Source organism: Vulpes vulpes, chromosome 1, assembly GCF_048418805.1.
Source record: "Vulpes vulpes isolate BD-2025 chromosome 1, VulVul3, whole genome shotgun sequence".
Lineage (NCBI taxonomy): Eukaryota > Metazoa > Chordata > Mammalia > Carnivora > Canidae > Vulpes > Vulpes vulpes.
This window is the reverse complement of record NC_132780.1, coordinates 144,358,900-144,647,257: the sequence shown is the minus strand read 5'-3', so window position 1 is coordinate 144,647,257 and position 288,358 is coordinate 144,358,900. Positions and strand designations below refer to the sequence as shown.

At 37.1% G+C, this 288,358-nt stretch overlaps 3 protein-coding genes across 6 annotated transcripts; all 3 read right to left on the bottom strand.

The window, feature by feature from the left end:
* Window positions 1–48,045: 48,045 nt before the first annotated feature.
* On the bottom strand, window positions 48,046–79,471 carry LOC112914220 (adhesion G protein-coupled receptor F4). 2 transcript variants are annotated; one of them, XM_072733650.1, is made up of 11 exons: window positions 79,231–79,465; window positions 78,304–78,343; window positions 71,497–71,605; window positions 63,285–63,339; window positions 60,725–60,876; window positions 59,720–59,971; window positions 57,308–58,687; window positions 54,428–54,469; window positions 53,494–53,553; window positions 52,379–52,435; window positions 48,046–48,793 (listed from the first exon to the last, which is right to left on the bottom strand). In XM_072733650.1, the coding sequence occupies exons 3-10, from the start codon at window positions 71,587–71,589 to the stop codon at window positions 52,388–52,390; spliced, it is 2,082 nt and encodes a 693-aa protein (XP_072589751.1). In that variant the 5' UTR covers window positions 71,590–71,605; window positions 78,304–78,343; window positions 79,231–79,465; the 3' UTR covers window positions 48,046–48,793; window positions 52,379–52,387. The 2 variants fall into 2 exon arrangements, with proteins under 2 accessions (XP_072589751.1, XP_025847000.2); XM_025991215.2 differs by lacking the exon at window positions 78,304–78,343 and having other exon boundaries at window positions 79,231–79,471.
* A 715-nt stretch (window positions 79,472–80,186) lies between these two features.
* Window positions 80,187–117,753, bottom strand: LOC112914056 (putative adhesion G protein-coupled receptor F2P). Of its 3 annotated transcripts, XM_025991037.2 has the most exons (10): window positions 117,504–117,753; window positions 102,808–102,908; window positions 98,513–98,555; window positions 97,436–97,587; window positions 95,128–95,361; window positions 92,849–94,210; window positions 89,537–89,578; window positions 86,140–86,199; window positions 84,679–84,755; window positions 80,187–82,828 (listed from the first exon to the last, which is right to left on the bottom strand). In XM_025991037.2, exons 2-9 carry the CDS (start codon window positions 102,877–102,879, stop codon window positions 84,708–84,710), a joined length of 2,013 nt encoding a protein of 670 aa, XP_025846822.2. In that variant the 5' UTR covers window positions 102,880–102,908; window positions 117,504–117,753; the 3' UTR covers window positions 80,187–82,828; window positions 84,679–84,707. The 3 variants fall into 3 exon arrangements, with proteins under 3 accessions (XP_025846822.2, XP_025846823.2, XP_025846825.2); XM_025991038.2 differs by lacking the exon at window positions 117,504–117,753 and having other exon boundaries at window positions 102,808–103,157; XM_025991040.2 differs by lacking the exon at window positions 80,187–82,828 and having other exon boundaries at window positions 84,638–84,755; window positions 117,504–117,632.
* Window positions 117,754–135,409: 17,656 nt separating this feature from the next.
* CD2AP (CD2 associated protein) lies at window positions 135,410–275,041 on the bottom strand. Its single transcript, XM_072733636.1, has 18 exons — window positions 274,870–275,041; window positions 242,519–242,679; window positions 220,354–220,507; window positions 211,631–211,731; window positions 208,488–208,608; window positions 187,234–187,421; window positions 184,613–184,691; window positions 184,128–184,222; window positions 182,758–182,862; window positions 176,714–176,750; window positions 175,294–175,356; window positions 158,582–158,747; window positions 158,026–158,168; window positions 148,640–148,752; window positions 147,827–147,928; window positions 146,382–146,563; window positions 142,635–142,698; window positions 135,410–138,338 (listed from the first exon to the last, which is right to left on the bottom strand). Exons 1-18 carry the CDS (start codon window positions 274,871–274,873, stop codon window positions 138,297–138,299), a joined length of 1,920 nt encoding a protein of 639 aa, XP_072589737.1. The 5' UTR covers window positions 274,874–275,041; the 3' UTR covers window positions 135,410–138,296.
* Between the last annotated feature and the right edge of the window lie 13,317 nt (window positions 275,042–288,358).

The window sequence follows — 288,358 nt, the reverse complement described above, 5'->3', positions numbered from 1 at the left end:
ATGCAGTACTCCATCCTGGGACTTCAGGACCATGCCCTGGGCTGAAAACAGATGCTCAACCACTGAGCCACCCAGATGTCCCACATTAGTTCAAATGTAGAATTTAGTGATTCATCACTTACATACAACACTGGGTGCTCATCACAAGTGCACTCCTTAATCCCCATTACCTATTTAACCCATCCCCTGCCCACCTCCCTTCCAGTAACTCTCAATTCTTTTCTCTATAATTAAGAGTCTGTTTTCTGGTTTACCCATTTGTTTTTTTTCCTCGTGTGCTTTTCTGTTCATCTGTTTTGTTTCTTAGATTCCACAAATGAGTGAAATCATATGGTATTTGTCTTTCTCTGACTGATTTATTTTGCTTAGCATGATACTGTAGCTACATCCATGCCATTGCAAATGGCAAGATTTTGCTCTTTTTGATGGCTGAGTAATATTGCATTATGTGTGTGTGTATATATATATGTATACATATATATGTATATATATGTATATATATATATATATATATCACATCTTTATTCATTCATCAGTTGATGGACATTTGGGCTCTTTCCATATTTTGGCTATTGTTGATAATGCCGCTATAAACATTGGGGTGTATGTATCCCTTTGAATTGGTATTTTTGTATTCTACAACACAAACGGTTTTCATTACAAGTATAATAAATACCTATCCAATAACCATTAAAAGGAATTTAAAATGTCTCCAAAACCTTGTGGCAGCAAATCTCTATTTTTAATAATAAAAAATAGGCCAAGAGAAGTGAGAGGAAATGCTTCTGGAGGATACTGAAATAGGTCAAATCATCAAACCCAGGACAAGGGTCCCTTTATCAGATCCAGCACCTAACCTCTGTTGGGACCCCTTGTATCCATCCAACGCAAGAAACTATGAAGTGCACATCTCACACACCTCAGAGTCTCAGCCAAAAGTATCTGAATGCCACCACCAGGACAAGAGTTTCCAGCATCTGGACCACTAAACTGTGATACCGTGTTATATATTCCCAAATAGTCTTGAACCTCTCCTTTGTAAAACTGGCAATTACCTTTTTAACTTGTGTCTTGTGCCTGACAGAAAAATTCATGAGAACAGAGACTATGTCTCCAGGTCATGGACAATGTTCTCAGGGCCAAGCACAAAACCAGAAACATACTTAGTAGGCACACAGTAAATATTTGCTGAATGAATCAATTGGTGGAAAGAAGGAAAGAGAAGAGTTTTGTGTTAGAAGTAGAACAAGGGGCAAAGAACCAGGATGATATTGCAGGGATTCTATACAGCAAGACTTGATAATGTTGATTTGTCCCCTCATGAAAAAAAAGAGAAAGAGTAGGAATCTGACTTTACTTGCATCTCTTCTCTCTTGCTCCTAAATTCTTTAAATGATTAGTCATTGAACTATTTTTCTGATCCTTCAATACGACTTTTTACTTATGAGCTCTTTATTAAGCTTCAGACTCCAGATTTTGATAAAGGAACATTTTCTTGTTTGTTCATTTTTCCTTAATCTTTTCCGTCATTTTGACTTACCACCAATAACACTCAAGCAGAGAGTTCCACGTTAATGCTGCATCCCTGAAATTTAACATATAAACTTGAGCATCAAGAAAGATGCAGAATTGTTCCCCCAGTCAGATAAGGAAAGCAATCATTGTACAAATCCATTTCAATGAATGTTCCTTCCATACAGAAAGTGAAGAAACAAAACAAAACTATGCATCAACTAAAGTGAAGTAATCCAACTTGTCACTTGAGCTACAACAAATAATTTATCCAGCAATATTTTATTTTCAGAATATTAGCCTATATTCAGTTGCTGGATCCATGGTTTTGAAAGATTGCTTTCATCTTAGCTGGGAACAGACTTGAATTTATCTAAATCATTTCACTGGATGCAATAATTATTTTAGATATCTATGCCCCAGAACAAATTACTGGATAAGTAAATTAGTGCAACATTTAAGTTTTAGGATAGCTAGCTATTTTTCAATTCTCCTTATTTCTTCCTCTGGGCCTTGGCCCTTTTTCTGGCTATAAGGTTCATACTGCAGACATCTTCAAAGATTTCTGTCTAACCTCCCATAAGACTATGAGACTCCAGTGTTTCACATACTTTACAACTCCACCCAATGACTTGTTTATGTTTGTCCTTCCCTGGCTCCACTTTCTGCCTTGAGAGAGTTTCCAAGTGTGACCCAGGGAGGAAGAATCCAGACTCCTCAAGTTGAAGAAATGGAGTTCAGAGGTAAAAAGACAGGAAAATGCCATCTCTAATGAGGAGATAAGTCAACCAATCAAAACTGACCCAGAACTGAGCCAGATGTTAGAATTTATCAGACTAGGACATTAAAACAGTTATTATGGCTGTATTCCATATATACATTTGAAAGTTAACTAGAGGTATAGAAAATATAAAATAGAAAAATGTCCCAAATCCAACTTCTAAAAATGAAAACTAAAATGTCCAAGATAAATATATATAATACAATATATATATAATACATATATATAATAAATTATATATATTCTAGATGGGAGTGACAGTAAGTACATTAAACAAACTAGATCAGAAAAAAATGGTGAATTTGATGTAGGACATCTTCAAATGGCCTAATATATGTGTAATTGGAGTCACTTTAGCAGAAAAATGTTCCAAGTTTTTTCCAAATTTGAGTAAAACTCTAAACCTACAGATCCAAGTTCAACAAACTCCAAGCATAAAACACATGTTAAAAGTAGTAAGGAGAAAGGGAGGAGGGGTGGAGATTTACCTAGAATTCTATAGCCAGACAAAATGTATTTCAAAAGCAAAGGCAAAGATATTTTGAAATATACAATAGCTGAAAGAATTTAGCAGCAGCAGACCCACACTACAAGAAATGTTCAAGGAAGTCTTAAAGGTGGAAGGACAATGATGCCAGATGAAAATGTGGATCTACAGAAAGGAATGAAGAAAACAGAAACACAATCATATGCTTAAAAATAATCATATGCATATACATTTTTCTTATTATTTAAATCTCTTTAAAATTTCATTGTTTAAGCAAAATAATAAAAATGTAGTATAGTATGTGTGCCATATGTAAAAGTGAAGTAAATCACATTACAAAGAACAGGAATGAAGATATAGAAGCATAATATTGTACGGTCCTTATGCTACATGTGAAATGCCTATCACTTGAAAGTAGACTATGATCAGTTAAAGATGTATATAATTCTTAAAGCAACCACCACAATAACAAAATAAAGAACTGTAGCTGATCAACCAACAAAGAAATAAGATGGTATTATAAAAGTAAAAGAGGAAAAAAGGTGAGATGGTTATTAGGGTTCTTCAGAGAAACAGAACCAACAGGATATGTGTGTGTGTGTGTGTGTGTGTGTGTGTGTGTGTGTGTGTGTTAGAGAGATTTATTATAAGAAATTGACTCACATGATTTTGGAGACTAAGAAGTCCCAAGATTTGCAGTAGGTAAGCAAAGGACCCAGAAGACTAAATAGTATAGTTCCAGTGAAAGCCTGAAGACCTAAGAACCAGGAGAGCTGAGGGTATGAGTTTTAGTTCAAGTCCAAAGGCAGAAGACTGAGGTCCCAGCTTGAGGACATGCAGTCTTCCTCTACTGCAGGAGGAACTTTGTGATCTATTCAGGTCTTCAATAAACTGGATAGAACTCATCTGCATTGGGGATTGCAATCTGCTTTACTCAGTGTAGATTCAAATGCTAATCTCATCCAGAAATATCCTTGCAGACACACACAGAGTAATGTTTAACCAAATATTCAGCACTCTGTGGCCTAGTCAAGTTGACACATAAAATTAAACATCCCACATGGGACAGGTAGAAAACAAAGATGTGGCTATTGATACTATTAAGATTATCCTAAATGGTCTAAACACCTCAATTAAAAGTCAGATATTACCTGATTGGGTTAGAAAGCAAGAGCTAACTACATTTTGCCTACATGAAATGCACTTTAAATATAAAGACACACATACATTAAAAAAATTAAAGATGAAAAAAAAATTAAAGATGAAAGAGATACCTCATGCTAATGATTAGGGAGCAGAAGGCAAGCTGAGAACAAAGCACAAACTGACACCCCACAACCCTACCCATTCTCCATCCCCCCACTCCCAGGTGGGATATGTGTGACATTCCTCAGGCCTTCCTGGCTCCCCTAAAGTTAAGGGAAGGAAAACCAAGTGGTTAAATTATAGAAATTACAGTCCAGCATGACTTGATTCTCCCTCAGTTTACACATGTCTCAGTGATTTACAAGGAAAAAGCATTCTTATCAATAACCTAACTTCCTCGAGAAAATGTAGATTAAATTAAACATCCTTATAACCTGCAGCCCATTGACAAATACTTGAGGCAGGCAAAGTATAACATTTCTCTATGAAGCTCCCAATTGTCTTAATGTTAATGTTTTGCTAGAGGGAAAAACAACCTTAAACTGACAATGGCAACGCATCTAGTATTTTGTAAATCCTCTTTAGCATATGAAAAGTCCTCTTAAAAATCTCTCTTTTTCCTTATCCCCAACTCCCAAGTATAAAATCAATGGGCCATCCCTCACAACTGGGATTCAGCAGTTCTTTCTACCCACAGGTCTTGCTTTAAATAAAACCACCATTTTGCCCCAAAGACATCTCAAGAATTATTTTCTTGGTCGTTGGCTCTGGACCTCACCTACATTCAAAAACTACATCACTAATACTGATCAAAAAAAATCTGTTGTGGTTATATTAATATCAGAAAAAGTAAATTGCAGAGCAAAGAAAATTACAAGGAATAAAGGTCCTTTCATAGTAATTAAAGGTTGAATTCATCAAAAGTATGTAAATACATAATTTATAATGAAGTTTCTCAAATCAAGGACTTAAGAGTCCATCTTCAGAAACTAAAATGAAAAATAGCAAATATAAACAGAAGAAAGGAAGTAACAAAGATAAAAAATGGGAATCGGTGAAATAGAAAACAAAAACAGTAAAGAAAAATCAATAAAACCAGCAGTGGCCATTAAAATGTTTCCTGAAAGAAAGAACAATCCATGAAACTGGGTATCCAATGGCATTTGTCTCAATGAATGATTAAACAGTGGGAGGATGAAAATTTATAATTATGTAGGTTTAGCTCAGGGATTTAAAACTTTAACTGAACCTTAGAATTCCTTAACAAGCTCATTTAAGTGCCTGGGCCTCACTGGGGATTCTAATTCAGGTTTGTTTTTTTTTTTTAATTTTTTTTAAATTTTTTTTTTTATTATTTATGATAGTCACAGAGAGAGAGAGAGAGGCAGAGACACAGGCAGAAGGAGAAGCAGGCTCCATGCACTGGGAGCCCGATGTGGGATTTGTTTTTTTGTTTTTTTTTTTTTAATTAGCTTTTTTTTTTTTAATTTTTTATTTATTTATGATAGTCACAGAGAGAGAGAGAGAGGCAGAGACACAGGCGGAGGGAGAATCAGGCTCCATGCACCGGGAGCCTGATGTGGGATTTGATCCCGGGTCTCCAGGATCGCGCCCCAGGCCAAAGGCAGGCACCAAACCGCTGCGCCACCCAGGGATCCCCTAATTCAGGTTTTTTTAATGTATTTTAAAAACCCTCCTGATGACTCTTATGAACACACATCTCATGAGGTATTGAGATGGAGTTCTCCTAAAAACAATTCCTCAGAAATGAATGTGTGTCAGCAGTAACATCAGGAGAGCAAGAAATGAGAAGAGTCTTTGACCCTTAGGGTAGAAAACAAACATCACAACATACCCCAAGTCATAATGTAAGATGCCATCCATGACACCCAACAGGAGAACCCAGTGTCCTCCATGTAATTGCCCAAAACATGATAGAAAATAAAACACAAATGAAAATGAAATCAGCTATCTACATTATGAAATACCAGTCGGGGTCCTTAGGCTCTAAAATAATGAGAACAGAACAAATTTCTCAAGAGAAACAAATATTTTTTTTAAAAAAGTGAGAGAAACAAAGATCAAACAGCACCTGATGGAGAAATTTATCCCAACCACCTAAAGAAAAATTTTCTTCACCTGATAACTAGGACTGACTAAGATGATAGTTAAAAAATAATGGTGATGACGGTAATAATAATAATTCCTCCTGACTTTTTGAAGATTTTATTTTTAAGTAATCTCTACACCCAACAAGGAGCTTGAATTTACAACTCCAAGATTAAGAGTCACATGATCTGCCAGTTGAACTAGCCAGGTGTCCCAATAACTCCTACTGTTTATTGAGTCACTAATATATGCTAAACCTATACTTGTGCCAAACCTATACATGTATGTAGGAGGCAGAGAGATTATATTTGCCTAATAAGTATGGGGAAGGAAATAGTCCCAAAGCTAAGTTCACAAGAAATGTTCATCCTAAATCAACAAGCCAATTATGCCCATCACAACCATATTTTAGGTTATTAAATGTTAGTATCCCTTGCTTGAACCACATAAACTTCCATGAACTATCCTGGCTTTCAGTTGAAGACCCAACAGCAGAGATAGGATGGGGCTGTCTACATGTTCCATCCAATAATCCTAAAGAGGAGCTTTTAAAAGCACTCAGAGAAGATAAGGTAAGATTCCTGGCACATCAGCCACTGATCTTGATTCTGCACAGCTTCCTGCCCAAATGAAGCAGCAAGGAAGATGGAGTCCAAGTCAGCTGAAGTATTACGGGGCACACTCATGAGTTCTAGCACAAGTCCCCAGAATGTGTGTCACTGCTGAATGTTGTGGTTAAATGAAACATGAAGCCTGTTGGATAAAAAAGAAAAAAACACAACCTTGATAAAGAGTTCTGTGGGTGTGTGTTTTGAAGGGAATTTATAGATGTTCTCATGGAATTGGCTCTCTAGAGATTTACAGGGAGCAGAGTGCAGAAATATTTCCTGTCACAGAGACTTTCAAGGAAGAAAAAAAGTGAGTGAAATGAAGTAAATGATATTTTAAGACATAGTTATTTTTGTATCAACTGAAATTTCCACTCAGACATAATTGGAGAATCCCTCAGGTGACACTTCCTGTCTATGAAAAAATGCTATAACATAATGACAGTATTTTAAATATCTATCAACCCTCAAAATTCATTTTAACAGCAAACAAAATTTTCCCAACTTTTCTCATGTCAATCAGGAGTATAAATATGACAGGTAGTCAGCTAATAACCGGGGTGATCATGGACCTCAACAAAATGATTTCTGAACAATAGATTTTATTTACAAATTTTATAGAAACTATTACTGCTATTCATAACCTCAATACAAAATGAAATATAAACATTTTTGCTTATTCCCATTATCTAGCTATATTCTTCATATTTACTATAATTAATAATGTATAAATACTGTGAATAATAAAATATAAAACAAGAATGATCATATCAATGTGGGTATGTGTATCACAGAACTTCTTTGATTAGATCTGTGTATCTTTTTACTGTTACTTTATATTTTCAAAGATTCTATTTATTTAATTGTTTATTTGAGAGACAGAGTAAGTGAGAGAGAGAACAAGTGGGGAAGTGGGGGAAAGGAGAGGGAGAAGCAGTGTCCCTCCTGAGTAGAGAGCCTGATGCAGGGCTCAGTTGCAGGACCCTGAGATCATGATCTGAGCCGAAGACAGACATTTAATGGACTGAGCCACCCAGGCATCCCTTACTGTTACTTTAGACACAATTCTAACAAGCTTAGTTATCTGGCTTCCCTGACTGCAGGATATTGGAAAGAGATTAAAAGTACAGAGGTAGCATAATGTCTTCAAAGTTCATCGATGTTGTAGCATAAGACAGATTTTCTTCTTTTTTTGAGGCTAATATCCCATTGTATGCATATGCCACATTCTCTTCACTCATCTGTTGATGGACAGTTAGTTTATTCCCAACTCTTGGCTGTTGTGAATAGTGCCGCAATAAACAATGGAGTGCAAATATCTTTTTGAGATCCCATTTTCAATTCTTCTGGATAATGCTCAGATGTGGGCTATCTGGATTGAATGGTAGTTAAGGATAAATATTGTCCCATCACTTATATGAGGATCTAACATAGTGAACTCATAAAATGGAAAGTACAATGGTGGTGGCCAGGGGCTGCTGGAAGGTGAAAATTAGTTGCTGTCCAATGGGTTTAGACGTTAGGTCATGCAAGATAAAAAAAAGTTCTATATATTTGCTGTACAATAATGTGCATATAGTAAATAATACTATTCTGCACACTTAAGAATTTAAGAAGGTAGGGGCACCTGGGTGGCACAGTTAGTTAAGCATCCAACTCCTGGTCTTGGCTCAGGTCATGATCTTAGGGTCATGAGATTGAGCCCTGTGTGGGGCTCCAGGCTCAGAGCAGAGTCTGCTTGAGATTCTCTCTCCCTCTCTCACTGCCCCTCCCACTTGTGCACTCTCTCTCTCTAAAATAAAGAAATGTGGGCAGCCCGGGTGACTCACCAGTTTAGGGCCACCTTCACTCCAGGGTGTAATCCTGGACACCTGGGATCAAGTCCTGAGTCCAGCTCCCTGCGTGGAGCCTGCTTCTCCCTCTGCCTGTATCTCTGCCTGTCTCTCTCCTTGTGTCACTCATGAATGAATAAATAAATAAATAAATCTTTTAAAAAATTAAGAGGGTAATCTCATGTTATGTGTTTTTACTAGAATAAAAAAAATATGTACAGAGGAAAACTAGAGATCTCAAACAGAATCGATTGCAACAGTCACTTTGGAAGACAAGTTGGTGATTTCTTACAAAACTGAATATACTCTTACTATATGATCCAGCAATCACATTCCTTGGTATTTACTCAAGTGAGTTAAAACTTATGCCCACATAAAAACCTGCACACGGATGTTTATAGCAGCTTTATTCATAATTGCCCAAACTTGGAAGCATGCAAAACATACCTCGCTAGGTAAATGGATTAAAAAAAAACTGGTACATCCAATGGACTATTTTACAGTGCTAACAGGAAATGGGCTATCAAGCTATGAAAAGACATGGAGGAAATTTAAGTGCATGTTACAAAGTGAAATAAGTCTATCTTAAAAAAAATGCAAGAGCAACTGGCTGGCTCAGTAGGTAGAGCATGCAACTCTTGATCATGAGTTCAAGCCCCTTGTCTGGCATGAAGCTTATATTAAAAAAAAAAAAACATAGCATGATTCTAGCTATATAGCATTCTGGAAAAGGCAGAACAATGGGTACAGTAAAAAGATCAATAGTTGTCAAGAGATAAAGGTGAGGAAGGGATGAATAGGCACAGCATGGCAGATTGATAGAGCAGTAAAACTATTCTGTAGAATAGTAAGGGATACTTGTCATTGTACATTTGTCAAAACTCATGGGATATATAATACCAAGAGTGAACCCTCATGTAAACTCTGGAGTTTAGATGATAATGAGTTGTTAATACAAGATCATCAAAAAATGTACCTCTCAGACTGGGAATGTTGATAGCATGGGAGGTTGTGCATGTGTGGAAGCAGGAGATATGTGAGTACTCTGTACTTCCTGCTCAATTTTGGTATGAACGTAAAACTGCTCTGAAAAAGAATTGAGCTTGTTCGTCAAAAGAAGACATGATCGCAGGCCACTAGCCAGCAAAGGAAAGGCAAATATATAAATATATATATATATATATATATATATATATATATATACACACACACACACAAAGTATGTGTGTGTGTGTGTGTGTGTGCGTAACAAAAATATACTCCAATAAATAGTGAATGTATTAGAGGATTAAAATGCAGAGAACTTAGGTTCGAGGTAAATAGCTCTGCATAGGATGATAGCACCTGGGATCATCAGTGCTTATAAAGCTTATAGCACAATGCAATAATGAAATATTAATATCCATAACTATGATGTTAGTAACTACAGATATATTTATTTATTTCCCAGGTGACAAATATCGAAGGGAAAGATGTGGCTTATGATGATGTCAGTCAGAGATGCTTACCTCCATGGGCTTTCAGTCTGGTAAGAGCAGAAAAATTAGGATGTGCAGTACAATATCTAACCACACAATGTAAGAAAGGTCTAGGGCCACAGTTCCAATGGTGTAAGTTAGATGCTTGGGAACTCAGCCTTACATAGTCTGAGACAGTGTAACAGGTAAGATGAGCTCAAGTGTGGGAATTTGAAGGGTAACTAAGATTAAAGAGGAATATATTGTAGTGGTTATGAGCATAGTGTCTGGAGTCCTAGTTCCTGGGTTCACACAGCAGCTGCACTACATCCTAGTTGTTTGCTCGTGGGCAAGTTACTTATGATTAAATGAGTTAATATAGGCAATGTTTAGAACAGTGCATAGGAAAGTTTGCTGTCAACATTTACATAGGAGAGGAATGAGGGTTAATGATTCCAAAGGATGTATACAAAGTGAACAATATCATCCAAGTGGTCAGACAATCATAAATAACTACTGTATATGTGCATCTGCCCACACAGATCTGTACACTGAAAAGAAATCTCACAGGATAGAGAAAAGCTTGCAATGGTCACAAAACAAACAGCAGTTGAGAAAATGTTCTTATGGACAAACGCATGGGTTCAAATACCCGGTCTGGCTGAGTGATCCTAAGAAGATACTGGAACTCTCTAGACTTCATTGCCCCAGAAGCAAGATGGAGAAAACAGTATCATGCCTACATTACAGAGTTGTGAGGAATAAATGATATTTGGCCTATAACACACACTGCTCAACAAAATTATGAATAAATTTCTGGCTAACTAAAGGAAGAAAACATCTTCAATTACAACCACTTTATTAAAAAGATCAGAAACCTCATAGCTTGTTGTCTAGCTAGAATGTGACTTTTGTCAGAGATGATCTCTCTCTGCCTTCTCATATGCTGTCACTATTTCCTGGAATACTCATCCTTTGTCCTCCACAACCAGCTCAATGTCACCTGTATGTATCATTCCATTCCTGTCATCGCACTCCAATAGAGTCACTAATTCCTCACTCATTTTGGTTCTCCTGGTTCCTGTATTAACTGCAATCATTGCATACATGCCATTGCATTTTAGTTAATCTCCTGTGCCCTTGCTGACCTCATTTTACTGTGTAATTCTTAAACAGAGTCTATGTTCTGCTCATCATCTTGTATGCTTCATACCTTCACTGTGCCACCTCGTTTCCATTCAACCCGATCTCTGAAACCTTCTCATTGACATCTACATAGTGTGTGTATATTATAAACTCATGGTCAAAATTTAAGGACCTGAGTGGTTAAGCTTTATTGAAATAATTTTACTCTAATTGCTTTTTGCTGATTCATCTAATGTGCAAAATGGAAATTAGCATTTGTTGTCCAACAACTTCCTTAATTTAAAACCCTAGACCGCAGAGAACTATTAGCATGATGTCATGGGGGAAGCATTCCTGGAAAATAATGTTACTCATTCTCATCTCCAATCTATATTTAAAAGTTGAAATCTCAAGCTTGTCCTTATATATATCCTTCTCAGGGAGATTGCCTTGGGAAGTATTGACTGCCTTATTCTCATTCATTCTCAAGTAATTTATTTTTCCTTAATAAATGTATCAAAGCTTAGAGGGACCTTTATTTACTTTTATTGTGGCACTATGTTTACATTAAAAACTTAAGATCAAGGGCACCTGAGTGGCTCAGTGGTTGAGCATCTACCTTTGGCTCAGGTCGTGATCCTAGGGTCCTGGGATTGAGTCCAACATCAGGCTCCCCATAGGGAGCCTGCTTCTCCCTCTGCCTCTGACTTTCTTTCTCTCATGAATAGATAAATAAAACCTTTCAAAAAAACCCAGAAAACAAAAACCTGAGATCACATTAGCTATTTAGTTTCTTTTGGTTCTGAGACAAATTCCAATGTGTGTGTAACAGGGGACATACCCCCATACCACCAAGCAATTCTCTAGACACCAGTAACAATTCAACTCAATTCTTCCACCATCTATCAAGAAACAGCATCGAAGTTTTCTGGCTAAATAAATAAATCAATAAAGTTTTCTGGCTAAGGGTAACTCCTACAAGCCTGCTCCTCCCCCCATCACTCCCCTCAACTTCAGATGCCAGTTGAAAACCAGGTTATCTGTGTGCCTGACCAACCCACTACAAACTAGAAGTTCTAACAAATGGTAGTCCCTCCTCAGGTTTGATTACTTTACTAGAGTGGCTCATAAAACCATGAGAAACATTTTACTTACTAGATCACCATTTTATTATAAAAGGCTGTAACAGCCAGATGGAAGAGATGCACCTGTACAGGTACAGGGAAAGGGTGCAGTGTTTCCATGCTCTCTCAGAGCTTGCTACTGTCCCCAAATCTATATGAGTTCATCAAGCTTCCTGGTTGGAGGGTTTTGTCTAGGCTTCGTGACACAGGCATGGTTGATGAAACATTAGTCATTCATGTGCCCCTTTCCTCTCCTGAGAGGTTGGCTGGGGAAGGCTGTGGGGCAAGACTGAAAGTTCAACCCGTTCATCAAAAGGTTAGCTCCACTGGCAACCAGCCCTGAACCATAAGTAAAGGTCCTAATGCAAATAAAAGACATTTTTACTTGCTCTCATCACTTCGGAAATTCCAAGGTTTTTAGGAACTCTGTGCCAGAAATGGGGATGAAAACCAGGTATATATTTCTTATTTTAAATCACAATCACAGGGACACCTGAGTGGCTCTGTGACGCTCACCTGAGTTGAGCGTCTGTCTTTGGCTCAAGGTGTGATCCTGGAGTCCCAGAATCGAGTCCCACACTGGGTTCCTAGCATGGAGCCTGCTTCTCCCTCTGCCTATGTCTTTGCCTCTCTCTCTCTCTGTGTCTCTCATGAATAAATAAATAAAATCTTAAAAATAAATAAATAAATCACAATCACAATCACAACTATCATTTCAATGAGAGTGCAATTAAATTAAGCTCCTGGGTCCTTTTCATGTCAGTTCATCTGGTATCTTACTGGTACTTGTTATTCTTTTGAAACTAAAATATAAATTAATCTATTAAAAGACCTATATATTCCTATCAAATTTTCTTTCTTTCTAGTTATTATTCTAAACTGTAAAGATCTTTTTTATCGCTGTTTTGAAAGCTCACTATCCTCTCCATAAAAGAGGTAACCCATAAATCTAGCAGGAGATAAATGATTAAATTATGGTATATCAACATCATGGAGTACTGGAAGCCATTAATTGATATCTATGAAAATAGGATAATAGAATGAAGAAATGTTTTGGATGTAATATTACACACATCAATTAAACTTTCAAAGCTTAAAAAATGCTCATATGTCACAAATATGTAAATGAAAATTTGTGGAAGAAAATGTAAAAGGTTGATTCTAGGTGGTAAAAATATGGGTGATTTTTTTTTCTGTTCTTGTTACATTTTCCCAAATGTTCTAAACTCCCCTATTGATTTTTAAATCAAAGAAAATATTTAAAGAAAAAAATGAGGATGGAGATTTTAGATTATTACTCTTAAAAAGCAGAAGAAAGTAATTTTTCCCAAAATGATTCCGCTAATTCCCCGGTTCCTGCTGCCATTGCCACCTTCTGCTGCATGGCCTCAAATGTGCTTTCCAGCTGATTCTCCCCTCCAATTGAAAACCTATGGGGTAGTCACCAGGTATGTCACTGCTTGCTAATTACTGACCTGCTTTTGTGCCTCTAAACTTTAGCACATGTACTTTGGTCTAGAACTCTTTCCACCATTTTTCTTATAATCCTACATGATGTTCAAGGTCCATTTCAAGAGCCACCTCCTTCATGATGGTCCCACTTTGTTGAGGATTAATGTGCTTATTCCAAGTGGAAGAAAATGAGTTGAAGTTACGTGGAACCAAATGAATAACAGCAAAAACTTATATGACTTTCTCAGGCTATGCTGTTCAAGGAGGGAAAATCCAGAGCCCAGACAATGAAACAAGAGGAAGCTGGCCTTAGCCACCCTTCTCACCCCACCTCCCTCAGATTCTCAGGCTTCAAATCATAAGCACATGTCGTCCTGACCTGCCACTGCTGCTTCCTCCAACCAGCGGTACTCTTTACCTCCAGTTCTCTGGTGACTCTTTCCAGTGTCTGTTCCATTGCTAATCTGCTCTATTGACCATTTCCAACTCCTCTACAACACTTTCAGTCTCCAGCACTGATGACTGAGCCCCTCATTTCTTAGCCCCTGACAACCTCAACACAGCAAAATTTTTCTCAGGTGATGCAGCTCTTTCAGCCAGTTTTAAATCATCAGGCTCTAAGTAGTTTGTGCCCTCAAAGGTAATCCTTTGCTTTGAACTTTATTTTTTTTAAAGATTTATTTTATTATTTATTCATTTATGATAGACACAGAGAGAAAGAGAGAGAGAGAGAGACAGAGAGAGACAGAGACAGAGACAGAGACACAGGAGGAGGAAGAAACAGGCTCCATGCCGGGAGCCCGACACGGGACTCCATCCTGGGAATCCAGGATCGCGCCCTGAGCCAAAGGCAGGTCCTAAACCGCTGAGCCACCCAGGGATCCTCTGCTTTGAACTTTAGACCTGTTCCTTGAAAAGCAGGTCTCATGTCCCATAGAATCTGAATCTGGAAAGTTTCAAAATGACATTTCCTAGCCGACTTCTTCTAAGAACCCTGGCCAATCTCCCAAAGAAAAAACATATCACTTCACTCACACAGGCATGAATCAGACCCAACAAGCACCCTTCTTAATTCTTGTAGTTTCAAGGGACGTGACCTTGAGCCCAAAGTCCCCTTTCTCAGTTCCTCTCTTTTTCTCCCAACCCTTCTGGGGTCCCCAAGGAAGAAATAAAATGCCCAAGGTCCTGCTGTGACTTTCCAGAGTTCTTGAAGTAGCAATGTAAATTTAGCCCCACAGATGGTCAAAGCAATCAGGACTATAAATACCAGTTGGACTTCTAGAAGTTTGAGGTTGCTGTACATTGACAATATAAGAAATTAAAAAGTCAAATATTTGGAGTTGGGAAAAACAAAATCCTAACACTTCCTTAAGTCCCTAACATATAGGAATCAATTGTTTATTCACTATTTAAATTGAGGACCAAATCATATTTTTAAGAGCTTGAGAAATATGACATTGGATTCCAGGTACTCAGAGGTTAATTATTCTATTGTCTCTACTTTTTTCTATCTTTAAAATTTTCTAGAATATGAAGTTTATATATATATGTGTGTGTGTATACACATACATATAAACACATAACTATTTACTTATTTAAATTAACTGCACATTGAAGAATCTGTCATGATGAAATAGGAGAAAGAAGGAAACTCTGTACGTGCATGTTCATCATAGCATTACTTTAAATAATAAAAAGTAAGAAAAAATCTAATTGGATTCTGTTATTAGTAAAATATGTAGTAGAATAATATTTAATGAAACAAAAATATTTAACACATTGCTAAATTTAAATGAATCAGATTATAAAAAGCATATATAGGATTCCATTTACTCAAAAACCAAGATATGTGTATGGTAGAGATATAGAACCAAGATATATATATATATTGTCAGCTCAGACTGCCATAACAAAATATTGTAGACTGGGTGGGTAGCTCAAACAACAGAAATTTATTTCCCACAGTTCTGTGAGTCTGGAAGTCTGAGATCAGGGTGTGCCAATATGGTCAGATTCTGGTGAGAATTCCCTTCCTGGCATATAGACAGCTGCCTTCTCACTGTGTCATCACATGACAGGGAAAGAGACAGAAAGGTCTCTGGTGTCTCCCTTTTAAGAGCACTAATCTCCCCTGACCTGGGCCCTGCCCTCACCATTTCATTACCTCCCAATGGCCTCTGTCCAAATATCATCACATTGAGGATTAAGGCATCAACATGTATATTTTGGATGGACACAAACTTTTAGTCCATAGAATATATGAATGTTAAAAAGTAATTATTTGGAAGATGAATGACTTATTTTAATATTTTCTGAGTCTTCTATAGTTGCTACAACAAATATGTATCCTTTATATAATCAAGAGGAAAAAATCTATAGATAGTGCTGGTTTTTATGGCTTAGAAAAGCTTTCGCTTCCAGCTCTAAAGGCTTAACCTGGAGAAAACCAATTCTCCCAACTGAGAATAACAACGGAAGTTTGTAAAATACTAAAAAGAAAAGATAAGAAATGCCACCCAGCAGCCAGGATTTTATAGGCAGAGATCAAAGAGATGAGTCTAACCTTCTTCAATGCTTTCCTCTTCAAGACATTTGCTGATTCAGAAGTGATACCAGCCAAGAGACAGATACTGAACAAAACTTGGATAATAGAAGAAAATTTGAGTAGAATTTCCAGTGACTGAAGAGACATATTTGTAGTTTGGGCTACCGATATAATCAGGAATTGAGCAACCAAAATCCTATAGAGAGAAGCTCAGAAAAGTGAATATGACACCTATGGTCCACAAAGAATGCTTGATAAGAGGCTGAAAATCTCAGCACAACTCTTGCCAATCTCAATCTGCTCGATGTGTGGAGCAGATAAAAACTGGAGTTTACACGTGTGCTTATATTGAGGGATAAACAATCTGAGGCTTTAGAAGGACTGAATCCTAGAAATTAAGGTTAGGTGGAAATTGATCAGGTCTTTTAAAAGATTGAAATAAAACTTAGAATCAATTTAAGTCCCAAGTGAAGATGGAAGAAAATAATCATCTAGAACCTCTGCAATATTTCATACACAATAAAAAATCACCAGGCACACAGCGCCAGAGGAAAAAAAAAGATATAGGACAGGTAATAAAAAATACTGGGCTACAGATATTGCAGTCAATGAACAGAATCACTTTTTTCCAAAAATCTGTGATTACATGTTCAAAATTTAATAACAAGAAAAAGAACCAGAAAACAAGAATTAACAAAAAGAGGTATAAAATAGAATTCTAGAATTGAAAAATATAACTGAATTTAGAAATACAATAGATAAATTAAAGAGCAAATTAGATTCTAACATAGCTTCAAATATATAAAGCTGATGGAATTAAAAGGAAAAATAACATTTCTCAATCAGTGAAATATCTGGTTTTTCAAAATATTTTATTTAAACTCAATTTGCCAACATATAGTATAATACCCAGTGCTCATTCCATCAAGTGTTCTCTTTAGTGCCCGTCACCCAGGAAAGATCTTAACATATTCTCTGTTTTTGATGGAACAAATGCAAAAATACATATAACAATTTAGAATTGTGCAGTCCAATTTACTAGCCATGAGCCACCTGTGACTACAACTGAAGAATTGAATTTTTTATTTTATATATTATTTTAAATTATTCAACTTTTATAACTGAAGGACTATAAAATAATTTTTGTTCAACATAATTGTGTTTTGGTAAGGCTGCATTTCATTTTCGACTGTTGCAAGCTGTTATTGCTGTATGTAGTACATGTGTCAGGTGCTGGCACCCATTCTAATATAATACAACAATCTAGGTGGCATCAACAGATTAAGTTGGAATGACTTTTTTCCTACATATCAATGTAATATTTTAATATGTTTATTTGAATATTTTGTGGAGACAGCAAGAATTAAAGACCATGTGATTAATTACAATGTAATTAAATTATTTCAATTTTTAAAATTAGTAAGAACAATTTTTTAATTTAAAATTAAGACAACTTACAAATACAGAAATGAGATTAAATGCAGAAACAAACAAAACAACAACAACAACAACAACAGCAAAAAAGATGCAGGAACCAGTGTTATAACTGATACAGTAACTTTTTTTTGATACAGTAACTCTTTAAAAACTGGGGAAACAGATGCTACAAATCTCATAATAAAAGGCAATTTTAACTTTTTATGACAGAATAAAGCAAAAAAGGTATTTGTTAAGTTAAAAAATGTTTAAAGATTAGTGAAAATATTGAGACATATTTAGCATTATATAAGAAGTTCGCTTTCAACAGTCAAAAAAGAATTGGCAAAACTAGCCACTTAGAATGAGAATTGAATGTCCAATAACAAGTGTTAAACAATTTTTAATAGGAGCTAGACCTGTAACTTTGCCCAGCTATAAAGCAGCTTGATTTTTGCACAAAATAGAAAATCATTTTTACATAGAGGTATGAGAACATTATAATCTTAAATATGGAAATTTAGCTAGAAAGTTATGGAAAAAAGCCCCAAAATAGATTTTTACACAAAGCAAAAGATCTTTGATTAAGCCGCCAAACTATTGCCCATAAAATATAAGACTTTAAAATGCAAATACTTTTCTTTAGCTTTAAATGAGTTATGTAATGTAACAGACTCTGCCTGGTTAATATTTGGGACATGTATTGTCTCAAGGGCTTCCCAACTTACAAAAAAGTTGGAAATTCACAGCCAAAACTTTTGTACTGATGGCATAGATATTCTTAAATCTTTTACATCTGTCAAAGAAAATTTTCAACTAAATATTTAAATTAGTTTCTGACACAACAGTGCTCCAGGAACTTTAGATCAAAAAATCCATATTTATTGGAATTTTAAACAAGAAATTCATACTTTCTTCATTAATTCATTTAAATATATGATACATATTGAAAATATTTGTGCTCACCTTTCTGAAATGGTCTCTATGACCATATATATCTATATATATGTGGTGGGATTCATCACCAATTTGTGGACCTACTGAGAGAAATAGAAGACAATGAAATTCATTATCTCATGTTCTTTGCCAAAGTTCAGTGTGGAATATTTAACAAATATTTATTGTATTGTTAACTCCAATTCAAGATTTCCTTGAAAGAAAAAGATGCCTTTCAAATATCTAATAGTCAAAGACAAAAATTTAGAAGTGTGATTTATGTTTCCTCACTGATATCACACTGCATATGAATGAGCTAAATTTTCAGATTTCAAGGAAAGAAACAATTTATTATAGTCTAGCTAAATAGGTATGACAATCTATGTTAACATCACAACTTTACATAATACAAGTCAGTAATACTTAGTATTACACATTTTTCTAACATGAATCAACATAGAAGTTTTAATTGTCTTCAACACTATTATATAAATTGGCAACAAACACTACAAGAAAATTTAAATGATGCTTTCTTGATGTTGATAATTTTAAAATTGTTTTTCAACTTAGCAATATGAATTTAAATTGTTATTATTGAATTGGCACAAAAATTAGTCAATTTATTAAACTTGAACAGATATAATTTTGAAAATTATATGCTTTTGCCTCAAAAGTTAAATCAAATATTCTAAAACAGATAAATAAGTTTTATTGGCATTAATGTAAATATTAAAGGAAAATTATTTTTGGCACTTAATTGAAGTATTGAAAACTTTTAAGTCTGGGTAGAACAAGCTGGATATGTAAGTCTGTATCCATTTTTTAAGGAGTAAATTTTGTGAAATCTAAATAAGGGTCAAAATTTAGCACTTCCATTGAAATGCACTGTAAATATCAAACATATATCCGACACTGAAGGATAAGTTAAAAGAATAAGATTTAAAAACTCATTAATTTTGGGATCCCTGGGTGGCGCAGCGGTTTGGTGTCTGCCTTTGGCCCAGGGCGCGATCCTGGAGACCCGGGATCGAATCCCACGTCGGGCTCCCGGTGCATGGAGCCTGCTTCTCCCTCTGCCTGTGTCTCTGCCTCTCTCTCTCTCTGTGTGTGACTATCATAAATAAATAAAAATTTAAAAAAATTATTAAAAACTCATTAATTTTATACTAATTACACATTGAGATGATGTTTGGGGCATATTGCATTAAGTAAAATATATAATTGAAATTAATTTCACCTGTTTTTTTACTTTGTAATGTGAATAGAAAATTTAAAATAAGAATTATATATAGAGACAGCATTTTATTTCTTAGACAGTGCTGACATAGAAGATTTGAAAAGCAAGAATGATCAACATCACCTAATTAACACATATAGAACACTGCATTCACCAGCAGAATATACAAATTTTCATGTGTATATGGAACATTTACTGAAATAGGTCATACACTGGGCCCTAAAGCTAGTCTCAATAATTTTCAAAGAATTTGAATTGCCAAAAGTATGTTCTAAAACTTATAATAATTTGCTGTACATTTATAATAGTGGAGAAAAAATAATGCCGAAAAGAAAGGAAAGAAAGAAAGAAAGAAAGAAAGAAAGAAAGAAAGAAAGAAAGAAAGAAAAAAAGAAAGAAAGAAAGAAAGAAAGAAAGAAAGAAGCAGGAAAGAAAGGAAGAAAAATACCCAATGGCAAAATAATACTCAAGGAAACAAAAATCTGGCTGGTGGACATCTATTATGTGATCATTAAAATGGAAAGTATGAAGAACATAATACAAAGTTACATGTGAGAAATAAATTTTGCATAATAGCAGAACTCAAAATAATATATATCTACACATATGTAAACAGTTTGTATTTTTTAATATTATACAAAAAGACTTTAGAGACTATTTCAAATATTTTTAGTGAAATTGTTAAAGACTATATTTTAAACATTTTTTAAAAACATGCTTCTTATTAGTTTGAAAAAATGAGATGTTACCTAATGGTAGTCCTAAATCATACAAAAGACACCATAGCATCATAAGCAACTATAATTTGAATGTTCCAATTAGGCATTTTTAAAATACAACTTAATTTCTAATTCACATGTATAGGACTTATTAAATGATCATTCAGTATTAAACTATGAAGAAACAGAACTTTGAAATATACTGAAATATAATAAAGGGATTTTCTCTGTAATAAATGCATTAACAAAGTCAACTATCATGATTCATAAATAGATAAAATATATTTTCTTTAATTTCCGGGCCAATTGGTGGAGAGTTGAAGGGATTTTCTTTTTTTTTTCTTTTTTATTTCTTTTTTAGAAAATAAAATAGAAGCTACATTTAGGTGGAAAAAATGAACCATTCAGGTTCATTTGGGTTCAATACATGCAGAAATAGGATAGGAAACAAGCCATTATAGAAACTGACACTTTCCTTTATATTTGCACGTTCAGTACTTGTTTTGCAAAGAACAAGAATGTGTGAATATTGTCCACCAGTTGGCTGATTTAGAAGAGCTGTGCTCTACAAAGTCACTAGTAGCCTAAACTTTTAATTGGACGCTAAAAAAACATCACTTGCAGTAATCAGAAAGTTCAATATTATAAGTAAAAAGGATAATAAGCGAGGAGCCATCAAAAAGCTATATTTATTTAAAGGAAAAAGATTAAATTGGCTTACTAGGGAGAGTAAAGTGAATTACAGTAAACTTCCCCAGAGACCAGGCTCCCATTAACGCATAGGAAGAGTCTTTGTAGCCAGAACCAAAGAATACTTTTCTTCTCTCCCTGTGATTTCAGGATGGCAAAGAACACAAATTGCTCTATTTTCTAAATTTTTCTCCATCTGTTCTTGCTATATTATCAATATTTTTCTAGGCATATTTTTTAATTTATATGTTTATTATCTTCTTTAGACTACCCCAAAAACTTTGTGGAATAGTATGGTCAGTTAGTGAAGAAAAAATTCACAATAAATTAGTTACATAAATATTACGTTTGCCTATTTTCTCTATTGTTAAGATCCTGTAACATAACCTCTTAGCTCTGCTTCTCAATAAAAGATTCTTCATTTTGTCTCTTCTTAACTTACAACTTGTAAGTTTATAAATATGATGATCTTCACCATAATGGCTGGTGTGTCCTCTTGGATTTATTCATTCAGTTTTTATTCACAAAGACAGGATGCTTAGTTGAAAGGTAGGATGCCATAGAGAATGCTATCCTGGCCACTGGTCTTCTCTACTGAGAGGGTGCCACTCTATGGTCTACTGGCTCTATGCATCCCTTACTCTTCACTCCTCTTGGGGTCTAATCATTAAGTAAAGAAGCAAGGGTTAGACTGGAGCTCATTGAATAGGCAGTCATCATAGGAAGTCTTACTGAATTGGAAGACTTATGTAGAAGAGTTGGCAAAGAATGGAATGAAGGTATGCTCCTAAGCACATCATAAGATAAACAGAACCAGATTTCCAGTGAAATAATGAAAAAAAAAAAAAAAAAAAACAGAGGCAAGGATCATAGCTGTTGACTTTGAATCAGAAGATAATTATTGGAGAGGTGCCTGGGTGGCTCAGTGGTTGAGCGTGTGCCTTTGGCTCAGGTCATGATCCCGGGGTCCTGGGATCAAGTTCCACATCAGGCTCCCCCTCCAGAGAGCCTGCTCCTCCCTCTGCCTATGTCTCTGCCTAAACAGAGGCATGTGTGTCTCTCATGAATAAATAAATGAAATCTTTTTTTTAAAAAAAAAGAAGATAATTACTGGAGATTGGTATTCCAGTAAAGAATGCAGGAATGTCACAGGAGCATCCTGAACACTTTTTGTATATTCCTAACATACAGGATACCATTAAGAATGTGATAAAAAATAATGTTTCTATTTCTTAAATGATCTTATCAGCGCTACCTGGTATGATAAAAAACTAAAGGGGCAACTCAGAATATCTCTCTGCTAGTAGTATGTACCCAGTTCTATATTACTCTCTGCTCCTCAACCAAGACCTTGTAGACTTCTCTTCTCAGTGATTCTAGGCAGAGTATAGCAGCAAGAATGTCTTTTTGCAGTGTATCATTCCTTTCTTTATGCCCTCAAAATTGACTAAATAAGCTGGCTTTGTGACTGCTCTTTCAACAGCACTTGTGAGTCTACAATTAGTACAGTAATCCTGCAGTCCTGAACCAGCAGATACCTGAGTTACTTTATCATAAGGTCAGTACTCTCATCCCTACCTTCTTGGATTTCCATAAAACATGCTATAAATATAAACGAGTCAACATGGACTATTATTCAGAGAAAGCCAAGCAGGTAAAAGTATTGATAACTGCATCAAGTGAGTTGACAAGATGCCCTAGGCTATGCTCATTCATTGAAAGACACAAACCTTTCTCTTAAATCTGATGATCATCTAGATAGTTAGTAACCTGGCTAAAAACTGTCCATTGGAAGGAGAGCAGAAGTTGCTTTTTAGTGCCTATTATATATATATATATATATATATATATATATATATATATATATATATATAAAATACTATATACTATATATTATATACTATAATACTAATACTATATATTATATATATAATACTAGCTAGATTTTTCCAAAGTGCAATATATATGCTCATATCATTTCTAATGACAAGATTAATATTAGCTAGAACAACTTCATGCAAAGAGACACAATTATATCAAATCACAGACCCATAGTCAGATATAAAACTTAATAACTTCATCTGATCCAAAATCTTAAAGATAATTTTTCATGTGTTTTCTCCATACTTACTAAAATCACAGCCAACTATTAATTTTTGTCTTCAATACTTTAAAATAATAGAAGTGGATCAATTGTCCTTATAAGACACCTATAGAGTTTTTTATTTTTTATTTTATTATTTATTTATTTATTTTAAAGATTTCATTTATTTATTCATGAGAGACACACACAGAGAGGCAGAGACACAGGCAGAGGGAGAAGCAGGCTCCATGCAGGGAGCCCGACATGGGACTTGATCCTGGATCTCCAGGATCATACCCTGGGCTGAAGGTGGCACCAAACTGCTGAGCCACTGGTGCTCCCCTATAAAGTTTTTTAAAATGATGTTTATAACTTACATACTTATATGGACTTAAACCTTTGCAGAAGTAGTTAATGGAATGAAAAGTATTTATAAAAAACACTCTTGTTCCTAACATATGAAGCCCACTAAAATCTGCTTCCCTGTAACTAACACATATTCTTATTAGAAGTTTAAATGGGATCTTGAAAGATATATGATTTCTAAAGATAAACAGACCAAAATATATATTGAGTCTGGCAGCCACCAATAGTATCACTGAACCACTTACAAAGAAGCACTGTGGCTGTACAATCTCTTGCGATTATTTCTTGGCTATGCCAATATTACTGACATGAAAACAAACTACTTTTATAGCAGTAATGATATTGTAGAATTAGCACTAACTTGACTTTTTGGCATTGATATCATTAGGGTCTCTTTGCCTTTATTGAGATATAATTGATATGTAACATTGTATAAGTTTAAGGTGTACAACATGATGACTTGATGTGCATATCATTAGTTTTTTTAATTGAAGATAATAAACTGAAAACAAATAAACAACCAAAAATGGTAATGAACTAAGAAGTCAGATCTTCTACCTTCCAACCATTTGATTTTCAAGATGTTTCATGACCTCACTAAATCTCAGTTTCCTTATTAGGAATTCAAAAAATACATTCTCTTCTGCTTAATTTCTTCAACCATGCAAAAATCCTGATTAAAACATTTCTGAACTAGGAGGACATGAAATCAGTACATTTGCTAGCACTTCTACAAATTCTGTGTTATAGAAAGTCAAATTATGTTTTATCTTTTGTAGTAGAATTATAGCTTCCCAAAGATGCCCATGTTCTAATCCCAAGAATATGTTACTTTACATGGCAAAAGAGACTTTGCAGATGTCATCACTAAGTTAAGGATCTCAATGTGGAAAAAGCATCCTGGATTATAAACACTGTATAAATAAATAAACATTCAAAAATGTTATGATAGAATAATTATGGAATAGTAAGAAAAATAATAACAATACACAATTTGTATAAAGAGTCATCCTCACAGCATCTTTAAGAAAATATCTGTATAAGAATAAAATGACAACCAATAGAAAATACAATAAAATGTAGAAAATGGTTACCCTCTGGGTGAGTAATTTTTATTTTTGAAACAAATATCTTTGTAGATTTTCCAAATTTTCAATAATAAGCATGTATTACCTTTACAATTAGTAAAAATAAATGTAACACTATGTTGTTAACCCATGCCACAATTCAAAATGGAAACAGATGAGATGACTAATGAGAAAGGGACTCCCTGACATATAACAAAAACAATAATCTGAAAGAAATCAAAAGGATTCATTCTAACGATAAAAACTGGTCACCAACATCTATCTAGAAGAAGGTCAGACACATGTCTGACACCCCAGCTTCAGCGGCTGGGGTCCAACTTCTGTTTAGCACACATTGAGGGGCTGGCTATGATCCTCTCCAGAGCCTGGAGGAGCCAATGGGCACTTCCACCACCTGCTCCCTCCTGCTCTCTCAAACAATAAAACCAAGTTGCCAGTATCTTCCTAGAAGGAGCTTGTTCAAATATCTAGCACCCCAACTTTTACAACTGCTGCCTGAAGTACAGACCCCCAAATTACATAGCTCTAATAGTTATTATGGCTTCTGCTTGAGTCCCAAAGGACTGTTGCAAACAAAGAAGCAGTTTTTAAATTGGAGAAGGAGCACCTGCTGTAGCTATACTCCTGGATCCAGCACAGAAAGAGCAGGCAAAACCATGCATATCCCAGTTCTTTCTTGAAGGAGTTTAACTAACTACATACTTTCCCAGCTGCTGCCTGAGGTTCTGGCATCTAATCAGCCTGCAGCTAGGTGCTGTTTGTGATTCTTCCCTTTGGGACATTGACAAGTCTTGACATACTCACAGATGTGGGGAGACTCTATGAACAAATGTGGCTGGGACAGTCACAAAAGTTTCAGAGATAACCAGGAGCTCAGTCAGAGCTGATTAACAAGGTTCATCTCCTACATGAGACCAGTCTGTCAAAATTGAGAGAGGTGATTGTTTTCTTCTAATGCACAGAAACCAACACAGAGAGTTAAGGAAAATAAAGAAACAAGAGACTATGTTCCAAACAAAAGATCTAGATAAATCTCCAGATACTAATCTCAGTGAAACGGAGATAAATGATTTACCCAATAGAGAATTCAAACTAATGGTCATAAAGATGCTCACAGAGGTCAGAAAAACAATGCACGAACAAAGTCATAATTGCAACAAAGAAAAAATATTAAAGTACCAAACAAATCATAGAGCTGAAGAATACAGTAACTGAACTGAGGAATCCAATAGAAAGTTTCGATAGCAGACTAGATGAAGTGGAAAAAAGGTCCAGTGAACTTGAAAACAGGGCAGTGGCACTCATCCAATCAAAGGAGAAGAAAAAGAGTGAAAAAGAATGAAGATAGCTTAAAGGACTTAGAGTATACCATCAAGACAACCAATATATGTGTATGTCACAGAAAGAGGAGAGAAAAGGGAGCAAAAAGCTGACTCAAACACATAAATCTGAAACTTCCTTCACTCAAGGAAAGAAATAGACATCCAGATCCATGAAGCACAAAGAGTTCCAAATAAGATCAATCTAAAGATACTCATAACAAGATACATTATAATTAAATTGTCAAAAGTTAAAGACAAAGCTTTAAAATGTTTTAAAAGCAGCAAGTGGAAAGCAATTTGTGATGTACTAGGGCACTCCATGAGACTATTAGCAGATTTTTCAGCAGAAATTTGCCAGGCCAGAAGAAAGTGACATGATATATTCAAAGTGCTAAAAGAAAAAAATCTACCAATCAAGAATCGTCTACCTGGCAAAGCTACCATTTGGAATTAAAGGAGAAATAGAGCATTTTCCAGAAAAATAAAAACTGAAGGAATTCATCACCACTAATACTAGCCTTCTAAGAAATATAAGGAAATTTCTTCAAGCTGAAACAAAAGGATGCTTATTAATAACATGAAAATATAAAACTTACTGGTAGGTGTAACTATATAATAAGAATACTCCAATATTGGTCACCTGTGTGACTCTGTCAGTTGGGCAACTGCCTTTGGCTCAGGTCATGATCCCAGTGTCCTGGGTTGGAGTCTCACATAGGGCTCTTGCTCAGTGGAGAGACTACTTTTCCCTCTGCTCCTGCTCCTGCTTATGCTCTCTCTCTCTCTCTCTCTCTCTCTCTCACTCTTTCTCAAAGGAATGAGTAAAATCTTCAAAAAGAAAAGAAAAGAAAAGAATACTCCAATGTTGTAAAGGTGGTAGGCTATACATCTAATTTTAGCCTAAAAGTTAAAAGTCAAAAAATATTAAAATTAGCAATTCGAATAACTTGTTAATGTCAACACTATATAAAAAGATATAGATTATAACATCAAGAATATAAAATGTGAGAGGTGGGATGCCTGGGTGGTACAGTTGGTTGAGTGTCCAACTCGATTTCAGCTTAAGTCTTGATTGCAGGGCCATGGGATCAAGCTCCACCTCAGGCTCTGTGCTCAGTGTGAAGTTGGCTTGTCCCTCTCAGTCTGCTCCTCCCTCCACTCATGTTCTCTCTCTAAAATAATAAATAAAATATTTTAAATAAATAAATAAAAATAAATAAAATAAAATGTGAGGGGAGCCTGGGTGACTCAGTCAGTTAAATGTCCAACTCTTGATTTTACCTCAGATCATGATTTCAGGATCTTGAGATTGAGGCCCATGTCTTAAGATTCTTTCTCTCCCTCTCCCTCTGTCCTTCCACCCACCCCCCAAATATATATATATTTAAATATATATATTTATATATATATTTTGATATGTATAGTTTTCCACATGTGGAAAACTATACATATAAAATATGGGAATGAGGAATATAAAAATGTTGAGCTTTTGTATGTGAAGTTAAGTTGTTACCAACTTAAAATAGACTATTATCACTATAAGGTGTTTTATGTAGTCTTCATGGTAAGTACAAAGCAAAAACCTATTATGAATACACAAAAGATAAAAAAATAAACAAATAAATAGATAAATTCTCAAAGAAGGAGGAATCTAAACATACAACTACAGAAGATCATCAAATAACAAAGGAAAATACCAAGAGAGAAACAAAGGAACTAGAAAACAACTAACAAAATAGCAGTTGTGAACTCCTACGCATTGATAATTACTTTAGATGTCAGCGGATTAAATTCTCCAATCAAAAGACTTACAGTGACTGAAACAATAAAACAAAAACAAAAACTGAGACCCAAGTACGTGCTATAAGAGATTCACTTCAGTTTTAAAGACACACAATAGCTCAAAGCAAAGGGAAAGGAAAAGGTGTCCTATGTAAATGGAAACCAAAATGAAGCAGAGCTTATAAATGCTTAAAGTCTCTTTAAGCCAAGAACTGCAACAGGAGACAAGGGAGGTCATTCTATAATGATAAGGGGCCAATTCCTCGAGAGGATATAACAATTATAAACATTTATGCACCCAACATTGGACACCTAAATATACAAAGCAAACATTAACAGATCTGACAGGAGGAATAGACAGCAATACAATAATCATAGGGGACTTTGATGCCTCCCTTTCAACAACGAATGGACGTCCAGGTAGAAAATCAGTAGGAAAACATTGGACTTAGCAGCGTGTTAGACCACACAATCCTAACAGAAATATACAAAACATTCTGTTCACCAGCAACAGGAACACACATTCTTCTCAACCGCATGTGGAACATTCTTCAGGACATACCATAGGTAAGGCCACAAAACAAGTCTTGAAGAATTTAAAAAGACTGAAATCATACAAAGCATCTTTTCCAACCACAAGATTATGAAATAAGAAATCAATTACAATAAGAAAACTAGGAAATTCACAAATAGGTGGGGCTTAAACAGCATTCTCCTGAACAACCACTTGGTCAAAGAAGAAATCGAAAGGGAAATCAAAAAATACCTTGAGACAAATGAAAATGGAAACGGAACATAACAAAACTTATGGGATGCAGCAAAAGCAGTTCAAAGAGGGATGTTTATAGTTATAAATGTTTACAGGAAGAAACAAGAAAAATCTCAAACAACATAACTTTACAAATAAAATAAAATGAAATAAAAGGAATTAAGAAACTATCTGCACATTAAGAATTACAAAAAGTTTTTTTTCCCCAAATTATGTCTAAAATAGAGTGACACCTAATTAGTCAGGGAAAATGATGTGCTTCACATAGTTAACTTCTCTGGATAATTGAAGCCATTTGATTTATATTCTTATTATTTCAGAGATCTTAATACTTTTATGGTGGAAATATTTGGATCGTGTATTATATATCTCTGCTCATCATTAGATTTTGAGTAAAATGTACATGATTTGTAGGATAATTTGATATCAGGCATATCATTTGAGCTTTCATATTTCTAATTCCGTACCTATAAACTGTAAATAAAAAATTCATAGCTACCATACAAGGTTTCTCTGAGGATCACATGAGATACGCATCTTCAAAACTGGGAAGTACTATACAGAAATAAAGAATGGTAGCTATTATATTCTAGATGATTTGTTGTAAATATAAATTTATTGTAAATATCAATATTTTGTGGATACTAGAATAAATGATACGTTATGAATCATCTAATCACTCAGCGCTACTTGTTCTTCACTTCATAGGCCAATATGCCATGGTTTTGTGAGTTCTGGAGTCTTTTTAGAACCTAGGCTGTGGCTATTAAATAAAAAAGGATCAAAATTAGTCTCAGCAAAGAACAGTAGGTCGGTTTTACTCATTTCATCAGGAATTACTGACAGCCTTTGAACAGTGGGGAATTGGTTAGGGCTCAGAGGATGGGAGATGGGCAGTGGATAGGAGTTGAACATAGAGAATTAAAGTTCATATGTTTATGTGCTTGTGTGTGTACGTGTGGGTACACACATACACTCTTCATTTTCATTTATTATCAATGTTCTATGTTTAAAAAAGGTAGCGATTCTCTCTCCTTTTAAAGAATAAATATTCTATTTTTTGTATAATTAAAACTTTGATCATAAATTTTTAAATAGCCTTCCTTGTATTCTGAATTCAGAGAAAAATGTAGGCTCTGATTTAGTGTCCTGTGAGACTGTTTTCTTCTCTTTTCCACCCAAATTCGATTCTCCAGTACTTGTATTTTTTTCTCTACAGATGGGCTCAGTTCTAAGAAGAGAAGCTATGAGAAAAATGAAACAATCACCAACTCCTTGGGAATATTTTATTTGCACTTTCTGAGTCATTTTGATTCACACAGCTAAGATTCAAGGTTTAAATTAGGCAATTTCTGGCTGGGCAAGTTATACTGTTCCTAAAATGGAACCTGGAGAACCGAGGTGTGACAATCGTGTAAAATGACTCATCATCAGCCACAATTAGACTTTCTCAATCGCCTGCCAAGTGCTTGACAGGCCTGGGCCTGGCACTGCAGAGCCCCTGTTAAAGGCTCCCCTGACTTCTGGTAATCTTCCTCAGTTACTGAAAACTATTGATCCTGTTTCCACAAATCTCAATGTTAATCGGCTTGTCCTCAAGCATCCCCATGGACACCACAGACCAACTCGACCTGTTAAATAAGCAGAGTTGATTCCTATTAATATTTTCTCTCTTCTAAGTTAAGGGGTTAGACACCACCAACTGAGGCAACTTTTAATTTGTTCTAAAATAGGACAAACATTTCCAGATGACCCATTCCTATGAGTCCCTATATTTGACAGTGATTCAGCAGTATAATTGGGATCAAAAGGGATGATGGGACAGAGCAAAACCTAGATGGAAAAAAAAAATCATAGAGACACAAAATAGGCCGTATGGATTTTAAAATCAATGAATTTAATCCCTGATCAATCACTTTTTAGCTTTTTGTGATTGTCTCTAAAAATGGAAATATAAAATAGAGATCTACAGTTCTCAATATATTCATCTTCAGAATGCGGGGGGAAATTCCTGTTATGGCACCTTGGCATTTCTGGCTGCAGCGTATGTAGGACTTGCATAATAACGATAAATTCAAAAATCAAACATGCCTGCAGGAAAACAGTACAAAGAAGCAGAAATCAATCTGTGTTTTAGTTTTGCTTTTGGCTTTTGATTTGCTGATACTTTATGAAAGTCAAACTCTAGGTAAATAATACAAGTTACATTTCAACAATATCCGTGGTAGCCTTTGGCCCCTGGGACGGCACTGACTGTATATCCAACATTTTCACTATTTTCTAACTGGGTCTGCCTCGAGGGCAGATGGTGTTACCCCTTTGTTGCAGGTCCTGCAGCCTGCTGAACAGTGCTGGGCATGTAGTGGACACTCCATATCAGTTAATGAGAAGAAACTCAGGGTTCTCAGCACCTCTGAATGCTTCCAATGACAGTAATGTAAACTTTGTTCCTTTTTTATTTTATTTTTTTTAATTTTTTTTAATTTTTTTATTTACGATAGTCACACAGAGAGAGAGAAAGAGAGAGAGAGGCAGAGACACAGGCAGAGGGTGAAGCAGGCTCCATGCATCAGGAGCCCGACGTGGGATTCGATCCCGGGTCTCCAGGATCACACCCTGGGCCAAAGGCAGGCGCCAAACCGCTGCGCCACCCAGGGATCCCCCTTTTTTAGATAACCATCTGTCAAGTTGGTCTTCCCTTTAAGGAAACTTTACTCTGGTTCCTGACCAGAATCCATACTTAATTTTGTGGAAACAAGATGATGCCTTCAACCCTTATTATGTGTAGAGAGAGGTGCCATTGATACTACACCTGCTTCTCCAGGAATCTTCCAGGATGTCAGTAAGGACAGAACAGACACCCTTGGGGTGAGGCCCAACACCCGATGTGGTAAGGGACAAGCCTCCCTTCAATCTACCTAGCCCCATCATCAGAAATAGAAAGGCAATCTGGAGACCTACCATCTCCAACTCTGTTTAGTCAAAGTCTCACCCCCAACCCCTCCCCTGGGTCCACACTAACCACTTTATCTCCGTTTATGGGAATTACCTCAAGAGCCCCAAAACCCAAGGTCACCTCTCACCTCCCACACTATAGTCCATATGGCTCTGAATATCCCTAGTTCTGTCCACCTCTTTTCCTTTTTCCCTGATCCCAAGACCTCTTCACTGCACTGCCTAGACTCATAAAGAACAAATCTCCTCTATTGTCATCCTCTTCTTCTAATGTTTCCTGACCTTTTTGTTCCAATAGAAACTTGGTCCTCAGGAAGACACCGTGCTTCCTGCAGAAAACTCTAGTATTGGCTGCTTCCCCCAGACCTGGAAGGGATTAAGTGTCCTCCTTGCTCACCCTCCAACCTCCATGGCTGCTTTCTGACCATTCTCTTCCCTTCCATTCTGAATCTCACTGTCACTCTCATCTACTGACCCCAAATCATCCCTCTTCATTTTCCAAGGGTTGTTTCATGTCACTCATTCTGATTAGGTCCTAATCCTTAATAATTTCAATACACCATGTAGCAGAGACTTCCTTTCCCTGGGCCACTCCCATGACAGAGCCAAAGACCTCAACATCACCATCATTTACAGAGCTGTCCACCCATGATAGCCTCAAGTGTGTACATCTCATTCTCTGTCCCCTCGTGCTTTGTGCCAACTATCCTTTCACACCACTGAGAACTATGATTCATTGATTCTTAAATCTCTTTACTGTTCCTCATCTCCTTGATGGTTTCACTTCCCTCCCCTCCAGGCTGCAATTTTAGAGTCAATCATTGGCTTAACACTCTGATCCCTTTTCCTTCTCTTATTTGCTCCTGCCTGCTTGGCAAGCCACAAATTTGATTAAAGCTAACTTGCTGCCTTCTTGGCCCTCAACCTCTTTAAAGGTATCACTATAAAAAGCAAATGCCTTTTTTATGTTGCCCAGCAGTTAAAAGATACCCCATTCTCCAAAACAACTATGCCACACATTCTCTTCTTCCAAACTTGCACACCATCCTCCCCATCCCTCTCACCCAATGACCTTTCTTCCTATTTTCCTGAAAAAATAGAAACAACCAGAAAAGAACTTCCATAGGATCCTACCATCACTGCTGCTCATCCATCAACATCTATAGTCAATGATTCTTTCTATTTGCTACCAGAACTGCTGTTATCTAAAGTCAGCCCCGATCCCTGGGTACTAGATCACACCCACAAGAAGTGTTATTTTTGCTACTCATATCAATATTTTTCCAAGTGCAAGAGAAGCTTCTAAAAGAACCTGAAGAGGACATTTTGTAACAATTTGGAAGTACAGGAGATTTGACTATTATTCTTCATACAGGCAACAGATCAAAGAGAAGAAACACTTGTATGAGCATTACAGCTGATCATAGGCAGCTGTTAAGTAATGGAAAGAACCTTCATTTGGGGCTTAAATACTAGAGCTGAATGACCTTGGGAAGTATTCCAGAGTCATAAAAACTTGAGCTTGAGTCATAATTCTGCCACCAACTTGTTTTATGATTTGGGAAAATTATTAAATAGCAAAGGTTTTCAGTCTCCTATACACAATTGCACTGCCTCATATATTTTATTGAAGGTTAGATGTGTTGAATCCCATAAAATGTAGCTGGTATATATGCCTTTCATGCTTGCTTTCTTTTTCCTATTTTGGCTCGTTAGTTTTTAATAAGTTAAACATATACATAGTTTAAAAGTTTAAAAAATTAGAATATCATTTCCATGCTGTGGGAGGCAAACAATGCTCACCTCCGTGCCCCTCACACACATGAAAAGATGTCCATGTCTCAATCCTTGGACTGTGAACACAGCACTTACATGGAAAAGGGGACTTTATAAACATGATTGAGGGTTTTGATATTGGGAGATTATCCTGTACTGTCTGGGTAGACTCAGTATTAAAACCAGGATTCTTAATGGTAAAAAATGGGAGTCAGAAGACTGAAGTCAGAAGAATGACCTCCTACAAGAGAAGAGGTCAAAGTGACTCAAGGGGACAAGGACTCAACCCATGCTTGCTGGCTCTGAAGATGAAAGGGTGTCTGCCCTATAGAGCCTCCAGAAAGGAACACAGCCCTGCTGACATCTTGATTTTGGCTCAGGGAAGCACATTTAAGAACTCTGACCTCCAGGGGGATCCCTGGGTGGCACAGCAGTTTGGCGCCTGCCTTTGGCCTAGGGCGCGATCCTGAAGACCCGGGATCAAGTCCCACGGCGGGCTCCCGGTGCCTGGAGCCTGCTTCTCCCTCTGCCTGTGTCTCTGCCCCCCTCTGTCTCTCTGTGTGACTATCATAAATAAATAATTAATTAATTAAAAAAAAGAACTCTGACCTCCAGATTTGTAATATAATAAGTATATGTTGTTTTAGGTGATTAAGTAAATGACAATTTGTTATAGCAGCTGTAGAAAACTAACACATGCCTATTAAGTCCTACCCATGCCTCACTCCCACCCTACTTATCAGTAACCATATTTCCTACTTTCATCTTTATCTTTCCTGTGGATATATTTTTTTAATAAACAAATATATATGTGTTTACCCTAAGTTTTCCTTCTTTCCTGTGCAAAAGACTCTCTACTATATACAGACTCTGTCCCTTGCTTCTTTAAATTTATATATATTCTTCTGGGTTTTTTTTTTTTTTTAACACCTGCACAGTACTGCATGGTGAGGATATGTCACAGTTCATTCAACCAGTTCTTTATTGATTAACATTTGGGTTGATTCCAATCTTTTTCTGATACAAATAGAGTTTTAATGAATAACTTTGTGGATACGTTGTCTACTATCTGAGGAGGTATCTCATCGCACTAGTTTCCTAGAAATGAAACTACAGGGAAAATAGTGAAGCCACATGTAGTGAATAGTGAAGCCTTTTGTTAAATATTGCTTAATCTCCATCCACCTCCTATTTTTTATGGCAACCAGCCATGTATGAGAGTGCCCATTACTTTACACCTCACCAGGAGCTTATGTTGTCAAACATTTGTATTTTTGCCAATCTGATCATTGGAAACTGGTATCTTGTGTAGTTTTCATTTTCATTTCCCTTATTATGAGTGAAGGTAAGCCCATTTTTCTCCTATTTAGGGGCCCCAAGGTTCGAGTCTTTATCTGTAAATTGTCCTTTTGATCTTCATCTCATACCTTTATTTTTTTCCTCCTCAATTAAAAAAATTGACATACAAGGGAAGGTAGCCTTGAACAGAGATATCTCCCATTGCTTCAATGAAGTGTAATTTCTTTAATAAATCATGCACTTTTTATCTACTTCTTCCAAATCTTTGATGCTCTAGTTTCGTTAGAGACTTTTGTTCAATAAATTCCTTTTTTTCCTTTACCTGTAGGCCCCAGAGAGACTCATCTCTCTGTTTCTGTCCCACCACCCCACTACCAAAGTCTTCCTGAGATTGCTACTCCCACTCACCTTCCAGACTCTTCTTTTTGACTGACTCTGCAGCATCCAGTTCTCTACTCACTAGGCTTCAGGCTAGGTCCCCCTCCTGTTGGCGTGGAATCCTAGTTGACATGATCTGTGATCTTCTGCCACCGAGACACACTGCCCTCTGGTCTCTTCTTTGCAAGTCCCTCTTAACCATCCCTTCTAATGCAGGCTCTGGAAGCAGCTTTGCTAGTCTTGAATGAAGGTGTGTGATCTGAAGGGTGTGTGAACTGAAGGTTTGTACTACCGTCTCTAATTACATTATAATAGTGGGGTTTGGTTGATTTCATTTGGCTTCCTTCTTGATCTGTATGATTTAGGGGAAGGGAACATGGAATGTGTGAAGATACTCATATTTAACCAGCACTAACAAGACCTTGGTATGTATCTATGTGTGTATGTATTAAGTTCTAGATAAGTGTTGGCAGTTATCATTAATTGTGTTAAAAAAAAAAGGGTATATGGAAATCTGAAGAATAAGTATTGGGAAAACTGGATTGCTATGGGTAAAAACAAACAAAACTGGATTCCCCTCTAACATCATATTGTTCAAGAATGGACTGTCCAGGGTGCCTGGGTGGCTCAGTTGGTTAAGTATCTGCCTTCAGCTCACATCATGGGGAACCTGCTTCTCCCTCTCCCTCTGCCCCTCCCTCCTGCTCGTTTTCTCTCTCTCTCAAATAAATAAATAAATAAAACCTTAAAAAAAGAAACAAAGGTGGCCAATAGATCAGAGTTTCTCAACCTTGACACTATTGACAGTTGGAACCAGATAATTCTGTTTTAGGGGCTATCCTGTGACTCTAGGTACCAGCAGCACCCCTAGTCACCCAAATCACTGCAATCAAAATGTCTCCAAGACATTAGTCAGGGAAGCCTCATTTGTCTCCCAAGAGGCAATATTACTCCCAGTTAAGAACCACTTCTGTAGATATAATAAATACCTGAATGAAAAAGAGCCTCTTTGTGACCTAGGGATACAAAAAAATTTCTTTAAACGAAACTTCAAAAACATAAACATAAAGCAAAACATTGATCAATTTCATAACTTCACTCAGGTTACTTTGCTGATAAGTAAGGAGTCAAGAACTGTTTCAAAAAACCCGTTTTAGGCAGCTCATTTTTTTAAAAAGATGTTATTTATTTATTCATGGGAGACACACAGAGAGAGAGAGAGAGAGAGGCAGAGGGAGAAGCAGGCTCCATGTAGGGAGCCTGATGTAGGACTCGATCCTGGGTCTCCAGGATCACACCCCGGGCTGAAGGCAGCACTAAGCCAGTAAACCACAGCAGGCAAATGGTGGAAAGAGGATCCAGTGGTGGAACTAGGTGTTGTCTTACTTCATGCATATGCTCTTTAACTCCACTTGCTACTGGATTTTGGGAAGTTAACCTAAGGACAGTTATAGGCTGATGAAAAGCCTAAGAGAATTAAGTCAGCTCAAATCCTGAAAAGTTTCCTTAAAATAGGTTATGTGATTAAGTTCAACTTCTAGACTCAGAGATATTATAAAAGTTATAAATAATTTGAAAAATTACAGTGGAAAGATCTGAGCATAATGTGACCATATATTTATACCAGCAGGAAATGACCCATGGCTGGTGGAAAAATTGGACTTTTTCAATGACTAGTACAAAATTGAGTTATAGGATAAGAAGGTTAAAGCTATGCTTTTGTAGTTAAGTCATATAAAAATGGCAAGAGGAAGGCAATTCTTGGGACCATGTGAATAGAGCCCACCCTCTGAGATATAGAGCCTGTTCTAATACCATGCTGCCAACATTCCTCTCCAGAATACTAAGACCTTCATGATTCCTCAGCCAAAGACCTAGATGACCTATGGGAGGGTGGATTTGCCACCTTCTGTCCTCTAGCCACTACTGTACATCCTCTACTACCTTGCACTTTTTTTATTGTAGTAAAAAACATACATCATAAAATTTGTCATCTTAACCATTTTTAAATGTACAGTTCAGTAGGGTGAAGCATATTTCCATTGTTGTGAAACAGATCCCCAGAATTTTTTCATCTTGCAAAACTGAAACTCTATGCTCATTAAATAATTTCCTTTTTCCTTTCCCTCTAGCCCCTGATAGGGGCTTTCAATTCTTTAGGATATACCCAGAAGTAGGATTGTTAGATCATGTGGTAGTTCTCTTTTAAATTTTTTGAGAAAATTCCACACTTTTTCACAGCAAATGCACCATTTTACAATCCTACCACCAGTCCACTAGGCTCTGACTTCTCCACATGGACCATAACACTAATTTTTCTGTTTTTGTTTTTGTTTAGAAGTAGCCATCCTAACAGGTACCAGGCACCTTGCACTTTTAACTAAGCCATGTATGCTAAAACAGGTCCAGATCTTCCCTATAGGAAAGGCTTAGGGGGTGCTTTCTGGTTGAAGCAATGCTGTATTTTCACTATATTCTATATGAGATTGAGAAAGTGTTAGTTGACCTTAAATAAGACCAGGAGAGTCAAGGTTTGATAGATTTCATGGAGTAAGGTTTGGGTGAGGGAAAATTCTCTGTCAGGTGCTTCCTGCTGGCACCATCATTGGCTAATGCTTCCTAGGCAGGTCTCACAGGCCCCCTATTTTCTGTCACATGTCCTTACAATAAAATGCTATATTTTTTAATGTTTACAAGTTGAGTTCCTTTTTTCACTGTATTATTTGGCAATTCAAATGAATCATTTAAATGATTCATTTTTTTAAATCATTTGACCACAAACCATAAGCCTAAGTGCCCTGCTTGAAGCACACAGTATTTCTACTCTTTAAAGGGAATAGCTGTAAACTGGTATCAAGTCATTCACTGCAAGATTTCAGCCACCAGGGGGCACCTAAGTGTTTCATTTATTAAAAATCAATTGCACTATTGGTTTGCCAAGTTTTAAATTCATTAAATTCATTTAAATTCATTAAATTCATATAGATTCAACAGAAAGTCATTGTTTATAATCATATAGTTACAGCTACTATATTAGTTTCCTATTATTGCTGTAACGAATTACTACAAATTTATTGGCTTAAAATTGATACAATGTATTATAGCTCCACAGGTGAGAAGTCAAAATTGGCTCTCAGTGCATTAAAATCAAGGCATCAGCAGAGCTACATTCCTTATGGAGACCCTAAGGGAGAAATAATTTCCTTACCTTCCTCAGCTTTTAGCGACTGCCTGAATTCTTTGGCTTACAGCCCCTTTCTCCACCTTCAAAGTCAGCAGTGGAGTATCTTCAAATTTCTGATTCTGACCTTTCCCTTCCATTTATAGGAACCTTTGTGATTCCATTGGCCCACTTAGAAAATCCAAGATTATCTTTTTTTTTTTTTTTAAGATTTTATTTATTGAGACACACACAGAGAGAGGCAGAGACACAGGCAGAGGGAGAAGCAGGCTCCGTGCAGGGAACCCGACGTGGGACTCGATTCCTGGTCTCCAGGATCATACCCCGGGCTGCAGGCGGCGCTAAACCGCTGCGCCCCCGGGGCCGCCCCAATCCAAGATTATCTTATCTCAGCTCACCTGATTGGCAAATTTAATACCATCTGCAACCTTAATTCCCCCTTGTCAGGTAATTTAACATAATCTCAGGTTTCAAGGAACAGAATACAGATACCTTTGGGGCCATTTTTCTGCCTACCACAGCTACTGTATGTTCTGGAATTTCTAATATGTCTTGATTTTTAATATTTTTGCCCTGTCATATTCAAGTCATACAGCATGCTCAACAAATTTTTCTGGGGTATTCAGAAAATTGATGGATAAATGGATAGATGGAAGGATTAACAGACAGGTGGACAAATGGATGGATGCTTGGGTGGATATTCAGACAAGCTTAAGACATGAATCAATGTTTTTTACATATGCAAACTCTTTTCATTTCATGACCTTTTCCCTCATCCCACTTGGTCTTATGGACATGAATCACTGCCATGGAAACAAACATCAAATTCTCAGCTTTCAGGGGCAACTGGGTGGCTCAGTGGTTGAGCGTCTGCCTTTGGCTCAGGTTGTGATCCCAGGGTCCTGGGATGGAGTCCCACATCTGGCTCCCAGCAGGGAGGCCTGCTTCTCCCTCTGCCTTTGTCTCTGCCTCTCTCTCTGTCTCTCATGAATAAATAAATAAAATCTTCAAAAAAAATTCTTAGCTTTCAGTTTTGAAAAAATTAGTCTGTGGATAAAACAGAAAGATTTAAAATAGTACCCGAAGAATTTTTTTTCCAGTTTCAAAATGAGTCTATTCTATCCACAGAATAAATTAGGATTCTTCTGGCTGTGAGAGAGAGAAGAGAAGGAGAAGCAGGAAGATCATCTGCTCTTGTAGGCTCTGAGGGTAAATACTAGACTGGCAGAGAATATAGAATAAATCAAATGATAAGTTTGGGGGGTCCAAGAGAAAAGATACTTTGTCCAGACTCCTACCTGAAATTTTGGAAGTCAAGGACTCACAAACATTGTCCCTGCTATACTGGCAGAGATTGTGGAGTGGACATGGCTATGAGGCTAACAGAAGGGAGGGATAAGGCAACCTGACAACCCAGAGAGTCATGGGATAATAACTAAATCCTCTACACACAACTGAGAAAAGGGCATGGAAGTTAGGAGAAAGAGAAAAGGAAAAGGAAAATGGGACAAGCCATATGGCCAACGACTAGATATATTCACAGAAGTCTCTGCAGATGCCAGCATGGACGATGACTTCTGCCCAAGGACCAGATGGTACCCAGTAGAAGCCAGTATATGATAGAGCATGCCCAAGGATTCAAGGTCTTTTTTTCATTGATGTATGAATCTAATGGAAGTTTCTAGAGCTAAAGTACAATTTCAAGAAGATAAGAGTAGGAAATGGATAAGGAGAAATATATCCTGAACTGACTGAAATTGACCTAGAGGGAATAATTTACCTTAAATGGATATATATGTAAAATTTATATGAAATATAATAGAAATATAAATTATGTATAATACACAACATATTTTTATTTAAGATGAGGCAAGTCTCAAAATGAAAACTAAATTGTGATTTAAAAAAAAATCTGGTACACTTGAGTTAAAACGATATATCTACTAGATGTAAATATATAATATATAAATAGAGCTATCAAGTCATATGTTTTGTTCAAGTCAATTTTTTGTTCAAAAATATGCAATCACATAGGCATGCTAGGTGAAAAATGATATACTAGAGAAAACGTTGTACTAGTTAGAAAACTTGAATTTTGATCCTTAGACAACTAACCCCAGTTTTTTTTCTATAGCCTTTGCCCTCTTCTCATGGAAAGAAATGCTGATGTTTAAGTGCACTTTTTCCATATTTATACTGGTCAATAAATATCTGCCATCATGTTAAGAAGTTACTTTAGACAGTACATGTCAAATACCCATAAACCTAAAAATTTGAAGTTTTCAACCTTTTTTTTTTTAGAGAGAGATGGGGTAAGAGTGTGGGAGCCAGAGATGGGGAGGGCAAGGGTGCTGGAGGGGAAGAAGAAGAAGAAGAAAGAAGAAGAAGAAAGAAGAAAGAAAGAAGAAGAAGAAGAAGAAGAAGAAGAAAGAAGAAGAAGAAGAAGAAGAAGAAAGAAGAAAGAAGAAAGAAAGAAGAAGGTAAGAGAATATTAAGCAGGCTCCATGCCCAGCACAAAGCCCAGCAAAGGACTTGATCTCACGACCCTGAGATCATGACCTGAGCCGAAATTAAAAGTTGTATGCTTAATGGACTGAGCCAATCAGATATCCCATATTCAGCTTTATATGAGTCTTAATCTTAAATATTTCTATAATTGCCCCACTAATACTTATCTGAGTAAAAGAAGAATAAAACTAAATGGTGAAATCAGGATTGTCACATGGAATCAGCATTGATCCCCAGTTAAAGACAATTTCAAAGAGAGTGTTTACTAAGATCAATGATAGCGTGGCTCTCTGAAATGGGAGCTGGGTGTCACTTTGTGAGATCTCAGTAATTCTGACCTCTGCAGCCTAGGAATAAAGTGAGCATTGGATTTACCCAGAGTTAACCATTACTTGATTCTCTAGCCCCTACGGGAACTATATAGGCCTTAGAGCAGTGTAGAGGGGACACTAAAGAGGTTCTCCGGGTATAACGGCAGTGTTGGCTGTGAAACAGAACAAGGCTTAGGAAAGTTTTTTAACAAATGCAGTCTGTCTGTCTCTCTGTCCATCCCTCCTTCTCTCCTTCCTTTCTTCCCTCTCATTCTTCTGAGGCGTTGTCTATGCATAAAGAAATAAAAAATAAACACAAAATGATGCTAACAAGTCTTCTGTGATCTATGCAGAATAGAATGAAACTCTCACTAATAAATGAGTCATACAGCTAACACAGACCCAACTCTTAGCAACAACAAGTGCCACCCACTCCTGACTCTGGCTGACATCAGGTATACTACACTCTGATATGGCTCATAGGGCCACTACTGAGTAAGACTCACTTTTAATATGGCAAAGACAACAGAAACTTATGAACTCAGCCAGAGAAAAGTGTATGCTATGACACCCTAATCATGCTTAATTTATTCAGATAATGAAATGATATAAAAACAGTGAGGCAAGAAAAAGAAATAAAAGACGCTGTTAGAAAAGAGGGGGCTGTCCTTATTTGCATATAATGAGATTGTATTCACAGAAAAAAATCTAAAGATAAGCTATTAGAATACATAAATAAATTCAACAAGGTTTCCAACTATAAAAACAATATACAAATATCAACTCATTTCTTTCTACATACAGCAATAAACAATTAGAAATTAATATATATTTTTAAAATACCAGGACTGGGTATTATATAAGACTGGTGAATCACTGAACTCTACCTCTGAGAGTTAATTAATTGAATTTAAATTTAAAAAAAGAATAAATAAATAAATAAAAATACCAAAAATAAGCAAAAAAACACCAAGTACCTAAAAATAAATCAAATAAAAAACAATGCAAGGTACCTACATAGAATACTCTAGAACATGTAGAGAATTTGAAGAAGACCCACGGACGAAAAAAAGACTAACGTGGAGGGATAAATTATGCTGATGAATGAGAAGATGCAATCTTGCAAAGCTACTAACTCTCTGCCAGGTCAATGTAATTCCAACCAAAGTCAGTAGGTTGTTTCCCTATCAGTTGACAAACTGTACTTAGACTTTTCATCACACAAGATGAGGATTATTAATTAATACAGCAAAGTTAGACTGACCTGGATTCTAAATCTAACTCTGCCCCTCTTGCCTGCATGATCCAGGCCAATCTACCTAAACTAGCTGAGCCTCATTCTCCACATCTATAAAATGAAGATAATATCCCCCTCATAGGATTCTGAGAATAAAATGGACTAATTTAGATAATATCTTTAACTAGCTATCTACCACTAATATTTCCTTTTTAATACACAGTAAGCTCCTGGGAGATGGGGACTGGGTTTTGTTCACAACTTTAAGTGCAGTGTGGATGCCCAATACAGGTTAAATTAATAAGTGTATCTGGAAATATTGAAATAGGAAATAGATGGTAGTTCGAGCAAATATTGGGCAAGAAGGCATTCCTGTGGAAAGTAAAAGGGGTTTCCAAGTCAGTGGGCAGACTGATAAAGAACATCTGGAAACAGACATTGGCTATGGTCAGGGAGGATCTAGAGGAAAATAGAAGATGTGGGACAAGGAGAAGATCCAGACTTCTGTGGACCTAGAATCAGAGAAGCCTATCAACACAAGGCACAGGTTTGTTATTAGGGCTGGTACACTATGGAAAGTGGTGCCCAGGAGACAGGTGGAAGTTTCCAGGTGCTACAACTGGTAAATAAATAAAAATAAAGTCATGTTTAATTATTATTGAATCAGCTAGTTCCTCCCAAACAAGGCTTCTTTCCTCTTGATTAAGGACAGAATCTGTCCTAAAGCCTTAGGCAAATCTGATCCTAAATGTTAAGATCAGGTGACCCCAGCTAGGAGAAAACATTGAAGTTCAGGTTCGTCGATCACATGAGACACCCTTGCTATACACACTGATTAAAACATAAAATAATAGGAGGGGTTTTTTTCTGTTTAAAAAATCCTATTGGGGAGAACTTACTATCGTTAAGAACTTTTCTACTGAGCTCCATTGAGGGGCATGGCTAGACAGCAACATCAGATTGTGAGGTGAGACAAATAGGGGATAGAAGAAAGAGACTCTTTCTTGAAGTATTCTGAGACCTCAGTAGAAAAAGCTAGTGGGGAAGGAGAGGAAGCAAACCTGGGCTGGATCCATAGGGAGTGAGCAGCCACCTGAGTCCCAGACAGAGTTCACAGGGTCTGGGTAACAGTGTTTGACCTGGGCCATGAGCAGGAGTCTGACCTGGGCCATGGGTCTAAGGAGTCTAGAATACCACAGGGTACAGCAGCCAAGCACACTTGACAATGACAGTGGATCCCAAGCAGCTGACCAATGGAGTAGGGCTCCAGCCAGGACATGGGACCGTCTCCAAGGATGAAACTGTCCAGAGGGGAACTCAGAGCTCTAGTCCTGAAGGTTGCCTACAGAATAAGGAACAGTCACAGCACAACAGATATTCAGTAAACCCTGCCAATAAAGGAGATAAAGGAAATAGAATGAGCCAAAGACACTCAGGACTCAGGACTAGTACACTTAATCCGGATTGCAGGCTGTAAATTGCATGTCTTAAGTTTCAGTGTCTATGATGCTCTGAGCATACTTTCCATAATGGCTGGACTTAGAAGTGGGTAGAGTTGAGCTGATAAGTAAAAGACTTCAGTATCACAGTGGCCGAGGCTGGGAGGCCAGGCTGAAGCACAGATGCTCTGCCCAGAGCTTGGGTCAGCGGTGGCCCCACTAACCCCAGTACTATGGTAAGTAGGAAAACTGGAGCCTGCAGCCTAGGCCACTGATCCAAGATTTAAAGACAAATATTTGCTTGTATTTCAAGCACTTGTCTTTGAGCTCACTTTAGACATTGAGAGTCTAGATAACAAACCAAGGACATGTGGCCTTGGACCAGAAAGACAAAAGGTGGCCTTGAGGCTCCCAGTGACATGGTCCAGCCCCATTCACCAATCCTGGCCTCCCTGTGAGAATATGACTCCACATAGAAGTGCTTATGAGAAACAAATAGCTGTAGCATTCCCCCTGGAGTTCTTTGGGAGCCTCTGAGGTCAGGGAATTGGAGATTCAGGATCACAGCCAACATTCTTTAGTCTTTATCCGCAGTGACAGATGAGGAAATGGGATGAATGGAAAGGTTGACTTTTCTTAGGTCCCATGCCTCGTAGCACACAGGTAATCTCAGAGTTCATAGCAGGTGCTAGGACCTGAGTTTTTCCCTGTTTGTCTTTACTATATAATCACCCTAAAAATCAAGAAAAGCACTAGACTGCTTTTGAAGTGGCCTCATTCCTCAGGTAAACAATCACATCTCAAAGTGTACTCATGCTGGGTGGCCACGTTCAAGATCAGGAGCTGTGCTTCCTCTTTACAGGATCTTATGTCAGCCTGCAAAGTCATTGATTGGTAGGTCTCTAATAGTAGCTGATGAACTTGAAATATTGAGTCCCGGATTGCTTTGCTACCACGTCGCTTATCTAAAACAAAAAGTGAGACCTACTTCCATAGGATGCAACATATCATTAAATGTTAAAAAATCTCCACCAACACTCCCTCAGTCTACCTTGCAGAACATTCAGACCGTGAATTGCTTCAACTCACTGCACAAAGAACAGCGTTAGTGCATCCATAACAGCAGTCTACCATTCATAGTGTCATTGGTCACATGCCCTGGAAAACAGACTCTGAGATGGAGGTTTGCTTGCATAAAGTTTTTTGGGAAGTACTCACGAGAACACCCATGAGGGACAGAAGGGAGCCTGAGAGGGCAGAGGGAGGATCAAACTGCGGTGTAGTGGCAACAGAAGTTTTAGCCAATCCCACAGGAAGTCTGAAGGTGGGTGGCCCTTCAGAAATGTGCCAAATTTAGGCCCAGATACTGGGCCTTTACATGCAGTATCATTCAGCTGGCAGCTGGAGGAGAGTCGCCGCAGTGCTTCGTGGCATTCATGGATGGTTTGTCTTCTTAACGGTAATAGGAGTGTCAAGCCATCTCTCCCCAAGGAACCCTCTGTAGACACATTAATTTTAGCACGTGGAGAGCCCTTACCACTAATCTTCCATGAAGCTTGCTTTGAATTATGGAATTAAGTGACTGAAGTTGTTCAAAAATGAAATTTATCTTCTCCATTACTCTGAAAATTATTGTTTTATCATATAGAGTCCTGCTGTCTCTTATGCTGGGCTCCAGATCCAGTTTTAATTTTCATTCCTGAGGCAGGTCACTGCTCTAAAACCCTCTCTCCATTCCTCTCCTGTGACCAGGCCAATCCACTAGAAGGACATTTGAAGCCCTCCTCCAGCTCTTGCCCTAGAGCTCAATGAAGGTGCTAGTATGGAAGTCCTTGATTCCACTTCTCCAGTCTACACCCCTGCTTTGCCTGCTACACAGAGCCAAAAGCACCTTCAGAGAAAAGGCAAGGTATTCACACTCTCATCCCCAGACAAATAAAGGGATAGAGAGGGGAACAAACTTTTCTCAAATGTCTCCCATCTACTAGACACTGAGAAATGTGCTTTTACAGACATCACCTTCTTCACTTTCCATAATAGCATAAGGTGTGGTTTAGATTGCCAGAATTTTATGGATGAGCATTTTATGGAAACTTCTAGGAGCTAAATAACTTGCCCAAATCACCCCAAAGAATGTAGAAAGGACAGAATTGAAACATACATCTGGCTGTCTTCAAAACCTGTCTTTTTCCCCGGCCCACCCTGCATATGCATGAAGAATATCATAGAGCCAAGTCCCAATCCATACTTACTCTATCCAAAAATCCCCAGGCCCAATGGCTGAGATGTTTACAGTCCTTATTCCCTGAACATCAGAGCCCATTCCTGTGTCTTAACAGAAGTTCTTTCCATTGTCTTAAAATGCCTTCTGTACCTTGATGGTTTCCTGCTTACCGAGTTTTAACATTCTTTACATGTTTTATCAGCTAAAATTTTTCCTCTGCTGGTTGTCAGGTCCTGCACTGAGGGGTCTTTAATCTCAATAGGAGTTCTCCAAGAGGAAGTTCAGGGAAAGACACAGGATATGAGTTCCATTCTCTGGTTGCCTCTTTTAGTGGTGCCACATCTTGCCTGTGTCCCAGAGATCCTGTATCTCTCTCAAACCACATCCCCAATCCCTGAGAAGATTTTACCTTTCAAAAAATTGGGATGGGAAACCAAACACCAGAAGCCATCCCTTCTGTTTGTCATGCAAACTTCCAGGCACCTCTACATGAATGAATGGGATATCGGAAGATGGGAAGAGACTATGGATGAAATATCATCTGGCCATGTAATGCAGTTGAAAAGTGGATTTCTTGGGGCACCTGGGTGGCTCAGTCAGTTAAGTGTCCGACTCTTGATTTTGACTCAGATTCTGATCTCAGAGTTGTGAGATGGAGCCCAACATTGGGCTCTGCTCTCCCTCTGCCTCTTCCCTCTCTCTCCTTCTCTAAAGCAAAAAAAGAAGAAGAAGAAGAAGAAGAAGAAGAAGAAGAAGAAGAAGAAGAAGAAGAAAAGAAGAAGAAGAAGAAGAAGAAGAAGAAGAAGAAGAAGAAGAAGAAGAAGAAGAAGAAGAAGAAGAAAAGAAGAAGAAGAAGAAGGAGGAGGAGGAGGAGGAGGAGGAGAAGAAGAAGAAGAAGGAGAAGAAGAAGAAGGAGAAGAAGGAGGAGGAGAAGAAGAAGAAGAAGAAGAAGAAGAAGAAGAAGAAGAAGAAGAAGAAGAAAAAGAAAGAAAGAAAGAAAGAAAGAAAGAAAGAAAGAAAGAAAGAAAGAAAGAAAGAAAGAAAAGAAGAATTGATTCCTCAATGAGAGTACAACCATTAAGTCACTGAGTTGTGTTCAGAGATGAAAATTACCAGAAGGGAAAAATTTCTAGGAGAAAATTTGTTTTTAAGCAGAATTGCTCAAGGCTAAGATATTTCTGCTTAAGATTCATGCCTTGATGCTGGCATATTACATCCCTAATGCATTTTTCCCATAAGTTCTGCAAGTTTTATTACCAGTTTGCATAGTGTGGTGTTTTTTAGAAATGCATGTGTTCTCTTACTGCAGAACTGACTACTCAGCGTGATAGTTCCCCTAATATGTGCTAAGAAGAGGGAGAGCTTGGAAAAATATGGGAAAAAAGAGACTAAATGCTATTATCATGAGGAAATTATTAATTTGACCTTGATATGACACCAAGTAAATCTACCAAACTAAAGGCAATTATTTGGTTTGGAATTACCTGATGCACTGAACTTTCTAAATCTCAGGGGGTTGAGAGAAGTAAAAATTGTTTTTATAATGGCTAGAGTCAGAAAAGAAAAGTGGGTCAATAAATGAATGTTCAGGAAATGTTCTAAATATAGAAGTTAGATTCATGTCCCTCGTTATGAATAATTTAATTCTATGAAAGGACTACAATTTCCAAATGACTAAAATTTTTTATCACTAAAATAATTAGTTTGATTTGAAACCAACCCTTGTCTTGTTTATAAACTACCAACACTAAAAGTCCTGAAAGCAGGGCTGCAAAAAGGTACTTGTGTGTGTGTTTTGTGAAAAAGGGGTGACTGGCCTTTACTACTTCTGCTTTCATCAAACTGCACCACACACACACACACACACACACACACACACACACACACGGTCCTCTTCAGCCCTACTGATAGGCCGTCTGTTTAAAACCAAACTGGCAATAGAAATTTTACTGAGCATGTCTGAAAGACTGCAGTGCTGTTTGCCAAATATTTCCAGGTCCTCACCTTATAAATACATGATAGGATTACTTTCCTGGGCTTCCTGAGTATCCGGTCAATGGGTTGAGGTAGACTGAAAAAGGGCTGTACCCAAGAATGTTGTGGTACCAATAGGGCCATCCACCTTGAATGAACTCACACATGAACAAGTTGTGAAAAGTAAATGTTTTTATTTTCATGTCTAAAATTTTTTTATGTATAGGGTTTAAACACACACACAAATAATAATATCTACAAGAATATGTTTAAGTTTCACAAATGAGGAAACTAAAGTCTTAGGAGCTAAATTATTTTATGCAAGGTCTAAAACAGACTAAAATAATAAACACATTTAAAAGTCCTCTTATTTTTCTTCTGTTCCTATTTTTAGGAAACCTACCATGACTTAACTGTCTCCAAAGTAGATTCGGTATTTCTGCTGCCACCCCACCTTCTACTCTCATGCCCACCCCTACCCTTGACACTGGATATAACTCCTGTCCCCCAAAGTATGCAGGATCCATACAGTTACAGTGGCTGGGCTTATGGAGGAGACACAGAACAGGCCTTGAGAGTGAAAGCAGACCCCCTTCAGTAGAGCCCCAATAGCTCCAGGCTCGTCCAGGAACTCAGAAAATGGCTTACTATCTTAATCTTGACAAGGTTGACCAAGAAGCCAGGCTCTTGCAAGTCATGGGTAGGTGGTCAAAAGGTCAGTGGTTCTACGTCCTTCAAACCCAGTCACCAAATGTCATTCTCACTTTTTCCTCAGCAAACATTTTGCCCTGACGGCTTAGGTGTCACACTTGGCAAGAAGAGAAAGTCTTCTGAGGAAGCTCGGTTGCCCCTACATTCCAGCTTCCCTCTCCTAGAGCTTCACTCTCAGTCCAGGACACGGAACATTTTCGAAAAATGGAGCAGCCTAAGCAAAATGGTTAAAACACATGTTAACAGGAAGTATAGCTGGCACTTACTGATAACTTAATTTGAACCAGGCATTATTCTCCAAGTTCTGAATATGTTAGCTCGTTGAATCCTGAAACCATCCTGGGAGGTACGTACTATCACTAGCCCCATTTTACAGATGAGGGAACAGAGGCCCAGAGGCCTTGAGCCATCTCCTCAAAGCCACACAGTAGGAAGGCTATTCTCCTGGGTTCCTTTTCCTGTGCCCTCTCCCTTCTGCAGGCTGCGCCCTCAGCCCTAAACTTGGTGCTCAACGCCCTCTCTACCTCTTGGGCTACCTAAGCTTGGTCTCTAGAATGACTGCTACTCTGAACTTACAACTTCACACAGAAAACCATGTCGTTTCTCTGGAGGCATTTGTTCAGTCAGTCTCATGTCTCACTGTGGAATGAAGAGTTCTGCATCCTTTGAGGTGAATTCAGGAATAAACACATATTTTCCAGGAACGAAGAGACTTCCCAGGAACACTGGGAATAACACTGGGTCAGAACAGCAGAGGGCGCTGTGCAGCTGTGTCCTCCCCCCCCACCCCCCCCTTCCCTCTCTCTCCTCTTCTCTGCCTCCAGAATGGGATTCACACACCTCTGCAGTCCTTCCCTGATCTCCAGACCTCCTAACAAACCTTTCCTGACCTGGTTTCTAAGAGCCATCAAACCTGAGGTCACTGGGATAGACCACTGGGATATAGACTGGGATAGGTCACTGGGATAACTTCCACCCACGCTCAAGGTCACAAGTTCTACGAGTCCAATTCGGAACTCCTGGCCCCTGTCTCACCAATGGAATTCTGAGTATTTCCTCAGACTCTGGCAGTCTTCAATTTTGTACCCTGATTTAAAGTTTGAAATACTGCCTTTTCCTTGTGGTTTAGCCCTGCCTTGGGCTGCAACCTGCCCTGCACTTACCAAACCTCCCCCAACCCCCATGTTGCTGAACATGTTAATTATGTTCCATAATTCTGACCTTAACCTATGGATGGAGCACCGCCCCCCCCCCCACCCCCATCCTGCTGAAACCCCTCTCGTGCTGCTAGGTCTCCATTCACTTATAGTGAATTTCCTATCCCTGATGTCTAACTCGTTGCACCCGTGCAACATGGTCTGCACCAGTGTCAGCTGCTGTTTCTAATCCTTCTGGTTGCATGTGTGTCCGCATGTAAAAAGCACAGCTCCAAGTACTGAGAGAATTCGATAGGCACTTGGCCACCTATGAAGGATACAATGAGAAAATGCAATCCTCAGTTCATTTCATCCCTTACCTCATGGGTTCAAAAACAAGAGTTGAGGATTATTTTTGGGGAGTTGTTAGTACATCTCCACCTCCTCCCTACACTTTCTCCCACCCTGTCGTGGAAGCTTTGTGTACCTCCCTAATTCCAGGTAGGAGCGCGGTCCAGATCCTGAGTTCTATTGGTTTTATCCAATTTTTACTACAGCCAACCTGGTCCACTCAGCTCGCTGGAGATTAAACTTCAACCAGCCTCTCTCCTTTGGAATGCATAGATTTAGTATCCCCAGGAGGCAGATCCTCCTCTACCTGAAACAGTCTAACAAACTTCCTAAAATAGGTCAAATCTGGAACTTAATGGAAAGGTCAACTGTGAAAGCTGACCTTTCACAGGTCATTTGAATTACCTCTTGAGTAGTGACTAATCAAGAAATGTTATAGTGATGTTCCACTGTGGAGGAGCTCTGTGGACTAGGAAATGAGGAGAGGTGGGAGAGTTCCCCTTTTTAAAAGACTATGATATCTCTCCTCCCTGCTTTTAAATTACTGACATAAAAACCCAAATGTGAAGATAATTAATTAAGGATAATATGCTGGTGTTTTCCCAACACCCCACACAATGCCTGTCAGCATATATGACAAACCCCTTTTTCTTTCCCTCTCTCTCCCGGGGACCATGAGCCAATGTCCCACAGCAGCACAACATGAGGTTTGTAGGATCTGTAATGTAGCAGGTCCCTTAAGAGGTCCACCAACTCAGAAATATCTGTGATTCCACTGTTTCAACTCTTGGCTTTGCTCAATACTGGGCCCTGACTCTGAAAGAGAATGAATTTAAAAGAGGATGTGCCTGCTTCCAGATGGTGTTTTAAAAAATCTGAGACTCATCTATATCCATGTACAAAAGCCATGAAACCTCTCTAAGACAAAACCATACCAAAATCGATCATCCCTGCTCATGTTCCCCTAGACCTCTCAGGCTCCTGGATGCCTCTTTGTTACGTATCTCCTCTTTATGGATGTCCAGTATTTGTTTTTCCTTAATTTCATCTGTGTAGAAATATGTCTCAAAGGTTGACTGTTGGGCAGCTAACTTGCTGCAATTCTACTCATACTCCCTTAGGGATGATTCTGGACTCCAACTTCATTAGGGAGAGATAGGCTTGTTGCTTTGTGATTTCAATCAATTAAGCCTTCATTCTCAACAATGAGACTATTATAAGTGTCACCACTTACTGACAAGATGGAATTAAGGTGTGTGAGTGCTATAGACAGCAAGGGTGTCCTATATCAGTGTAGATCTGATGACATCATCCTCTCATTGAGGAAAGAGAAGTATGCTTAAGATTTGGCCATATACTAACTCTAAAGGAATATATACACTAAAAATACTAACTCAAAGGAATATATGCACCCTGGTGTTTATAGTAGCATTATCTCATTCTATAATAGTCAAACTACAGAAACAGCTCAAGTGTCCATTGATTGATGAATGGATAAAAAAAGAAGTGAGATATATGTGTGTGTGTGTGTATATATATATGTATATATATGTATGTATATATGTATATGTATGTATATATGTATATGTGTATGTATATACATACATATATGTATGTGTATATATGTATATGTGTGTGTGTGTGTGTATATATATATATATATATATATATATATATATAATGGGATGTTACTCAGCCATAAAAAAGAATGAAACCTTGCCATTTGCAATGACATGCATGGAGCTAAAGAGTATCATGCTAAATCAGTAAGTCATTCAGAGAAAGAAAGATACCATATGACTTCATTCATATGTGGAATTTAAGAAACAAAACAAATAAGCAAAGGTGGGGGAAAGAGAGAGGGAGGCAAACCAAGAAACACACTCTTCACTGTAGAGAACAAACTAATGGTTACCAGAGGAGAGATGGGGGTGGTGATGGTTGAAATAGGTGATCGGGATGAAGGAGGACACTTGCTGTGATGAGCACTGGGTGTTCTATGGAAGTACTGAATGACTATATTGTATACCTGAAACTAATATTACACTGTATGTTACCAGGAATTTAAATTAATTAAAACTTTTTAAAAATGTGGACGTAGACACTGACATGACATAGGTTTTGAGGATGTGCATATTTTCATTTATGCACTGTGTAGTAAAGAAGTTTTTAATCTCTGAAAGATCTATCTACCTGTTCCCTCCCCACCTCACTCCTGCATCACACCATAGGCAATAGTGAACTCACAAGGGACATTCAGGAGTTTGTCACAACTTTAAAGTAAAGATTCTCCTTGAGTTTTTAATACTCACATCTCATCTTCAACGATTCATTAATTTAGATCCATTGGTTGGGCTTAATGATGCATTCTAAATGGAAAAAAAAAGTTAACAGCAATGTCACTAAGTAACGGCATTGACAAAAAAAAAAAATGTGTTTATATTTATATATATGTCTTCCTAGAGATAAACATGTAAAAATGGAAGCCTGAAAAATAGTACTCAAATTGACACAGCTACAGCTACACAGAATTAAATTATATTTCAGAACCTAACATTGTTAGCTATGTCATTATTATGTTCCCTTAAGAAAAAGAAAGAAAAAAAAACTTGCCAATTAACTCATGACATGCCCCTGATTGTAAGATACATTCCAATTTCAGAAATGTTTAAAGCTGAAAAAAATGCCTATCTTAGAATTGATGAACTAGGGATACCAAAAGTCACCCTCAATACTAGTTAACTGTAAGTGCTGACTCTCAATGTGTTCAGAAAATTTTTTGTTTATTTTTAAGAAAGTAGCTTTTATTGTAAAATTATTGGTTAAGAAAAATGACTTCTTTCTAATTAATTAATATAGCACTGATGGCAATTTTAGTTGGTACCTTAAAAGATGGATGGATAGCTTGGTCAAAGTCATCTTCAAGATCAATAAGTATACATATACTTCAATCTAAGAATATGGTTTACTGAAAAGAGTCCTGAGCAAAAAGAATGCTAATTCTCATGATTATCTGGGTGGCTTCAGGCAAATCTCGTAAGCACTCTGGACCTTGATTTCCTTACCTAGGAAACAACTAGCTTGAACTAGAACCTCATTTCTAACTCATCTCTCACTTCCCAGCTCTAGTGTTTTACGAGTCTTGATCCTGGTTTCATGTTGTCCCATCTCAACAGTCCAGATGTCAAGCTGAAATACATCCAAGGTGGAAAATTCTCTAGAGAGGTATATTTTACTGACCTTAAGCCTCAGTAGGATACTCCAAATTTGTCGAGTGAAGAAATGAATGAATGAATGAATGAATGAATTATGCCCTAATAATTCACTTTGCTAACAAATCCTAAATACCAAGCTATAATATTTGTCTCTACATGACTCTGCTGAGGACACCGACCCTTCAGTATTGAGCCTGAAAGGGAAGGCTTACCTCTGCGGCCCTTGATCTTCCCTTCAGTGAAGACATCCTCATCCTCAGAGCATCTCTTATCTGAAGAAGCAATGACAGACAAGAAATGACAACATCCCCAAAACCCAGACCCAGGTCCTGAAACTTCAAGACCAGTAACCCTGGAAGAAGCAGCATCAGATGGCTTAGTCTAGTGCTTAGCCAATAAGATTTGGATAAAAATTAAGGTGTCGTTATACTTAGATTTAGGATTAAAACTAAAATTCTGCGGGCACCTGGGTGGCTCTGAGGTTGAGCGTCTACATTTGGCTCAGGGCATGATTCCAGGGTCTCAGGATTGAGTCCTGCATCAGGCTCCTCACAGGGAGCCCGCTTCTCCCTCTGCCTATGTCTCTGCCTCTCGGTGTGTGTCTCTCATGAACAAATAATACATTTTTAAAAAATAAAATAAAATAAAATGGGGCAGCCTGGGTGGCTCAGCGGTTTAGCGGCGCCTTCAGCCCAGGGTGTGATCCTGGAGACCCAGGATCAGGTCCTGCATCGGGTTCTCTGCATGGAGCCTGCTTCTCCCTCTGCCTATGTCTCTGCCTCTCTCTCTCTCTCTCTCTCTGTCTCTGTCTCTGTCTCTCATGAATAAATAAATAAATAATCTTTAAAAAAATAAAATAATAAAAAATAAAACTAAAATGTTGGTTATTATAATTAGATTTAGGATTAAAATTAAAATTCTGGTTATGGTTTTTATTCTTTTAGCTACTCTCATATACAGCCTCCTGTTGACTTAAGTACAGGAAATGAGAATATACTTCTCTCCCTTCCTCCCCTCAGCTCATGCCTCAAGCACCTCCATAAATTCACCCCCATGGACCAGGCTTTTTGACCAAAGCTGTTTCACCCCCCTGCTACCCTGAGCCCTGTGAAAATTTTTACAATGAGTGAAACAAATTCATATTACCTTGCGGTCCATAATGGTTCCAAACAGCAGGATGAAGAACCCCTGAGGCAAAATTCAACAGAAGTATGAGGGATGATTTGGCAGACAATATCCCAACTGTTTTAATACCACTCTTATAGATATCTTCAATGACAGTTATTGGACATTAGAACCTTGCCCTTCTACTGATTCAGGAATAAAAGAAAAAAAAGAGAAAAATACATTGGCAAGTATTTTCTGTGATTGTACCTCAAAGAAAGAGGGTCACCTTCATGTCTGCACATGACAATTATTGATATTTATTGAACGGCTACAGATGTAGGATAATGTTTTCTACCTTATTATATCTGTTTACTTTCTTTCCAAATATTTAGCTGTTCTTACTCTTAGTAACATGACATAACATGACATGGAATCCTGTAGCTCAAAGTAACAATCAATCATGCAAGGTGTCTTGAGAAGTAAAACCTGTATTACAGTTTACTTTCAGTTGGAGTTAAAAGTCAAGAAATAGCAGGCTCTCTGAGCTGGTGGAATTAAGTTTATGCATAAAAGAGAAAAACTACAGAAATTTAAAAGCAAGTTTAAATTATTTGGTTACCTACAAAGTCACAGTAATCTACAGTCAATCTTTTTAAATGGTAGAAGTTGAAGTTTAAGAAAATTCTGTATCTCAGACCACTGGGTGGCTCAGCAGTTGAGTGTCTGTCTTCGGCTCAGGGCATGATCCCAGGGTATGGGGATGGAGTCCCACATCAGGATCCCTATGGGGAGCCTGCTTCTCCCTCTGCCTATGTCTCTGCCTTCTCTCTGTGTCTCTCATGAATAAATGGTTAAAATCTTTTTAAAAAGAAGAGAAAAGAAATAAAAGGAAAAGAAAAGAAAATTCTGGATCCTGCCATGAGAGTGGAAGGAAGGCTGGGTTTCTAAGGATAGTTTCATGGTGGAGAAATGCTGATCAGAAGATAAAGAATTTTAAACATGACTCACAGGGAAAGCTTGCTGAGAAAAGTTGGAGTGAATTTACCTAAAAGGGTTTCAGTATTTTTCTTTCTATCAAGAAAGGAGAAAAGAAGTGATTCAGAAAAGAAACAGAATAAAACATTATGGGGTTTGATTAGGTTGCAAAGTTAAAAAAAAAAAAAAAAGAATGAGATCATTAATCACCAAAGTAACTTCAAGAGTTGGGGAGATTTATGTCAGTCCAAGAGCTTTTGATTTAAAAAACAAAACAAAACAAAAAAACCGTAAGTCAAAAGTTTCTCTTTAAAGCCATGCAGGGGCAGCCCGGGTGGTGCAGTGGTGGTGCAGCGGTTTAGCGCCGCCTTCAGCCCAGCGTGTGAATCTGGAGACCCCGGATCAAGTCCCACATCGGGCTCCCTGCATGGAGCCTGCTTCTCCCTCTGCCTGTGTCTCTGCCTCTCTCTGTGTGTCTCTATGAATAAATAAATAAAATCTTAAAAAAAAAAAAAAGCCATGCAGGGCAAAGAATGAAATAAATGTTCACTATAGTTATTAAAGAAGTATGAGCAAGATTTATAATTGATCTGAGTGGGCATTTCTTAAAAGTCTGCTTTGTATTTCATACTACCTTTTTAAATAGAGTAATAGTGACATGTTAATAGGAATACATTGCTGCTTTACTAAGCAGTTATATTTATATATTTAAAGCAGTGGCTAGAAAATTTTTTTCTGTGAAGAATCAGATAAGAAATATTTTTAGCTTTGTGGGCTACACAGTTTCTGTTACAACTACTCAACTTTGCCATGGTAGCTCAAAAGCAGCCATAGGCAAAATGTAAATAAATGAGTATGGCTTTATTCCAGTAAGACTATTTACAAAAATAGGCAGCAGGCTGGAGTTTACCATCCCCTGATTCAAAGTATAATTAAAGATGTGAACTTGCCAAATTTGCTATTACTTATAGGTTTGAAAAGCAGTCTGGCTAGTGACAGCTTCCCAAAAGTACAAGCTCAGTCGCCAAAACAGAGCAAAGCAAATTTTAGAGGGATAATTTTGCCAAACCACGTATGGTGGAACAAGAAAAGACAATAGAGATGATTTTAGATTTGTTTTTTTTTTTTTTTTAAGATTTTATTTATTTTTTTAGAGACACACACACACAGAGAGAGGCAGAGACACAGGCAGAGGGAGAAGCAGGCTCCATGCAGGGAGCCCGACATGGGACTCAATCCCGGCTCTCCAGGATCACGCCCTGGGCTGAAGGGGGCGCTAAACCGCTAAGCCACCAGGGCTGCCCAATTTTAGATGTATATCTTTATCTTGCTAAGGAGAAGGTTGAAGCCCAGAGGAAAGTAACATTTTTAAGGTGGAGCAACATGCAGCAAGATCCATTTCAATGAAAAACGACCTAACATTTATTTCACAGGGAAGCAGCATGAGAACTCCTAACCTGTTAGCACTCAAAGAGAACGGCAAGCCCTGTCTCTTCATACTATGGAAAATGACTATTTCACTGAGTTCCCAAATTGCATGAGAAAGGATAAAAACTGTGCTTTGTTTTGAGGCATAGCATGTGAGTGTAGACTCACACATCTTTGATGAAAGACTAGTCCTCCATAAATAAAGGTCAACTTCTTCTGACACTAAAACTTTAGGAGGGATACAATGGATCAGTTGAGGACAGAAGAAAGGAGATTCCCACCCAATCAGCCTGATCAACTAAATCCAACTTGACAACCAATAGCATAAGAGATGCCACAGCTGAGTGTCTGTAAAACATGGAAAGAAATGAAACACTTTGTATTCTATATTTTTCAATCAAAGCCATTTTTTGTTGTATAGCCAGAATAGTGAATTATAAAATAAAAATAATCTTATAAATAAAACATTTATTAATAATATTAATTAATAAAAGAAGTCTACTTCTTGGAACTTACCTGAAAAGCATTGAGGAGGGCAAAGATTATATGGAATATCAAGGAAGTGTCTTCTATAAGTGTAGCTATTCCAAAACCCCAGGTCAGTCCCAACAACGGGGTGAGGATGGCAACATTTTTGCTGATCCTCATAATTATGGCCAGATCCTGAGACTTGGAACTTCCAATAGAGGGCCTCTGAGTGTTGACAGCAACAACCAAAACCACCACAAGATTCACAGCCACAATGACCAAGGCTGGGATGGCAAATGCTAAAAGGGCTTTGGTATTGTCCCAGTTAAGCCAACAAGCATCAGGTCTCATGTAGCCTTTCTCTGGCACTGTGACAGCAACTGTGGTGCCAGCAATGATCAAGGGGCACCCATAGCCAATGGCAAAGCCAATGGCCATCATGCGGGACTTCATCATCCTACGGAAAACAACCAATATCCCATAGATGATGAGCAGTGCTTTGAAGAACATCCAGAAAAACAGAGAGAGGTAGAAAAAGTGGCTGAAAAATGTCAGTGCAACACACCAGTTGGAGTCCTGGACCTTTTTGTGAAAGTTAGAGTTTATGATGAACCACACATTAGCAATCAGGAGTGACACAGCTATGTTCACGATGCACACATGACGCATGTATGATATCTCTGTCACAACCACCCGGGACCACACCATGGCTTCAATGATCAGGCAAAGAATCAGGCTAAAGATGGAGATGCTGAGACCAATGCAGGTGATGTAGTCCAGGACTTTGTTTTCTATAGATTTGGGGGACATTAGAATTGAAAAGGACATCACCATGTTGGTGTAGTTACACAAGCATTTCACTTTGTTCATGATCTCCAATGTGGTTTCACATGCATTCTCGTCCCACCTCCTTTTCCTGGAGTGCCAGCCAACACACTGGGCCCTGGCATTCCGGGACTTGTTGATCTTCTCAAAGGTGAATAAAACTTGCTTCAATTCTTCTGGTAAAATCACTGAAAGGACAAGACCATTTACAGGTCTAGGAAGACTCACATTTTGCAAGTGGACTTCCTTCAATATGGCCCCCAACGTGGGAAAAGCTATGCTGATGGCTTGGGATGCATTTGGTGGCAGCTTCCACAGCTCTTGTCTGGGAATTTCTATTACTCCTAAGATACCCTCTGTTGTATTGTTCATGCTCACAGAGAAATTGAACTTTTTCTCTGAGGTATTGTGGTTGATGAGAAGCCCTTTTGCCTGAATGAAGAGTTCATCCGCAATGTTCTCAGATTCATTGTGGATGTGGAGTTGCCTTGCAAACAGATTCACTGACTGCAACAAATCTGAGCTGGTATTTTTGTCTGGAATGAAAGCCCAATTTGAAATGGCTGCTGTGTCAAGGATGTGGTTGGCCACTTCACTATAACTCTGCAATGGAGAAAAAAATGGAAATTATGCTAAGGATTTACACATTATTGTAGAAAGCCAATTTCTAAAACCTGAAATTTCTAGTGATCAAATCTTATTTGACATATTTCTCTTCAAATTCACAGTTTATTAGAATCTCATGCTAAGAAGACTTCAGAGAGGGAAGTAAAGTAAAACAACGATTAAAATTTAAAAAAAATCACAGATAAAGTTTACCTGCTTTATTATGTGCCGGGGGCAGCCTTTCCAAACTGCATTCCATATAACCCAAAATTCTCATGAGATATTAATGATTGTTTAATGGAGGGATTTGGGGGTACATTCTATAAAAACCTAAATTTGAGAAATACTGCGTACCATATCCCTATCCCCTCTCTTATAAGGAGTTCCAAGTTTCATTAACACATGAAAAGCTCTAAAAAGTTCTTCCATAAGAAAACTTGTTTATTGGGAAGCATGGGTGGCTCAGTAGTGAGTGTCTGCCTTTGCCTCAGGGTGCGATTTTGGGGTCCTGGAATCCCAGCATCAAGCCCCCTGCAGTGAGCCTGCTTCTCCCTCTGCCTATGTATCTGCTCCTCTCTCTGTGTCTCTCATGAATAAATAAATACAAATCTTAAAAAAAAAAAAAAGAAAAGAAAGCCTGTTTATATTTAACTTGGAATTACTACATCTACTATGTACAGATTTCCCTTTTAGAAATGAAACCTCCCTTAACATTTCTCAGAACAATTATCTACAGAATGAAATGCGGGCAACATAGTTTTGCTCACAGCCATTTTTTTGGGACATTTTCTTGAAAATAGTGAGTCTATACAAAAACATGTATTAAAAATGTGCTAACTTCTTGAAAAGTTCCATAAACTAGAGTGAGTTGATAAGCAAAATTGAAATAAAATGCATATTGTTGTTGTTATGGTTGCTGTAGTTTTCATACCTTGTACCCTAAAAAGTACATTTGAAACTGTTCAAATGCAAGATTTGGTACAAAAAAAAAATACCATCAAGTTTTTTAATGAAATTATTAAAGAATACCTTCATTTTTTCTCGGGTAACATTATCAGACAAATCTGTAGAAATATTTCTTAATAACTCCACTATAAATGCAATGTTTCCAGATGTGGCTTCTGATGATTTCACAACATCGAGTATGCAGGCATAGTCAACTGGACAGTTCCTGCGGATTCCTTGGGCTACACTCTCCATGGGCTCTGGAGCTCGAAAATCAAGTACATGAACAGGTATGGATGATGCTGCTAGGGAAAGGCGTGATGCACTATTGAAGTCCTGTTTTTAAAAAGAAAAAGTCGTTTTCTTAAAAAATGATTAAGTACCTAACCCATGTCAGAGTAAAGAAGCTAAGGCACAAATACACCACCTGGGGAAAATAGGGAAGCAAGTGGTCCTAAAAAGGTGTTTAGATGCCAAAAAAGTGGTAGACAGTAAGATGGAGTCATGCACAGACAAGAAATTCCACCAAAATTCCCACTGAGATCAAGATACTGACCTATTGCTTTCAGGATTTCAGTTAATGGTTCTTAACTCAAATGTGATAAGATAGTTTCCTCTAGAGATGTGGAGAAATTCTAAAAACAAAATTTGTCCATTTTTTTTTTAATTTTTTGAAAGAGGAATCACATGGAATTTGTGGGAAAGGGTCGGAGAATGAATTTGGAATTTGGCCAGTCAAAGAATGCTAAACTGTAATTTCAAGAAGTTGCAAGTTCCCTAATAAGACGAAGTTACACACAAATCCATCTTTAGAGCTCAAACTTTAACCTCTAAGCATTGCCCATTGTGTGATTGAGTTTCTGATCTATTTTTGAGAAAAGATGCTGAGAGGGAGAAAGAGAGAGTGAGAATGGAGAGAGTATCTAAGAGTTTGGGTAAGGAAGGAAGAATAGACAAATTTCACTCACTTTGCTATTTTCCCAAATCTAGATCTGAGATTTATTGTCATGCCGAAGAGAACACATGAACATGCCAGTACCTTCTCCTGGGAAATTAGCCCCGGAAGCCAATAATCTGCAAATGCATTACCTTAAAGAGTGTTTCCACAGAAAGGCTTGTACATGTTTCAGTTGATTTTTGCCACTGGTTTTGATGACATGTAAATCCTATTTCTCCACGAAAGTGCTGAGCACAGGGCTGGCTGCAGTTGGAAGTAGTGATGCAAGGTCCACGGCATTTCTCTGAAAAGGAAAAGAGAGAGGAGGAGGCCTAATTAGCATTGCTACACTCTGAGGGAGGCAGCTAACTCATTCTAGGGATTTGGGGGTTGCTTCCCAGAGGAGGTGACATTTAACAGTGTCCTCAGCACCAGCTACAGCTTACCAGGCAAATTGCAAAGCTAATGTCTAGACAGAGTGAACAGCATATGGACAGAAGGGATCACAGGTCATACAGAAAGACTAGTTCAGAGCTTCCAAGGGGAAGGTGGCAAGAGATGAGGATGGGAGAAAAGCAGGAGTGAAGGAATGAAGGACTTTGAATTCTGTGCTAATACAAGGGTTACCAGAAAGTGTGATTGGATTTGCTTTTGAAAGATAATTAACAATAGCATAGAGCAGAATGCAGTAAAATTTTTATAAAGGAACAGATAGAGTTGCCAGATATCATACACAAAGCCTAGTAAAATATTAACTTTATTTTCAGACACAGTTGATTCTCATCATTTGCAGTAGTTATGTTCGTGAAGTTGCTTCCACAAACACTGAATGAGGGGAAATCAAGACAGGTTCTTACAAGCTTTTCCTCACAACATTTTTATCAACTGATTAATAAATGAGCTCGTTTTGTGTGTGTTTCTATTTAAAGACATATTTATTTATGTTGTTGACTCATAACATTGAACTCGTGGCCAATAGCACCATAACTCACAGTAGCACATGAACAAAGCTTATCTAAGATTTGTATTTTCTCCTTAAGGCACATCACAGCCTTTACAGGAACACTAGACAGCACTTCAGAACTATACTCAGGGCCATTTTAAACAGTGAAATCACTCAAAAAAAGTACAAAATGAAAAAAATATATGGCATTATATACACCACCAAAATAACACTTGTTTGTAGTAGGACAGCTAGAACAAGAGGACAAAAAGCCACCTTGTTTGGCTGGGAACTTGCACTTTAGCTACCTTGATTATTTTTTTCTGTGAATGATCCAGAAAGCACTGTGACTAGTGACTTGGGGGTTACAAATAAGTTTCAATGAACAGAAGAATTTGCAAATACAGATTCCATGAATAACAGGAATCACTTGAAAATATTCAGTTAAACAATGGATAAGTAGTGTTCATATGACCCATGCAATACCATTCATTGTTTATCTAACATTTAAGTTTAATGAGGCATTTCATATTTTTATTTGCTAAATATGATAACTCTAGCCAGAATGTAAATATTTTCAGCATTGTAGGCTATGTGGTCTTTGTCATAACTACTTAACTGTGCCTTTGTGGCATGAAAGCAATCAAAGACAATACGTAAATAAATGGGCATGGCTGTGTTCCAATAAAACTTTATTTTTAAAACCCAGTGGCAGGCCTGCTTTGGGCCATGAGTAGAGTGGGTTGACTTGAGTCAGGGAGCCCAAGAATAAAGCTATTGAAGTATTCCTAGGAAGAATTGCCTTAGGATAGTAGTAATGGAAGGAAAAGAAGTAAATCATAATGAGAGCTAGTAAGGTGTTGCAGTCAATACCAAGTGGTGACTAATTGCCCATGAGTCAAGGGATGCATTCATATTATTGGCTTGGACAGCTCTGTGGATGAGTCCATTCATGGGGAAAGGAAACAACGAAGTTAGCCTTTTTCTTTACCACCTACCCACCGTACCCGGTTTTGTAAATTATTTGAGCTCAGTGCTTCTCAATTTCTTCATTCATACAGTTTGGAGGTGATGCCCATAGTCTTGTTACAAACATTGAATGAGATAGCATCCTGTTCAGCACTTCAATCATTATTGCCATAAATGTTCAATGAAGGTTAGCCATCTCTCTCCCTCTTTTCTCAACTCCACATCTATGTAGAGATGTATTTGTTGCTAAAAATATACATGGACATGTCTGTGCAGAATCCAATTATCCCTAGTATGGGGGGTGGCTAACTGTGTGATTTCACTATCTTACTAGTAATGATTATCTCCATTGTTTATCTCTGACTTCTTGAAAGCAACCAGTCTCACCAACACAATACCTATCTTACCTCATTTCAATAGATTCCTCAGCGCCAGAGTATTACGTACATTTAAGCATTCTGAAAATATCTTCACATGAAGGAAGGAATGCTGCCCTGTTCCCTCTTCTGTTTCTTGTTAGCTCATTAATTCAAATATATTTCCCTTTGGAGTTTTAAAGGGAACACTTGTCTTCTATTCTAGAACGCATGTGAATATTTGCCAATGTGGGTCATTGACTATGCCATGGATAATGGTCTAATTGTAAAAAAGTCTATCAATGCTGGTTAACAATGAGCACTGGTTGAAGACTGTTATTCTATTTGAAACCTTGTGGCCTGGAGACTTGCTCGGCAGTATCTGGGTCCTTCTTTACTCTGTCCAGTCTCCATATGGAAGAAGACTGTTCTGTAGACACATACCTTGTATCCTTCCAGTCTTGAGTTTCCCTTCAGGATGTTGAGGTTTATCTCCATCCTGTAAAACATAAATTCCCAAAGGTCCTCTTTATCATGGGACTCTCCTCTCTTATCTCAATTTAGAGGCTCCATGTGGATATGAAGAGAAAATGTGTTCAGGAATCGGAAGAAAACTGCACCAGGTCCATGTGTGATACTGCAGGAACTTGCAGACAGAAGCATAGAGATGAACACATATGGAAGACAAACTACCCTCTTGCCAGTGGTCACTTGGGCCTTGAGGGTCAGGTTAGTGTAGTGGATTGGGTACATATTTTGGAAAGTTTAAGTACCCAGGGGCAGAGGAGATGTAACAATTATAATGCTAAGCGGGTCTCTATCTGTATTAATTTTAACTGTGAAATGGAGCTAATCTGATCCACCAAATACCACACTATCCCCAGAAAGGAGGAAATGAGCAGATGCTAGGAATAATCATTAGGTGACAATAACAGAATCACAAACTCATTTGTAGCTAAAAAGGGCTATAAAAATGATCTAAAAGGAAAAAACTAGGCAAGCAGGTGGAGGAGCAGGGGCCTCCCCTCACCCGGCCCCACCAACTCACTAGGTAACTTCCAAACCATCCTGAACACCTACGGTTCTACCTGAGATTTAAAGAAAGAAGCTGGAACGCTACAGAGACAAGGGTTTGCGCTTCTAACAAGGTGGGAAGGCGGAAAAATAAAATAAAAAAGAATCCAGTGGGGGAGGGCCCCGGGAGGAGCCGGGCTAAGGGGGGGGGGGGGGCCGGGACAGGAGAGCCCGCCCCGGGAAGCGGGAACTTTAACAATCTGCACCGGACTCTTCCCGGAGGGAAAGGTGCTCAGCGGAGAACCCAGGCAGGACCGCAGGAGGGCGGTGGGGCCCCCAGTCTCCCGGGGTCACTAACAGAGGAGGTGCACCGTGGGGAGCGCCCCATACCCCGCCACAGAGCGCGGTAAAGGGCTGGAGCGCGGTAAAGGGCTGGAGTGCCCGGCGGGGCCTCGGGGAGAAGCTGGGGGTCCGGGGTGCTCCGGGCGAAGGGGGCTGTGCCCTGCTGCCTTCGGGGTCCACTGCCCCAGGAGCGATGCCAGCAGCGCAGGCCCCAAGCCCAGGGCACCGGGGGACACAGCCCAGGATCCTGTGGTCCCCCCGGGACAGGCGAGGCGGGGAGGGCCCAGGATGGTGAGGACGCTCCTGCCACAGGTGCCCCGGAGCTGTGCAGGTGAGCACCCCCGCCCCGGAGCATCAAGGCCACTGTGGACGGGGAGCTGCGGTGGTTACTGCGGGAGCTAACTCCAGGGCTGGAGGGCTGGCCGCCACCAGTGGGGTTGTTCCTCCTGGTGTCACCCTGTGCCTGGGAGGGTCAGGGCTGACAGGGGACATGGGCCTCATGGGGTAAACAGCTCCCACTGAGCCCGGCACCCGGTGGGGGGGCGGGGTAGCTCCCCCAGGTGCACACACCTGAGAGTCAGCACAGCAGCCCCTCCCCCAGAAGACCAGCGGGAAGAGCAAGTTCTTGAACCAGCAGCACAGGACAGCTCCAGGGGAAGTCGAGGGATTTATAGTATATAGAACTAGAGGGTATGCCCCCCCTCTCCCTCTTTTTCCAGTACAACTCGGTTTTATATCAGACTAAAATTTTCCAATATTTTTTCTCTTCCCACCTTAACTACAATATTTTACCACCTCTTCAGTTTTAAGTTTCTTCCTTTTTGACTTTCATATTTCTACAATTACAGGTCCTAGATATATTTTCCATGTCTAGATTTCCTTGAACATACTCAATATAATTTTGGGAGATACATGAGATATGTTTTTTGTTTTGTGTTTATTTCTCTGCCTCATTTTGTTTTACAATGGTGGAAGTTAATATGTTCTAAAACATGACCAGCATGCACCCAGACCAAGTGGTATACAGTGCTGGTTCATTCTGTAAGATTATATTCTCTCTTCTTTCACATTCTGTCCCCCTCTTTTTTTTTTTAAGATTTTATTTATTTGAGACAGAGAGAGAGAGGCAGAGACACAGGTAGAAGGAGAAGCAGGCTCCATGCAAGGAGCCGGATATGGGAAGTGATCCTGGGTCTCCAGGATAATGCCCTGGGCTGAAGGCGGTGATAAACAGCTGAGCCACCCTGGCTGCCCCTGTCCCCCTCTTTTATCTCATTTAGGTTTTGGTGGTCAGTGTTGGGACTTTCTATAAGTATTTCTGGTTTATATAAATTTGGGACTGAGCATCTTCTAACATACAGAACTTAATACACTCAGAACCAAGAGGATCACCCTCTAGGACCCCTCAGGTAGACTACATTCTCCCTCCACTACAACTTCATCACCATCACTGTCTCCCAGTACTCCCTCCTTTTTTTCTTCTCTTTTTTTTCTTCTTTACTCTTGCTTTTTTTCTCTTTTTTCTTCTTCTTTGGGATTCTTGGCCTCTTATTTTTTACTACTTTGTTTTAAAATTTGTTTTTCACTTTAGTGGTTCTTTTGTTTTATTTTGTTCTGATCTTTGTTTTCATTTTCTGGTCTCTGACCTTGTCAGAATCATCTAGGGTGAAATTTACTTAGGTTGTGTTTGATATTCTTGACTCAGCCCACTCATACAACCACTCTGCACTGAGCAAAAGGACTAGAAGGAAGAACTTGCCACAAAAGAAAGAATCAAAAACAGCACTCTCTGCCACAGTTACAAAATATGGATTATAATTCAATGTCAGAAAGCCAATTCAGAAGCACAATTATAAAGCTACTGGTGGCTCTGGAAAAAAGCATAAAGGATTCAAGAGACTTCATGATGGCAGAATTTAGATCTAATCAGGCCAAAATTAAAAAACAATGAAATGAGATGCAATCCAAACTGAAGGTCTTAATGATGAGGGTTAATGAGGTGGAAGAAAGAGTGAGAAACATAGAAGACAAGTTGATGGCAAGGAAGGAAGCTGAGGAAAAAGGAGAAAAACAATGAAAAGACCATGAGGAAAGGTTAAGGGAAATAAATGATAGCCTCAGAAGGAAAAATCTACGTAAAATTGGGGTTCCAGAAAACGCTAAGAGGGACAGAGAGCCAGAAAGCATATTTGAACAAATCATAGCTGAGAACTTCCCTAATTTGGGGAGGGAAACAGGCATTCAGATCAAGGAGACAGAGAGGTCCCCCCTCTAAATCAATAAAAACCATTCAACACCTCAACATTTAATAGTGAGACTTGCAAATTCCAAAGATAAAGAGAAAACCCTTAAAGCAGTGAGAGACAAGAGATTCCTAACTTATATGGGGAGAAATATCAGATTAACAGCAAACCTCTCCACAGAGACCTGGCAGGCCAGAAAGGGTTGGCAAGATATATTCAGGGTCCTAAATGAGAAGAACATGCAGCCAAGAATACTCTATCCAACAAGGCTCTCATTCAGAATAGAAGGAGGGATAAAGAGCTTCCAGGATAGCCAGAAACTGAAAGAATATGTGACCACAAAACAAGCTCTGCAAAAAATATTAAGGGGGTTCCTGAAGAAGAAAGAGGAAGCCCAAAGAAACAATCCACAAAAACAGGGACCGAATAGGTATTATAATGACACTAAATTCATATCTTTCAGTAGTTACTCTGAATGTGAATGGGCTGAATGATCCCATCAAAAGATGCAGGATTTTGGACTGGATAAAAAAGCAAGACCCATCTATTTGCTGTCAACAAGAGACTCATTTTAGACCTAAGGACACCTCCAGCCTGAAAATGAAAGGTTGGAGAACTATTTACCATTCAAATGGTCCTCAAAAGAAAGCTGGGGTAGCAATCCTCATATTAGATAAATTAAAGTTTATCCCAAAGACTCTAGTAAGAGATGAAAAGGGACACCATATCATACTTAAAGAATCTACCCAACAAGAAAACCTAACAATCGTGAATATTTATGCCCCTAATGTGGGAGCTGCCAAGTATATCAATCAATTAATAATGAAAGTAAAGAGATACTTAGATAATAACACACTAATAGTAGGAGACTTCAACACGGCACTTTCTGCAAATGACAGATATTCTAAGCACAACATCACCAAAGAAACAAGGGCTTTAAATGATAGACTGGACCAGATGGATTTCACGATATATACAGAACCTTCCATCTGAATGCAACCAAATACACATTATTTTCAAGAACACATGGAACTTTCTCCAGAATGGACCACATACAGGGTCACAAATCAGGTCTCAACCATTACCAAAAGATTGGCATTGTCCCCTGCATATTTGCAGATCACAATGCTTTGAAACTAGAACTCAATCACAAGAAGAAATTTGGAAGAAACTCAAACACGTGGAGGTTAAAGAGCACTCTACTAAAAGATAAATAGTTCAACCAGGAAATTAGAGAAGAATTAAAAAGATTCATGGAAACTAATGAAAATGAAAATACAACCATTTAAAATCTTTGGGATACAGCCAAAGCAGTCCTAAGAGGGAAATAGATAGCAATACAAGCTTCCCTCAAAAAAAAAAAAAAAAAGGAAAAACTCAAATACACAAGCTAACCTCACACCTAAAGGAACTAGAGAAGGACAAGCAAATAAAAACTACACCAAGCAGAGGAGAGTTAATAAGATTAGAGCAGAACTCAATGAAATAGAGACCAGACTGTAGAACAGATCAACAAAACCAGGAGTTGGCTCTTTGAAAGAATTAATAAGATAGATAAACCATTAGCCAGCCTCATTAGAAAGAAAAAAGACTCAAATTAATAAAATCATGAATGTAAGAGGAGAGATCACAACCAATACCAAGGAAATACAAACGATTTTAAAAACATATTATGAGCAGCTATATGCCAGTAAATTAGGCAATCTAGAAGAAATGGACCCATTTCTAGAAAACCACAAATTACCAAAACTGGAACAGGAAGAAATAGAAAACATGAACAGGCCAATGACCAGGGAGGAAATTGAGGCAGTCGTCAAAAACCTCCCAAACACAAAAGTTCAGGGCCAGATGGCTTCCCAGGGGAATTCTATCAAACATTTAAAGAAGAAACAATACCTATTCTACTAAAGCTGTTCCAAAAGATAGAAAGGGATGGAATACTTCCATACTGGTTTTATGAGGCCAGCATCACCTTAATCCCAAAACCAAAGACCTCACCAAAAAGGAGAATTATAGACCAATATCCCTGATAAACACAGATGCAAAAATTCTCAACACAATACTAGCCAATAGGATCCAATAGTACATTAAGAAGATTATTCACCATGACCAAGTGGGATTTATCCCCAGGACACAAGGTTGGTTCGACACTCATAAAACAATCCTTGTGATAGATCATATCAACAAGAGAAAAAACAAGAACCATATGATCCTCTCAATAGATGCAGAGAAAGCATTGGACAAAATACAGCATCCATTCCTCTTTTTTAAAGATTTATTTATTTATTTATTCAGAGAGAGAGAGAGGGAGAAAGGCAGAAGGAGAAGCAGGCTCCACGCAGGAAGCCCCATGTGGGATTCGATCCCAGGTCTCCAGGATCACACCTGGGCTACGGGCAGTGCTAAATCGCTGCACCACCAGGGCCCTACGGCATCCATTCCTGATCAAAACTCTTCAGAGTGTAGGTATAGAGGGAACATTCCTCATATCTTAAAAGCCATCTATGAAAAGCCCACAGCAAATATCATTCTCAATGGGGAAAACCTGAGAGCCTTTCCCCTAAGATCAGGAACACGACAGGGATGTCCACTCTCACCACTACTATTCAACGTAGTACTAGAACTCCTACCCACAGCAGTCAGACAACAAAAAGAAATAAAAGGCATTCAAATTGGCAAAGAGGAAGTCAAACTCTCCCTCTTTGCAGATGACATGATACTGTACATAGAAAACCCAAAAGACTCCACCCCAAGATTGCTAGAACTCATACAGCAATTCAGCAATGTGGCAGGATACAAAATCAATGCCCAGAAATCAGTGGCATTTCTATACGCTAACAATGAGACTGAAGAAAGAGAAATTAAGAAGTCAGTCCCATTTACAATTGCACCCAAAAGCATAAGATACCTAGGAATAAACCTAACCAAAGAGATAATGGATCTATACCCTAAGAACTACACAACACTTTTTAAAGAAATTGAGGAAGATACAAAGAGATGGAAAAATATTCCATGCTCATGGATTGGAAGAATTCATATTATGAAAATGTCTATGCTACCCAGGACAATTCACATTCAGTGCAATCCCTATCAAAATACCATGGACTTTCTTCACAGAGTTGGAACAAATAATCTTAAGATTTGTGTGGAGTCAGAAAAGACCCCAAATAGCCAGAGGAATATTGAAAAAGAAAACCATAGCTGGGAGCATCACAATGCCAGATTTTGAGTTGTACTACAAAGCTGTGATCATCAAGACAGTGTGGTACTGGCACAAAAACAGACACATAGATCAATAGAACAGAGTAGAGAACCCAGAAGTGGACACTCAATTCTATGGTCAACTAATATTCAACAAAGCAGGAAAGAACATCCCCTGGAAAAAGGACAGTCTATTCAATAAATTGTGTTGGGGAAATTGGACAGCCACATGTAGAAGAATTAAACTAGGCCATTCTCTCACACCATACACAAAGATAAACTCAAAATGGTTGAAAAATCTAAATGTGAGACAAGAATCAATCAAAATCCTAGTGGAGAACACAGGCAACACCCTTTTTGAACTTGACCACAGCAACTTCTTCAAGATATATCTATGAAGGCAAGTGAAACAAAAGCAAAAATGAACTATTGGGACTTCATCAAGATAAAAAGCTTCTGCACACAAAAGAAACAATCAACAAAACTAAAAGACAACGTACAGGATGGGAGAAGATATTTGCAAATGACATATCAGATAAAGGGCTAGTATCCAAGATCTATAAAGAACTTACTAAACTCAACAGCAAAGAAACAAACAGTCCAATCATGAAATGGGCAAAAGACATAAACATAAATTTCACCAAAGAAGACCTACACGTGGCCAATAAGCTCATGAGAAAATGCTCCACATCACTGACCATCAGGGAAATACAAATCAAAACCATAATGAGATACCACCTCACACCTGTAAGAATAGTGAAAATTAACAAGACAGAAAACAACAAATGTTGGAGAGGATGTGGAGAAAGGGGAACCCTCTTGCACTGTTGGTGGGAATGTGAACTGGTGCAGCCACTCTGGAAAACTGTGTGGAGGTTCCTCAAAGAGTTAAAAATAGAACTGCACTGCGACCCAGCAATTGCACTGCTGGGGATTTACACCAGAGATACAGATGCAGTGAAATGCCAGGACACCTGCACCCCGATGTTTATAGCAGCAATGTCCACAATAGCCAAACTGTGGAAGGAGCCTCGGTGTCCATCGAAAGGTGAATGGATAAAGAAGATGTGGTCTATGTATACAATGGAATATTACTCAGCCATTAGAAATGACAAATACCCACCATTTGCTTCAACATGGATGGAACTAGAGGGTATTATGCTGAGTGAAATAAGTCAATTGGAGAAGGATGGTCACTCATATGGGGAATATAAAAAATAGTGAAAGGGATTATAGAGGAAAGGAGAGAAAATGAATGGGAAATATCAGAGAGGGAAAGAGAACATGAGAGACTCCTAACACTGAGAAATGAACAAAGGATGGTGGAAGGGGAGATGGAGTGACTGGTGACAGGCACTGAGGGGGCACTTGACAGGATGAGCACTGGGTGTTATGCTATATGTTGGCAAATGAACTCCAATAAAAAATATACAAAAATAAAATAAATAAAAATAAATGAACAAAACACCCTATGTTATAGATAAGGAAATTAAGATTCAAAGAAGCAAAACAACTTGTGCAACTAATGAGAAGCAAAGTTAAGGTCTGGGGTTGAATTGCTAGCTGCCAGGCTAGTACTTCCTCCTCCCAACAGCTGCCTATCTACATATTTTGTGGCTTGCAAAGTGATTTTTCAACTATATTATTACATTTGTTGCACCCTGCAAATGTACTGTTACAAGGCCCAGCCACCTCTCAATTTGTCTTTGTTCCCTTAAAAAAAAAAAACTATCAGCAGGAGTAAAATTGTAGTCATTTGAAAATTTATTTAAGATTATGTTATTTATAATAAATTTAGCCATCTAGGAGAACAGACAGATTTCTCATGGGACCACCTAAAAACGGATCAAACTTACCTTTATGTGCATCTTGGATCTATAGTGAGAACATTCTGTGGCCAGAAATAACATTAAACAGCAAATCATGGTTGCTTGGGACTTCATTTTCATACATTAGGATCTTCACCTGCAATACAGAATGAAACTAAATCCAGGTGGAGGTGATAAGGCCAAACAATACAAAACTTAGCCAACTCGGGACACCTGGGTGGTTCAGTGGTTGAGAGTCTGCCTTTGACTCAGGGCCTGATCCTGGGGCCTGGGATCAAGTACTGCATTGGGTTCCTGTGGAGAGCCTGCTTCTCCCTCTGCCTGTGTCTCTCTCTCTCTCTCTCTCTCTCTCTCTCTCTCTCTCTCTCATGAATAATAATTTTAAAAAAACCCTTAGCCAACTAACCAACCACTTGGTGACCCTACTGAGTACTCTGAGATATCCACACCAAAATATCCTGCTCCAAGAAAGGACACCAACATCTACTTTCAGGCCAGCTAACATGTAAAAAAGAAAAAAAGAAAGAAAGAAAAGCCTTTCTCTCAACTGTTAACTTGTCTGCAAAAAATAGACAGGAATGATGGAACCACCAAGAAAGATGTATGTTCACCAAAGCATCATTTCTGATTGTTTAATCCACAATTTTCTGTAATAATAACATTTATCAAGCACTTTTATTTGTCAATCACTGTTCTGAGCATTTTCTTTGCATTAACTCATTTAATCAGATGACATAAGACAGTATTACATCTTCATTTTATCAGTGGAGAAGCTAAGGTATGAAGTGTGGAGCAACTGTGAGCTAAGGTCACTCAAATAAAAAGTGGGGAGCCGGAAGTTCAACCCAGATGGTACAGCTGGAAAGCCAAGCTCTAGAGTGGGATTTCTCAGTAATGGTATTATTGGCATTTGGGGCTGGATTCTTTGTTGTTGGGTGTTGTCCTGTGAGTTGTAGGATGTATAGTAACAACTCTGGCCTCTATACATGAGGTGCCAGGAACAGCCTCCTCCCCAGTTGTGACAGCCAAAAATGTCTCCAGACATTGCCAAATGTGCCCTGGGAGATAAAATTGCCCCCAGTTGAGAACTCCTGTTCTACAGTATATGTCTTTCTAGGCATATGGAGTCAAGCAACTTGAATATACACTATTGTCTGTTACTGGAGCAAGCACTGAGACTCTCTCTTATGGATGGATCAACTATTATACAGAGAAATTAGAAGCCTGAGAAGATCACTTTCTATTCTTCGGCCATATCTCTGTTTCTTGCCTTTTTATTTTTTTAATATATAATTGACTTGTAACATTATATTAGTTGCAAGTGTACAACATAATGATTCAATATTTATGTTTTTGTGAAACTGTAAGTCTAGTTAACATCTGTCACAACACATAGTTACATTTTTTTTCTTTTGATAAAGCCTTTTTCTTGATAGTTCTACCTTTCAAAGACAAATCTCCAAGAAAGCATCTTTACAACAGTTGGAATTAATCAACATCATCATTCTCATCACCACCATTCTTTTCTTATAGGATAGTACAAACTAAGACCATTTATTGGAAACAAAGCTCCTTAGAATGATTTCCCTGGTAGTACAGATGCAGCAAAGTGAAAATGTCATGGATTTCAGAGGCAGCATAAGCTAAGTTATTAATCATATTTACACTATTGATGAACTGTTTAACCTTTGCTTAGCCTGTTTTCTTTCTCATCCATTTCAAAAAATGTGACATGATTACATTTGTACCAACCACCGTTGATTGGGTGCCTCCTATTTGCCAGGAACTGTGCCAGATGCTGGGGGTAGAGAAATAAAGGGTGCTGTCATTTCCAGTAGGGAATGCTGACAAATCAAACCAATAGTGAGAAGAGAGATCATCTATGTACTGTGTCTAGTCAACAAGGCCAAGCAGAAACTGAGCCTCAGCAAACGTAAATTCCTTGATGGAGGTGAACTGACTCTTATCCATCTAGGCTCACCAGGCAATCTGTGGCCAGGGAGCAAACAAAACTCACTGATCAGGGATCAAGCCCTTCCTGAGTGGACTCAAGACTAATATGGACTGTCACAACTCCAGTGAGCCTTCGCATAAGATGACGCGGCACATCACCTACAGGAAGGCTTCCAGATTGTCTTTGAGCTTAAAATTCTTCAAGTTCCTAACCAATGAACAGGGGAGGAAGTGTTTTTTACTTACACTATCATCTTGCAGAGCAAGTCTGAGCAAGGGAAAGGGAACATGGAAGAATGACGGGCAAAGTGTGGTAATGGATTTGCATAGTTGTTGGGATATGTATGTGGAATTTAAGATCTTACAAGAGTGGGTGGAAAGTAGGTCTCACATGTGTGGCAAATTGGTGGATGGGCACACTAAGCAAGTTGCAATATTAATATTATTTAAGATAGGGGTCCCTGGGTGGTGCAACGGTTTGGCGCCTGCCTTTAGCCCAGGGTGTGATCCTGGAGACCCAGGATCGAATCCCACATCGGGCTCCCGGTGCATGGAGCCTGCTTCTCCCTCTGCCTGTGTCTCTGCCCCTCTCTCTCTCTCTCTCTGTGACTATCATAAATAAATAAAAATTTAAAAAATATATTATTTAAGATAGATTTTTAACCATCATTGCAAAAGGAAAAACCAGAAAAACCAGTGTAAGTTGTCTTAGAAGTATCCATGTGTTTCACATATACTTTCAAAGTGACTTTCAAAGTGTTCTATCCTGACACAATAATAAAAAAGATCTTACATCATGACTCATTGTGTACAGACATATATATGTGTGTATATAGGAATCCATACATAAAATTGGAAAATTATGTAATTTTTATATTTCAAAAACCTTTATGTATTACTTATCCTTCTCATCTATAAGCAAGGCTGTCTGCTACATCCACGATTTTTATCTTGCATTCCACTCTATCTGACATCCTTTTAGCAATTGGTTGCCACCTACTAAATTGAATCTACAACCCTCTAATGGATTGTAACCTGCAATTTGAGAAATAGAAATACAGACTGGAAGATTCATTTTCATTATCAAGTCAAAAATCATTCACTTCTGCCACTGAAGTGGTCCCTTTGGTCCCTTCTCTTTACTATTTTTCACAATTCTATTGAAATCTTCTTCCCACGCTATATGCATCAGGGAAAAAAGATACCTGCATTCAGAGCCAAATAATAGGACTGATGCTGAGGGTAAATGCAATTCTCTTCCACTTAGAGAGCAATGGTTTGAAATGCACAGTGAAATGGGTGAAGATGAGCCAACAGGAAGCCACTTATAAGTAATAATGCCTGCTATCTAAGGCTTCAGAAGGAGATCTTTTACTGTCCACAGTCTTCAATATAAGAACTTTATTTAAAGCTAATCTTGTTGAACGAAAGTCAGGCATTTGGCACAGTGACATAATGTGTTGTGATGTGATGTGATGTGATGTGATGTGTTGTGATGATGTGATTTAGGAAGTCCAAGCCATTTTCCTGAGCAGTGCTAAGTCCTCTATAAGTCCACAGGTCCTGAAAGTGTTCAGGGAGTAAAGGTTTCAATAGTTATGGCATTTTCTGTAGATCATTATGCTCTTTGTGGAACATTATGAAATAATGACACATTATTTTTTTCTAAGAAAAAATTTACTAGCAGATAATTTATATGTAGTATGAAATCATAAGCAGGATCACAAGAAACATAGACTTTGAACTGAGCACAATTAGTTGTTTGGAAAGTTTGGGTTAATTAATTTGCTATTTCATCATTCATGTTCTTATAGTCTGGTGTATGTAACCCATCTACCATTTTCTATAATAATTATATGGTAAAGTTCCTTTAATTATTACAAGTGGGAAGGAGGTGATGTTTAATAATGTTACCCAAGAGGAGGCACAGCATTCTTATTTTTGCCTACTTTGATTGGCAGAGATGGGTCAGATTGAGAAATGTTTCAAGGTAGCCCAAATGGGTGTTTCTCTTCTCAGCAGAAAGAGTAGAACGGAATCTGTCCCATCATAATATAGATAGCTGAAGCCAAAATCCAGAGTGTTCTTCAGAGCACACAATAAGCCAGAGCTTAAGAGCTCTGAAATGGGGAATTAAAATATAAAAAGAAGTACATCCAGCATAATTCATGATCAGAGGCTGATATTTTACAGAACAGAATGAAAGAAACATACTTAGATTGACCATTGATAAAGATTTAATAATTAAAGTGAACTTTCAGCTTTGCATAATGCTGAACTGAAAATTTTCTGCAAATATAAAGTATGTTTGGATGCTTGGGTAGCTCAGTCAGTTAAGCGTCTGACTCTTGATTTCAGCTCAGGTCATGATCTCATGGGGTTATGAGATCGAGCCCCAAGTTGGGCTCTGCACTGGGCATGGAGACTGCTTAAGATTATCTCCCTTTCCCTTTGTTCCTCCCATCTCTCTCCTTCTCTAAATATATATATATATGTGTAAATATATATATATATATGTGTGTGTGTGTGTGTATATATATATATATATGTATGTATATATATTGCAGAAGAGTTGTATACCAGCACCACCGCCCCCAGCACCTCACATATATCTGTATGCATAGCAAGTTTCTGGGAATCCTTGTGGTAAAAACACTGTCTCACTCTGGTTATACAAAATTTACTTTATCATCCAAAGTGCTCTGGGGGGATTTAAGGCTACTGTTCAAGGACCATATGTCATCTTGGAACACATTAATTTATCAGACTCAGGTTCCACAAGCATTTGTTGGTCACCTACCACATGCTAGGCCCTATGCTAATACCTTCATAGGAGGTCACTCACTGTGACCCAAAGTATCGCATCAGAGAATAACAGAGCTGGCCTTAGTGTATCCTGAAAGGAGGCTATGGATAGGTCATCTTTAACAGTGAAAAGAGTCCGAATTATCCTGACACCTGATGCTCTGGGTGGAGAGGTGAGGAAAGGCAGGCATGTGTGGGATGACAATCAGATGTTCAGGATAATCACAGGAAAAGGAAGGCAGGCTCAGAAATGCAGAATTTAAAAGAGGAAGAGAAAACCACATGCAAAACTCAGTGCCTGAGGCTTCTGTGGTAATTAAGTAAATAGATATCTAACATTTACAAAGAAATAAGTCCTGTATCTTGTTCCCAAAGTGCCCAAAAGATGGCCTATTTCAGGGATAAAAACAACAAGCAACTGGAATTGGCAGCTTCTCAGGTACTAAAAAAGTAGCATCCCAAATCCCTCCTCCCTGCTTCCACAACCTTCTTTTCTCTCTCTGTGCCTCCTCATAAGTGTAAATTGCCCACTACCACCCACTTTTGTCTTTCACTTGATAATAAATAGCAATTTAGGCTACTGAATGGAAGCCAGACTCTCTACTCTAACAGAGTGATTACTTTAGAGAGAGAAAGAGAGAGAGAAAATCACCTTTGCTGGACCCCTGAGTGTGAGAGGACAATGTAGCTAGACTGAAGGGTCCCAGAGGTAATGTGGCTCAGGATGTCCCTCCCCGGGGAATTCTCAGCAATGGCTGCCTCCTGGACCACTGCCTGTGCTCTAAGCCCTGATGACAAGGGGTCAACAGAACACAAGACTTAGTGCTCCCAGGCCCAAGATTGAGAAAAATTAGCCCGCACCCAGCAGAACAGACCAAAACAAACAAACAAACAAACAAACAAAAAATCAGGTTGTTATTAGGAGGTGAACAAGAAGGGAAATTTCTCTGTCCCCAGTATCCAGCAGAGTGTAAGATGCATAGTAGCTACCCAGTCAGCGTGTGTTAGATAAATGAATGAATATGTGAATGGCTCCCACAGAGAATGAATAAATGAGTGGCCCCCACAGAGAAAATTTCTGAAGTTTTTAAAATCACAAGGCAACTTCTCTTAGAGGGGAAGGGGAGCATATGTACAGCTCTAGATCATTTTGGAACCTGGTGACTTAAGTAGACATGCCCCCAGCCTTCCTCTTTGTTATACTACCTGGATCCCATGTGCAAAAGGATTGTGAGGTCCCACTTAGGTGCAGCAAGACACAACGCCATGCCAGATTAATGATGTCTGCCCCAGGCATGGCAGTGCAAGTATCCTTTCTGCCCTGTCTCCATGGTCAGAACACACAAAACACTCTCTTGGACAGCCTTAGAAGACCCCACCTGTTCTCAAACACCATCTCCTATTTGTCCCACCCTCCTTGTACTAAGAGCTGAGTTTCTGAATGAATTGAAATTAAGAAGTACAATCAGTCTGCCTGTGTCCTAGAGCTTGTTTTTGATCTGCACTAGAATGGGGTTGTAGGATATGACTCATGGAACTGAGGCGCTCCCCACCTGCCTGGACATGCTGTGCGAGGGCTAGCATCAAGGACTCTCAAAGCAAACTTTAAAAAGGCACAGCCTGGGAACAGTGACCACTGTCAGTCAGGAAGTAATACATGGAAATCCATGATCTCTCAGACCCCTCCACACTGAACACCCCAAGGTAAGCTGGACGGGACGTTTGCAAACAAAGTGGACATTTCCCCAAAGTGTTCCCCTCCATGGACTTCACCACAACACAAGAAGAAGGGCCTACTCTATTTGTTGGGTAACCTTCTAGGCAGCAAGTCACCTCACACTTGTTGACCAATCCCTTTGATGGGAAGGACCAGTTCAGAGAGGTTAACTGAGGGTGAGTCTGCTGACCCACATGTTGGGGTGTGTGTCTGTTTTTTTCCCCTCATCTGAATTTCATAACCGTACACTCCATCTACTCTGCTGGTATAATTAGAGCACTGATTATAGAGTCAGATGGCTGAACACGTTGTTTGCGTGTTCTTGGCCTCAGTAACAGAATGGATTCAGTCACTCTTACCAGTTTTCCCTTGCCATGGAGGAGCTGTTTCATAAAGAGCCTTGGGGGAAAGAAAGATATAAAAGATCTATTAGAATCAGAAGCATCTTATCCTGGGCTATTTTAGATGGCTTCCAGCCAATCTCTTTGTAGCTCAGTATCATTTCTGAGAATTGCAGTGTGGTTCAAATACTGTTATGTTTGAAGAATCACATGATTTCAGAGCTGGAAGGTATCTAGCCTTCCTCTCACCAACTATCTTGAAACTTAGAGGATTTTAAAGTAATTGATAAACCAGGCAATTGCTTGGCTCCATGAAGAAAGCTCACTGGAGCCCTGACACAAATAAAAAATAGTACCTTATGACGCACATTTGAAAGGCTACAATTGTCCTCAGAGTACAAGGAATATAGGTCATTAAATGGTGTACAGTAGACCACTCAAAACAAGGGTAGATGCCTTTGCAAAAAGGTTTGGCAGTAACTGGAGGAAATGTTTCCTTTTAAGATGATATAAAGACATCTTTGCCAGCTCCACTATAAGAAGGAACTATTAAATAATACATTATAAAAATATGGATATATGACTTTGCATTCAGCCTAAAAGAAGGGAATTGAAAGCTGATTTGCTTATCCACTTTATCAATCAAAGGGACAATCAGAAAACAGAGTCTAATTGCCGGACAAGGTGCTTTGCATTTTCACTCCCAGGAATGAGCAATTAGATCCTGACAAATGATTTTTAAAGAAAAATAAATGTAAGAGAGATCTAGGAAATACTTTAACCTAGAGCCAGCCAATTTCAGAATAACATCAAGAAAGCTTCCAGCAGAATCAAGAATTTGAGAAAATACCACCATAAATTACACGTTTTTCCCATTCTGGAATACACACAAGACCAATCCGGTCTTCAGTAGGAGACAGGTTTTGTTGTTCCATAAGTACTCACCGCATTCAGGAAATCTGGCAGCCCAGCAGGAGAGTTGGCACCGAGCTTCCCGCCACTGCACCCCACCATCACGTGTGCCTGCCCTCACACTGCCCATGGTCCCCTTTCAGTGCCCGAGATCCCTCTACTCCCATTTTAGAAAGGGAAATCCAAGAGGCCCAGGTGCACACCAGCCACCTGTTGTGAGGAGCCTCTCTGAGAACTCTAAAACCGCCCGGGGTTTCAAGGCTTGTGTAAGTCCGTGATTCACTCCACGATGGGTCCATCAAGCACGCCTAAGAGAAATTACAGGTTTCTCCTGTCTGGAGTAAATCCATTAAAATGAGTCACTTGTTTGCATTTCAATTCCTCACCTTTATCTCAGACAATCACATGAGACCATGTTGCATCTACTGCAGTGTTGTGATTAGAACACTGGGAATATAATGCAAAGTGGTGCCATTGTGGATGATGGGTTTCAAGGGTTATCAGTTTTTGCCTGTGTCGACGTTGAGCTTGAGGCAAAGCTGGCTAGCAAGTGGTTCAGTAAATCATGATCTAATTCCTACCTTACACCAAAGACATTTTTGTTTTATTTTTTAAAAACTGGGCCAGGAGTTTTTATTGAGCCTTGGACACAGAAGGCACAGTCTCCACTTGCAGGAAACTTCAAGTGATCTGACTTCTGACAGGGTGGCCAGGGTGGGTTTCCTCTCTCACCAGCAAACCCCACACATCCCAATTCCAGTGTCTTCTATTTACGTACCCTCACAACCACAAAATAATGCAAATTGCTATTTAAATATTATCAGGGGAAATGTTGACAAGAAGGAGAAATAAGGGAAAGACATTTTTGTAACATCTTTTACAGTAAGGAAGATTAAGGAGGTCATGTTTGTGGAAACAGATCATTTCTACTGAGGTTACTAGTTAAGTACCAGGTTGTTTGGAAAGAGAAAAGCCAGTATCATCAAACCTTTGGTTGTGTAATCAAAAGCCTTTATTGGACATGTTCTATGTGCAAGATACCTTGCTCTGCACTCTGGGCATACAAAAGGAAGTAACATAGTGAGTAAATAAAGTGAGTTACCCTATCCCCAAAGGCTTACAGTCTTATCCAAGAAAGAAAATATATATATACCAAAAGACGAAAAGTAAACAAACAACAAAACACAATAAATACTAAATATAAAGTGAGTGGCACAGATTATAAATATTATAGGAATCAGGTGGGGATAGTCAGTACTTCCAGGATGGACTCATGGGGAAGACGTCACAGAGAAGGCAACAAGTGAAGCAGAGCTCAGAGTGTGTCCCGACTAGAACCCCATAGTCTCTCCTAGGCAGGGGACTCTATATCTCAGCCATGGTAACACTGAACGAAAGAATTGTTCCAATGGTAAAAATGCAGCTTATTACCCCTGATGTTGAACAGACTGAATCAAATGCTTAATTCTTTTCTTTAGAAGTCAATGAAATAACTTCCGTGAGAGTGTCAACCTCCAAACTTATGCAAAAGGCCATGGCTGTTTGTTCTCTTGTGTCTGTGTGCGTACGTGAATTGACAGGTACTTTGACAAAAATGGCTAACATTTTAATGGCCAAATATTATCCAAAGTATTTTACCTACACCACTACTCATTTAATCTTTACAATGACCCTATGAGATAGACTCTATTTTTCTAATTTATGGCTGAGGAAATCCAAATCTAAGGAATTTAAATAACTTTCCCAAGGATCATCATGCCTTAAGTGTCTAACCATGAATCTGGCCTTAGACACCGGTAGCACCAATTTCTCCTTGAGCCACCTGACCAAGTCATCTCCTTGGTGAGGTGTGAGTAGGACATTGAATAGGTCTCTACTCGGGGTCTTCCACAGTCAAGCTAACCATGCAGTTCACTGATATCTTTCAGGATGGGACAGTGTGGGTTGCGTGCTATAGGAAAGAAGGCACAGCTTCTTCAAGGGATTTCCAAAAACTTCTGGAGTTTCTCTATTAGCATCCATGAGCCCTTTCTTGGTTAATAATAATCCCAAGGCAGAACGTCTTTACTGCCATCCCATCCTAAGAAGTACTCTACATCTGAGTAGAGTGTGCTTTCATGCTACATTGGACTGTTTAATGTTTAGTGCACAATACAGATGAAAGCCCAGTCTCTCTCTTGTTGGTACCCAGAGTTCCCATCTATAAAATGAGGCCATTGGACCCAGTCTTTTCTACAGGTTTTCCTGATTTCTAATCCTGTAACTATTTAGCTTCATGAGATTCCATCCTCTTCAGTATATTGACTCTTGGTAAGTTGCGTTTCTTTGTACTGGGATCTCTACATTATGAAAACTGGGACTGTGCCTGCCCCACTCCCTTCCCTTGAAAAGACTACAGAAATAACTAGGGAAATGTCAAATTAAAATCCCTTTCTGACTTCATTTGAGAAAAATATGACTGTTGTCTCAAGATTAGCAATGTCACTTGAAAGGTGACTTACTCTGCAGGTTGGTGTATTTTTCTACCTTCTGATTGACTTTTTTATTATATTTTTTGCTTTTGCAAACTTCCTTACTTAGAGAAAGTTTTTTACAGTAAAAAAGAGAGAGACCCTACTCATTCACCAAGTGTGTCTCACTTTTCCATTTGTAATGCAACATCATTAATACTGGCTTCTTGGTAGGATAATTAGAGGGATTCACAGCCCCCTTTTCCTTTATCCACCCATTTGTTTCTGATGCATCAGGCTGGGTACTTGCTTTATAAAGGAGCTTTTTCCCTTCCAAAGGGGCTTCTACCTATTGTACTGCTATCAGGTGGCTCTTTATTTGAGCATCAAATTTGTTTACATACAAGGTTAAGAAAATGAGCAGCTCTGTACTTGAAATATGATAGTCTCCCTTCCTCATCACTGGTTTCAGAAAAAACATATTGTCAGTGAGGGTTAATCTTATATCATCGGAGTAGACAGAATGCCTCAGAGGTTCTGTGTCTTGAGGAGCAAGTCCAGAGCTGAAAGCCTGCAGACTTCGGTTTCTAGCTCTGGCTTAAGCCTTGCTTAGCTGTGGCCCATCACTCTAGGCTCCAGGCTCCTTAACCTACAGTGAGCATCTTTCTGGTTCAAAAGCTCTATGTTTTTGTCTTGGCTCACAGCCAAGTTACATCTAAGCCCCAGCCAGCTAACCATGTAATCCATTTAAATTTGTACAGGTGGACTATGCTGGCAGTTGGATTCCTTTTGTACAAGGAGCCAGCAATGACCTACTTAGAGTCAGTCCAACCGTTGGTGAGTATTCATGAGGGCCCCTCCCTTAGCAACCCACAAAATCCAGCCAGGTGACATCCCAGGCTACCTCTGCCAAGATGAACCATTCTCTCTTCCTGAGGATAAACATGACCCAACAGCATGGAACGGGAGGCTCCAACAAGACCAGGGTCCTGCTGCAGCCCATTTTGTCTTTCTGTTCCCTCAGTGGTGCCCAGCATGGCATATCTATCTATGTGTTGACAGTTCTTGGGGGACAATGTTTAGCAGCACAGAATAGCTTAGACAGACGGGCCTTCCATTCTTCCTGTACTTCATGTACTCCTCCATCAGTAGCACAGCATGGGAGGCTTCCTTCATACTCCCTGGGGGCAAGAAGACAGGAATAAACACATTTTTTCTGGGGCTCTGCTATTCCTCGAATGTATGACCTTGTCAAGAACAGAAAACCACAACTTTAAAGAACAAGCAGCAAGACCCAAAAGCTTCACAACAGCTGCATTATGGGCTCACTCTTTCTGGAACAATGAGCCCCTTTGGGTAGAGTCCCCTTGGCAAATGGAGAATCTTTTAAGTCACTCTGCAATCCAGGGAACAGGCTAGTTTTATTTTTTTTTTTAAGATTTTATTTATTTATTCATGAGAGACACAGAGAGAGAGAGGCAGAGGGAGAAGCAGGCTCCACACAAGGAGCCCGATGTGGGACTCGATCCCGGGACTCCAGGATCACACCTTGGGCTAAAGGCAGGCGCTAAACCGCTGGGCTACCCAGGGATCCCCTGGGCTGGTTTTCTATTGCCTACAAGTATCGAGTTACAAACCTTGTCTTTCTGTAGGTTGGACCGCTTCCTTTCCATTTGGAAAAGACCCCTTTTGTTGTACAAGGCCCTGGGCTGCCACAGAAGGTCTCAGCCACAGCGGCTTACCGGAGCCCAGATTGGGGTGGGGAAGGAAGCTCTGTCTACATATCTGAGTATCTCTCTCTGCTTCCCTCTCCACTCTATCTCTGTCACTCTCTATGTGTCTCTGAGTGAGCCTCAGTCTCTATATACATCTCTGTTTCTTTGTGTGTTTTCTGGATCTCTGTCTGTAACCCTTGGCCTGTCTCTGCATCTCTCCAACTCACTGTGAATGTGGGTATCCTGTTGTGAGTGTCTCCATCTCCCTGTCTGATTTTCTCTCTATAGCTCTATAGAGACATGGACACAAAGGATTGGAAGACTTTTCTGCACATGTCCACATATCTAGGTGGCTATCAATCCAGAGTCACCATGCCCCTCAGTGTCTCTGTACTTCTGTCTCCCCCTGTGGCCCCTTTCCCTCTGTTCCTATGTCTCTGCCTCTTAGACGTTACCTCAAAAGTGAACTAACTTCTTCATTATCCCTGAAGCCTCTCACAGATAGTGTTTATGATAATTCCTTGATCTTCTCACGCTAGGGAAAGAGAGGGGCCCGAGTGGGGATAGGTGGAGATATTGTTGGTATCAGGTCTTTGGAATGGGGAGGTTGAGAGGGAAAGGATGCACAGCCATCTAGAGCTGGCACCTCTGCTCACTCCCCTGTTAAATACACTCAGGCTAGGGGCACCTGGGTGGCTCAGTCGTTGAGCATCCACCTTTGGCTCAGGTCATGATCCCGGGGTCCTGGGATCAAGTTCCACATCAGGGTCCCCATGGGGAGCCTGCTTCTCCCTCTGCCTGTGTCTCTGCCTCTCTCTCTGTGTCTCTCATGAATGAATAAATAAAATCTTAAAAATAAATACATACATACATACATACACTCAGGCTAACTTTTATAATCCTTCTCAGATACACCTCATTGTTCTACAGCAACAACAAAAATTTCAGTTGTGCAACAATTAGAAGTGTGAACATCAACCATACCAAGAAGAGAATGGATCATATTAGAAGCCTTTCTATTAAGAAAGAAATCATTCCTTTTTTTTAAGATTTTATTTATTTATTCATGAGAGACACAGAGAGAGGCAGAGACACAGGCAGAGTGAGAAGCAGGCTCCCTATAGGAAGCCTGATGCAGGACTCAATCTCAGAACCCCAGGATCACTCCCTGAGCCAAAGGCAGACACTCAACCACTGAGCCACCTAGGCGTCCCGAAAGAAATCATTCTTAATTACCATGACTCACAATGTGATGTTTTAAAAAGAAGTATCATATATACAGCATGCATTTGAAAACCCCCTTCCTTCCCACTCACCTCCCAAGGTAGGGGTATAGCCAGGGTTGTTAGCTTGGCCCTTTAGTGGGCTGACAAGAGAAATCAGTAGAAAGGTTCTGTTGACAACAAAGACATAATTGCGCTTAATCATTATTGGTCCTTTTTCAATTATCACAATTATTCAAAGCATATAGAGAATGGTGACCTACAGCAATTTATTTTATCCTTTTATCCAACCCTTCCTTTATATTAGCACCACTGACAACAACCAGGAAGACTGGTTAGAGGCAAATATGCACGATGCTAGGTCCTTCAGGAAGGCGAGCAGGAGAGGGTCTCAGCATCAACCACATTAGAACCACCTGGGGAGCGTGTAAATTCCCAGACACACCTCAGGCAATCCAATTAGACTCTCCAGGGGTAGGACTCAGGCAAAAAATTTTTGAAGCTTCCTAATTAATTCCAATGTTTGGCTAAGGTGGAGACCCACTGCTTTAAATAATTACTGATGTTTATTCCCAATAAAACTTCGCTTTTGAAAATTCCAGCTGGAAAGGATATGGAGGGGTCCACCATCCCCCAGGTTTGAAGACCAAGGACCAAGTTAGGGTAGGAATGACACCAAAAGAGATAGAAAAGTTAAGAGAAGAGAAAGGAGGGAATATAAAAGGAGGGTTAAAGAAATCAAAAGGGAGAAATGAGAAAGGCAAGGGATATGGGGGGGGGGCAGAGCTGCTAATTGGGGCCATGGGGTGCCAGCACCACAGTGGGTATGGATCCCATCTAATGTCAACATGGGAAACTCTAGATTGCCTCTTTTCTTGTGATTGGGAATGTCCCCTGGGCCAGCCCTGACCACCACCACCACCACCACCACCCCCCCGCCGGGTTGCTGCCATTCAAACATTTTCCAGTGTTTCTCTCAGAACAGCTGAGGAGTCAACCTTGGCACAACAATACATGGTTTCTACACTGTGGAAGGGAAGGTCAAGGAAAGGGCGTGTGTGCCACTAGATCATTGAGTCTTTTCAGTCACACTGCTCAGCAGGTGCTGAGCTCTCCTTTGCATCTCCAGTAACCAAGGTGGCCAACCCATCTGGAAAACCAAGCTACCAGGAATTTCTCTGTGTAGCGTCTGAATTTTTTTCCCTGGATTTCTATACTTCAGACATGGTTTGGCCGACTGGAGTTGTAAAGAACCAGCAGGCTGTCACAGGAAGCTGGTTTTTTTCTCTTCTCTCATTTCTCATGCTTTCTTGCTATCTGGGTTGAGGTTTGCCCCTCCAGCAACTCCCAGCCAGGCTCCCACCGGGCCACTCCCTTTCACATGCATATAAATCTGCTTTCATCTCTTTAGATGTGGTCCCACTACTCCAGAAAGAATCTCAACAGTTCAGAGAGGGGCTAACTTGGCACTTCTGAACAGCCACGCCACTGAGTGTTTAGGTGATCATTTGGGCAACACACCACATCCCACAATAATGAATATGGAGGCTTTACCTCAGATATTCTGGAGATCCATTTTGCAGAAGTTACTCGACTCTTTAAAGCTTCTCTTATCTGGATAGAGAACAAAAGGAATAAGAATTAAAAGATGATGAGGAGTCAACGCAGGTGCTCAGGCCCAGTGAACACTGGTGAGGGAATATGTTACCAGCCTGGTTCTGGTGGTGGGATGTGACGGGATCAGTAACTTGGAGGAGGGCCTTGAGAAAAGGTGGGGAGAGGGGCAGACACAAGAAAAAGGAGGCTGCCACAGGAGACTCATTTTCCAAGGTCTTAAAGGTGACCCCCGTGGCTCACCTTTTGCCAAGTTTGCCACAAGTCTGAGGAATCTTTGATTTCACTTTGGGGGTAGGTTTCAGGAGCGCAATGAATAGTTGAACATTTCCCATAGCTTGTCTGTTATTTAAACCCCTCTTTCTAGAGGCATCTGGGTGGTTCAGTCCCTTAAGCATCAGCCTTGGGCTCAGGTCATGATTCTAGGATCCTCAGATCAAGCCCCATATTGGGCTCCCTGCTGAGTGGGGAGTCTGCTTCTCTTTCTCCCCCCACTGGTGCTCACTCTCTCACTCTGTCTCATAAATAAATAAAATCTTTAAAAAAAAAAAAAAGCCCTTTCTAAAAGCCAACCCATAGTTCAAAAATAAGAGAATTTTATGCAACATAGCAAAAGCCCATAGAATAAAGAAAATAAGAATAATAAGTATATTTTATTTTAAAATATATATTAAATAGGTATAATGTAAATATAAATATGAAATGTGAATATATTTAATACATATTAAATAATGTATCATATATTTGATTATATATTGTATATTAATAGTATAATGTAATATAATATAATATTAATGTATTATATAATAATATATAATGCAATATATAATAATGTAAATTCAAATAATACTAATATAGCTTGTTTGTGTATTAATAATGTTATTAATATATGATATATTGTATAATAATATAAATTAACATGATATAATGTTGATGTGGCATATTTATATATTAAGTAATTTATTTATCAAATACATTTTGTTTCTTAAATTATATTTTATGTTTACATTTTTTTACAAAACATGTTAAATCACTTTTCATGCCTATTATCTCATTTTATTCAAAAAAGAATCGTGTTGGGATGCCTGGGTGGCTCAGCAGTTGAGCGTCTGCCTTTGGCTCAGGGTGTGATCCTGGTCCCAGGATTGAGTCCCACATCATGCTCCCTGCATGGAGCCTGCTTCTCCCTCTGCCTGTGTCTCTGCCTCTCTCTCTGTGTCTCTCATGAATAAATAAATAAAATCTTTTTAAAAATTAAAAAAAAAGAATCCTGTAAAAGAGGTACTATTATTTCCATTTTACAACTGAGGACATTAAGATTAGGAGATGAAGTAACACCCAAAGTCAGCTGTCTACTGAGAAGAACCCAGACTTGAGTTCGTGTCCCCAGACTCCAGACCAACCTGTCATTTTCCCCTAAATCTCTCCTGCTGAATGCAGGCACTGTCTTCTTATTTCTATTCCTTCTTCCCTTTTACTTGATAAAATGTTATTCACCTTCCAAGGACTTGTAGTTTGTTCTTAACGGGTACCAAACTCCTCCAGCTCAGAGTGACTTCACCCTTCTCAGAAAATGCCATATTTTTTGTCACACAGGCTCCAGAGGGTAAGGAGCACTCCCTGGGGTTTGGGCACTTGCACTCAAGAATCCATGGGTTTATGAGAAGACAGCCTAGAGCTTCTATTTACATTTGTTTTTTTTTTTTTATCTCATCCTTCTTAAATTTTAAGTTTCACAACATGCAAAATACATACTTTGTAAATTTATAATAAACACATCTGGGGACATATGCTCACTGCTTTTTACTGACCCTAAAAATGTGAAGATTACTGGTATCTGCAACTTTATGTCAATGAATCATGTATGGTCCTGTGACATCTTTAAGTCTTGACCTTTTACATTATAATTTTAAATGTAAGAGGTCTTGATCTTGGTAGAAAGTTCTATGTCTTAGAGGTCTTTGCACATCTCATGACACCCAGTAAGTTAGTAAGCAATAGTGCTGATGATGATACTTTGACAATAAATACTAGCTGTGGTATTATGATTAATAAAAAAAATCATATGGTACACAATTGTGTACTACTTTAAGTGCTTTCTGTGTTTTTTCACTTGCAAAATCACATTTGTTCTTTACCATGCTCTAGTAGAAGAGGCAGGAAAGTCATCATTATCTCTGCATTCCATTTGGGGTGTCTGGGTCCCTGAGAGTTGAGACCCTCCCCATAATGCACAGGTAGTACATAGGACTGAAACACTAATACTCTGCCACCTGCAAATCATTTTTATTAGGTCAACATGGTATGCTCATAACAAAATGAAAGGACCAGAGTGAAATGCCTCTTTCACAAAACTCAGCTATTAATTAACTAATTAATTAATAATAGAATAGCATTGATAGTCAATTAGTTAATTAATTAGTCAATTAATTAATCAAAAATCAACCTTGCAGTGAAGGTGTTTGTGTCTACATTTGAGATAGTTGTTTGCTTTGCTCATTCTAGGAGGCAATGTCATACAAAGGAAAGAGGGTAATCTTGGAAGCCTGAGTAAACATTGGATATTTTATTCATTTGTTTAGTTTTTATCTGTTTTCACCACTTACCAGCTATACACACTCCTCTGTATTTGGAAAATTCACCCCCCCTGAGTCTACTGCTCTTTAGGGTAGAACTCACTGTCCCAATCTCTCTTGCAGCTAGCATGCAGCCATGTGACCTGGACTCAACCAATCAGACATGACAGTGCAAAGAAGCAAGAGCCAGCAGGCCCCAACAGGCAGGCCAGAGGTGACCTCCAAGACAACAGGAGCATCAGGTCTAGCTCAGCATCTGCTGCCTGACCTTGGCCTGGTGAGCTGTGCTATCTGTGCCCAGGAAAGTGGTGACAAGCACTGGTGTCTAGTTCTGTGCTATGGATTGGGAATTGTTCCTGGTATGTAGCCTCAAGCCTCCAAGCCAGAGAGACCTTCCCAAAGATGATATTGTAAGATTTAATAAATCCTCTTTCTGCTTCACCTTGTTCAAGTGGGTTTCTGTAGAGCTCATGGGCAAGTTTAATCACTCTGAGTCTCAGTTTCTGCATCCACAAAGCTGAAAATAAGAATACCCAAGATTGTCTTAAGGATTAAAGCTAATCTACATAAAATGCTTAGCTCCGTAGGAGTTTGCAAGATGGTAGATATTATTTGCATCCTAAAGAAGAGTGATGCCCTGTGCAAGTGTCTGCACAGACTGAGGTTGAAGATGCTCAATAAGTGGTCTTTACAAGTGAGGATTTCAGGGCTAAATACTGATAGTGGAAAAAAAAAAGAAAAAGAGGAAGAATTTACAATACCTTTGGATCCAGGATTGTTCCAAACACCAAGATGAAGAAGCCCTGAGAAAGAAGAGGGAAGAAGAGACATTTTAAATACCAGTACTCATTAGTTCCTATTCTGGTAAAAACAAAACAAAACCCTAAAATAAAAACAATTTATTAAATCTTTCATTCTCTTTTTTTAAAAAAGATTTTTATTTATTTATTCATGAGAACATAGAGAGATAGGCAGAGACTCAGGCAGAGGGAGAAGCAGGCTTCATGCAGGGAGCTGGACGTGGGACTCAATCCTGGGTCTCCAGGATCCCGGCCTGGGCCGAAGGCGGCGCTAAACCGCTGAGCCACCAGGGCTGCCCAATCTTTTACTCCCTTAAGGTCACAACTCCTGGATTCATCTATTCAATGAATATTCATTGAGCAGGTACATAGAATATTCATTGAGCATCTTCTATGTGCTCAGTAAATCAAACAGACCAAGGTTTATGATTCATACCAGAAAATTATGGGACTTTCTTTTTAAATTTGGCAAAATATGGGACACCTGGCTGGCTCAGTGGTTGAGCATCTGCCTTCAGCCCAGGGCGTGATCCTGGAGTTCCGGGATCAAGTCCCCCATCGGGCTCCCTGTATGGAGCCTGCTTCTCCCTCTGCCTATGTCTCTGCCTCTCTCTTTCTGTGTCTCTCATGAATAAATAAATAAAATCTTTAAAAATAAATAGATAGATAGATAGATAGATAAATTTGGCAAAATTAAAGTGTTTTGCATTTATCAGGAGCTCACCAGAATGTAAATCTCACCAGAATATAATAGTCTGAGCAAGAGTCAGAGGAGGTATTAGGACATGGACAGCAGCCTTGCAGTCCTTGGACAAGCTAAAATGAAAAAAACTTCCACAGGAAAAAAAAGCACAAGTGGCTATGTTCAGCTTCTATTAATATTTTCAACCTCCTTCCCCCATCCACAACCAAAGAATGTTACAAAACTTACAAAGAAAAATCGAGTACATGGGCCCTCAGAAGACTAAGACCCAAGATGGACTGAGCTTCTAAGCACATAACATGTGCTCAGAAACTGACGCTCCAAATATGATGACATGAAGGGAATTACTTAGCCCTCAGATCCCTTACCATCCATACAAAGATGAAAGATAGACCCCATTAAAGTCAGAAGGAAGCTGTTCCTCTATAGTATAGTCTGTTTGAGTTGTCACAAAACCACCCTGAAAGAAGGAAGGTAAAGGATTTGCCCCATCTTTCAGGCAAGGAAAAAGAAACTCAGAGATTCAACTTTCAGAATGTGACAGAGACATATATTCATTAGTCAGTTTCTCCTGTAGGCGGGGTTACTCAGGTCCTGGCTGAGCTGAGAAGAGAAATGAGATAATGACCTCTAATTAACAAGGCATCACTTTGTTAAGCTGCTTCGATTTCATAATCGAATGTGAACCCTTACCCAGGCAGAGACCTATTAAAACACATGGGTTTAACATAAATGATACCAGAAAGATGTTGCAACCAGGCGGTCCTCAGCAGGAGCAATTCCAAACCCACTGCTACTTCTATTTGTAAAAAAGCTTAGCTGAGTCGTGGAGGACTTCACAGGGACTGGTGCTGGCTATGAAGTTCATCCATTCCCCCAAACATACTAAATCTACCTATCCATTCAGCCAGTCCAGCAAGCCCTCCAAAGCTTGGAGAGCTTCAATCAGATTGCTCTTTTATTTGATCCTCTTGGCCTACAAGATAACTATTGAAATCTGCCACTATGTCTATGAAGAAAATGTCGTTGATGGCATGGTCCATTAGGTTACAAAGCATCATTTGGATAAAGATGCTTGGGACAAATACATCCAGGCCTGGTTTTGGTACTAGGAATACATTTTAAATCAGAAACTCCATGAATTTTACTGAGGAATTAAAATTTTAAAATATCTAGGAACCATAATTTGAGCCTGTCTCCTCCAAAAAACACATTCCTCTGGCTAAGGGATGAAGAGGAATTTCTCTCCTGATAAGGTTTTCAATTTCTGGAGGCTAAACTAAGTATATTCATATCTGCGACATTTAGCATAATGCTTGACACAAAATGCTCAGTAAATGTGGTGGGTCTGTATTTATTTGTGTGTGTACCTGTGCTATATATAGTGTGTGTTTAATGGCTTTATTATGCAACCTGCATTTGTATAGTCCTAAATATGTAACAGGGAAATATTCCACTAGGATCACCTTTCATTGATCCCACGTTGGGAAAAATTACACAAAATATCATTCAGAAAATTTGGATGACTTATTAGACAAGGATTTAGTATCTGATTAATAAAAATTCACTGGGAGCATTTCTTTCAGTAGATACAGTACAACTTGAGCAGATAAATCTCAAGGTGTTCTCCCCAATTCTAAAATATATGCTTTACTACCACGTTATTTTTTTTTTTATTATTATTTATTTATGATAGTCACAGAGAGAGAGAGAGAGAGGCAGAGACATAGGCAGAGGGAGAAGCAGGCTCCATGCACCGGGAGCCCGATGTGGGATTCGATCCCGGGTCTCCAGGATCGCGCCCTGGGCCAAAGGCAGGCACCGAACCGCTGCGCCACCCAGGGATCCCCACTACCACGTATTTTTAAGTGAAAAAGTAAGGTGCATAATAATGTATTTTTTAACCCCTATGTTCTATGAAAATATATTTGCAGTTGAGCATAAAAAATTTTTGCAAGGAAACATATGGAACTGTGAACATTGCTTAATTCATAGATGTGAGAGAAGGGAAACTATCTTCAATATCACTCTGTATGACCTGCCTCATTAAAATAAGACGGTTTCCAATGGGAACTAAAAATTCTAAATGGAAAGAAATACAATAAATGTGCACATTTTAAGACGTCCAGTTAGGTACCTAGTTTTGGGGGAAGTGGTGATATTTAATTTCTAAACTGTAGCAGCTCAGCATTACTGTTGTGCTATTTATGATCTTGAGGTCATTTTGGTACTTGGTGCTTTCCCATTCAGGGTTTTATTTCATTTTCCTAACACCCCTATAAGGTAGGCAGTATTATACCCATTTTATAAGTGAGATAAATGTGGCTCAGAAAAGTTAAGTCAATATCTCAAGAGAATATTACACATTAGTAAATGAGAGAGTCAAGATTTGAACCAGGCCTTTCTGGGGTGGGGGTGAGGACATGGGAGATAAAGCTTATTTCCTGACTCAATAGGCTCTTCCAAATCTATTGTTTTTTATGAAGAAATATGATTGCAGAAGCTCCTGATGACAAACCTTCTTCCTGAATTCTCTCCCTTAGGACTGGGTCAGTGGCATCTAGAGTTACCTGGAATGCATTGAGCACGGAGAAGATAATGTGGATGGCCAGGTTGCTGCCGTCAATGACTGTGGCTATCCCGAATGCCCAGGTCAGTCCCAGCATCGGTGTGAGGATGGCGATATTCTTACTGATTCTCACAATGGCTCTCACCTCCTGGAACATGGAGCTGCTGACGGTGGCTCGCTGGGTCTTGACGATCACCAGTGTGACCGTGATCAAGTTTACGACCACAATGGCCAGGGCTGGGATCACAAAGGCCAGAAGGGCCTTGGTCATGTCCCAGTTAAGCCAGCAGGCCTCAGGCCGTAGGTAGCCCTTTCTGGGCTCCGTGGCAGCAACCGTGACAACAGCAATGAGCAGAGGGGCCCCGTAGCCAACTGAAAAGAGAGCTGCCACCAGTACTGATTTGGGCACTGTATGGAAAACAATCAGGATCCCATAGAGGATAAGGAGTGCCTTGGCAAGCATCCAGAAAAACACAGAGAGGTAAAAAAAATGAACAAAGAATGTTGCTGCCACACATCCATCATGGTGTGTCACTGGACCGCTGAGAAAGGAAGCCACAATGAACCACACATCAGCCATCAGCAAGGTGGCCGCGATGTTGACGATGCACACGTGGCGTAAGTATGAGATCTCTGTCTTCGTTACTTGGCTCCAGACCAAGGCTTCAATGGACAAGCAAAGGATCAAGCTGCAGATGGAAATGCCTAGGCCTGTGTACGTTATATAAATCAGGATCGGGCTCTCCAAGATGTGGGGTGACATAAGAATGGAGAAGGAGGTAAACAACTTGCTTGGCCTACATTTGCAAACAGCTTGCTGGGAGTTTTCTTGAATTATTTGACAGGCCTGCTGGTCCCATCTGCTCTCCAGGGAGTGCCAGCCAACACACTGTGTCCTCCTCTCCTCCGACTTGCTGATCTTTTCAAAAATCAGTGAGATTCTTTTAAGTTCCTTGGGCAAAATGACAGACAAGACAAGCCCATTCACGGTGACATTTTCCAAAAGACTGGCTTCTAGGATGGCCCCGAGAGTTGGAAATGCAATGCTGATGGCCTGAGAAGGAGCAGGCACCTTGCGAAGTTCGTCTCTACTGATCAGCACCTGCCCAGTGATCGCATTGCTCGTGTCATTAATCCTCATTGCAAAAGAGAAATTCTTCCCAGTGTTGTCTCGGGATATGGTGGTGCCCAGAGTGTGAATGAAGACATCTGATATGTCAATGAGATATTTATTTATAAAGAGCTTTCTTGCAAAGGAATTGATGGAATGTAGCAGAACACAGCTGCTGTTTCTGTCAGGGATGAAGGTCCAGTTTGAGATGCTTTTGCTGTTAAGAATGTGGTTGGCCATGACACTGTAACTCTGCCAACAAAGAACCGGCGTTAGTACCGTGCCACTCTGCAAATCTGCCAGGATAGTCAAAGTTCACTTTTATAAAGTGGGGTCCTCCAGCCAACAGCATAGGCATCCCCTGGGAACTTGTGAGAAATATGGAATCTCAGGGCCCACCCCAGACCTAGTGAATCAGAATCAGCATCGTAATGAGATCCCCAGGGTACTGGCATGCCACCAAAGTTTGGGTGGGGGAATAGAGCAATGCGTCGTGTATGCAGTATCTCCCTATGAGGCAGGCAAGTGGGCAGCCTTCCCCATGCTCACTGACATCATGGGTTCCACTTCACACCTTGGGGAAGCCAGCAACCCACCAACCCTGCTAAGAGTACCCATCATGCAATTAACATCTATTAAATCCCAACCGTGTGCAGGACCCTGGTCAGGAACATAGCCAATCAAAAATTGACACCAGAGGCTGAACCTCCTTTTAATCCTCTGCCTCAAAGACCAAAAGAAAAAGAAGTGAATCCAGTTCCACTCCACACGTTTGCAGCAGACACGTATGGCTGTTTTCTTTGCATTCGATTATTTTCCATGTTATCAGCCTGTTCTGACTCGCAAGGAAAAGTAGGGAAAGTCTCTCTCTGCAGGAACCACAATGGTTCTTAGAGGTTTTCAGTAGCCAAAGTACACATTTGGAAAAGCTTACTCTGTTGTCAGACCCAGTACTCAATAAGCAGTGTCTCTACTGGTTGCACTCCCTTTTTCCATTCCTTTGTTTATTCTGTGGTGAGCGTCTATGGAGCATTTGCTATGCCAGGCATTACAGATACAGATGGGAAAGAGGTGGTCCTCAGACAGACCCCAAAGGGCCCACAGAAAACTCTAGCTAACCTGCATTCCTTTCCACCAAAATATCATTCTACCAAGTCGAGGCCACTCACCTGCATCTTCACCTCATCAACACCCGTCAGTAGCACCGTGGATATGTTGTGTAAGAGCTGCACGATGACAGCAATGTTTCCCGGGATCCGGGGAGACTGCTGAATGTTCCTGAGCACACAGGACAAATCCTTCGGACACTTTTGCATCAACATGTCTGTGATAGTCTCAGACATTCTGGCATACTCACTGATTTTTGTATTTCCTCCGAATGGTTGAGCTGAATATAAATTTGTCTAAGAAATGGCAAAAGGAAAGTTTTTATTATGTGACTTTTGTCCTGAAGATTAAAAAAAAACAACCTTTAATACAATTTAGGATAGTTTTATCACACGATTGTGCATTGCATAATGTTTTCCAATTTTACATTTTCATAGTCACATTTGCTATGGAATAACTTGCACAATACAGAGGTGTATGAACCGAATACCAAAGTTCCAACCTGCCAGCTCCCTGCTCCTAACTCCCTTCCTCCAGAGAGCTAACATTATCTTTAGCATAGCATTCAGACTCCTTCTGATTATACACACTGTATCTATGCCCTGTGCACACTGATAAATCTCTAATGTCATTTAAGCTTATTTTTACTAAGCATGCTTTAAAAATAGAACTTCTGAACTAGATTTGGATGAATCAACTGACACCAACACAAAAGAATATGTGAAAATAGTGATGAACAGTATCTCCCACAGATCCACCTTCTGGGTCCCACACTTCAGAGCAGGGGCAGCAAACATGGCCCCAACTGGCTGCCTTTTTTTTTTTTAAGATTTCCTTTATTCATGAGGGACACAGAGAAAGAGGCAGAGACATAGGTCAGAAGGAGAAGCAGGCTCCCTGCAAGCAGTCCGATGTGGGACTGGATCCCAGGAGGACCCTGGGACCACGACCTGAGCCAAAGGCAGACACTCAACTGCTGTGCCACCCAGGTGCCCCCTATTTTTTTAAATGTTTTATTGGGACCCAGTCTGCTCATTATTTAAGTATTGTCTTTGGCTGCTTTCATGCCACAATGGCAGAGTTGAATACTCCCAATAGAAACCCTATGACCCCTAGGGCCTAAAATACCAACCATCTGACCCTTCACAGAAAGAAAATTGCCAACCTTTACTTTAGAGGACCCCTCTCTGGCCTCCTCTAACCTGCCCCTTCACAAAAGAAAGAAACTGTGGGCCTAGGGAGTATGCGTACTCAGAGCTCATGCCCCTGCAGCTAGACACTTAAATTCCTGGCTTAGCAACCCCAAGCCCACTTCTGGGGCCTGCCTGGGCCTCTTCCCTAAGTCTGTGCTACCAAGGGTGGACCCTGCCACCAGTGTGCTCACCACTAGGCCTGAGAGGTGGCAAAGGGACACTGGTTTTCAGGATTATGAACATGTGACTTTGGCTTTCCACCACCCTTGAGGTACAGGACATAATCTGATGGGAGACCAGCAGAACACATTTTACTTAGCAGTCCATAAGCTTGATTTAAACCATTTAGATATTAAAACATAGGGTACGTGGGTCTCCTTGTGTATATGTGCCCAGATTCCTCAAAGTAGAGGTGGACCCAGTGACAGACACCCTGGAGTGGGCAGCCTTTTGAAGTCTGGTCAAGGACTTCAAGTATAGCATCCACTGGCACTCCCTCTGGCCACCCTCAAAACCACCAAATGAGGATGTTCCCTAGGACCAAAGAGATACTAAAGCATTGACTGCCCTGAAGTTCATCAGAGACTGAACTTCAGCAAGGTGAAGCTCCTACTAGAAGAGGAATAAAAGAAACAAAAGGAGAAGAAATAATATTTGACTTGATTTTATTTATCAAAATTTGATTTAAAAATGTGTAATGACTTAAGTATATATGGAAATACATTCATTTGTTTGATGATGAAGCCCTTCCCTTTAGGTCAGCTTGCTTCTCATGCTTTACTGAGCACAGAAATCACCTGGGGATCTTGATAACATGCAGCTTCAGATTCAACAGGTCTGAGGTAGAGTCTGAATTCTGCCCATCTAAATGTTTTTAGGGTTGTATTAAAGAGCTAAGATGGAGAAGTAAACCATGATCATTCTAGACAGCTCTTCTACCTCTGACCTGAGGATCACATTCTTTGGTGTCATGAAGCGTGTGGGAAAACAGGGCAACAAACTTTTAGATGCCCAAAGTTAGGACTTCCATTCTTGTACAGAGAGAGGAAATGAGTAGGTGTTTATGTATTCTCGTACAAATGCACTAACCTACCCCGTGCTCTCCCTCTCTCTTATTGACCATGCTATGTGCTGCTAATTTGGGACTCAGCTCTGGATGTCAGAGAAAGGATATTACCTCAAAGATGTTGAAGGCATTAAGAGTCCGGCAGGTTTCAGTGATCTTGTGCCATTTCTTTTGACTGCAAAAAAATCCCATATTTCCCTGAGTGTCTGGAGGGCAAGGTTGACTGCAGTGGGAATTGGCCACACAGGTACCATCACATACACCTGGAGAAATAAAAAGTATCAGTATCAGTGGCACCTGGGTGGCTCAGTCAGTTAAGCATCTGCCTTCAGCTTGGGTCGTGATCTCAGGGTCCTGGAACTGAGCCCCAAATCAGGCTCCCTGCTCAGCAGGGAGTGTACTTCTCCCTCTCCCTCTCCCCTGCTCATGCTCTTGCATACACTCTCTCACCCTCTCTCTCAAGTAAATAAATAAAATCTTTAAAAAATATATTTCCTAGTACAAAAACAACATAAATTAAAAAAAAAAAGTATTGACATCAAATGGAAAGGTCAGGACTCAGTGCTACATATGACATTAGCACAATGAGAGTACATAAACCCAGTGGACATCAAATGTATTTTCTTTGCAAAGTGGAGGAAGATTGAAATAGATCAGTGATCATCATATATTCCAGTGAAAAACACCTCTTGTTTCCAACAAAATCTTATCCAGAACTCAAACATATGAAACAGGTAAAGTGGAGCTTCCCCAGTTGAAGTAACACGGAAGGAAGCCCACATCTAGTCCATGCCCCACACCTCCCTTGAACTCCTCCAGCTCCCAGAACACAGTAGGGAAGCCACTACACCCGAGGTTCTCAGGAAGGTCCCAGCTCTGGAACTTCATGATGAGTCTGTCATCAATGAGTTCTCACAGACCTGCTCTAGCCCCTGCTCCAGCCTATGCTGGCTCAGTCAAAAAAGTTTATGGCAAAGAACTCTCAGGCTAGGATGGAGCAGAGGGTGCTGGGAGGAGAGGGGAGCAGGGGTCAAAGGTACAATTTAATATGAGAAAACAAAAGAGTCCAAATGTGAACCATCAAGGTGTCCCATCTGCCATGCCATAAACAGAGGGCTGAGCACGGCTCTATATTAAAATAAATAAACAAAAACTTCATTACTTCATTACTAACCACTGCCAACGTACCATGTGGCCTGGCAGGCATCTTCTCTTTGCTTTTGTTGGCAACCTAGAAAGGGAAAATCAAAATCAACCTGAAAATTAATTGTTGGTATGCCTGCCCCATGATCCACTTTAGTCACAGACTAATGGCTACGTCTGAATCAGCTCTGATGCCAGGACACCACCAAAAGCTGAGACTATGAAGTACGTACCCACGGCCCCATTTTGTCATCAGTCTGGATGGCTTTCTTTCCCACTGCGACTCAGCAGGAGCCCTCCTTCCTCTCCAGGAAGAAAGCCCAACATTCTGTCCAAGAGATACACCATGAGCAGAGGTGGACTTACGTGGAAGTTAATGAAGGTTAAGCTTTGGAATCCCTTGCATGTCTGGACCCCATTCAACACACTGAGAGATAGCAATGTGTTAACATGATCATATATTTTATTAAATTTTCAAAGGCAAAATAGTTTAACCACCTTCTGTTCATATCACTGTTATTTGCCACTCCACCTTTCCTTCCTTCACACTCTCCCTCATTTTGGATAGATAGCACTAGAGAGGCTGTAGCTATTTATGGAATCTGGACAAGTGTAAGTTGAGTTAGGGATACATCTAGTTTGAATTTAATAGGATATACTTATGTAATTTGCAGTCATTTCCACATTACAATGAGGACATCAACACATAAGCGGCATTCCTTTTAGAGTATTTACAATTTGAAAAAAATAGTATTTACAATTAGTCACAGAATGAGAAAATTCCAAGTGTTTTGGCTACCTTGCAGTTCATATATGAAAGAAACTTACTAGATGCCATCCCAAAGTTGACAATAGTCTTACATATTTACATTCTAAAAATGAAATGAGAAGCTGAAAGATACTTTTCTAATCTGGCAATAATAAAAGAACAAATTTGATCAGCAATGCTAGAGGAAAAACTGAATAATCTTTCTATTTTCTCTATAGAAAAAAATATTATAAATGCAAGTACACAGCTAAAAATGTAGAGAAAAGGATGTGGGTAGTTTATTAATAAAAACATTGTGATTTTACAGGATTTATTATTGAATAATGCTAAATACTTGCTGAATGTATTCAGCGTGTCTAAATTTGTTGTAAAATTTGAAATTTATTGTAATTACTTTCCTCAATGCAAGTAGACATTCACTTTTCCCTTAATTTTGGATTAGCAATTTTCTACTCCTTTTTTTTAAGGGAACTCCCTGCTTACCTGGCTTCCCCCTATCATGAACGCTTCCTACCTCTCCTGATTAAAATCCCTCTCCATCCCACCCACTCATATCAGACTGGACCCTTCACTGAGAGGCAGTTTCACATTGTGTCAAGGGGTGTACCTGGGAACAGACCACCTGGGTTCAAATCCCAGTACCACCACTTGAGAATCTGGAAAAGTTCATCTCTCCGGGCTTTAGTTTCCTCATCCATAAAGTAGGGCAAGAGTGATAGTATTATAATTGTGTGATATCTCAGAGCCCTTTAAAGAAAAATAAATGAGATGATCTTATGGAAAATGCTTAGATTGGGGCCTGCAGTATTGTAAATGGTATTTAAGATTTAGTTCCCATCATTTCTCTTTGAACATGTACTTAGTGAATATCTATTACATACAAAGCCCAAGTCTGCCCCTTCCAGGAAGTCTTTCCTGATCCAATTGTAAATGATGCATCCTTCTCTGTCTGGCTTCTATAGGATTTATTATTTATGTCACCATACCACTCCTTAATGCTTTGCAAATACTCACCTACCTGCTATTTCTATCTAACCATTTTTATATGTGCATATTATCGTCTCAGTTAAATTGTATGTTTTTTAAAATCATGGGTTGTGTATGCAACCTAAAAAGCTAGTTCTGTGTCTTATACATATGTGTGTATATGTACATATTAGCATATATGCATATAATACTGACATGTGCATGTATGTGTGTGTGTGTGTGTGTGTGTGTGTGTGTGGAGAGAGAATGAAAAAGAAAGGGATTGAAACTTTCTGTTTTTGTACCAAAAGTTCATACTCTGGTGGCTGGGAAGAGCCATGGTCCAATTCTCCAACTTGCATTCCAATATCTAAACCACTAGGAAGGAACTAGAAATTCAGAACATGGAATTCACGTCCCTTTCTCCTTCACGTTTCTTTCTGTGTTATCAAGAAACAAGCCCAAATCTTCCATTTTCTCTACCAATGAGAATTTATGGAGGATCTGAATTGAGCATTTAGGTTCTGTCCAAGAGGAAGTAGGTATCCCTGAGCCTTCATGAAATACAATGTCCTTCAAAGCAATGATGTAAGATGACTTCTTGTTTCACAGTCTAGAGATCCAAGCCTTATTACATACTTGGAAGACTTCAAGGCTTTTGACCCAACAAGAATAATAAAATGGCATTCTTTCGAATTTTGAAAGATCTTCTTATTTTACAAGTAAGGAAGGCAGGTCTTTGATAGACAAGGTGACTTATCTGAAGCTATGCAGGACTCCCTTCTTAGGTCCCTCTTCTTACAGCTGGGACTAGAACTCAGCTTTTCTTAATCCTTTGACATTGTCTTTTCCACTAAGCCAGCCCACGTGCAAGTGGAGAAGGCAGAGGAGTATGCAGGGTGTAGGGAAGTGATGCATTAAACTCATCTTAAGAGGGCCATGCTTTCCAATACAATTTCTAATAATAAAGCACTTCAAAGTGAACAACTCTGTGTTACCCTTGGCCCATTAAACAGAATCCCATGAAGTCACATTATATTAATCAGATATGTGGGCAGAAGACCATGGTGCACTTTTGCAAGGAATTCTGGAAACTGCCTTCTTAAGTAAAGGACAGGATTCATTTCTTCTCAGTTAATTTGCCAAAGCACATCTATATACAACTCCTCTTCATCATTTCAGTTATAGAGAGCCATCTGATATGGGCCACGTTAGCTTCAGATATCTATAATCCTCACCCAAATACTACGAAAAAGACACTTTGGAAACCTGTAGTCTGCTAAACCTGAAAAGCTGCCAGGGTGAGAAGGGAGGTCAGAAGAGGAGTAGCACCCAGGAGCTCAGCATCCAGCAACTCGTAAATTAAGAATAAAAGGGCGGAATATTCATAAGGCGGTCCCCAATAGCTAAGAAAACAAAACCAACCTCCCAGGCTCTATCTACTCTCCAAGTTCTGTCTTGTTGGAAAATATGAATGAGGAAATGAACAGGGGAAGGAGAATCAAGCTGTGGGGTAAGATGCCTCTGGAAGAAGTCTTTCTGAAGGAGTCTTTAGCCTATCCCAGAAGCTAGGCACCAACTCAGTGCTGAGGAGAAGGAGAGTCATGAAGAACATTCCCAGCCAGTGGCACACCACTTAAAAGGTAAAGTAAATATCATTTGGAAACTCCTACAAAGAATTTCCAAAGTCATCCTTCACTGAGGAGGCTTTTGCTAAGAACTTCCATAATACAATGGAAAGAACAAGAAACAGAATCTGAAGAAATGGGTCCTGCCTTGGTCCTGCAGCTGGATGGGTGTGTAACCTCAAGAAAACTACATTCCACAACATGAACCTCAGTTTTCCTATCTATAAAGTAAGAGATGGCTCTTCACCAATTGATCTCAAAGCTCTCTTCCAGATCTTGTAGTCCAATAATAATACACTATTCCCTGGAATACCGCACCTTAGTTAAGTAAGTAACTGTTAAGGACATTAAAATGACTCAGGGTGTGAGGGAAAGATTTCTAACTGGAGTCATAGGGCTCACTGCCCTACAAAACTTACAAATACTACATTGCTATAAACTTCATACCAGTTAAACCTTGATTAACCATTGACTATCTGAGGGGCATATTTCTCCTTCCAGACCATCCATTGTGTTCACTATCAGGATTCTCAAAGAGATGTCATTTTGGGTAGGACAATGCTTGATTGAGCCAGATCATTCCTAGGTCCTGCCCACTAAATGCCATTAAGTATCTCCCAGTCATTTTGACACCCCTCACCACTCCCACATTTTCAAGTGCCTAAATGGAAGTAGCACACGGCTGGTTGTGAGCAATGAAAATCTTCACCATTAAAGGATATAGGGAAAAAAATTATCAACCTTAAATCACTTGAGCCTCATTGCATCTCAGGAATTTATAGAAAAAGTCAAAAGGAAAGCAGTTTGAGGCTATTAGCTAAAATGGGTTTGGGATACCTGTAGTTGCAATTTCTTTTGGCTGGACCACTGTCTTCCCCCTACGCTTGAGCACAGATAGCTAAGAGCTGCCTAACAGATGGATTTTTATTTCCATTTGCTTTCCCATCATTTCGTCCTCCCACCTACCTTTTTCTTACCTGGCATAATGTCCTGCAGGACTCTGTGGGCAAAAGAAACACGAAGCAGTATAGCAAAAGCATATGAGTCATTGTCTTCCACACAGCTGCCTTTCTTGCTTCTATAAAAATAAATGAAAAAGCAAAGTGTCTCCCATATGAAGCTTTCGAAGTTTCTCAGCGCAGACCCAGTCAACCTGTAAGTCTGGGTTCTGTCCTTCATGCTGTCAACCCAGACTTCTCTGACCCAGACATGGCATCCCTGTGGCCTCCCATTGACTTCATGGGGAGGCTGCAGGTGTGAGCAACAGCTGGCACCAGGAAGCACAGGTAATGTGATACCTCCTGTGGGAATCCCTCCAAAGGAAGCTGCCTGCTGGGCTGTAATGAATAATAACCTATGTTCAGGCAACTAGAATGATGGTTCACTCCCTGGACTAGGCAGCTCTGAGAAATGTGTGGGTGGCTATGGAAGAAGGTGAGTTGGGTTTCCTATGGGCAAACTCAGCCCAGAAATATCTTTTGAAGGAGAGTAAGCTAGGCTTGGCGTATCATCCTCACTCTGACCTAACTCTGAAGTTGTATTTTCATAGGTAGGTAGCAAACTTCAAAACTGGTCTTAGACAAGCCCTGCTATTGTTATTTCTGCCAAAATTGATGTCAAAACTAAAATGATTCCTTGGTACCTAAAATAGTACTGGACACGTGGTGGGCCCATGATATACTCATTGAAATGGAAAAAAGGAGAGAAGGGGGGAGGTGGTCGGGAAGGGATGATGATTTGTATCAGACCCAGGCTCTGCAGACAACTAATGTAAGTTGAAATTTTTTAATGTTAAATTTTAATCATTTTAATACTTTTCATTTTGAGTCAAAACCTCTTTGAAAAATATTTGATGTTTCTTTGCTTTTAGGTGGAAGTGTTCAGAGGACTTAGTGTCATCAACAAAGGTTAAAAGTTTTTGCAATGGTCGATATTTGCTCTTTGACCGTTTTTAGCCAAAAAGGAATAGCTTTTCTCCCAATCATGCATTATTCTACAGCAAACAACCATTATTTTAAAGACTAAGCGAAATGTCTTTTTAAATGTCTTTTTAATGTCTTTTTAACTGTGTTTCCTGTGTTGAATTACTTACCTCACTAAATTCCACTGAAATCAATGATTTTATAAAGTATTTTACATTGTCTGTTTCAGTCTGCCGTTATAGGGTTTTCTGAAGGTCCGTAGTTCTTTAAACACAAGGATTATCTTGTTGCTCATCACTTTCCAATGTATTTGAACCCAGATGGACATATAATTTCAGTCATGTCGGCATACTTTTTTCCAACTTAAGTTCTTTCAAATGGATAAAAATGTAGTATGAAAATCATCAAAGTGACTTACCATAATCATCATCAATGCAGTTATTGTTTTGGGTAGAATCATCAAAATTAGAAAGAAATTAAAGCCACTGATGAATTTGTTGATATAATTTTCATAAAATCTGAGCATGAGTCCATGTTTTCCTGAATTACATTAATTTTACGTTAAATTCCTCATCATAGAGAATGTTTTCTCTTTAACTAAAACTACTTAAGGATTGATGGAATTATAGAAGACAACAAACTTTCAAACAGTTAGCACTGCTTTGCCCAGACACTCAAACAGATTTTTTAAGGGGGGCTGAGAACTTGAATGAGTAGACAGATCAGTATGAGATCTATTGTTTGCTTAAAATTTTTAAGATGTTGTTTTGAAAAATAGTCCTTATTTTATTCTCCTTTTGTTTTAATTTTTAAACATAGTTGTTATAATTTTATCAAAATGCATTTTGATTATTACTAAAATTGTTTTTATGCATGGCAAAATCAGCACAATGTGCTCATTTATGGGGTCATGACCTTCACAGACTTCATAGTACAGACTTTTTTGGGAGTTATGCTGCAATTAAAATTTTGGAGCCCAGAATTTTCTAGCAACTTCTTTGCCCTCCAGGATTAGCTTGTCATAGAAGAACTGGAGATCACAACTCTGGAATGCTATCTGTGCACAAGTTTCAACCACAGTGGAACTTGAGGTACATTTCACGCTTTCTCTTTATTCTTTTAACTAGAATAAACATTTCCTAAAGTTGGCTTTTTTGGTATTTTGCTCATAAAACTGTTTTTTCAGTGGACTTAAATAAAATCAATTTTCTTCCAGACTTGTTGACATTAAGCCATAGTCATTTGCTCTTTTTCCAGTCACATGAAAACAAAAGGTTTGGATGAAGCCAAAGTATATAGCGGCAAGACAGCAGCAAGGATCCAATCTTTTGACACCTATCCCACCTGCTCACACTTCCCACCTCTTTTCCATTTTCTTTTGAAAAGCCTCAGGTCTCTAATGGTTCACACCTCCTTCCCCAGGCTCAGCCCCTCACCTTTCTGAAACACAAGGGTAGTGGGAGTGTAACTCTTCTCTCTCAATCAAATGTTTGGAAATGTCAGTTTCGTGTAGTCCATGCCAAAAAATTCATTACTGACATTCACCAGAAAAGGCTTATCTCAGGGCATCTGGGTGGCTCAGTGGTTGAACATCTGCCTTTGGCTCCAGGCATGATCCCAGGGTCTTGGGATCAAGTCCCACATCGGGCTCCCTTCAGGGAGCCTGCTTCTCCCTCTGCTGTGTCTCAGCCTCTCTCTGTGTGTCTTTCATGAATAAATAAATAAAATCTTTAAAAAGAAAATAAAAGGCTTATCTCTCAAGAACATACAACCTGAAAAAACAGTCACTTCATGCGATTCATACCCCAGAAAACATGGAGCACTTACATCAGCGCTGACATTTCACAAAGTAAAATGTGCCAAATACAAAATATTACAGTTTTCTTCAGGGAAGAAACCATTTCCCTTCTCTTTTATAAAGAAGGAGGAGGAGGGAATAGTGTCCCTGTACTGTGGCTAGATCTACAGAGATAATGTTTCCAAACATCCAAACTAGAATGTTTTCCCATTCTCTGCTGTCTGCTTTCCAAATCTGAAAAAGGTACTTAAGATGTTAATGTACGTGTTTATGCAACAAATATAAAATGAGCTCCCCGATTCCAAGTGATGTCCCAACAGCTCGAAATTAAACAACCAGAAGGATAACTTCTTTCTCTGTGTGCTCACCACCTCAGGGAAGCTGCAGGCTAATGAGGCTTTTGAAGCCCCTCCAAGGGTTTGGGAACTTGGATGGGCTTTGCTCCCTAGAGATCTGCAGACTCCAGGAATCAAAGCTTACTCAAATAAGCAGGATGGCAAGGACTCCAAACTTTCAAATTTCACCCAACAATTCTCATCTTTGTCAATGATTTAATTTTGAAATATCTCTTCCTATCTCTATGTCAGATTCCTCCACCCCAAAACCATATGGTTGACTGGCAACAGGCACAGCTCAACTAATGAAAGACAAAGCAGGCAGAAAGCAAGCACAGGAGTTGCAGGCTGGGGCTTGTTCCATGGATGGCCCCATCAGAATCAAGCATTTGCTTAATTTAAACACACACTCACACATGTAAGGAAAGAGACCAGAGCCATTTTATAGGGTGATTTTGGAGAAAACCTCTACAACTTGGATTCTTAAATCCTGATTAGAAAATAAAACAAAACAAAACAAAACAACAACAACAACAACAACAAAAAACAAGAGTGTTGGAATACCATTCATGGCAATCACACACAAAAATAAAACTCCAGACAGAACTTTATCAGCCACTCAGGAGTATTTCAATCACCAGCTCTGTCAGCTGACAGTCTGCGGCTATTACTTGAATAATTAGGTTTTATAGCGAATTGCTGAGGCTTCCAGTGAGATCCACAAAATACCATCAAAGTTTCCAAACAGACTGTGAGAATACACTTCGGATGATCTCAGGGGTGCAGGTGTATCATTGTGTCTGTCATTTACCCAACCTGCTGCTTTACCTCTCTAGTCCATCACCAACCCTATCCGCCCAGCCTGAATGCAGACATCACGGAAGGGAAGATGTGAATAAAACAAATAGTTATTGTCTGTTTACTCTGTGTCTGGCATTACGTCTGCATTAACTATTTTGCTGCCATCAAGCAGTGCTGTGAGACTGAAGTGACTTCCACAATTTTCCAAAATTAAGGTGCTGAAAATTGACCCTGCCTAACCTCACAGGTATTCTTTGAGAACAGTTCTACGTATAACTTTCATCTTGACAATGTAAAATTTTATAAGCCAGATAGGCTCTTAACTACATCATTCTGTGCCCAATCCTCCTTGTCTTGAAGACGTAAAGAGGCTGATCACCATCTCTAGCAAAAAAAAAAAAAAAAAAAAGGTAAAAAAGAGATATAGATAGATAGACAGGGAGAGATAGGTAGATTGGAAAGATCTATGCTTAAATGACCTTGCAGAAATTTACAAATTAAGTAGAATTGCCTTCATAATTCCTTCTGTCCTTTTCCTGAGTCATGTCCAGTGTTATGCCCAGATGCTCAGGCTCTGACTTTTGGCTCCAGTCTATAACCTCCCTCCTTGGACAAAGTTCCTCACTCTGAAGCAACGTTTCCCACATCAAGAGTCTCCTTTCCTAGGTCTTGATCCTACAGAATTTGTTTGACTGACAAGAAGTTAACTAATAAGATAAGCTGACTGCCAGTGATGTGAAAATAAATACAAATGGTTTTGTGATTTAGTCATGCCAGCAAGTATATATTTTAACAGGGATTTTCTAAAGGCAACCTCTTCCACAGTTGGAAATAGAGGCATTAACCCAGGTCAATAGGCCAGGTTCTAGGGAGCAAGGATGGCTCTCCACGCCCCAAGCTACACCCACAGAGCTACCTACCTACAGGTGCAGATGAACCCTCAGTTTTCTCAAAAGCCTAGTTTTTTAAACTTTAAATCATTTCCATTGGTTTCCCTGAACCTTGGCCAGTTTCTCTAAACCTTTTTTGAATGGCCTAATGCATGGCAGTTTCTAGCAATGCTAAGAAATGGGTGATTACTCACCTGAAAGGTAAATAGTAAATAGGGATGAACATGTGCAATGGGCATGTGTGTTAGGCACTTGGTATAGGTGTGCCCCAAGAATCAGCTGCCTCATGAGTCACCACAAAACCAAGGAAAGAATTTATCTGACAGCCTGAAGCTGCCAGGATAAGTTAGAGAGATTATAAAAGTGTGTAAAATTTGGAAAGGAATGCTGAAAACCTGGTAAACCCAAATTATTGTAGCACTGCCACACTTCTGGGACTCTATCATAGAGAAATCACTTATACAGGAAAAAAAGCATGATTTGCAGATTTGCTGATGGCAAATTTGTACATATAGTAGCAGAAAAAGAATATGGAATCCTTATAAATATCAAACAATAATGGAGGGGTTAGGAAATTATGATAAATCTATGTAAAGGAATATTACACAAACATTTAAAAATTCATGAAGAGGTTTGATAATATATTAGTATGAGGTAGCAGTATTATATATTTATATATTTATTAATATATTAAACATTATAATTATACGTTATGTAATATTAATGGGAAAAATCAGTCAATAAGGTGCTCTCCTAATAATATGCACATCTATAGAAAAGCACTGGTGGGATTTCTCAGTTACAATGCTTTATTGAAAATGAATCACAGAAGTTTCCCCTAACATGAACAAAATATTGAAAGATAGCAAAAACTTCACTAATTGCAAAAAAAAATGAGAAAAGGGGCAGAACTTAAGGGAATAGCTTCAAAGACTCTTAAAGAAGTGGAAAATTTTGAAATGAAGTAGGATGTAGAACCAGAGCACAGCACTTAAGCTTTTATATTTCCTTTCTCTTTCCCTTTTAGCCAAACTACAGCAGAAAAAAATCTTCAGAAATCTCATTAGTGCCCAGAAATATAGTAAGAGACAAAATGTGAGAATCCTTTTATTTTTTCTATTTTAACAGGAGAAATTTTTGAGTTGGATGTTGGTGATAGACTGTATATGGAAAAGGGAAACTGACTTATTGATAGGATCTCTCTCTCTCTCTCTCTCTCTCTCTCTCTCTCACACACACACAAACACAAGCAATCAGTTGAAACTATGATTTTTTATTATACATCAGCTTGAAAAATTAATGATAAAATAACAGATTAAGATAAAAACCCCAAAATGAAAATATTTAGAAATTTATGGGAGTGGCTGGGTAGTTCAGCCGGTTGGGTGTCCAACTCTTGATTTCAGCTCAGATCATGATCTCAGGCCTGTAAGATGGAACCCTGTGTCATGCTAGGCATGGAGCCTGCTTGGGACTCTCTGACTCTTTCTCTGCCCTTCCCCCTGCCTCCCCTGCCTGCACATTCTCTGTCTCTCTCTCTGAAAGAAAGAAAGAAAGAAAGAAAGAAAGAAAGAAAGAAAGAAAGAAAGAAAAGAAAAAAGAAAAGAAAAAAAGAAAAGAAAAAAAAGAAAAGAAAAGAAAAAAGAAAAGAAAGAAAAGAAAAGAAAAGAAAAGAAAAGAAAAGAAAAGAAAAAAAGAAAAGAAAAGAAAAGAAAAGAAAAGAAAAAAAGAAAAGAAAAGAAAAGAAAAGTTGATGGAACTTCAACACAAAAGGAACAATAAAAAGTAAGTGTCATACTTGAGAAAATCAAGCAGAAATGCTGATGAGAAAGAAAAAGAGAACTGCAAACAGAAAGAAGGTACTAGACATGGAAGACAGACAAAGATCACCCACAGTAAAAATAAACCCAAACAAAGCTCTGAAAATGAACACACATAAAGGGTAACCAAAGATAAAAGGGAGTATTGAGATATAATACAAGAGCATTTCCTTGAAATTTAGAGGGGAGAAAAGATCAAAATAAAAGTATAATGTAGCTGTCAAAAATTAAGAGATGAAAGAAAACTAAAAGAAAATATAAGGGTGCTAAAACCTTATCCTTCTAGAAAGGAATAAATTCACAGTGCCTAAAATTAACAGGGATTTTTTTTTAATTGCTACCTCCAATCTTAATAAATTTCATAATCCTTCTTTTAAGCATTAGAGATATTTCTAGAAAATAATATCTCTGGATATTATTGTAAGGGGGGAAGTCTTAGAAGTTCAAAAATCCCTTAGGTTTCACATGTTTCTCTTTTTTGTATTTAATTTAAATGAAACTGAATTTAGTAACTTTCACTTAAAGATAACAAATATGGTATAATCACCTTTTTGTATTTGTATTGCTTTCTGCTTTTATTTATATCTATGCATCAATCTATCTGTCCTTATAAATCAGCATACATGCACAGAAAATATCTGGAATACTATTTTATAATTAACAATGGCTTTTTCTGGTATCAGAATTGGACATCGTTTTTTTGCATTATATCCTTTAAATTTTCTGCTCTCTTGGAATTGTTTTACCATAAGCATATATTATTTCTACCAAAATAAAAGAGTGTTTTTAAAAGGAGGGAGTGAGTAGACTGGAGCCAAATATAGCAACATATTAATAGCAGGTAATTCTGGAGGTGGGCATGTGGATGATTTATTACTTTAATTTTCACCAAGGTTTTACTCACTTCTAAATATTATTTTTTAGGGGCGCCTGGGTGGCTCAGCAGTTGGGCACCTGCCTTCAGCCCAGAGCCTGATCCTGGAGACCTGGGATCGAGTCCCACATTGGGCTCCCCACAGAAAGCCTGCTTCTACCTCTGCCTGTGTCTCTGCCTCTCTCTGTGTCTCTCATGAATAAATAATATCTTTAAAAAATAAATAAATAAATATTATTTTTTGAAGGAAACAAATAAAAACACTGGAAGGACACCAAAGTATTAGCAACTATGATAAAAGGATAGAATAACTTTCTACATACTCCATACTCCTCTCCATGTAGAGAGAGTATTTATATAGAGATATATAGAATATATTTTCTACAAATAATCAGAATTCTAATTGGAAAAAATAAACTTTTTAACATTGTGGCAGGAAAAGCATGAAATAAATTTAAAGCCAAAAGATCTATGTTCTTTCTCTAATTCTCATGATTCATTTTATGAAATTTGGCAAAATACTTAAATTCTCTGAGTCTCATTTCTTCATTCATTCATTCAGAAAACATTTATCGTGGGCCAGTTCCATGCAAGAACAACTTAGGCTCCAGAGACAGTTATGAAGACAAAGAAGACAAGGTCTTCAAGAATCTAAAGTGTAATTAAGGAAGACGGAAAATATAAATGGTATAAATTAACGTTGTAAGTATTCCCTTTGAGGTATACTAAATATACTTTATAACAAAAGTCATAAGCTATGACAAAAAGCCATAACCTCTCCCTATTGGGTATTTGAAGGACCATCACAAACAAGTGACTTTTGGGGTGGATCTTGTGGGAGGCAAGGAAAAACAGTATTCCAGAGAAACAGCAGGCTGGAAGCAGGAAGTATAAATCAGTGTTCAGGGATGATTGGGAAGGTCACAACGTCAGAACATCAGGTGTGTGATGGGAAAGAAATATATGTAGCTCATCAGCTAAAACTGCGTTGATGTCAAAGTGAGGTGGGTTACGTGCCACAGTCAAGCAATGGGATTCTTCCCTGGATGATTAGCCATCAAGTCCTTTAATGACAGGATCAGATTTCATTTAAGAAAATTATTCTGCCAACAGTGTAGAGGGTAGGAGAGAAGGCAGACATGCAGGTCAGCAAGCCAGTGGAGAGGCCATTCCTTAATCCAGGTGAACAATCATAAAGACCAGAACCATGGCAATGGCATTTGAATGGATTCAAAAGACCCCATAACCAAAAAAGAAAGAAGAAGGAGTGAAGAAGTGAATACTATTAAAAATTAGCTTTAGAAGTGTAAGCAAATTTTAGGAAAGGAAGTATATGTGAAAAATGTAGCCAAAAGAAACATGATGTTGATATTTCTAGACTAAGCATCTGGGTGAGTTTTGATGAGACTAATCAAGAGAGGAAGTACAGAAGGAGAAGTAAAGTAAGTGAGATAAATGGACTAATATTTAGATAGTACTTACAGGGAGAAATCTGTCTCAATGTGTATGTATTTCCATTAATGCAAATTTCCTCCCAAGCACTTCTATCATCTTTCAGCTTTCAATAGGCTTCAGCACTTTTTTCTATAAAAGCCCTGCTACTATCAGGGCTGTGCAATACATGGAGCTGTAATGCCCTATACTTCTGCAAAAGTCTCCCAGAGCTATATTATCCACCTGAATGAAGACTCAGAAGTGAACAAGTCCAGCATAAAAGTGTGTAATAGTTAATAGCTATAAAATAACCACTAGAAGATTAAAACGCATAAGGGTCTCATCACTTCAGAATGATTTCTGAAATACAGATATCTATAAAAATATTAAATTTGAATTTTATGTAGTATAAATCCTCATTACACTCATTGATGAGTAATAATTCTTTCTTCTCACAAAATGGGAATATCAAAGTGAGAAATTTTAAAGAGCACCCTTATTCTGATCAGCATGGCAGTGGAGGGATTAAAAATGTGGATTTCTTGACTCAGTGTCTAAAAAGTTACATTAAAATATGCATATTCATTCAAACAGAGATATTTTTAACTAGATCATCAGTTGGGAGTTTCAGATTACTATTTCAAATTGAAAGTAGTTATTTCAGATGAAAAAGGTCCAGGAATTGTTGGTGCTCCTCAAGTGTCTCACATTTGACACTTGGTACTCTCGCATTTATATTACGTATATTTGAAAGTAATTATTCATAACATATGTACGGAAGAGTAATGAATAATTATTTTCTAATATAAATAGAAAGAGAAAAATGTCCTTAAGTAGATCTTCAAAAATAAAAAAGCAGTATGAAAACAAAGAGACATTTAACTCCTAAACCTGACAGGATATTTCCATCTTTTTCAATCCTATGCTTAGAAAAAAAACGTCCTTCCTCTTTTGGTTCCTTACATATTTTCTTGTATTACATGACTTTTCTTTTCACTTTACTTCTTGCTGGAATGTATCTTTTTAAACTTCTAATGAAGATTTCTGTGTGGCAAACTCTCTTAATCTTTGAATGCCTAAAAAATGCTTATTTTATTCTCATTGGGGATGTTTGAATGAATGAAATAGTCAAGGCATTGGTGTTTCTATTCAAAGCGTGATTTTTTTGTAATTCAGTCCTTGGGCAGAAGAGACGTTAGCACCAAATAAGTTTTGAAATGGCTTTCACGGATGAGATCCCATAAGAAGGACAGCAGGCAAAGAGAACTGAGACACGCCAGGCTCAGGTGAGTGAGGCGGAGCGTCTCAGGCTCAGCCAGCATTTTGGAAGGAAGCAAGACCTTCTGGATAAATCCACTGAGGAAGAGTAGGTATTTAAAGTCTTTAGGACAAGTACACAAAAACCAAGATGATTATGTGTAGCAGTACATATTTAGCAGTCATGAAACTAGGTTGGCACAGATGTCACTGGGTTTTGCACTATAACTGAATTTAATTAGGCCTGGAGCCCTATTTGAACCAATGATGGAAAATTTGCCCATACAAGGCAAACTTAATTGATTTTCAGTTTAAACAGGTCTCTTTTGATCAATTCGATATTTGTTCCATCTTTTCCTCTTCTTTTCTCCCCAGGGATGCTATTCTTTAGCATCAGGAGAGAAGCATGCTGGGATAAGCCTCCAACCATGCTGGCTTCTGCTGAGCTGAACTATCACTGCTGGTCTTTGGGCCTCGATACTCCGCCTGCATTGCCCACACTGACACTTCTGTGCCCCACTCTATTCTCTAGCAGCCAGGTCCACTGAGATCACACTGATTATTTTCTCAGTGGTCAAAAAATATCTGGATCAAGCCCAGTCTCTGCAACTTCCCAAGGGCATGGAGAACTGCTCTTCTGTCTTCAGTTGTTCTTCCTCCTCTTGCTTCCTGCTCTGATTCCTTCAGAATCATAGAGTCTTTCTCTCTCCTGAAGTCCAGTTCTTGCTATAGGAAGCCCCGTCTTCTTTTTGGAGCCAGCTGGAAACATGGCATTAGCCACGTTCAGCCGTTTTGCATTAGCTTCACGCATCTCCTGCTTCTCTTCACCAGTTACTACCCCTCCACCATCCTCAGAGCACAGACTCCCTGGTCATCAGCAACCCCATGCCCCTGGAGATGACAGACACTTCCATGGGTAACTCAGGGGCACAGGGCACCAAAAATCAGAGATTCACAGCATTAGGGACCATCACAAAATGTCTACACCCCAAAGCTTGCACAGCAGTGATAGCACTACTCTCTTTCAGCTGTGAGACAATTTGAGACTGCGTCAGACTCTCAGAATTCTCACTAGACCCTTCAAGACATAGCCCCTTCAAAGATAAGACTGAGAATTTCCTGCAAGATCAGTGTGGCAGGAGATGTGACTCAAACTCATAACCAATTCAGAGAACTTCTTTATGGAAATGTGACATTTTAAACACCAGATGTGTTATGGCATAAAATGTATACTTGCTGCAAAGGAACATTATTTCTAGAAGGGACCTTCATTCATGGTATTTAACACATAACAATGTATAAGGCCTGCTTTGATATGGACAGAGTTTTTGTTTTGTTGTTAAATAGATTTAATTTGTATTTTGCTATACAAAACTTCCAAAAGAACAAAATCATTCTCCATCATACCATTCTTTCAAAACAAAAACATAATTTGAAAAATAGCTATAACTGGGGAGCATCTGGGTGGCTCAGTTAGTTAAGCTTCTGAGTCTTGGTTTCTGCTCAGGTTGTGCTCTCAGGGTTGTGAGATCAGACTCTGTATCAGGCTCCATGCTCAGCACAGAATCTGCTTAAGATTCTCTTTCTCCCTCTTCCTCTGCCCTTACTGCCAAATAAATAAATAAATATTTTTTAAAAATACAAATAACTATAATAGAAAATAAAGTATTTGGGGACACCTGAGTGGCTCAGGGGTTGAGCATCTACCTTCGGCCCAGGGCATGATCCTGGAGTCCCGTGATAGAGTCCCACATCGGGCTTCTTGCATGGAGCCTGCTTCTCCCTCTGCCTAAGTCTCTGCCTCTCTCTATGTCTCTCATGAATAAATAATGAAATCTTTAAAAAAAAAAAAAAGTATTTGACTTCTCAACAGCCAGATGTTCTCGAATTTAGCCATTCAGAACTCAATTTGCATTTCTTTTGGAAGAATATACTGGACACCTGTTATGATTATTGTAATTAATAATTTTACCTGGAAATTGCTTACATCTCTTATGTTTACTGTGAATGCAGCTGTTTTGAAGATGGACTTGGCCAGAGCTGACCCCAGCTAGGCTGACTAGTCCTCACCCCAGTGATTTTCAAACTTTGATAGAAGAAAAGAAATGGGACTCATTCTCTTTTAGAGAAGCTGAAGAAGATGCAGCCAATAGCAGTAATTTCTGACTTTGGTTGAATTCCAAAAGGAGCTTTGAAAAAAATTGCCAAGGTCTGGACCCCAGTCTAGACCATTGAAGCAGAATTTCTGGCAAGGTCCAAACACTAGTATTTCTCAAAAAACTTTTTAATTTTATTTTGAATAATTTCATGACTACTGTAAAGTTGAAAGAATTTTACAGTGAATACCTACACATCCCTTCACCTAGATCACATTAATTGTTAACATTTAGAGATGAATGGGTTTTTTAAAACTCTCCAGGTGATACTAATACACAGAATTGAGACCAGACTCTAGTGGCATGCAACTGAGAAGAACCCAATCACAAAAAGAAGAACAGTACAAAATGAAGCAAATACACCAAGAAGGAAAAAGAGTTTTTAAAAAGAGAGTCCTGGTGATGCTCAGAACCTTGTATTTCATGCCCTGGGTTCTATGAGAGATCCTAATATTTTTATATTAAAATCACCTTTGAGACTTAAAGTACTATGATTTAGGAGCTTGTTCAGTGCAATCAAATGATTCAAGAATAATATGCAAAGGCAGCATGATTCTACAGACTCAGCCCTAACTAAAAATAAAATCAGAGTCTATTGGCTTATGAGATCAAGAGTATGTTAACAGAAATACATTTTTAAAAAAACACACAGAAGGCTTGAGAGATCAAGATTATGTTAAGAGAAACACGTTTTTTAAAAAAATACACAGAAGCCACGAATTCCCAAGATAATGGGATTAAAGATAATTAGACCACAGGCTAAACTATGGTTTTGTGGAAATACCCACTGTGTTTTCAAGCAGACTGTTTTTCCACTGGTGAATTAAGTCCAATCTTGCATAATGCAGGCGCAGTACCAAGTTGGGAGGGACCGGTGGTAGTGGGAGTGCTCTGCCCCAGTGGTGAGAACTAAGTGTTTTATCAGTAAGGAGGTTTAGAATCACTGGAACATGCTGATAATAAAAGGGAGACTGAATTTCAGTCAGTTCTATTATTTTTTTGACATATTTAGTAATATTATTCTCCATGGACACTGCAACCCATTATCGCCTGGACCCAGGGCAAACCACTTCCACCCCAGAACCTGTGCCCCTGCTGCCAGGTCCAATTTTAGAAAGATCAAGCAGTCACCAGGCTTGGAGCTGTCTCCTGATCTCAATATCTTTGAATAAGAGTCTTAGTTTCTATTTACAAATTTTCATTCATTTTGCAAAGAGACAATGATTCTGTAACTCTGTATCATGCAAATACAGTTGGGACTGGATTTGGGCTAGTACCCTTTTAGGATACAAGCCCTACAGGCATAAAGTACAAGTTTTGCAGTCTTTTAAGGCTAATTATTTGCCCAGCAATGTGCTTGAATCATTTCTCTGAGCTACAAAGAAGTTGATGTTTCCAAACTAAATGAATAGAAATGAACTCTGAAAGAGGAAATTCAACACAGTAAACCAAAGATAATGTCAGATAAACTCAGGCCTCACTCTTTCACTTGTGAGTTTATTATAGAAGGGGAAAAACAGACTTTGTCAAAATTCAAAGGACTAAAGTTTTTTTTTTGTTTTTGTTTTGTTTTGGTTTTTTGTTTTGTTTTGTTTTGTTTTGTTTTTTTAAGGCTGAAGTTTTTAAGCAGAACTAAACTCTCAAAATTTACACTCAATAAATAGTGATAAAGAATTCTTTGGGGAAAAGGAAGGAAGAGTGAAGCATGAACCATAGCAGTATTTTAAGGAATGATGTGAAAGCCAATGCAAACAAGTGTTTGGAAGTCCCCACCCCATTGTCACCAAAGACTAACACAATGCAGATAAGTTTAGGAACAAAGAGAAATCTCCCCAAAGTTTACATTCCTCCTGAGGTCTGATCTGAGGAAATAAGGTTCAGAATCAAATTCTTAATGCCATAGATTTTTGTGTGTGTGTGAAGTTGGAAAAATATTCCTCTGTTTTTAGGGAGACTTTAAAGCTGGTGACAGCTAATAATAAGTCCGAATTATAGATAAAACATTACAAAGGTCGATGAGGGGAAATAATGATTAAAAAACAGTTAATTCACTTCTCTATTTGCACTTAATCATTTTTAGATAATCAGAAAAAAAAATCATTTCTTTAAAGAATTCAATTTCCTGGACTCTGATATTTGGATGGGAGCAGAGGAGCATAAAAACATCAGAGGGTAATAAAAACAAAATATTTTCATACCAGACTAGAGATCTTCTTGAATTACATAAAATGCCTCCAAATCACCAAATTCCTTTTTAATACCTATTTGCTGTGTGTGTTATTAATTAAGCCACAAATTACAAAGGCTCGCACCTGTGGAATCATAATGGGTTGCTCCTCTCCAGAGGAAGTGACTGGAGGGAGAACGAGGATGTGGGAGTACTCACTGTGGCTAGCTGACAGCAAAGTCACTGGCACATATGCCCCACTCCCTCGCAGCTAAAGACAAGGGTGTCAGTAGCTTTCCTTCATCGTATCTTGCAACAAAATCAGCAGGCTGGGCTCCTGTACCTCTGAGCAGTCAATACAGCCCCGAATGGTGGATTCTCAAGCTGAGGCATCCAGGCTGGGCCCTGCCCTGGTGCCAGCAGCCAGTCCCATACAGGGGCCCTGCAGCCCGACAGACAAGTCCTGCCTGGGAGTAGCTCCTGGAGTGGGAGGGACACGGTGCCAGAGAATGGATGAGTCACACACTAGGTGATACACACACAGACTCTCACAAAAAGCAAAGGTTTCCCTTTTTGGCAAGGGAGTGAGGACTACAGTGGCAGCACAGGATCTGTGGTACTTGGCCATACCCATTAGCATCCTTATTAATCTGCCTCAGTCTGAAAATGGGGTATGGAAAACACAAGTACCTATGCCTGGAGCTCTGACACTGGCTGGCTTTCGGGTCACTAGGGTTATGATAACATGGGTCTCTGATTGTTCCCGGTTGTCCCTAGATCCAGGCACAAGGTAGCATTGCAATTCCTAACCTCCCCATGGGTAGATGGGGTCATGCAAGTTGTTCTGCATGGTGACCAGCAATTCAAAATGGTAGCCTGGGTCGCTGGATGACTGTCAGAAGCAGAGGGCCTTGCTGACCTGTGATGGGCATGAGCAAAAGATTACTCCTTATTGTTCTTAGTCACTGAAATTTGTGAACTACTTGTTAACTTAGCAGAACCCAGCCTCTACTGACTGACATAAGGACTAAGGCTCTTGGAAGGCAACATGGGCAGTGACGTATTTTTCTAACTTTGAAATACTCAAAATTCCTTTCTAACTTTTTTTTTTTTCTGAGCATTCATGGACTTCCTAGCTCTCTCAAAAAGCCCATGTTTCAAACACTACACTTAAATTTATTTATAGAGTGGTATTTTTCAAAACCCTCACTAGGAAGTTCCTATAAACATTGTGAGAAGCAGCCCTTATTTTTAATCCCAGCATTCTCTCATCCTCTTTTGTTTCTTGGATAGTTCTTGATCTTCTAGGGAGTGTCAAGAGATTTGAGAATCCCCTTTGAGACTAAAATCCACTCAAGTCCATCCTTCAAATGGGAAAGTTCAATATTTTTGTTGTGTGTATACAATGTGCCCAATATGCCACATAGTGGTGGATACATTGTTACATGAAATGTGACCCTGACCTCACAGGGCTCACAGTCTGGTTGGGAAGGGAAGAAACATACATGTGAAAACAGATAAGGCCTTCTCTGTTAAGAGCTGAAGCAGGCAGTCCAATGCAGGGGAAAGTTGATGGAGGCTGGTGGGTCAGGGCCACTTCATGGAGCACTCAGAGCTGTGCCAGGGCACATCTGTTTATGTGGAGGAGCAAACTATGGGCAGCAGGAAAGAATGAGGCTTGTTCATAGTTCATTTGTTCAGTAAACTTCTATCAAGCATCTACTGGAGACCAGGAATGTAAAAGCTGATAGTGTTTTGGAGATCATGCAAGCCCAAACTCCCCTTGCACACTGAGAAAACCAACTCAGCTATTCTTACCTGGGACTCTCAACTTTTTAAAAGGCAAGGACTGGCCTAAACTAAATAAAGCAGAGCTCACAAGCATGCCTCCAGCCTCGTCACCTGTCACGCCCTGACTCACATGTTAAACAGTGGTAATGCCTTACTGAGTGTTTTCATCATGTTATTTCAAGTGTCCAAGCCTCCATGCAAGCTGTGCCCCATGCCGAGGAAAACCTTCCCACCTCTGGTTGCTTACTGGCTGACTCTTTGTCCTCAGTCAGGAGATTCAACCCCAATGTCTCTTTCTTGAGGGAGTCTCCTCTGAAGCCTGAGATGAAACTGAGTACCCCTCCTTTTGCACACATTTGCTTTATCGCTACCATTGCAATGTTGGAATCTGAATCTTCCCCTCTGAAATCATCTTCACTGGGGTTGCGACCTAGCCTGTCTTGTTCATCTTGCTCTAGCTTACAAATTAGTTCATATCCCTTTTCCATTCCATTGGCCTCTTCTGCCACCTGAAAAGCCTCCACCCATCCCCACCCATAGCTTCACCTGGCTGACTCATTCTGTTTCTTGGGTGTCTTGTCTACTGCTGGACCTTCCATGACCAACCACCCCTGCCCAGTTCCCTGCTTCGCACCGCCATATGGCCCACAGTACACAAGACTGGAGCCACCCCATCATGTACATTTCAGTTCACATGTCATCTCAGAGATGTGAGATTCCCTGACCTGGCAGTCATTATTTACCTGCCCAAGGTCATTCTGCTTCTTTCTTACCAAAAATCTACACTTGATGACTCATAATTACTTTGAACCAGTTGTGGCAATATAAGTCTTCATTTCTTGTCACTGAATTAAATGTGGGCAAGTGACTGTGTTCAGTGAATTTTAAGGGAAAGCTTGCTGAGAGAGTTCTAGGAAGAATTTTCTTCTGATACAATGAAGGAGGTACTGTGTGTGTGAGGGTAGTTATCTTCCCTCCTTTCTCTCACCTCTTTCTCCTTCTGGCTTTGGGAACCATAAGAAGATGTAATGTCTTCAGCATTGGCAGCCTTCTTGCAACCATGATGCTGAGGAACATTCCAACATGATAAGGAGGGGAAATTACAAGGATAAAAAAAACCTTTGGTCCTTCATGACACCACTAAATTAATGAAATCAATAACATCTGACTTTTTTAAATAATTAAAGCTCCTAGGACTTATGACACTGTTGGATTTTCTATTACTCATAGCCAAAGTAATTTGGTTGGTATTCCTACCCCCCTGTCTTAAGTAGCACCCCATTCTCTATTATATTCCATTTATTTTCCTCATATATATTATTAGTCAAAAACTATCATGCTTGTTGGAACATTATGGATTTACTGTCTTCCCCACTAGAAGCTAAGGACCATGGGGGAGGAACCTTGTCAGTTTTATCACCGCTATATTTCTAACACCTAGAATGGTGCCTGGCACTTGGTAGGAGCTCAAAGAATATGTGTTTCCCTAGTGATTGGATGAATGAATACCTCTAGTAACAACTCTTGCTTCTTCCCTCTCTTATAGCAGACTGGGAGCTCCCTGAGATCAGAAACCCAGATTGTATTTATTTGTATTTCCCCCAAAATAAACTGCTTGAGATATAGCAGATAGTTAATAAATATTTAATGAATAGGGACATAGGCCCTCTGGACCCAATCTTGCATAACCACCCTCCACTTAGCATACAATTCTGACACCCAATATTGGACACCGTGGTAAAGGAAGTCTGGACTATTGTTTCTGTGTGCATGTTTGTGTGTTTTTAAAGACTTTTTTTTTTTTCAATTTTAGAGAGAAAGCAGGGGGGAGGAGCAGAGGGAGAAGAAGGAAAGAAGCAGACTCCCCACTGAGCACAGAGCCTCATGGGGGGCTCTATCTCACAACACTGAGGTCCTGACCTGAGCCAAAGTCAAGAATTGGATGCTCAACCGACTGAGCCACCCAGGCATCTCTGAACTGTTGTTTTATGATAGCTAGGCTTGCAAGAGAATTTTATAATAAAGCTTTAACCTGGCCAAAGAACTTTGAGATTGGCTTTGTAGGCCAAACATCAGATGAAATACTTCCAATAATGAAGAATGGAGCCCCTCAGGAAGCTATGCTCATCATCCCACTACAATGACATTATTCCTTAAGTGGGCTCAAATGGGCTTCTTTGAGATTGACAGCTTTGGTCAAGCTGTTACCTATTCATCTTGTTTTTGAAACCCAACCCTGAAATAAGTGACTTCATGTCTACACACAAGCAGATCAACTTGGTAGGGATAAAACTGCCATATGTCACTGACTCTAAGATGCCATTGATTATAAGATTTCCTTTGTCTTATGGCCCACTAAGAAAAAACAAAGCTGATGATTAAACTCTAAACAATCATATAGGACTATGGGACTATCAGCTGAGAAAAGGAGGCAAAACTGACAAAGAACAAAAGTCTTTTTGGGGGGTCTCAGAATTTTGCTTGGGGGAGCACAGGTTCCATGGCAACCAGAAAAGTATCCCACACATGTAGGGGAACGCATGAGGTTTTTATGAAAAAAGAAGGATAAGGTAAATACATGAGTTAGATAAAGAAGAGAAGAAAAAAAATGTTGCTAATTTTGTGCCAACCAGTTGAGTCACTTTTGATGACTATTTTATTGATTAATGTATTGGTACTATTAAACAAAACTGTCCCTGATGTGAATTAATACATTACTGTCCTCATATGATCAGAATGCCAGTTGCTTTGTTGAAACGTTATGAGCAACTGCTTTTGAAATGATTGCTGCTTCTGGCCCAGCTCAAGAGTTTATTGGTGGGAAAGGAAACTGGAGTTTCAAAATGGAATCTCTCATGTCCCAAAACTCTATGATCCCACAGAAAAACCCGAGAATACATCTCAATTTCAGAGGTGCATCTTAGAATATAAAATATGGTAGTTTTACTTTCAAATAATGAATACAGAATTCCACATCCCCTCTCTGCAGTGGGTCAGTCCTGCTGTGATTCACAGGCAAGCTCCTTTTTTCCACAACCCTGGATGACTAATGACAGTACATTTCATCTCTTCAAAGCACTGATGTAACTCCCCTCTACCCCTTGTGTTATCAACCTTACTTCACATTTTACACAAAAAAAATAGAAGCCATTGGATGAGAACTCTACCCACTTCTCACTGCCAGCCCTACAAGCACCCCAATCTGCCACCCCTACATGCACTCCCACCTTCTCCTCCTCACCTCCTGTCATGTTAGAGGAAGCATCTATCTTCCCGTCAAAATGTGTTCCTTCCCAGGAGCACCACCCCTTCTCCTCAGGGCTTTCTGAAGAACAGCATTCTTTTAGATTTACCATTTCCTGCCTCATCAATCTCTCCTTTCACAATGGATCACCCCATTAATGCTCAAATGTGTGCAAGTATCTTCCTTCCTAAAACAAAGCAACAGCCTCCCTTTGTTCCTTGTGCTCTGACTGACTCTGCCCCAAGTCTTTCTTCTCAGTTAATCTTCTCTTGGAAACTGTCCACATGGCTATCTCCACTTCCTAATCTTTGGGTCTCAATCCATTTTCTCCTCAGCCACTGCAGTCAATGTAGAAAGATCACCAATGGTCTCCATCTTAATAAATCAACCTACCAACTCTGTTCTCAATACTGGCAATACTCAACTCAGTTGACTACTTCTCCCTTTTTTGAAACGCCTTAAAAAAATTCTTATTTTGGTGAAAAAAATAATAAAAACTTACCATCTTAACCATTTTTAACATTCCAATAGTATTCAGTATATTCACATTTTTGTGCAATTGATCTCTAGAACTTTTTCATCTTGCAAAGCTAAAACTCTACCCACTGAATGATAACACCTATTTCCTCCTCCCCCACAGCCCATGTAACCTCCATTCTACTCTCCAGGAATATGGCTTCTTTAGACACCTCACATATTGTAGAATCATACATTGTCTTTTTGTGACTGGCTTACTCCACTTAGCATAATGTCCTCATGATTTATCCATGTTGTAGCATCTGTCAGAATTTCATTCCTTTTTAGGGCAGAGTAATATTTCATTGCATGTACATACCACATGTTTATCTGTTGGTCTACCAATGGACGTTTGAATTGCTAGAACATCCTCCACCTAAATCCATGTGTTCCTTGCCTTCCTATTTCCTTTCTGGTGTCTTCTCTACTGACTTTTAAGGGTGGGGCTTCCCAAGTCCTTTCTCCTCCTCCCTTGACTCATTTCTTTGTCCCGCCACCCACCTCCATTCTTCCCCAGAGTAGCTCATCCACTTCCACAGACTCAATCTGCAGAACCACATTTCTCCTCAGTTCTGCAGTCACATGTAATCAAGTCCTATGATTCCTTTCTCAAAATACATCTCAAATCTGTCCATTTTTCTCTCTCTCTCTCCAGCTAGTCTAGGTCATCTTTGCCCCTCGCCTACACTAATACAAACCCTTTCACATTGTCTCCCTGATTTTACCCTTGCCCCCTTCAAATCTGTATTTCAAAAATCTCCTCAAGGGCAGCCTGGGTGGCTCAGCAGTTTAATGCCAACTTCAGCCCAGGGTGTGATCCTGGAGACCCGGGATCGAGTCCCACATCGGGATCCCTGCACGGAGCCTGTTTCTCCCTCTGCCTGTCTCTCTGTCTCTCTGTCTCTCTGTCTCTCTCTCTGTGTGTGTGTCTCTCATTAATAAATAAATAAAATCTTTAAAAAAATAAAAAAATAAAACTTCTGTTTTGTACACATGAGCAACACCTCACTTGTGACAGGTCAACTGCCCAAATGACTTCTAAAACAATTTATTGGTCAAACAAAGCTGAGTCTGTTAGACCTGTTGTATGTAATAAGAGAATGGCACCTTGGCTGACTTAGTTGGTTCCTGAAGAGGGAAGTCAGGGGAGGATATTTATAGAGTTTTCAGGCCTTGAGAACCAGGGAACTGGTTGGGATTGGCCAATCTAAAACATAAAATCTTGGCTGGATGGTCTCCAGCAAAGGTCTCCAGCACGTCTTGGTGAACAAGCTGCTGCAGTCGATAATAAGCTGTTCTACATGGTTCAGAGCTTATCTTCCAGGAGTAAATATTTCCTGAAGAGCAAGTACCTAAGCTATTTTTGCCTGTGTGTGTGTGTTAATTCACACTGGGACAGGAAAGAATGTTCAGTTCCAATATTGTTTAACACGGGAAAGTACATTGGTTTGAATTCTCAGCCATCAGGAAAGCTTATTTGTCAAGTTCTAAAAGTCATCCTCAATTTTAATTTGCATTCTCTCTTCTTTGCCCACCCCTCATCTTTCTTCAACTCCACTGTTTAAGTGGCTAATAACCTCGTTTCCCATTTTAATCACTAAAGAGGCTTTTGGGCTCAAATTTGATCTGCAGGAGACCCTATTATCTTTCTCTTTCAGTGTTGTCACCTACCACAAAATTGGCCATTGCTGGCTAACTTGAAGAGTCTGGTTGCTGGAGGGACTAGTGAATGAGTCTCAGGGGGACGTGTTTCCCTTTCACTGTATTCACTGTATTCACTGTATTTCACCTGAAGCCACCTCCTTGTTTTTCTTTTTAAAGGACTGGTCCTTCCAGCTGTTTTCCTGTGTTAATATTTACTGGAGGCTCCAGTTCTGGTTCACTTCCAGATGCACCTCCCAGTGCCTTCATTCAGTATGGAAGCTGCCATTCTTGCTTGGGATCCTGTGGGTTTGGGCCTCAGGGGAAGGCTTCCAGAAGCACCTGCTTCTCTGACTTTTCAGGGGTTGCTGGACTCGTGCGTAAACACTGCTGACTTGTTGATTATAGATGTCCTCCCTAAGATTAAACCAGAGTCACTCTGAAAAGGAGTTACAACCAACAGATCATACAGGTGGCATCAAGGTCCAGAAGGGGTAATGCTAAACATATTACATCTTAAATGTATATGATGTTAGAGTTTGAACAGCTTTTCAAATTCAAGTTTCTAATTTCTCATTTGAAAGAACAGATAGAAAGATGTGATAAAATCTACTCAAGTTCCCTGAGATAGGGAACACAAGGCCAGGTTAGAAGCCAGATCTTGACTCCTATCTCCTATTTCAAGAAGAAGAAGAAAAAAAGACAGTAGTGAATAAAAATACTGAAATGCAAACTAGAATGTATTTGTCCCTTGCATTGTCTGTAGATCCTAGCTTACAACACTTTTTATCAGAAAAATGTTTAGTTCTTAATTCAGTTTAGTGCCATAGAGGTGTCCAGGGCGTTCTAAAATAGTATCTATTAAAATATGCTGTAAAGGCACATTGAACCTTTAAAACTGTATGAAAATCATGTATGTGCGTGAGTGCATTCTTCTGAACCAAAAAGAACTGTTGAGGGATTCTCAAAATATATAGACCCACAACACCAAAGCTTGATTCTCTAAAAGGCACATTTATGCCTACTCCATCACCAACCAGTTATGTAAACTTGGCCAGTTATTTAACCCCTCATTTCATTTCCTCAGTTTGTTTATCTGAAATGGTCAGACTGTTCATTGTCCACTCAATATTTATACTCCATTTTGCTTATTAACAAGCTCTATCTGATTTTTTTCAGAGTTGCAATGTGTTCTATTAAAATGCACACATTCCAAGAGACCCTTGTGACTAGAGCTGAGGATGTGACCAAGTTCTGGCTGATGAGATGTTAGTTGAAGTCATTGGGTAAGGCTTTTGGAAAAGTTGCTATTCTTTTCCATTAAAAGAAAGGGAGGTGGGGGGAGCAGACTCAGCCGGCACATGAAAGAACACATTCCTTCTTTCTACCTGGGGTTCAGATGCTATACCTATTTTGTAAAAAATCAAGAATGAAAGCTACATGCTAAGGATTCCAGAACAGAAATAGGAGAGGCTGTGGTTCTTGACACTTTCCTTGAACAATTTACACAAGTTCTGGGATGACTGCCTCCTGATTTGTGACATTATGAGAAAAAATTACACTCTACTACAGTTTTTTTTTTTTTTTTACATGCCACCAAATATAGGATTTGGTAATATTAGCTTCCTCCAAGGATTGTCTGAGTTAATCTGTTTAAAATCACTTCCAAGAGTACCTAGACTCCCTAAGTCCTTATAAGTGTCAGCTATCTTTACTACCACTCTTACTACCATTACTACCACGACTTCTTCCAACACTGATACTGCTGTAGAGTAGCTCAGAGCATATGTGCCTTGTATGGGAGGAGTAAAACAGATGAAAAAAAACAGAAAAGTAAGTACAGATCACACTGGGATGTGTTTTAAATATCAGGCATTATAGTTCTATGTACCAGCTTATGAATCTGTCTTCACACAGATCTAGAAGAACAGAAAGGTAGGTTTGCTAGCAGACCATTAGCCTTAGGAACTCACTGCCTCAGGATAAAGAATTCATCTTGGGTTGCCTGGGTGGCTCAGTGGTTGAGCGTCTGCCTTCAACTAAGGGCATGATCCATGGGTCCTGGGATCGAGTCCTATATCGGGCTTCCTGCAGGGAGCCTGCTTTCCCTCTGCCTTTGTCTCTGCCCCTCTCTTTGTGTCTCTCATGAGTAAATATTAAAAAAAAAAAGAACTCATCCTAATAACAAAAAAGATGGAAAAGCCTCATCTGGGACAATGTACCGGGATCAGAAGGGTGTTTGGGTAGAGCAGGGCATTAGCTTATTACCTTCTATTCTCTCATTAGGTCTTTTTTTTTCTTTTTTTTTAAGATTTTATTTGAGAGAGCACAAGCAGAAGGAGGCGCAGAGGGAGGGGGAGACAGAAGGAGAAGCAGACTCCCTGCTGAGCAGGGAGCTGTTGGTGGGTCAGTGGGTGGCTCCAACCCAGACCCTGAGATCATGACCCAAGCCAAACTCAGCCACTTAACCAACTGAGTCAACCAGGCTCCCCTCTCATTAGATCTTCTCTAGTCTCATTTTCTTCTCCCCGCCTCACCATAGGCACGTATTAATGGATTTTTATTAATACCATCTATTGCCACAGCTACCATAGAGTTTATTACCCAAGGTAAGCCTGGGATGGAGGCTCAGCCTACCCAGAGGCCATGCCTGTGTAAGCCTTGTGAAAAGAGAAGTAGGCAGTATAAATTGGTACAACTTATTTAAAGGACTCTGGCTACATAAAGCATTAAGCATGTTCATACTACTAACTCAGCCGGTAATGCCACTTTTCGTTCTTTATCTCAAGAATATAAGATATATCCAAATATTCATGTAAAAGAAGGTTCATCACAGCCTATACTAGTAAAAAATGGAAATTCATGTACATGTTCAACAATCCAACAGTAATTAAACATCTTTCATAGTTTAACTGTATGATGGAATATTATGCATGTAAATTCATGTTTTGAGGACTATCCAATGATGTGAAAAAAAATATCAAGTAATAAAATATCCAAAATATATCCATGCCACATGGACAAATATTTTAAGAAATTAAAATAACTTTTAAAATTTTTGTTTCTTAAAATATTTGTAATTGTTCTCTTTTCTCGTTACTGGGCTTGTGGGAATTTTTTTAGACTCTAACATTTTCCAAGTTTTTACAATGCATATATTTTCTAAATAAAAATATTGCAAAACAAAAACCTTCATCAGTCAGGATTTAGTTCAGAAAACAGGAGCAACTCTTTGTATTCCAAGTACAGAGGGTTTTAATCTAGGAAATCAGAGGTTTACACATCTGGTAGAGGGACCAGGGGAACAACACTTGGAAGCTGTCGCCGAAAGTCTCAGCTCACACCTGCAAAGCAGGTGGTTGCCAAGGGCGCCCCAGAAATCACAGAGTCTACACAAGCCATCGACTCTCCCTGAGCTCTAGGAATGGAAGGGGCAGGAGAGAAAAGCTCCCAGAAAGATGCAGCTCCACGGAAGGAAACTCTGGACCACACTGCAGCACGTGACTCCCAGGCAGCCTGCCCCTGCCGCTCCTCTGCCTCTCCCTCCGCAGGCCACCCCCGACTTACCTGTAGCCCCAGCAGGGGTAAGGCCATATAGTAAAGTTGTTGTTTTTTTTAAGTGTAGAAAACAAAATGCAATAACAGCAAAAATAGTTTTAAAAGTGATAATATGGGACACCTGGGTGGCTCAGTGGTTGAGCATCTGCCTTTGGCTCAAGTCATGATCCCTCAGTCCCAGGACCGAGTCCTGCATCAGGCTCCCTGCTTCTTCCTCTGCCTATGTCTCTGGCCTCTCTCTGTGTGTCTCTCATGAATAAATAAATATAATCTTAAAATAAATAAAATAAAATAAAATAAAATAAAATAAAATAAAATAAAATAAAAGTGATAATACCGTGAAAATTTTCACTTACCTCCAACTTCCCGTTTAGGACACTAGAGTCCTTGGGAACTCCTGGGGGTCTTTAGAAACGTAGTGTTCAGCCGGTCCAGCCATCTATTATACATGAAACAATATGTAAAGTGTTCTTTGTTCTGTTCTCTTTTTTTTTTTTTTTTTACCTCAGGGGATTATGCAGATGACAAAGGATTTGTATAGCACCCCACAATCTCAACTCTGAAAGAACCCCATGAGTAAGTCACTGCTCTAACTGGGGGTGATTTTTTGAAATACACCCCCCAAAACATACTTTCTCTCACTTATGAATCCAATTTTCCCCCTAAGGCCTTTCCAACACTACTCCAAACAGAAGGGAAGGAAGTTGGGATATAGGAACATTTCAGTCTGACAAGCAGCAGAGAGCCTATATTAGGCAGAAAAATCACCACTCTTCCCCACACTGTAGCTGTCCACGTAGATGACCTAATTCCAGGAACCTGTGAATATATTCTCAGAGGCGGCAATCAGGATTTTGCAGACGTGATAAATTAGGACCTTAAGATGGGAAGGTTAGCCTGGTTTACTCAGGTGAGCCCACTGGAATCACAAGGGCTCTTCAAAGTGGAAGAAGGCAATGGAAGAGTGAGGGTCATAGAGAGATGTGACTACACACAAGGGCGGAGAGATGCAATGTGAGGACTCACCCCAGCATCGCTGGCTTTGAAGACAGAGAAAGGGAGTCCTGAGTCAAGAAGCATAGGCAGCCTGTATAAATTAGAAAAAGGCAAGGAAAGAAATTCTCTCGCAGAGCCTCCAGAAATGAACGTGGCCCCGCCAACACCTTGATTTAGCCCAGTGAGACTTCTGATCTCCAGTGTGTAAAATAATACTTTGTTGTTTATGCCACTAGTTTGTGGTGATCACAGAAGCAATGGGAAAGACAGATCCCTTCTGCTTCTGGGACAGGAGGTGCCTGGAAGAGAGGGCAAGAGCAGAGCAAGACTTGAGATGTTATCTTTTCAGGTCTACACCTGACTGGGAAGGAAAGGGCAGAGGGAAACAAGGGGCTCAGGAACACAGTTACACTTGAGGAGGCCCAAGAACGAGGGATGAAAGCCCCATTTCCCCTAACATGTCATGGAGAGCTTCAAACTAACCAGAGGGGTCTCATGAGGGGCCCAGCACATTGCTAAATGTTGAACCAAGACAACAGATAGTAAAAGTAAAGGCAAGAGTGTAATGAGATAACTGTTAGATAATCATCTCTCTTCCCCTGCCTGAGCATAACTTTACTCAGAAATCTGCAGCTGCGGATGCCTTAGTTGTGGGAAGCTTTGAGAATTGTTGGAAAAATAGGCAGGGGAGGAGGCAGTGGTACAGAGACTTGTTACTGGACATTTGGGCAGGAACCAAATGTGTGAAGCTGTGAGAAATTCGTCAGGACGAGCAGCTCCTCAGTGGACATGGGGTCAGTGAAGATACTGCCCTGAGAGACCAATGAAGCCTCAAAGGACAGCTCATAGACCCGAGGTCTCACCTCCCCCTATTGCCAAGAAGATATATCTAACTAATCCTGCCCATCTAATCCCGTGATGCACCCCCTCCCCTACCCCCACCCTCCCCTGCCGCCCCGGACATCACACTGACAAACATATATATATATATATATGTGTGTATATGTATGTATATATGTATATATATGTATATGTGTGTATAAATATATATATATACACACACAATAATGGAAGCCATAGAAGATTGTTGCCTTTGAATGACAAATTTCATCCTTGTTCCTGCCATTGGTGGGAACAAGGGCTTTAGATCAAGATGAAGTCAAATAAGCATATAGCATTTTTACATTATCCATACATTAACACACACAGTGGACCAAGGTGAGCATACATTATTTTCTTTCAGTCTTCATTTCCTTCGTTCTCGCCATGGGACAGGTAATATCATCTCCATGAGATTGAGGAAACGGTCCCTTCTACATCTGAATACTTTTGTGTGCCACATTGCTTTTGTCACAGTCCACAACCTTTATCACTATTAAGAATCACAGATAACTTCTAATTTTGTCACTTGCTCAAAATAACTGTATAAGCCTTGAGCATTTGAGCAGCTTTCTTCTCCCTGAAGGGCACTGGGGATGGCTGGCTGTTCTTCTACTGGCTATGGAAAGAGCTGTCTGATGTTATCTCACCGCATATCCCCTCCAAAGTCTTCTTGATGACCATTCTGCTGTACAGGATTTGGGCCAAAGAGGATCAGATAAACACTTCAGAGGAATCTGCATCTGACATCCCTCTCCCGGATACTACTGTTCTCTGCTTCTGTGGCCCTATAGTTCGGTCATCACTATGAGATGGACATTTTATTTTAATTCCTTTGTCTCTTTGGAGAGAAAAGTCATTTTAGGCTCATAGAATTTGAGCTGCAAACAGATTTGCTTTTTTCGGGCATAGTCATGGCACCACGGACCTGCTCTGGGCTGTCACGGCAGACTCCAATTCTGTGGCAATTATGCTAAACCCTTGGGGAGAAGATAGAAATGGCAAAATAAGAGATGTCTCAGCAGAAATCTCTTTAAGAAACCCATAGCACAAACCCACTTATCTTGTGAGATTGTTTCCTAAGTGACTGAGGAGGAGATTTGTTCTCTTTGGCCTGGTTGATGCAGGAACACATTGCAGGACGAAATGAAGAAACAGGAGCAGCTCCCAGAGAACCAAGGACAGAAGATGGTAGATCACATGTGTGGGAAGAGCTGAAGAACCATGACAGCCACCTGGGGTCAGAGGAGCCTGCATGGTGTCAACACCCAACAGGAACGACAAACAAGACAAAGATGGTTTTGTTGCTGCTGTTGTGATGGGATTGTCCTCTCTCAAGGGAAAAACAAATTCAAAGCACTGGGCCCCCTTTCTCTCTCTTCTCTATAAGAGGGAAAGGCTTCAAGTTATAGTAATTCTTTTTAAACTCCTAAGAGGTCAGGGAAGAGACCAGATTTGAGTGATTTGCCACATTCACACAGCCACTAATTTTTAGAGCCAATTTTCGAAGCCAGATCTCTCACATTCCAAGGCCTCAAGTCTTTTCACTCGATCAGGTGGACCTCAGCAGAAGTGACTGGGCTAGGTAAGTGTGGTACAGGTGTCCCACTTCTGTAGAAATTCAATGGGCCGGCCCAAAGATTGCATCTGCAGCTTCTACAAGTTTTTGTGGTTTACCCAAGACACACAGAAGCTGAGCTTTATTTGACTGCCACCTAGTGGTCACTTCTTTATGGGAGCCAAGTAATGGTTCTTTTCCCGTTTGTGGACTGAAAAGCCATGAAAATCACTTAAGTTTGCAAAGATGTACACTAAGAGAGAATGTTCCCTATAATCTTATGTGTGACCACATCACGCAAAGAAATCTAGAGGGATCCCCGGGTGGCTCAGCGGTTTAGCGCCTGCCTTTGGCCCAGGGCGTGATCCTGGATTCACGGTATTGAGTCCCATGTCAGGCTCCCTGCGTGGAGCCTCCTTCTCCCTCTGCCTGTGTCTCTGCCCCTCTACCATGAAGAAATAAATAAAATCTTAAAAAAAAAAAAAAAAGAAATCTAGAGACTGTGGGACCACTGAAAATGGACTTTGTAAAGTCACGTGGTGTAACTCCCTCACTGATGGAAAAATTTGATACTCAGGTAATATAAAGGATTGCAAAGGATGAAAGAACTACTAAAAGAATTTCCCAATTCAAACTCCTTTCCTATATGTTATCTACATAGGGCTCGTATCTCATCAAGAGCACAGGCTTTAAAACCTGTCTGGGTTTAGCTCCATCCCCATTAGCCCAACAGCCTCACCCAAGCTGCTTAGCCTCTCAAGCCTGTTTCCTCACCCGTCGGGTAACATTCGTGCCTATTACATAAAATTGGCTGAGACAGATTATCATTACCTGCAACAGCGCTTGGGACACAGTAAGCACAATACAAACATTAGCTATCAGTATTTGACATGATGCCTGTTTTTTTGTTGTTTTTTAAAAATATTTTATTTATTCATGAGAAACGCAGAGAGGCCGAGGCATAGGCAGCAGGAGAAGCAGGCTCCCTGCAGGAAGCCCGATGTGGAACTCAGTCCCAGGACCCTGGGATCACGACCATAGCCAAAGGTAGCTCAACCACCCAGGCATCCCATGATGCCTTTTTTTTTTTTTTTTTTTAAAGCTAAATTTACTGTTAAGCTTAGGGTAATTCAACTGAGCACTTAGGGGTGCCTGGGTGGCCTGGGATTTCCGTTTGCAGGATCAAGTCTTTGCTTTAGGGCATTTTACCCATCTGAAAACAGCACAAGCATCCAAAAAAGGTACTTGTGTGTAGGGTGCCTGATGACTCACCTTTGAAAGGTGTCAGTTACTTGCTGACAGCACAGGGAGTGGGAGGGGTCGGACTGGAGCTTTAATTTCCTGGGCTACGTCAACACCCTCTCCTCAGAGCTGTTTTCCTTCCTAAGAGCATGTCTCCTTCCTCTTGGTTTTTAGCCTTCAAATTAAGAGTTACAGTTACTGTGGCTTCTTTTTCAGGCCCATGCACCCTGCCATTCTGTTGTACAGGATTTGGCTGTAAGATGATCTGATAAACATTTCAGGACTCTGCATCTGACACCAGGTCTGGGGAGGCTTTTATGACCGTCCTCAGGCTGTCATTTTGTTCCAAATCTCAAAGCACTTGGGAGGTGTTGTTTTTTTTTTTTTTAATTATTATAAATTGTAGTTGTTTCCTTATTGGAGAGTGATGTTTTTACATCTTTTTTTTTAATCTATTAAGTCTGTTTTGCATACTATTTGTTTTTAGTCACTTTCAATGGAGGAGAGGAGTAAAAATGTCATTACTCTGTCAAATCAGATTGTAGGTGCATTCTGTTCAATTAATGTTTTAAGAAGTTATAAAAGTACACTATACTATGAAATGCTAAATGATTTTCTTTATTGAAGAATTAAGTTAGTACATTTTTAAAAAATAAGTTTTACTTTTAATAACCCTATTCACACAATTTTTTAGGAACTGAAATATAGCTAATAGAAAACACTTAAAACCTGATAGGAAAGAATACCACCCAATAGTTGCAAAATGAAAAACATAACACCTTCTTTGACAGAAAAGATTATTAGCTCTATACAAAAAATATTGACACCTATTTTTAAATTTATTTTCCTTATATACAAGCATATTCACAACACAGGTGTTAGTGGCAAAATAAAAGCAAGTGTTTAGGATTCAGAAACAAACTTTAACGCCAAGACCCAGTCTATTCTCTAAATCTTTTTTTTTTTTTTTTACTCTCTAAATCTAAATTGGCAGATAAGGCCAAATAGATTTCATTTGAGTTAAACTGCTTTTATTTCCTCGAATAAGACTAAATCTGCAAATTGTACTTCATATAAAAGTATGCACACCTGCACAGGGATTATAATGTCCAACGGTCCTTCAATGTCCCTTTAAATACTAAAAATCTCTAATCCAAAAAAACAATGATTTAGTTTTGGAATTTTGGTTGAGGTTCCAGTATTCCTGAGCCATCTTTGGTGCAAAATGAGGTTTTATTAAAGCACAGAGACAGGAGGAGTGGGGAGGAGCTGCTGCCCCAGGATTGTGAGGAGCAACTGATTATATACTTTGAGATTGGGGAAAATCAAGATTAGGGAAGTTTCAAAAGGATTTTCATATGCTAAAGAAGACTTACAGGATACCAGAGGCCTTGGAATTGTCAACCAAGGTTGTTTTTCCCTCTAGCAAGGCATGAAGACAGTTGGGAGCTTCCTGGAGGAACATTATACTCTGCCTGCCTCAGGTATTTGTCAATGAGCTGCAGGTTATAAGGACATTTAATTTTATCTCTACTTCTTTCTGCTTTCGTTTCCCACATCAATAATAGTAAGAAAATACAAGTTCTATAATCCAAAAAACTTCACTATCCTGTGCCTGTAAGGCTTAATTTATGCCTAGAGTTTATCAAGGCCAGTACCAAGCACGTAGACATTTTCAAACTAAATTTTTAAATGACTTGCCACATTTGTTTCCCTTTATTACACCATTCTGGTGTCTTATTCCTTTTCTACGATTCAGATCTTCTAGTGGATTTCTAAAAAGCCTAAAGTTGTGTATGTGGCATATTTTTAGCAAGAATACATGGGCCTTGATATCTTGTGGACTCTTGTTTTTTATTTACCAGGACTTCCAGGTGTGAAATCAGAAACCAAAAAAAATTTAAGTGTAAGTTTATGCCTAAGGAATCATGCAGTGGATAGATAGCTGGGATTTAGGGAATGACTGTAATCGGTTTTAAAATCCTTCTGGATTGTTTCCATCTCTTTATGCTCTATTAAGATCTGTTCTTCCAAATCAGCTTTTTCCAGATGATAGACTATAACAGAGAGTACTCCCTATGCTGAGACCAGTGCTTTTTGTATTGAGATGCTGTACTCAAAAACTCAAAAATTTGTTTAATCTTATCTACATCATATTTATCACTGAAAGAAGCTTTTGAGAAGAGTACAATAGAAGCTTCCACTTTAAAAAAAAATCCGCTCTAGGGATCCCTGGGTGGCGCAGCGGTTTGGCGCCTGCCTTTGGCCCAGAGCGCGATCCTGGAGACCCAGGATCGAATCCCACGTCGGGCTCCCGGTGCATGGAGCCTGCTTCTCCCTCTGCCTGTGTCTCTGCCTCTCTCTATCTCTCTGTGACTATCATAAATAAATAAAAATTAAAAAAAAAAATAAATAAATAAAAATAAAAATAAAAAAAAATCCGCTCTATAACATACTTTATATAAATCATTTCAAATTCCTCCATAAAATCAGTGACGTAGAAATTATCATCTTAGAGTTCCAGGGGAAAAACAGACTCACAAAGGTTCGGTAAAAGTCATATAGGTCTAGAACTTTTAATGCTTTCATTTTACTATTTACACTGAGTTTTCCAAATGAAACAAAGTAATAAAATTTCCATCTTACTCTGCAATAAACATATGATGTTAATGAAAAATAACCAATAAAGACCAACACAACTGGCAATACTATTCTTTATTTTTTTTTTTGAGGGAGAAGCATGCTTTTTTACAGCACCTGTAAACAAGTCAGTGAAGTATACTATTTTGAGTTTCCCCACATATATATTATTATTTTTTGGAATGTTAGAATACCACAACACCAACTGCATTACATAATAGTTACTGAAGGCAAGTCAGGCTAAAACAAGGGTAAAGTTTTATGGCTAAAAATATTCATAGCAGCAACTTTTAAAAGATGATTTTATTAAATCAAGTCATTGCACTTGGTCATTTTATTGCTACAGCAAAACAAGGCCATTACATTTTTAATGTTTTCATTTCTGATTTTAACTGATTGTCTTATTCTCTTCATACATTTCAAGTTTAAATGCAAGCATAAAATGTTTACCAACAAATCAAGAGAGCACTTGGGTCTGTTTTTTTCCTGTGATCACAGTAAGAAGCATAAAAAAGAGAACCCCCATTCTCTTCCTATCTTCAGGCTTAAATTTTGTAAAGAGGTAACAGCTTTATAGTAAGACCAAACCACTAAATCTCAGTGGTCACACACAAGCACACACACAAATACTCCCAATATTGAAATACAAGTAGGAAAATTAATAATATTATGTGTTTCAAAGAATAGCAAACCTGAAAAATACATTCACTAATAATTTGGCAATGACAGATTCCATGCTGTTCATTCTAGTCTGTCATTTATACTCACTTATAGAAAAAAAGAAAAAACAATGATTTATCTCCCAGTAAAGGCTATTATCATTATGTACCATTTTGTGATATGAACTTTATGAATAAAAACAAAATTTCCGTATCAAGAGCAAATACCAGTAAATTGCTAGATTGAAGTAATCATTTTTTTCCCTTTGAGTTTGGCTTTAAGAACTTTACTTTTTGGTCAAGGACAGAAAATAGAGCCACAAAACTTTAATTTTCCATTCTAACTGAGGAACATACAAAGCAGATACTTTAAATGTATGTCGGCATTCATGACCACCTTCATTTTATGCACTGGTGAGAAAAATGACCAAGAAAAACTTTAAGAACACTCTGAAATCTGCTGGAAACTTCCCTCACCGTGAGGTGTCACTCCAGCCAGAAAGCTAGAGAATGATTTCTAGGATACAATGTTTTTATTCCTAAGGACTTTCATTAAAAGAAAGTAAAACCTAACTTTTTTAGCAAGAAGGAAATCATTCAACAAGTCATTTAAAAATATTAAAACAGGAATTAACAATTTTGTTGAGTAGTGACCTCATCAGAAAAGCCCAGACTTTAAAGAGTTAAAATGTATACACTCAATGCACAATCAGGTTTCCCCAAAAGCACTAATAATGTAAGTTGTGATTTAACATTAAGTAATGACTGGAATTTCTATTATTTTCTACTTCAGTTCTCTTTTATATGAGACAACATGGTGAAATTTCATTAACACAGATTTCAGTATATAAGATTAAAACTTAAAGGAAAACATTGATTTGGTGATTTAAAATAACACAAAATGGAAGCATGACAGGTGGCGTCTGAAAGTCTTTGCTATAATAAAACTTAAAATCTAATTTTTTTGCAAATGAAAAGTCAATTTTTCTATTTTTAATATAAACCCATATATTTTAAGACATATTATCTATAGATAATAACTTTTAAAATGTTCACCCGTTCATAAGTGACTCTGAAGAAACTACTAATTCATCCATCTTATGAAAATGTATTTTGAATATGGTCAACTATATTTGGTTTTAAATAAGCTGCACTGTTATGTTTTATGATATACTAACACTCTGATACCTAAATGACAGCCTAAAATATCTCCACCAATTAGTTTGGTCTTTGAAGTAAATTACACATTGTAAAACCTGAGTATTTACATAATAATAATTTGTCAAAGTATGAAACCTCACACCCAAGTTCTGCATGTTCTGAATTTTGTTCTTCTCATATTACCATTATTAAAAATCAGAAAGAGAAACATGAGGAACTAACTCACAAGATCACAAAATGAGTAATATCTGAGCCTGTAAAACAAGCAGTAAAGTACAGCAATAAGGCTGGTGTTTGCATATTATATGTGCTGTAGTTTCTAGGCACAAGTTAAGGGTTAAATTGACATTTTTAGTTTCTCAGACCTAATGAATTTAAAATATAGCTCATATTTTCCCAAATATAGTTAACAATCCAATACATTTTAACTAAATTCCTTTTATGAATCCTATAGTGCAAGCAATATAAAATATTCTAAAAGTCAAAGAAATTGTTTTGATTGTTTCATTAGTTATTACTATATGCTTGGGTGAGTAATCTGGTTTATAGCTAGAGTAAACTCCTATTTCATCACCCAGAGTATAAACAGCACTGCAAACAAACAGGCACAACAGTGTAATCCTGGGTAAGAAGCTAAAAGTAAAAAATATATATATATACAAAGTTTATATCCCTTATGTATTATGGGAAAAGTAGTGGCTATAGTAACTATAAAGCTAATTTGTCCCTCTCAAATAGTATATGTTACAGATTATTTGTAAAGATATCACCATATTTATAGTATAGATCTCTTTAAAAATAATACTACAAGTTTCAATAAAAAAACTATTGTGAACTTTCCTTTTTATACAGATTCAGTAGTATTTTCAAGCAAACTAAAAAAAAAAAAAAAAGTTTGCAATTCCAGCACATAAGAAATAAGGCCTCTTTTTTTTTCATATTGGCAAAACAAAATATATATATAAAAAAAATCCACCCTCTCCCTACTTTTCTATAGATTATAGTTCAAATACTCATATTTCTTTATCAGGACATCAGCATTTGTTATTTTTAAGTAATAAGTCAGTTGAAGTTCATAGTGTTGCTTCTGAATCCCTGGAACCCTAAAAATACAGAGCCATGCCATTTCAAGACGACAGGACTGCTTTTTTCAGCTTCTCGATTTCCACCTATGATACAAAACATAAGTTGACAATAGATAAAATATCTTTAGTCAAGTTTATTTTATCCTGTCATTAAGATCCAATCATACGTTGAAGCCTCCAGATTGATTTCCATCCTAAAATCCAACTTCCAAGGGTGTGATCAATATAGGGAAAGTTTAACAGAAGAACACTTCATAATACAAGTTCCTAAATGGCAAGAAACAATGACAAAACAGCAACTACAATTGTTTCGGTCAGAACAATGTTAAGTAATGGGACTGAGAACATACTGTAAGAAAATCAGCCCTTCAAAGAACAAGAGAATCCTTAAAACCAAATTAAGAAATGTACAAGTACCTGTAATTAAACGGGGGGGGGGGGGGGGGGGGGCAGTACAGAACTGTAAAAATAATAATAATGAAGGACCAGTTTAGTTCTATGCTTTATTTACCACTTACGTGAAATTGGCAAATCCCTTAGCCTCACTTAGTCTCAATTTCCTCATCTATAAATAGTATGTTCTAGATTAAATTATATTTAAAACTCAGGAATATATCTAAGATCTACTCAATATGTTGGAAATACTTCCACCTTTAGGCAGAAGAATACTTCCACCTTCACTTAACAGAAATTCACAATTTAAGAAACTTAAGAGAACTAGGAAAATTCAATATATCACAATAATTATGGTCATTTAACTCTGACATATTACAAATCATGATGTTGAAGCACAAGATTAAATACCATGCCAAGTGTGCCACATTAGCAAGTGGTACACAACTTGCACTGATCAGGTCTAAAGCTCTGAAGCCCAGGTTTCTACTTTTTCCAATTATTTAAGGTTTTGATTACCTCTGACTTTTCACAAATATTTAGGCCTTACCTTCTCCTGACAGTATCATCCCTGTCCCCAACATTGCATATAAATAATACATGCTATGGCTAAACTTTGACAAATAATTCATTAGTAAATGATAAGCACTTTGCCACAGTCAAAATGTATAATTTCAGTATGTTCACAATCTCCTTAGGGATTCTAACTATTCAAGAATGGTTTGTTAATTCTAGGATCTTTCCTGATATTATTCTTCGGCTAATATGATGATTAGGTAAACATTTTAGTAGCACTGGTTTGAGACAAGTTTTGGTCTTCAGCCTGGATTGAGACAAAATACCTCTAATCTTCAGCATGATGTGCTATTATTATCTCTGTTCCAAAGACATAAACCAACTATACCAATTTCAATGAGCAAGGATACAAAGAAAATTTGTGTGTGAGGGGGTAGGAAACATTGGTGAAAGGAGGAGTAGGGGACACAAAGAATAACCCTGCACTCAATCAGTAATACTCCTTATAGACTGCTGTCACATAAATTTAGATATCAAGCAAATATTTTTATTGCTAGAATTTCTCATCTAGCATTTTTATGTTCATTGTTCATCTTAGTCCTTTTATCATTCCTCAGTATAATTTAATACTATATGTTAACTTCACAGTTCAAAGTACTACTTTCAATCTTTAATACAATTTCTTTAAATGTATGATCTTAAAACTCTAATGTCTTATTAAGTGTGCTTTTATAAATACAAGGGTCAAACTTTCCCCATTAGGCAAAAATTATAATACAAATTAGTGTGAGGCTAAATAACTGGATTTTGCTAAAAAACTGAATCAAATGAAATTCTTCAAAAAAGAAGTAATTCATTTGACTCTTCATCATATTTTTGTGACAAATTAAATCACATATAGAAATTTAACACTGTATTAGTTCCACTTGCTTATATTACCTTATAAATATGAATATGTACATGTAGGAAATACAAGGAATAAAAACCAAGAAACTTTGTTTTTAATTTCTGAATTTCTACTGTGTTACAATGCTGGGAGTTTAAGACATTTTTAACATGTATTCTCTGATTTAACAAAAATATATTAGCTATCTAATATGTATACAGCACCTTGCTTGCAGCTATGGACAAAGATAAAACAGAGCCATTCCCGAACAGTCTTAAAGTCTAGAAGACGGGCAAAAATAAGTATATAACGTCACAGTGGTAAGACAGAAAATTATTTTTCCTTTTCAAAACTAAAGGACATGAATTTGGAAGACAAAATTACTTTTAAATCAGAGGAAGAGGAGTACTAACTTACTGAAGGTGACTGTTGAAGGTAAGCTTTGAGAATCTATAGAACTTATGTATGAGATGAAAATAAAAGGAAAATTCCAGAAAATAAAGAGCAAAAATCCAGACAAATTAACTGAGAGGGACAACTGAGCATCAGCAAGCAAGAAATGAAAGATAAACTAGGACCAAGACATAAAAGACCTCACATGCTAAGTTGAGAAGTCTGAACTTTGTTCAGTAAGTAACAGAAAGCTCTTGAAAGTACTAAGGAAAGATTAATTTGAGCTAAGAATGAGAGAAACTTAAACAGTTAATTAGAAAATAAAGAGCATGGGAGAAGGACAGAAATACTAGGGAACAAAGAAATAAAGGTGAGGGAGTAAAGCTAACAGGCCTGAAAGTGAAGGGAATTAGACTGGAAGTACCATGTCTATAAGACTTGAAAGGTAATGAAGCAATCAGCAGAAACAGAAAAATCAGAAGAGCAGGAAAGGAAGTTGACAAATGTAAAAGACATGCTAGTTCTAAGTTGACAGTGGAACATCCAGGGAAGACTAGCAGCTGGAAACAGCAGAAACTGGGAAAAGAGGAATCAGATACAGATGGGAGAGGCACAGAGAGCTAATCAAGATATTTAAGGGCACAGGTAGGAAAAGAGTGAAGAGGTGCAGAGAGAAGGGCCATCGGCAGTTCTGAAGGAGCACTTCAGACAAAAGAATGCAGGATCACATAAACCAGGACAGAAAAAGTGGCAATGGATTTAAAAATGTGAAACACTACAGAAACTGCAGTCACTGGAGTTGCCTTCAGTAAATGTAACATGTAAGAAGTTAACGACTGAATTAAACATGAAGAATTAGAGACCACAAATGTATACTTTTTTGGAGTTGTTTTGCAATAAATGAGCCTCAAATGAAAAGTGAAAACTACAGTAGATCAAGAGGGCAGCTGGATCTGAAAGGGGCTTTGTTCTTTGAAAAAGGAGAAATATTGAATATTTTCATGGGAAAAGGGTAAGTGCCAATAAAGGGGATAGGATATGTCAGATGTTAAGAGTAAAAATGGTAGTTTGGATAATTTACCAAAGACCTTTACATATATTATCACAACTAACTACTAAAGCTAAAAGGCAGTTAAGTGACTCCCTCAAGTTCAAACAGTATAACAATCACTGAAAGCAGTTTCTGAAGTCTGGCTGTTTCTGTTAAAGGTCAGCTCCACTGGTGATTTAATCACTCTAAACCCTAGTTTCCTCATCCTTAAAATAGGAACAATAATCCTTACAAGTTGTTATGTGTGTCTACTGAGATAATGTACAGAAGGTGCCAAACCTAACTGACATATTGTTTAGAGCTGAAAGTCACAAGTATAAGTCAGAAGAGGGGCTCAAGGTGGGTTTTGTTGTTGTTGTTGTTGTTGTTGTTGTTGTTTTTAACCAAGTCTCACGTTCTTTCTGTTTCACAATGCTAACAAGAGAAATAGGGTAAGGAATAAAAGCAAGGTAAAAACAGGGAGGTGAATGAGATACTTAAATATAGAATGGGAAACAGACTCTGAAAAAAGGCAGGAAACACTTCCACTGAAATATGCAGAAAATAAGAATACAAATGAAGACCAACAGTCAGCGAGGATGGAAAAAAGTTAAGGAAGATAAAATAAGTGAAATTGCCAGTCATCAGCAGAGAATGAAGATGATGACATTGTAGTTATAAAGTAAATGTTCAGTAAATGTTCAGATAAAAGAAGTCAATAAATCTACACCCATCCCATTACCACCTCACCTCCACCACTTTTGCCTCCAGACAAAAAATTGTAAGAAATAAAAAATAATTAAAAAGAAAAAAGTTTAATTATGGAAAAAAGAAGTAGCTCAAGAAAGCAATGCTGAGTGCAAAAGATCTAGAACTACCACTCTTACAAGGCCAGGACCATGTTTGTTTTATTTATAAATGTATACCTTTGGCCTCTCACACATTGCCTAAGAGAGCTATGTGCAAAAAATGTTTGCTACATGAATGAATGGAATGTGACAGGGAGTCAACAAGAGATTAATTAAATGGCTACCATGCAGTAGGGAGTGTCCAACTTAAGTAGGAGAGCATAATTTTTAGTGAAGCCAATCACCTAGCTGGGATGGAAAAACACATTTAGTTTACGCTGGCTAAAATCTCAATGTTAGGAGAAATGAGTTACCTCTAGATTACTTCTCATTGCCTTCTCCTCTTCCAAATCCTTTCGTAGTTTTTCCAGTTCTTTCCTAAAAACAAAGTATTTATTACTGTTAAGTCTCATTTAAACAGTATTATTTGGCTGTTAACAGGATGTCTGTTACCTGACATACCAAAATATGGGGAAAATTTTTTAAAGGAAATAGCCATATTGTTTGAGGAAAATTTCAAATTCACTAGTTGGAAAGGTTCAATACAATGGTTAAAAAAACTCAGCAATACCATGACAATCCTATCTGTGATAAAGACATTTTTAAAAGTGAATAGAGAGAGCAGCTCATGATAAAATAAAGAAGTAATAACTGGCCTTTGAAGCAATTTTCCATATTCAATTATCATGCATTTCCCAGGGTAGACACTCTAAAGCCCTAACAATTCAGTAATGTCAAAACATGTCACAGTACAAAGCAAATTTTTGAATAGGATTACCTGGACTTTACATTTCTCTTTATTTTTTTTTAATTAAACATTCCATTAAAATTACCAAACCAACCAAAAAACTTTAGCCAACAATCCTTCCTCCTTAACTCCTGTTTTCATTTTTCTGTGTTCCAGGCTACCTTTTTATATAGTCCTTTTCCCTCCACAGCTGTAAGTATATATTCCATACTGTGTCTTTTCACAAAGTATTTTAAAATATTTTCACGCTGTTAAAATTATATTTCTGATAATTGTTGCTCAAATATCCAGGTTTTTAGTTTGCTTAGCTGCTTTTTGAGGGGAGATGGAAAGAATAGGCATTTTATTTAACATCATGAATATACCAGTATATCAAATTTCTAAATCAAAGAATAGGGACATTTTCAGCCTTTTGACATATGCTAGAAAAATACTCCTCAAGAGTATTATAGAAGTAATAGCTTGAAAAACACATGAAAATGCTCAGGAAGAAAAAATATATGAGAAAGAAAGGAACTTTGTGGTTTTACTGATTATAAAACTGTTTCTCTTTATATTGAGAATAGATTTTCTACTGTTTTCTACTGTTTCTACTGTTTCAACTGACTATAATTTAGATATTTTACTCGAATTTATCTAGTTTATTTTGGGATATGATAGAAAATCTGCTAGAATATTAGCTTTGTATTTCCAAAATGTTACCACTAAATAATGCTTCCTTTTTAAAATTATTCTACTATTCTGAATTTATTATACATAAATGAGGATCTATTCTTTTTATTTATTTATTCATGAGAGACACAGAGAGGCAGAGACACAGGCAGAGGGAGAAGCAGGTTCCTGTGGGGAGCCGATGCGGGACTTGATCCCAGGACCCCAGGATCACAACCCAAGCTGAAGGCAGATGCTCAACCACCCAGGCGTCCCCAATGAGGATCTATTCCTAAAATATTTGTCCTGCTGTTTGTCTGTACTCACATTTTTATTGTTTTAAAAACACACTTAATATAAAATTTTTATGAAACACGGTTTTCCTTTTACAGGAACAAATCAAACTATGTATCTTGTTCTACAGATTACTAATATATTTTCCTGTCAATCTTTCTGTGTCAGTATCCTTTATTTTTTTTAATGAATTGTTCCAAACATTTTAGATTTTAATACTGAATGCATAAAGACTATTTATGTATTTGTAAGCTATAAAGATATAATAATTAAAAAAAAAAAAAGCTAAGAACTCCAAGTCAGCTCAAGAAATATTACTAGTACCTCTGATAGCCAGTGACCCTCAATCCTATTTTCCTCCTCTCCTTCATAGGAAAAGTTTTATAGTCTATTTCATTTCCTTTCTTACCACATATACAAATATATCTTGAAACAACACATACTTTGATTTTATATGCTTTTCAAACTTCATGTAAATGAAATAATACTGAATGCATATCTGACTTGCTTTCTCCACCTTCAATGTTTTTCAGATGAATTCATGTTGAGACATGTAGCCACAAGCCATTTATTTTTTTTATTGTTGTTCACAGTATAGTATTTCATTGTATCAACATACCAATGTGTTTATCCATTCTCCTATGATATTTTTCAGATTAAAAAAACTGCCATCTGTTTCATTTTCCCAGAGGAAATAAGACTGAAAACACTCTTTGGAAAGACTTCTAAAATATCTGATATATGTTTTAAAATATAAATAAATCATAAATACTTTATTCATCCTATACCTAATTTAAGAACACCTACAGGTAATTTGTAAATGTAATTTATCAGTTTATTAAAAATAGCAGACTTGGTATCAAAAATATAAAACGTCAAAATCAATGAATTTGGAAAGTTCTCTAACTCATACATGGGTGGTGTTCAATAAATACTAGATGAATGAACTTCCAGTTTTTAATGTATATATTGTAGAATCTGTGGAAAAAAAACTCTGCAGGACTCATAAATTGAAGGAATCAAGACAAGACCCAAAATGTATCAAATTACAAACACACAATCTCTCTGTATATTTATTTTGTGTGTATATAAATATGTTTTAGGTAGTCACTGAAGATAAATTTTTTGGTTTTACCTAAGATAGATTTGTAGAAGTGCTCTTCAACTACAAGTATATATTTTTAATCTCAGTATCGATTTAAAAAAAAATGTACTTATTTATTTGAAGGAGTAAGAGAGTGAGCAGGTAGGGCAGAAGGAGAGAATTTCAAGCAGACTCCCCAAACAGAGCCCAGTGTGGGCTTGATTCCATTACCTGTGAGATCATGACCTGAGCCAAAACCTAGAGTCAGACATCTTACTGACTGAGCTATCCAGGTGCCCATCAATAGTATTTTTAATAAAGACCCTCCCCCCCCAAAAAAGAAAGAAATGGTAAATTCAACTCAGAGATATAATGGTTTCTGGCAATGATTTTTATACCAGATTCCATATACCATCAAATACTTTTAGAGGCTACAGGGGAAGCTGAGAAAAGGGAAGAACACCTGAACCCTCATCCTCAGTTACATCAGCTGATCTTTGACCTGTTTAACTTATGGGGGCTTTGCAGAATTATGTTTAAATGTTAACAAGTTCTATTATTACTTTATATTTTTAAAATGTTAACATGTTTTAAAATTAAAATAACAGTTCTAGAAAATATCTCCACCCCAACAGGAAATATGGATTTCAATTCTAGCCTCTGCCTTTTAAGAACTGTATGATCTTAGGTTTACCTCTCTAAACCTTTATTTACTTCTTCAGTTAAAAGAAGAGAGGGGCGGGCCCTATTGTAGGTCAGTGACCTTTTACATTTTATTTTGCTCTAAAAAGCCACTTTCACTTAGGATCTTACCAAAGACCATTACCGAAGTTTCAGAATTAAGAGAATGACTTTAAAAATCACCTATTCCTAACCCACTGGTTTAATTTATATATCAATCTCAACCCTAATAGACAGTGATCCATCCGGTTCCTCTGAAAAGTAAATACACATATAGATACACTCCAGATCCAAAATACAATAACTTTTCCTAATATTTTTGCCTAATTTACCCATTTGACCAGATTTCTATCCTTAAACTTTATATATATATATTTAATAAATTATATATTTATATAATTTCTATAATAAGCCTAGGAGAACAAGTTTTCTAATTCAAGTTTTCTGCAGAGAGAAGAGAAGCACTATTATTGAAAATTTCTTTGAAAGCATACTTCCTTATACCAGAAATTTGTCAGTTTACATCTCTACTTGATAGAATTTGAAAGAATTCTTTACATATGTGTTAAGTAGTTTTCAAAGAAGAAAACAAGGACTACTTACCCATGATCCTTTTTCAGTGCTTCTACAATGCACAGCAATTCAATAATCTGAGCTCTAAGTTCATCCAAGGGGTTTTTTTTCCCATCATCTGATTCTACTTTAGCTTTGATTTCTAATGGAGTTAAAAAAGCAGCTGTATTTGGTTTTGAAGCACTTGAAGGCGTTGAAAGGTACAGAGATGGCTAAAAATAAAATAGAAAATGTTCTTGTTTTATTTGTATTTATATTTATGTTTAGGTAAAAAAAATTATAGCAAGGAGGTAAGTAATACTTCAAGATAAATGGTAACTTTGAAAATGGAAAAAGCAGTTTGATATTCACAACTGGTGAAAACACCAAGGAACCAAAGAACAAACTTGAAATCACTAGGAGTTTATGTGAGAAACGTCAAAGGATTTATTAAAAAGTGGAAAAGAAAAGAAAAACCTATTAGATTTATCTTATGAATGGTTTGCCGAGCAGAGCACCTATAGGCAAGAATATATCAGCATTTTTTAAAAAAGATTTATTTATTCATGAGAGAGAGAGAAAGGCAGAGACATAGGCAGAGGGAGAAGCAGGCTTCATGCAGGGAGCCTGATGTGGGACTCGATCCCAGGACTCCAGGACTCCACGCACCACACCTCGGGCTGAAGGCAGGCACTAAACCACTGAGCCACCCAGGGATCCCCTATATCAGCATTTTTTAGGTGTTGCTTTGTTCCTACACATTAAATAGTCATAGAATATCCAAAGAGTTTCACATAAAAGTAATCATGAAGAATTTAGTAAGTCCATGGAAGAGGCAGTAAAAGAATCCATGGCCTGATGCCCTTTTTACTATTTCACTAAAATAACACGAAGTAAAATTTCAAATGACTGTTGACAAGTTGAGAAAATCAGATTAAATGCATCTGATAAACTGGAATAGTAACCAAATGCCCTTGGAATGAATTTGAGGAGGAAACATGAATTTCTTAAATATAAGGTACGTATAGGCTGCGATAATACCATCTTAAGTAAAAACAGCAAGAGTTTAGAAGTCTTAGCCCTATGCAACAAATGGAAGACTCCACGTATACCGCCATTCATTTCAGTATATATTCAGTGGTCACTGTGGTGCCTAACACCAAGCTAGGTTAGGAGTAAACAAATGATGGCTTCTGGCCTAGAGAGTGTATGTTTAATGGGAAAATGAACAAGATGAATAAATAGATCTATCCCTGCTTTAAAAAATATGAAACGTGTAACCCTTTTATTACTCATTTAAAGTAAACTCTTGTAAAAAATGACCTACAGAGGACAGTGTAACTTTAGTAACTCAAAAATTTAGTAACTGAAAAACTGCAGGAATTTTTTAATTTCTTAGAAGAAATAATTTTTAAAAGATGCTTTAAAAATTTCAGTTTCGGTGTTCACAAAGAATTCTACAAATTATACACATCTTAGGCCATAATATCCCTCACCTTTGGAGAGTAGCTTGAATCCTTTTTAAATTCAGACGGCTTTAAGTTGGCACTATCTTCTTCTTTTGGTAACTTCAAGGTTTTTTCTGGGCTTTGGGTTGGCTTAACGATTTTTTTAAAAACCAAGAAACAGAAAATACCAAAGAAGGAAAAGGCAATCAACATTTGGATAATAAACTGACTTTTATCACTGTTTTCAGTAGCTACTGTTCTAGATATTCCATTATTGTTAACAGGATATTACACAATTTCAAGCTAAATAACACACTTGCATATCTTGAAGGTAAAAATAGCCTGCCTCTCTTAGCAACAAAAATTTCTCTACTTCGGTAATTTAAAAGTACTGTAGCAGTTAAGAGCTAATATATTAATAATAAAGTACTACCAGCATTCCAGGCAAGGTATAGAAAGCACACAAAGAAGCTACACATTTAGATACACATTCCCCACGATTTCAGAGGAAAAGAATGTTCTTGCTCTTTCCTAAGGTGAATATGTACCACTCAATTCTAACTATTGTTCTTAGCTGGGTAGATTACAAGATACCCTGACCCCTTTTGACCCTGTGCTATGTGCTGATGGTCTCAGAACAGCTCTTTATTCTTGATTCCGTAACTTTCCATTGCAACCCTCTCTGAAATGAACTTGACCCCACAGTTCTCTAAATGTAACTATTTCCCACTTAAGTCTAATAGCTATCTTCCTGATTTTTAAACTTTGGTGGAGGCTATAAATTCTCCATCACACTCATCCTTAGAAGGATTCTGGATCTGCTAAATTCTCTGTGTTTTACAAACAGGAAGTTGTACTCACAGAATGTCCACCATTGAAGCGTCCAGGCAACCTTCTTCCAGGCATCTTCGGTCTGTTTGCAGTAAGATGTAGCAAGTTTTCTGAGGAAGCTATGTCATCAAAATTTACAATATCTGGAGAACAGAATTAAACATATCTCCTAAGCAATAACTGTATATTTTAAAAGATAAAAAAAAAAAAGTTTCTGGATGTCTAACAAATTACACATTGAAAAGAATACCACTTAGGACTCACAAGTTAACCTGTGCTTTTCATATGCATTTGGAAAACAACTCTCACCCTTAAAAACAAACATCCTCTTTACCTGATACATTTTATAGCATAAGACTTTACTAAACAATAGAAAGTTCATGTTTCCAATAGAGAAACCTCAACAAAAGTTCTCATTGAAAGCTACAAATCTGAGCCGGAAATTACAGTATCATAAAAAAGTTGTCATCTGAAGTTCTTGCTTGTAAAAAGAGATGACCTACTTCAACTCATAAGTAATGACAATATATCAGAAAATTAACACATAGAATATTTTAAATTTCAAGTAGTATCCTAATATTCAAATTTAAGGACTCAACTGTACCTGATACTTTCCAATGATAATTTAATGGATCTTTATATATTTATGTATGTATATACATAGTATTTTGTAGATGGGACTCAAATTGTTCATAGTTCACTGAACTTTTGCTTAGATATCAGCATGTATAGGAACTATGAGACAGTTCTAAATCGAAGGCAAATAGGATATCAAAGAAAAATGCTACAAAGATCATTTACTTGTTTTCCCACCATCAAAGGCTGGTTGACCTTCGATCCAGTAACTTGGCTTAAAGAAAAATCTATGTAATTCGTATCTCTGAAACAACGGCATATAATACCTTCCCTTTTTCTAGATGATCCAGAAAACCTTGTTGAAAGAGGCAATCCTTAATTTTGAAGCCTAGAAATATCTAAGTGATACAAGAATCCTAAGGATAACTCCAGACACTTCACTGTCAATACAATCTTCCTTTAGCCCAGAATCCAAACTACAGATATTAATCACAGCTGAGATGCTCTGTAAGGCAGCAGATATCTTTGGTTTAGTCTTTCAGGTACAGGATTAATTCTGTACAATCCCACTGCCTAGATGTTTATAAAGCTTTCTGTCAAATACTTAGATATACAAACTCAGTGATCTGTTATTTATTTAAAAACATCTAAAGATAATTATTATTATTACTGCTCTCAAAGCTTATTCATCAATTTTCACATTCAAAGTAATCAATTTAGAAAAAAATGTCAGGGGTAAAAGGACACAAAGGGAAGGCATATGGAAAAAGTATCAGTGTTTGGCTTTGTGTTTTATAACAAATTTAAGTATTTGTTGACCTCTGTTAATTCTTTTCCATCCTCCCATTCTGGAATTACTTTGTGTGATCTATCTTTATCTGTATCTACTCACCAGGTTAACACATCACAACAGGCAATCAATCGAATGTGCTCAGCCTAATTTTGGTTGAGTCTTTTGATAATTGTTTATAAATAATTATATAACAAATAATAGAGACACAGTGGTTTTAATGGAAAATGCATTATATAATGTGAAAGGTCTTGAGTTTAAATATATTTTAAATATTTCATTTTATTTGCAAATTTCATAAAGAAAATCAGTATTTCGAAAGATGTTAAAATATGCTGTAATTGGAAGGGTTGAAAATTGCTTTTAACATTGATAAATGTGTACTGACAACGTATAAAAAAAAAAAAAAAAACCTTGGAAAGTATAATCCAATAATTTTGGCCTGTGAAGATTATTTTCAAATGCATATTTAAGCAACGTGCAGAAAGAAAAAGAAACAAAAACATAGGAAGGGATGAAGATAAATGAAATTGAAAGGATAAATAAATGGTAGATTTATAAATTATAGATCATGCTCATGTAAAATGCCTTCCATATGTCCAGTTTTGGGCTACAACACCAAGACAAATAATTTTACTATTCTAAAACTCTCTCAGGTCCTCCATTTAAGGCATTAGGTTAGTAAAATAAAACAGTGCACATTTTGGACTCATGATATATTTGAACACATTTAAAATTTACCTAAGAGTGTTAACAGTGGATTTATACTGTACACATGGCATGAAAGGCAGGACAATCACTTAACTCTCACAATTACATTGCCACTCTGTCAACCATTTTGATTTCTACACATTACCTAAGAAGACATGGAATTTTAAAAAGTCCAAATGAAATCTCAAATTTTGGGAGAAAATAAACTGGCTTTTAGGGTTTTCAATTTAATTTTTTTTTATCAAAATATCTTAAACTAATCAGGAATTTTTTCTCAACATAAATTTCATTTTATTTTCAAATGGAAAACCAAAAGGGTTAGAATAGACAGACAAACATGTACACTTTTAGTACAATTACAAAGAAAAATCAATGTGCACCACCTATTTATATGGAATATATTGTTTTGATGTCTTTTATAAATTGTCATCTTACCAAAATGGTGAAAGGTAGGATAATTTCCTGACACGTAAGAAGGGAAACATGGCAAACAGGCTAGGAAACAAAATCTGGAAAGAAAAGTCAAGGATAGGAATGTCTAGAAAAAAGACTAAATCAAAAAAATTATTTTACAAAGCAGGAAAAAGGAACAGTTGTAGAATGAATAGAACCATTTCAATGTTTAGCATATACCTAGTGCAGTTTATCTAAACTTACATAGATGTGTATTAGTTTTAGATTTATGCTTTTGTCTTTAAAAAAAAACCAATTAGTATTAATTTCAATATACCATAAGTAGAAAAAAGCCTTTTTAAAATTACTAAACAGCAAGACAGCTTCAAAAGAATGTTTTAGTTAAAAAATTAGAGGTTACACTAATAAATATAACAACTCATTAATATAATTATAACTAAAACTACCTTTCATCAAGTTTTAGTCTTCAGCATATGAAACTAATTACAACAAAAGAGGTAATTTTAATTATATGATATAATAAAAGAAAAACATGGCATAATATTTTAACTCACTATAAAAATACAACTTATACAACATTTAAAATCACATAATCCATAAATGAACCTTCAATTATGCCTTATATGATGTTCTATAAATAATTTTAATCTCTGCCCTTACTCTCCAGGTAAATTTCTACATTTTGGGGTGTGTTTTGTTTTGTTTTTGTATCCTCGTTTAGATATAGACTCATTTTTTATAGTGTCTACCACTCAACAGGTAAGCATCTTATTGGAAAAACTCTACCTTACATTCTTTCTGGAAGAAATAAATGAATAAATATTGAGAAAATATTTCAAACAAAATAGATCAACTATCAAACAAAACAAGGAATGTTTCACTATTTAACAATGTTTTGGGATCAAATAATATATATCTCTAAAATTTCCTTTTAACCCCCAAAAAAATTAGCACAGAAAAACAAGCAAAAGGATAAAATACTACACTGTAAGAATATTTCATCAGCTGTGCTTTCTCAATGTAATAGGTATGTTACTACTAAATTTTCTATCTTTTAAGACTAATGTGTAAACCAATTTTATGTCCCAAAGAACTTACTATTTTAGAAATATTTTCACCATGTGAACTTTAACAGTTAACCAGTCATGGCAGTGAGATTATCCTAAACCAATTTTTGATGAAGTGTTTGAAAAAGAGGGGGAAAAAAATTAAAACATGATTCTAACAACTATGCAATTTATAATATTATCTTGTATTTAAGAATATATACTAATAGACATTTATTTTCAAAATAGCTTATTAATGGCTTTATATACAGGATAATCATATCTGAGAGTAGTTTCAGGAATTTATATTCTTTATGGGTAAGAACAGAAACAGAATGAGATGGGATTAACAACAGAGGAAAGGAAAAGAAGGGAAATAACACTTAATAACATCTTCCTATCAAGTATCCTAGTAGGTATTATAGACATATCAGATCATTCAATTGTTATTTAACTGAAAAAACAGATTAAGAAACAAGACAATGGTAAGTGAGCTATTAGCTCATTTATAATTATTACTTATAATAACTATCATTATTAAATTAATTTAAAACCCATGTTTTTAATAGTAAGTAGCAAAAGTCAGGGTGCTTACTACTATTCTCATCACCTGAAATTACTATTTTATGTAATGAGACTCTAAGAAGATTTTCATGTACATTTTAAACTTTCTGAACATGTTCAAGGGCTAGTTGCATACGCTATTTTAGAAATTGGAAACCTCAAACTGTGTCAAAAGTATAAATTAAAATATGCTTTAACCTAATGCCAAATTTGAGGCTGTTATCTGTTGCAGAACAGTGTTGTTTTTAAGGTATCAATATCTTAAAAAAAAAAAAAGAGTTTAAACATTTTTATATTACAAATCCTAAAAACATTTCAATAAAAACTTGAAATGAGGAATAGCCTGAGTTGAGGATCAGAATAGGAGCTAAATGCTATCAGTAGTCAGGCCTTTTGTCTTAGCATACCACTTGTGCTTAAAATAGTAATGGGATTTAACACTTGCTCAGCAAATGTTTCTAATAGAAACACAATTTCCAAAACTTACAAACATATTTTATTGCACTTTGCAGATAACTATTTTTTACAAACTGAAGGTGGATGGCAACCCTGCGCTGATCAAGTCTAACAATGCCATTTTTCCAATAGCATTATGTACCTCTGAGTCACATTTTCGTAATTCTTGCAGTATTTCAAACTTTTTCATTACTATTATAAATGTTAGGGTGATCAGTGACCCTTGTGTTACTATGGTAACTGGAACGAACTGTGCCCATGCAGAATGTTGAACTTAATCTTTTTTGTTGTTGTTGAACTTAATTTTAAGAGTTGTATATATTTCTTCTTTTTCTTTTAAGATTTATTTATTCATAAGACAGAGAGAGAGAGAGAGAGAGAGAGAGGCAGAGACACAGGCAGAGGGAGAAACAAGCTCCCTGCAGGGAGCCCGACTGGGGACTCGATCCCGGATCCTGGGATCATGCCAAGCCGCAACACTGAGCCACACAGGCATCCCAAGAGTTGTGTATATTCTGACTGTTCCATGAAGAAGCTGTTTCCTATCTCTCTCCCTCTCTCTGAGCCTTCCTATTCTCTCAGGCACAATAACATCGAAATTGGGGTAATTCATAAGCCTACAATGGCTTTTAAATGTTGAAGTAAAATGAAGAGTCACACATGATCTCACTTTCAATCAAAAGCTCTGAAATGATTAACCTTAGGAAAGCATACAGAAAACTGAGGCAGGCCCAAAGCTATGCCTCTTGCAGCAGTTAGCCAAATTGTGGACACAAAGGAAAAGTTGGTGAAGAAAATTAAAAGTGTTACTCCAATGAACACACAGATGATAGAAAGCAAACAGACTTATTGTTGATAGGGAGAAAGTTTCAGTAGTCTGCATAAAAGATCAAACCAGGCACAACGTTTATTTCCTTAGGCCAAAGCTTAATCCAGAGCAAGGCCCTAACTCTTTCTGTGAAGGCTGAGAGGAATACTGCAAAAAAAAGGTCTGAAGCTAGAAGCTGGTTCATGAAATTTAAAAGCCATCTCCACGATATAAAAGTGCAAAGGGAAGTAGCAAGTGCTGATGTAGATGCTACAGCAAGCTATCCAGAAGCTAATTAATGAAGGTTGCTTCACTAAACAATAGATTTTCATTGTAGATGAAACAGCCTTATAGTGGAAGAAGTCCCATCTGGGACTTTCATAGCCAGAGAGGAGAAATCAATTCCTGACTTCAAAGCTTTAAAGGACAGGCTTTCTTGTTAGGGACTAATGCAGCTGGTGACTTTAAGCTAAAGTCAACACTCATTTACCATTCTGAAATTCCTAGGGCCCTTAAGAATTATGCTAAATCTGTGCTCTATAAATGGAACAAAAAAAAAGGGGACAGCAGCCCATCTGTTTACAACATGCTTTACTGAGTATTTTAATCCCACTTTTGAGACCTAGAGTGCTCAGAAGATTCTTTCTAAAGAATTACTGCTCCCTGACAATGCATCATTACCCAAGAGCTCTGATGGAGATGTACAAAATCAATGTTTTTATGCCTGCATAATATAATACATAATATCCATTCTGTAGTCCAAGGATTAAAGAGTAATTATGACTTTCTTCTGACTTTCAGGTCTTATTATTTAAGAAATACATTTCATAAGACTATAGCCACCATGGATAATGATTCCTCTGATGGCTTTTGACAAAGTAATTAAAAACCTTCTGGAAAGCATTCACAATTCTAGATGCTATTAAGAACATTGGGGATTTATCGTAGAGGTCAAACAGGAGTTTGGAAAAAGTTGATTCCAGCCTTCATTGATTACTTTGAGGGGTTCAAGACTTCAGAGGAGGAAGTAAGTGCAGATGTGGTAGAAACAGCAAGAGAACTAGAATTGGAATTGGAGACTGAAGATGTGACTGCATTTCTGTAATCTCATGATAAAACGTTCACAGATGAGCAGAGAAAGTTGTTTTTTCAGATGGAAACTACTCCCAGTGAAGATGTTATGAAAACTGTTGAAATGACAATAAAACATAGAGAAGAAGGGGATCCCTGGGTGGCTCAGCGGTTTAGTGCCTGCCTTTGGCCCAGGGTGCGATCCTGGAGTCCCGGGATCAAGTCCCGCACTGGGATCCCGGCATGGAGCCTGCTTCTCCCTCCTCCTGTCTCTGCCTCTCTCTATGTCTATCATGAATGAATGAATAAATGAATGAATAAATAAATAAATAAATAAACCTTTAAAAAAAACAGAGAAGAGTATATAAACTTAACTGATAAGCAGAGGCAGGGTTTGAGAGGACTGACTGCAATTCAGAAAAAAGTGCTACTGTAGGTAAAACATTATTAAACAGCATCACATGCTACAAAGAAACTGTTCATGAAAGGAGGAGTCAATTGATGAGGCAAACTTCATTGCTATCTTATTTTAGAAACTGCCACAGCACCTCAACCTTCATCAGCCACCACCCTAATTAGCAGCCATGGACATTAAGGCAAGACCCTCTAGCAGCGAAGATTATGACTTGCCAAAAGCTCAGATGATGGTTACCATTTTTTAGCAATAAGGTTATTTTTTAGTTAAAGTATGTACATCTTTTTAGTCATAAAGATTATTTATTTATTTATTCGTTGAGTGAGAGAGAGAGAGAGAGAGAGAGAGGCACAGAGACACAGGCAGAGGGAGAAGCAGGCTCCATGCTGGGAGCCTGATGTGGGACTTGATCCCAGGACGCCAGGGTCACGCTCTGGGCCAAAGGCAGGCACTAAACCGCTGAGCCACCCAGGGATCCCCACCTCTTTGTTTTTTAATGAAGAGCAAATAATGGCTACAGATAAAAGTTAAAAAAAAAAAAAAAATATATATATATATATATATAAATATATATATATATATAAATCCAAAGTTACAAACCAACAATAGTTTGATATTATTACCTGTGTTATTTCTACTAGAAATTTAAGAAAGGAAGCAAAGCTTGCTGGTTACTATATATAGAAGAGCTTTTTAAAAAGAAAATTTATCTTAATTAACTTAATTTTTTAATAATTTCCACAACCTAGACACAACCAAATAAAGCAAATGGTCAAAATTGATACAAAGCAACAGAAAAATACAGAAAATATATAGGCTCTCACTAAATATTACTCCTTCAGTTTCCCAAAGAGACTCATCAAAATCTAAGGTTTCTGTGATGATGACTGCAGAACTATAGAAATTCAGAAGATAATATAAATGGATTTCTTGCTTCCAAATTTAAAAGTGTGTAATCTTTTTGCCTTGATTATTAACTTTTGAGTAATACAATTACTATTTCTAACCATATTTTAAATCAAAGAGATAATAATAAGAACTGACAGAGCTATAATTTTTACCACTTACGTTAATAAAACATAAAGGATATTTTTAAAATACCTTTTATAAAGAACTTTTTTTGTTGTTTTTATTTCACTAACAGTAAGTAACAATTTTCACCAGGTAAAACACACTAAATTAATTTGCATGAATGTCTCTAAAATAAAATCAACATCTCACTTTCCAGAAATTATAAATGAATATGATTTCAACCAGAGCAAGCAGGATCCAAATATATAATGAAGAATCTATAAAACATTCAAATTAAAAAACTGAAGGAGACCATGCATAGGTCGGGGTTTTTGTATTGGAAAAAAACAATTCAGAAAAATAATAAAATCACCTGGCAATTTTCAAAAGGTAGTAAGTAAGTAGCATGTCTTACAATAAAGTAACAAAAAAAGCTAAGTGTAATAATTGGTCTTTAAGTGAGAATGTAAATATGAAATGTTAACAGAAAGGCTAAAAATATTAAGACATTAAAAGTTTTAAGAGCGTCATGAGCACTTTATATAAGGAGTTCTTCTGCCTTATGTGATCGTGGATACTTGATGTGTCTATAGCTTAATTTCTTTAGAAACAAAATAGCACCGGCCTTTTAGAATTAACCATAAAAATAAAATAAGAATATATATGAGAAAGTGCTTTGAAAATGTAAAAGAACTAAAACCAAATGCAAACTACTATACAATAGCCATTACCACAAAGTAATGATTGTGCTATACTTTTAATATTGAGATTTTTTAAGATTTTATTTATTTATAAGAGAGAGAGAGAGAGAGGCAGAGACACATGCAGTGGGAAAAGCAGGCTCCATGCAGGGAGCCCGACATGGGACTTGATCCCGGGTCTCCAGGATCAGGCCCCAGGCAGAAGGCAGCAGCGGTAAACCACTGAGCCACCCCCGGGGCCGCCCCTAATATTGCGATCTTTATCAAAACTTCTATTTCAGGTTTTCCATTTTACAACTAAGAGGTATAAAAAAGACCAAGAGACAAAGATGACTGATGGGTTCAAAAATCAGTCCTAAAACTAAGGAACTAAAAAAATAAAGCTTGCTGATATACATACAGAGAGAGAGAGAGAGAGAGGCATAAAAGGCATATTTTCCTGAATCAGAAACAAAAGTATCTGGAAATAGAGAAGTAAAAATAATCTTCGATATAATTAGTCCTGGCACTGATAATCTATGTTATCTCTTTATCCTTCAACTTTTAAAACTAAAATGTACTCGTATCTACCTGAATTAGGTAGTATGGACACTGCATTATAAAGGGACAGAATATATGACAAATGGATGATCTTTTCATCCGTTTCTCAGTCCTTATGTGAATCAGGTATTTTGTTCATTTATCTTCTTTTAGTTTTATTTTTCTATTTTGGCTTCACAGATTTTAAACAAATTTCAATTAATTTCCACTGTACCTATCCACACATAAAATGCATACAAATTTCTTAAATAGTTTCTGAAAACTATATTGGCAAGTTTTTAAAAATGTACCAGTTTTCTACATGTTAACTTACCTGTTTCTTTAGAGCTCCTAACTGTAAATGAATCTAGGTCTACTGATTTTGGTCTAAGTGGTAATTGTTCAGAATCTAGCTTTGGTTTTGATAATGGCTCAGTTTCAAATTTTGATGAAATGGTAGATACTTCCCCATTAATCCTGAAATGAGAAAATCAAACATATGTAGAAATCACTTGTATGTGAATAACCATTTTTTAACATTGTGAATTAAAATAACACTAAAGATATTATAGCACAGTAGTTTTTCCTTCTGTTCCACAAAATTATTCCCATAAACATAAACTTCCACAATAAAACTAATCAAAATAAAATCAGAAATGTAAAAAACAGCCTAATAAATGTGTATTCACCTAGTATGAATATGAAGTTAACATTTAACAGAGAATCATTAGAATCTATAGAAAAAAATCTGAAAAACAAATACTTCAAAAATTATTTTAACACTTAGAAAAGCAGTACAGCCATTTATGTCAAAGGAAGGTAATCAATAAACTAAATTAGGCAAGTTACCTAAGTTAAAATTACCTAAATTAAAACTAGGTAAAACTTACTTGGCTATAGGAGGTGGTGGAGGAACTGGTTTTTCAGGTCGCTTTGGGTATATTGTCCCAGGAGATCTCAATAAATTATTGGCTTTGGTGGGTGGAGTAGGCTTCTTAGGTGGGACTTGTGGAGCTGCTGGTTTAGAAGGTTTCTGTTCCAGTACTGATTTTTCATCTGATTATTTAAAAATTTAATAAATTATTAATCAAAATTATTTAGGTATTTCTATTTCTTACAGCTAACATCAGGCTGGAAACGTGAAATAGAGACATTATTTGTGGATATGTACACGATTTTTAAGTTATAATTTAATAAGCTCAAATATCTAAAAACGCTTTGATGGGAAGGAGGACCACTAACAACATTCTGAGCAACAAATAATGCCCAGTTCTTATGTCTTCCCAGTATCCTTTGCTTTAAGGGGTGGTATACTACTCAAATATAAATCACATATGATTTTACTCTATGCAGAGGTCAATATCATCTACACTTAAACCCAGACTACTTTCAGAGACTAAATTATAATAAACTAGTGACATTTAATATACTTATTTAAATAATCATGATGACAAAGGAAATATCAAATGTTAAGAAAAAACAGGCTAGCGTAACTAATCACAGATGAGAAAATTACAGGCTTCTAATCCTCACAATTGTACTAGGAATGTATTAACACAATTTCATTTTTTCCAGTTTATTAACACTATGAATAATTCTGTGAATTAGATAAGAAAATATGCTGGAAATAAACACTGGGAACGATTTTAAGCCATGTTAACAAAAACAATTTTGTCACCCAAAAGGCATGGCACTATACATAATGACATACTTAGTCCCTGGATCTTTCCAGTACTAAGAACAAGTATTAAAATTGACACATATGTGTGACTCTTAAATACAGAGAACAAACTTGGTGGTTGCTGGAGGAGAAGTGGGTGGGGGTAATGGGTGAAATATACACTTTTTAATTGACATAGATGCACACATACTAGATATTCATGGTACAACAGTTAGCAAAAATGTGTCTAACACATATAAATAAAAATAAGAAACTCTTAAGTGCAATACTGAATAACTTTCAAAATTTACTTGGTCTTTGTAAAGAATGTCTATCACAGGACCACAAATAATTTCATGAGATTTCATATCAATCAGAAACTGATTAGGAATCTTGAACAAAAATTCCAAGCCATGGGTAAACCCCTCATTCAAAATTGTTAGATTTAATCTAACAATAATGAAAATACAAATTACCATTATTTTAGTTTTATCATTTATGTATAGCTTCCTTGGATCACTTGAAAATATAGCTTAGTCTATTAAAACCATGGTCATCATTTGGTACAAAAATCCACTTTCATATGGCCTTAAAGGAAACAATGCAGCATATAATTACATGATAATTATACCATCCAATTCTAACTATAAACCAACAGAGCCATCTGTATCAAGGATAACACTCAATCAAACGTAAAAGTCTAGAAAATGTTAAGAAAGATGTTTTTAGGGGATCCCTGGGTGGCTCAGCGGTTTAGCACCTGCCTTCGGCCCATGGCATAATCCTAAAGACCTGGAATTGAGTCCCACATCAGGCTCCCTGCATGGAGCCTGCTTCTCCCTCTGCCTGTGTCTCTGCCTTTTTCTCTCTGTGTCTCTCATGAATAAATAAATTAATCAAAAAATTTTTAAAAAAAGAAAGATGTTTTTATATAAAATACCAGGAAAAATAGTGAAGGTTAAATAGAAGTTCACTGATTAATTGAACATATTTAACAGATATGTAACAGCTTGAAACCAATTCAATTCTAGTTTATTCTAAAATAAAATAACATATTTAAATATTCATGGAAATCAAGGGTGACAAATCTAAGATTCATCATTCCTGGTACAACCATGACTAAATCAACAATAATATGTTGATTATATAATATATGATGGCAATGTATTTGGATACTAGGTTTTATTTACCTTTATTGAGATAAAATTTACCTAACATTTTAAAGTGAAAAATTCAGAGCCATTTAGTACATTCACAATACCCTGCAACCACTACTCTACCAAGTTCCAAAACTCTTTTATCACCCCAAAAGTCTGGTTCCCATTGTTCAGTTACTCCTCATTTCTGTGGTATATCTTTTTACTTTCTTTGTAATGTCTACCTTTGGTGTACACAAGTTTTAAATTTTAAAGAATTACAATTTAATAATTTTTTTTATTTTGTTGTCTGAGCTTTTGGTGTCAAATCTAAGAATTCACTGCCAAACCCAAGGCCATGAAGATTTAGCCCTATGTTTTCTTCTAATAGTTTTAGTTTTATACCTCTTAAATTTAGGTGAATGATCTATTTTCAGTAAAATTTTGTACATGGTATGAGGTTAGGGTTCAACTTCATTATTTTTAATGCGGATATCCAATTGCACATAGGAGAATTTTAGGTTAGCTAGAAATTCATCAAAACCAAGAGGAAACTTAGATTAAAGAAAAAAAAAGTATTTTAGTTTTCCAAATGCCCAAAGGAGGAAATATGTCAGATACAGATGTTATGATAGTTTTAGAGAAAATAATTAACACGTGTATGGAAAAACTTTTTTTACTGAAAGCAGCTAAAATATACGGCAGCTAACAAAATATAGCAAAATAACTGAAATATGCCCCATCTTATTTATTACAGAATATAAAAATACATTACTAATGCTGTATGTACTAAGTTCATCCATTTGTTAATGCAGATGAGGATTAGTTCCCCACTTCATGAATAAGAACAGGAAAACAATTCTCAAAAAATTAAAAATGGAAAAGACCAAATGATCTAATAATTCCACTACTAGGTATTTATCCAAAGAAAACAAAAACATTAATTAATGTTTAACAATAATTAGTTCTAAAAGATATATGCAGGGAATCCCTGGATGGCTCAGCGGTTTAGTACCTGCCTTTGGCCCAGGGTGTGGTCCTGAAGTCCCAGGATCAAGTCCCACATCGGGCTCCTGCATGGAGCCTGCTTCTCTCTCTGCCTGTGTCTCTGCCTCTCTCTCTCTGTGTCTCTCATGAATAAATAAATAAAATCTTAAAAAAAAAAAAAAGATATATGCACACCTATGTCTATTACAGTATTATTTACAATAGCCAAAATATGGAACCAACAATCTCAGTGTCTATCAATAGACAAATGGATATGGAAGATTGAGGGGTGTATATACACACACACAGACACACACACACACAGGAATATCATACAACTACAAAAATGGATACGATCGTGCCATTTGCGATAACATGCATGGACCAAGAGAGTATTATGCTAACTGAAATAAGTCAGACTGAGAAGCCAAATACCATCCAATTTCACTCGTAAGTGGAATTTAAAACAATAATAAATGAATAAATAAAAAGGAGAATCAAACCTATAAATACAGAGAACTGATGGTTGCAAAGAGGGGAGGGATGTAGGGCGTTGAGCAAAACAAAAGAAGGTGATAGGGAGATACAAGGCTTCCAGTTATAGAATGGGTAGAGTAAGTCACAGAAATAAACACAGCATTAGGAAGACAGTCAATGATATGGTAATCGTGAAGTATGGAAACAGATGGTAGCTATGTATGTGGTGATCACAGCATAATGTATGAACTTGTTAAATCACTACACTGTACACTCGAAACTGATAGAACACTGTCAACTAAAATTATTTTTTAAAAAATAGAAAAACAAGATAATCATACTGGTCCCAAGGCATGAGTGGATTACAAGTGCCTAAGTTCAGACTGAAAAATCAAATCCATTCTTTATCAATGGTTACTCAGAGATGTGTTAAGAGAAAAACACAGTACTATCCAAAAAATAACAAATGACTTTTTTTTTTTTTTTTGAGAGTGACCACTTCTGCATGTGCAGTGTAAGGAATGGACACAAAGGAAGAGAGAGAACTTAAGCAGGCTCCACATCCAGCACGAGGCCCAACACAGGGCCCAACCTCATGACTCTAGGATCATGTTCTGAGCAAAAATCAAGAGTCGGATGCTTAACCAACTCAGCCCGCAAATGTATTCTTAACTGAGTCTACTTTAACATTTTTAGAAAATGTAAGGACAAAAAAAATTCTACCCATAATTATCTTGCTGAAGCAACTTAAATTGAGTATAACATACTTTCAGAACTCTAAGTACAAAGCTCAAGAAATTATCATCACACAAACACACATGAATAACTACCATTCAGGCCAAGTACTGAACATTAGCTACTTTAAGTTCCCATCATGTCTCTTCCCAATTACTACACAACTGCTCCTACTCAAAAGTATCTTTTTTTTTTTTTATAAGATTTTATTTATTCATAGACACAGAGAGAGAGGCAGAGACACAGGCAGAGGGAGAAGCAGGCTCCATGCAGGGAGCCCGACGTGGGACTCGATCCCGGGTCTCCAGGATCACACCCCAGGCTGCAGGCGGCCCCAAACCGCTGTGCCACCGGGGCTGCCCCAAAAGTATCTTCTAGCACTCAAGATCACTTACGCAGATTTAAAGTTTACATCAGTAAAATCGCAAAATTCATGTTGCTATATAGTATCTTGGTATGTGAATATACCTAAATTTATTTACTCATTGAACTGTGAATGGACATTTGTGTTGTTTCCAAATAAGAGCCAATATAAATCATGCTATGATAAACTTTTCCCATTTGAATCTTTGGTGCACACACACAGCACATTTCTGCTGGATATATGGTGAGAAGTGCCAAGGCTGGGTAACAGAGTATGAATATATTCACCTTAAATTCTTCAGATTAGATACAACAATTTGCATTCTCACCAACAGTATGGGAGTTCTGTTCATCTGAATTTTCACAAACATTTGGTATTGTTAATTTTCTTTTCAAAATTTCACCCATTTTGGTGAGAATCTTACCTTTGCTTTTACTTGTATTTCCTTGCTGAGTAATGAAATTGGGTAACTTCATACTCTGATGAGGTTTCTATTCAAGATGCTTAACTGCATTTTATCAAGCTGTCTTTTTCTTACTAATCTGCAGAAATTCATTATATGTTTTAAATATAAGTACTTTGTCATTTATCCATGTTGTAAAAAATCATTTCTTACTGTGTGGCAGAACTTTTCATCTTCCACATGGTGTCTTTGTAAAAGACGTTGGGAATTTTAACATAGTCCAAAAAAATCAATCTTTTGTCTTACAGTTAATATCTTATATATCCTGTTAAACAGTTTCCTACTCCGAAGACATGGAGATATTGGCTTATGGTATCTTGCAGAAAACCTGTGGCCAGCATCTACATGGAACTTTTTTTGCATACTGTAAGATAGGTACAAGTTATAAGGTAGGCATAAGGTATTATAAGTCAGTGTAAGGTGTATGTTTTTTGTATTGAAGAATGTCCTTTAACACTTCTCTACAGTGCATCTTTGGTTATAAGGTAGGTACCTATCAAACTATTTCTGGATTCTAATTTATGTACATGTGAGGTAGAGATTAAGATTTAGTTCTTAGATGAGTATCAAAGCATTTACTTCATCTTTACTGCAAAGGCAACTTTGTTTTATAAATCACATGGCCTTAATTAAATGTCCCTCTTACTGCTTCTTGCTATTCTGTCTACTTTGTCAGCTATCAATAGTTTAGGCTAGTTTTATTTTGATTGCCATTTGCCTGGCATATATTTATCCACCCTTTTAATTGAATCCTTCCTGAATTCTTATCAAGGTATGTCTCTTGTTAGCAGACAACGGTTGGATTTTTTTTTTTTAAGTCTAACAATTTTTCTTTTAAATGGAATGTGTAGTCTATTTATATTTTCTGTAATTACTGAGTATTTGTTACTTTTTTCTTGCTCTGTTCATTTCATCTTTCTTTCTCGTCTTTTCATATTTTTGTTACCCCATATTCTCCTTACTATTACCTTATACATTATTCTATACATTTTTTTTGTAATTGCCTAGATTACAGCACATATCCTTTAAGTCACATAAATTTCTCTACTGCTCTAAAGCTTTTACTACCTTTACACCTTGCTGTCTTGTATTTTTATTTCTATAAACCCAGAAGATATTTTTAATGTTTCATACAGTCAATATTTAGATTTACCTATCTATCTAAGCTCTTCTGTTGCTCTTGCTTTCTGTATCTCCAAGTTGACATTTGGGATCATTTCCATTCTGCCTGAATAACACTCTTTAAAACTGCCTAGAGTCCTAACATACAAGTGATAAATTCTCTCAGATTTGACTGGCCTAACATTGTCTTTATTTCATCTTTTTTTTTCCTGAAGATATTTTCACTGGCATTATATTTCTAGGTCAGCAGTTATTTCCTTCAACACTTTGGTAACATCATTCCATTGTCTTCTGGCTTCAATTTTTTTTTCCACTGAGAAGCAACTGTTAATGTGTCTTATTCTCTGGCTGCTTTCAGTATTATCTTATTTTTCATTTATAGTAGCATGACTATAATGAGTGTATGGAGTAGTTTTCTTTGCATATATCCAAGCTGGGCTCCATATTATTTCTTGATTCTATGGCTTTTTGCTTTCCATCAGTTTTGGAAGACTAGAAACCATTTTTTCTTCAATTAAGGTTTCTAGTCCCTATTCTGGTCCTCCCAATCTGGATCTTTAATTACATGTACATTAAACCTTTCCACTGTATCCAATGTCTCTTAAGATCTTTTTTTTTTTTTCAATTTTAAGATTTAGAAATTTTCTTTTGAAAATACACATATATTAACATATACCTACACATATAGATCATATATGTTGACCTTGAACAACATGTTTGAACTGTGCAGGCCTATCTATAAGCAGATCTTTTAAATACAGTACTGTAAATTAAATGTATTATTTCCTCTTCCTTAACATTCTCATTTTCTTAATATTTTTTCTCTAGCTTACTTTAAGAATACAGTATATAATACATATAACATGCAAAATATGTGTTAGTCAACTATTTATGTTATCAGTAAGACTTCTGGTGAACAGCAGGCTATTAGTTAAGTTTTTGGTGAGTCGAAAGTTATGTCGGAGGGGCGCCTGGATGGCTCAGTAGTTAAGCATCAGACTCTTGATTTCAGCTCAGACCATGAGGTCTGAGGTTTGAGGGATCAAGTCCCAGGGCTCCACGCTCAACAGAGTCAAGCCTGTCCCTCTCTCTGTTCCTCTCTTGACTCGCATGCATTCTCTCAAATAAATTAAAAATATTTTTAAAAAATCTATATGGGAATATCTGACTATGAGATGGTTCAGCATCCCAATCTCTGCATTGTTCAAGGTCAACTGTATATTTTATACTTGTACAAATTCGTTTACACTTATATTCACATTATATTTACATTTATATGGTTTCTAGTTATAACAATTATCAATTAAATCTTTTATTATTTTGAATGTATATTAAGCATATAGATACTTTATAGCTTGTGTCTGGTATTTCCCGCATCTGGTATTTCCCGCATCTAAAACATCTGTGGACCAGGTTCTATTTTCTGTTATTGGTTTCTAGTCATGCATCATATCTCCAAATACATCTGGTCATTTCTCTATGAGTACAAGACATCAGACATTTATGTGAAAACATACAAAGATAATGATGTCCTCTTCTCCAGGCAATAAAGGTTTACTTTGCTTCAAGTAGCCAAGCTAAAGTGCAGTAAAATCCTAGATCATCTTCTTCCAATCAGATTGAGGTAATTAGCAATTGGGCTTTAGTGCTTCTGAGAACTAGTCCTTCTTCCACTTGTATACTTCCTATTAAAGGAAGTCTTTTTTGGAACCCAACTCAAAGACCAGGAGTTCACTAAGGTATCTCCTTTTTTCTGAGCCCTGAACTCTAATTTTTGTCTCCTTGAAACCCAAAATATTTTGAAGGTTCTTTTCATAGTCTCAGCTACCAATTTCAGAATTGGCAAATGCCTTAAAAGGAAACACAGGCCTAAATGCCAGACTTATTTTACTGGGCTCCCCTCCCGTTCTAGATCATGACTCTGTAATTTCTCATACTCTTCACAGCTCTCCTATATCTAGTAATATATGTATATATTTCGCACTACCCTTCCAGATGTTCTCACTCAGATAATTCTCTGCCTGCCTGCATGGTCACTCGTCAACCTTCTTCAAGAGTTTCAGTTCTAATGACTTCATAAATGTATATATTCTATGATTCCATGCTAAACTCTCTCCCTATTCTCATTTAAGCAACTTTCTGGAACAATCTTACCATATCCATATATTTAACAGCTAAGTTCCAAGATAGCACAACTCATAAATAAATGCTTAATACAAACTCTCAACAAAGATTCACATCTCGTATTTCCTATTTTCATATCAAATTCTATGTCAAAAGATGAACTTATATGTATTTTCCATCAGAAACTGTATTTTATAATTCATACCTCATTTCCCCATCCTCACAATCGTTGGGATTTAATTAGTTAACAAGATATACTAATATAAAACCTAAACCACCTTCCTTATGGTAGAGGCTCAATATATGTCAACATCTTTAGCAGATAACGTAGTTGACTCACTCAAACCTAACCCACCTTCACATCACTACAGCAAGGTATTAAGTGCACAATATTCTTTTTATAAGACTTATTGGTCTGGAATTGAACATGTACCCACAATTGGTCCAAGACACTGAAAAGGACTTACAATTCCATGGTTATGGAAAGGTTTTCCTCTCTTTCCTATCAAACGGACAAGATAAAGATAGCAAGTTGCCTTAACTGTCAAGGTCAGCATTCTTGTGACCTCAAGGGAAACCAATCTGAAGACAAAGTAGACACTAAGGATGGCAAATAGAGATATAATCCAGGTCCATAATGAAATTATTCAATGGGGGCGGTCATATGACTCCTATCTCTAGATTTCCAATTATATGAGACTGTTTTCCTACTGTTTCAGTTTGAATCAGGATTTTCCATTCTTTACTCTTTAAACATTCCAATTTCCTTTTTATTCATACCACCACCAAATCTATTCAAATAGCAATAAAATAGTTTCAGAAAAACATACCTGAATATGTCACACCAGTTTTTAAAAGTCTTCCAATTACACAGTAATTATTGTATTGCATATCCCTTATGCATTATATACTTACTTTGCAAGAAACTAGAGAATCAAAGTCAAATAAAATTCACACACATACACACAACACAGACCCTATACCTTTGACCCTATCGGGTTTAGTCAAATGTGGGAAAAAGAAAATATACACAAAATATCTAAATTAATATGTGACAACATTGAGAAATATCTACTTTTAGAGTAATACAGAAAAGACTAATATCAGGGAGGTGAAATCAAGCTGGACATTTTAAGCTAGAATCTGAAAAATGAGAAGGAATCATATGTAAAAAGATTCTGAGGGGAGAGCAAGACAAAGATAGGATTCCAAGAAAAGGGTACTATACCATGTAACTGGGAGTAAAAAAAAAAAAAACCCTCATATTCTATGGACATTATACACCGGGGGGTCCAACTACATGCAGTCAACTTAAGTAAAAACAAGTACGGAATATATTAGAAAAACTCAACAGGGGGCCAAGATCCCTCAAAACCTGATAGGCTAAGCTAAGGAAATGTGGTCAGGAAACTCTTCTTTTAAGACTATACTAAATAAGCTAGAATTTTTTCCCAAATGCAACAAGAAGTATTCAAACATAGTAATAAGTTCATATCCCATGCATCATATATTACTGAACATTTGTATGAAACACATACATACATGCTTTATTTCCACAATATAAATTCTAAACCCTTATCATCACTACTTTCTTTTTGGAGCAGAGTAAGATATAAACAAATTGTTAAATATAACTCCTTGCAATAGCATTGAAAGGTATTTTATGAATCACACAAGTGATTCTTAATTTTGTCTTCAAATTAGAATCCCATGGAGAGCTTTTAAAAAACTACTACCTAAGTTCTACCCTATAACACTTCTCGAAGAGGATCTTTGTCACAGCATATTTTTAAAAAAGACCCAGGTAATTCTAACATACCACCAAGACCGAAAACAACTATACCAAGCTACCCTTCTAGCTTGGTTTTTCACAATTCCTGGTTACCTATAGCCATTTCCTGAATATGAAATGCTTTCTCTCATTCTTTTCATATTCAATTTCTGTGGCCTGGAATCACCTTCTTTTTTCCAGTCAACTCATTATGCTCATTTTTAAGTCTCTGAATAGTTACAATCTCATTAGCTACTACTCAATTTTAACTACTCAACTAGCAATTATCAGAGTATCACTTGAAACAGAAAAAAAATTAATCTCCTAGTGATTGGCAGAAGCCAGCTACCTCACATATACATACTCTTTTTATATGTTTAACAGTTGATTAAAAATCAGTTTCATGTGTGGGTTAAGTATAACAAGTAAAGAATACTTGCTACTTGACCTCTTAAGAGAGGTCAAGATTATTTTTAGGTTCAAACTGGAATGATTCTTTGTAGAGCATTAGAGATAAATACTGTTTTCTTTTTGGTAAGCATACTAAATATATAATACAATAGAGTCCTGCCACAGGTATCAACTCAAGAGTCTATGTACTACAGATGGTATTACAGATAAAAAGGCATTTGAGTTCAGTACCTCCAGTAATAACTGCTGTTAAATGAGTCTTAAACACACAGATCTTGATTTTAACTTCATACTCAACTGTACTATACCAAAATTCTAGAGCACGTAATAATTTAAAAGTGTATTTTGAATACTGATTCCCAAATCACTCTATAATATGAAAAATACAGAACATCCATAACTAGCATATCAGTTGGAAAATCTATACCTTTTGATTACATTTCAATTGCATTGTATTTTTACTCTGCATTCCTTTTACTGGCTCATAGGAAGAAGAGAACCCTCCTGAGCAAAGATGTAAAGACACCTCAAAACTTCCATTTCAGGTAATATGTTGAATTATGTACTAAAACCTACTTTACCAGCTTAGACTTCAATGTAAGGCAAAAATCTCTCTCAAAAATGTGGAAAAAAAAAAAACAGTAATTGAGCAAATGAATTAATGATGCTATTGGACCTCTGTGTGGGAACCAGCAGCAATCGTACAACCTTCTGCAAGAGACAAAATCTTACAGTCAGTAAAGTATGACTTTATGAAGAAGACTGGGTAAGATTCACAATTCAATTTACTGGGGTTGAAAGTCCCAAAAATCAACCAACTAGATCCTCAAAATCTGTAATCCCATGTATTAGCGCTGAATTCCTAGCATGTAACTATGTTTTCCTAGCAACAATAACTTGTCCCCTTTAATGCCAAATACAGAGACAAGAAAACCTCAAAAGGAACAACTAACAGCACAACTCTCCCTTCCCATTCTGTTAATTAGGAAACAATTACCATTATTAATATATTGGCTTTTAGTTCCTGCCTGGAAGTGTGTAACATCTGGTATGTTCTGCTTATGAATCAACTGAAAAATAAGATAAATTCTGTCTTTTACACCTGCAGATATAGGAACTTTGGAAAAAAACAATGTTCCCCAAGCAAGTGAATACAGATCCACTGCCTCTACCAGTAAAAGTGTTAAGCCAGGTTGGGCTTTAGCAGCTCATTACACCCTTCCTACGGATATGATTGGGACCATGAGAGAGAACATCTACATAAAGGTACCCACTTAAATGATTTATAAGCCTAATAGAACTTTCATTACATTCTCTCCTACACATTCATATGCTTTTCTATATGGCATTCCAAAACATCAGTTGCTCCCTTCCTTTCGTACATATTTCATACCAAGAAAACAAATCACTGAGAAAGAAGTGGGTTACTGAAAAGTATGTCCAAGACTTTTTCCAAAAAGCAGGTGAAAAGCTTGTGCTCCCAAGTGTTGATATTATTCTTCTAATGAAGTACAAAACGGCCAGCATTCAGGTACCTCTGAGAAAATAGGGGGCAGGAAATTGCTAAGCAGGTTTGAGAAAATCTACATGATGGCCTGAGGCAGGGAGTAAACAGTCAAGATTTAAACTCCATTCTTAAGATTTGAAACGTATCCCATGAGACAAGGGGGAGTCACTTAAAAGTCAAAGATAGTTGGGTAATCAGGTTCAAGTTTTCTAGTAGCTCCTCTTTTCCCACCTCCCTAACACAGCAGAGCTTTTCAAAGTATATCTTCTGTAGAATTAAGATTTTAACAGAGATAAAAGTCATGAATATGCATACTGGTGGAATATACTGTATTTCCTCTCAGAAGGCTTAAGGCTCCTAAAATTGGCCCTTGCCATAATTTGAACAAGTTCCCTCTGTTAATGGTAGAACAAGGGTAGAACTTTATGTTTAATTTTATTTAAAAAGAAAGACTTTATACCAATATTTAACACTCAGATTGCTACTAGTTCTCTCTCCCAATGCACATGTCCAAAGCTTACTTAAGCAAAGCACTAATGTTGCTTCTATTCTTTGAACCAGATTTAGGCATGCCAGATTAATGAGAACATTTTAAAAATATTAAGAATTGTTTCCCTCATTTTATATTTATCCTATATCACTGATTAAAAAATTCTTATATCTGCACACATTGAAACCAACACTTATTATAAAAGCTTTAAATCTTTCCAATGAAGAGTTTTGATGTTATTGACAAGATTTAAAATTTCTTTTAAAAAAAAGTCTTTTGTATTTGCTTATACATTTACCATTTCTGGTATTCTTTAATACTTTCTATTTATCTAAATGCCCATATAACATTATTTTCCCTTCTGCCCAAAAGTACTTCTAACATTTTCTGTATAGTATATACAGATCTGCTGGCAATGAGTATTTTGCCTGCATTTCCTGAACGGTATTTTTGCTAGGTAGAGAATTATTTTCTTTTAGACTTGATGCTTTTCTTTTTATCATAGCTTTTCATTGAACTCATTTTGATGTTCCATTAGATGGAAACATCTTTTGTTTCTTCTGCTTTGAGTTCAATGAGCTTCTTGGATTTGTGGGCTTACAGTTTCCAACAAGTCTGAAGATTTTTCAACTATTATTTCCTCAAATATTTTTTTCTGCCTCATTCTCTCTCCATTGATTCAGGGACTCCAATTACACATATATAAAACTACTCAACAAGGCATGTAGGTGGCTCAATTGATTAAGTGCCTGACTCTTGACCTACCTCAGTTCAGGTCTTGATCTCAGGGTCATGAGGTCAAGCCCTGAGGCTCCATGCTGAGTGTGGAGCCTACTTAGAAAAGAAAAAAAAAAATGACTTGATAGTCACAAGTTACTAAGTTCTATTTATTTTTTCTTCCTAGTATTTTTTAAAGTAGATTCCACACCCATCACACGGCTTGAACTCACAACTCTGAGATCAAGAGTTGCATGTTCCACTGACTAAACCAGCCAGTTGCCCCTCTAGTATGTTTCAGATAGTTTCTATTGCTGTGTCTTCCAGTTCACTAATGTTTCATTCTACAGTCTCCAATAAGCTGGTAATTCCACGTAATATTTTTCATTTCCAATACTGTATTAACTCATCTGCATAAGTTCTATTTGGGTCTTTTTATATTTTCCATTTCTCTCACCATCATGCTTGTGTTTTCTTCTACTGTCTTCAACACATCAGATATAATTATAATAGCTGTTTTAATGTCTTTACTGCTATTTCCATCATCTCTTGTCATTTCTGGGTCTGTTTAAATTGACTAATTCTTCTTCTAGTTACAGGCTGCTATTATCCTGGCTTTTCTCCATGTCTGATAATTTTTTTAACCAGATAATGAACTGTGTATTTTACACACTTGGCTGCTAGATTTTGTCATACTCTTTCAAACTGTAATGAGTTCTGTTCTGGGATTAGTTCAATCTGCTTCCAAAGTACCTGCAAAGAAGCCTTTAGCCTAAGGTAATATAATATTTTATAGGTTCTACCTATGCCTTATGAAGTCTTTCCACTGTGGCTTGTGGGAACATGAACTATTCTTGAGTTCCAGAAATTGCTTCACCAAATGCTTTCCAGCAGTTATTTCTCTAGCTATGGAAGTTTCCTTTCTTACATGTGTAACTGACAGCACTCAGCCAAAGCCTCATGGTAAACCCTACAGACCTCAGAGTGCTCTCTGCACAATTCCCTCCATTCTGGCACAGCCACCTTGGACTCCCCAAACTCCTATCTCCTGTTTCCTCAATTCTGCATGAAAACTGGGCTCTATTGGACTTCCTCTTTTCTGCTGATAGTAAACTGCTTCTAGACAATAAGCTAGGGTAATTTTAGGGCTTGCCTTACTGGTTCAGTGAGAAGCTCCTTCAATGAGAACAGTCCTATGCTGTTATCCAATATCTGAAACCACTATTTCATGTATTTTGTTCAGTTTTCTAGTTGTATTAACTCAGGAAGGCAAATTCAGTCCTTATTACCTAGGCCAGAATTTTGAGCAGATAAATGAAATAAAAATGCATCATCACCCTTTATCTTGTTTATAAGATCACCTGACTGATTTCAGGGAATATGGGAAGTTACTACTAAATTTTCACAAAACTCCTACCTTCTTGATGGAAGAGACTATAAAGGAGTATCATAATGTATGTATTAAAGCCACTGTAAGAGTTCCTACATTTGGTTCCACATATCTTTATAGAATGTCTTTCAAGTACAAAAGATACAAATAAACTGATCCAACATTCTGACCTAACAATAACCATATTACATCTGAGGTTAAGAAATATTTTGAAGCACAAATGGTTTTTGTAAAACAAAAAGTTCTCAAATGTACAGAAAAAAGAATATAACCTATGCTGGGCACAGATATTGAGAGAGAGATAAAGTTATGAACATACATGACATAGGGAAAAGAGTATGATTACTCTATTTCGTAAATGGAAGAAAAAAAAGATGATACAAAGTTGTAATTTGGGGTTCAGTTCACAACAACACCAAAAGCTGGTCAGGATAAGGAACACAGGAGTTCTCATTCACTGTTGATGAGAATGCAAAATGGCACAGTGTGGAATACAATTTGAAAGTTTCTTATACAATATCCTCTTAATCCCAGCAATCAGACTCCTTGGTTAATTATCCAGGTGAACTAAATATATATGTACACCAAAATACCTGGGCAAGGATGTTTATTTCTAGTAAGTAGCTTTATTCATGCCTAACAAAGTTTGGAAACAACCAGGATGTCCTTCAAAAGGTGAATCTGGATAAACTGCACTATAGTCAATGGACTATTACTCAGCACTAAAGAGAAATCAGCTATTAAGTCATGAAAACATGGAGCAAGTTTAAATACATACTACAAAGTGCATAAGCTATATACTGTATGATTCCAACCATACGACATTCTGAGAAAGGCAACACTAGGGAGATAATAAAAGATCAATGGTTGCCAGGGGCTGAGGGAAGGGAAGAATGAAATGACAGTGCAAAGAAAATTCTTAACAGCAGTAAGACATATTTTGTAAGATATTACATTACACATTGGTCAAATTATTCATTGGTCCAAACTCATAAAATGTACAATACCAGAAATGAACCCTAATATAAACTATGGACTCTGGGTGATGATATGTCAGTGAAGGTCCGTTCTGGTTCAGGATATTGATAGTGGGGGACACAGTACATGTGTGGGGCAAGTAATATACAACAACTGTCTATACTTTCTGCTTGATTTTGTTGTCAATCTAAAACTGTTCTAAAAAAATAGTTTATTAAAAAAATGAACCTGGCAACAATATGAAATATAAGGCAGACAAGGGACTAAAGTGAGAGAAATCAGTTAAGAGAATAAGGGAACACTGTAGACCACACGCAAGGATAGACAGAAACAATACTGGCAGTAGAAACAGAAGCACTCTAGGACCATGTTCAAATTATTGTTTGTACAGCTGACCCTTGAAAAACACAGGGAGTTAGGGGCACCAATCTCCCACACAGTTGAAAATTTGAATATAACTTCTGACTCCCCAAAAACTTAACTGAAAGCCTACTGTTGGCTAGAAGGCCTTACCAATAACATAGTGAATTAACACATGTATTGTATATTATGTGTATTACATCCTCTAGTACAGTAAGCTAAAGAAAAGGTTATTTTTTTAAATAAAAGGTCATTAATAAAATCATAAGAAAAATACATTTACAGTGCTGTATCATACTTAGGGGGAAAAATTCATGTACAAGTGGACCTCTGCAGTTCAAATCCATGCTGCTCAAGGATCAACTCTATATATAACCTAATATACTAGATAGAACTCACTTCAGGTCCTTCTGCATGAAGAGAAGTACTTATTTTCTCCAAGTTAATAACAAAACAAAATGATGTTTTTAACAAAATACATGTGTACCTTGGAATAACTTTCCAAGTTTATATGACAAATACAGGCAGTGAAAATTAGATAACACCTAACAAATCATGTCCATGTTTTTGAGGTTAGAACTCACCCCCCCAAAAAATTTTAATTTCATTGGGACTCCAAAAAAATTAAGTATTTAATACTTAGTTTTCTTCTACATTATTTGAAACAGCTATAATGAAACACTACATTCCTGCTGAAGTAATGACAGAACTTTTTAATGAATGTAAATCAATAACAGTTTGAGAAAAATCTCAATTTCCTATCAATCTTGACAAACTAATTCCTCCCAGAAAACTCCAAATGTTGCTTAATACGAAATGGCTGTTAAAAATCATTCAGTGTGGAGAAAGTTCATTGTTTACAATGACAACAAAAGAATTATTTTTCTGAAAGTGGAAGAATTAGTCTCACCTTTTTCTTCTGGCTTTATAGGAAAATACTTCTTCTCTGTAGCTATTAGCTCAGGTTTTGGAGCTAGGGGAAAAAACAAAGTTAGTATTTAAAAATAATAGTTTCAAAGCACAAAGATAATTCTATTAAAACAGTAAAGGTTAGTTTATTTATTTATTTTTTTAAAGATTTTATTTATTTATTCACGAGAGACAGAGAGAGAGGCAGAGACACAGGCAAGAGAGGGAGAAGCAGGCTCCATGCAGGGAGCCCAATGTGGGACTCGATCCCAGGTCTCCAGATCACACCATGGACCAAAGGCAAGCGCTAAACTCTAAGCCACCCGGGCTGCCCCCAGTAAAGGTTAGTTTAAAGATAACATCAGAGTGGGCAGCCCAGGTGGCTCAGCAGTTTAGCGCCACCTTCAGTCCAGGGCCTAATCCTGGAGACCTGGGATAGAGTTCCACATGAGGCTCCCTGCATGGAGCCTGCTTCTCCCTCTGCCTGTGTCTCTGCCTCTCTCTCTCTCTCTGTGACTATCATAAATAAATAAAAATTAAAAAAAAAAAAGAATACCATAAAAAATAATAATAATACAATAATATTTGCAACTGCTTAAAAAAAATAAAAACTCTTCTTGTTTGCTTATAACTCTTAGCACACTCTCTGAAAAATACAAATTAGTATTTAAATGAGACATTAATATATGGATTTCTTTACATATATATATATTTTTAGATTTTATTTATTTACTCATGAGAGACACACACAGAAAGAGAGGCAGAGACATAAGCAGAGAGAGAAGCAGGCTCCAAGCAGGGAGTCCGATGTGGGACTCTATCCCAGGACTCCAGGATCATGCCCTTGATCAGAAGGGAGGTGCTCACCACTGAGCCACCCAGGCATCCCTAATATATGGATTTAATGTAAAAAGGCAGAATAATTAATTGGCTAGGTGAGTATATTAAGTATTCTATCTAAATACATTTAAACTTTGTCGATTTTCTTAATTAGAAATGACAAGTTTTAACTAAAGCATCCAAATTATTTTTAAGATCCTTTTATAGTTTATACTTTAAAAATACTAACATTAATACATATGAACACATCATTTTCATTTATTTCTGAAATTTTTTTTTAAACATTTTATTTATTTAATCATGAGAGACACAGCAAGAGAGACAGAGGGAGAAGCAGGCTCCCTGCAGGGAGCCCGACGTGGGACTCAAGCCTGGGTCTCCAGGATCACAACCTGGGCCCAAGGTGACGCTTAAACCACTGAGCCACCCAGGCTGCCCCATTTATTTCTGAAATTGATATATATTAACCATATATGATTTTTGCTAATATTAATGAGTAGTTTATACTTAAAACCAATTTCACCATTTTATAACTTAAAAATATGAAAAACAGCAAACTGAATAATGTGTTTCTTACATACCTGGACCTTTAGCAGGAGGTGGTGGTTTCTTTGGTTTCTATTAAAATAACAATGGTGAAGATACATTGAACACTTACATGTTACATATTTATACTTAACATAAATTCTGATCATTAACAATCTAAATTGTAGGAATAGTTGTCCTCATCTCATCCCTACCAAAAATTATAAAACAGTGAAGTTTTAACAACCAAAAGGCACTGACAAAAAAATATTCTATTAGAACAAATGCCTTCTTGATCAAAATTCAAATATGTCAAAGCTCATTTGAGTGAGTTTGATAAACCCCAAAATATCTTAATGCTGATCAAAAATATTCACTACTGCCTTACTTTAAGATTCCTAGGCACAATTTTACCTCTCTTTAACAACTGAGTACTGGAGGCAAGGAGAGGTGGCAGGGAAAGGAAGAGAGCAAGACTGAATTAAAGAAAAAAAGAGTACCTAATAAACATATCCAGCTTATAAACTCGATTCTTTGGAACTCTCAAAGAGAAGATTTAAAGAAAAGGTCTGCGGTACATGTGCATCAGGATATCAGGGTCGTGAAACTAAGCCCCACCTAGGGCTCCATACTCAGGGTGGAGTCTGCTTATCCCTCTCCCTCCCCCATTTGCATGGGCACACAAATAAATAAAACCTTTAAAAAAATGAAAAGGTCTGTTTTTCCTCAACTCATTCAAATTTCTTGGGTTTTAAGCATTTTTTTTATTTTTATTTTTTTTAAGAAAGAGTAGGGTTGAAGTAGGGTAGAGGGAGAGAGAGAATCTTAGACTCCACAGCCAACATGGAGCCCCACACAGGGCTGGATCTTACAATCCTGAGATCATCACCTGAGCTGAAACCAAAAGTCGGACACTTAACTGACTAAACCACTCAGGCATCCCTGCATTCACTCATTTTTAAAACTTAATTTAATGACTTAAAAAACTTGAGACATTTCTAAGCATGTGAATGTACAAATTAAAAATAACTGATAGTCAATGCTTTATAAACACTGAATAAAATCCCTCAAAATAATTTGTTCATTGTGTACAAAAATAAAGCACTCTGAAGGCTGAATAAATACTAAATGAAATCTAGCTAAAGAAAGGCCTCAGACAGCATTAACCCATAGAGTAACCTCTAATAATTTACTTACGCAAAGGTTAGAAATTTCTACATTGGCTTAAACAAAATATGGTGGACTGTCTTGCTCTGGGTGTCTGCTCTCTGATTCAATTACAAAAGTAGCAAAGAGGATGCAGTCCAAGATGAAGGCATAGGAAGACTGAACTGAACTTCTCCCATGGACACAATAAATCTACACCTACATATAGAGCCTTTCCTCATGAAAAAGTGAGGGTGGACTGAATAGCTTCTGGACAACAAACAACAGAGGGACCACACAGAGAACAGTAGCAGACAAGGTAACAACACAAACCACGTCCCAAATGCAAGAATCTGCAGTAGGGAGGGATATCACTGAGGGTCTGAAGCAGACTCACCTGCCCTGGGGCACAGAAACAAAACAGTAATTTAAACGGCTACTAAGCTATAAGTGGAGAAAATCCATTTACTAACTCTAGAGAGTCTGCCAAATGAAGGAACTGTTCAAACTCTTACCAAGGTCAAAGATGCCTGCAAGTTCCCCATACCCACACTTGACAGTACTGATGAGAAGAATCTAGGCACCCTTAGCTGGCTTGCTAAGACTGCCCAGCAAGTCTGGGGCCCTAAGCCCCAAACAATTTCAGATGCCCACCAAGGCGGTCCCCAGCTCTAGCCATCACGGTAAGATAGCCTTGGAAGCTCTAGCTCAGGCCTGCAGAGAGCAGTTCAAGCTCTCCCACCAGCATTGCCCTGGCACAGAGTATACTGGAATCCCTCTAATGCCTACAGCTGCTCAAGTCATCCACCAAGGAGCCCAGGCTAACTCTAGCCCCAGCCATCCTGCCAAAGTGCCCTGGTATAGCAAGCCCCAAAGCACCCCCAGCCCATGTTTACTCCAGATCGAGCTGCCCAGCCAAATCCTCCTGATACACACAGTCAACAAAGGGGACATTCCTACATAAGGCCATTCTTTCAAGACCAAGAGGTAGCTATTCCACCAAATATATAAATACAAACACAAAGACAAACAATATAAGGAGACAGATGTTCAAAACAAGAGAACAAGATAAAACCTCAGAAAAAAAAACCTAAGACAGATAAGTAGTTTACTTGATAAACAGTTCAAAGTAATGGTCATGAAGATGCTCACCAGACTAGGGAGAATGAAGGAATACAGAAAACAAAACAAAACAAAAACAAAAAAACAAACTTAAACAGGTAGGACATATAAGAAAGTATCAAAAAGGGGTGCCTGAATGACTCAGTCAGTTAAGCATACAAGTTTTGAGCGAAGCTCAGGGCACGATCTCAGGGTCATGAGATCAAGCCTTCTTTCAGGCTCTGCATTGGACAGTAAGCCTGCTTTAGATTCTTTCCCTCTGTCCCTCCTACACCCCTGCTCCATGTGAAGGAAGGAAGGTCGGTCACAGAGCTGAAAATTTCAATAACTGGTATCAGAGGGCATCAACAAGAGATTAGAGGATAAAGAAGAATGGATCACTCCAATGCAGAAAGAATACTGAAAATCACCCAATCAGAATAGTGAAAGAATAAAGAATTTTTTAAAATGACTTAGGTTATTAAGAGACCTCAGAAATAACATTAAGTGTACTAACATTCAAATTATAGGGATTTCATATGGAGAAAACAAAATCTATATGAAGAAATAATGGCTACAAATGTTCTTAATCTAGTAAATGAAAGACATCCATGTCCAGAAGAAAAGAGAATTCCAAACAAGATGAAACCAAAGAGAGTCACACAAATATATATCATAATTAAAATGGTAAAACTTAAAGATAAAATCTTAAAGGTAGCAAAAGAGAAACAGTCACATGTAAGTGAAACTCCGTAAGATATCAGCTAATTTTCAGCAGAAACTTCTGTTTCAAGAAGAGAGTGACAGGATATATGTAAAGACCTGAAAGACAAAGCCCACAATCAAGAATACTTTACAAGGCAAAATTATTCACAACTGAAGAAAAGATAGAGTTTCCCAGGCAAGCAAAAACTAAAGATGTTCATCACTACTAAAAATCTTACAAGAAATCTTAAAGAGTCTTCCTTAAGCAGAAAAAAAAAGACCATAACTACAAATAAAACAAATATTTGAAAGAAAAAATCTCACTGATGAAAGTAAATATATAGTAAAGGCAGTAAACCAGTCACTTAAGCAGTATAAAAATTAAAAAACAAAACAGTAAAATTAACTATAACTATAGTAAGTACTTAAGGGACACACAAAATAAAAAGATGTAAAGTGAAACATCAAAGCGTTAAAACATGGATCAGGTGGAGGGTGGTAAAAGGTTATTTCTATAAATACATTTAACCTAAAGCAAATATTGGCTTAAAATAGACTGATATATAATATATATATATGTCAATACACAGGAACCTCAAAATAACCACAAACTAAAAGCCTAGAGAAGAAACACAAAAAATAAAGAGAAAGAAGTCCAAATATAACATATAAGGAAACTATCAAACCACAAACGAAGGGAAGAAAAGAAATGAACAGAGAAAAACTACAAAAACAAACAGAAAACAATTAAAATGGCAAGAAGTACATACCTATAAACAATTACTTTAAATGTAAATTAAATGTTCCAATAAAAGACACTGGATGAATGGATAAAAAGAAAACCAAGACCCATCTATACGCTGCCTACAAAGACTGACTTCAGATCTAAAGACACACAGACTGAAGGTAAAGGAATGGAAAAGATATTTCATGCAAATGGAAACAAAAAAAAAAAGCTTATGCAGCAATACTCATCAGACTAAATAGGTTGTAACACTCATAAACTATAGAGAACAGTTTCTTTTCAAGTGCACATGAACAGTCTCCAGATGTTAGGCCACAATGAAATAAATCTCAAAATATTCCAGAATATTGAAATCATTACAGGTATCTTTTCCAGCCCCAACAGTATAAAATTAGAAATTAATTGCAAGAAAACTGGAAAAAAAAACACAAACACGGGAAACTAAACAATGCTACTAAACAATCAATGTGTCAACAAAGAAATCAAAGAGAAAACAAAACAAAAAAAAAAATGCTGAGATAAATGAAAATTGAAACATAACTTTCCAAATCTAGGAACACAGAAAAAGCAATTCTAACAAGCAAGTTCGTAGCAATACAGAGCCCACCTCAAGAAATAAGAAAATTCCCAAAAAAACAACCTAAATTTACACCTAAAGGAACTAGAAAAAAAAAAAAAAACACCATGCAAAGTTAGTAGAAAAACAACAACAGAACAGATATAAACAAAATAGATAAAAAAGAAACAACAGACCAGATCAATGAAACTAAAACTGATTACGGAAAGACTAGTAAGCAAAGTCAATAAATCTAGTTAAAAATCATCAATAAAAGAGGACCCAAATAAATACACAAGGAATGAAATAGGAAAAGTTACAAATGACATCACAGATATATAAAGGAGTATTAAAAAAACAATTCTTACAGGAACAGTGGAATATCAACAGATTTAAAAACAAAATCAGGGATCCCTGGGTGGCGCAGCGGTTTGGCGCCTGCCTTTGGCCCAGGGCGCGATCCTGGAGACCCGGGATCGAATCCCACATCAGGCTCCCGGCGCATGGAGCCTGCTTCTCCCTCTGCCTGTGTCTCTGCCTCTCTCTTTCTCTCTGTATGACTATCATAAATAAATAAAATTAAAAAAAAAAACAAAAAAACAAAAAAAACAAAATCAGCACTTGGGGCACCTGGGTGGCTCAGCCAGTTAAGCATCCAATTCTTAATATTCTCTCTCCCGGAGGAACCTGTGTGGTTCAGTCAGTTAAGTGTCAGACTCTTGGTTTCAACTCAGGTCCTGATCTCATGGTACTGGGATCTAGCTACGAGTGGGGCTCTGTATTCAGAGGGAAGTCTGCTTCAGATTCTTTCTCCCTCTCCCACCCCTCTGCCCCCTCTACTCTAACTCTGAAATAAACAAACAAACCTTAAAAAAAGATTATCTCTCTCTCCCTCCCCTCCCTCTTAAAAAAAAAAAAAAACACAAAATCCGTATTCTTCTAGAAAAAGACTATATTTAAAAAACATGAAATCACTAAGATGTTTCCAAACTAGCCACACACATCAGATCATCATCTTATTCCCCATATTGCCATTTTTCTTTATTTTTATTTTGTTTAATATTTTATTTATTTATTCATGAGAGAGAGAGAGAGAGAGAGAGAGGCAGAGGGAGAAGCAGGCTCCATGCAGGGAGCCCGACATGGGACTCGATCCCGGGTCTCCAGGATCAGGCCCTGGGCTGAAGGTAGCGCTAAACCGCTGAGCCACCCGGGCTGCCCATCATTTGTAATGTATAAAAATACCTAATCACTATGATCTATAGCACCTAAAACCAATAGGATACTGTATGTCAATTATACTTCAATCATTCAATCAATCCTCAATGAGGTCCATCCTTCTATGGGGTAAAAAGGGATCAAGTTGCGAAAAGCAAAGAGTCACTGATGAATGATTCAGCATCACTTTATTCACTGTCAGAAGTGAGATATAGGACTTAAATCCTGTAAGAAAGCAGATTGCTTCTTACCCTCCCAAAAATTCATGACAGAGAAATATTGTAAAATCAACAGTAGCTTAAAGTAAGATTTTGAAAGTATAATTTCTTCTAGGCACATGTTAATTTGTCTAACTAGTATGGAAGACTTTTTCTTTTAATTATAATAAAATAATTAAGTCTAAGGTTACTTTTCAAAATCGTCAGTGGGGAAAGAAAACCAGAAATAAAGTACAGAACTGAAATATTTTGTTTTACTACAGTTCAAATCAATCTTACCTCAATAAAAAAAAGTGGAAACCCCCTCATAAAGTTATTCAATAACAATGCAAAAAAAAAAAAACTGTTTTTAAGGAAATATTAGCAAAAGGTTCATTAAACTATTACCATTTTTGAAAAATAAAAGCTTACTGGAAAGTCTTTATCCAGTTCATGTATCTGAATAGCAAAATTATCTGGAAATACTCCTTCTTTACCATTAAGTTCACCCTTCCACCAGCCAGCTTCTCCAGTCTCCTATAGTGCAAAATGAAGAATGATTAAAATAATAGGGGTTATCTTTAAATAAGAAAAAAGTTTACAATAGGAAAATATTGAATTCCATTGGTTTTACAAGGGGAAAAAAAAAAAAGGCTAAACAGATTATAAAGTCCTCCTTAAAGCAAACATTACTCACATATTACTTCCAGCAGTACTTTTAAAATTGGTTTCGTTTTTAAAATAAGTCAAGTGAATTTTAAAATTCAGTTTACAAGAAGAAGAGAATGGAAAAAGCAAAGTAGGAGAGGAGGATGAAGAGAGAACATGACTTTCTAAACTGTATCTTACTGGACATTCTTAACACTTTATATACCAAAAAATAATCACATTATTCTTTTGCTTTAAAATTTAACAAGATATTCTACAATTCTTTCCAGATATCCCCCCTTCCATGAGAAATTGGATATTATCAGTCCAAAACTGTATGGATATTAAAAATTACATACACTAAACCACTTATAACAAAGTCAATTTAAAACAAGGGGAAAATTTTCAGAAATTATTCTATATGGGTTATAACAAAACCAAAATATTTATAGTTTTCTCCTATTACAAATAGTTACAGGATTCTGCCCAGACCCAAATACTCCTGGTTTTTTTCTTTTGCCATAATCCATTCCAAGTTATAAAACTACTTCATTCTTTGAAATAGCTGTATCACTTTCCACAGTATGGTTTTATAAACATTTACATATGATGGAATTTAAATTGTTTCATTATTTTTCTTCTAAATATCTTTTTTTTTTTTAAGATTTTATTTATTCATGAGAGACAGAGAGAGAGGCAGGCAGAGACATAGGCAGAGAGAGAAGCAGGCTCCATACAGGGAGCCTGATATGGGACTTGATCCCAGGAGCACGGGATCACACCCTGAGCCAAACACAGACACTCAACCGCTAAGCCACCCAGGCATCCCTGTTTTTCTTTTTATATTATAAACAACAAACATTAGATGGGGGAAAAAATTTAATGAGGTGAACCAGGAAGTGAGAATAGAAACCTGGAGGAGTTAGAGAAAAAACACATATTATGATAAAAATAATCCCCTATATATCAATTATTTATAGACAGACAATAAAAATTTGCTCAAAAAAGCCTTTCTGAGCACTTACAATGTGCTAGGCTCTCAGGACACAGAAACAAGACAAAGTTCCAGCTCCTCTATAGCTTACACATTGTAGGAAGAGTATTAAGAATGAATAAAATAAATCAATGCACTGAAAAACTGAGAAATATCTTACCTTACTTATTAAGTGAATTATCTCTCCCTCTTTAAAAGAAAGCTCGTCTTCATTAGTACCTTCATAGGCAAATAATGTTCTACAATATTCCTTTGCTAAAATAAAGAATGTAAATAACTTAGTTTAAATAAATTGATTCTTTAAACAGTACTTATTCAGCATCCACTTTGTGTAAAAAAATATACAGAAGTATTAAAGATGAATTAATAATTTTGGTCAACACTATAAACTTTGAATTAAGTAACAATTTCATTAATCTGTGCACTCAAATAGTTACCAGGTGTCTACTATGTTCTAGGCACAGTTCTAACTGCAGAGGGATACATAGGTGAACAAAGCACTCTACAGTCTTTGACCCTGTAGTGCTTACATATCCTAGGATCTAATACTCTGATCAAATAGTAGTTTTAACAAACATCTTCAAAAAATCTAACATATTTGAGCATGTTTCATTCCCAGTATGAAAATTTTATCCAAAAACCTACCTTTACTTTTATTTTCCGTGTCTGTTTTTGTTGCATCCAGACTCTGTGTTTTGGATCCTACTGACTGTATAATTAAGGGCTGGAATAGAAAAGGAAGGTATCAAATATTTTAGGTGAGAATTAAGATAATATTGTTAAATAAAATTTCCATTTGCAGTTAGGCAGCTTTCTCTAATGACCTGTAGCCAGGTTAGTAATGTAACTGAAAACTCTGTAATAAAAAAGATAAAGATAACAAAAGCTACTTAAATGATAGCTCAGAACTTCACATTTTAAAAACTCCCTATCTTAAGGATAATATACATTCTTTGCTACCCATAATAATGTGATTTAATTTTAAACCTCTAAAATAAATAAAAATAATAGCATCTGAAAATGTACTGAATACCAATCTCTGAGCTAAACATTTACATACATTATAACCTAATCCTCAAAGCAATCTGAATAAAGTAAGCTTTATTACTCGCTTCTTTCATAGATGAATAAGCAGTTAACTTGCCCACAGTAACAATAATTTAGTAGTGGAGCCCAGATTGGAACCTTTCAGAAAGTGGCTCTTAAACAACAGTACTAATAAACTTCCTTAGGATGACCTAGGGAAGGAAAAGAAAATCTTTATTATTTCTTCATTGTTGCTATCTGAATGAAAAGCCTAGGTAATGTTACAACCCCTATAACTATAGTAGAAAATTTTACATTGTAATTGACTAAGTCCTTCATACTAGTGTTTTCCTGGACTTCTCTTCCCAGAAATAACATTACATTTGACCTTAGCTGTCATTATTTAAAAATCTAAATGTACCAATTACCTATCACTCTGTGTTCTGCTTACCTTTTAAGATACTCCCTTTAATTTCTCCCCCAATTCTAACCATCATTTCTTCCAACCTAATGTTACCTACAAATATAGCAAATGTGCTCTCTACTTTGTCCATTCCCAGATCAATGATCAAAGCAAGGCTCACCAGGCCATCATATAAGGGTGACCCTGAGACCACCTCTAATAACTCTTGAGTAGTGAACATTTTAAGTGACATCTGAAAGAATACTAGTGTAATCATTAATGAAATAAAGTTATTATATAAACCATAAGCTTCAGAGTTTGAAAAGAGCCCCAGATTATCTAGTGTCTATCATAATGCAAACACTGGTTCTCCAACATTCCTGGCTGTTATATTGCTATACAGCACCATTTCAAAAACCACAAGAATTCCAATCTTTACCTTTAAAACCAAGAATCAATTAAGCCCCATAATCTAATTGTCAGTCGCAGATCTAGGAAAGGGTAGGGTACAAAGTACAAATTCTCTTTCCTGAATCCAAATCATTATTACATGAAAAACTATGCAACAAGCTGGGAAAGAAAAAAATATGTTGAAACTAACCACCTTAGAAGAAAAATTAAGAATGTATTTCACTAACCAAAACAATCTTATAAATGAAATACAGCTGAATTAGGCAAGCAAATACCCAAATACTTTAAACTCTTTTAAGAGTTAAATAGAGACATACAACTGAGAACTAAAATGAAACAATACCCAAAAAGTCAATAGTAGAAAAAACTACTAACTCTTTTAAGAGTTAAATATAGACATACAACTGAGAACTAAAATGAAACAATACCTAAAAAGTCAATAGTAGAAAAAACTAACTGAAGTAGGTACTTGTCTGTATCTCTAAGGTGTGAACTTCAGAAACAATAGCTTTGCAATTAATGTTCTAGAAACTGCAGCTATTTTCTCCCAAAACAAAGACTTAATGCATTTATTTTAAAATCTGTTATTAATTTGGAAGGAAAAAATAAATAAATAAGGATCTCACCAAGTGGTAAAAAATAAAATAAATCTGTTATTACATGTCTTAATTTATGGTACATTCATTTTATTTCACAATGCCAGTGAAATGCTCATGAAAAATAAACTTTTCCATACATTTTGAGAGGGAGATTAGCAGATTTCAGCATTGCTGACAATCAGAGGAAAGTTAAGTAGAGTGGAATTAATTTAGTATTTCATTGTGAATCCATTTTATTTATTTATTTATTTATTTATTTATTTATTTATTTATTTAGTGAATCCATTTTAAAATGACCCATTAGACCTACTTCAAATTAAAAAAAAAAAAAGTAATTTTAGCTTTTAAAAGGCAAAACAAAAATATTGCCTTGTCTACTTTCACCTATGATAACCAAAAACTCTAAAGTTTCCATTACGAGAGCTCACGTTAAATTTACCAGGAAATGTTCTCATTTTGTAAAACATTAAAGTAATCTCTATATAGTTGCAAACAGTTTCTAAGTCTTCTCATTCATAACCAATTATTAGCAATCTCAAAAAAGGAAATAAAACAGAGTTGTAAACTGACTTTTACATGTTAAAAAAATCCTTAATGAGGGTAGCCTGGGTGGCTCAGCGGTTTAGCGCCACCTTCAGCCCAAGGTGTGATCCTGAGACCCGGGATCGAGTCCCACGTCAGGCTCCCTGCATGGGGCCTGCTTCTCCCTCTGCCTGCGTCTCTGCTTCTCTTCTCTGTGTGTGTCTCTCATGCATAAATAAATAAAATCTTTAAAAAAAAAATCCTTAATGAGTGCAGTTAATCTAAGTAAAGTTCATTATTACTACCTTTTCCGTTTTCTTCTCTTCTATTTCACTACCAGATGTTCTTGTTCTAAGTTTCACAGAGCCTTCTTTAAAAATATCTCCAAATCCAATTCCTCGAATTTTCTTTGGCTGTGTAACTGATCCAGGTGCAGTTTCATTCCCATTCCCCGGAGACGGTAAAGGTGAGGTAGGCCCAGTAAAAACCGTTTCTGAAAGAATAATTTGTTTTTGAAGAATGCAGAATCACAAAGATCTTGATATTCCCTTCCAGAGTATTTATGTATACCTCCTAATTAAAAATGGTAAAATAAAAAGAAAAAATTAAATGATGGGAGCACTAAAATATCCAAAAAAGTAAAATTCATTTAAACTGATTTTTTTGGATATTGTTTAGAATGGTAACAATTTTAGATATATTTAATTATTAAGATGCTAATTAAGAAATCCAGGAAGTCATATTATATAGTCATATTATACATACATATTATACACACATATTATGCATTTGATAAAAGCATGTCAAAATTCACAGCTCTTGGACAAACATGACACAATGTAAGATCAAAACATTAGAGAGAAAATTAACCATTTCTAAAAGTTATAGGATTCAGTCTAATTGTGCTCACTTTGGCAGCACATATACTAAAAATAGGATTCAATCTGATCAAAGTAGGGGAGTTTCCCAATATAACAACTAGTAATATCAGCAAATGTTTTCTTTAAAGTCTATTTTATTTCTAAAAGTTTAAGATCATTTTAACTCATACATGAAATAACATGTCTAAATTTGAAGCAATAAAAATTTAAATCATAAACTTTTAAAAGAAATTTAATATTATATGAATAAGAAAGCTGTTTCTACAATCTTGCTTATTAGTAGCAATGGATCTTATTTCTAGGCTTTAACGAGTTTATGAACAAACCATAGAAAACTGTATGGGTATTTTTTTCACTTTATTTTTCTGGGTAAAAGCAGCATTAGCTCTTATCAGATTCTCAAAGGGCCTTAAATCTAAGAAAAAAAGTTCCAAAGTATATCACCCAAGAAAATTCCAGAAACATTTCAGAATGAGGTTGACGGGTAGGGAAAAACACATGATATGAGTTCACTGAACTAACAAAATCTGTTGAAGTTTAACAGTAAAAATAACGAGGCAATTAATAAAAATGGTAGCTACATTTATTCAGGGTTTAATCGATACCAGGCATTTGCTAAGCACTGTACATGAATTATATTTAACTTACATAACCACTCATAGGCTTAACATTAAGAACTACCATCCCTCATTGTGAAAATAATTGCGCAAAGAAATGTTAAGAAGTTTTCCAAAGCCATAGAGATACTAAGCAACAAAGCCAACATTTGAACTGAATTCTAGATGGTCTCAGAACCAAATATTTTAAATTATTAATTAGATTATTAATGAATTATTAAATTACTATTTTATAAACTATAATTGTGGTTTAAATATTATTGTTAATAAATTATTGAATCAAAAGCCTCCAATCACACATCTGAAACATTTGAGAATTAAAAGGAACTTTTATTAAATGTAATGCTAACAAATAATCTAACTAACCACTTTCAATATTAGCTTAAGCCACATTTTTTGTAATATATTTTTAGTCTATTAGAATGTTTACGTACAATAAAATAAACCACTTTTACATGGATATTTCAGTAATTTTTGAGAAATGTATGCATTATGGAACCACAACAATCAAGATGCAGAATACTTCTGTCAACCCAAATGGACACTCATACACACCTTGACTTTCATTGTCACAAGTATCTTTCAGAGTTTCAAATAAACTTAATCACACACGTAAGTCTCCTGTCTGCTTCTTTTGCTAAGCAGAATGTGTAAAATATACTCATGCTGTTCCATGTATTCATACTCCACTTCTTTTTATTGCTGATTGGTATTCCATTTACAGACCTATCACTATTTCTCTAGCATTAAGAATGTTAGCTGCCAGTTTTCACAGATGAGCTTTGTCTAATTTAGAAAGTTCCCTTCTGTTGCTCTTACGGAGCTTTTTTAGTGAAATTAAGTGTTGAATACACAAAGTTCTCTGGGATGCCTGGGTGGCTCAATTCTTAAGTGTATGCCTTTGGCTAGGGCGTGATCCCGGAATTGGAGGACCGAGTCCCACATTGGGCTTTCTGCATGGAGCCTGCTTCTCCCTTTGCCTGTGTCTCTGCCTCTATGTCTCTCATGAATAAATTTAAAAAAAAAAAAAAAAAGAATACACAAAATTCTCTTTCTGTACCTACTGAGATGACTATTATTTAAACTGTTAACTTTTGAATCCATGGGATAAACCTCATTAACTATAATGTATAACCTTTACATATTTTGCTTTTGAACCAAAGGGATAAATCCCAATAATCATAATGTATAACCTTAACATATTTTTGCTAGACTTGATGTGCTAGTTTTGTTTTGATTTCTGTTTATGCTCATGAGATAATGATTTGTAGTTCATTTTTTCATGACTTCATCAGATTTTTATATCAAAGTCATACAAACCTAAGAAATCTGAAAAACTTTGTGTAAGATTAAATCCTTAATAGAATTCAACAGTATTTTGTGTGAAGACTTTTGATAATGAATTCAAATTTTTTCATGTGCTATTCAGACTATTACTTCCATTTCTATTTTGGTAGGTGTACTGTTCAAGGAATATATACATCTAAATCATCAAATTTATGAGTATATTTTTTCATTATCCCTCTGAGGTCTGATCTGTAGTGATTATTCATATCTGGTTGTTACTCAGACACTTCATGTCTGATTATCGGTAATATTTTTTTTCCTTTTTTCTTGAGCAACATTAGAGCTTTATCAATTTTATACCTTTTCAAAAAACTCAACTATTGAACTTGATTTTCTTTAAAGCTGTTTTTTATTTCATAGTTTTTTGCTCTCATTTCCTGCCTTCTAATTATTTTAGGTCTACTCTGCTCTTCTTTTACTGATTTCAAATATAAAAACTTAAGATTACTGACTGCTACTCTAGTATTAGCACTGAAAGTACAGGTGCTGTTTTACCTGCATTTCACAAATTTTTATTGTTATTTCCATTTTTTTTCTTTGAAAAACCAGTTTAATTTCCCCCCTAATTTCTTCTTTGATCCACTGATTATTTATAAGTATTGCTTAATTTCCAAGTAACTGAGAATTTCCCAAGTATCTATTACTAAAATATTTCCCCTGGAGTCAAAAAACCTCCTGTATAGGACTGTAAACCTTTTAAATTTCTGAGACTTGTTTGATGCCCAAAGATTAAGAGTCTACCTGGTAAATATTCTATGTACTCTTCAAAAGAATGTGTATTCTACTGTTGGTGGGTTAACAATTTCATAAATATAAATTAGATCCACTTATATGATTACTTGAGTCTTCTACATCCTTGCTAATTTTTTTGTCCACTAATTCTATCAATAAATGAGGGAAGGATGTTCAAATCTATGTGTGAGGGATCCCTGGGTGGCGCAGCGGTTTGGCGCTTGTCTTTGGCCCAGGGCGCGATCCTGGAGACCCGGGATCGAATCCCACGTCAGGCTCCCGGTGCATGGAGCCTGCTTCTCCCTCTGCCTATGTCTCTGCCTCTCTCTCTCTCTCTCTGTGACTATCATAAATAAATAAAAATTTAAAAAAATTAAAAAAAAAATCTATGTGTGAATTTGCTTGTTTCTTTCAATTCTGGCGGTTTCTGTCTCATGAACTTCAAAGTTATACCATGAAAAGGAATAAAATTAGGTTATACATATTTAGAACTATTATATAATTTTTATGAATTGATTCCATCATTATGAAATGTTCCTTTTATTCCTGGAATTTTTTCCTTAAGTACACTGATATTAATGTAACCATTCTAAATTGCTTATGCTTTGCACAGAACACCCTTTTCCTTTCATTTAACCTGTATCTTAATATTTGAAGCAAGTTTCTAGTAGGCTACACATTATCCAGTCAATTGGCCTTTCAATTAAGAGTTTTCAGATCATTTAATTTTTTTTAAGCGGGCTCCACATCCAGTGTAGGGCTTAATATGAATGCTTCAACTCACAATCCTAGATCAAGACCTGAGCTGAAATCAGGAGTCAGACACAATTAATGAGACACCCAGGCACCCCCAGACCATTTAGATTTAATGTAATCACTGATGTGGTTTAAATCCATGATCTTGCTATTTGTTTCTATTTACAGAGACGATCTTTGTTCCTTTTTCTTTTTTATCTTTTGGCTTTAACAACAGACATTATTTTTTCAGAAGCTCAAGATCAGAGTGGCATGTTGGGTTGTGGTGAAATCTCTCTTTGTGGCTTACAGATGGCTGCCTCTCACTATACCCTCACATGGCCGTTCCTCATGTGTGCACATAAAGACAGTGGCCTCTGCTATATCCCCCCCCCCTTTTTTTTAATTGACATAGTATACTAGTTTTGGGTATACAAATAAACGATTACTTATGTGTATATATACTATGAAATGATTACCACAGTCTAATTAGTTAACAACCATCACCATACAGTTACAAAATATTTTTCTTATGAGAACTTTTAAGATCTATTTTTCTATGACTTTTCAAATATACAATACAGTTTTATTAACTATAGTCACTATGCTGTACATTACATCCCCAGAAGTTATTTATAACCTGAAAGTTTGTGCCTTTTGACCACCTTTATTCATTCTACCCATCCCATACATTTGCTTCTGGCAACCATCACTGTATCCCTAAGTTCAGCTGTTTTTAAATTCCACATCTAAATGAGATCATACAGTATTTGTCTTTCTCTGACTTATTTCACTTATAATGTCCTCACGGTCCTTCCATGTTGAGGCAAATGGCAAGGATTTCCTTCTATTCTATGGCTGAATAATATCCCATTGTGCATATTTTTAAAACTTTTTTCTATCCATTGTATAAACAATGCTGCCATGAACACAAGGGTGTAGATTTCTTTTCAAATCAGTGTATTCCTTTTCTTTAGGTAAATGACCAGACAATGGAATTGCTGGATCACCTGGTAGTTCTAATTTTCTGAGGAACCTCCATACTATCTTCATTAGTGGCTGCACCAAATTACATTCCTACCAACAGTACAGGAGGGTTTCCTATTCTCCATATCCTCAAGCACTTCTTGTTTTCTTGATAACAGCTATTCCTACAGGTGTGAGGTGTTATCTCATTATGGTTTTGGTTTGCATTTCTCTGAATATTAGCGACGTTGAGCACCTTTTCATGTATTTTTTGGCCATCTGCATATCATTCTTTGAAAAAAATACCTATTCAGATCCTCTGTTCATTTATTAATCATGTTTTTGAGTTGGGTAAGTTCTTTATATATTATGGATATTAACCCCTTATAAGATATATGGGACAAAGGAACAAATATAAGATATATGATTTGCACATATTTTCTCCTATTCCATACTCTGCCTTTTCATTGTTGATGGGTTTTCTTTCTGTGGAGAAGCTTTTAAGTTTGACGTAGTCCTATTTGTTTATTTTTGCTCTTGCTGCATTTGCTTCTGGAGTCAGTTCCAAAAAATCATCTCCAAAACTGATGTCAAGGAGCTTACCTATGTTTGCTTCTAGGAGTTTTATGCTTTTAGGCAATTGTTCAAGACTTTAATCCATCTTGAGTTGAGTTTTGTATTTGATGTCTCTAAGTATTTTTTTTAGCATTTTTTTATTATTAACTTATTAACTATTATTGTTTTATTTTAAGAGTTGCTCTAGCCTTAAAATATGCATCATTAACTCACCAAAATCTACATTCAAATAAGATTATACCACTTCACATGTAATAGCCTTACAATGGATGCATTTCCATTTCATCTCTTCTGTGTTTACAGCTACTGTTACCATACATTTTACTTCTACATAAGCTATATTTCCCATAATACATTTTAATACATTATCATTTAAAAATTTTAAAAATGGAAAACAGTGTTTTATACTTACCCACATATTTACCTATATTTCTATCACTCTTCATTCCACTTAAAAAATACAAGTTTCTACCTCGTATCATTTTGCTTTCTTCCTGTAGAACTTTAATTCTTTAGAGTGCTGCAGGTTTGCTAGCAATGAATTTTCTATTATTGCTTGTCTGAAAACTTTTTTCTCACCTTTATTCTGAAGAATATTTTCACAAAACCAGAATTCTGAGTTGACCGCTTTTCTTCTTTTAGCATTTCAAAGATTCCACTGTCTTCTGCCATACTTAGTTTCTGATGATTGTATGTGGTTTTTATCTCAATTTTTCTCTACTTGAAGTGTCCTTTTTCCACTAACTCCTGAGACTTTTCACTTTACTGTTTATTGTCAGCACTTAACTATGGTATACCATTGCAAGTCCTGTGTGTGTGTGTGTGTCTTTATCTTATTTGAATTTGTGGATTTATAGTTTACATCAAATCTGGACATATTTCAACACTCTTTAAAAAAAAAAGATTTTATTTATTCATTCATGAGAGACACACTGAGAGAGGGGCACAGACACAGGGCAGAGGGAGAAGCAGGCTCCATGCAGGGAGCCCGACTTGGGACTCAATCCTGGGTCTCCAGGATCACACCCTGGCCTGAAGGCGGCGCTAAACCACTGAGCCACCCAGGCTGCCATGCCCTACTTTAACATTTTTTCTTCAACTATTTTTCCTGACCACCTTTTCTCTACTCTTTTTCTGTAACTCTAGCTACATGTTAGACTATTTAAAATTATCCCAAATTTTCTGCAGTCTTTTTCCTCTTAGTGCTTCATTTTTGGAGTCTATTGCTACGTGTTCAAGTTCAATTATTTTGTCTTCATTCTCTAGATTACTGTTAAAATTCCACGAGAAGGAATTCTTTTCAGATACTGTGTTTTTCATTTCTTGTAATTAGTTTCATTTGATTCTTTTTTTTATATCTTCTGTTTATTTCATTCTTCATATTTTTTCCCTTACATCCTTGGGCATACTGAACAGTTTTATTAAGTTATTTTAATATCTTTGTTGCCAATTCCATCATTTCTGGTCCACTTTCTATCAACTAATTTTTCTTCCAAATTGTGGGTCACATTTTGCTACTTCTTGATATACAGATAGTAATTCATTTTATTTAATGTTGTTGAGTGTTAAATCTTGTAATCCTTTAAAAAACAGTGGCTCAGTTGGTTAAGCATCCAACTCGGTCATGATCTCAGAGCTGTGGGATTGACCTCTGCTCTGGACATGGAGCCTACTTAAAAGTCTCTCTCTCACTCTCCCTCTGCCACCTACTCCCCACAAGAAAATTTTAAAATTTTAAACATAAAAATTTTAAAAACAGTGATTCTCAACCTGGTGTACTTTTATCCCCTAAGGGATATGTAGAACGTCTGGAGACAATTTTAGTGATTATAACTGAAGGGTGCAACTGATATCTAATGGATTTAGATCAGAGATGTTTATTAACAGTCTATATGCACTGGACAGACCCCAAAGCAAGACAAGTATAGGAATTCATTGCCATAAAAATTAGAGTATTACAGATAATGTCAAGCTCACATTGACCGCAGTGTTGCCATTCTGATCTCATTTATTCTCACTAGAGGCAAACATTATTATGAGCTTTGTGTATGTATTTTTCTGGTTTTTGCATATATAGGCATTTATCAAAAAATATATATTATTTTGATTCTTAAAAATTTGCCTAAATGGTATCATACTGTGCACAGGGCTCTACAACTTATCTTTTTAATTCAATGTGTTTTCCAGCTCACCAATATTGATACATATAGGTCTAGTACTTAGCAACTCTAAGTACAAATAAATGAATATAATAGGAATAAATGGAGATTTGGTAGCTTGAGGGAAATGCTGTACTATTCTATAAAACTCATTAAGAATTTTAAGAAATTAGGAGTTTTTATTCTGATAATAAGCCATTCCCATAGTCCAGATGCCAGCCTCATTGGGTGGCCATTTCCCTATTGGGTATTGCCTTCTCTGTACTTAGAGACAGCGAAACGAGAAAAAGTGAAAGCACAAGAATATGACCATACCAGACAAGGAAAAATAATGCCCCAAACACTGAGAGAGATAGATATTAACTTCCTAAATTGAGCAAAGAAAGTGGAGATTTGGTAATCATTTGTTTAGACTAACCTCTGCGTAGCATGTATTTTCCATGGTTACCATTTGGAAAAGCTTGTTCCCCACCCACCCCCTTACCTCTTCCTAACACCAAAGGCATTGTGTGGTGGCAGAGACCGTATAGTTGTAATAAGGTTTGTTTTTCTTTTTTTTTTTCCTCAATTGCTTTACTTCACATTTAAAATTTTGCATATAAATTGGCAATCTCAACTACAGAATAATTAAATGCTATCAATATGAAATTTGAAAATATACTTAAGAAGACCCCGAAGCAAGGAGTTATCCTGCCCAAATATGACTAGTGACAAGGCTGAGAAACCCTGAATTCAAGAGTGCTGATTTTTTTCTAGCAAACAGGTTAAGTACCTGCATATTAGTGTGAAGCTTTCTCAGGGTAAAACTAGAATAGCTTCCACTTGAATGCCAATCTACCCTCACTTCACCCTTCCACTGAATTGTCCAATGTATTTAATGAAGTCTCTCAAAGCCAGAGTTCAAACAATTCTTGACCCTGCGTAAGCACCAAGAACTATTCATTTTAATCCCAGTGATTTATTTTTCTTCATGAACTGTTCATGTCTAAGCTCATCGGTTTCACTCCATGCATTCGCAGATATTCAGCCAAACACTCAAGGCAATCCCCTAATCACGTTGCTGAAAGAGAATCACGGTTCTCTTTCTCTCTCTTTCTCTCTCTCTCTCTCTCTCTCTCTCTCTCTCGGTGAGCAGCTCCACAATTCTGACTACTTTGGCTTCTTTGAACTCAACTCTAAATCCTCAACAAAACTGACAATCTTCTGCTGACATTTACCCTTCCTGCACTGCAGTCTAAAAATTTCCTCCTGGTAGAAATCCAGGAAAAGATTTTCCTTGTTTCACCTTTTCTCAAGTAACTCATTCCTGTGCTGCCTATTGTCTGAAAACATTTGTTTTCTATAATTTATTCAATTTCCCAGTTTGTATGGTGGGCAGGTAATTCTACATTGTCTTACTTCCTCACTGCTGAACTGCGGCCTAAATATTGTAATATACATCTTCAACAACCAGCTTGTCAGATAAACGTAGAAGAGTGTATGAGGTACCTAAACTGAGAAGCTTTTTTTTTTTTAAGATTTTATTTATTTATTCAGAGACAGAGACAGAGACAGAGAGAGAGAAAGTCAGAGACACAGGCAGAGGGAGAAGCAGGCTCCACACAGGAAGCCCGACACGGGACTCGATTCTGGATCCCCAGGATCATGCCCCGGGCGGAAGGTGGCACGAAATCGCTGAGCCACCCGGACTGCCCACAGAGCAGCCTTTTAAAGTGAAACAATATATATTAATAAGTCACGCAAAAATAAAGGCAACTTCATCAAATTATTTTAAGGTATGATTCCATAAAACGAAAATTTTCAAAAAAAAAAAAAAAGAAAATTTTCTTTTAGATTTAGTGACTATAAACTTTACTGGAGTCATTAAAACATACCATTAAAATAAATGGCTAGATATTAAAAATATCTAAATACTAATAGATAGGTTACTTACAGCTCATTGAAAATTGTCAAAACTACTATAATGACTATTAAATCAATGGTTGGAAGGCAGTATAGTGTAGTAATAAAGCACATGAACTCTAAAGTCAAACCTTCTTGATTCATATCACCTCTTTCACTGTATGTGCCCAATTTCCTTACCTATAAAACAGGATTCTTCATAGGATTGCTGTGAGGACTAAACTGACTCCTGTAAGTACTTAACAGTGTCTGGTTGAGTATCTACTATTTTTAAGGAGTTTAAAGATGTATTGCTGAGCACCATCCAAGTAAGAGAGAGCATGATCACATAGAAGAAATATAAAAAGGAAAATGTCTTAACCACTACAAGGAAGAATGGGCGGAGAAGTGGGAGGAGAAAAAGGAAGAGCAGTATATGGGGAAGCGGCCAAGAATGAGGTTTTGTAATCAGACAAAACAGAAATCTTACCTGTATGGTATTCCTAACATTTTTATGCCTATATACTTTAATGTATCTGTCAGACTGTCCTTGAATTTTTAAGCTTGTAGGAAAATTCTATCTACATGTTTTACATGCCACTGTCGGTCAAGTAACATAAAAAGCAAGTCTTCCTATTAGGCCTAAAATTCTTTCTTCCTTTTTCATTAAATCTCTTTAACAAAAGCCAGTTGATGGCTTGTACCTCTATATAAAATCACTTAAAACCAAAAGTCCCAAAATAAAATTGTTGAGGGAAAAAAACAAACCAAGAATCTTTATGTGAGCTATACTGGGTGCTAAAGAAAAGTAATACAACATAGAAACTTTTATTTTTTTTTAAAGAATTTACTTATTTATTCATCAAAGACACAGAGAGAGAGGCAAAGACACAGGCAGAGGGAGAAGAGGCTCCTTGCGGGGAGCCCGATGCGGAACTCAATCCCAGGACCCCGGGATCACGACCTGAGCCAAAGGAAGATGCTCAACCACTGAGCCACCCAAGCACCCACAAAGTAGAAATTTGATGAAAATACAAAGCACTTAATGAAAGTAATCCAAGGTCACTATTAAACTAAATGGAGAACATGGAATATCATTAAAGCAAAACATGTAAACCAAGTGGAAGTACTTAGAATCTATAAAGTTGCTGGCACAAATTCCCCTTTTTTACTCCAAAGAATATCTTTTACCATCATCCAAAGATTTTAAAAACAATCCTACGTTTCCTAAGAAAATGTTGTGTGTTTTTTAAGTAGTTAAAAATCTGTATTCCTTAGCTCCTAAACAGAATCTTTAGAAACTATTCTGGTTATAACCTAATTTATAAAGACTCATAATACATTGCCAGTAAAAGCATCAAAGCCCCTTAACAATTTTCCTTACAAAGCTGTTTATTTCAAGTCATTCAAGGTGAATGCTAATGCGGGATTATAGACACCAAAGTAAGGGTGCACCACCTTAAATCCTTCAGACCAAGCTGGAGACCACTAAATATCAGTTCATCACCTTTGGCACAACCAGTGTATACCACCATTCCACAAGGATCGGGTGCCCCACTAGCAATAAGCACTATCTTCTTTTTCAGAGTTTGAATAATCCAATTAAAACACTGCTGACTCCTCCTAAGAGAACGAATATTTCTACCCTTAAGAAATCAGAACTTCTGAAGAACAATCCATCAAGGTTTCTTAAACATTTTATGCCAGGCATCCCTCTATTAGCCCAGTAAAGCCCAGAAGGATGCATGGCTCCAAACATTTAACTATTGTGACCCTTTTAATCTCCTCAAAATTCTGACCTGTCATTCTTAGTATCTCTCCTCTTTTACAGGAAAAAAAAATCACAAGTCAGACATCTCTCCCTCAGCTTCCTGGCACTGACTAGTCTCCAATCAATTGAGACTAATCATGATACCTACAATGTAAATTTCATTCCCTCTACCTTCTGGGTTAATCCTATTGAGATAAATTCCATTCTTCCGAATCTGCATCTTTAATTTCTCCCTATTTGTTCTCTTCCATTAACATTTAAAAATGATCCAGACTTTTCCTCTTAAGAACAAAAACATTCTTGAATATATGTTGTTCTCAACTGCTGCACTGCCTTATACTTCCTTCTTCCACTCTCCACCTCCACAGTCAACTTGGCTTCTCTCCCAATCACCTTTCTTTACTGCCCTTATCCAGGTCATTAATGATCTCTCCATCCCTAAATCCAGGATTCCATATACTCTTATCTTACCTATCTTAACCTCACAAAGAATATCAGACATTACTGCCTACGTCCTCCCTGAAAAACTCTCTTCCCTTAACTACCACATACTCACAGGTTTCTCTCTACATTCTTGGTCTTTTTAATAATTCTATTAAGCCCATACTGTAACTGTTGCTATATATATAACTGGGTCCAAAGCTCTTTTCTTTTTCTTCCCTCTAGACAGTCTCCTAGGGTGATCTCATTTAAGTTCTAAGTCTCTGCAAAGGCGGTGAGACAGAAATATTCTTGACATTCTTAAAAAACTATAAGGAGACCAACATGAATAAACGGGAGAGTTAAGTAGGAGACAAAGTCAGAGAGGTGAAGGGAGGCATCGGGGGTGCCAGGTCAGAGGGCTTTGTAGCCAATTTAAAAAGACTTTGACTTTTACTCTAAGTAAAATATGTACCTACTAGAGTATAAGCACATTAACATTTAGGAGGCAGGTAATGGCAAATTAACAGCCTACTGTAACTGTACAGCAAGAGATAACTTATACAGGGAAAGAGAAGTGGTAAAAGAAAATAGTTCTGTACATTTATTTAGTAGGTGACAAAATCCGTTAATGAATCAAGTGTAGAATGTGAGATTAAAAAGAAGAGTTAAAGATGAATCCAATTCTTTGGTTTAAATAATGAAGCTGCCATTAACTCAGATGAGGAAGACTGTATAGAGCAAATCTAGGTGCAGAGAGGAGGACAGATCAGTTTTGACCAGCTTAAATTTGAGATGCCTATTAGACATCTAAATGGAGATTTTTTTTATAGACTTAAGGCAGGGAGAAGACTTATACAAGGGAGGAAAATAAAAGAAGCTATAGTCACTGGCTTTATAGAACATGGAAAATTGAAAGCAAGTCTTACTTAAGCAAATAAGTGGAATGTAGAAGATGATGAAGGACGCTCTAAACAAAGAAGGTTACATATATTTGACACGATGAAAAAGGAGTCATTTCATTATAAAAATAGAAATGTAACACTTCCTTACAGAAGTAAAGCTTTTCCTGAAATTGAGTATTAGAAGATATTTATCTAAAAAAGTAAAACAGACTAAAAAGACTGTAAAAATACCAAATACAAGGTATGTTACACTTCATTAGGAGATAAGAATAGTAGACATCAATTCTGTAAAATCATAATGCATAAGATGGAACTCTTAAAACTTAAAGATCTATATTCTTTTATCACAAGAGTTCTAAAGTTTTTATAAAGCCACTCACTTCCTGGTATTCAAATGAATATGCAAAAACTTCCTGCCTAAAAATTAGAGTTTTTTTATAAAAGGGAATTATAGTGTACTTCAACCACTGACTTCCCACCCCATAATCACAAAGCTCCACATTTAGAATGCAATGTTATTTTAAAGGGGTTAAGCAAGCAAGGAAGTACATTTTTAACAGACATAATTCTGCAAAGTTACTAAAATTCAAATAAGGTTGAATAGTGCAAGAAAGTACCCAAAGTATTTAACAATTACACAGATTTAAGTTTATAAAACATTGTAAATATAATATAAAATTTAAATTTTATTTCTTTTGCTAATGATCCCATATAGCCTTAAAATTTTGTACAAATTTTATTTTTTTAAAGATTTTATTTATTCATTCATGAGAGAGAGAGAGAGAGAGAGAGAGAGAGACGCAGAGGGAGAAGCTGATTCCATGCAGGGAGACCGACGTGGGACTCAATCCCAGGTCTCCAGGATCAGGCCCTGGGCTGAAGGCAGCGCCAAACTGCTGAGCCACCCGGGCTGCCCCTGTACAAATTTTAACAGCTGAGTTTACACGGCATTATAAGCATCATTTTACCATAAAATAATTCGTAACAATTTTTGAGGGGGGCTGAGGCAAAGGGAAGAGGGAGAGGGAATCTTAAGCAGGCTCCAATAGTACATGATTTTATGACTTATATATCTTCCTATCTCAATGATTTTCTGTGTTTCAATGTAATCAGCATCTGTGCTGAAAGAATGATTTCAACATCCCAAACTGACCCGACTGTAACTCCCAGTGAAAAAATTGCTCTGCTTAATACTTTATCACATCACTATTCAGAATGGTTAATTTCACATTTGCTTTACACTGGAAAATTAAAGGAAAAAAATGGGGTAAAGAAGTAAAAATAAAAGTGTGGTAAGAAAGAACTAATATCAACTATGCTTCAAAACTTTCCAGGTACTAAGCCAGTTTCTCTTTATACATAATCTGAAAAATGAAGGCATGCTTTATAAGGTACTGATTAAAACAAAGACACTAGACAGAAGCTGACCAAAGAGAAGATAAGCTGTTAAAGAATTAAGTTGTTGCTTTAATTCACACAGTTTAAGGTAAAACCTTAGAGAAATTTAGAACCTTAAAAAGTTCACTGCAAAGGTAAGAAAATATACAGCAGAAGAACACTCAGAAATGGGAGGCGACTTAAAAATGGAAATTTGCACCTTCCAGAAGGCTACTTACTGGCCAACACCACTCACACCAAATACCCATGAAGTTAGTGTTCATTAGTTTTTAGCACACGTACAGAGCTAAGAATACACGTGAGCTCCCTTGAAAGGCCAATGAGAATAAGGGATTCTTAAGAGGATCCATGGTAGGATATGCAGTGGATTGCATTATTATTCACATTAAGTGCCCCACCTTCTAGGAAAATTACATATACCTACTCTGTTTCACTCAGGCATAGCCATGACAGTCCAATATAGTATTAGTGGAAGTAATATATGAAAATTTGGAGTAAAAACTTTGAAAGCTATGTTCCTTTCCCCTGCCTCTGTGCCTAAGCCATGTGTCAAAAAGGAGACCCTATTAAAGTCCCTAAATGACTATGTCTTTGTTTTAAGCCACCATGATTTTCAGGTTGTTTTCACTGCAGCATATTCTGAACAACACACTATGTTACATTTTGTTCAAGGAAGAAGGAATTATTCAAATATATGTTTTTGTGGATACCTGCATAAACACATACTGGGAAGATAATAGCAAGAAAGTACAAATGCTTTCTGATATAGAGCAAAAGAGACAACTAAGTGGACAGAAACAAGTATTACAATGTATATCTTTTTATATACTGGTTTTTGAACCAAAAGAATATATGATCTAGTCATATATATGTATAGGTGTATATATGTGTATATATGAACTATTTAACACTTGAGCTAATATATGAAATTTTATTCATGATTTATGCATATTTTTCAGAGTATAAGTTTTCACCTGCTTCTTAAAGGTGTATGAACCAAGAACATGAAGAAAGAAATATTCTTTACGTCTATATATAATCAAGATGGCATGTCAGATGAAGAATACAAAAGTTACCCACAAATGCTGAATGATCAAGCCCCTAATTTTAACAGCAGACTGCTCCATGCAAGTAGGCTAACCCACCATAGCAGAGACTCATCTACTCTCCCTAAAAATAACCAATACCATTCCCTTGTGCTCCAGGAAAAAGATGACATAATCAACTGGTATGAGGGCTACCTGTTTCATTATAAATTATGAAGTTTTGTTTATATTTCCCTCCCCAAAGTGTTGGCACTATAAAAAGGCATGGAAGGGACATGAGAAAAAATATAATACTCTGGAATAAAAAGTAACCAGATCATAAGCTATTCATTTTTTGAACCCCTATAGTAAGCAATAAGCAAACAAAGAAAAAGAACAGTCTCTGCCTATAAAAGGCTGACAGTCTACTGAAGAGGAAAAACATAAACATGTCCAATAGTCATAGGTAACATGATAAAACATCTACACAGACTGGTCAAATGAACTTGAATAAGGGTTTGGCCACTTATTTTTTTTTTAATTTTATTTATTTATTCATGAGAAACAGAGAGAGAGAGAGAGAGAGAGAGAGAGAGAGGCAGAGACACAGGCAGAGGGAGAGGCAGGCTCCTTGCAGGGAGCTTGATGTGGGACTTGATCCCAGGACTCCAGGATCATGCCCTAAGCCAAAGGCAGACAATTAACCACTGAGCCACCCAGGTACCCCAGGGTTGGCCACTAAATGGCGAAAGGCCTACCTCTTTGTAACAGCATATCCATGGGTCTTAAGGGTAATTATTAACCTTGCTTTAAGTTATGTACACCTTGCTTGCTGACCTAAATCCCTAGATCTGCAGCAGAACTAACTTACTTTCCTTGAGATTTGCAGACCACTGACCTTGAGGACTGGAGGACCAGACTTTCCCAGAAGATAAGGCCTGACTACATTCAAAAACAGCTGCTGCTCATGCCAGCAAGTCCATTCAGGGTCATTTCAACAATACAGCTATACCACCTGGGTTCCTGCTTCTCTTGCCCCTCTCCTGTTTTCCATACTTTACCCCTTTAAAATTTCCAGCTTTGCCTGGACAGTGAAGATGGTCTTTGATACATTAATTAGTCCACCATCTTCCCACCTTGCCAGCTTCCTGAATAATGCAACCTTTCCTTTTCCACCATCACCTGTCCTTTGAGTATTGATTTTCTAGCACCGAGCAACCAAACCTGAGTTTGGAAACCAGTTCTCTGTCTGGTAACATCATTAACAAATGCTGCTACGAAAACTGGATATCCACATGCAAAACAATGAAGTTGAACCCTTGTCTTAAATCATACACAAAACTTTACTCCAAATGAATTAATGACCTAAACATAAAACCGAAAACTATAAACAGTGAGAGAGTTTCACAGCACTGGATTCGGCAACGATTTCTTAAATATGATACTAAAAGCACAAGCAACAGAAGAAAAAATAGAAAAATGAGACTATTGTTATGAAAAACCAGGGCAGCCCGGGTAGCTCAGCAGTTCAGCACCTGCCTTCAGCCCAGGGCAAGATCCTGGAGTCCCAGGATCGAATCCCACGTCAGGCTCCCTGCATAGAGCCTGCTTCTCCCTCTGCCTGTGCCTCTGCCTCTCTCTCTCTCTCTCTCTCTCTCTCTCTCTCTGTCTTTCATGAATAAATAAAATTAAAAAAAAAAAAACAACTTTCCCTCATCAAAGAAAACAATTAATGGAATGGGAGAAAAATATTTGCATATCATATATCTGATAAGGGACTAATATCCATAATATATAAAGAATTACTAAAACTCAACTACAAAAAGAAAAAAGAACCCACAAATAACCTGATTAAAAAACAAAGGACTTGAACAGATACACAAATGGTCAATAAACATATGAAAAGATGTTCAAGATCACCAATCCTTAGAGAAATACAAATCAAAATCACAATAAGATATCATCTCAAACCCATTAGGATAGCTAATGTCAAAAAAAAAAAAAAGTGTGTTTGCTGAGGATGTGGAAAAATTAGAACCCTTATACAACTGTTGGTGGAAGTGTAAAATGGTACAAACACCATGGAAAATATATAGCATTTCCCCCCAAGAAATTAAAAAGAGAACTAGGATATAATCCAGCAATCCCATTTCTGGGTGACTATCTAAATTGAAAACAAGGTCTCAAATATTTGTATGCCCATGTATTGGCAGCATTACTCACAACTGCCAAGAGGTAAAAACAACTCAAACATCCAAGGATGGATAAATGGCTACACAAAATGCAGTACATTTATATAACAGATTATTCAATCTGAACGAGGGAATTCTATCACATGCTATATGCTATAACATGAACAAATTTTGAAAATATTATGCTTTGTCAAATAAGCTAATCTCTAAAAAACAAATACTGTATGAGTTCATTTATATAAAGTAGTCAAGTTCATAGAACAAGGAATGAGGAGTTACTTAATGGGTATGGGGTTTTGATTTTGTGAAATGAAAAAGTTCTGTAGATCTACTGCATGACAATGTCAATATACATAATACTTCTGAATTGATGCTAAGAAAATGGTCAAGATAATAAATTCTATATGTTTTTTATAACAATTAACAATTTTTTTTAAAAGCCTGTATAGAGGAAAACAAGCGGAAGAATAATTAGAAGCAAAGAACAGGAGTTTAGAAAATAACATCTTTAAGATAGTTGTAATCAGGGGTGCCTGGGTGGTTCAGTCCGTTAAGCATCTGCCTTCCGTTTAGGTCATGATCCCAACCAGACTCCTGGAATTGACCTGCATCGGGCTCCCTGCTCCTAGGGGATCCTGCTTCTCCCTCTCCTTCTGCCTGATGCTCTGGGTATTTGTGATCGCTCCGTCAAATAAATAGATAAAATCTTTTTAAAAAGGAAAAAAAGATAGTTGCAGAGTTGCAGATTATATTTCTAAAGTTTCCTAGAGTATTTCGGAAAAGATGAAAATGTGCCAAGTTTTTTTTTTTTTTTTTTAAGTAACAAGCAATATATTTTGTTTAGATCTATCTTCTACCAGCACCTCTGATATTCAGATCATTTTACTCCAGGCTGATAGGTACTAGTTTGAGTTAACTGTCTTATCTTCCAGAGGCTAGGACCTTAAGCTTCTGGACTGCAGAGGGTGATTCTGTGCCCTCACAAAACCAACCTAGCACTGAGCACATAAAGGCTTAAAAAACATTCACTGATTAAACTGGCCTCGACTGCTTCCTAAGGTCATTTACTTTATTCTAAAAATAAGATTAGAGTTCAAACTACTCACCAGACTGATTTATACCTTCACTCTGTTACCTATTAATTATTACTAAAATTGATTCCTAAAACCCTTTCCGGAAAATGTGGTATTATTAATCGTTAACTGGCAATTTTTCCTTAATATGTGATTCATCATTACTAGATCTGTTTTATATGGTTTAGTTTCCAGAACAATTAGCAGTATTTTATGATTATGTAAAGTAACACATTTTCTCCTGACACTTTATAAAATCCAAGGTCTCCAGTATATCACTTCAGAAACTGTTTTCATGTTGTTTTTCCATACTCATCCCAACAATCTACTGATAACATCAAAGATCCGAATGCTGCTTTTTAAGCATTAGTTCTCTCATGATTAAATATAAAAGCAAACTCAATTATTTATTTCATTCGCTCTATGGCTGATGGGCCAAAAGATGAAATCATTGTAGACTAGAATGTACCTTGTGGTATTAAACTAGAATTAGAGGTACCAGTAGAAATAGGTAGGCATGTAGGTAGAGAGATAAAAGAAATGCATGTGTGTACATGTGTAATCATTCTCCAGTTTTATCTACTAAAAGTGCCCAGAAGCAATATCACTCCAAGTTCAATGAGCACACTTGTGCTCAGATCTCAGTGTTTAACTACTATACCTCTCTAAAAGAAACCAAGAGTGCCTGGATAAGTAGCTGATTTCAGGATGAAGTAGGGAAAGTTCAACATGAGCCTGGAATATTTTGTATTAAAAAGTAACAAAGTGCTCAAACAATGATGAAGACCTGTTCAGAGGACAGGGCAATGCAAACTCATCCATAATGAGAAAAAAGCAGACCTATGGTCACCTGAGACCAGAGGCAGTAAAAGAGATGGACTGTATCAGGGAATGAGGAATATTTGGGGGTGATGCAAATGTTTTGTACATTTACTGTGGCAGTGGTTTTCATGGATGTAGACATTTGTCAAACTCATCATACCGTATATTTTAGATAGGCACTTTATTGTATGTATATTTCCAATAAAGTTGATTTAAAAAAAAAAATCACACAAACTAATTTGAAGGAGCTTTCACAGGCCAAAATAAGTAACAGTAACTGATTAATACCTAGTGAGTAAACAGAACTCACCAGTGAGTCCACACGAATAAACAAAAACCGAGCAGCAAGAAAAGCTCTTCAGAGAGGAATGTCAATAAACAAAGATGGGATGGAGTCAGAAAATCATCATTTTGCAAATACCATTACAGTATCTGATTCAGGCAAATTTATCAATGGATGCTTAAACTGTTGGGTGAAGTTTGATGAGGAAACAGATATTTACAGTCTCAAATTTTATCCCCACAAGATGCTTATCAGTTATACAGAAAAACAAAAGTACACTTACAGTGGTATCACAGCTTCAACAAAGTAATCAAATTTAATATCACCAAAAATAAAGCACACATTCTGTGCCTCCTGATACAATGCAATGAGATATCATAATTTTGTAATCCTGTTAATAAAATACAACCTGAAACTAATCATGAAAAATCAGAAAGAAAGTCCAAACTGGGATCCATTATATAAAATATCAGCTTAAACTCTTCAAAACTGTCAATAAAAACAAAGAAAGACTGGGAAACTATTCCAGAGAAACTTGAGAAATAAATTTCCTGCAAGGTCTTGTCTGGAATTGGGAGAAAAAAAAAAATAGCTATATAAAGCATTTACTAGAACAATTAAATCTGTATGTGAACTACAGATTAAAAAGTATTATCAAAAAATAAAAATAAAAAAAAGTATTATCAATATTAAATACTGCCAATATTTAATGTCTTGATTTTCATAAATATACTGAACCTCACTACACATATTTTTCCATACAGAAAAAGACCTACTTATCCCTACACTATCACTTATGAATTTAATCTCTCTTAAAAAAAACAAAACAAAACAAGGGCACCTGGATGGCTCATTCAATTAAGTGTCAGACTCTTGGTTTCAGCTCAGGTCATGATCTCAGGGTTGTGAGATCAAGTCCCACATCATGCTCCATGCTCAGTGCAGTCTACTTGAAATTCTCCCTCCTTCTCCACTTCCCTCTGATCATGTACACACATTCTGTCTCTAAAATATAAATAGACCTTGAAAAAAAAAAACAACCAAATTCCACAGCAATTCTCAAAAATTCTTAAATTTAGCTTTGGGATAAAATGTTCTCATACTTTTATTTTTTTTTTAATATTTTATTTATTTATTCATGAGAGACAGAGAGAGAGACAGAGACATAGGCAGAGGGAGAAGCAGGCTTCATGCAGGAAGCCTGATGTGGGACTCGACCCACATCATGGGATTATGCCATGAGCCAAAGGCAGATGCTCAACCACTGAACCACCCAAGCGTCCCTGTTCTCACACTTTTAATTTAAGATGAATTTGTGGGTGAGCCTATAAATGAGGGCAATCACAAAATAATTAAATGACATTCTGGCTACACAAAAAAAATGTAACTTATTATCAGAATATGAACAAAAACAAAAGCAAGATATATTTTTTTTTAATTTCTAAAATCGCTGAAGTAGTTAGGCCATTTGCAAACTCAAATTAAAACATTATATTAGTACATCTTAAGTGGGAAGAAATCAGATTAACCTAAGTAGTATCAATTCATAATCAGGGTACTAAACATTTAGTTTGGGTTGAAGCCGACTTCAAAGAAGGAAAAGATATTAAATTATTTGCCTGGATATTTAGTTCTTTTAAGTCCCTGTCAGAAGCTGCTTTTTAAAAATAGAAAAAAATTAGCTCATAGTTCAACAAGAACAGTTTCCAAAAAACACCAAACACTAGATCATATATAGTTTTATTTAAAACTATTCAAATTTTTAAAATAATCTACCTGAATCCTCTTGGGCTTCATGAGTTTCACCATCATCTGTTACCTCTAATTCTTTCACAAAATTTGAGGGAAACAGTCCCAACTTGTTGTTCAGGGTTCCACTCCACCAGCCTTCTTCTACCTGAAAGAGTTCACAACTCAAAAATAATAAAAATTTCTCTAAAGTTGAAAATCTTCCTGCTATGGAAAAATTAAGCTACATAACTGAATGAGCACAAAGTTAGTTTTGCAAAATAATCCCCTTAGATCTGTAAGAAAACAAGAAAACAACAATGGTGAAAAACATTTTGTAAGTAGATTAAATCTAAATTGATTAGACTGATCAATTAGTCATTATCAGTAGCACTTTACAACATTTACAACGAGAATTTGTAATCAATTGCAATCCATGATGTAAATAATTTTTATAAGAATATCAGATAACCCAGAATAAGGTATTAATAGCAGGAAGTACATAGCTCTCTTCTAGAACATCACTCTTTTAACACTACTGAGCCTCCCTTTGTAATTATTTCAATACTTGTAATATATTTCATATATTATTTAAGTAGATAAAAATTCTGATTTGGAAAAAGGTTGATGAATACAAGAATATAACTTCCCAAATGGAACATAAAATTACTAAACCTTTAACTTAAACAGTGAATCTTAATCCAAGTAAGAAAAAAAATCATTCATTTTTAAAATCCAAATGCTAGGCTCCCCTAAACACTTCTCCCTACCTCAACCAGAAATATCCTCAGAAACCAAACTCTTAAGAAAAATATATACATTCACTAATATCAAAGTTACTAATTTTCATGGTTAATACTATTTAATAACTTTTAAAATATATAATTTCTGCTACGGATGCTAAAAGATATTAATAGGTAAAAAAAATTTAAGTAAACTATACACTGTTAAAATTCACATCACAGTAGTATATGAAATAACACTACTAGAAAAGGCTCTTTATTCTGTTTAAAATCTGTTTTAATTCAGAATTACAAAGCAAACTTTAGTAAATTATTCATCCAACAGGCACTCACACTATGTGTAAGCCAAGATGTTAACTGCTTGTAAAAGACTGAGATTTGCATATGAGAAATCTCTGCCCTGGAGTGAAACAATCTAAAGAAGAAAACAAACACTAAGCAGATAGTTACAATATAATGTAAGAGGTGCTACAACAAAAGTTATGAACAAAATGCTATAAGAGCACGAGAGGACTTAAAAGATTCAAAAAAGGTTCCCCTAAAAGGAAATGACAAAAGAGCTGGATATTAAAGGCTGAATAAGACTTTTCTAGTTACAAAGCAAGTGATAAATATGGTGACATAAAAATAAAAGAATTATTCCTGGAATATATACAGCTGAAATACAAGATGGCTAGAATAGAAGGGGTTTGAGAGAGAAATGGAAGGCAGTAAGAGTGAGGAGTTCAGAATTTTTTTTAGCAGACTTAAGGAGACACCACAGGATTGAGAGTTCTTCAAACCATGATGATAGATAGATATGGTGACCAAAAAGCAACAGATAAAATTGAGAAAAACATCAGGAAACCCAATTATCTACACTGCAATCCCAAACTGGCACCACCTGAGTAGTTAAGGTAAATAACCTTATAATTCCTATGAACTAAGGAATTCTTAAGAGGCAGGATAGTATAGCAGTAAAGAATAATGACTCAAACTATGTGGATTTGTATTCTGACTCTTCTGCATCCCATATGTATGGACTTGGGCAAAAATGGCTGAAACAAGTTCTCCTATCCCACATGATCATCTACAAGGTAATCCTAACACTCCATGAAGAAGTGGTGGTCCTTGTCCCCACCACCTTCAACCTTGCTGGCTTTTGACATGCTTGTACCCAAGAATGTGGTGAAAGTGACACTATCACTTCCAAGGTCAGATTATAAAAGGCTATCACCATACTCACTGAAATGTTTATTAGTCACTAAGAGCCTTGAAATGCCATGCAGTAAGTCCAACCGTCCTGAGGCCCCATATGGTGAGAAAGCGAACTCAAAGGGAGAAGCTACCTAATAGTCTCCAGAAACGGTCTTCAAGCCTTCTAGGTACCAATTCCACCAGCACCCAAACTTTGAGTCTTTCCAGACGAGGCCCCAGGCATTACGGAACAGAGGCATAGCCATGCCAACTGTGCTCTACCTGAATTCTTGACTCACACAACACATGAACCTAATAAAACAGCTGTTCTTGGCTACAAAGTTTGGGCCAGCATGTTATGCAGCAACAGTAACCAGTACAGCCAATCACTTATCTTCCATGACTCCATCTCTTCATATATAAAATGAATATAAAAATTCCTGTCTCCTTAGGTTGTTCAGAAACTTAAAATAATAAATGTGAAACACTTAGCATAATGCTTCAGACATAGAGTCTCAATAAACATTATTATTATTGCCACCTGATGGAAACAAAACAGAACTGTCTTATATAAATACATTGGAATTTAATATAAACATTAAGTGATAAATTACATTACATGGATGTTATGATATCAATCTCTATGACTATATATATGATATCAAAACATATACTTTGAAAATGAGATCTTCACTGCCAAATAATTTTTAATATTCTTTTAATGATAAAAGCAGAGATATGAAAAAAGTTATGTCTACCATATTTTAAAATCTCATTCTAAGATATTAAAATGTGAGAAAAGTGGTTTTGATTCACATTTGAATGTCATAATTCAAACAAGGCAAAGCTTTTATAATATTCTGTTTTTGTATCCCTCTGCTATGCAAAAGACAAAATTCCTTCTATTTTACTGCTTTGGGCCTAAAGTGAATTCAGAATGAAAGAAAATGTTTATTTTTATTCTTAGCTACTTAGATTACATTAATCTTTAGCTTAAAAAAATTTTTATTCCTAAAGTCAACACACACAAAAACAGTACACAAATATCAGGTATAGTAAGAATGAATAAGAATTTATTCCAACAGATAAAACAACCTTACATTAAGCCATTAAAGATCCATTTTTAAACCTGTATCTTAAGATTTTTATAAAATACAACAAAAATGGCAAAAAAAATTCTAAAGAAAAATTAATATTCTTATAAAGCAGTTTTCTAATACCCAGAGCATCAATTCCAATTGCTGCTTTATCTCTAGCACATGTTTTCCTTACCTCTTCATTAATATCAATAATATCTCCCACTTTCAGCTCCAATTCATCCTCATTTTGTGGAAGGTACTCAAAGAGAACTTTACACTGACGCTTCTTGGTCTCTAAAAGAAGTGAAATAGCAAAAGACTAGGTTAAGAAAGATCATTAAAACAAACAGCATCATCTTTATTTCTATACCACACTGACTGTCAGAGAATTCTTATGCATGTAAGCATTCTAAGCAGCTAACCACAGTAGCTCTGGTTGGCTTTTCACCTTGCTCTCACATTACAATCTACACATGCCAAAATAAATTTAAACCAACTACAAATAAGGTACAGGCTCCTGGCTATGAAATCTATTTATACAACTGATCCCACCAATTAGACCAAAGTAAAATATCCAATGCCAATTTTGAGACTAAAAATATAAACAATAAAGACACAGTTCACACAACAAATTTTTTCACAGACAAGCTGTCTTCCAAGCCAGTAATTTTTAGACCACTTCCTGATCAAAGGCTGAAAATACCCAAAATGCACTAAAATTTAAGAATGTCTGTTGTTAAAAAGACCCAAAATGAACAAATCCAAAATGTATCTTATCTTCAAGAGCTCTATTTTCTGACAGATAAAAATCAAACTCACATAGGTAAAGATAATAATTTTAACTTTTTAAACAAGCTTCATTTATTCACATAAGTAATGATCATTTACAACCATCCAGTCTTGTGTATCTCAACTCCTTTCAAACTCTTAAGAGTTGAGAACCCAGACTCACTCCCATCTTTAAAACTGAATCACTGGGGAACCCGGCTTGCTCATTTGGTTAAGCACTTGTCTCTGGCTCAGGTTATGATCCCAATATGCAGGACTGAGCCCAGTGTTGGGCTCCCTGCTCAGTGGGGAGTCTGCTTGTCCCTCTCCCTCTGCCTCTCCTCCCATTTGTGCTCACTCTCTCTCTTAAATAAATAAAATCTTTTCTAAAAAAAAAAAAATATATTTTTTTTTAAAACTTTAAATTTTAAATAAATATAAAAAAACTGAATCATTAAAGCACCTATGGGTAGACAATCAGGTATAACTGATTAAAGGATGACTTATTGCTACTCAAAGTGTGTTCCTCAGATCAGCAGCAACAGTATCACTTCAAAGTTTCTTAGAAATGAAGTATCTAAAAAAAAAAAAAAAGGAATGAAGTATCTCAGGCTCCACCTTCAGACCTACCTGTTATGGACTGTATTGTGTCCTTGACAATATTGGGAGGTAGGGCCTTTGGGGAGGTAATTACAGTTAAATAAAGTCACAAAAGTGGAGCCCTAATACCCCAACACACTTAATTGTGTACATGTGCATGTGAGCACACACACATAGAAGGCCATGTGAAGATACAGAGGGAAAGACAGCTAGCTACCTGGAAGTCTGGAAAAGAGGCCTCATCAAGATCCAACTCTGATAGAACCTTGATTTTAGATTTCTAGCCTCCAGAGCTATAAGAAATAAGCTTCTGTTGTTTAAGCCACGTAGTCTGGGGTATTTTGTTATGGTAGCCCTAGCAGGCTGAATCAGAATCTGCAGCTTCAGATCCCCTAGGTGATTTTCAATCTTGCACTTACTGATCAAATTATACTGATTTCTAATTGCTTGAAAATGACAAGCTCTGTTCCTTCTAAGATTTAAACATACTGTTTCTTTTGCCAATGACCCTTTACTTTCCATCCACAAAGTCCACCTTTCTCTGTCTTCAACTCAACTTCAGATCTCAACTAAGAAGAAACTTCTTCCCAAATGGCTTCCTGGATTACATTTTCTTCTTTTGTGCTTCTGTAGCACCCCATACTTAAACTATTTACTTCTGTAACCTACCTGTTATTAACAACTTACTTTTTCCTTTTTATTCTATCATAATGTTTTATTTTCTTGCGTACTCCCCATACTCTGTAGGCTGAAGATAAATGGGCAAGTTTAACTGCTCTCGGCTCTCTCCCTAGTACCTAGCATAGGCATTAAATATTTTTGAATGAATAAACAATTATCTAGGCCTAATCATATGGCATCAATGCCAAGAAATTATCATGTCAAGAGTATCTACATTCCATCAACCCTTTACCACTAACAATCCTAAGATTTTTCTTAACTTAAATGTATGCTTAAGGAACTAAAAGAACTTAGGAAACAGTAACAATTAGTAATAAAATAAAAATAACATAATGAGATAGTAAATATTTAGAGCAAACTACAAATATTCCAAAAAATTAATAGAAAAGACAGGTTTGAACTGATGCAGATGTAGAAGAATTCAAAGAAATGGTAAAAGAGTTACACAATTAAAGATGAACACAATACAAGAAGGTAGAAAAGATGTGACAGATATTCTAGATAAAAAAGTTTTCCCAAGGAAACAGGAGTTGCTATACAAGGGTTCTAAAGAGGTTGTTGTTGCTGACAACATAAGGGAATGCTGAGAAGCAGTCTAGATAGATACTTCACTACATCACATCATATGTCATAACATCTCCAAATAAACTTTTGTATGTAGTTAAAAAGGGGGGGGAGGGGGTCCCTGGGTGGCTCAACGGTTTGGCGCCTGCCTTGGGCCCAGTATGCAATCCTGGAGTCCCGGGATCGAGTTCCGCGTCGGGCTCCCGGCATGGAGCCTGCTTCTCCCTCTGCCTGTGTCTCTGCCTCTCTCTCTCTCTCTCTGTCTATCATGAATAAATAAATAAATAAATAAATAAATCTTAAAAGGGGGGGTGGGGTGGGGGGAGATGCCATGCTATAAAAGAAATAACACTACCTTTAAAGTCCAAAGACTTACGTTCTAGTACAACTGTTACTTCCTTGTTACTTGACCTAAGTTCTCTGGGAATCAATGTCCTGAATGACAAAATTGAAGAGCTGGACTAGACAACCATGACGGTAACTTCAGCTATGACATTCTATGGATCTAATGAAGTTGTTTATCAAAACAAAAAACAAATCCAACTGAACCTCCAAAACAATAAAAGAAGCATATTACACACAATCAATACCATTAAAGAGGTGCAAAACAGATATGACAATCACAAAGGAGAATCTAGAGTCTCCAAATAAACACTTACACCTCAGTAATTGTTTTCCCTATTTCATAATGGAATAATTACATCTAATTTTTTAAATGTTTTACAACAGAAGAAACCAAAGAAAGTAAATACTGATCATACTTTTGTAACTAACCTACAGAGTTAAAAGTAAACAGAGTTTACAGTAAAAGGTTTTTCAAATGTCACCTTTCATCACAGTTGAGTAAATGTTTAATAATTTAATATTGTCTTTTAGGCATACTGCAAGAAAACTTCTCATCTCTTACACTACAGATAAATATAGTCCCTAAATAATTTGGGAAGTTGAAGTGAGCTTGAGAGAATGTGTCCAAAAACATGGTCTTTGTAGTTAGCATTTCACAAATGAAAGAGAAACAATCTACATTCCTGAAAAGAAATTCTATTCTCCTCAGGGTGCACTTCAAAGGAAATCCTATCATTTGATCATCTTAGGTTCTAAAAAAAAAAAATGTAGCTTGCTTCTTTTTAATGAATACCAGTATCTTAAATGATGTAAAAGTAGATAAAGAATATTAATTAGCTCCCCGGTACCCAAGGATATCAATTAACTTTGAGAAGCCTATTATATCTTAACCAGAATTTGTAGTTTTTTCCCCTGTTCACACTAAGTATAATTCACCAGTGTTTTCCAAAGTAGTTTGTAAATTATCTGGAACTAATTTTCCCCCAAAGGAAAGAGTCACATTAGATAAAAATATCTGAACAGCCCCTATTATTACTACAAAATATGAGCCATTTATATAAAAAAAGAAAAAATTTTCATGATTCCATATTTAAATATGGTTTACCCTTAAGGTGAAATGACTGCCTATATTGAATTCATCTATTAGTTGCCAGCACAATTAAAGCAACTTTGAGATTTTTTACATTCCAAATGGCAATATATAGTATCTGCTTATACATATTTGTCAATAAGTATTTACTCAATTTCTACAATGTATCAGAACCTCTGCTAAGCACAAAAGAAAACAGTATGTACAAGACTACCCAATAAAGGGATGTCTGAATATAAGTCAATTTTTAAAATAACTATAACCAGTATTTTGTCATAAGCAACCTCTATATAGCTTTTCAGATCTACAAAGAACTAAAACTTGTCAATCGGTGTTTCATAAGTAAAGCTATTAAGAAGGAAGAATATAAAGGAGGTAAAGCAAAAGCAGGGATAGACTTCCATGCCTTTTATGTACCAGTACTATTCTAAATCCTTTGCAAATACCTCCCCAGCAATAAACAATAAAGCTTGTTATCATCATCATTTCCCAATGAGAAAATAGGAATCTGTCCAAGACTACAGAGCTAAAAAGAGGCAAAACTAGAATTATACCCACATATGACACTTAACATCTTTTATCTTTCCATTTTACCAATGCTGCCTCTTAACAGATTACAAAGTGCTTTCACATAGCTCTTAAAATCTAGTCCTGCCAGATCCTTACTACTTGTAAATACGATGTATTTCCTTATCTTGCACTAGGGTCCTCTTCAAAGGCAGCAATTCTACCTGTAATGTCACAATCTCCTATCTGGTGAATGACCTGTCTTACCTAAAAGACTTAAATATACCTTGCTTGACAACCAAGTACAGAACTGCCCCCTTTATTTTAATCATAGCTGCAATACTTTATACATCTCTAACATGGTTCTTAATAGTATAAACACTATAATAATAATAATAACAAACATTTACTGAGCACTTCTTTTAATATTTACTTGATGTGTTGATACCTCTAAAACCTATGAGGTAATTATCACTATCACCTCGGTTTTATAGTAATTTGATGTTTTCCCGTTAGACTGCAAGTCTTTGATCATTAACCATTCCCAGGTTTTATTTGGTAGATTTGATTGCCCACATAACACTGTTCTCATGGTCTTCAAATTCAGATATTAAAGCATTCAGCACATCAATGTTAAAAAAAAAACTTTTCAAAAAAACTTAAAAAAAAATACTTTGTATTTTTTTGGGGAAAAACCCAAATTCTATAAAATTTTACACTCAATAAAGTTACTTCCTATTTTTCCTACTAAAATAGAAAATCCTAAGTTTTCAAATGTAGGCCCATCAAGAATGGCAAATATTTTCATGGTTCTGAAAAAACAGACCCAAATATTCAAATCAAACAGAGCTATTACAGAACCATTTCTCATTTAAGTTCATGATTTTCAATCTCCCCATCAAATACTAAAATGGAAAACATACCACTGTCAGAAGCTGGGAGGCTGAATGCTAAAATTTCACTGACAGCAGCAGAACGATTCCTGATCCACTTTTGGTTCCATTTGGTTCTGGAAATTACATCTTCATGTTTTACTGCAGTGTTTAAATTTTTCTAATGTGAGAATTTTTTTGTCCATTTCTTTCTCCAGTAAGCAAATAATCAAATGCTAAAAACAGAGCCATTGCTATATGGCTGAATCTTATTTAAATTTTTTTTCTTATCCTCAGTAATAAAAAATCTCATACTTCTTGGACTATTAATTGAAAGATTTAAGCTGTTCGAAGATTTTAGCTATCCTGCTGATACACTGCTTAATTAAAAAAATCAAAATCTTAGAAGATACTGTTATCATCATCATAAGAAACTCATGTGACCAGGGACAAGGTACCATGTCTATACTATGGTTTCAACTGATTCAGTTAAAAAATGTATTTTATTATATACACAGACATAAAGACCATGTGTAAAATATTAACAGTAAACAAACTTAAGTGTATAAAATATCCATTGCACAATTATTCTTTCAACTTTTCTATAAGATTTCAAAAGAAAATAGAACACCCTAACTCATTCATTTGAGAAGATGTAGCTGGAGGAGTCAATTCAGAATCTTTATCCCCTTTTGAGTCAAAATATTTTAATATCAAAGAACAGAGCCTAAGCTAATATTAACATGCCCCTGTTTTTCTAAAATGTATGCTGTAAAAATGTATAGCCAGTAACCATATTTTAAGGTATTCAGAACTTTCATTATTTTCTTTAGCACTGACTCAAAATCAGGAGGCATACTATTTGCTACCAACTGTTTTCTAGAAATGAAACATTTAAGATTGGCATTCTGGTCAACTAATTTTTCATACAGCAACATCATTTCTGTAGCAACTGCTAGTGATCTATCAGTATCAATCTCAATATATCTTTTAATTCAAAATAATAACTAGATAAAAACCACCTTATGAGCTTCCACTCATAAGAAAACAAAGTCAGAAGCACTGATGTCTTCCCTCACTTACAGTAAGAGGAGATTCATGTCTGCCATCAATTTTTTCCAAATGCAAAATGAAATATCTACTAATATTCCACACTGAACGAATACACAGCTGTGATGCAGAAAGATGTCCATTATTTAATTCTCTAAGTAATTTTACTCCACAACATTATTTCTCATGCCTGATTTTAAAATTCTGCAGCAATATAACTTGTACTGGTTTTTGCTAAGAGATGTATAAATCTTTCTCTTCTATAATTTTACCAACTTAAGTATTGTCCTGGAAAACATTATTCTGTGCTCACCTTAAAAAAATACCTGTTTGTTTTACCATAGTAATTACGGTTAACTTTTCAATGGCTCTGTGACTAGACTTCACCAAAAAAGTCAACACTTTTGGCTTGAGAGACTAGAGAAAAATAGCTAACAAGCCCAATTTCCAGACACTTAACACCACAGTATGTAGAGCTTTTAGTTGCTTAAGTAAAATTCAATACACATGCATATTCACTTGTGCTGGCATACAGAGATTAAAATTGAACATTCACACTGCAGTGATTATTATTATCAACCTTAACAATTTTTTAAATTTACTAGTAATATTGGACAGCAGTATCCACGACAATAAACCACCTTTTGAATAACTGGTCTATCTTGTGAATTAAGGATATGATACAAACAATAAAAAAAAAAATCAGATTAAGAAAAAAACATTAGCTTGCTTTTCCTGGAAATCAATCTGAAAGCAAAAACAACCTGCATCCTGTTTTACATGTTAGCTAGCACCAAATGACCAATTTAGTCCTTGTAGCACATGCACTTAAAAACACGCTGTAGAGGATCCTTAGGAAAATGTCTAAGCCTCCTGGCACCAACTACATAATGGTTTTTCCTTTTACTAGAAAAAGGATTATGACCAGAGTTCCTGAGGAAGGTAAAATTTAGTGTTTCCTTTCCTATTAGAAGACAAAATGAATAAAATAATCATAACCTTGAAGTCCTCTGACTAGCCTCTACTTTAGAAAACTGTCCCTTGATAGCTTAGTAAAGCTAAAGAAAGTAGTAAATAGATATTATAAAAGACAGAGGTCATAAATAACTCTCCCAAGGGCCTAAAAATTCTCCTGTGCACAAAAATTCTATAGGAGGATATGAAATACTCTCTGAAATCTATTTCGCAGTCTCTAAACAAATAGAGTCTAAGCATCCAGGACAATTAAAACTACTGAAAAGAAAACTGTCTACCTTCAGGCAGTAATGGGAAAGCAGTATAGGTAATATCTAACTACATATTCTTTGTATACTGCATTTACTGGGAAACAACACAGAATCCTTTAATTGGTCTTACTGTCATGAAATCTTTTTCATTTTTATGAAAATCTGTTTTCATTTTATGAAAATAATCAAAGGATGATAGAACCCAGAAAGTAAAGGTTTCTCCCAAACTTCACAGACATTAGCACAGAAAGTAACAAGATAAAAGGAGACTATAATCATAATGGCCTTGTATTTGTAAAATGTATTTAAACAAATTTTTTTTTTACTGTAGACTACTTGGTAGCACACAGGATTTATGACCACAATATCAAAGATACTGACTTAAGATAAATGTGGTTAAAATACTCATTTACTACTTATTGACTCAAGTTAATCATAGTAATTAGTATTGTATTCAGTCTATCAGGTGGCTTCAGGTCTTACTATGTTAAAATACTATCTGCTCCCCTAAAAGTTGTACTTTGTATGTGTTTAATGTTTAATATTTTTTTAATAACAGTCCTTCTCAATGCTCTAAGTTTTTTGAAAAAAAAGCAGTATTACCTGTTTTTTTTTTCCCATTTTCTCACCAGCAACAAAAAAAACTCGTTAGATTATAAATGATCTAGGATCATAAGATGGACTCAAATTCATGTCTGATTTCAAATGCGGTGTTCTCTCTCTATGTTAAAATGTTCTAACATATTTATAGAGTATTAAGTACTTAAAAGGACTCTTTGGAGCCAATCACATTGGGAAACTGAATGTGTTATGTTTGGCTGTCTAACCAATGAAGAAAATGTACTCTCGAAATGCTTGTATCTATACTGCTTAACGATGAGCAGACATCTTAGCATACGTGGCGTAAAAGATATAAATGGTATCAAAATAAATTTAAGGCAAAACATCAACTATTCAAAAGAATCCATAAGGCTAACAAAACAAAGCCTCATATTCAAATTTATGATTCCTACAAATAGCTGTCAGTAGCTCATGCTCAATTATCGTATGAAGAACGACTACAAAGGCCAGTAACTTGTAACACGTGAATATGCAGAAAGTTTCTACAGTCCGCTGCAAAAGGTGAAGCCTAATTTTTCTTAACATAACTTATGAACAGTCACAGTAAAACATCCTTCATTTTGATTTATTCACATAGAAATCAATCACATACTCTTCTTAATGTTTTTGGTTTGTGGATGTGGTTGAATTCCTCCAGCTGGAAGTCCATAGGTGCTTATTCGTTGTACAAGGCTTGCTACATTCCCATGTCTTTCCCGTTTAATGGGCAAATTATCATCCTTGGGTTCTGTGTCTCTCTTAATTTCCTATAAAAGAGGAAATCAGTAAATAGGCAAATTAGGTTGTATTTTATTAGATCCTAAAATGCAAAATACCCCCCCCCAAAAAAAAGGTACAGTGATTATTACATGAAACGTGACATCAACAGCCTTCAGCATTTTGTCTGTCCACACGTATCTAAAGGATGTAACATGCTTTGGGAACAGTGACTCATTAGGAGTTTAAGTCTCCTCACAACTGGAGACAGAGGTAAAGAAAAGCAGCCTGAAACATCACTTCCACCCCAAGGTACAAAGAAACTCTGAGATATATAATGAAACAGACAAACTTCTATCTGGGGTGGACAAACTTTTTCTATAAAGAGACAGATAATATATTGTAGAATTTATGGGCCATATAATCTCTACTGGAAAAATGAATGCTGCCATTTTTAGTGCAAAAGCAGTTATATACTTAAATGAATAAATATAGCTATGCTCCAACAAAATCTTATTTATGAACACTAAAATTTCAATTTCATGTAATTCTACAAGACATTAAAAACTGTTCTTCTGATTTCTTCCAACTATTTATAAAATTCGCAAATAGCATTCTCACTCAGCTCCTGAGTGTTATAAAAACAAGTAGTGTTCAGATTTGCCCTTTGAGCTGTGGTTTGATGAACCCTGTTCTAAGTCCTAGGTCTAACAGAAGATGTGCAAACCATTATGAAAAGAATGGGTGCCTGGGTGGCTCTGGATTGAGAGTCTGACTCTTGATTTCGGGCTCCCTGATGGGCAGGTAATTTGCCTGAGATTCTCTCTCCCGCTCCTTCTGCCCCTCCCCCTGCTTGCTGGCATTTGCACAGGTGCATGCTCTCATTCTCTCTCTTCTAAAATAAATAAGCCTAAAAAAAAAATAAAATAAAATAAATAAACCTTTAAAAAAAACTTCATGAAAAGAAGTATGAAATTAAAAGAAGGGGATCCCTGGGTGGCACAGCGGTTTAGCGCCTGCCTTTGGCCCAGGGCGCGATCCTGGAGACCCGGGATCGAATCCCATATCAGGCTCCTGGTGCATGGAGCCTGCTTTTCCCTCTGCCTGTCTCTGCCTCTCTCTCTCTCTCTCTGTGTGACTATCATAAATAAATAAAAAATTTTTAAAAAATACTTAAAAAAAAGAAATTAAAAGAAGACATACAAACGGGAAGTCATACCATGTTCATTATAAGGATATCGATTCTCCCTAAAATTGGCACAATGATTCAATGCAATCTAAGTAACTATACCATAGATTTGGGAGATCAATAAACTGGTTTTAAGTTTGTATAGAACAAAAGGCCAAGAACAGCAAGAATACTTTAGGGAAAACAAAGTAAGGGTTTGTTTTGTTTTTAATAAGATATAAGAAAAACTGTATGATACTATAAATTAGTGTGAGATTGGCATAAAAGTGACATACTGATAAATGAAGCTAAATAGTCCACAAGCAGACAAGCTTGACCTATAACAGAAAAAAGTAAAGAAAACACATGATGTTCATAAAACTAATGTTCCTTATTTAGGGGGTTGGGAAGAAACTGGACTCCTATTTTATGCATTTGATAATAAAATTAACGATTTCTGTTCATTAAAAGTAACCATTTTAAAAAAAAGCAAATCACTAACCGGATGATAATTTTCACATGCAAGGTTAACAAAGAATTTGTATTTCTAGCTGTTTACATCTACCACAACGTTTACCAGTTGTTACTCTCTAGCTCATAGGATTTCAGACAATTTTCCCTTCTTTATACTGTTAAGTGTTAAATGTTTGCTGTGCTTTGTTTTTAACAACGCATACCATCTTACAATGAGAAAAAAAGGTTTTCATTTTTCCATTTCATAAACCATGGAAGATGATTATGAAAATAGACTGCTTCATTTTTATTCGTAATGCACTTAAGGAAAAACACTCCATTTGCTATTAATACACAGGAGGTCAACATCTGAAAACCTCATAGTTTTCAAACTACTATTTTTCAAACCAATAAAAGTATAAAATCTTTGTCAAGAATGGTACTTAGAACTGCAACATGCTAAAAACTATTCATTTTCAATTCTCCTATCTCATGAGCTACCCACATTTTAAAAACCTCAAAGTCATATATCAGAGAGCTATTGTTTTCTAATACAAGAGATCAAGAACTTGGCTTGACATCCAAATTTTGTTCTTTGAGGAAAGTAACTCCAATTTGATCATATTGTGATTAAGAGTACAAGTTCAGGAGACAAATGATCTGGGTATAAATCTTAATTCTATCCTGTTCACTGATTATATAACTTTGGATATTTGTGTCATCTTTTAATAAAAATCTACCCTCTGAATAAGTATGATATATTGAGATAATGCTTGTTTCTTAAAAAAAACTTACAACATATTGCTCAAGACCTAGAAATATTTTAAGAACCTTCACTATTCTAAGAGACATAATAAGCACATCCAAGAATATTAGATATAATAAATCTTCTGAGGGCACAAAACATAAAAGGAAAGGGGGAATATAAATTAGAAATACACAGTCTACACTGAATAGAGAAGTCTTTTAGGTTCCCAAATACATAGTGCCAAGTAAGATGTTTATCACAAGTACCAAATGATCTCAAGGCTCTAAGTAAAACTACAAATAAAAGTTTGCTTTGAGGGACACCACTAAGGTTGAGCGTGTCTGCCTTTGGCTCAGGGCGTGATCTCGGAATTCTGGGATAGAGTCCCACATCAGGCTTCCTGCATGGAGCCTGCTTCTCCCTCTGCCTATGTGTCTGCCTCTCTCTCTCTCTCTCTCTCTCTCTCTCTCTGTCTCTCATGAATAAATAAATAAAATCTTAAAAAAAAAAAAAAAAGTTTGCTTTGAGCTCCATCTCCTCTTCCTCTGGCACCTCTTCCTGTTATAATCTACCACCACCAGATATACACACTCACTCACTCACTCACCATCCTAATTTTTCCCTAATCCCGGATACAGTGCCTCCCAATTACTCTTTGGCTATCCTCTTCAACAGCAAATCTGATTGACTCCTTTGAAGTGTAAGGTTTGCAGTGTTTCTTCCTTCTTCTGTCCTTTACTTCCTTTTACCTAATCACAGCCAGTAAATAAACTACTAACATAGTAGCATCTATTTTCTATGAACTTTACTTCCTTTCCTAACTTTGAAAATGGCTCCAGGAAATCCAGGAAAAAAAGAGTCCCCAAGGGAAGCCTGGGTGGCTCAGTGGTTGAGCCTCTGCCTTTAGCTCAGGACGTGATGCCAGGTTCCTGGGATCGAGTCCCAAATCAAGCTCCCTGCGGAATGCCTGCTTCTCCCTCTGCCTCTGCCTCTCTGTGGCTCTCATGAATAAATAAATAAAATCTTTAAAAAAAAAGAAAAAAAAAGCATCCTCACTTAGAGAGTATAGTGTACTGACAAACTCAGGAAAACGCTGAATTTCATTCTACAAATGAAAATACACAATAGCTAATATCAATGCAAAACTGGCCAAGAAAAAGACAATGTGGATAACAAGAATCCAATTACAGTGATTTGTTTCATAGATAATGAATAAAAAGAGGCAATTTAGAGGGAGGTAAGAAGTGTAAGCAAATAAGAGGGAGCTAAAAGGGTTGGAAAGAATGTAGTTATTCTTCATCTATTGAGATAATCAAAAATACGTCACTCTGATTGCATTAACCAAAAACAACTTTTTAAAAAGATAATAAAATTCACAAACCACTTCTTCAGGTTATAATATATCTTTATAATAATCTGGTTATCTAATCATGGCCAGTACATGATCATAATCTGAAAAAAGAAAGCAGTTAATTTCTGTATCATAGAATAAAAGATCACAAAGAATAATGAAAACCAGATTAAAAGGGCAAAGGCATCATTTTCTTTCTCAAATGAGTGAGGTCATGCTAAGTAGAATCACAGTTCTTATGCAAATTAAAATTTAAGGAATACACTTAATATTTTTACTATAACATTAAAGATTTCCAAAAGTGTTATTAGAACTAGTACCTTTCACTATACAGAAACATAAATCAGAAGATACAGAAAAAAAATCTGTATTATTAAAAATTTACAAAAACAGGCAGAATTAAATGTTTATTTAATATATGTCCACTGTTTTAGCATTGGCTGCATCATTAGACCAGCATTTGGAAATGAGATTTTCAACCTAAAAAAAAAAATCGTTTACCCTATTCCTAAAGGTTTTGTTTTTTAGAATGTAATAGTATATAAGGAATAATCTACCTCAAGCCATTAGATTTTCATTTTTCTTATGACTAAATTAAATTGGATTGTAGCAAAAAAAAACTTTGGTTGGTCCAAAGTGAAAGTACCAACAGGAGAAAATCTCCTTAATATGAAATCAGTATGTACCTTCTGAGTGCCAACATATCAAAATCATGAAGGAAAATAATAGGACTATTTTGAAAGTTTCTAAGGGAGCCTGGATGGCTCAGCGGTTGGGCACCTGCCTTAGGCCCAGGATGTGATCCTAGAGTCCCGAGATCGAGTCCTACATCGGGCTCCCTGCATGGAGCCTGCCTCTCTCTCTCTCTCTGTCTCTCATGAATAAAGAAATGAAATCTTAGAAAGAAAGAAAGAAAGAAAGAAAGAAAGAAAGAAAGAAAGAAAGAAAGATTGATTTCTAAATTAATTCTCTTCCCAAAGAAAGAAAAAAGAAAGAAAGAAAAATTTCTAAATTAATTCTCTTCCCCAAATATGCTATTCTCCACATATTTGCTCTCTCCCCAACTTGGACAAAAGGCCTTCCTATTGCAACTGCCCCTCCCCCACTAGAAAACGCAAAAGTAGGAAAAGAGAGAAAAAGTTACATACATTCATTGTCAATAGAATAGTATTCCCTTCTCTTTTTTCCAACACAAGAATGTTAATGACAGCCAAGTGAAGTATAATGGGAAAAACACTAAATAAAGAATTCAGACATACCACACCTACTGAAAATACCCCAGTAATTTATAATGGTCACATTTTTCATGCTAGTTATATGAATTTAAAAATGTTATTTGTGCTTTCAGTTCTAGGATGAAGGGATTTTAGAATAAGAACCACAAGTCATGAGGGCTAGTATTATCTATGACTCAAAGGGTATCAGGCCTACATGCAGATCCTTCTCCCAAAGCTGCTAGACTCCATGAGGCTACACACCTGTGGCTGCATTATTAAGCAGACAATGAGTGCTGATCCAAAAGGCAAGATCAGGAGATAGAAGCCCAGGTTCTGACACTAAAACTTTTTAGGCTTCAATTATTTCTACAACTTGAACTATCTTAGCAGAAACAAAATGTTTTAACTCCTTAAGGGGGAAAACTAGAATTTAATGTCCTAGGTTATCATTAGCATGATTTATATAATACTGTCTTGAATTTAAAATTTATGGTGTAAAATATAGAATATAAAAGAGGGAAGGGGATACAAATAATTCAGTTAAAAAGATTTTCTATAGATAACAGTCTATAAAGTATCTACCAAATTCCTGAAAGTGGAAGGAGATTAGAGGAGGGTTAAGGAAAAATGTACTCTTCACAATAGCTACTTCTATATTCCTTGGATTTTGTTTCAACATGTATCATTTCAGTGATTCTTTTTTTTTTTTTTTTTCACACAAAGAATTGTGTGTTCACAAACAGTGCTACAAGTCAAACTGGTACAGGGTATTTAGAGAAAGATCTTAGTTGTATGAGCACACATTACTACACCTAAATCCTTACATCTTTTCTAGCATTACCTGTACTGAAATATTTACTCTATGAATACAGCCTACATAGGATTCAGATTATCAAAAATATCCCAAATCACAGAACAAATTGCTCTTAATCATTGTGTATACTTCATGTTTTACAGTTTGTAACAAAATATTATAATACATACAACTTTGACATTTTATCTATTGTTTTTAATTTTAATTACCAATAAGGAAATAAAGTTATCTTCCATTTAGTATTCTGACATCTACAGGGTTGTTTTCTTTTCTAATGTGTTTCAAATAATGAGGGTAAATCATACACAAATTTTTCTTCTGAGATAAACTCAGCCAGATTCCAGAACTATTCTTTTAAAATCACCAACACAGGCAGCGGTTTAGCGCCGCCTGCAGCCTAGGGCGTGATCCTGGAAACCCGGGATCGAGTCCCACGTCAGGTTCTCTGCATGGTGCCTGCTTCTCCCTCTGACTGTGTCTCTGCCTCTCTCTCTCTCTCTCTGTCTCTCTGTCTCTATGAATAAATAAATAAATAATCTTTTAAAATAAATAAAATCACCAACACATCTCCTAAAACTTGAAAACATCACTGATTTTATCTAAAATAAGTTTCCATAAAATGAGGGATTCCGAAAAATAAAGATCACATAAAGTCATATTGCCATTTCTTTAATTAAAAAAACAATTCTTATGGGAACAGTGGAATATCAACAGATTAAAAACAAAATCAGCACTTGGGGCACCTGGGTGGCTCAGCCAGTTAAGCATCCAATTCTTAGTATCCTCTCTCCCAGAGGAACCTGTGTGGTTCAGTCAGTTAAGTGTTAGACTCTTGGTTTCAACTCAGGTCCTGATCTCACAGAACTGGGATCTAGCTACGAGTGGGGCTCTGTATTCAGAGGGAAGTCTGCTTCAGATTCTTTCTCCCTCTCCCACTCCTCTGCCCCCTCTACTCTAACTCTGAAATAAATAAATAAATAAACAAACCTTAAAAAAAAAGATTATCTCTCTCTCCCACCCCTCCCTCTTAAAAAAAAAAAAAAAAAACACAAAACCTGTATTCTTCTAGAAAAAAGACTATATTTAAGAAACATGAAATCACTAAGATGTTTCCAAACTAGCCACATACATCAGATCATCATCTTATTCCCCATATTGCCATTTTTCTTTATTTTTATTTTGTTTAATATTTTATTTATTTATTCATGAGAGAGAGAGAGAGAGAGGCAGGCAGAGGGAGAAGCAGGCTTCATGCAGGGAGCCCGACGTGGGACTCGATCCTGGGTCTCCAGGATCAGGCCCTGGGCTGAAGGCAGTGCTAAACCGCTGAGCCACCCGGGCTGCCCGCCATTTTTCTTTAAAAGTAACTTTTTAAAAAGACTTTAAACACACTTAAAGACTTCGTGTCTGCTTAATCATTTAACTCATGGAATACAAAGAATGACAAACGTTTTTAAATGCAAGTTGTCACACTGCTCAGTTTAAATATATATATATATAATGATTTAAATATTTTTCTAAATGAGAAAAACTGCTAGAAGTTTAAGACAAAATAAAGAAAAATATACAAATGATTTCTGCTCACCTGCCAACTTCCTGAAAATATTTAAAGGTTAATAACTTGTTTCCTTGTTCCTTATTATATTAAAAAGTCTGAAACATTTTATCAAACTTTGAGAAGTCTTCAAAAGGGATCAAATTTTAATTTCAATTTAAAAGGATGAAGAACCGCAATTCATTTACCAGCATCTAAGATATCTTCTATGAATATATCCACTTATTTTTTAAGTAAAAAAATCATAATAACATTATGTAATAACTTGTAATATCACTGGTATAAAGCTCCCAAGAAAGTTCTATCAAAGCTCACAAATTAACATCCCTTAAACACAAACTGTCCTAATACTCTTTAAGTACAAAGAATAAAAATATTTAACTTCTTTTAATCTTATTTCACTGATTATTTCTCTGCTTTTCTTAAGAAAAACTACCTATTACTACATCATTTCTAAAAGAAGTTCTACTAGTGAACCATTAAGGATACACATTTCAATCTCTATTAAAATGCATAACCATCAGAGGGAGGGGAGGGGAGTTGGGGATATGGGTGAAAAGGAGATAGAGATAGATGAAGAAGTACACTTGTCCAGGGATAAGCACCAGGTGATGTATGAAACTGTTATCTTAGTATATTTTACATCTGAAACTAATAATAATGCTGTATGTTAACTGGAATTAAAATAAAAACTTTTAAAAAAAATGCATCATCAGAAGTCGAGTCTAAGATGGTGGAAGAGTAGGAGACCTTAGTTTCCTCTGGTTCCAGGAATTCAGCTAGAAAGCTATTAAATCATTCTGAACACCTGCAACTTAACCAGAGAGCTAAGAAAATTATAGCTGCAACTCTACAAATAGAAGAGCTACCACTTTCTGCAAAGTAGAAGGCAAGAGGAAGTGAATCTGAGGCGATATACAGCAGAGATGGGGAGCCTCTGGCAGCTAGCTACCAAAAACTGATATAGCAAGGGAGTGCAAAATCAGAACTTTTAGAAGTCTACTCCAGTGAGGGACATCCCTGCTTGAAAGTACTTAGGTTACAAAATGGGGGCAGAACCCTAGGTAAAACAGTACAGTGTGGTCTCAGGAAGACAGAGTGGGGGCAGGAGTGAATGTGACAGAGTTCCCAGGCATCTGAATGGGGAAGCCAGGGGCAATCAGCCAGCCCAGGAGTGGGCCCTCAGCTCGGGGTGGCCAGCATGACCACTCTCTAAGCAGAGGCCCAGCAAGTGATGAACCAGAGAGACCCCTCCCATCCTCTCTCCCTTCCTGCAGTAGTTCCCACAAGCAAGCCCCAAGAGTCTGCAGGGTTTAGGGACCCAAAAGAGGATCACATGCCTGAAACAGAAAGGCTCAGTCACAGCCAAGTGAGCAACCAATGCACACAGGGACCAGGAATACAGGACTGACTGACTGCTTTTCCCTGACATTGCATTAAGGAGTGAGGTCCCACACTTTTGGCTCTGGGGCTGGAGATTGATAGGCCATCATTTTCACTCTCATCCTCTAAAGCAGAACAGAGTCTTCAGGGAACAAAAGCCCACTAGAGCAATCCTGAGCAGATTAGTTAGCCTGGCCCCTGGCAAGGGCAGTGCAATTCCACCTGAGCAAAGACACTTGAGAATTAAGACAACAGTCCACTCCTCCAGAAGATCAGACAGGAAATCCAGTCAAAATCAAGTCTACCCAACAACGGAAACTCAAAACTCCAGCACTAGGGGATATAGAATTCATGGGGTTCTCCCCCGACGATTCTTTAGACCTTCAATTTTAATTTTTTTCTCTTTCCTTTTTCAATTTATCAACTCCCTTTTTTTATCTTAATTTTTATTTTTACAGTTATATTCTACATATTCATTATATTTGATTTTATCTTGTATATCTATATATATCAGTTTTTCTTTTTTTAACAATTTTGAGATGCACTTTCTTCTAACAGATCAAAATACACCCAGAATCCAGTATATGGCTCTATTTTCTTCACCTTCTGGCCATATTCACTTTCTTTGTTTTGTTTCATTTTGTTTTTTCTTTTTTTGCTGCTTCTGTTTTGTTAAGGTCTTTTTTCATTTTCATCTTTACAGTTAGTCTCTCCTTTCAATGTTTTTAATTTTATGTTTGTATACACATTTTTATTTCCTTACAATTTTGAGATGTAGTTTCTTCTAACTAACAAATCAAAATACATTCAGTACAGTGTACTGCTCTCTTCTGTTCACCTATTTGTTTATATACCTTCTTTTTCTTTTTGTCTTTTAATTTTCATTTTTACAAAAATATTCTATCCTTGTATTTATTTTTTTGTACATAAAAGTTTTTCATTACAATTTTGGGATCTAGTTTTCTAACAAACAGACCAAAATACAAACAGGATCCAGTGTATTGTTCCATCCTGTTCACCTGTTTGATTATACTCTACCCCCTACCCAGTTATGGGTCTCTTCTTATTTGTTTAGTCTGCATTTCTCTGGTGTCATTGTTGCCATTTCAGTATTTTGTTCCCTTGTCCGTCTATTCTTCTCTGGGTAGAATGACATGACAGAAAAACTCACCTCAAAAAAAGAGAAAAAGAGAAAAAGAGGCAGTACTAATTGCCGGGGACTTAATCAGAATGGAAATTAAGTAAGAAGTCAGAACTAGAGTTCAGAATGATGAAAAGAACTAAGATCTAATCAAGTCAAAATCAAAAAGGCTATTAATAAGATGCAATCAAAAGTGGAGCTCTAAAATAAAAAGATAAAAAAATGGAGGCTGTAACTGATAGTATAAGTGAAGCAGAAGAGAAAATTAGTGACCTAGAACACAAAATGATGGAGAATAATGAAGCTGAGAAAAAAAGAAAAACACTGGATCACGAAGGGAGAATTTGAGATAAAGTGATACCATAAAGCCAAACAATATTAGGATAATTGAGATCCCAAGAAGACGAAAGAGAGAGGGGCCAGAAACAAATTTTAGCAGAGAACTACCCTAATCTGGATAAGAAAACAGGCATTCAAGTCCAGGAGGCAGAGAAAACCCCTCCTCAAAATCAACAAAAATAGGTCAACACCTTGACATATAATACTGAAATGTGCGAATCTCAGAAACAAAAAGAAAATCCTGAAAGCAGCATGAGACAAGAGGTCTGCACCTAGAAGCATAAAACATTAGACTGGAGGCAGACCGATCCACAGATACCTGGCAGGTCAGAGGACTGGCATGATATACTCAGGGTGCTAAATGAGGAAAATACGCAGCCAAGAATATTTTATCCAGCTAGGATCTTGCTGAAAATAGGAGAGATAAAAATTTTCCAGTACAAATAGAAACTAAAAGAATTTGTGATCATCGAACCAGCCCTAAAGAAATATGAAAAGAGATTCTTTAAATGAAGAGAGAGCACAAAAGTAACAGATACCAGAAAGGAAAAGAGACAATATACAGAAACAGTGACCTGACAGGTAATACAACGGCACTATATTCATACATTTCAGTAACTGTTCTGAATATAAATGGGCTAAATGCCCCAATAAAAAGACACAGGGTATCATATTGGATAAAAAAAGCAAGACCCATCAAAATGCTATTTGCAAGAGACTTATTTTAGACCCAAAGACACCTCCAGATTTAAACTGAGGATGTGGAAAGCCATTTATCATGCTAATGGATTTCAAAAGAATGATGGGGTGGCAATCCTTATTCTCAGTGAAATTAGATTTTAAACAAAAGACTATAATAACAGATGAGGGAGGACATTCTATAGTATTTAAAGGGTCTAGCCAATAAGAAGATTAATGATTATAAATATTTATGCCCCTGACATGGGAGCAGCCAAGTATATAAGCCAATTAATAACAAAATCTTAAAAAACACACACCAAAAATAATACAATAATAGTAGGGTACTTTAACACCTCACTCACTGCAATGGACAGATTATCTAAGCAGAAGATCAACAAGGAAACAAGGGCTTTGAATGACACACTGGACCAGATGGACTTCACACATCTATTCAAAGCATCCCATCCTAAAGCAACAGAATACACATTCTTCTCAAGTGTACATGGAACATTCTCCAGAATAGATCACATACTAGGTCACAAATCAGGTCTCAACCAGCAACAAAAGACTAGGATCACTACTTGCATATCTTCAGACCACAATGCTTTGAAACAGGAACTCAATCACGGGAGGAAATTTGGAAGAAAACTCAAACACATGGAGGCTAAAGAGCAACTTCCAAAAAAAAAATGAATGGGTCAACGTGGAAATTAAGGAAGAATTTTAAAACTTCATGGAAACAAGTGAAAATGAAAGCACAACTGTCCAAAACCTTTGGGATGCAGCAAAGGCAGTCCAAAGAGGGAAATACACAGCAATACATGCATTTTTCAAGAAACAAGAAAGGTCTCAAATACACAACCTAACCTTATACCTAAAAGAGCTGGAGAAAAAAACAGCAAATAAAGCCTAAGTTCAGCTGGAGAAGAGATTTAATAAAGATTACAGCAGAAATCAATAAAATAGAAACCAAAAGAACAGATCAACAAAACTTGGAGCTGCTTCTTAGAAAGAATTAATAAGATTGATAAACCCCTGGCCAGACTTCTCAAAAAGGTGAGAGAAAGGACCCAAATAAAATCATCAATCAAAGAGGAAAGACCACAACCAACAGCAAAGAAATACAAACAATTATAAGAACATACTATGAGCAACTACATGCCAACAAATTAGGCAATCTGGAAGAAATGGATGCATTCCTAGAGATGTATAAACAACCAAAACTGAAACAGGAAGAAACAGAAAATCTGAACAGACCCATAAATAGCAAGGAAATTGAAGCAGTCATCAAAAATCTCCCAACAAACAAGAGTCCAGGGCTGGATGGTTTCCCAGGGGATTGTACCAAACATTTAAAGAAGAATACCTATTCCTCTGAAGCAGTTTCGAAAAACAGAAATGGGAAACAAAATTTCCAAACTTTTCCTATGAGGCCAGCGTTACCTTGATCCCAAAACTAGACAAAGACCCCACCAAAAAGAAGAATTACAGACCAATATCCCTGATGAACATGGATGCCAAAATTCTCACCAAGATACTAGCCAATAGGATCCAACAGTGCATTCAAAGAATTATTCACCACAACCAAGTGGGATTTATTCTTGGGCTCAAGGGTGGTTCAAAATCTGCCAATCAATGTGATACTCCACATTAGTAAAAGAAAGGACAAGAACCATATGATCCTCTCCTAGACACAGAAAAAGCATTCCACAAAGTACAGCATCCTTTCTTGATTAAAACTCTTCGCAGTGTAGGGATGGAGGGAACATACCTCAATATCATAAGAGCCATAATCTAAAAGCAAATTATCGTTCCTAATGGGGAAAAACTCAGAGCTTTTCCCCTAAGGTCAGGAACATGGCACGGATGTCCATTATCACCACTGTTGCTCAACATACTACTAGAAGTTCTAGCCTCAGCAATCAGACAACAAAAAGAAATAAAAGGCATTTGAATTGGTAAAGAGGCTGTCAAACTCTTTCTCTTTGCAGATGACATGATACTCCATGTGGAAAACCCAAAGACTCCACTACCCCAAAATTGCTAGAACTCATACAGGAAGTCAACAAAGTGACAGGATATAAAATCGATGCACAGCGATGAGTTGCATTTCTATACACTAACAATGAGATAGAAGAAAGAGATTAAGGAGTTGGTCCCATTTACAATTACATCAAAAACCATAAGATACCCAGCAATAAACCTAACCAAAGAGGCAAAGCATCGGTACTCAGAAAGCTGTATGACACGCATGAACGAAACCATGGAAGACACAAAGAAATGGAAAAACACTATCCATGCTCATGGATTCGAAGAACAAAATGTTGTTAAAATGTCTATGCTACCTAGAGCAATCTATACATTCAATGCAATCCCTAGCAAAATACCATCAACTTTTTTCACAGAGTTAGAACAAAGAAGCCTAAGATTTGTATGGAACCAGAACCCCCCCCCCAAATAGCCAAAGCAGTGCTGAAAACGAAAATCAAAGCTAGTGGCATCACAATTCCAGACTTCAAGCTCTATTACAAAACTATAATCATCAAGACAGTATGGTACTGAACAAAAATGGGGCACAGAGATCATCGAACAGAATAAAGAACCCATAATGGACCCTCAACTCCATGGTCGATTCATCTTTGACAAAGCAGGAAAGAATATCCAATGGAATAACAACCGTCTCTTCAACAAATGGCGTTGGGAAAATTGCACAGCCACGTGCAGAAGAACAAAACTGGACCATTTCCTTACACCGTACACAAAAATAGACTCACAATGGATCAAAGACCTAAATGGAAGACAGGAATCCACCAAAATCCTAGAGGAGAACACAGGCAGCAACCTCTTCAACCTCGGCTGCAGCAACTTCTTGCTAGACACCTCTCCAAAGGCAAGGGAAACAAAGGCAAAATGAACTGTTGGGACCTCATCAAGATAAAAAGCTTTTGCAGAGCAAAGGAAATAGTAGACAAAACCAAAAAGCAACCAGCAGGATGGGAGAAGATATTTGCAAACGACATTTCAGATAAAAGGCTCATATCCAAAAATCTAGAAAGAACTTGTCAAACTCAACACCCAAAGAACAAATAATCCAATCAAGAAATGGGCAGAACATAAACAGACATTTCTCCAAGTAAGACATACAAAGGGCCAACGGAGACATGAGAAAAATGCTCCATATCACCCGACATCAGAAAAATACAAATCAAAACCACAATGAGATACCACTTCACACCAGTCAGAATGGCTAAAATTAACAAGTCAGGAAATGACAAATGTTGGTGAGATTGCAGAGAAAGGCAACCCTCTTACACTGCTGGTGGGAATGCAAGCTGGTGCACCCACTCTGGAAAACAGTATGTGGGATCATCAAAAAAGTTGAAAAGTTGAAGATGACCCAGCAATTGCACTACTGGATATTTACCCCAAGGATACAAATGTAGTGATCCAAGGGGGCACCTGCACCCCAATGTTTATACCAGCAATGTCCACAACAGCCAAACTATGGAAAGATCCAGATGTCCACTGACGAATGGATAAAGAGAATGTGGGTTTTTAAATATATATATTATGTGTGTGTTTATATATATACACACACACATACACAATCGACTACTACTCAGCCATCAAAATAATGAAATCTTGCCATTTGCAACAACATGGATAGAACTAGAGGGTATTATACTAAGCAAACTAAGTCAATCAAAGAAAGACAATTATCGTATGATCTCACTCATGTGTAATGTAAGAAACAAAACAAAGGATAGGGGAAGAGAGGAAAAAACAGAACAAGACAAAATCAGAGAAGGATATAAATCATAACAGATTCTTAATCATAGGAACAAACTGAGGGCTGCTGGAGGGGAGGGAGGCAGGAGGATGGGGTAACTGGGTGGTCAACATTAAAGAGGGCACATGATGTAATGAGCACTGGGTATGTATTATATAAGACTGATGAATCACTGACCTCTACCACTGAAATCAATAATAAATTATATGTTAATTGAATTTAAATAAAATTCTTTTAAAAATTTAAAAATGTATCACCATCTAGATTTTTCTCATAGAAAGACAGAATAAATATTTGACTTATTCCTCCCGCTAAGTACAGTTTAAAACTCTAGATATTACTTACATATTAAAAATAAACATAAAAATATTCTGAAAAGCCAAGAAAAGAAGATAAACCAGCCAAGAGAGTCCAGGTTCCTCAGAACCTGGTTAGTGAGTTCACCAGGTTTTCTTTTTGCCTCATATATTCTAGACTGAGTACTGAAGAAACCAGCTATTGTTATTGCCCACTAGAGGAGAGTAAAAAAGCTCCAAGAAAAGCCTGCTTTCTCTAGAAAGACCAAATAAAGGGTAACCTAGCAAGACAGAAAACTCTTAGCTGATAACCACTCTGCCGTAGTCAAATAACACAGAAAGAAAACAAAACAAAAAAACTGTAGACCCCTCCCCATCCTTGTCAGCCAAAGCCAAGTAGAGAGTGCCTAGACTTCCACCCTCAGAAGGCTGTTATCAAACCCCCAGCTCACCACCACTACCCCATTTTTCCAGCCATGGTGGTGTCAGAGAAGGTTAAGTGGAAACCAAGACTGTCCTCCCTACCGGGCGGGAACGAAGCCACTTCTGTCAGTGGAGGACACCAGGCAGTACTATTGAGGCACACCTGTCCTTCCATCAAGAGGGATTCAATGGAGGCTTAGTCAGAGTCAACTCCTATCCTACTCAGCAATAACAAGTGTCAACAGAGACAGAGTGGGGAACTGGACTTAGAGGTAACTCATTTTTCTTTTTTCAGCACAGGTTCTCGCTTTAGTAAAATAAAGTTTAAACGTTAAATGTGTATCAAAGGTCCTCAACCAATATTATATTTTTACTGCTGATACGTCCACCAAGACACAAACACAAATCCTCAGCTTTTAATAACAAGTCCTGAAAAATGTCTACTTTCTCTTTCTCAGTAACTAAAACAACTTTCTAAAGGCATTTTAGTTGAACCCCCTTATCTTCTTAGAACTACCTTTTCCAGGGACACCTGGGTGGCTCAATGGTTGAGCATCTTCCTTTGGCTCAGGGTATGATCCCGGGTCCCGAGATCCAGTCCCGTATCAGGCTTGGAGCCTGCTTCTCTCTCTGCCTATGTCTCTGCCTCTCTAACTCTGTGTCTCTCATGAATAAATAAAATCTTAAAAAAAAAAAAAAGATTTACATAAAGAAAAAGACCTACCAAAATTAGTTTAACTCTAAAGAGCTAGATCTTACACAAATGCTAACACATTAAAAGCTTTTTTATTGTCTAGCCTCTTACACACAGTTGGCCCACTTTTAAACAGACTTGATTTGTTCTACCACAACCACCAAGAAAACTACAGATTTGGTTTAGAGTAACTGGCTAATCAAGCTAACTGCCTGTCCCATATTTTTCTCATTTTAGTTACTTTCCTCTTTATTTTTGTCCTTCCTTAAAAACCACTAGTTTTTTTTTTACAGAGAAATTTAGAAAGTTCTAACTTATTTACCTATTATTAATATTTGATTTAATAATACCTAGGGGAAAAAATAAACATATTTGTTGACTAACAATTCAGGTGATTTTCTTCTCTGACTTCCCCTTTATGAAATGGGCAGTTCCTGAGCAAAAAACAAAAGCCCAAACAGGACAAAATAATAAATCCCTATGTATCTATATGCAAAGTATAGACACACTCAAAATCTAATTCCTACCAAAAACCTAAACAGGTGGAATTCCTCACATTTACACAGGAAGAAATGCATGTTCCAGAGTAAAACATCTTTAAGGAAGAACACACAGTAAGCATGTGTGTGGATATGGGGGATGAGAGGGTAAGAAGTCAAAGAGAGGTCTATACATCCTGACTCCAAAGGCCATGTTCCTTTCCTAATGCCATGCTATCTTCTTGACATAGCTCCAGTAGAGTAGTTGGCAACCACAACTATCACATTACGCCTACTTTCCCCCCATTTCAAGATTCTTCTCAAAAGCAATGCATTCCTTATCTCTTCTGCACCCTTGTGGGTTTTTCCAGCCAAACAACCTCTGAGATACTAATGTAGAACACTCAAATTAAAGTACCAAAAGCCATTTTCCTCCTTCTACTACTCACTTTTTTTCTTTCAAAGCACTCCTAACAAAATTATCATCTTCATTCATTCATTTGTTCACGTTTGTCTGTTTTCCCCGTTTTATTTGAAAATAAACTCATAAAGAAAAGGGACCTTCCTATCTTATCCACCATTGTGTCCGTAGCATATATAAAAAATCCTACACAAAGAAAGAACCTCAGTAAATATTTGAACAAATAAATGGCAAACAAAAGAATAAAACAATGGGGAGGCAGGGTATGGGAGGATATGCCATAGTATTGCCACTGATCTTACTAAAACATAACTCAATAGAGTGCCTTGGAAATCTTTTTTTTTTTAAGATTTATTTACTAATTTATTTCAGAGAGACAGACAGAAGAGAGTACACACAAACACACACATTTGGGGTTGGGGGGGGGAGCAGATAGAAAGGGAAAGAATCTCAAGCAGACTATTCAATGAACAGGGAGCCCAAAGTGGGGCTATATCTCACAACCCTGAAATTGTGACTTAAGCTGAAACCAAGAGTCAGCTGATTAACCAACGGAACCAGCCAGACACCCTAGAAATCTAATTTATCAGGGATACTGAAGAGTCCCATTATCTAAAAAGAACTGAAATCCCTGCTGTAACTGCTGCAGGAAGAAACATGTGGTTGATGAAAACTACAGGCTTCAAAAACAGCTTACTGAGAAGTTTCCCTTACTTGGTGCTAATGTTGCTGTTAATCTTACTTGCCAGAAAGTAAGTTCTTATTTTACTTATATATTTTTTTAAGATTTTATTTATTTATTCATTAGAGAGACAGAGAGCAAGGCCGAGACACAGGCAGAGGGAGAAACAGGCTCCATGCAAGGAGCCCAATGTGGGACTTGGATCACGCCCCGAGCCAAAGGCATACGCCCAACCGCTGAGCCAGGTGTCCCCTTATTTTATTTTACTTATATTTAACATAACTCACTAGCTGGACTACAAAAAATTCTATATAAAAGCATGTATTCCTTGTATTATGCCATCCCTGGGATTTTAATGCTGTTACTACAATGTAAGCTATTCTATTCTCACAGATACATAGTTAAACCCTGTTTTTCAGTACCATTTCCAGGGATGGAGGCAGAAGAACATGAATGAAACTGATTCCATTCTATATGTTACCTACAGATAATTTTGAATGAGCACTGCAAGTTCTGCTTCTTTTCCAAATATCTTATTTGTATTTTCCTTAAGATTTTATTTATTCATGAGAGACAGAAACAGAGACATAGGCAGAGGGAGAAACAGGCTCCCTGAGGGGAGCATGATGTGGAACTCAATCCCAGAACCCTGGGACCATGAAGGGAGTCAAAGGCAGACACTCAACCACTGAGCCATCCAGGCACCCCTGTATTTGTATGTTTTCTGCATGTCTCCATTCCATCTTTAGTCTTTGAAATGTCCTCACGTCAAATCTTAAGTTTAGTTTTGGAAAAAAGCTTGTTTCCATAAAATTGCATCTTGAGGAAGCAGTCTGAATTTTCTTCTTCAAGGGTTAATTCTAAAAGGTTATCAAAAGAATTTAATTTTGGAATTCTAACATCTTTCAACTATGATGATGCTACTGGAGAATTTCAATGGCTAAGATTCCTATCATTTTGTCTCTAGATTCTTAAAAGCAGAGAATGTTACAAAATGATCACATTTCTCTAATAACCAGCACATACTATATAAAATATATTCCTCACCTAAAAATTGGCTGACATTTGCCTATCACAGAGCTAGCTATCAACTACCAAGTCTGTGGTCTACCAACTATTACCAGAATGACTTTGGGCATAACATATCCCGTCTAACTTTCAAAAATGTCAGAATAAAGTGAGACAATATATGGGAATTAGCAAAGTTTTAACAAATAAAAGGTATTATGTCTATTAACTATTCCTAAAAAGAATAATAAATAAATAAATAATAACTATCCCTTTACTTCCACCATTATCTCATACTTTATAGCCTCAACTGTCTCCTCTTTAATAAAACCTTTCCTTCTCGCTAAGATTAATCCATTAAAGCATTCTATCTTCCCTCTGTCTCTAAAAGCCCTGCTACTTGCCTAATATCTTTTAAATAGTCTTAATACCTTTAAATGATACTCAAAATGCTTAGTCCACTGGCTTTAATCTATACTTTCGTCCTTAAGCCCCATTATACATACCATCATAGAAAAACTTCTGTTCAATCAAAGCAGTCCATTATTTTTACCACAAAACATTTTGTACCTTTGCCAGACATACGGTATACCAATTATTCATCTAACTTCGTATCTTTAAAGACAAACTAAAAAAAAAGAAAAAAAAACTAACTCAACTGTTACTTTCAACATCTTTTCTCTGAAAAATTATTTTTTCCAAGACCCTTCAGCACCCATCGTCTTTACCACACATTTGACATTCAGCCAATAAAGCACTGCAAGTTATCCTTCTGTTTTCATGCTGCTATCTCCCCGAAAAATAAGCTGTGGGAAACTCTCTCACCACACCCCAAAACAGTTCATAGTCAATTATTAAGCAACTGTTTAATAAAGGAACGTTTGTTTCATCTCAATTACAAAGACCCCAAAAAGTACCATGTATCAAGTCACAACACTGATGCTGAATCTCAAAGTTTACTATAACAAATAAATCAGACACTTGATTCTCTCTACTGTAGTCCAAATCATTGAAGTTGAGAATGTGGAAAGATCTGATAAACTAGCAAGTTTCTTCCCAACTTTGGCTCAATTCTTAAACATTACAGACCCATGAGGAAAGAGTAGACTATTCAATATTTTTTTACATGGAAAAAAATGTAATTACTGCCTAAATATAACTGTACAAAAAATAAAGGATGGAAGACTTACGCTGAAAACTCAAAACTTTAAAATGAATAAAAACACAGAAGAGTATCTTTAAGTCCTCCCTGCTCTGAAGTTATACTTAGACAAGCCAGAAAAAGCACTGAAGGACAAGAAAAGACACATAAGCAGAAGACAAAGGAATATAAAGTTCACAATATTCACAATAAGAAGTACTACAATGAGAGTGAGCAAGAACTCAATGGAAAAGTGGAGAGAAAGATCTGAACAAGCTAGACACAGGAAAAGAAATTTAAATGGCCAATAAATGTGAAAAGATGCCTAACTTCCCTATATCACAAAAACGAAACACTGAAATGTGTATCTCTCTCTGTGTGTGTGTCTATGAATAAATAAAATCTTTAAGAAAGAAAGAAAGAAAGAAAGAAAGAAAGAAAGAAAGAAAGAAAGAAAGAAAGAAAGAAAGAAAGAAAACAAACCATAAAATGGAGTCCTATGACAGGTCATCTCACTACTGGGACAATACATCAGAACACAATTAAGAGAACTATATAAATACTTAGATTTCAACTTATTTTTTTAAAGATTTTATTTATTTATTCATGAGAATACACACAGACGAGAGAGAGAGAAAGAGAGAGAGAGAGGCAGAGACATAGACAGAGGGAGAAGCAGGCTCCATGCAGGGAGCCCGAGGTGGAACTCGATCCCGGGTCTCCAGGATCACGCCCTGGGCTGAAGGCAGCGCTAAACTGCTGAGCCACCCCACCCAGGCTGCCCTCAACTTATTTTTCTATTACTTCAATATATTATCTTGAAAACCCATTTTCCTTTAAAAAAAGAGAGAGAGAGAGAGAGAGAGATAAATAAGAGGTCAATGCCACGGCTTACTATATACTGACTACTAATATATCATTTTAAGGATAAGAACAAAGAAATTATGTGGTTTGGCCTATATGATAACACCAAGAAAAGGACAAAGCTGGAACTTGTCTGTATTTTAATCCATATATTCTATTCCAATTTCCAACACTACATTTTAGGTTATAAAAAATAAATTTATAAAACAAAAATTAAAAAAGTGATCTTCTAAAAGTTCAAGTCCCTATTACAGCTTTTCTCAGTTGTTTCAAGAGATAAAATAGCTAACGTGTAGTTAGTTTACTTTATCTGAAAACAATTAACAATACAGCATGAGTTCATAGAGGTAATACCACAATTAAAAACAATCAAATTTATTCAGGGAACAAATATTTACCAAATATCCATATTGTGCAAGTGGGTATTACCTATGTAAAATGAACAAACAAATGAGACACATTCTAGTCTTCACAGAACTTATTATCATAATCTAATGAGACTACTGATACAGCTAGGTATAACAAAACTAATATAGAAAACAAGACAATTTTAAATGAGGTATAAAGATACTCTTACTTTTTTTTTCCTTTTCTAAACTACTGAATTCTGTTTGCAAATGATTTAAGAATCTTGATTGTTTTCTGGCAGCGATGACTATAATATTTACTAAAGAAGAAATGTTTGGTGGTTAAAGAGTAGACTGTTACTTTGATAAATGCCTGCTGAAATGCTGAAACTTAATAGGATTCTAAGATATTTGCAGAAGGGCTGCAAAAGTAACAGTATACAATTAGACTTGAGTCAACTCTCCTAGATCTCAGTTCAGATTCTAATCTTCTTAGCTAGCCAACACTGGGTAAACCACGTAAACTCTCATCCGTATGTCCCCATATTTAAAATGGAATTATCATCCGCACTACTTACAAGACCTATAGGCTCAAATGAGGATGTACACAGCAAAACTACTTTGTAAATTAAAGAGTACTACCCAAATGCAAAGTATTATTTATTTTTTTAAAAAGATAGGTAGATACATATGTACACATATAAACACATGTGTACACAGGTATACACCATGCTATTATCCATCAGGACACCAAGCAAACGTAGAATAAAAAATTTAACTTCAACATTTTAGTTTTTAAAATACAAGTATTTCTGGGATGCCTGGGTGGCTTAGCGGTTGAGCGTCTGCCTTCAGCTCAGGGTGTGATCCCAGTCCTGAGGTCGAGTCCCACATCAGGCTCCCTTCATGGAGCCTGCTTCTCCCTCTGCCTGTGTGTCTCTGCCTGTCTCTGTGTATCTCTCATGAATAAAATAATAAAATAAAATCTTTAAAAAAAGAATACAAGTATTTCTTAAAGATCAAATCCTATGAAGCAACAGAAATTTAAGTGAAGGAGAGTACTTACCTTAACAAAATTATCAGGAAACATTCCTCTTCTCCCATTTAGCTCCCCTTCTAGCCATCCTTCCTCCTGTAGTTTTTTCACATTCCTGATTATTTCACCAACCCGAATAGTTAATTCATCATCATGTACAGCATCGTAGTCATACTCCACAATATAGTCAACTAAAAAAAAGAAAAAAAATGTCTAAAACTTAATTCACAAAATACAATAACCATATTAATAAGCTTAAAACTAAGGAACCTATTTAACAATAATAATATTACAAAGACATTATCAAGGCTTCGATGATTTTAAATATTTGGCTACATCTGCAAACCTCTTGATTGCCTTAGTACAAAGCACAGTATAAATTTTAAGCAGAAGCCTCAATCCACTATATAATTCATGTCATAAGTTGTTCCTATGGCCAGATGTATATATTGTTTATGATAGACAATCTCTATAGTGGTCCCTATGATCTCCATCTCTTGAGATTCATGACCTTGTGCAATAACCTCTCCTTGACAGCAGACATGACTTCCAACCAACAGAATATGACAAAGATGATAGACTGTATATGATTACACAAGATTATAATGTCCATCTTGCTGGGAAACTCTCATACTTGCTAGCTTTGAAGATGCATGCTGCTTCGCTATGAGCTGGCCTATCAAGAAACTGATGAAGGTCTCTGGCTGACAGCCAGCAAAAACCTGAGGGCATCAATCCAACAGCCCACAGAGAACTAAATGATGCCAACAACCATGTAAGCTTGGAAGCAGATCCTGCCCCGGTTAAGAACCTTGACTGCAGGCTTGCAGAGTACCCAGCTAGTCACACACAGACTTAATGAATCACAAAACCTATGAGATAATAAAATGTGTGTTGTTTTAAGCTGCTAAGTTTATGGCAATATTGTTACTACACAACAGAAAATGAATACACTCTGAAGTAAACATTTTAATAAGGATCCATTTTACTGCCTTTAATTACAGAATTTTAGATTATAGGACATCATATCTGCATACTATTAATACTTTATAGGGCTCAGTACAAAAGCAATAACAGATTTCCTACTCAAGACAGCAGACTAGCCATACCTCCATTCATCTTTTCTTCCTCCTCTAAGACTGATTTTTTAAAAAGCACACACACACACACACATACACACACACACACACACACACAGAGCTACGAGAAAAGAGAAAAAAGAAAAGGGAAAAGGATCATAGGCAGACATTGTTGGTTGCCAAACCAACAGCCATTCCTACACTGACTCCCACCCTCCTTCCTTTCTTATTGAACCTTGATTTTGTTTTTGTTTTTTTGAGTCTTTGTACTTTTACAAATGAGGCTTCCCCCGGTCCCAGAGGGTTAAATCCTTACTAGTCCAGGCCAGGATTTTGTAAATACTAATGTACAATCAAGTCATCTTGTTGCATCTTGCTTAAATGTGGACTCTGAAAAAGCCCTGGATATCTAATGCTGCTGGTCAAAGAGGCAAATGTCTAAAGAGACTTTATTTACTAAAGAGACTTTATTTACTAAAGATAATTTATTTATAATAATTTCATATACATAAACACATGTGCATGCACACATACATGCAAAGACTGGTTTTCAAATACACATGTGATAGATGGATTCTAACCAATAAGATATGAGCAGGGGTTTGGGGACAGTTTTACCCAACCTTAAAAACAATACACAAGGAAAAAATGTCCTCCTGCAGACTTTGGATGTTCCTCAGTGAGAATGTAATGCCCAAAGCTGCTATAACTACTTAAGACAAAAAAAAGAGAGAGAGAGAGAGAGAGAGAGAGAGAGAGAGAGAGAGAAATTGATTGTCTCAATCCCTTAAGACAAGAAAAAGATTAGGATGAAAAAGAAGATGAAAATGACCTAGATGTTCGCTAGATTCATCAAACTGATCAAATTAACTAACCCTGAGCTACATTACCTTTAGTTTTCTTGTTACAAAAGTAGTTTTCTCTCAACTTTTAGATTTATGTATTTATTTTAGAGAGAGAGTCTAGAAAAAGCGAGGGTCAGAGGGAGAGGGAGAGAGAATGTGAAGCTGACTCCACGCTGAGCACAGAGCCCAACTCAGGGCTTGTGAGATCACAACATGAGCTAAAACCAACAGTCAGACACTTAACCAACTGTGCCAGCCAGGGGCCCCAGTTTTTCCTTAACTTTTAAGTAAATTTTAGATAGGATGTCTATTTGTAGCTGAAAACATCCCAATTGGAGAAGAAAACCAAAGAAATTTTTCAAGTTCATGAAAATGAATCTATAATTAATAAAGCCAGGAATAGAAAGCCCAGAGAATTTCAAGAAACTGCAACTGAGATACCAAATTACTCTGCAGAATCCTATAAAAGCTAGAAATTCAGAAAAGAGGCCTTTTGAGAAATGCAAAACTTAAAATAGGGGAATTATCTCTACTTGGAAGAGCTAACACTATCAAGCACAATAGCTCTAAGACAATAGGTTAAGCAGGCAGGCATTTTTCTCTGAAAGCCAAAAACTAAAAAGTTAATCCTCACCCTCCACGCCCCCATCCCCACCACAGAGTTTGAGGAAACTAGTATAGCTCCTACGGATGAGTGATGGTTTCTTAGAGAAATGACTACTGATTTCCGGAACTTAGAGGTCCCCACAGCAATGAGCAGCTCCCCTTCTGATAACTGTAAAATAAAATGCTAACTCCTACCTACCTAGTATCCCCAGCTTATTATTTTTATTTATTCATAAATATGAACAAACTATAGTTAATCATGAAAAACCATAATAAAATAAAAAATTACTCCTGGATGAAACATACACCCACTTCCCCCCTTCAACCCTTCACAACAATTTAGTCCTAAAGCCATTAGGTGTAGAAGAGCACAGTGGGGAAAATGGGGGGAAGGAAGGGGAGGGGGAGTGGGAAGAGTCTGCTGTGAGAAGTCAGAGAGCAAGAAGAGTAAAACAGGTATCCAAAACTGGGGTGGGGGTAGAGGGAGAAGAAGTCAAGCTATTAGAGCCACAGTACAATAAGGAGAGCATTCACAAATGGAGGTTTCCCTGGTACAGCATATCACCACTCTAAGGCAAGGTGATGAGGGCATCTATGTAGAGGGAACCTGACACGGTGTATTAGAACCCAAGCACAGTGGAGAGGGCACCCAAGCTGAGGGGTAGCTTGTAAGGGATATCAAAAGCCAAATGGTGTTGGAAGTAGGTGGCAGATTTCCACTCAGAGATTCAATACTGTGATACTTAATGAGAAGTACCACCAGGAACTTACGGGTTTGAATACATATGTACACACATAAAACACAAATACACACCCCAGCTTTGTCCACTGAAAGGGCCTGAAAACAGCCAACAGTCCAATGGCAATGAGCAAATCTAATGCTGAGATCTTAAAAACATCACTTTCTACTAAAAAGAACTAGGAATCCTTGGAAAGACAGGCAATTCCACCATTAAGGCAGGAAAAAGTACAAGATAAGCTTGGGATGCAGCACTGTGCCACAAAGCAAAGAAGTTAAAAAAAAGATAAGGCTAATGCCAAAGGACAGAAAGAAGTGGTATCAAAAGGGCTCCTACTACTGGCCAAATCAGGGCAATTTGAGCATCAAAATAAACAATGATGGTAACAATATATCTCATTGAATAAAGTAAGAAACCATGAGCCCATGCATTTATAAACAAATGTTAATTTTTTAATTCTATGGTTGGATTGTGATTAAGTATAAAATCATGGTTTGTAGAAAATACACACTAAAATATTCAGGAACAAGGCATCAGTTAGGAAAAATGTCTTTGTACTATACTTATTTCTACAACTTGCCATTTCAAAACAAAAATTTTAAACATGTAAAAATTTGTATCCTCAAGAGATACAACCAAGTTCATAAAATCAGAATGCTATTTTAAAAAATCAGAAAATTAAAAAAAAATTAGAAATTTGTATCTTTCAGGCGTACCCGAGTGGCTCAGTCAGCTGATCTGCCTTCAGTTCAGGTTGTGATCCTAGAGCAGGGAGCCTGCCTCTCCCTCTGCTTCCCTCTCTGTCTTTCATGAATAAATAAATAAAATATTTAAAAAAAGAAAAAGAAATCTGTGTCTTCCAACATGTCTCATTAACTTTTTTTCTTATGGAGACGTGGAGACAAATCCAAGAAAGTTTTCCAGAAAAGATAAAGCAAAAAAAATATAAAAGACAGATAATCAATCCAGACAATTCAACATCCAATTAACAGTTCTAGGAAAAAAAGAAAATAAAGAATTGACAATGAAATAATACACGAAAATACTCCAAAGCTAAAAGAAACAAACCTTCAAAGAGATCTGCGAATTTCCAGTACAATAACAAAAAAGTACTCACATCTAGATGAAATTTCATAACAAAAATAAATATATCCTAGATAACTCTCTGAAAAGAAAGACACTTCAACTACAAAAGAATGAGAGTCATCATCAGAAGACTTCTCATGCAGGATACCATATTCTACGGGAAAAATAAAAAGACAAGGCCACTTAAGTATTAAAGGAAAATGAATTCCACACTCAGCCAAATCAGCAGGCAAGTATAGGGTGTAACATTTTTATACTGGCAAGGAAAAGGAAATTAACTCCTACATATGACCTTACATGTTATCCAGTAAAATAAAAAATATTTAACAAAGAGAGGAAGACATGAAATCCAAGAAACAGTAAAGCCAATCTCGGAGAGTAAGATGGCAACTGTGCAATAGATCTAAGAACAGTCTTAGACTAAGCAGGAGACCAAAAGTTCTAGTAGGTATTTGGGGGCAAGGAGGAAGGAGGAATAGACTGCATATTAATTAACTTTAGATTTTAAAAGCTGATCATGCATGTGGTAATCACTAAAATAATAAGCATAAAATGCCAAACAAAAAATATTGGACTTGCAGTTTCAGCTCCAATGTGAAAAAACTTGCAAGTTGTCGCTCCCATCGCTACAACAAGAAAAAAGCTAAACAAACTGAAAGTCAATGACTTTTCCTGGACTCATCAGAGAATTGAGGACACAAGGCAAACTGCCAGCTCAAGATATGGAGGAGACAGACATATTCAGGAAATCAAAACCAAGAACTATTAGATCACCTCAAATACAAACAATGGAACCATAAACTGATAAGAACATTATTATTAATTTCCCAGGGCTGTCATAACAATCACAAACCAGGTGACTTAAAACAATAAAACTTTATTCTTTCACATTTATAGCTCTGGAGGCCAGAATATAGAATCAAAGTATCAGCAGGGTTGGCTCTTTCTAAGACGTTGAGAAAGAACTGCTTCACACTCTGCTTTGGCTTCTGGAGGCTGCCAGAAATCTCTGGCATTCCTTAGCTTGCATAATTCCAATCTCTGCCTCCACGTGCACATGACCTTGCCCTTTTGTGTGTCTCAAATCTCTCTCCCCTTACTCTTGATAAGAATACCACTCGCTGGATTTGTGGTCAGTCTTAAAACCAGGGTAATATTATCTTAAGATCCTTAGTTACAGCTGCAAAGACTTCATTTCCAAATAACATCACATTCATCTGTACCAAGGCTTAGAACTTGGACAGACCATTTTGGGGCCAGAAAAGTTAATCCACTGTTAACACCTAAATGGTAATTTTGATGAACTACTACAGGCTGAACATGGAATAGCATCACAGTAGGAAACTTCTGGCAACCATAGTCTTAGGGGAGTCACCCATTTTCATGGATTTTACCTCCAGGAACCCCACCAGATTCTCTGAGTTTATGAACCCATAAAAATCTCCTGCGCTTTTGACAAGGAGGAAAGTAAACTAAGTCACTGTAAAGTAATCAGAAACCAGTCCCACAACACAAACCCACTAGAAGTTTGAGATTTAATTATAACATTATAGGATGCTCCTCTCCCCTACACTTTTCCATCGTGTAAGCAGGGCTCCAGTATATTAAGAGCTAACTATTGCTGAAAGAGTTATTGCATGGTACAGATTCCATCTGAAGAGAAGTTCTTAGGAAACCCCAAAGACAGCCAGGAAGACAAAAAAGGACACTAAAGAAATGTGAAGCCTCTGGCACCTACACCTAGAACAAACATTAAACAAAATACAACTCTTGGACAGACTAATATAAAACCTCACACTCAAGATCTGCTTATCTCAGCCCTATTCCCTAATACATAATGTCCAACTTTCAACAAAAAACTATACATCATGCTCTTAAAAAGGCAAGAAAAAACACAAAAGCAAAGCAAGCATCAGAGCCAGACTGAAACATAATACATATTTTGGAATCGGACAAAGAATTTAAAATAACTTTGATTATTAATACATTAAGGATAATAATGGGGGGAATAAAAGACAACACACAAGAATAGATAAGCAGACAGAAACTCTAGAATCATAAGGAAATGAAAGAAATCAAGAATATTAACAAAAATAAAGGAAGCCAAGATGGCAGATCACTGCCCCGGAAAATGAGGAGTAGGTGCTAAAAGGGAAAAATGGGCACCTCGGTAAAGGTAGTGTGTCTCAGAGGGGATCCATAATAGCAGAACCTCAGAAGGAGGTGCCAGGCAAGGTGGGATGCTGGCCAGCTGGCTGGGGTCCTAAACTGAAGGGACAAGTGGCATGCTCAGCATCCACAACTTGCCTCAGTTTTCTCAACTTCAGGCTCCCTTCCACTGTGCCTCTATGCCCAGAATCAACAACTTTTCAACCTTCTTCTCTCCCAACCCTTGGACTCCATGTAGGACAGGGATCAGAAACTTCTAGCACTGACACAGGGCCCTGAAGGGTTAACAGGCAGCCAGTAGGGCCCCAGTGCCTAGGAGGAGGGAACTGTGGAAGGGGAAGGTGGAAGGGACTGGGCAAAGAGGGACAAGCTCTCTGTACCTCTCCCCATCTCCTCCCTCTACCATTGCCCATTCAGTGCTAGAAGCCCTCCTTAAGCACCAAGGCAAATAACAACTAAGGTCACACACACACACACACACACACAAAAAAAACAGGATTATAAAATACTACCATGGAAAATTATATACCAACAACTTGGTCAACTTAGAAGATATGAATAAATTCCTAGAAACAAACAATCTTTCAAAACTGAATCAGGGAGAAACAGAAAATCTGAACAAATGACCAATCATGAAATTCAACAAAGGCCAGGACCTTCACAATTGAATTCTACAAACATTTAAAAAGTTAATACCTATTCTTCTCAAACTATTCCAAAAAATGGAAGGAAAGCTTCCAAACTTCATTCTACATGGCCAGCATTACTCTAATACCAGAACCAATAACACTACAAAAAAAATCAAACTATAGACCAATTATCTCTGATGAACACAGATGGAGATACCCTCAACAAAATATTAGCAAACTGCATTCAACAATAAAAGAACCATTCCTCATCAAACAAGATTTATTCTAGATATGGAAGGATGGTTCAGTTATCCACAAATCAATCAACACGATATATCACATTAACAAAACAAAGAATAGGGCAGCCCTGGTGGCGCACAGCGGTTTAGCGCCGCCTGCAGCCCAGGGCATGATCCTGGGGACCCTGGAATGAGTCCCACGTCAGGCTCCCTGCATGGAGCCTGCTTCTCCCTCTGCCTATGTCTCTGCCTCTCTCTCTCTCTCTGAATCTCTATGAATAAATAAATAAAATCTTTAAAAAATAAAATAAAATAAAGAATAAAACCCATATGACCCATATGGGTTGCAGAAAAAGCATTTGATAAAATTCAACATCAGTTTATGATTAAAAAAAAAAAACCTCTCAACAAAGTAGATTTAGAGGGAACACACTTCAACATGATAAAGGCTAGATATACTGAACCCACAGCTAATGTCATACTCAGTGGTGAAAAATTGCAAGATTTTAAGATTAGGAAAGAAAGAAAAAAAAAGAAAAGAAAAGGAAAGGAAAGGAAAGAAACAAAGAGAGATCAGGAACAAGATAAGGATGCCTACTCTTGCCATTTTTATTCAAAACAGTACTAGAAATCCTAGCCATAGCAATCAGACAAGAAAAAGTAATAAAAGGTATCCAAATTGGTAAGAAGTAGAACTATCACCATTTCCAAATGACATAACCCTACATTTAGAAAAACCTAAAGACTCCTACAGAAAATGTTACAGAATAAATGAATTCAGCAATGTTGCAGGATACAAGATGAATATCCAGAAATGTGTTACATTTCTATACACTAATAAAATAGCAGAAAGAGAAATTAAGAAAATAATCCCATTTATAATTGCACCAAAAGGAATAAAATAGCTACGAATAAAATTAACCAAGGAAGTAAAAAATCTACACTGTGATAATTATAAAACACCAAAGGAAAAAAAGTGAAGACAACACAAATGGAAAATTATACTACACTCACAGTGTAAAATAATACTATTAAATGTCCCTACTAGGGATGCCTGGGGTGGCGGGCACAACAGTTTGTCTCAGGATATGATTCCACATCCAGGGATAGAGTCCTGCATCAGGTTCCCTGCGAGGAGCCTGCTTCTCCCTCTACCTATGTCTCTGTCTCTCTCCATGTCTCTCATGAATAAATAAATAAAATCTTTAAAAATAAATAAATAAATAAATAAATGTCCCTACTACTTTAAGCAACCTACAAATCCAATGCAATCTCTATCAAAATACCAAAAGGTTTTTCCACAGAACTAGGACAAATAATCCCAGCACTTGTAGGAAATCACAAAAGACCTTGGATAGCCAAAACAATCTTGAGAAAGAAAAATCAAAGCTGGAGGTATCACAATCCCAGGTTTTAAGATATACCACAAAGTCATAATAATAAAAACATTTTGTATGCTATTCACACAAAAACACTCAGAACAATGAAACAGGATTGAAAGCCTAGAAATAAACCACACTTACATGATGAATCAATCTACAACAAAGAAAGAATGTACGATGTAGAAAAGACAGTCTCTTCAATAAATGGTGTTGGGAAAACTGAACTGCGAAATAAAACTGGACCACTCTCTTACACCAGATAGAAAAGGAACTCAAAATGAATTAAATATTAAATAAGAGACCTCAAGCCATAATGTTCCTTTAAAAAAAAAAAAAGGCAGTAGTCACTTTGACATTAGCTTTCACAACATATTCATGGTTATGTCTCCTCATTTAAGGGAAAGAAAAACAAACTATTTGAACTACACCAAAATAAAAAGCTTTAAGCACAGCAAAGCAAATAACAAAATGCAAATGCAACCTCTGGATAAACAAAGATATTTACACATGATTTATCCAATAAAAGATAAATAGCCAAAATATATAAACAACTCATGTAGCCCAACACCAAGAAATCAAATAATCCATTTTTTTAAAAAACAAATCATATAAATGGCCAACAGACACATGAAAAGGTGCTCAAAATCACAAATCATCAGGGAAACGTAAATCAAAACCACAAGGTATTAAAAGAAAAAAACACCCGACAATATGTTATAGCCTCCCACTAATCACAACAGCTAGTATCAAAAAGATAAGAAATAACAAATGTTAGTGAAGATGGGGAAAAAAGAAAATCCTCATGCACTTCTGGTAGGATTGCAAATGGGTTCAACAGCTGTAAACAAAAACAAAAACAAAAAAACAAAAAACAAAAAACCAGTATGGAAGTTCCTCAAAAATTTAAAAATAAAAATAGCATATAATCTAGTAATTCCACTATCAGATATTTACTCAAAGAAAACAGAAACACTAATTCAAAAAGACATATGCACCCCGTGTTCATTGCAACATTATTACAATAGCCAAGATACGGAAGCAACCTGTGTCCACTAATAGATGAATGGATAAAGATGATGTGGTATGTGTATATATAATGGAGCATTACTCCACCATGAAAAAAGAATGAGGTCTTTGCCATTTGTGACAACATAGATGGACCTGGTATTATGCTAAGTGAAATAAATCAGAAGACAAATATCACAGGATTTCATTTATATGTGGAATCTTTTAAAAACAAACAAAACAACAGATAGGTGTAAATACAAAGAACAAACTCGAGATTGCCAAGGGGAAGAGGGATTGAAGGGATTAGGGGGCAGAAGTGGGCAAAACAGGTGAAGGGAATAAGAAGTACAAACTTCCAGTTATAAAATAAATATGTCACAGGGATTAAAAGTATAGCATAGAGAAAATAATTAGTAGTAGTATAGTAACATTGGGACAAATGGTAACTATACTTACCATGGTGAGAACTGCCTAATGTACAGATTTGTCAAATAACTATGTCATGCACCTGAAATTAATGTAACATTGCATATCAACTATTATTAAATAACTTAAGTGAAGACAAACGAAAATATGAAGGTAGAACAAAATGTTTTTCTTACTTTTTTTTTTTTTTTTTTTTTTTTTAATTAATGATAGTCACACACAGAGAGAGAGAGAGAGAGGCAGAGACACAGGCAGAGGGAGAAGCAGGCTCCATGCACCGGGAGCCCGACATGGGACTCGATCCCGGGTCTCCAGGATCGCGCCCTGGGCCAAAGGCAGGCGCCAAACCGCTGCGCCACCCAGGGATCCCTTTCTTACTCTTAATTAATTAAGCTAAAAAAAATAACCGTTTAAAGTAATAAGAGTGACAATTTACTGGGTGATTATAGCACATCCACAGGCTAATAAATAATAGCAATGCCATAAAGGGCAAAGAAGAATTGAGAAAACTCTATGGTACTTGCATTTCACATGAAGCAGTGCAGTGCTATTTAAAGGTGAACTCAGATTATAAATGTGTACTGCAAACTTTCAGGCAAATATCAAAAATGTTTTTAAGTATAATTAATATGCTTGGAAGAAGACATTAAATCTGAAATCATAAAATGTACAACTAGAGGAAATAGGAAGTAAAAACAGAAGAGAAAAATGGTGAAAAAATTCAATGAAACCAAAATTGGTCATCTTAAAAGATCAATGAAATTGATAAATCTCTAGAAAGAATGATTAAGAAAAAATAAAAAGAGAAGACCCAAATTACCAATATTGAGAATAAAAGAGACTATCACTAAAGATTTTACATTCATTAAAAAAAGTAAGAAAAAATACAAATAAGATACACATGTAGAAAACATCAAAGTTTTGGTACTTAAGTAGTTTTAGATAATCTGAGTATTTTTAAAATTGAGTTTGTAGTTGGAAACCCTCTAAAAAAAAAAAATCTCCAGACCCAAATGATTTCCCTGGCAAATTCTACCAAATATTTAATATTTAAGAAATCTCCTAACTGTACCTATTAGAATGGCTAAGATAAAAATATTGAAAAGGATGCAAAGCTCTTAGAACTCTAATGTGTTGCTAGTAGCAAATACAAAAAACAAACACTCAAAGAGTCTGGCAGTTTTGTATAAAGTTAAAATACACATTACCATATAATTCACCAATCCCACTCCTAGCTACATATACTCTGGAGAAGTAAAACTTACGTTCACATAAAAACCTCTACACAAATGTTTACAGCAGCTCTATTCATGAGTGCCACAACCTAGGGAAAAAACGAAATGCCCTTCAATGGACAAATGGATAAAAAAAACTATGGTACATTCAAGCAATGAAATACCACTCAGCAACAAAAAGAATGAACTAGTGATAAATATAGTAACTTGAATGAATCTTAAGAGCATTATGTTAAGTAAAACAGGCCAAATTCAAAAGGTTACATATTATATAATCCCATTTATATGACATTTTCAAAAAAATAAATCTATGAAGATTAAGAACGGATACTTGGTTACCACTGGGGCAGGGGGGCTGACTAAAAAGGGATGACACGAGGAAATTTTTCAAGATAACAAAATTGTCCTATATCTTGATTATGTGATGGTTACAAATACCTATGCATGTGTTAAAATATAACTGTAAACTCCCAAAAAAGTCCATTTTCCTTTAGGTCAATTTGACAATAAAAGAATAAGAATAAGCCAACTGTGTACAAACTGTCTTCTGTAATGCTATGAAGAGCAAAAAATTCTAGTAATTCTGACATCAGATAATAGTAATGTCATAGGAAGATGTTCATGGTAAATGAAAGCTATGTCATAAAGTGGCGTGTACTGTACATCTTATCTTTTCCCAAAAAGGAAAAATGGACTTTCTCTCTCTCAAATAAATACACAAAATCTTTTAGAAAACAGAGAAAAACAGAACAAAATGACACATGCTCACAATATATCAAGAGAAAAAAGGTTTCAATTACATGATTTCCCTTTTATATAAAACACACACACGTTGGTTTATATATCACCAAAAAAAAAGTTTGCAAATATATATACCACAATGATAGGTAAATATCTCTGGGTAGATTTTCCCCTTCGTTCTCATCATTTGCAATTTTAAATTTTTTTTTATTAAAACTCTAAATCATGTAGTTGGAACAGCAATAAAAAAAAAAAAATACACACAAAAATCTTAAGCAACCTACATGTCAAGCAGCTGGTGACTAGTTAAATCAAATACAGTAAAACCATACAAGGGAATAAGATTCAATTAGAAATTATACAGTTTAGGAAAAATGTACAATAAACTTCCAAACGATTTAAAAACCAAACTAAATGTAAAGTATAACCCATATCTGTAAAATATATTTATATTTTTTAAGACCAGAAATACTTCAAAATAACTTCACTCCGTAGAAATTAACAGGTCTCTTTTCCCTCATCCTTTATTCTATGTTTTCCAAACTTCCTAAAATGAACTGTTTTACAATCCAAGATGACACTAATGTTGGTATCTCATAGTGTGCTCTATCTACGGAATGTCAGTGTGGCAGAACTCCGATGATGCAGTGTTCCTTATAATGCCGCTCTTTCCAGCTAGGGTTCATTCCAGGGTGATACAGGAAGGTATCTGATGTTACGCCCCATAATATACAGCAAGACCTTTCACCTAGTAGTAGAGCTAGTTAAAGCCAACTGAGTATGTTTCAACCCCAAAGGAATCATTAAAAAGCCATACATCCCATCCACCCTACTCTGACAGAATTCTCCTATAGTTACCAAGACTAAACTCAATACAAAAAGTGTAATCCCAATCTTCCAACATCACTTCACTGTCTTATAAACCACAAATTGTACAGTACATGTCAAACGGAACAAGAAATGTTCCTGACTTACAAATGTACTGTTTTTCAAGTTCTTGTCCATTTACTGAATTTAATAATGCTCTCTGCTGTTTAACCATCTACTTAATTATAATGCCTATATTTAGATATAATTGTTACATTTTGTTCATATCCTTATATAATATGTATACACATATATATAAATACAGATGATGTTTCTCAAATTTTTATAGTAGTGAGTCATGAAATGTGGCAAAAAAAAAAAAAAAGTTCCAGCAGTGAATGTCAGCAATACAATGAACTCCTCTTTAAATTATGTTGAATTACTCAAAATTATTTGTGCCATCCTGCAGGAATTATACTGAGTTGACTTTCAAATATTTTTCCCACTTTAACAGAATCTCTACTCAAAAGTCTAACTTTCAATATATCATGTCTTTTCCAGTAAATTTTTATGGCTCATTCCATAAAAATTAGTTGTAAAAGCTATTTTATACATAGTGCAAGTAGCATTCTATTTTTTTTTTTTTTCAGATAAACTACAACCAAAACACTAACTTCCCACTTAGTACAGCTAAATGAACCAGATCTTCCTAAAGTCAGTAAACTTCAAAATAAATTCATTCTAGATTTGGGGGGGGGGGGTGTGTTTTTGCCAATATACAAACAGCCAATATATAAACCCCCCAAGACTTAAGTTAGGATTATTTAACCAATAAACAACAGTAGCACTTTTATGGTTAGTTCACCCAGCAATCCACTTCTAAAACATCTCAAAAGATTAAATACTTCAAAGAAGCCTATCAGGATGAGCAATGAGCACAAGAGATTACAGAATACACAAAGAGATTTGTCAATTCAACACTCTAAAAAGAGATGCTGTAGAGTTGGGGCCAGACTCAGAGGCCCAGAAGCATGTGACAACCTATGAAATCAGGCTGGTTTTTGGTTAGGTTATGAATTTCTAACCCTAAAAATCTCAATTAAATAGATAATTTCTATTTAAAAAAAATGAGTTACTCAAGAGATCAAAAATAAAACCAACATCCATAATCCATAATTAATAAAGTCAGAAGGTGGCCTAAAAATAGCCTCAAAAACAGTTCCCAAAAACAGATGATTTGTTTTAAAGATTCTTTCAAAACTTACCATAAAAAAAAAAAAATAAGCCTACAAAGCTTCACTATTAAAATAGTCATTTAAAAACAATTTAAATGATATTGGAGCCAAAAAGCACACTCACAAACATCCAGTCTCAAACATACAAGATTCTAAATAAAATGCCAACAAAAGGAATTCAAATGTATAGATAATTAGCCGTTACATGAAGCAGGGTTTAATCCTGGAAAATCTGGGACAACTGGCTGGCTCAATCAGTCAGTAGAGCATGCAACTCTTGATCTTGGGGTCATGAGTTCAAACTCCAGGTTGGGTGTAAAGCTTACTTTGAAAAAAAATAAGTCTTGGAAAATCTCATTTATCATATAAACAGATAAAATAAGAAAAACCACATGATCCACAGATTCTAAGTAGCACTCTAATGAACTTGAGCAGTAGTGTATTTTGTGTAAACTCAATCTCTCTTATCCTAGGTAAAAAGCTCCTAACATGAGGTCTTAACCTCAAGCTTTTCCCCAGAAAAAAATATGAGCTTTGGGGCTAAATTAGCAATTCCGTTCCTCTCAGGATAACTATATTTATAACATGTAAAGTCAGATCTAATTTATATTAAGGCAGTGGTTCTCAACCAGGATGATTTTGCCCCACATGGGACACTTGGCAAAGTCTGAGGACAGTTTTGGTTGTTATAGCTCGAGGAATGTTACTGGCATCAGGTGGGTAGAGGTCAAGGATGCTGTAAAGCATCCAATAATGCAAAGGACAGTTCCCCACAACAAATTAATTTCTGGCCTAAAATTGCTAAGGTTGAAAAATTCCATATAAGGGTAAATATGCTACATACCAATTTTCATCTCATATCATATCCCATAAATGCTAGCTGAAGGAAAAAGAACTCTTCTCAGGGCACTTCCTGCTAGCTCAATCAGAAGAGTGTGCAACTCTATCTCAGGAGTTGTAGGTTTGAGCTCCACACTAGGCACAAAGATTACTACAGACTTAAGACTTAAAAAAAAAAAAAAAAACTCTCACACATACAAATACACATGGCAGGAAGAGGGTAGGAGGAATACAAAGGAGGAAGGAGAGGAAATGGAAGTAAATATCAAAATTGTGGTGAGGAAAACTTTCTAAACTTAAAGCAAACAAAATAATCAAAATTTAAAAGCAAACAAATTGGAAACTAGAAATAAATATTTACAGCAAACCAAAGAATTAAAAGCATTTCTAAAAACCAAAAAGAAAAATAATGACATCAAGGTTGAAAAACAAGCAAAAGGAAACATATTTAAAATGAAGTACAGCCACTCTAAGAATTTAATCCTCACTTAAAAATATATATATATATTTATTTTCTTAACAGCTTGGCTGCACAGGAAAAACATATTTTCTTAACAGCTTGGCTGCATAGGGGTGCTAGTATTTTTTAAGGAGTCTACAATTTTTTTAATGATTTTTTTAAAACATTTAAAAATAGTAATTAAAAAAAAAAAAGGGCCTGAACACCAACTCTTTAAAACTCTTAAAATTCAGAATTTCTTTTTAAGTTACACACAAAATATCAATGGTAATATTATAAGTTCACCAACTATTCTGTCCTAATAAACAAATATTCTTCTGATAATTTAAAGTCATTTCACAAAGAAATAATATAAACAATTTACACAAATTCCAAACAAGTTTGAGTTGTATGGGCATTCACTAGTGAATATTCACTCTGGTTCTAACCAATATAACATAGATATCACAACATCTAACTAGGTCTATCAAATTAAACATACTCTATACCACTGGTTATATCATACCATATCATTGAACTTTAACCTCTGTTTATTACAGGAAAGGACAAAAATACAAGCAGTGATACAAAAATCTACTCTACTGGGGCGCCTGGGTGGCACAGTTGGTTAAATGTCTGATTCCTGGTTTTGGTTCAGGTCATGATCTGAGAGTCATGGGACAGAGTCCCATTTCCGGCTCCGCCCCCAGGACAGAGTCTGCTTAAGATTCCCTCTCTCTTTCCCTCTGCCCCTCCCCACCTCTCTCTCTCTCTCTCTCAAATAAAAAGATAACATAAAACACAAAACATGAAATAAAATAGAATGAAAACATACTCTATTGTAAGTTCAAAAGCAATTATAAACTTTAAAGAAGCAGTAAAATGACAGAAACACTTTAATGGCTCCACCTGTTGTTTCTTATGAAAAAAGATAAAAAATATTTTTACTTTTTATTTCCAGGATTAAATGCTTATTTTTTACCAAAACCAAAAATCTTTACCAGAACTTCTTTCCAGAACTATCTTTACATAAGTGCAGAAATCCAAAATTGATGAGCATTACTTAATGTCATTAACAACTGACATTTCATTATTTAGGTTCCCTAAAGTTATCTAGACAGTCAAAATACTAGTAAGAAAATTTCCTAAAGTTTGTAAAATAGAACTGGTAAATAACATCTCTTACATTTTTTCAACAGAGATAAGTAAATCACTCTAAAAATACCATACACAAAACCCACTCCTTTTTTTTAATTTCAAAGAGCACAAAAGTCTGCCTAACAGGCACTTATTCAAAGACAATTCAAAGAGAAGAGAATATGTGGTTTGAGAAAAATTTTACATGGTATTATATGCTTTTGAATATTACTAAATCGGATCCGTAAGTGACAAATATCTACAAAGATAATCTTAACCTAAATTTAAAAAACAAAAATGGGCAGCCCTAGTGGCTCAGCAGTTTAGCACCACCTTCAGCCTAGGGTGTGATCCCAGAGACCCGGGATTGAGTCCCATGTCGGGCACCCTGCGTGGAATGGAGACTGCTTTCTCCCTCTGCATCTCTGCCTCTTGTCTCTCTCTGTCTCCCTCGTGAATAAAATAAATAAAATCTTTAAAAAAAAAAAGTATTTTGGGTGCCTGGATGTCTTAGTTTGTTAAGTGTCTGCCTTTGGCTCAGGTCAGGATTCCAGGGTCCTGGGATCAAGTCCCACATCGGGTTCTCTGCTTGGCAGGGGAGTCAGCCTCTCCCTCTGCCCTTCTCCTCTGCTCATGATCTTTTTCTCTCAATAAATAAAATCTTTTAAAAAATTATTTTAATCTCACAAAGACTAATTACTTAATTAGTTCAAAACAAATAAATTACTGTGCACATGTGATTAATGCCTCCTTCCAAAATCCTAAAAACAACAAATATCCAAAATCCATCTGAAGAGCAAACAAGTTGGGAAATTCAACCAAATACTTCTCATCTGGATTTCTATTTACCACTATTAACTTTGAAAAAACACTGTAGAAATTAGTTTTAAACGCATTTCAAACTGTACAAAATACCATGTATCTGTCATGAAGTTTTACAATTTTAGGATAACAAATGTTTAAGTTTCTTTATTCTTAAACCACATTAGGACAGTCATTTCAGTCAGCATTACTTGCTCTATTTAGCTCAACTTTCTCCCTTAATGTTTTAAGAAATAATTAAGAGGGGATGCCAGGGTGGCTCAGTCGGTTAAGCATCCAACTCCTGATTTCAGCTCAGGACACAAGCTCAGGGTCATGGGACGGAACCCCTCATCAGCCATTGCACCCAACTCAGGTCTGCTTCTCATCCTCTCTCCCCTTCTGCAACCCTCCCTGCAAGCTCGCAAGTGCACGTGCTCGCTCTCTCAACTAAATAAATCTTAAAAACAAAAGAAAATAGAAAAAATAAAATAATAAGAGGACACACTTTAAAATCAGAGCAATACAAGTTTAATCCAGCCTTCTCCACATCCTTTCTGAGATCCTGGGTAACAATCTCTTTAACTTCAATTTCTGATTTTGGAAAAAAAAAAAAAAAAAAAAGGAATGACGACCTACCCCAGAAAGCTCCAGTGGAAATTAAATACTGAAAAATACTTAGCATTGTAAGCAGTCCCCAAGCACTAAGAATCAGCAAATTATCAGTTAAAAAGATAATCTAAGGTTACCAAAAAATAGAAAGTTGCTTTAAAAGATAATTTCACTCTCTTTAGTTAGACCTTAAAAATGTATTGAAGTGAGACACCTGGGTGGCTCGGGCGGTTGAGTGTCTGCCTTTGGCTCAGGGCATGACCCCCAAGTCCTGGGATGGAGTCCCACATCATGCTTCCTGCATGGAGCCTGCTTCTCCCTCTGCCTATGTCTCTGTCTCTGTCTCTGTCTCTCTCTCTCTCTGTGTCTATCATGAATAAATTTTTTTTAAATGTAATGAAGTTATATAACTCCAAGAACCTGTAAGAAAATAGGATTCATGAAATCATTGGATTTTCTCCATGTTTCCAAGCATACACCAAAAGTAAACACATGCATAAAAAATAACCTAAATCCTTATACACAAAAAGATGTTAAATTCAAATTGCCAGAATATATTATCTGGCCAGGGCTGAGAGCAGGGGACTTTGTTTTACTTATCTTTGTATTCCCAAGCCCCACCACAAGTCCCTGACGTATCTAATATACTATACAGCTATTTGTAGCTCTGAAATGAAAGATATTACATTGTCTAGAATTTTAGATTTTTCTTTCAACACAAGTATAATGATACTTAATACTCATTCAGCAAATATTTGAGTGGCTGCTACTGGAAGGTAGCTACTTGTTCCAGGCATCTCTAAGGAAGAAACTCAGGGCAAGGAACTTGTTCACCTTTTTATTTTGAATGCTTCTGTCAGTGCTGATACACAAGACGACCTCAAGAAATACCTGTCTAATTTAAACCAAAGTATTTGCTGACAAGACAGAATTATAATTATTATGGGAAAATGCAATTACTGCGGGACATGACTGATTACAAAGAACTAGAAATGTTAAAAGGCGGTAAAGAACTCACAGAATAGATATTTAAGAGTCCCTGAGAACATTTTTCAGAACTTAGACTTCACTGAAAATCCAATAAAAGATATAGATCCTTTACCCAAAATAATTCCATCACAAAGGTCCACGCAAAATTTTACATGTTTAAAAAAACAGGCTCCTGAAACATATTCCTATGTCATTTCTGAGAACACATCACTTTCCCAATAATTATTTGTGTTTTTGTTTTGTGTCCCAACAACAGTCACTTATTTGTGAAATACCACTCTTAAGTCTTCTCTCTTAAGCATTATAAATGGAAAGAACAGCTCTCAAATTACTAAGGCCAAATTATACTTTCATATAACAATTCAAATGTCATTCAAAAGCTTCATATTCTCTAATATACCAGCAGGCCAAGTGCCAAAAAATGTATTTTATTTAGAAGACAGAATGAAATAAACTTCAGGCCTATTACATGGAATCTACTAAACTGAGCATCTTTTTCCACCAGAAAATATATTTAACTACAATAAATTATCACTAATTAAATATCTAATATAGAATTAATCAGATAAAATAAAAAATGGTTTAATCATTCATAATCCCTAAAATAGTATAATCTTATGTAATAATTTACAATTGCATAATAACTTAACAATATTTTCATATGTATTTTCATTAGATTCACAACAAACCTAAAGGTTTACATTCTAAAACTGCCATATGTGACTACTAAGCACTTGAATTGTGGCTAGTCCAAACTGACATGTTATATAAATGTAAAATACAGAGGTGCCTAAGTGGCTCAGTTGGTTGAGTGTCTACCTTCAGCTCAAATCATGATCCTATAGACCTGAGATTGAGCCTGTGTAAGGCTCCCTGCTCAGCAAGGAGTCCGATTCTCCTTCTCCCTCTGTCCCCAACCCCACCCCAACAGCCTGAATGTTCACTTGCTCTAATAAATAAATCTTTAAATATATATATATATAATACACACTAGACTTCAAAGACAAAAAAATATATAAACTATCTCATTAATAACTTCTTAGACTATACGTTGAAATAATTATTTTCTTAACCCAACACATCCAAAATATTAAAATTAATTTCACCTATTCCTTTTAACTTTTTAACATAGCTATTAGGAAACTTTTAATTATATATGGACTTTATCAGGTAAGTATGCTTCAAAGAATATAAGTATACTTGCTTCTCTACAGCCATTTAAGATGGTATAATCTTACAGTTTAATCAACATTATTCAAGTTATTTTAAACAAATGTTTAAGCAACATTAGCCTTATACTTAAACTTTTTTTTTTAATTAATTTTTATTGGTGTTCAATTTACCAACATACAGAAAAACACCCAGTGCTCATCCCGTCAAGTGTCCACCTCAGTGCCCGTCACCCATTCCCCTCCAACACCCGCCCTCCTCCCCTTCCACCACCCCTAGTTCGTTTCCCCGAGTTAGGAGTCTTTATGTTCTGTCTCCCTTCCTGATATTTCCCAACATTTCTTTTCCCTTCCTTTATATTCCCTTTCACTATTATTCATATTCCCCAAATGAATGAGAACATACACTGTTTGTCCTTCTCCAATTGACTTATTTCACTCAGCATAATACCCTCCAGTTCCATCCACGTAGAAGCAAATGGTGGGTATTTGTCGTTTCTAATTGCTGAGTAATATTCCATTGTATACATAAACCACATCTTCTTTATCCATTCATCTTTCGATGGACACCGAGGCTCCTTCCACAGTTTGGCTATTGTGGCCATTGCTGATAGAAACATCGGGGTGCAGGTGTCCCGACGTTTCATTGCATCTGAATCTTTGGGGTAAATCCCCAACAGTGCAATTGCTGGGTCGTATACTTAAACTTTTTTAATAGGACAAATGGGAGACTTATAACAGAAATGTATCTGATTCATGAAATAGATAATTTTACTTTTATTTACTAGAATGTAACATCAATGCAACATATAGTAAGCCATCAGCAATCCACCTGACAAGATGCTTAATATCCCAAAGTACTATTCTCTATTAAAAGGATTTAAGAGCCCCAATGAGTTACACAGAAAGGATTAAAGAATTTTCTTTTTTTTAAGATGTTACTTTTAAGTAATTTCTATACCCAACATGGGGCTTGAACTCACAACCCTGAGATCAAGAGTCACAAACTCTGACTGAGCCAGTCAGGTACCCATAAAGAGTTTATTTCTAAAAAGAAGGTTAAACCTCATACCAACTTGAAACCACGTAGCCAGCATTTTGTTAGCCTAGTTTAGATAGACATATTTCAATATACTTAAATTTTTTATTATTCATTAGACTGGCTGGATCCCTCTCCCCGATTATTCCAAATTAAAGTATTACTGAATCACAGATTCAGTGGATACATAGCAGGCTCACAATTTTCTGCTAGTTATTAAGGGTGTTAAATTTCTTTAGTCAAATAAAGTGATACAATCTCTGGCATCAATGAGCTCAGGACAAAAAAAGTCCTTTATTACATACAAAACGAAGTGAATAACAGGAGTTTTTATTTAGGCTTTACACTATGAGGTTCTAACTATAAGTTCAACTGGGTTTTATAAAATACAATACAAGAAATCCAGGAAATGTTTATGGGAAAGGGATTACTTGGGATCTAAAATATCACCTTTATATCTTCATTCGATATTCATTCTGAAAATTCTGAATTCTTAATAGGTTTATTTTCACCATATAAAGCAAATTTTTAACTGCTTTATAAAATGTTTGATAACAATGGTCTAATTAAGTTAAGTAAAAATGGAGTCTTCCTCTTTTTTATGCACACACAGTGCAGAACAGCAAGACAAAATACTCCACAGAGTGCAACCTGCTGCAGCAGAGTAGGAATTTTAATTAAATTTTAATTAAACTCTAATATAAAACGTTGATATTGAGAACACATTTGTAAATAACTTATAGTTTCTACTATAAAGAATAAAAAGCATGTAGAAGAGTATACACACCTGAAAGATCAACTTTAATGTTTCCTAAAAACATTACTACAGCCAAAACTGCGATTTATGGTCTCCAATTTTACAAATATATTAACTTCTATGTTGCAGATGAACGAGAAGGCAGTTTTGCTGCAAAAGCAGAGCAATGCTGGGCACCCGGGTGGTTCAGTGGTTAAGCGTCTACCCTTGGCTCCGGTCGTGATCCCAGGGTCCTGGGACCAAGTCCAGCATCAGGCTCCCCACAGGGAGCCTGCTTCTCCCTCTGCTATGTCTCTGCCCCTCTCTCTGTGTCTCTCACAAATAAATAAATAAAATCTTTTAAAAAATAAATAAATACAATCTTGGGGGGGGGGGGGAAGCAGAGCAATACCTAAATCAAAGGAATTTGTTTCTTCAAGCTCTTCTGGCAGCAATTCTGACAGTGAGGTTGACAAAAAGCTAAGAGGAGGGAAGCCTGGGTGGCTCAGCGGTTACACGTCTGCCTTCAGCTCAGGTCATGATCCTGGGGTCCTGGGGTCCTGGGATCTGGCCCTGCACTGGGTAAAATCTTTTTTAAAAAATAAAATATATAAAGTCAACCTAGACGTCAGGTCAATTTCCAGTCTCAGTACTAAGGCACAGATAGATACTAACAATGTTAAGACAGTTCTAATATTTCAGGTTAAAGGATCTTAAAGATACCAGTTCAAATGAAGGTGTATCTAACTCTAAAGACTCAGTGCCAGGAATAGGTAAAAATATATATATATATATCTTGGCTACTGCCACATCTTTACTGTGTCACTGGTCAAACTAATGAGAGATGAACAAATTCCATTTGCCCTCCAACACAGAAATCTATATCCTGTTCTTCTTATGCTTCTCCTATAACATTTTAACATTTCTGACAATGAATACATCCTCTTAATGTGCATTCCCTCTCCTGTTTGGATTTCTAATGATTCACATGCTAAGTTTTATTCCTATCATAGCCCTACAAGCCTTCCCAAAATATTTATGACACTCATCAACCCCAGGAGGGAGGAAAAGAAAGAACATTTATGTCAAAATCTCCAGGGGTTGTGGTTTTTTTTTTTTAAATCCATGTGATTCTAATAATAGGCCTAACCCATAACACTGTTACAAACTACTTACCGCATCGAAACATATATTTGTCCTAAACTCCTAGCACCTAGCATGGCATTAATGACATTCCTCATGTTAAGGCATATACTTGACTAATCTTTCATATAAAGCTCCTTTCCTTGACCCTAAGACCTTGCAACAGAACCCTTCTCTTAATGTTGGTGGTAACTATTTGTTTACCACACTTATAAAGCATTTTTCTACTAGAAACTTCCATTGATTAGGTACCACACAATCTCTCTCTTGAAATTACCTGAACACCAAATCATCAAAAAAACAAACTACCAGACATCAAAATAGACACTGAAATTTAGGATCCTGTACTAGTCATCTCTGTTTTGTAAATCAGTTGAGAAAAAGAATGGAATCATGATGGGAAGTTTAATTAACAGATATGGAATTTGAAAATTATAAAATGAAAGTCTCTTAGAGGCAATGGAAAAGACTGATATGGTATAAATAGGTTCTAGAAAAGAAAGAGTCTATAACATTGCCATATCTGGCAACAGATCAACATCTTAGGCTACATATCAATTTAGAACAATGAATTTTTTATAAGCAGTTTCTTCTTAGAGTAAAAAGCTCCTTTAAATGCAAACTAGTAAATACATTTTCAGTTGAATGAAAATGGTCACTAAGAGAGTAGAACATCCAGGTACCTGAGACCTTCAAAAACAAAAACCAAAAAAAATTTAAAAAGAAACAATATCAAACTTAGTCCAAAGGAGGAAACTTTTGGGACTCCAAAAGGAAAATGACTAACTCACCTGGAGCTAAAACCAAGGGTTCTGACTGAAAATGAAAGTACATTAGACCCATGGACGCAGGTTTGAACTGCTCGGGTCCATTTACATAGATTTTTTACAATAAATACAGTGCAATACTGCAAATGTATTTTCTCCTCCTTTTGATTTTAAGTAAGCTCCAGGCCCAACATGGGATTCAAACTCGCAGGACCCCGAGGCCAGGAGCCCTATGCTTTACCAACTAAGGCAGCCAGACGCCCATTTTGACTTTCTTGATAACATTTTCTTTTCTCTTACTTTATTGTAAGACTACAATAAATAATACACACAACATACAAAATATGATGTGTTAATTGACTGTTTTATCGGTAAGGCTTTTGGCCAAAAGCAGGCGATTAGCAAAGTCTTGGGGGAATCAAAGTTATACTGGAATTTTCAACTTCAGAGAGGGGGGCAGTCTTCAGCATCCCTAACCCCAGAGTTTTTCAAGAGTCAACTCTTGATGGGCAGCCTGGGTGGCTCAGCAGTTTAGCGCTGCCTTCAGCCCCAGGGCATGATCCTGGAGACCCGGGATCGAGTCCCGCGTCCCCCATCCGGCTCCCTGCATGGAGCCTGCTTCTCCCTCTGCCTGTGTCTCTGCACCCACCCCCTCTCTCTCATGAATGAATAAATAAACAAAATTAAATTTAAAAAGAGTCAACTCTTGAACTGGTACTTGAACTGGTACTGTAATGCAGTCTTGGGTCAGAGAAGCCCTAACAAGATTATGAAGGAATTTTATCTACCTAAGAATGGTAATAAATGATTCTGTGAACCAGCCTAAACATCTAGCACAAACCTAAAAGAAATGTAGAGAAAAGGGAGGAGTGAAAACGGCAGTACACTCTACAAAAAACAAAAACTCAAGTCTAACAAATTGCCTAACTCCACTTCAGTGAAACTAAGAAACCAATAATTAGTGATACTTTGAAATATTTTGTCTTCCTTGCCTGTTTAACATTATATTGGTGGCTATGATTACTCAACACTTGTTAAGGATTGTGTTCTTGTTTCTGAAACAGAACCTGCTTTGCCAATCGGTGTGAAAGAGGAGGAACTCAGGTGGAAAAAAAAGCAGCAAAGAAAAAGCAGACACATCAAATCCCTGGGACCAAATAAACAGAAAGAATCCTAGACTGTAACCAGAGAGAATATCCTCTCAAGCCTTTCAACAGAGAATCTCTTCAGGGCCACTTACAGATCCAGGTACTAATACAGATTACTGATATTCTCTGAAGACAGAAAATATACAAGATCTATAGCCCTGGAGCTTGGCGTCTCATTAGTATTACTGCTTGGCTCATCCTAAACAATTCCAATAACCAAGTTCGCTTTTGTTCCTGGAAATAAATACCTACCTTGCATCTCTCATAAAAATCTGAGCCCTAGGGCAAGCCAGTGGCTCAGCGGTTTAGCACCGCTTTCAGCCCAGGGCCTGATCCTGGAGAACTGGGATCCCTCCCCGTCGGGCGAGAGAACTGTCGGGCTCCCTGCATGGAGCCTGCTTCTCCCTCTGTCTGTGTCTCTGCCTCTCTCTCTGTGTGTCTCTCACGAATAAATAAATAAAATCTTAAAAAAAAAAAAAATCTGAGCCCTATCTGGTTTGTTTCCTTATGGTTAGGTCTTCAATATCTACTGCCAAACCCCATTTCCTCCCTTTTCCCACAAGGTGTCAGTCTGGACCTCTACCTACTGCCTGCTACCAACCACCATTCTTCTCTCACACCAAGTTGGCCCACTCCATCTATCTATCAATAAACTGCCTTTTACTACACATATCCCTCATGCTGATAGGCTAAATATAGGAATATATGGACCTCTATGCAGATTCCCCAGACCAGTGTTTTGGCCTCTTCTCCATCTAGAAAGACCAAAATCCTGCTTGTGGTCATCTAGCTAGTAGCTGGATATCAAATTCTACCACTGAACAAGTCACAGATCCATCATAATGATAACCCAATTTACCTAATTTTAATCACATATTAGATTTTATTAGTCCTTCTCTTTTGAACACAAACCGAACACTTCCAGATCTTTAATACAATGCTTCACCAGTTTACCTAGAAAATAAAACTGCAGCTTTGTCTTCTTCTCACCCAAATCAGGAATCATTACACTTCTCTTTGCCTATCTTCAAGCCCTTGCCATGACATCACTTTTTACATATACATTAGAAAATTAAGCATTTATCGTACTTAAAAAACGTTTTAGGTTTTTAATTCCAGTTAGTAAACATACTGTACTATATTAGTTTCAGGTATACAATATAGTGATACAACACTTCCAATCAACACCCAATACTCATCACAAGTGTACTCCTTAATCCTCATCACATATTTCACCCATCCCCCACTCACCTTCCCTCTGGTAACCATCAATTTGCTCTCTACGATTAAGTCTTTCTTGCTTCATCTTTTTTTTTCCCCTTTGCTCATTTGTTTCTTAAATTCCACATGACTGAAATTATATGGTATTTTTCTCTGACTTATTTCATTTAGCATTATATTCTCTAGCTCCATCCATGTCATTGCAAATGGCAAGATTTCACGCTTTTCTATGGTTGACTAACATTCCAATTTGTGTGTGCACATACACGTATATATACCACATCTTCTTTACCCATTCACCAGTCATTGGACATGTGAACTGTTTCTATATCTTGGCTATTGTAAATAATTCTGCTATAAATATAGGGGTGCATGGGATGCCTGGATGGCTCAGTTAAGCATCTGACTCATGATTTCAGCTCACGATCTCCGGGTCATGAGAACGAGCCCCACATCAGGCTCCACACTCAGCGTGGAGCCTACTTGGGATTTTCTCTCTCTCCCCCTGCCCCACACCTCCCTCTAAATAAATAAACAAATCAAGCGAGCAAGCATAGGGGTACATGTAACCCTCTGAATTAGTATTTTTGTATTCTTCGTATTCTTTTGCATCCTTTCTAGCAGTGCAAATGCTGGACATAAGGTAGTTCTATTTCTAATGTCTTGAGAAACCTCCACACTGTTTTCCAGAGTGCTTATACCAGTTTGTATTCCCACCAACAGTGCATGAATATTCCTTTTTCTCCACATCCTCCTCACCAATACCTGTTTTTCTTGTGTTGATGATTTTAGCCATTCTGACATATGTGAGGTGAGATAGTTCATTATAGTTTTGATTTGTATTTGCCTGATAAGTGATACTGAGCATCTTTTCATGTTATTGCTGGCCATTCTATGTCTTCTTGGAAAAATGTCTATTCATGTCGTCTGCCCATTTGTTAATTGGATTATGTGGGGTTTGGGTGTTGAGTTTTATAAAAGTTCTTTATATTTGCTGGATATTTATACCCTTTACTGAATACATCATTTGCCAATATCTTCTCTCATTCTGCAGGTTTCCTTTTAATTTTGACTGTTTCTCCTGCTGTGCAGAAACTTTTAATTTGATGTAATTCCAGTAGTTCATTTTTGCTTTTGTTTCTCTTTGCCTCAGGAGAGATAGATCTATCTAGAAAGAAGTTGCTATGACTGATTTCAAAGAAGTTACTGGCTATGTTCTCTTCTAGAATTTTTATGGTTTCAGATCTCTCATTTAGGTCTCTAATCCATGTTGAATTTATTTTTGTGTATGGTGTAAGGAAGTGGTCCAGTTTCATTGTTTTGCAAGTGGCCATCCAGTTTTACCAACACCATTTGTTGAAGACACTGTCCTTTTCCCATTGGAATATCCTTTTCTGCTTTGTCAAAGACTGACCACTTAATTTTAGGTTTATAACTGTAGGTTTATTTCTGGATTTTCTGTTCAACTTACCTAGGTGTCTATTTTTGTACCAGGACCTTACTGTTTTGATTACTACAGTTTTGTAATATAACTTGAAGTCCAGAATTGTGATGGCTCAAGTTTTGCTATTCTTTTTTAAGATTGCTTTAGCTATTTAGGGTCTTTTGTGTTCCACACAAATGTTAGGACAGCTTGTCCTAAGTTGTATGAAAAATGCTATTGGTATTTGGATAGGGATTGCGTAAAATGTGTAGGTTGCTCTAGGTAGTATAGACATTTTAAAATGTTTATTCTTCCAATCCATGACCATGGAATGCCTTTCTTTCCATTTCTTTGTGTCATCTTCAGTTTCTTTCATCAATGTTTTATACTGTTTGGAATACAGGTCTTCCACCTCTTTGGCTATGTTCATTCCTAGGTATCTTTATTTTTGGTGCAGTTGTAAACGGGACTGTTTTCTTCATTTCACTTTCTGCTGCTTCCTTATTGGCATATATAAACGCAACAGATTTCCATACATTGATTTTGCATCCTAAGACTTTACTGAATTCATTTATCAGTACTAGCAGTGTTTTTGGTGCAGTCTTTCAGATTTTCTATATAGACTGTCATGTCACCTGCAAATAGGGAAAGTTTTACTTCTTCCTTACAAATTTGGATGCCTTTTATTTCTTCTTGTTGTGTGAATCAAAGCGGTGAGAACAGACATCCTTGTCTTGTTCCTGACCTTAGGGGAAAAGCTCTGTTTTTCCGCATTGAGGATAATGTTATAGTTTTTCACAAATGGCTTTTATTAAACTTACTTTGTTGAGGGTTTTATCATGAATGGATGTTGCACTTTGTCAAATGCTTTTTCTACATCTATTGAAATGATAATATGGTTATTATCCTTTTATTGATGTGATAGATCACATTGAGATTAAAATACATTTCACAGAGAATATTCCATGACAGATGAGAGGGGAAAATAAATCACAGATCTGGATTACATGCAAATAAAATTTTGGAGGTATTTTTGATTGGCAAATGGAATGAACCAAAAGCACTTCATGTTTTACAACTTTGTCTTTACCTCAAATGCCTTAAAATTTACATTTTATTAAGTTAATGTGACACCATTTTACTCTGCAAACTCTCATTCAGAGAATTAAATGGCAAACATCAGGCTAGTTTCCATAGAAAAATATAATCAGTGTGAATTTCCACCCTTAATGAGATTTTATGGAACTATAACTATTCAAAGTGAGAAACACTTAGAAAAACCTGATCACAAATACTTACTAATTAAAGAATAGAACTTATTATTAGTTTTGTCAGTGATCCAACTTTGAAACAAAAATTCCTAATATTCCTATTTCATGCTCTGGATTCATTTATCTGAAGTAAATCCTGAGACTAAACAGTGAGCCCTTAGCAGGCAATTTCCATTTGCCACTAGTTATCTGCATAAGTCAAGATTTTTCTCCAAATATTGCAACAAAGTAAAATAAGGAAATAAATCACTATTATAATGTGCATATATCTCTACACAAATTGCACATTTCTGCCCATTAAAACTGCCTCAGAATTCAAACACATTGACTGGCCATATATGGGATCCCTAAAAAAACAATTTAAACTAAGAAGTTCATAACCTTATCTAAAATTAACAGAAATTCAATCCTTAAAATCCACTTACATTTTCAAACCTAAAAATTCACCTACAGTAACACTTTGTGCCATGTGAGGTCTATTTCCCCTCCAAAATCCAGATCTGTACTTCTAGAATAATAAAAGTACGTTTTGCCTTTCTGTCATTCTAAACTCTCCCTAAACTTTCACACAAGATACCTCAAACTTCTATATGTTTTCTTCTATATATAACAAATGAAGAAACTAAAAGCAGTGCTTTAATTTAACATAAAACTCAAACTAGTCTCTCCTAGAATTCATCCCATTTTCTTTTTCTGAAACTACTAAACTTATTATCAATAATGGACTTTTTCAAAATATAATCAAAACAGGGAAAAAATCCTTCCTACACAATTTTTATAAGAACACATTAAATAAAACTAAAGTTCTGGGGAAAAATTAATTTCTGCATTACTACAAAACATCTTATCCCACCTGTATACCCCTTCTAACAAATGTCAAAAATTGAGAACTGTTTTTATAAGTTGGTGCAAGAATTGGGGAAATTGTTCGAAAATGAAAATACAGCAATACGCACCGGCCGTGTTCCAAACACTTTATCAGTATTAGCCCATCCAATCCCCTTAACAACCTGAGGTTATTTTTACCCCATTTACGGAGTAAGAAACTGAAGCACAGACAGGTTAAGTAACTCGCTCAGTCATAACAGCTAATAGGTGGAAGAGCCAGAATTTGACCTTAAGCTGTCCCAGTCTGGAGCCGTGCTCTTAACCCTCTAGCTATACTTAAATAGTACACATATTAGGAGCCATCACTTAATAGGTATCCAAGTTATTTCAAAACGAAGAAATTAAAGACTTTTTCATTTTGTGACACACCAGATAAAGTAACATATATTTAACCTGCCATCTTAAATTATAATAAAGACTGCTGATAACAAAACCAAGCAAATGAGACTTAAAGAAAAAGCTCTTTTTAAATGATTTTGATAACTTTAACACGAATTATTACATACCGATAAATTTAAAGTATATGTTCATATGTAAATGTCTGACAAATACCTTTCAAAAACTAACTACAAATGCCCTCGAATAATCAACCTTCAAAATACATTCAAGGTAGGCAAGTTGAAAGCATACAAACATCACACTTTACCTAGATAATGTGGCAACTTGCCTAACCAGAACACAGCAGAAAAGTCACTAAGAAAAGGACTCTGAACAATTAAAACAGATACTCCAATGTCCAAGTATTAATGCTAATTTTCCTCAAGATAATATCTCACACACTAAGTAAGGGTATACTTATTTCCCCTTGCGCAGAATTACAAATTTGAATAGGATTCCCACACTAGAAAAATTAGAGAAGGGAGGGTGAAGAGGACACTAATCACAGTGACAAGAACATCCAATAGGAAAGCAGAAAAATATTTAAATAACTCCAAAATGCAAAGGAATCTGATCAACAGTCCAACATACAATCCAACACATTACTCAAGGCATCTCAGCAACTGATGGTCACAAATGATGACCCTAGGTCATCAAGAGGTTTAATTACATTCCACATCCTATTTAAAACAAAAAAGACACATATTTTAGTACGCTTTTCATCCAAATCAGTTAAAGTGGTTTTATCATTTGATGCTTACAGGAATAAAAATTCAAACACTCAGTAAACTCAACCAATTAAAAAGGAATTCATTTGAAAGCTGCCAACAGCAAAGGTTTTACTGTCTGGGGGTTTAAGAGCACTTTGTCTACAAAGGTTACCTGAAAGACGTAAAAGTAGAAAGCGCAGCAAAACACAAAAGAGCTAAGCGAGGATCTGTAAACACTGCTTAAAGCATTTCTCACAAAACATTGTGTGGGCAGAAGGTGCCACATCAGCAGTCGTCAGTATCTGTCCTGCTTCTAAATCATTTGTTAGTTGCATGAATTACTAATTTCGGTTAACAGTGTGTTTGATATGAAGAGTATCAATTCTCAACTACCAAAAAAAAAAAAAAAAAAAAAAAGGTAGAGTCTTCCTGATTTGGTCTATAAAAACTCAAAACTGGGATCATTCTTACAGAACATGCTTATGCTCGCTGGTAGCACAAATCTATGTTTTATAATGGCACGCACACCGCTTTTAGGTTGCTTTTAATTTAAGGGATTGCGAGAGAGACAGTGCCTAGCCCACACCGAAATCTTTTATCAAGAGAACTGTTACATCGCTCAACAACACTCCCTTTCAACCAGGCTGCAACACATTCTGCTTTCTCTAGCTCCAAACTAAACTGTAAAAAGCACATAGTTAAAAAAAAAAAAAAAAAAAAAAAAAAGCACATAGTAAGTAACATACATATAAGGCCTTGTAGTTGTAGTTTTGTCTCCTCCGGCAAGGAAGTCTAACTCCAAACAGGAAACAGCTTCTCAAAGGGTTCAACCCTGAAAACCTATCAGACCCCAACCCCGCACTCGGGAAGGGATTTCGGGTCCGGGCGCCAACACGCTCGCCCAGGTAAAACCGCAGTGTGTACTCCCGCGTCCCCGGCCGCGAGGCATCCCTCGCAAGTCTCAGCGGAGGGGAAAGAAAAAAAAAAAAAAAAAAAGATTACCTCTCCTACTAAGAGCAGACGGAGACCTTCTTAAAAGGGCCAAGCTACACAACGCCGAGCAGAAGATAAAGAAGTTTAAAGAGCCACTTTGTTAAGTTTTTCCATCACCCTCCCCCATCCGAGCGGAATGCGGGAGGGCGGGAGAGGCTGGGAAGTTCAGGCTGAGGTTAGCTTAACCGGGCGGTGGGCGCTGGGCGCTGGGCGCTGGGCGAGGACCGGGTCGGCGCCCCTGCCCCTTTGCTCACCTTTCCCGAGGGCGGGAAGGGGCGGGGGAGGGGGGGCGCGCGGGACAAGGCGCCCGCAAACCCTCGGACCAAGTTCTCCGCGAGCAGAGGGGGGCGGAAGGCAGGGCGAGGAGGGGCGGCGGGGCGGCGGGCCGGGGCCGGGGCCGAGACCCCGAGGCCCGGCGGGGCGGCGGGAAGCGCCCGCGAGCGTCTTACCCATGCTGGGGGCTCCCGCGGGGAGAAGCCCGGCGCTCGCGGCTCCTCCTCCGGCTGCTCGCGCGGCCGCACTGGCGGCGGGAGGCGGGCCCCGCGCTCGGCGCTCGCTCCTCCTGAGCTCAGGCGGGGCGAAGAGGCGCCTCCATCCGCCCGCGGCGCCCCCCGGACTGTCCCGTCAGCGCGGCCCGCGAGCGAGAGGCGGCGGCGGCGGCGCGGCGGCGGCCGAAGTCGCGGTGGCGGGCGGGCCCTCCGCCGCCCTCCGCCGCCCTCCGCCGCCCGCCCGGACGGCTGCTTTCCCAGCCCGGGTGGATCCCGCAGCAGGGCTGGGACCTGCCGGCTCGTCCCGGCCGCCGAGTCCCAACCGTCGGAGCCCCGGAGCCCGCCTCCCGCCGCTCCCGGACACAACCGCCGTCCGGAACGCGACGCCGAAAGCTGAGCGGGAGACCCCACGGAGGCCGGGAAGGTGCCGGGAGCCGGACCCGGGAGGCGGGAAGTCTCGCGAGAACCCCCTCCCGTTCTCCCGGCCCCGCCCCGCCCCCTCCGCGTCCCGGCCCACAGCCGGCACCCCAGCTGGTGCCAGGTGCGGTGACGTCAGGGCCGGGGAGCCGCGCGCCGCCCGCGTCCAGGTGCAGCGGGCTGAAGAGGAAGGAATCCGGAAGCGCTGCGGCAGCCCCTGCACCTGGGCGTGCGGCGCGCTGGGGCGGCCGTTTTGTCCGGTTTGCCGCCCCAGATGAATACCGAGCGTGTGCTCCCGGGCGCGGTGAGCCTGAGTTGCCCCACTTTCTGCGGCGGGCGATGCGGTCTTGCTCCGTGCAGAGTGGCGGGTTCTGGGGGACCCGACGGAAAACAGACGGCGAGAGCCAGAGGCAAAGAGGCAACGGAGCCCGAGACCTCTTGCTTGTCAACCCTTAGAGGCCAACCTGTTCCTGGGACCCCCCGAAGTTTACGTTGCAGGTTCTTGACAAATCACAAGCACACGGGGGGGGGGGGGGGGGGGGGACACACACAACCAGAAGCACACACACAAAATTATATTTTACAGAAATAAATTATTGGTTCATTTAGCCTCTGTCAGCTGACAACATCTAAATCCCTTTACTTGACCAGGGGGAGAAGTAGTCATGATTTGAAATACTGCCAGGCATTTTTTTTCTAGCCTCAGTATGAGGAAGGACATAGGATTACTGTAATCAGACATGAGCATTTCTTAGAAGAGTTGGAAACAAGTATAATTCAGGCAGCTTTTCTTACCCTACTGTTTAAATAGACCCAGTTCCGGACAGATGTGTGAGAGCAACATTTGTTGACTGCCAACTACTGTGCCGAATGCTTTTTTAAAGAAATTATGTCATTCAATTCTCAAAACTATGAATTGTAGGAATTAACGAATCTCAGCGCTAGGACTGCCTTGCTGTTTGAAATCAAGCAGACCTGGGTTTCTGAAACAGCACAGCCATTTACTTTTTTGTTCACCTTGGGTAAATTAAACCTGGCTGAACTTCAGTTTCTTGAATCTCTCGGAAAAAAAAAAAAAATCTTTACACTGCAAAACCTTTTAAATATTTATCCCCATGATCTCTTACAGACCTGCTTTTGCCATCTTTTAATATTTTTTTTCTTTCAAAAATGTTGCATACGGTACCTGTCTAACAAGGATTGTCAATCACGATCAGAGGCTGAAAAGGACAAAAGAAAAATATGAATGAAAGAAAAAATATGAATATGAAGAAAATTTTTAATATGCACACCTAAATGAGATGTACATGTTGACTGTGTTGCATTAAAACTACAAAACGTGCCCTTTTTCAGCCAACAAATATTTCTCAGTATGGGTTGGCATAAAATATTATATGACTGAGGTGTACAATATGGTGATTCAACGTATATACATTATGAAGTTGTTGCAGTGTTGCAGGGTTCTTGTCTCACAGAGTTAGAGAATGAATCTCTGGGACTCAAAAAAGTGAAGTGAAAGTTTATTAAGTGAAAGTGAGAACTGAAAGGAAAGAAAAAAGCTCTCTAGGGTGAGCGGAGTGTCCTGAATGGGTTGCCACGAGGGCTTTTATGGTGGATCTTTTATAGAAAACTAACTGGTGAGCTTAACCTCACCCCTGGGAGCACCATGTTGACTTCTCCTTCAAGTATGGTAAGTTTCGATGGTCAATTTGTTAACTTTCATAAAAATATCTCCTCTATAACATTTAAAACAGACAAGATAGTCTCTTTATATCCCCTTAGCTCTGGTTTTTGTTTATAACTTTCATGAAAATATCTCATCTAGGGATCCCTGAGTGGCTCAGCGGGTTATCGCCTGCCTTCGGCCCAGGGTGTGGTCCCGGAGTCCCAGGATCAAGTCCCACGCCGGGTCCCTGCATGGAGCCTGGTTCTCCCTCTGCCTGTGTCTCTGCCTCTCTCTCTCTCTCTCTCTCTCTCTCTCTCTCTCAAATAAATACATAAAATCTATAACATTTCTCCACATCTAGGATTTCTGTGAGCCTGGCCAGTAGCCCCTTACCTGTCTCCCTCTACCTATTCCTGCCTGTCCCTTATTCAAAATGAACACCAGAATAAATTAAGCTACTATCTTTTACCCTACAAAGCTGTTACAATATTATTAACTATATTCTCTATGTTGTACATTGCATTCCATGTCTTATTTATTTTATAACTGGAAGTTTGTACCTTTTGTTTCCCTTCCTCTACTTTGCCCATTCTGCCACCCACTTCCCTCTGTGGCAACCACCAGATTCTTCTTTGTATCTGTGAGTCTGTTTTGTCTGGGGTTTTTTTTTCAAATTCCACATGTAAGTGAAATCATAAAGTATTTGCCTTTCTCTGACTTATTTCACTTAGAATACTATCATCTCCATCCATTCATGTTGTCACAAATGGCAAGATTTTATTATTTTTATGGCTGAATAATATTCCTCTGTGTGTGTGTGTGTATCTCACATCTTTATCCTTTCATGTATGATAGACACAGGTTGTATGTGTATCTTAACTATTGTAAATAATGCCACAATGTACATAGAAGCAAAATATGTTTTTGAATTAGTGTTTTTGTTTTCTTCAGATAAATACCCAAAAGTGGAATTGCTAGATCATATGGTGGTTTGTTCTATTTTTAATTTTCTCAGAGCCTTCATACTATTTCCCATGGTGACTATACCATTTTACATTCCAATAGTGCACAAGTTTTCCTTTTTCTCCCTATCCTCCTCAACACTTGTTATTTCTTGCTTTTTTTATTTTTTTTTTTGACACTAGCCATTCTGACAGGTATAAGTGGTACCTCATTGTGGTTTTGATTTGCATTTCCCTAATGATTAGTAATGTTGCATAGCTTATCATGTATCTGGTGGCCATCTGTATTTGGTGTTTTTTGCAAAAATATATGTTCAGATCCCCTGCCCATTTCTTAACTTGACTATTGTGGTTTTCTGTTAATATTGAGTTGTGTGAGTTCTTTCTATATTTTGAATATTAATCCATTATCAAGTGATACAAATGGTGTAATGAATTGCTTTTTTACTATATTGATGATTTTCTCTGCTGTGCAAAATTCTTTTAGCTTTGTATAGTCCCATATCTTTGCTTTTGTTGCCCTTGCCAGAGGAGATAAATCCAAAACAGATATTGGTAAGACTGATGTCCAACACATGCTGCATATGTGTCCTTCTAGAAGTTTTATGGTTTCCAGTCTTGACATTTAGGTCTTTAATCCATTTAGAGTTATTTTTGTATGTGGTGTAAGAAATTGGTCTGGTTTCATTCCTTTGCATATAGTTGTCCAGTTTTCCCAATATCATTTATTGAAAAGACTATCTTTTCCCCATTGTATATTCTTCCCTCCTTAGTCACAGATTAATCGGCTATGTATTCCTGGACTCTGTTCTGTTTTATTGATCTAAGTATTTTTGTGTGAGTAACATAGCGTTTTGATTATTAGATGTAGTATAGTTAGAAATCTGGGAGCATGATAATGCTAGCCTTGGTCTTCTTCCTCTAGATTACTTTAGTTATTTGGGGTCTTTTGTGGTCCCCTACTAGTTTTCAGATTGTTAGTGGCTGATATTTGCATCCATGTTCATCAGAGATATTGGCTTGTTGCTTTCTTTTTTGTGGTATCTTTGTATGGTTTTGGTGTCAGGGTGAAGCTAGACCTATAGAACAAGTTTGTTCCTTGTTCTTTATTTTTTTTGAATAATTTGAGAATAGGTATTAACTCTTCTTTAAATGTTGGGCAAAAAAATAAATAAATAAATGTTGGGCAAAATTCACCTGTGAATTTTGTGCTCAGACTTTTGTTTGTTGGGATTTGTTTTTGATTCCTAATTCAATTTTACTACTAGTAACCAATCTGTTAGATTTTCTATTTCATTGTAATTCAGTCTTGGAAGGTTCTGTGTTCTAGGAATTTATCCATTTCTTCTAGGTTGTTTCATTCACTGACATATAATTTTTGTGGAAGTCTCTTATGATCCTTTGTATTTCTCTGGTATCTGTTCTACTTCTCTTTCATTTCTGATTTTATTTATTTGGGCCCTCTTTTTTTCTTAATGAGTCTGACTAAAGATGCATTCTTTTTTTTTTTAAGAATTAGCTCTTAATTTCATTGATTTCTTTATATATTTTTTAATCTGTTTCATTTATTTCTGCTCTAGTCTTTATTATTTCCTTCCTACTACTAACTTTGGGTTTTGTTCCTCTCTTTCTAGTTTCTTTAGTTATAAAGTTAGATTGTTCATTTGGGAATTTTATTGTTTCTTGAGCTAGGCCTGTATCACTATGAACTTGCCTCTTATAATTGTTTTGTTATGTTATCATAGGTTTTGGTTGTTGTGGTTCCATTTTCATTCATATCAAGATATCTTTTTTATTTCCCTCTTTGATTTCTTCATTGACTCATTGTTCTTTAGCCTTCAGGAGTTTGTGGTTGGTTTGTTTTTGTTTTTGTTTTTTTGTTTTGTTTTGTTTTTTGTTGGTTGATTTTTTTTTTAAAAAGATTTTATTTATTTATTTAGAGAGAGAGAGAGGATACAAGCGGGGTGGGGGGGTTGCAAGTGGAGAGAGGGAGAAGCAGTCTACCGGCTGAGCAGGGAGCCCAGCTTGGGGCTTGATCCCAGGACTCTAGGATCATGACCTGAACCGAAGGCAGAAGCTTAACTGCCTGAGCCACCCAGGCACCCATTTGTTTTGTGTGTGTGTGTGTGTGTGTGTGTGTGTGTGTGTGTGTGTTTAAGATTTATTTATTTATTTAAGAGAGAGAGAGTGCTCGTGCATGCATGCTTGAATTGGGGGAAGGAAGAGCAAAGGGGAAAAATCTCAAGCAGACTCTTCACTGAGCACAGAGACTGTCATGGGGTCTGTCTAATGACCCATAAGATTATGACCTGAACCAAAATCAAGGGTTAGATGCTTAACCAACTGAGCCACCCAGGTGCCTCCAGGAGTTTGTGTTTTTTCCCCTTTTCTTCTAATTGATTTCTGCTTTTATACAGTTGTGGTAGGAAAAGATGTGTAATGAGTTTTCAGTCTTCTTAAATGTATTAAGACTTATCTTGTGGCCTAACATGTGCTCTATCCCAGAGAATGTTCTGTATGCACTTGAAAAGAATGTGTATTCTGCTGGTTTAGGAAGGAACGCTCTGCATGTATCTATTAAATCCATCTGGTCTAATGTGTTATATAAAGCAATATTTCTGTATTGATTTTCTATCTGGATAATCTATCCCTTGAAGTAAGTGGGGTTTTATAATTCCCTGCTATTATTGTATTGCTGTAATTTTATCCCTCTATGTCTGTTAATATTTGCATTATGTTATGTGCATAGATATTTACAAGAGTCATATCCTCTTGTTAAATAATCTCTTTATCGTTATTAATGCCCTTCTTTGTCTCTTGTTGCAGTCTCTGGTTTAAAGTCTATTTTGTTTGGTATAAGAATTGCTACCACAGCTTTCATCTTTTTCCATTCCTTTACTTTCAGTCTTTGTATGTCTTCAGAGCTGAAGTGAGTGTCTTGTAGGCGATATATATATTTGTCTTGTTTTTTGTATCCATTTAGCCACCCTATGTCTTTTGATTGGAGCATTTAGTCCATTTACATTTAAAGTAATTATTGATGAATACCTACTTATTGTCATTTTGTTGTTTTTTGGTTGTTTTGTAGTTCTTTGTTCTTCTCTATTACTGATCTCTTCCCCTGCAAGTTGATGACATTCCTTGGTGATATATTCCTTGGTCTCTTCTATTATAAGTATTTCGTTTGTAGTTACCATAGGTTCATATGTAATATACTATGCATATAGCAGTCCTTTTTAAGTTGTTGGTGGCTTAAGTTCAAACCTGTTCTTTTCTTTTTTTTTAATAAATTTCTCTTGTTTTATTTTATTTTTTTTAAAGATTTTATTTATTTATTCATGAGAGACACACAGAGAGAGAGAGAGAGAGAGAGAGAGAGACAGGCAGAGAGAGAAGCAGGCTCCTCACAGGGAGCCCGATGTGGGACTCGATCTGGGACTAGGATCACGCCCTGAGCCAAAGGCCGACGCTCAACCGCTGAGCCACCCAGGCGTCCCAAACCTGTTCTAAAAGCACTACATTTTTACTCTCTCTGCTGTGTTTTATGTTTTTGACATATTTTACATATTATTTTGAGAATTCCTTGACTAATTTTTGTAGATCAAGATAATATACTACTTCTATCTTTTATCCTTCATACTAGCATATATGTTGTTGGTCTACTACCTTTACTGTATGCTTACCTTTACCAGTGCAATGTTTTCTTTCATTATTTTGAAATTTCTAGTAATGGCCTTTTCTTTACCATTTAATGAAGTGTCCCTTTAACATTTCTTGTAAGACCAGTTTGAACTCCTTTAGAGTTTTGCTTGCCTGGGAAACTCCTTCTCTCTTCTTCTATTCTGAGTGATATCCTTGCTGGATAGAGTATTTTTGGTTTTAAGTTGTTTCCTTTCAGCATTCTTGTTGTGCCACTCTCTTCTGGCTTGTAAAGTTTCTGCTAAAAAATCAGCTAGTTATCTTCAGGTGTTCCCTTGTCCATAACTAGTGGTTTTTCTCTTGCTGTTTTTAGGATTCTTTATTTTTAACTGTTGACACTTCAATTATAATGTGTCTTAGTGTGGTTCACTTTGGGTTCGTCCTATTGGGTACTCTCCATGCTTCCTGCACCTAGTTGTCTGTTTCCTTTACTAGGCTAGGGAACTTTTCAGTCATTATTTCTATAGATAGGTTTGCTTTCCCTTTCTTAGTCTTTTCTCCTTGGGACTTCTATAATGAATGTTAGTACTCAGTGGTCCATTAAACTATCCTCATGCTTTATTCTTTTTATATTTGATGCTCTGATTGGATGATTTCCACTGCCCTGTCTTCTATATTGCTGCTCATTCTTCTGCATCATCTAATCTGTTATTGAATCTCTGGTGTGTTTTCATTTCAGTTATTGTATTCTTTAGCACTGACTGGTTCTTTTTTATATTTTCAATCTCTTTATTGAAGTTCTCACTGTGTTCAACTATTCCTCTCCCTCGTTCAGTGAGCATTTTTATGACCATTACTTTGAACTTTATCTGGCAGATTGCTTATCTTCATTTTGCTTGCCATTTGGGGTTTCATTTTCAGTTTTTGTTTTTTGTGGGTTTTTTTTATTTTTGTCTTGTTCTTTCATTTGGGACATATTTCTTTGTCTCTTCATTTTGCCTAACTCTCTGCATTTGTTTCTATGCATTAGGTAGATCAGATGCATTTCCCTGTCTTGAAGGAGTGGTTTTATAAAGAATGTGCCCCTGTGGGGCCCAGTTGCACAAATACTCTTGGTCATCTGAGCCAGTGTCCCAAAAATGTGCCCTGTATAGGCTGCGTATACCCCTCTATTATGGCTGGATCATGACTGGTATGGACATGTTGTTGTGTGAGGCTTTCCCTTGCTATGGCTGTATATTAGGCCCAGCCATCACTGCTACACACATGCTGTTAAATGCAGCTAGCCCCGAGCCTGTCTGGCTCTAACACCTGGCTGTGATTGCCACAGGTGCACTGTTGTGCAAGGTTGGTTCCTTGCACGCCTGCCTGTAAGCTGTGACAGCCCTGGACTTGCTGGAGGGCAGGACAGGCCTCCAGTGTGACTGGATACAAGGTCCAGGTATAACTATTGCAGATACTCTAGTGTACAGGGCTGGGCCCCTGGCATGGGGGCACTTGGAGGGACCACTGATGCTGGCCAAGGCCTCCCACATGGTGTGGTGGGGCAAGTGAACTGTTTGAGAGGGGCTCCAATGCCAACCCTCGGTATAGGGGAGCCACTTGGGAGGAGTGCTGATCTGGGTTGAGTAAATTGGATGAGGCGAGTCTGTAGGGGAATACTGGGGCTGGCAAATGGTGCTAGCATAACAGATGGACAGCATCAGAAATGGTACCCACTCAGTGCTGAGCCAGTTAGATAGAAAGGAAGTAAAAAGAAAATGGTGCCCACCAGTGCTTCCATCTCTGAAGAATGTTCTAACAGATCCCTGCCTATCCAGCACATGCCCTAAAATTAGTCAGTGGCTCTTCACATGATACCCAGAGGCCTTTCAAGCTGGGACTTTGCACTGGGACTCAGTGAGTGAGATTGTGTATGGGTCCTTTAAGAGCAAAGTCTCAGTTTCCTGGTTGCCCCTCTGACTCTCCTGGTATAAGCCAACAGAAGAGTGCTGGTTTTCAAAGCCAGGCATTATGGCTCTTTGTCTTCCTAGGGCAGGTTTTCTGAGCTGTGGAGTGCAATGTGGGATTTGGACCCCTCGTTCCCCAGGGCCTCCAAGGTTACAATATCCCTCCCATTTGTGGGTCACTGCATCCAGGCTTGGGTCCTAACCGGATTGCATTTCCACCCCTTCTACCTATCTCATTGTGGTTTTTTCCTTATATTCTCACTTGTATAAGATCTGTTCTGTTAGCCTTCATTCTCAGAGGTAGTTTTTCTGTATGTAGTTGTACATTTTGGTGTGTTTGTGGGAGGAGGTGAGCTTAGGATCTTCCTACTCCACTATTTTGATCCCTTCCTCCAACAAATATTTGTTGAGTATTATGTTTGTTGTCCCCTACCAAGCAAACAAACAAACATAAGCTGATGTACAGCCCTTATACTCAAAGATTTGCACTTCAGCTAGGAAGTAAGACATTGACACATTGTTTAAAGTATGAGATAGTGAAGGTAAAATGCCTGAGAATTTAAAGGAAAATAAATTACCATAAGCAAGGCAAGCTTGGGGGAGATGGTATGAATGGAACTAAAGCTTGGAGAAAGGCAATAATTTCAGCCTGGAGGAGTCTTAACAGTAAGGAGAGGAGGCAGATATGCAAACAGACTATTCCTGAGTTTAAAGAAGTCTGTGTGGCTCCAGCAGCCCACAAGAAAGTAAACAATTTAAAATTTGAAAGGGAATACCTGGGTGGTTCAGCGGTTTAGGACCTGTTTTTGGCCTAAGGCGTGATCCTGGAGTCCCGGGATCAAGTCCTGCATTAGCTCCTGCATGGAGACTGCTTCTCCCTCTGCCTGTGTCTCTGCCTCTCTCTCTCTCTGTGTCTCTCATGAATAAACAAAATCTTTTAAAAATGAATAAATAAATAAAAATAAAATTTGAAAGAATGAGAGGCGTCTGAGTGGCTCAGTCAGTTAAGCATCTGCCTTCGGCTCAGGTCAGGTCCTGAACCCACATAGAGCTCCATAGAGCCCATAGAGCCCACATCGGACTCCCTGCTCATTGGGGAATATGGTTCTCCCTCTGTCTCTCCTGCTTGTGCACACATGTGCGAGTTCTCTCACTCACTCAAATTAAATCTTTAAAAAAATAATAAAATATGAAAGAATGAGGCTGATGAGAGACAAAAGACAATACAAGAAAGGAGACAAAGAAAAATATAATACATGGAAAGAGAACAAAATTCCTAGGTCTGTGGAATGCCAGACATTCAAGAAGAAAGACTAATGAATAGAACTAAAAAGAGGTTAAGGAAAACAAACAGAAGGAGGGGGGAAAGACCACTGAATTTTCCAGTAATACCTTCAAAGGTATAATATATATAACATCTCTCTGTCTCTGTCTGTCTCTCTCTCTCTCTCTGTATCTCTAATAAATAAATAAATAATATTTTTTTAAAAATAAATAAAGAGAACTGGGCAGCCCTGGTGGCTTAGCGGTTTAGCACTGCCTTCAGCCTAGGGTGTGATCCTGGAGACCCGGGATCGAGTCCCAGGTCAGGCTCCCAGCATGGAGCCTGCTTCTCTCTGTCTCCTTCTCTCTCTCTGTCTCTCTCTCTCTCTGTATTTCTAATAAATAAATAAATAAGTAATATTTTAAAAAATAAAATATATATAACAGAATATATGATAGATATAACTATATGTATTCAAAATATATATAACACAGAAGTTAAAAGTCAGGTAAGGTTTCAGTGGCTAAATGATTGATAAGGAAGTGGAGGCCACAGGTAGATAAGGTGACCATATTTTCTTAACCAGAAGTCAGGTCACATGATCTGTCAACAAGATAAAAACATTTACAATCAATTCTGTCCTAGAAATTACAAGATCTGTTTTATTTCCATAATAAACTATGTACTTTACAAGTTTGAAAATCAGAATAAACAAGTAACTTTGCAAATTCAGAGGACAACGTCCCATTGAGGTAATTGTTGAGGTATTGGATCATAATTTAGAAGGATCAGGGAATAGGACAGATAAGAAAAGTTGAGAACCTTAAAGTAAAGCTAAGAAGTAATCACTATCCTAGAGTCAATGCCATCTTCCAAAAGTAAAGCCAGAGGAGATCCCAAAGAAAAATGAAATTTATAAATTAATTTTTTTAAACTTACAAACTGGCATATAAAACCATGTTCTAAACTTTCAAGTACTAAGCAAATGTTTGTTATTAATTACTCCATTGAGGCTTTTTCATTTGGTGAATTTCACTTCTCCAGTGAGACCTTCAAAATATGGCACTATATTTTAGACATTTTCATATAGCTGGCACTCTACGCAGCTCAAAACATTGCTTTCCTCAGCAATCACTCTTAATTGGGGGATAGAAAATATGGTGAAAAGATAATCTCATACTTACTATGTATTTAGATCTAACCTCAAATACCTTTCAGCTAAAAACAAATAATCTTTTTCCATTTATTTTCATTGTTACCTTATAATGAATTAGAGTCTTTCTATTCATCCTGACCCTTTTTTGTATTCCCAAATAAATGGGCTAATATCACTCCAATCATTCACTTTCTTTTTTTCTGCTGAATACTGAATATGCTGATCTGGTATCAAAGAGAATATTATAATCTCTGTGAAAATATAATGTCAGACCAATATAATTCACTTAACTGCCCTCATTTTACCTAATTTTTTCTTAGGCATTTATCAAAAGATATCTACATTGAAAAAATTGTATACCTTCTTTCCTTCTGGTAAAAACTGTTCTAACCAGGAAGCTTATTCTGAAAGGAAATTAAATATTAACTTGATTGTGTTATTTTTAAAACATTGTTTTAGCTCAAATCTTACAGGTAACTAATTTTGTTTCTTTTTTCTTAGTTCCACAGTACTAGATATCCTGGCCAGTTTTCTTATGGTTAGTTATCTTGTTTGGGCTTGGTTAGTTTACTGTACACTTAAGCACAAATTGCATCAATATATAACCTGAATTTTAAAAATCATTCTTTAGAAAACAATTGCAGGAAATCATAATCTCAGACACAATGCCTATATTGTGAGGTCATTGAAGCTGAAAAATCTCCCTGCCAAACTGGTGACCCATCAGCTTGCAACAAAATCGTGCTACTCTGCTAGCAATTTGGGAGATGTGCTCAAACATATGACCATTTTAAGCACTTTTCATTATTGCACATTAAGAAGTTTAATTAAATGCATGGTGAGCCCATCCAAGTGACTTACCACTTTGCCAACTGAAATGACCTTTTTAATAATGTTATTTGTACTTCATTCAGGTAGTGGTGTCATCATAGAGCTGGTGTCTAGTCATAGAGCCTCATAGGCTCTCAAACACGGACTCTTTCAAGAAGCATTATTTTTTCAAAATGTTAAAGCTAGTCTCTTTTGAAGGGCCAGATATTTTAAGTAGTCCCAATGACAAATACACTTGCATCTTTCAAATATAAGTCAACTCAAAATATTATGTCAAGAATTTTCAGTCATGATTACCCATTCATTCAACTCAACAAACATTTATTGATTATATATAAGCACCTGCTCTGTCGTAAATATAGAGCTAGAAAATATAGTCTATACCCTCAAAAGAGGAAGTATTAGGGAGCTTCTAGGAGTACATTGAAGTTGCTTAGTAAGGACAACCAGTAAGAAGTTGCCTGGTAAGAAGGTAGAGTATTCAGTCAGGTCAACAAGCAGGTATACAGTTGAAACCCTGGGATGCCTTTTGGGGGGCTAACCTCAGGAAAACAGATTCAAACACAAAGGGCTCCATGTAACATGGAAATGATCTGAGGTCTTATCCTAGAAGTTATGGGTACTTAATGAAAGATTCTAACTGATCATTGATTTGCTTTTTCAGTCATATTTACAGTCACACATAAAAATGGGCAAATCTAAAGAAATTTAATATAAAACAGTCAGTTCAATAAGCATTGATTAAGTACCCACTACCCACAATCATTATGCTTTTTCCTAATATAAAAAAATGTCTAAGTCAATATAATATACAAGGCACTGTGTGTTCTGGGTACTGTGACAGATATAACACAGCAAGCACAAACTCTGCCTTTAAAGAAATGTGATTTCCAGCTAAAAGCCTAAGATAGGCTTAACTGTTTTGAATGTGTGCTTATTTAAGTAAAATCTACCTTATTGCAGAGAAACTGCGTTTAGAATCATGGCACATTCTCATGTTAGTAATGTCTTTGCAGTATTCTTATTTAGATAATTTTGCAAATTTTAAGCAGTGCATACAAATGACCTGTTGTCCAATAATAAGAAGTGATATTTGTACTTATCACAAGTTCCTCTACCACAGGGTAGCTTTTTTGAAAACAAAAATATTAGTCATCTGTGTTTTCTTCCCTTGTGAGTTTGTATAAATGACAGAAGAGTTTTTTGTGTGTTTAATAGTAAACCAAGGGCACTGTCCATAGAAGATCCCTTGGGCATTACCATTTCTTCTTCTGGCTTAATTTGACACTAAAAAGGGCTCATCAAATCATTACATTTCTGCGCTTCTGCCCATCTAGCCAAAAATTGTTTCTGAAACAAGAAGTGGAATTTTTATTTCAGATCGCTTGTAACTTCCTTAACTGCACAGATGACAAATGCATGTTACGCTCCCTCTGACATTAGAACTCTTAAACTACCTGCTCTCTTATTATTTTGATGTCCAGAATTAAATACCTTCCAAAGCAAAAGAAGTTCATAAGCCAAGATGTTCCTCTCTACACATGACTGAGAATTCACATTCCATTC

Excerpts from the sequence above, each read along its gene's own strand:
- LOC112914056 (XM_025991037.2), bottom strand. The coding sequence starts at position 102,879 with ATGACTCATATGCTTTTGCTATACTGCTTCGTGTTTCTTTTGCCCACA. Across the intron at positions 98,556-102,807 it reads CCTGCAGGACATTATGCCAG|GTTGCCAACAAAAGCAAAGA; the intron begins GTAAGAAAAAGG and ends TTCCCTTTCTAG. Across the intron at positions 84,756-86,139 it reads GGATCTCCAGAATATCTGAG|AACCTTTCTACTGATTTCTC; the intron begins GTAAAGCCTCCA and ends TGTTGTCAACAG.
- LOC112914220 (XM_025991215.2), bottom strand. The coding sequence starts at position 71,589 with ATGAAAATGAAGTCCCAAGCAACCATGATTTGCTGTTTAATGTTATTT. Across the intron at positions 63,340-71,496 it reads GATCCAAGATGCACATAAAG|GATGGAGATAAACCTCAACA; the intron begins GTAAGTTTGATC and ends TATGTTTTACAG. Across the intron at positions 58,688-59,719 it reads TTACCCGAGAAAAAATGAAG|AGTTATAGTGAAGTGGCCAA; the intron begins GTATTCTTTAAT and ends TCTCCATTGCAG.
- CD2AP (XM_072733636.1), bottom strand. Across the intron at positions 175,357-176,713 it reads ACCTCCTGCTAAAGGTCCAG|CTCCAAAACCTGAGCTAATA; the intron begins GTATGTAAGAAA and ends TTTTTCCCCTAG. Across the intron at positions 148,753-158,025 it reads TAGGAGCTCTAAAGAAACAG|ATATTGTAAATTTTGATGAC; the intron begins GTAAGTTAACAT and ends TCTGTTCTCCAG.